The 288358-nt window shown below is 44.5% G+C and overlaps 1 protein-coding gene across 1 annotated transcript; it reads right to left on the bottom strand.

Moving 5' to 3' along the window:
* Nucleotides 1–59643: 59643 nt before the first annotated feature.
* Nucleotides 59644–195920, bottom strand: PRKAR2A (protein kinase cAMP-dependent type II regulatory subunit alpha). Its single transcript, XM_082265192.1, has 11 exons — nucleotides 195432–195920; nucleotides 141216–141251; nucleotides 115218–115270; nucleotides 109716–109799; nucleotides 96280–96386; nucleotides 89076–89229; nucleotides 72453–72554; nucleotides 71211–71285; nucleotides 71055–71120; nucleotides 67160–67298; nucleotides 59644–60019 (listed from the first exon to the last, which is right to left on the bottom strand). The coding sequence occupies exons 1-11, from the start codon at nucleotides 195685–195687 to the stop codon at nucleotides 59886–59888; spliced, it is 1206 nt and encodes a 401-aa protein (XP_082121318.1). The 5' UTR covers nucleotides 195688–195920; the 3' UTR covers nucleotides 59644–59885.
* Between the last annotated feature and the right edge of the window lie 92438 nt (nucleotides 195921–288358).

Here is a 288358-nt window from a genome sequence, read left to right as displayed (position 1 = left end):
CCTGGGGAGGCCAGATCTAGTGACTCCAGGCTCCTGGGGAGACCAGATATAGTGAATGCAGGGTTTAGTAAAAAATGTGACATATCTCAGGATTCAGGAAGTGGGATGTCTGTGTTTGACCACCAGCTGCGATCATTTATAATGGGTCTTGCGTTCCCTGTTAATGACATGCCGCCTGGAATGTACTGCGGGTAATTCACGGCCGGGACCTGCTGATCGGCTGTGTCCAATCACAGCCCAGAGCTCCTGTGTTGGTAAACAACACAGAGCTCTGTACAGAGGGAGCGATCTGTAAGTTTCTTATCCCTGCAAAGTAAGGATGAGAAACTGAGAGATGTTTAATAAAAAGCAGTACATTTTACACATATTACACATAGTTAGGCACACGGTGCTGTATGACCGCGCAATTACCAGTTAAAATAGCACTGTGCGGTATAGCAAAAAATGGCTTGTTCATGAAGGGGATAAAATCTTCCGGAGCTGAAGTGCATAATAGATACCTGAAGGAAAAATCATTTTTTCAGATTTTAGATAAGATTGGAGATGGGCTAGATCCTAGAACTAAATGATCACCGTAAGTGAAAGAAAATCCCTATTTTTGAATGGTCACTAAAGCGAAATAGAGGAGAAATCTTAAAATCTAGTGACTACCAGAGGTTTCCTTTTACTTCCTGTTGTGGCAGTGGGACAGGAAGTGAAGAGAATCCCCCCCCAGGGGGACGCAGAAAGCAAAAAAGAAGCTGACAGGGGATATAACCCTCTCTAAAGCCCCGTACACACGTACCGATGGTCGGCTTACAAATGTTCCTCTTTTCTCCCCGGGATGTCGGTGTCTGCTGAAAAGTGCAAAGACAGCACAAGGACAGCACAAGAATTTTGTCCGCCGACTGCAGAAGTGATGTCATGTAATGGTTAACTTTCCCTGTGTTTTCTATTTTCTGAGCATGCCCAGTCTTGCAAATCTGCGGTCTGTCGGCCGAATTGTGTACTGACAGGCGAACAATCGTCCGTTCTGGTGTCGGCATACAAATATTTTCATGTTTGCACGAAAGACTTTTGTCCGCGGATTGTGCGCAGACATCTGTCGGAGGCACCATACTAACACGCGTACAATCGGCAGATCCTTCGTCCACCGACGTTTGTATGCCGACGATCGGTACGTGTGTACGGGCCTTTACTGTATCCAGCATGAAAAAATATATATATATATGTTTTTGCCTTTTGGTTCTATATTTAGTTTTTCATTTTTTTTTATAATGTTAGAGACAATGTAAACCCAAAAACTGATTTTTATTTTTTTTTTTCATTCCCTCTTTCATAGTAATTATCGCACTATTATGAAACTGCTAATTAAATGCCCTTTATCCATACGTGATAATGAGGAATGTCTCTGTGAGAACACAGCACATGCTTCAGACTTTATTAAAGTCACATTTATTATGGAGAATGGGTTTGTTACATTGTGTTCTTCTGGTGTTTGGAAATAAAGAGTTAGACCCCATTCACACTAGCGCGACTTGTCAGGCGACTTGGTCGCCTGACAAGTCGCGGTGGGCCGCTCGCCATTGAAAAGTACAGGACCCGTTCTAATAGGAGCGACACAAGTCGCTCCGACTTAGAAAAAGGGTCCTGTACTACTTTGGGGCGACCTGGAGGCGACTTGCATTGACTTCAATTATATGAAGTCTGTGCAAGTCGCGCGGAGGTCGCGGTGCACGCTGTCTGAACGGGGTCTAACACATGTGTTTTATACAAGAGCAAAGGATTCTGTTCAGCCCTGTTCGAGTGGTGAAGAGTCAATGAAGAGTATATTTGTATTATAAGAATATCAGCACATAATAGAGAGAACTAAACTGTTTCATACCAGTTTTTTTTTGTTGTTGTAATAAATTGTAGTTTACCAGTCTTCAGATTTCTTTTTTCAGGCTAAGAAGATTTTCAGCAATACAGAACATACATGTTGATCCTGCCAGAAATGTTGCGTCCTTGTCACTTCCTGTGAATTGAAATTGCAACAATATTGTTTCATGGTTGGCAGGGGCTGACTGGCAACTTTCGGCCCAGGGGGCAAGTACAAACCAGAGTCCCATGGTGCAGTGACTCGGCCCCCCTCCCACTGTCCTCCTGACCCTCATTCCAGGCTGAAGCTCCACTCCAAGTACTCTCTACTCACCGGCTCAATCTGTCTTCCTGACCTGGCCAGCAGGGGGCTGTTGGGGGGAGCTGGGATAGCTTGGTTTGGGCTGGAGGGGAGTCTCCAGTGGGGCATGGAACCGGCCCCCCTCCCACTCTCCCTCTTCCCGTCCTCCTCCTGACCCCCATTCCAGGTTGAAGCTCTGTCCCAGGTACTCTCTACTTACCAGCCGAATCCGGGTTCCCGATCTGGCCAGCAGGGGGCAGTTGGGGAGAGCTGGGACAGCTCTGTTGGGGCTGCCTGGGTGGGATTCTCCAGTGGGGCATGGAACCGGCCTCTGCTCAGACACAGCTTACACCATCCATGCTGGGGAGGTGGGTGAGGCCTGAATTCTGTCCTTGTCTTCATCCCGCACTCAGTAGGTCAGCGGTGGGGACTTTTTACTTCTCTTCTCTTCACCAGGAATCCTTTAGGCATGTCTGTGGCAGAAGCAGTGCAGCCTTTTAATTTTAATGGGGAATCAAAGTGGCCTGGGGGGGGGGGGGGGGCAACTGCCCCCCTGCCCCCTGGCCCAGTCCTCCCCTGATGGTTGGTAAGGTTGAATAAAGACGCTAGTCCATCCAGTTCAACCTGTCTTGGCGTACGTGTATCAAGGTCAATAATCATTTCCCATATCCCTGTATATTGTGTTCACTAAGATGCACAAGTCTTTTAGGCTGGGTTCACACTAGTGCGAATTGGATGTGGGTATTCCTGCATCCAATTCACATGACAGGAGAGTGTGCCCGGCTCTCAATGGAGCCGGTTCACACATCCCTGGAGCGGTTACGGAGTGAATTGTACAGAGGTCCTGTACGTCTTTGGCTCTGTTTTAGGTCCGAATCCAGCCAAATATTTGGGCTTGATTCGTCCCTGAAACATAGAACAGGGATGCACCGGACCCCTGCTGTCAGCCGCATCCGTCCGCAGTGTCAGCCCAGCCTTAAAACGATCAATACTCTCTGCTGATCACCAATTGTGGAAGAGAGCTCCACATCCTTATCCCTATCCTGACCGTGAAAAAACTCCCTACACAGTTTAAGGTTAAACTGCTTTTCCTCCATGTGTATTGTGTGGCCCAGTGTCCTCCTACACTCCGAGATCGAATCGTTTTCTTCCTACGCTGGGATCACCATTGAGGTATTTGTATATCGCTATCATAGCCCCTCTTAAGAGTTACTTTTCCAGAGAGAAAAAGTTTAGTGCTTGTAGTTGTCAATGGCCTGGAGGATTGTCTCCCCTCCAGGCCATCTTCTATAAAATGCTAATTCCTCCACTGCCCAATGTAGCAGAGATGGAGAGGAAGACATGTTTGTAGTCCAAAACAGGAGAAGTGACAAACATGACTCCCTCCATAGATACAGTGCAGTGAGTGAGCGTTGTCACCCTAAGACAGGAAGTGTTACTGGTAGGACCACCAGGTAAAAATAAAAGGAAAATAAAAAAGCCTGAAAAAATAATGCAGCCATCATATCTAAGGCCTGGTGAGCTGCACTATATTACATGTTTGGTTTTGGTTTTAGATCCGCTTTAAAACTACCTCAAGAGTAGTAGGAAATCCTAAAATTTCAACAGTATTAGTATTCACAGGGACTGTTTTTCGAAGTTACTTCCTTCTAGGGACTTCAGTATTTTTTTGTGTAGAGCAAAAAGGAAAATATTCATTCAGTGACCACTCTTGTGCTGGTTAGGTGAACCAGGCTATCAACCGATGGCTACCCGGAAACTCATTCAAAACCTAAATCAACTCTGGGTTTCTGGACCCGGGTCTACTCTATGATTAGATACATTTTACAATTTTGCTGAGTGCGCGACACCCCTGTGAAGCTCAGCTCCATAAACCAATCCCGTCTCTGACTAAAACCCAAAGGAAGCTGGTGGGGTTAGTGTTTCTGGTGGTCCGGCAAACTCTCGCAAAGGCTTGGCGCCAACTGTTCCTTAACTTTGCTAAGGCAACGGCTTATGGGTACCATGACGCACGAAAAACTTGCTTCTATACTGACTGACTTCCACGTTAAATTGTTGAAAATTTGGGGCCCATGGATGTTTTACAATGACCATCTTAACCTGGACCACTCCTTATTCTCTATTTGATGGATTGGACGGTCTACTTCTTTGCTGTGCCATGGTCTGAACCGCACGGAACCCCCCAAACCCACCCTTTTTGCCCCCCCCCCCTTCCTTCTCTCGCAAACCCTTTATCCAACCCCCCTCCCCTTTTTTTTAATTTTATTTTACTACTCTCTGAGACCTTCAAGTGGAGGCTTCCTATTCTTTCTCTTCTCTTTTCTCACTCTGAGTTCTCTCTTGACTTCAACCGGTATCTCTCTTTTCCCTTAGCCAAGGTCATTCTCTATTTCCTGTTGTCCATGTTGTGCTCTCATGTATATGACAATCAATACATTACTGTTACACAATTCGAAAATCAATACAAATCTTTGTGAAGATAAACATAAAGCAAGAGAAGAAGCACCAGACCACAATGGTAGAGGAGTCAATAAAGGGGGGGTCACGGGGGGCAACTCCCCCCCTTCATTGGGGCATAAGATCTAACCATGGACTTTACTTACTCAAGAAGAAGCTTTGCTGTATTAATCTGTATGGGTTGAATCTCCACCAGTTATGTTGGCATTACTAGCAGCGGTAGCTGGGACCATTGGTATTGGCAGGGACAACACTGCTGGTTATCACTTCCAATAACACTGGCATAAATGGTCAATGTCGTCATTGTTAATAATGTCGGCATTGCTAGCAGAGATTTACCTCATACAGATTAATAAAGTAGAGTCTCTAGAGTAAAGCCCCGTACACACGCACAGATTGTTGGCCGTAAATTGTTGGCCAACGTCCGATTTGCCGATTGTAGGCTTGTTAGTATGATGCTTCCGACAACCAACTGCAAATTTTTGGCCAAAAAAAATCTGGTGTGCAGGCTATAAAATTTTTGTTGGCCAACAAAGAACGGCCGATTGTTCCTCAGTCAGTACAGATTTCGGCAGACAAAAGTCAGATGAGCAAGACTGGGCATGCTCAGAGAAGAAAAAACACAGGGAAAGTAAACCAGCACATGACATCACTTCTGAAGTTGGTTTTTGTTGGCCAACAAAAGTCCAGTGCAAGTCTAGAGCACATTTCAACCAGCAAACAACACTGGACAAAAGTTGGCCGATCAGTTGGCCAACAATCTGTGCGTGTGTACGGGGCTTGAGTCAAAATAATAAACCCTGATAAAGGGGGGGGGGGGGGTCTTTGCGCCTGAAATGCGTTGAATGTTTTGTGAACTATTAAAGCAGTTTGAACACCTTTACCATTTGGTTTTATGCTTCTCTTGCTGGTTTATACCTCCCTATTACAGGAAGTGCCTGAACAAAGGCCTCCATGGTAGGATCATCAAGTTTTTATTTTAAAGCCGCAGATTTTAAAATATTGCAAATACCTTTTGAAACAAACTTGTTAAAGCTTGTATGAATTTTAGTGATTGGGTTTAATTTTAGTTGATGTGTTGATTGGTCAGCTCTTACTGTGACAAATTATTCCCTAACAGAGCACGGGGAACATGTCAAGACACCCTCTGCTGAGAGTTTTACCTCCTTGGAGAGATAAGTGTGGGAAATAAACTCCATCAGCTGGTTTCCCGCATCGAATGGAAAAAACAGAGATGCTTGCTCTGTAAACTGTCCAATTATGTCAGCCATGAGACAAATACAGGAATGGGGTGGAGGGCTGAAAATGCTAATTGCCTGGAAGTTCTGCTGACCTTGGCTTCAATATTTCTGGGTCACTGACTTTAACAACTAGTCATATCGGAAGAGTCAGAAGCCCTTATCTAAATACTTGTTCTGGGTTTTTGATTCAAACTATTGATGCCGGTGGATCAGCATGATAGGGAACAACCGGCATCAATAGTTTGAATAAAAAAAAACTCCATTGTTCTCTCTAGAAAGGTTTCCTAAAGCAAACCTGTGCTTTGGCCATGCAACAGGTTCATGGTGGTCCCACCAGTAGCACAAGCTCACCTTCCCTTCACTCCTACATCAATCAGTTGATATGCAGACAATGAAGAGAATAGCCAGATACTTCCAGGTATGGGGGGGGGGGGGAGGGCATGAGCCACCCCCCTCCTATCTATTTATCATTTTTTTTCAACCCCCCCCCCCCTATTTTTTCTTCTCCCACTCATTCTTCCTATCTTCTCTGTCAGTTTTTCTCTACCCCTTTTTTCCTTCTATATCTCTTTTCTTTCTCTGTCTCTCTATCAACCCACCTCTCTCTTTTCTCTGCCCTCCCACTTTTACTATCTTTTTTCTATCTATCTATCTATCTATCTATCTATCTATCTATCTATCTATCTATCTATCTATCTATCTATCTATCTATCTATCTATCTATCTATCTATCTATCTATCTATCTCCACCCCCCCCTTTTTTCTCATTCTATCCATCTACCTATCTGTCTCTCCTCATAATTTTCCTCTTCTCTTTACTATCCCTTTCCCTTTCTTCCACCGATTTTTCCTTCCCTCTCCTATTCTGCCCTTTTCTCTTTTTCATCTCCCCCCCCCCTTCTCCTTTCTATCTATCTATCTTTCTTGCTTTCTCTAATTCTCCCCCCCCTTTTTTTCTTTCTTTCCTTCTCTGTCTCTTTTCTCCCCCCCCCCCTTTTTTCTTTCTTTCCTTCTCTGTCTCTTTTCTCACCCCCCCCTTTTTTCTTTCTTTCCTTCTCTGTCTCTTTTCTCACACCCCCCCCCCCCCCTTTTTTCCCTTCTATCCCTCTCCTTCCTTCTATTTCCCCTACTCTATCAATCTTTGTTATTCTCTCTAATTCTCTCCCCCTTTTTTCTTTCTGTCCCTCACTATCTCTTTTCACCACCCCCCCCCCCCCTCCTTTATTCCTTCTTTCTCTATCGTTCCTTCTATTTCCCTTATTCTATCTATCAATATTCCCCCCCTTTTTTATCTATCTAACTCTATCCCTCCCTCCCCCCTCCTTTTTTTCCTTCTATCCATCTACCTGTCTTTCTCTCCTCATATTTTTCCTCCTCTCTTTTCTCTTTCTTTCATTTTTTTCTCTACCCCTCTCCCCTTCTCCATGCCTCATTTTATCTATCTGTCCTCTCTCTGTCTCTCAATCTCTCTTTTCTCTCCCCATATTTTTTTCTTATTCTGTCTTTTTTCTTTCTTTTACCCCCCCCCCCCCCCCCCCCCACAAAAAAAATGTTCCTTCTCATTTTATTTATCTATCAATCTACATGAAATAATTTGTGGATTTTGCTCAGCCTTCTCTAGAAGTAGACCAAGTGCTTGTTTTTGCTTTGAAAGGATTTTTGTTTTTAGTTAAATCAGACTCTTGTGTGTTCCAGTCAGTGAAATAATTAGCTGGAGTAATTTCTTCCAGATTACACTCTCATTCCTCAGCAATGTCACAGATTAGTGGAGGGTTTAAATGTAAGGCGTCCTCAGCTGTGCTACTGGGAGGCTGATCAGAAGATGTCAGAGTGCGCCACCTAGTGGTCAGAGCAGCAACAATAATATTAGTCACATGCAAGGGTCATAGTTACAATTTGTAGCAAGTTTTTATATCCATTTGTGTCCATGTTTGGGAGATTTTATCAAATTTCCTGTCTCTGTGACCATTTTGGAAATAAGGGGTGCGGTTGTCACCTGGACAGGACTATATGTACAACAATAACAACATGGAAGTCCTAACACTTCCGTACTCTAATAAAACATGTTTTTCTTTATGTCTGTGTCCACGTTGGAAATTTCCTGACAGGCCGTGAGGGAACCCTAAGAGCAATAACAACATGGCAGAAGCTCAAACCCTTCCCTGCTCCATCCAAAATAATAAAATCTTATGTCTGGAGTTGGACTTTATGTATTTTTGCTGTGTTGTAAGTTTTTGAATTTTGTACTATTTTTTTTATATTTCCCTGGTCTGCTGGCATACACTATATTGCCAAAAGTATTGGGACGCCTGCCTGTACACGAACATGAACTTTAATGGCATCCCAGTCTTAGTCCGTAGGGTTCAATATTGAGTTGGCCCACCCATTGCAGCTATAACAGCTTCAACTCTTCTGGGAAGGCTGTCCACAAGGTTTAGGAGTGTCTATGGGAATGTTTGACCATTCTTCCAGAAGCGCATTTGTGAGGTCAGGCACTGATGTTGGAGAGAAGGCCCGGCTCGCAGTCTCCACTGTAATTCATCCCAAAGGTGTTCTATCAGGTTGAGGTCAGGCAAGTCAAGTTCCTCTACCCCAAAGTCGCTCATCCTTGTCTTTATGGACCTTGCATTGTGCACTGGTGCGCAGTCATGTTGGAACAGGAAGAGGCCATCCCCAAACTGTTCCCACAAAGTTGGGAGCATGAAAGTGTCCAAAATGTCTTGGTATGCTGACGCCTTAAGAGTTCCCTTCACTGGAACTAAGGGGCCAAGCCCAACCCCTGAAGAACAACCCCTCACCATAATCCCCCCTCCACCAAATGATTTGGATCACTAAACAAATCAAGGTCCATAAAGACATGGATGAGCGAGTTTGGGGTGGATGAACTTGACTGGCCTGCACACTGACCTCAACTAGATAGAACACCTTTGGGATTAATTACAGCGGAGACTGCGAGCTAGGCCTTCTGGTCCATGCGCTTCTGGAAGAATGGTCAAACATTCCCATAGACACACTCCTAAACCTTGTGGACAGCCTTCCCAGAAGAGTTGAAGCTGTTATAGCTGCAAAGGGTGGGCCAACTCAATATTGAACCCTACGGACTAAGACTGGGATGCCATTAATATTCATGTGTGTAAAGACAGGCGTCCCAAAACTTTTGGCAATGTAGTGTATTTTAATTATTATATATTTCATATAGAGAGCAGGAGCTCCCTCTAGTGACTGTCTCTATAGGAAACAGGGAAATTGAATACTTGTTGACCAAATGCCATATGAGAAATCAAGAAGACATCAGCCAGTTTGTTTTGGACGGAGTGAGGGAAAGGTCTTAACCTTTGCCCAGTGTTTAATGATTACACTGTGTCTCCCTTAATAGATTACCCCTCACTTCCTGTGTGGTCTCTAAGACAGGAAGTGATGGGCAATCTCCCCCAACAGGGACATACAGCAATACATCCCTGACTATACATCACTCAGCCAGGCCATTGTGTGATATTTACTATTTTGTGTATCAACATGGCGTGGCTCTACGCAAGTATGTAATGAACAGATATGTTTTACGTACCTGCAAGAACTGGTATCATACAGACAATGGCAACCCAAGCTGGGAATTATACTGGTTTTGGACAGTTATAGGGAGAAGCGTGTTTTCTGTGACACCTCTGTCAGCGTTTCAACATGTTTTTGGGGCCAGAGGCTCATTATAATCTGATCGTACCATTTAAGATTTGCCAATAACTGTTTAGAACGAAGGGCTTCCTGACAGAGTATAAAATTAGGTCCATATATATTTGGGCACAGACACAATTTTCATACTTTTTGGCTCTGTATCCCACCAGAATAAAATTAAAATGAAACAATCCAAATTATTTTGAAGTGGAGACTTTCAGCTTTAATTCATGGTGTTGAACATGAATATCAAGTACAAATTGTAGGAACTGCAACCATTTTTATTCACAGTCCCCCCATTTTCAGGGGCTCAAATGTAATTAGACAAATGAATATAATCATAAATAAAACATTCATTTTTAATATTTTGTTGAGAATCCTTTACTGACAATGACTGCCTGAAGTCTGGAACCCATGGACATTACCAAAGACTGGGATTTCTCCTTTCTGATCCTTTGCCAGGCTCTAACTGCAGCTGTCTTCAGTTGTTCTTTGTTTGTGGGTCTTTCTTCCTTTAGTTTTGCCTTCAGCAAATAAATAGCATGTTCAATTGGGTTGAGTTTAGGTGATTGATTCGGCCATTGTAGAAAATTCCACTTCTTTTTCTTCAACCTCTTTACAACCGCCCGCCGCAGATGTACTGAGGCAGTCAGCCGCTCCTGCGCAAACCGCCGTAACTGTAAGTCGGTCGGGAGCAGGAGGCTAGGGGCTATCCCGCACCCGCTCGCCAGCGGGGAAGCCGATGCAGCAGGCAGGCGGCTTCAATTGCCGCCTGACACCCGCAAAAAATAGAAATGGACAGTCTAGTGTTCTCTGAATGGCTTTATTAATTAAATAAATATATAGCATAAACTCACATTAAATAGCACTTAACTAACTAACTATTTACTGCGGCAATGTGGCTCTCCTGCGCAAACCGACGTAGGAGGTAACTATACCTATTGTGGTACAGAGCCACCTAGTGGCAAATAAGCTAACTGCACCTGCCCACACACCAACTGGGGAAGGCCACAGTAAAGTCTCCTGGAAAGTGTGACATGACCTAAAGAGGCTGCTGGTGGGGAGTGGGGCATGCTGAGTCCTTCCTATGTCAACCTAGGTAAGGAGTGAGGTAGTGGGAGCAGGTACCTGCTTAAAAAAAGTACTTGATACCCTAATCATTTTTTTCTAAATATGTAAAAGTGAGGGGGAACGGTTAGGATTAAGTAATGTCCGAAATGTTAGTGGAGGTCAACTATAAAGGCAGAAGCTCAGCAAGAAAAAACCCAGTTAGCTAGTAATTTCAGTAAGGTTGTCAATACTATTCTGTTCTCTTGGTTCAGGATTCAATGGCATTCAGAGATGTATAGTAACTAAGTAGAACTACTTCACTACTGTACTTAAGTACCGAAAGACGGTATCTGTACTTTCCTAGAGTAGAATTTTTTTCTCCTACTTCCACTTTTACTTCACTACATTTTTTCAATGATTTCAATACTTCTACTCCAATATTTTTTTTTTGTGCTTCATAGTTACTCGTTACAATTATAAAAATTACCACTGCCAGAACAGTAGATGGCAGGTTTCATGAAGCTCAAAACATGTGTATTATCAGCACATACGAAAATAAATGCTACTGTATGTATAAATAAAAGCTGCATTTGAAATAATAAAAAACAATATGATGTTCAAACTTTTGACTTCTTTCTTTAATAACTATATAACACAGTACTTGTACTTTTACTTTCAGTACTTGAGTAGCAACATTTTTAAAAAAAAACTACTTGCAATACTTAAGTACAAAAAATTTTGAATACTTTAGTACTTCTACTCAAGTCACTTTTTGATCGAGCACGTGTACTTTTACTCAAGTATGGGTTTCGAGTACTTTATACAACTCTGATGGCATTGTATACAAGGCATTCTGTGATTGCCCATGGTAGAGAGGAGGGGCGGTAAGGTTACAATCTCTTTGTCTAATTCAGGGATCCTCCAACTATGGCCCTCTAGCTGTTGCAGAACTACACATCCCATGATGCATGTAAAACTCTGACATTCACAGACATGACTAGGCATGATGGGAATTGTAGTTCCTGAACAACTGGAGGGCCATAGTTTGAAGACCCCTGGTCTAATTCATTGAAGAAAACAAAAAATACAAGGCACTTTATGAGTGGGCGGCAGTGCCACGTAAGCTACCCTATAGTCAGTGTGCAGACCAGGAAGCTTGTGGCCATCACTGTAGTAGCGCCAAGCTAGTAGTTATTTCCAGCTTCCCCAGAAGTAATGTCAGCATGGGATACAAATAATTCCTGGAGTTCAGCTTCAACAGACAGTAAAGCGAAAACCTGCCCTGACAACACAGTTGACAAGCCACGTGGAATAGAGATCCCCCCTGAGGCTACCAAACCTGTATACTTTCTCAGAAACCGTCTGAGCTCAAGCTGGTCACGAGTTCAATGGGTTCTCTCCAGCCTGCAGGCCAAGACTCGAAAAAAACACCCTTTCCTTATCTTCTGCTTATCACTCCAAGACAAATGGGCTCCCAGGTTCAAGATACAGGTGTTTGCCAGCAGAGTTTCTGCTGATTGTACCAGTTAGGAGAAATTTTCTTAGAAAAGCAATGTTTGTGCGTCCACCTGACGCATCGTATTTGTGTATTGGCATGGAGCGATGTGTGTATTATGAGTGAGCTGTGTGTGTGTATTATGAGTGAGCTGTGTGTATTAAGGGCTACCACGGTACAGATAAGCGCTGGTCAGTTTGAGGAGCTGCAGCACCACCTTGTAGAAAGTTTTCTTTTAGGAGTTTCTGTCCTCATTGGGAGGCAACTGCATGAATCACAGAATGATAACCTAATCGGAGATAGAATTGAATAATTTCCAGGTGGGAGACAGAAAAACATTTTAGCTTGTCATATTAAAGTGGTCCTAAAAGGCATGGGGTCTCCAATTTTTCCTAACAAAGGGCCGGTTTACTGTCCCTCAGGTTTTGGGTGGGCCTGGACTGTGGTCATTGTAAGCAAGCAATGCCCCATTATCGGTTTTAATGGGAGGAGTAGTGCCCCTTTTTGGCATCAGTGGGAGGAATAGTGCCCCATTGGTGCTATCAGTGAGAGGAATGGTGTCCCATCATTTGTGTTAGTTGGTCCCAAGGGCCAGATAAAGGCAAGCAAAGTGTCACACTTTGGAGCCCACTGCCCTAATGCATTCCCTGCATTAAAATGATTCTAAAAAGGTACAAAGTATTTTTTAACTTAATGCATTCTATACAATAGGGTTAAAAACCTTCTGCAAGCAGCTCCCCCAGCCCCCCTTATGCTTTCCTGAGTCCGATCTTGATCCAGTGAGGCTCTCCTTGGTGGACCTAGAGGCAGCAGCGGGAGCCATTGGCTCCTGCTACTGTCAATCATAGCCAAAGAGGAGGGAGCGGGGGCAGGATTAAGCCGCACTGTGTGCGTCAATGGAGGCGCTCAGCAGAGGGGAGAAGCCAGGATTGCTGGAGGGGGACCAGAGAAGAGGAGGATTGGGGAAGCTCTGTGCTAAACCATTGCCCAGAACAGGTAAGTATACCATGTTTGTCTTTTTTTTTACCTTAAAGCCCCGTACACACGTACCGATTGTCGGCCGTAAATATTCGGCCGACGACTGATCGGCCGATTGTAGGCTTGTTAGTATGATGCTTCCGACAGCCGACAGCGCATTTTCGGCCGAACAGAATCTGTTGTGCAAGCATTAAAATTTTTGTTGGCCAACACCAGAACGGCCGATTGTTCGTCAGTCAGTACAGATTTCGGCAGACATTCAGCAGATTTGCAAGACTGGGCATGCTCAGAGAAGAAAAAACACACACCGAAAGTTAACCATCACATGACATCACTTCTGCAGTCGGCTGTTGTTGGCCGACAAAATTCGTGTGCAGTCTTTTGCACTTTTCAGCAGACAGGACATTCCTGGACAAAAGACGGCCGATCGGTCGGCCGACTATCGGTACGTGTGTACGAGGCATTAGAATCACCTTAACCGCTTCCGGACCGCAACAGCAGTTTTACTGCAGCAGGCTGCCCCTCCTGAGCGAACCGATGTAGGTATATGTCAGTCGCACAGGTGCAGCTAGGGGGCGCACTCCCGCCCCCACTCGTCAGCGGGGATTCAGATGCAAGGGGCAGGTGGCCCAATTGCCACCTGACACCTGCGATCGCTCCCCGCTGAGAGAGAATAGTCAACTGTTGTAAACACAGCTGACCGTTCTTCTCTCTGGAATAATCAGAGTGCCTGTGATCCTTCTATATAGGATCACAGGTCTCTATGATCATTTCAAAAGCCCCTCCCACTCACAGTTAGAATCACTCCCCTAGGCTCACATTTAATCCCTTGATCACCCAGTGTTAACCCCTTCCCTGCCAGTGTCATTATTACAATAACAGTGCATATTTTTAGCACTGATTACTGTAGTAATGTCACTGGTCCCCTCAAAAGTGTCAAAAATGTCAGTTAGGGGTCCGATCTGTCGAAGTCCCGCTAAAAATCACAGATCGCTGCCATTACTAGTAAAAAAAAAAAAAAAAACAATAAAAATGACAAATCTTGCCCGTAGTTAGTAAACGCGATAACTTTTGCGCAAACCAATCAAAATTCGCTTACTGCAATTTTTTTAACAAAAATATGTAGCAGAAAACAAATTGCACTAAAATGTTAAAAAAAATTAGATTTTTACTTTTTCTTTGCAAATGTTACATAGCAGAAAGTGAAAACTATTGTTTTTTTTTTTTCAGAATTGTCCCTTTTTTTGTTTATAGCGCGAAAACTAAAAATCGCACAGGTGATCAAATACCACCAAAAGAAAGCTCTATTTGTGGGGAAAAAAGGACATCAATTTTATTTGGGTACAGTGTCACACGACCGCGCAATTGTCCGTTAGCCGCTTCCCGCCCACCCTATAGGGAATTGACAGCGGGAAAGTGGTTGTATTATCCTGACAGGCCGTCATATGATGGCGGCAGGATAATGCGCTCTGCGCGCCTCCAGTGATGCGGCGTGTCACTCTGATGTAGGCTTATTACCATGTGACCAGCTGTGTCCAATCACAGCTGGTCACATAGTAAATAGGAAGTGACATTGATCGGCTCTCCTGACAGGGGGGGGGGGGGGTCTGCACTGGTAATCAGAGCATTGATTACCAGTGTAGACCCTTGGGGGGGTGCCACTAGAACCACCAGGGATGCCCACCCATGACCCCAGGGATGTCCACCATGGCCACCAGGGATGGCAATCAGGGCTCAGGGAGCCCGCCAGTGCCCTCCCTATCAGTGCTGCCCGCCAGTGCCCTCCCCATCAGTGCTGCCCACCAGTGCCCATCATTTCCATCTATCAGCGCCACCCACCCGTGCCCATTATTGCCCACCAGTGGCACCTATCAGTGCCGCCCATCAGTGCCACCTATCAGTGCCGCCTCTCAGTGCCACATATCAGTGCCGCATATCAGTGCCACCCCATCAGTGCCTGTCAGTGCGGCCTCATCAGTTCTCATCATTGCAGGAAAAAAATGATCTATTTACAAAATGTTATACCATAAACAAAAAAACTTTTTTTTTTTTCAAACTTTTCGGTCTTTTTTTATTTGTTTAGCAAAAAAGAAAAAACCTTGCGGTGATCAAATACCACCAAAAGAAAGCTCTATTTGTTTGAAAAAGAGGACATCAATTTTATTTGGGTACAGCGACGCACAACCGCACAATTGTCAGTTAAACTAACGCAGTGCCAAATCGCAAAAAATGGCCTGGTCATTAAGGGGGAAAACCTTCCGGTCCAGAAGAGGTTACGAAATTATATAATCACTTAGGGATTGAAATTATAGTGAGGATAAGGAAAGAAAAGTATTCATTGTAAAATAAATAAATAAATAAATTTAAAAAATAAGACTGGGAAACAATTAGGATGTTACTGGAGGACAGAAAAACGAAAAAAGGGGGGTAAAGGATGAATTTGGGGGGTCTAAAAAAAAAAACTCTGTCCTCTCTCTATGTCCAGTACCTGTCCCATAACATTATGACCGCCCACCTAATATTGAGTAGTTCCCCCTTTTGCCATCAAAGACAGCCCCGACCCATCAAGGCATAGACTCCTCTAGAAAAAGCCCCTCAAATCCTTCACAGGGTTATCTTCTTGCCATACTGCCTCCTGGTGTAATCCCATCCTCAGGTAGGTGACACATGTGTCTCCGGCCATCCACATGATGTAAAAGAAAATGTGTTTCATGGGACCAGGTCACTTTCTTCCATTGCTCCGTAGTCCAGTTCTGATGCTCCCATTACCATTGTAGGTGCTTTTGGCTGTGGACACGGGTCAGCATGGACACCCTGACTGGAACACCTTTCTATCAGAACCAGCATTCACTTTTTCAGCAATTTGAGCTCCATTAGCTCTTCCATTGGATCAGACTACACTGGCCAGCCATCAACAAGCCTTGGCCACCCATGACCCTGTCACTGGTTCACTGGTTTTCCTTCCTTGAACCACTCTTGGTAGGTCTTGACCCCTGCAGACCGGGAACATCCCACAAGAGCTGCAATTTTGAAGTTGCTCTGATCCAGTCATCTAGACATTACAATTTGGCCCTTGTCAAAATCGATGGCTCATATCCTTGGATGATTCTGGCAAACCATTGTGTTATAGTGGGAGGTGAGTTTTGTTTTCACATCAATGGAATGCAGACTCCGGCAGCATTAAGGTGCTTAAACAGTGAGTTTTTGTAGTTCTTAATTGAAGCTGGGTGTCACTTAGTAAATAAGTCACAGGATTCCTATTAAGAGGCAAACATGTGATGGTCTTTATCGTATTTTTCTACAGACTCCCAAAATTCCCGTAGCTTGGAGCACTCCCAGAAAATACGTAGGAGGGATCCTTTGGAATCCAAACAGCTCCAAGAGCAGCTGAAAACCTGAGGGAACATACAATGAAGGATTTATAGAGTCCTATACCATCTGGTTAAACGTTTTGTCCATTTTCCTGACATTTACAGGCAATAGAGTCGTTGTGTGCAAAAACAACCGTTCTGTCTTTATGGGTTTCAGAGAATCTGATCCCCAGGTCATTCTCCCAATGTTTTAAAATTGGAAGCTCATGGCAGTTTTTCGGTGTCAATCAAGGAGTAGAAAAGTGACAAAATGTCTTACGGGAGAGTCTTGTCAAGGCAAAGTTGGTCAGGTCTGCCCCACTTTTAAGTGACAGTGCACAGCAGTGGGCAGATTCAAAAACAGCTATTGGACATAATCGGGGATCCACCCACAGCCATGAATTGGGCACAAACACCGACACTTTCTGTGCTGCACACTGACTGAGTTTACAACATCCTTTATTAACCCTTCCTACAGGCTGCCTCCTGGCTAGCTAAGCGTTTTATATGCCTGGGAAGCATTCGGGTCATGTGACCACGGTGATTGGCTGTTACAGCGATCACATGATCGGAAAGCTCCCGATCACTATTATGCATCGGGAGCTTTCCAGTAACCGCTGTCTACCGTGGTAGGAGCGCGCACTGGTTTACACAGGGCTGCATATATGCAGCCGTTTGGCATGAAGGTCCACGCGCCGAGAGGCCGCATATGTGCGTTCGACCGGCGTGAAGAGGTTAATTTCCCTGTGTGGGTTTTACAGGCATAAGACAACGTTGTCGTTATGAATTACAAAAAAACTTCACAAAAGTATTAGGACCCCTCTGACACCAGGGCATGCCACTGGGCACGCCCATGCACGGCAAGAGACTTCCACCACCATGCACAGCGTGGGCATTTGGCACCTATTGTATTTGTATGTTGGGTTGTCATTCTAAATGTGCACTATGCATTTTGGCCTTGAATTTTGGATGGGGGGAGGGGTAAAACTGTAATGAAAGCTGTTAATATTTTGCCTTCGCCATTTCCTCCCTTCTGTCTTTATCAACATGCTAATGACATTTTCCTCAAAACCTTTCGGCTTTCATTACATACCCAGTGATATCATCAACCCAATAGAACATCTTTGGGATGAATTACAGCGGAGACTGTGAGCCAGGCCTTCTCTCTAACATCAGTGCCTGACCTCACAAATGTACTTCTGGAAGAATGGTCAAACATTCCCATAGACACACTCCTAAACCTTGTGGACAGCCTTCCCAGAAGAGTTGAAGCTGTTATAGCTGCAAAGGGTAGGGCAATTCAGTATTGAACCCTACAGACTAAGACTGGGATGCCATTAAGGTTCTAGTGTGTGTAAAGGCAGGCGTCCCAATACTTTTGACAATACAGTGCATTTTTCATGTGTGTATTAAGCTGTTTGCCCAGAGTTCAGCTCCCTGTACCATAGACAGCCTACATAACAACCGCCAGAGACATTCTAAAAGTCTGGATTCTGTTGGTGGCTGTGGATAAAACAGTTCTTCTGTAGTACATGCTGACAAATGAGTCCATACATTACTAGGTCATAGTGTAACCCCCCCCCCCCCATAAGTGGAAGCGGACTCAGATAAGGCACCGCTGTCGGCATGGGTTAAAAATCAGAGGTTCAAAGAGGATGGTATAATTAGGGTAGGCCCACTAATCCGCCTAAGGCTCAAAGTAGAAATATCCTTTCTAAAAACGCACAAGAAGAATATTGTTTGGGGGGGATTACAGAGCCTTACTAGCGATTCATGAACTAATCCCAGTTATATCACTGATCCCACGAACCGTTCACAGAATAAATGACACAGCAGTGGGGCGCTCGTACCAGGACAGCGAGTGCTACAATGTTTAACATTTGATGGTTAAAAGAATTAAAAACTGCCGCAGCATAAGGAACACTTTTGTTTGGAGGCACGTGCTCCGGAGCAACCTGGCTCGCTTGTTTCCTGTAGGAAGTCTCTAATCTTAGTAATGGAACATAGCGTAAATTACAGGAATATCAACAGTAGGTCTAGCTATATATATATATATATATATATATATATATATATATATATATAAAAGACATTTCATGTCCTGGGGTGACCTGTCCCTGGGAGTATGCTTGCAGTGTAAAACTAATGTAGATGGTTTATTTCTTTATCATGGTCCAGCCCGGACATTCCTCTCCTATATGTAAAAACAAAATCTGATTTTTTTTTGGCTAGAAAACTATTTAGAATCCCCAAACATGACATATATATATATATATTTTTATATATTTTTTTTTTTAGGCAGAGGCCTTAGAGAATAAAATGGTGGGTGCTGCATATTTTTTGTAACGCACTATTTCCAACACACACGTTCCTGTAAAAATGGTACAGTGTATAATATATGGTACAAACAAAAATAAAATTCCCAGTTCAATTTGCTAACCAGTTTGTTTACCAACCAAATTAACCTGTCTAACAGTTTGCGTCAAAACAGGGGTTTAGTTAGCACACATTTGCAAATGCATGTGTAAGCTGCAGGGCCACTCCACGGCACCCCATATTACCTGCAGTCCTAACTCTAATGAATTTATGAGAGTCTTCACAGTGGAAGCACATGCAAGCTAATGGATAGATAGGGGGCAGGTGAGCCTGGAGGTGGCCCATCCCTCCTGAAAGGTACTTGGGGGCATAATGGAAGCCCGGCCAATGGTATAACAGCAAAGGCATCCAGTATGTCCACTCACCAGTATACATTAACAACAAAGAAAATGGCCTCTGCCCCCCACCTATAACTGGCCTTCATAGCAAAGAACACATGGAAGGGCAACGCACATGAGACAAACAAAAATAAAATTCCTAGTTTAATTTGCTAACCAGTTTGCTTACCAACCAAATTAATCTGTCTAACACCTTTCCTTTACATAAAACATTTTTAGTACCCACTTATATTATGTACACCCAGGAAAGAATCCAGGCCTTTTTTAAAGCTATCTAGTGAGCTGGCCAGAACCACCTCTGGAGGGAGTCTATTCCATATTTTCACAGCTTTTATGGTGAAGAAACCTTTCCGTATTTGGAGACAAAATCTGTTTGCCTCTAGTCGTAAAGAATGACCCCTTGTCCTCTGTGTTGACCTTAACGTGGACAACTCAACACCAAGTTCACTATATGGACCCCTTATGTATTTATACATGTTGATTATATCCCCCCCTTAATCTCCTTTTCTTAAGAGAGAATAAATTCAGTTCCTCTAATCTTTCCTCATAGCTGAGCTCCTCCATGCCTCTTATCAGTTTGGTTGCCCTTCTCTGCACTTTCTCCAGTTCCCCCGATATCCTTTTTAAGAACTGGTGCCCAACACTGAACTGCATATTCCAGATGAGGTCTTACTAATGATTTGTACAGGGGGAAATTATATTTCTCTCTCTGGAATCCATGCCTCTCTTAATACAAGAAAGGACTTTGCTTGCTTTGGAAACAGCAGCTTGGCATTGCATGCTATTATTAAGCTTAGGATCTACCAGAACACCCAGATCCTTCTCTGCTATGGACTCCCCCAGTTGTACTCCACCTAGTTAGTGTGTATGATGCATGCATATAATTAGCCCCAAAGTGCATAACTTATTTTTATATCTCTTTCTACACAATTGCCTAATGCGAACTGTGCTCAGTTACTGAAAAATATTAGAATAATTTACAGAAACCGAAATGTGATGAACCAAACACTGAAGTCAAGGTAGAAGCCGTTCTTGGCTTGCTCTATAAATGACCCTGGGATGGCTGGGTGGCGAGCGCTGATAAGAACCGGCCTCTGCTGTTTACTGTGTACAATACAATTAGTCGTCCCTCACTGAAGGGTGATCCACTGAAGGGTGACCTCAGGACACGGGCGTCTGTCTTCATCTCTCTGCCTGCTACAAACAACCAAGTGCTTGCGTGTTAACCACTTACGAACCAAGCCTATTTCTGACACTTGTTGTTTACAAGTTTTTTTTTTGTTTAGGTTATAAAATTTTGGAAACAAATACGTTTTTTCCTGCACTGACGAGCACTGATGAGGCTGCACTGGCAGGCACTGATGGAGTGGCACTGATGATGAGACACTAATATGCGGCACTGATAGATGGCAATGATGGGCACTGGTGGGTGGCACTGATAGATGGCAATGATAGGCACTGGTGGGTGGCACTGATAGATGGCAATGATGGGTAGCTCTGATGAGGAGGGCGCTAACAGGCTCCCTGAGCACTTATTGGCATCCCTGGGGGCATGGGTGGGCAATCCCTTGTGGGTCAAGTGGCATTCCCCAAGGGTCTGCACTGGTAATCAATGCTCTGATTACCAGCACAGACCCCCCTCCCCCATCAGGAGAGCTGCCGATCGGCTCTCCTCTACTCGCGCTTGTCAGGCGCGAACTGAGGAAAGCCGATCAACTGCACTTTCTATTTACTATGTAACCAGCTGTGATTGGACACAGCTAATCACATAGTAATGAATAAATGAATATATCAACACAGTGATAAATAACAATCTTAAATATGGTGATATTCCAAGTGAGTAAATAAAATAAATCAAATGTACAAAAGAAATCGAAAGTGACAAGTGATGAAACGTTGTGATCCTTGACTTATTAAATACAAAAACTCATATGGTGATGTGAATTCAAAAGTCCACAAAAACTCTTCACCAAAATGTTGAAAAGGTAAAGTAAGTTGCCAGTGCTCTGTGATTGAAGATCCCGCCACCACCACACTATCCTTCTTACCAGATGAATGAATTAGGAAGGCAGAGAAAACTCTGATGATAGTGTTGGGGAGAAGAAAATAATCAATTAATCCACCCTGTGATATGGTGCAGGATTAGCCTCTTACCAAATGGCAGATGGAATCAGCACAGAGAATATGGAGCAGACAATGCCTCTTCACTGTATCTGTAACTGGCAGCTGTGTTTCACTTTCACTAAGAATCCGTCCTCTTATTAGCTCTCCAAGATGAGCATTATGGTGATAGAAAATAAACGGACCATAGTGTAATATCCCCGAGGTAAATTTATTCAAAATAAAGTGTTGCACTTACATTAGGGATGGAAACATTTGCGGCAGTACAGAAACGATACACCTGACTCGGCTGCAGACCGAGCGGTGTTGGACGTTCGTGGCGGCGCGACACGCCTCCTCTCTTAAACCCTTAAACACCCAAACTAATTTGACGTCCTTTTTTTCCCACAAACAGAGCTTTTATTTTGGTGGTATTTGATCACCTGTGCAATTTTTTGATCATGCGCTATAAACAAAAAAAAGCGACAACTTTGCAAAAATAACAATATTTTTCACATTTTTTTATATGAAATTCCCCCAAAAAAATGTAAAAATCAAAATTTTTTAACATTTTCAGCCAATTTGTTTTATGCTACATATGTTTGGTAAAAAAAAAAAAAATCGCAAAAAGCGTATTTTGATTGGTTTGCGCAAAAGTTATCGCATTTACTAACAAAGGGAAAGATTTTTGTTGTTTTTGTACATAGTAGAACCGTATGATCACCATTCTTACACAGGGGAGAAAGACAGATGGCTTGTTTACATTAGCCACCTGCCATTCTCCCTCTCCACCGACGATCGTGAGTGACCGGCGGACGATCGGGTCCGCCGGTCACACGTGCGGGGGGGTCCGTGACCACTCAGGGGCGCACGCTTGCTCCCTAGACCCTCACAGGCTAGCGACGTAGTACTACGTCGCTCTGCCTGTGAGGCGCTGACCGCTGCAGTAAATAGTCGTGCGGCGGTCGGCAAGTGGTTAAAAGCAAACGACATTTTTCAATAGACATTTGTCCATTCATTAAATGATCAACGAATGTTCGTACGAACATTCTCATCCAAAAGTGTAGGTGTATGGCCAGCATAAGAGTTCAGGTCGGCATTCTGACCAACTGAATTATTTACCGTTTTTTTTTTTCATGTGCCTCCAACAGGATTTAGGTGCTGGTGTGACTTCCTTATTGCTGCGCATGCACAAGATGCAGCAACTAGGGGAGACTGCCCTGAAGCCTCCTGGGGTGTGTGACGTGATGCCAGGAAGCTGTGGGCAAGGGAAGGTTGGCAGACCATATATATATACACACACACACACACATATATATATATATATACACACACATGTACACACGTGATCCTGCGCACAGTTGCCACCCTGTAGCAGTGAAACTGCTATAGGGCAATCAGCAAGTGGATAAATAAGAAAAAAGCTGATCATTGTAAACGACTTAGTGGCCAGATCATTAGGTAAAAATAAGAGGAAAGAAATTAAAGCATCATATCAAAGAATTGATAAGCCACAATATAATAAATGCATGTTTTGGGTTTAATTCCACTTTACCTTTAGTTTGTTTGGGCCAATGACAAAGAATGACAATCACTTATGATGCACAGTGCTTTAGCAACTAAATGCCAATTAGCTCATTTATATCTACCCTAATAGCTGTTACTTAAAGCGGAGTTCCACCCAAAAGTGGAACTTCCGCTTTAGGGAGTCCTGACCCCCCGACATGCCACATTTGGCATGTCATTTTTTTGGGGGGGGAGCGGGTACCTAGTTTTGACAGGTACCCGCTCCCACTTCCGCTCGGAGCGCCGCGGCGCCCTGAGCGGAAGTTCTCCTCTCCCCCTCCCTCCCTGCAATCTTCTGGGACACGTCAGAGGTCCCAGAAGATTGCCGGCCAATCACGGCGCGCAGCGCGACTCGCGCATGCGCAGTGGGTACCCGGCTGTGAAGCCGCAAACTGTAACAGCCGGGTGCCCACAGCAGTGATGCCGGCGCCGAGGGAGAGGATCGAGGCTTCCGGCGGCCACATCGCTGGACCGTTGGACAGGTGAGTAAATGGCTGGAACTCCGCTTTAAGCAATGAGATAATTTTGCAGGAACTTGAAGCACATATTATAAATGTGTTTGCACCACATTTTCACTCCATAAACATGACATCCGAGCAGTGCCGGAGAACAGCTGCAGACCCCTCTGGCTATCTTGCGGTAAATCATGGGGTGATGTTAATGGGAAAACAGACTTGGATGAACAGCTATACGGAGAGAGGCAGCTTTCATTACAAAATCTATAGGCCATGGGAAAATAAACAACAGATGGGGGGTGCGGGGAATGGCATTGGATAAAAGGAAAAATTTCTTGGCAAAAGTAATAATAAAAGGTGCAACATCAACGCCCACTATCCCCCTTTTTAATCACTTCACCCCCAGAAGATTTACCTCCCTTCATGACCAGGCGATACGGCACTGCATTATTTTCCAACAAGCCGACAATCGGCTGATCGGACGTTGGCTGAACATTTACGGCCGACAATCGGTGCATGTGTACGGGGGTTTACTTTTACTCAAGACTGCAGTCTTCTGTTATGCAATGCTGTCAACAGCAGGGTCCGCCCTACACGTTTCGTCACACCTGGCGTCTTCCAGGGCATTTTATTGCAGAAGATAGAGTGGCCTATCTCTTCTGCAATAAAAGCCCGCCTGCTCGCTGTTTCTTATAGCAAAACTTCAGTTCTGCTGTAAACCCCAAAACAGATATTTATTATATTGCAGCTTATCAATCGTGGTGCTGTATTTGTTTTCTTTTTTTGCTTTTTTCCCTTCATTTTCATCTGATGATCCTTACACTAAAGCTGGCCATAGACTTTTTTTTTTTTTCTTCAACACCGGACACTTTCACCCCCTTCCTGCCCAGGTTAAATTTTCAGCTTTTAGCGATGTCGGAGCTCGAATGACAATTACGCGGTCATGCAGCACTGTACCCTGTACCCATATGATATTTGTATAATTTTTTTTCACACAGTTTTGGTGGCATTTAACCATCGCTGTTTTTTTTTTTTTTTTGCTAAATGAACAAAAATTTGGGGGGAAAAATGCATTTTTCTCTGATGCCGTTAGAAAAATTTAAAAATAATAGTTTTTCATAAAGTTAGGTCAAAATGAATACTGCTACATTTCTTTGGTGAAAAAAAAACCAAATAAGTGTATATTGTCTGTAGGAATGTTAAAGAGTCAGCAAAATATGGTGTATATATATATATATATATATATATATATATATATATATTTTTTTTTTTTTTTGCGGTAAATCATGGGGTGATGTTAATGGGAAAACAGACTTGGATGAACAGCTATACGGAGAGAGACAGCTTGAGTTGGTTCAGTCTGGGCTGCGAACATTCGTCACAAAATCTATAAACCATGGGAAAGAATAAACACAAGGAGAGGGTTATGGGAAATGACATTGGATGAAAGGAAAAAGTTGTTGCTGTCAAAAATAATAGGCAAAAGCAAATATTAAAAGGTGAAACATCAACGCCCACCACCCCCCTATTTATATAAGGCTCCCCTCAGATGTTTAAAGGGTAACATTGCTTCTGATAAGGAAAAAACGTTCCTTTTCAGGCAATTTATGTGGATTCCAGGAATTTTGTCAAAATGTAATTGTAGTTTTTATTTTATTTTATTTTAAACCTGCTTCTGCAGATAGAGCAGAACACTTTTAGTGTCTTTTCACATTGGATGTGGGTGTGTGTGTATATATATATATATATATATTTTTTTTACAATGATAAATAACTTATTGGAACATGACACAGATATTAGAATTGTAGCTCTATAGAAAAGAATTAGAATTGAGTTTTTTATTTTTTTTTCCCTTTTTTTTTTCTTTCCTTCCTATTGGCCCCTCCTAAGGTAACTGGGAATAAATCAATAATTAATTGTGTCTGCGAGGGGTGGAGAAGAGAGCAAATGTGCTGGTAGAGGGAGGAGAGCGATATAGAAAATATACTTAATCGCTCCTAGCTCTGAAAGTATTTTGATTTCTCTACCTTTGTTTTTATGACTTGTTTATTTGTTTGCTCTTTTTGCTTTTGTATTTTTTTTTTTATTAAGTAAGACCCCGTTCACACTGGGGCGACCTCACAAGTCGCGACGCGCAGCTCGCACCACGACCTCGGAGCGGCCGGCACGGACTTCATAACATTGAAGTCAATGCAGGTCGCTCTAGGTCGCCCCAAAGAAGCTCCGGACCTTTTTTCTAAGTCGGAGCGACTTGTGTCGCTCCTATTAGAACGGGTCCACAGCTTTTCTATGTCAGGTGACCGGTCAGGCGACCAGGTCGCCTGACAGGTCGCCACAGTTTGACCGGGGTCTAATGGGTCTGCAATATTGTAGAGGCTGCATCACAACATATTGCCATCCTGCTAGTAGTAGGGAAAGGATGGCAATGCCCCATTGTAATTTGAGTAAATGGAATGGCTGTAAGGCTGAAGTATGGGTATGGATGGAAAAGATATATAGTGAAGGAGAAAGTTAAGATGGTTTTAGGACATTATGACTTGTGTTGGAAGATGTATATACTGTAAGTAGATGGAAATAAATTTTCAAATATATAGATTTGTAATGGGTGTTAAGAAATGGTGAATACTGATGAGAAATGTACCTGTCATGGAATGTAAGGGGAATGGGGACGAGGCTAAAGAGAGTCCAAGAATATTCAACCATTCGTAAGGTGCAGGCAAAAATAATATGTCTACAGGAAACACATATGACTAAAGAACGAATGAGTGACCTTAAAAAAACATGGATACAGTTGTCTAGCCACTCCTATCACACATCATATTCAAGGGTAGTATGGCTGATGGTGCACCAGTCAGTAGCATGGGAGAGTATTCAGGTTAAATGTGACTCAGAAGGTCAAAATGCATTTATGTTTGTGTAGCACCCTCCTAGGTAGGTGCCAGGCAAAGCATAATTTGGCCCTGTTCTGCTTATCAGAAGGGCCTGATCTGTTAGTTAGCCTATCACATGCTTCCAGGTGTGACCTATTGAGTCTGGGGAGTCTCCTCACTGTATCCAGAGAGGGACCTTGTTGGACAGTGGAGTAAACCTAGCCACTAGCACACCAGGGTTTATGACTGTCCCAGTGGGAGGGCATTGCTGCAATGCATCCTGGGATTGGGAATAAATCCTGAGGGAGCATGTGACAGGGTGTCTTTGGTGGGAGCAGAGTCCCCGGAGGAGGGGACGGCTGTCTCTCCTACTGAAGTGAGGAAGGTGGTCCAGGCAGTCGGCCTAGGGACAAGGGGTTGAGCTGTGCTGCAGAGGATCCAGTGTGTGCTGACCGAGTGGAGCTGCTGGGCAGAGTTCTTCTGAAAAAACAGAGTCGTGAGTACTCAAGATCTGCCAAGGGTTTAGCCTAAGAGAGGGGGGACCAATCCAGAGAGGTCAAGGGGATCAGGGAGACAGCTAGCCCAGAGTGTAGCAGTAAAGGGGGTGCCAAGTTGTGAAGCCCTGGCGATTAGGGAGTAAAGGGGACCCAGGAAGGGCCCTGAAGTGTCTCAGCAGTACAGTATGCACTACAAGTCAGCTGCCTCAGAAAGGAGTACCTTAGGGAGCTTAACCACTTAAGCCCCGGAAGATTTCACCCCCTTCCTGACCAGGGGGATTTTTGCGATTTTTTACTGCGTGACTTTAACGGACAATTGCGCGGTCGTGCGACGCTGTACCTAAACGAATTTCACGTCCTTTTTTTCCCACAAACAGAGCTTTCTTTTGGTGGTATTTGATCACTTGTACGAGTTTTTGATCATGCGCTATAAAAAAAAAAAGAGCGTCATTTTTGCAAAAATAACAATATTTTTCACTTTTTTTATATGAAACCCCCCCCCCCCAAAAAAAAAATGTAAAAAATCAAAATTTTTTTACATTTTCGGCCAAATTGTTTTATGCTACATATGTTTGGTAAAAAAAAATCGCAAAAAGCGTATTTTGATTGGTTTGTTTTTATCGCGTTTACTAACAAAGGGAAAGATTTTTGTCATTTTTGGTGTTTTTATTTTAACGAGTAATGGCGGCGATCTGCAATTTTTTTGCGGTACTGCGACATTGCGGCGGACAGATCGGACCCTTGACTGACATTTTTGACACTTTTGGGGGGTACCAGTGACATTACTGCAGTAATCAGTGCTATATATATGCACTGTTACTGCAAAAATGTCACTGGCAGGGAAGGGGTTAACTGTATTGGACAGGGAGGGGTTAAGTGTGTCCTAGGGGCGGGATTCTAACTGTAGTGGGACAATGCTATTGGTGTAAAAACAAAGATCAACGATTCTACATAGTAGAACCATCTGATCTTCATTTTTACACAGGGGAGAATGACAGGCGGCTTGTTTACATAAGCCGCTCTGCCTTTCTCCCGCTGTACCGACGATCGGCGAGTGACCCGATGTCCGCCGGTCACACGCCCGCACTCCTCCCTGAACGAGCCGAGGCGGGCGCGCGCCCGCTATTGGCTCTAATAGCAGTGACAGGCGAGTGACGTAGATCTACGTCACTCTGCCTGGCCGGGGCTGACTGCCGCAGTAAATATACTGTGTGCAGTCGGCAACCGGTTAAAGGACATTTTTTACAGTCAAAGGTGAAGCTAAAATAAGCGTCCTAGCCGTGACCAGCATCAGTCAGCAGTTCTATATAGTCCCTGCCTATTTTGTGCATAGTTCAGTTGTTGGGAGTATCCCACTCATCCCTTCTCCAAGTTCCCAATAAACCCTAAAAACCAAAGAAACTGGACTGGTTCTTGTCTGAGGTAACCACACTTGGAAACATGCTTAAATGTCCTTCTGATGCTAATGGTAACCCAGGAGAACCCACACTCAGCAGCTCCCATGGGAGTAGCGCTACATTTGCTAAACTGTACTCAATACCTTTTGTGATAATGGGTATCTATAATCCTCCACTGACCACCTTGCAAGTGGTAAAAGACGCAGTAATGTTTAGGAAACAATTTCCAGATGCTTACGCCATAGGTATGGGAGATTTTAATGTGTGTTTAGACCCGGTAAAAGATAAACACGGAATAACTCAACAGAAGGAAAAGATAGGAGTAAGTACATTTGGGAAGTTAGTAGAGGAGGTGGGGTGGGTAGATATATGGCGTGCTGGAAACCCAGATAATAGAGTATACTCGTATGCGCCTATAGGGAAAGGGTTACTTTCCCAAATAGATCTGGCACTGGGTAATAAGACAGTACCATTGGTGCAGTCAATTAGATACCTTACCAGGGAAGTGTCAGATCATTCCCCACTGCTGTAAGGCTTAGGGGGGAAGACAACCAGGATGGAAGATACACCCTTTTTGGTTATCACAAATAGGGATTAACAACCGAATACCGGACTAGCTGAGAATGGTCCTGGAAACCCATGGAGATTTACCAATGGATGGTAATTGTTGGGATGCAATCAAGGCATACCTCTAAGGGGAGCTTTGAGATCTACAATAGCATTTATTAAGAAAACCAATAGGCAAGAAGAGGAAGGACTAGCTGATAAATGTGTGCAAGCGGAGACAGAATATATAGGCAGAGATGTGTAGTAACTAAGTAGAACTACTTCACTACTGTACTTAAGTACCGAAAGGCGGTATCTGAATTTTATTCTCCTACTTCCACTTTTACTTCACTACATTTTTTCGATGATTTCAATACTTCTACTCCGATATTTTTTTTTGTGCTGCATAGTTACTCGTTACAATTATAAAAATTACCACTGCCAGAACATTAGATGGCAGGTTTCATGAAGTTCAAAAAAATGTGTATAATGTCATACGAAAATAAATGCTACTGTATGTATAAATAAGATGGTCTACATATCTGCTGTTAAGGGGAAAGAGAACCTCCCCCAACCAAGGAGAGTCACAAGCGTACATAGACCTTTTTTCTGGTAAGAGGCTGATTTTGCTTTTTTCACTGGAAGTTGAGAGCACAGGTTTTGCAGTTTTGTTTCATTGGAAGAGTCTATTTGGATATTATTTTGCACTTCCCTTCATCCGCTGGGTAAGGGGGAAATCCACAAGGTGGTGGGAGGAGTCTGCACCTATTATTTGGAATAGCACCTGTTTGATTCCTACACCTTTGAAAATATATTCATCTTGTTTTGTCACATATATATGGTATTATGGCATTATTTATATATATATATATATATATATATATATATATATAAATATATATATATATATGGACTTTTTATTGACTTTGATTTCATACACTCTTCCTTTATTTCATTATTGGAATATATGGTTGTATATCACATTGGTTTATATAAGATTTTGTGCACCAATAAGCTGTGGAGAAAAAAAAAAATGCAGGGAAGAGGGATGCCACCCCAAACACTGTGCGATGTTGCCGCGATTTCCACCTGCCGAATCGCGGTAACATCGCGCAAAAAAAAATCCCGGGACGCATTACGCCCAAAAAAATACAAGAGCTTCTTTGGAGCGTAATGCGTCCCGCGATTTTTTTTGCACGACGTTACCGCGATTCGGCAGGCGGAAATCGCGGCAACATCGCACAGCATTTGGGATGCTATTGCAAATCATGGGCAACGCACAGACGTCCTGCGATTTGCAATGATTTCCGGATCGCGGGCGGAATCGCGGCGATTCTGCCCGCGATCAATACGCTGACATGTGAATGCAGCCTTAAGGAAAAGTAATAGGAAATAGGAAGGAGGTTATTGATCTCTATGCGGATGATATAATACTGTATATGGGAGACACACAAAACTCCTTAACACAAGAAATGAAACTAATAAATACGCTTGGGAAGTATTCAGGATTAAAACTCAATTGGCAGAAATCTATTTTAATGCCATTTAGACACGATATACAGAGGAACGAGGAACAATTTCCCTTGTTGAAGATAGTGAGTGCATTCAAATACTTGGGAATTCAAAGTACGTTGGATCCAGAGAACGCATTGGCAATGAATCTAAATCCCTTATTGGAACAATTTAAATGCAATTTGAGAATATGGTTACCACTTTCGGTGGCAGGGAGAATCAATTTAATCAAGACAGTGGTGTTACCCAAATGTTTATATATATTCTCACATTCTTGAGTGGTTATACCAAAATCTATATTTAAAAAGTTAAACTCGAAATTTATACAATTTGGACTAATGGCCGATCCAAACTTAAGATAACAATGTTACAAGGATCGAAAACTGAAGCAGGGATGGCACTTCCAGATATATATTTATATTACCTGGCAGGGCAGTTAAAACAGCTACAGACATGGACAAGACAGGAAAGAGTAGTAGAAGTGGAAAAATACCTATTGGAAATACTCCATGTAGAGGACTTAAGCTGGATACACACTATACAATTTTCTTTAGATTATTTTCCTTTAGATTTATTAAAATCATATAATAGGAGGTCAAACCTAAAGACTTAATTTGTATGCAATCCGGCAGGCCCTTATACTACATAGTTGAAGGTAAATCTAAAGGTCAGTCAGCGAAGTTACCTAAAATTAAGATTCCCATGTTTACAATGGCAGGAGTGGTATGGAAAGAGAATAGTAGGGTTTAGAGCAGGGGTCTTCAAACTATGGCCCTTCAGTCGTTCAGGAACTACAGTTCCCATCATGCCTAGTCATGTCTGTGAATGTCAGAGTTTTACAATGCCTCATGGGATGTGTAGTTAAGCAACAGCTGGGGGGCCGTAGTTTGAGGCTCCCTGGTTTAGAGATATCCCCCAGGAAGGTCCCATCTGGAATAACCCAGCATTTGAACAGCTGGGAGAAGTCCAGATGGAAACATCTGGAAACAGAAAGGTGTGATTGACCTAGAGCAGGTATATAAACATGGAACTATGCGAACATGTGAATAGCTGAATAAACAACATGACAACACCTTTTTAAATATTTAAAATTAAGACACGCCTTGCAAGCGCAATTTGGCAAGCAGAATCTTAAAATATCAAAATACCCCCTTATAGGAATTCTGAAGTCACAGGGGCCGAAGGGACTGATATCAATGTTGTACTCTTTCCTATTACAAGCTAAAACAGGCAGAGAACCATTGAAAGTAAGAGAATGGCAGGTTTTTTTCCAGAAATTAGAAATGGAAGGAGATATGTTCCTCGCATTTGGTTGTGTCGCCAATAGATAATAATAAGATGATACAATTGTATATAATGTACCAGATAGATCTTAGCCCTATTAGACTATATAAAATGGGTAGGCCAACATCAGAATGTTTGCGATGTCATCAAGATGAAGCAGATTTCTGCCACTTGATTTGGTCATGTAGAGAGGTAATGGGATATTGGAGTCAGGTAATAAAAAAAAAATAAAAACTATCTGAAATTATTAAAAGACCGGTGTATTGTACCCCTGAAGTATGTTTGCTGGGGATATTTAATGATGAAGAATGGCCAGGATATGTAAAAATATTTTTGCAAAAAATTGGCTTTATGTAAGAACTTACTGTAAAATCCTTTTCTCTGAGTCCTTTGACAGACGCAGCTCTCAATGCTTCTTCACTAATAGGTTATGTGCCATCTATTGGAGTAGACTAGGCAGTGAAAAGTTTTCACTCAACACGCCTATAGGGGCTGCTCCTTCACACATAGCCCCAGACACACTGTGCTCTAAAATCAGTTTCGTAGCAAGCAGTGAAAGAAGACACAACCAACCCCAAAAATAGAGGGGCAGGAGCTGCATCTGTCAGAGGACTCAGAAAAGTATTTTACGGTAAGTTCTTACAAAAATCCAATTTTCTCTTACGTCCTATGACAGACGCAGCTCTCAATGCTTCTTCACTAATGGGACGTCCCAAAGCAGTGTAGGCATGAGGGTTGGGAAGAACGCAACCAAAAACTGTTACGCATTACCAAGGCTAAAAACGTAGCCAACAGGGCAACAAAAAAGTTTAAAAGAAAATAAAAACTGAGACCGAAGTCCCAGCAGGGAACCTAGGTCCTACTCCTAAACTAGGCAGCAAGAAACTGATTTTAGAGCACAGTGTGTCTGGGGTTGTGTGTGAAGGACAGCCCCTATAGGTGTGTCGAGTGAAAACATTTCACTGCCTAGTCTACTCCTGCAGATGGCGCATAACCCATTAGTGAAGAAGCATTGAGAGCTGCGTCTGTCAGAGGATGTTAGAGAAAACACTTTCAGGCTCGAAAGTAAATTGCTAAGAGATGGATGCAAGTTGTAACTCCTATCAGAGACTGGATGAATGCAGTTAATCATATTCTAGCATATGTATGAAAGTAGGGGAAACTTACAGAAATATCAGAAAATTTGGAGTAAGACTAGTGAGAGATAGAGTAGATGAATGGAATTATCTACTTAGAAAACTGTAAATGTAATTTGTATAATTTATGTTTTTGATATGCAATAAAGAGTATGAAAAAAAAAAAAAAAAACAAATCCAATAAATTTCAAACTGGAAGGTCTATCAATTTAATAGGAATAAAAGATAAAAGCAGAATAAGTTTAATTTACAATACTGAAGATATTGCATTTAATAACACGATGTTTGGTCCATCTACTAAAGGAAAGCCTGCTCACTGTGGCCAGCAGTGGGGCTTTGTGGTTGGATCTAGAATCTCAAGGCCCAATAGAGGCTCAAGCACTGGGCTTGTTAGCATCCCATCTATGGATTTCCTTGATGGAAGATTACTGAATATAATTTTCTAATGACCAACTGTCACCTAATAAGTGTAAACTGAGTTTGGTAAGTTCTTTATATCACCAAATCCAATAAACTTCAAAACTGGAAGGTATGCTAAGGAAATCTTACACACAGGCAGTGCCATCTGGTGGCTGATCTAGGTGTATGCACAATATTTATATTCAGATTGATGGATCATACAGTATTACCAAGGGTACCCTCAATGAAAACTTTATTTTTTTTATTTTTTTACAATGCATCAGGCCAGCTGCTCAGCACAAAATCTGGAAGCAGGAAAAGATCACTGGAAAAGCAATGCCTACTTTAGTGTTTTCCAGCTTCCAGGGGCATTGGCCAGGTATGGTATATACTGTAGTTACATCGGTGCAAGCTGGACTGATGTAACTATGTAAAAAATATACCATGCCTGAATTCATCATTATGATAAACAATCCCCTACTTTTTTGTCACTAGGGAATCAAATCTGCCATATATCATTAAGAACACAAAGGGGGTTATTTACTAAACTTTACAAGAGCGTGCAAAATCTGGTCCAGCTCTGCATACAAACCAATCGGCTTCCAATTTTATTTTTTTTCTTGTCAAAGCTTAACTGAACAAGCTGAAGCTAGAAGCTGATTGGCTACCATGCACAGCTGCGCTAGATTTTGCACTCTCTGGTTTTAGTAAATCTCCTCATATAGTTATATGAAGTCTAGGAATTATGAACCACAATACAATTCATGGTTAGAGATAACGGAAGAGATTTATCAAGCAAATTAGCAACAAAATTAAAAAGGCAAATAAGGCTGCCCTTCCGAGTTCGCAGAGTTTAGACAGCAGTTCTTTTTTGCATATTTGTGACCCAATGCGCCCGTAATCCTAGGCAGTCAGCTGAGACAGATTTGCAACAGTCAGCAACAGAATGCTGGAGATGACAGAATTTCACAAACATACACAATTCAGAAGTGGTCAGGGTCAGATTTTATTGTAGGTTCACACTTGTGCGTCTGCATTTTTTGATGCGTTTTTCACTCCTATTAAAGTTTATGGGGCAAAGAACATGAATTGTCGCACCAAAAAAGCAGTTTTATTTTTTTCCCCCAAGGTGCACAAGAAACATGCAGGTGTGAATGGGCCCCACAGAAAATAATAGTAATTCTCTTGCTGTGCATTGGGCAAGGCACGTAAAATTGCACATCTGAAACAGGGACTCATTCTGTCCCAGTGCTACATTCGAGCAGCTGAGGGAGGAATTTATAGATCAAGCTGCAATCTTATGATGAATCTGCCTCTCTTTGCTACTGTTTAAGCACTTGACCTCCGGAAGATGGCCCCTGTTCATGACTAGGCAATTTTTTTGCAATACGCACTATGTTACATTATTTGACAATTGTGCGGTCATACGACGTTGTACCCAAATAAAATTTATGTCTCTCCCTTCCTTTCGTTCATTGACTGACACACCTCCATATCTTCTTGACCCCTGGGACGTCCCAAAGCAGTGTCAACATGATTGGTGGGAAGAACACCGCAAGAAAAACACTTCCCAAAGGCTAAACAGCCAACCAGGTAAAACAGGAGCTCAACCAGGAACAACTGGGGCTCACCTGACAAGGAAACAAATACACCCTCAAAAGAAGACTAATCCTCTCCAACAGCGGCCTGCAAAACCTTGCAGCCAAAAGAAGCATCCGCACATGCCAACATATCAACCTTATAAAATTTTGTGAAAGTGTGCGCTGACAACCAGGTGGCAGCATCTGCAAACCTGCACTACCGACGCCTGATGACGAAAGGCCCAAGAGGCACTTAGCGCCTTAACAGGGAAAGGAGGATCCTGACCTTTAATGGTATAATGGCCTGCACCACAGTCTGCCTGATCCATCTGGAAATAGTTGCAGCAGACACAGCCATCCCCTTACGGGGTCCATCCGTAAGGACAAACATGGAATCCGATTCTCTTTCATTCATTGATGAACACAGCATCATATCTTTGACAGATGGGTTATGCTGCTCTTCCTAGGAGTAGGACACTAGGCTGAAAAGGGCTAAAAAGCTTAACTATGCCAATGGTGCAGTCCCAGGTGGTATACTCCAACTTCCTGCACTAGGATCTCAGTTTTTTTTCTGCCTAGTCAGGAGCAAGGACCTAGCTCCTTGCTGGGATCTCTGGTCCTGGCATTCTTTTCCATTTTTTAAACAAAAAACTTTTTTCCTTTTTTTTTTTCCTCTTCTACAATCAAGTCTGGTCCCATGAGAACTACAATCAACTGCCAGCGAGTGCGTACAGACCTCAGCACCGCCCTAGGTCAGCCATAACTTAGCCCTACTGGAGGGGCTGGCTTACGAGTGGGACACCTCGCAAGGACGCACACGACCTGGTCGCAGCGTTCCTCTGGCCCGCAGCACCCCCCGTTCCAAGATGGGGAGGTGACCTGCCTGGAGTGACCCCTGCCCGGTTCCAAAGGTATGGTGGGTAGTGCCCCCCTCTCTCTCGGAAATTTGGGTTGGACACGGGGCCCTTCCAGGGTCGGTAGGCCTCCCATGTGCCCTGCCCACCCATGTTTTTTTTTACCCCCCCCCCTCACTAGCGGGGCTCTCCCTGCATGAGCTCCCCCCTCCCCTACTTCTGTGGGATGCCTGAGGTGTACTTTGGGATTTTAAATCTCCTTCATGGTAAAGCTGTCACCTCAGTGAGGTGAGCTGTGACTGAAAGGGGGGTGGGAACGCTGAGCGGCTGTCTGCTTGTAGTGTTGAGTCCCGAGGGGGGTCCCTACAGGGGCCCCCTGCCCATGTACATACCTCATAGGGTCCCAGAATTCTCACACCCGCCGTGCAGCGCCGCCATTTTCTTGTAGCTGCATGTGCTGCAGCTCGAGGGTCATTTTTCCAAAGATCGGTGGCCAGGTTTTCTTGGCTCCTATAGGTAAATGCGGTGGGCATTTTCTTGCAGTCGCATGGAGATGTGCTCGGCGGACAGCCTCTAGTGACAGCACGGCTGGTTCCTCTTCCTCTCGGATCGGCTTGATGCAGGCTGTTGGCGCTCTTTCCCCTCTCGCCCTGCACCTGGCTGAGACAGTATCTCCCTGCCTGTTCTTCTATTGCAGTATTGCTGGAACCTGTGGTATCAGCGGGGGGGGGTATTTTAACGGCCAATTGAAAAATGTACACTGGTTTTTTCTTACTGCTGCCCCAGGATGCCATGGAGCCTATAAAACATGTCTCACCGCCTGACCTTCTCTCGGGTGGGGGTGCTTGGGGGTAGGGGGCCTTTCCTCTGGGCAGCCATGGCAGCGGTCCTGCAGTCTCTGGTATCTAAAGTGTACATGGTCCTACAAAAAAGACCTGGAAAAAAAACTGCCCTCCACCTTCGCCCGTTTCCTCTGCCTCCTCAGATCTGAGGCCGATTTGGCTGTCGCGGACGTGAGTCACCCCACGGGGTCTGCATCCATGCACTTAAGAGTGCTCTGATAGTGAGGACGATTCCTCTTCAACCACCTCTGCGCAAGAAAAAGCAATTGTAAAGGCACTGATTGTATCAGTGCGGGAAACTTTAAAAATAGATGACGCAGCGGATGCAATTTGGCACCCGCAGGCTATCCATAGTGACTAAGGTTCCCCTTTCCTGCCTATTTTGATCACTGGCTAGTGGGGGTCCTCGAAACACATGGCTGGGATACCCAAGCGTTTCGCTAGGAGGTAGCCTTTTGAGGAGTCCCCCTCCTAAAGAAACTGACAGTGCCACCGGTGGTGGACTGAAGTTTCTAGACAAAATAAAGTCAAATTACCAGTGGAGGACTCTGTCCTTTAAGGACCTTGCAGATAGGAAGGCTGAAACCGTTGGTCCGCCATATTTTTACCATGGCAGGTTCAATCCGGAGGCCGGTGTTTCCCATAACCTTGGTCAGCACCCTCATGAAATGGTGGAGCTGGCGGACCAGGGGTTACAGTATATTTGTGATGCCTCCCTGGATTTAGCCTGCGGGGCGTCTGACAGCAATTACCTTGTGTCACATGATCTGGTTGAAATGCTGGTCTGCGGACCAGGCCTCCAAAAAGGTGGTAATGGATCGCCCCTTTGTGGGGGACTGCTTGTTCGGAGCTTCCATTGAAGAGATCATAAAGAGTCTCATGGGAGGCGAGAGCACCCTGCTCCCGCAGGTTACTAAAAACAGAGCCTTGCCGCAAACGTAGCTATCTTTTCGGCTCAAACAGCTTTTTCGTCCCGCAGGGTTGCAGGACAAGGGTTCCAAATCCTCCCGCCCCTTCTCAGGGGGTTCCAAGAGACCCTGGGGTGGCAAGTCCAAGACAGGCTCCTCTGGTCTCACGGATAAGCCCTCCTACGACTGAAGGGACACCCTCATCCATACTAGGGGGAGGAGGGGGGGGGTGTCTTCATTTCTTTCCGGACCCATGGACCTTGTTCATCCAAGACAAATAGGTACTCAAGTTGATTCAGTCCGGTTACAAGATCAGAAAGGTTCTTCCCTTCCAATCTGCGTCTGTCCTCGGATCGGCTTCAAGGCCTTCTGGGAGTGGTGCAGAATTTGTTGTCACAAGGTGTCATAGTACCAATTCCAGAGTCTGAACGTATTCACGGTCCCCAGGAAAGAGGGGAAGGTTCGGCCAATCCTGGATCTCAAGGCCCTGAACCACTTTCTGCGGGTTCAGAAATTCAGAATGGAGTCCATTTGCACAGTTGTGGCTTCCTTTCATCAAGGGGATTTTCCGGTCTCTATCGATATCAAGGAGGCTTACCTTCATATTCCAGTCTACAATCGGGCATCAGCCTTTTTTTATTTGTTTTGCCATAGGCAAGGAGCATTATCAATTTGTGGCGTTACGCTTTGGTCTCGCCTCCTCAGAGTGTTGGCCCAGTGTTGGCCTTACTCAGGCAGCGGGGATTTCGGTACTGGGGTACCTGGATGATGATCTTCTGAGGGCGGACTCATCGTCCGTCCTGAAGGAGTATCTGGACATCACGGTGCAATCTCTGCAGGAGTTTGGCTGGACTCTGAATTTTCAAAAGTCAACCTTGACCCCGTCCACAAGTTGGACTTCCTGGGGCTGACTCTGGATTCAGCCTCAGACCGGGTGTTTCTCCAAAAAACGAAACTCTTGAAATTGCAGCATGCGATTCGACTCCTGCTGTCCAATTGCCAGTTGTCTCTCAGAACTTGCATGAAGGTGCTGGGCCTGATGGTTTCCACCTTCAAGGCTGTTCCATTCACTCAGTTCCATACAAGACTTCTGTAAAAGGAGATTATATCCAAATGAGACAAGGATCCGCAGTCCCTGTAAAATTTGATCCTGTTGAGTCGGGGTGCGAAAGGAACTCTGCTTTGGTGGCTCCACTCTCTGGCACTTAGACAAGGAAAGTATTTTCTCCCCCTGTTCTGGACAGTGGTTACCACGGACGCCAGCCTGTACGGATGGGCACGGAATCAGCCCAAGGGTTCTGGTCTCGGGAGGAATCCAGTCTGCCTATGAACATCCTGGAAATTCGAGCGATCGGGCTTTGCCTGTCCCAGTGGACGGATCGTCTGCAGGGGCATACAGTAAGGATCCAATAGGATCCAAAAAGAGAGAAGAGAAAACCAAGTGCCGATCTAAGTGTAGCAATGCAAGTGTTTTAATATCATTTAGAAGAGTATGACTCACAAAGGTGCGTTAAAAGCAGGCATCTGAAAGCAGTAAAGGGTCTGGGTAGTAGCATCCAGGGTGTCCCGATTCAGCTGCAGAGCTGGTGCTGTAGGGGACGAGCGGCGATCTCCTGTTGGTTATTCCATCTAATTCTTTTCTCTGATGTTCATTGACGGACACAGCACCCAACCCGCTGTGGAGTTAGGTTATGTAATCTTCTGACACTGCTTGTTACAAAACTGAGATCCTAAAGCAGGAAGTGGGAGTATACCACCTGGGACTGCCCTATAGGCATAGTTCTGCTTTGTTAACCCTTTTCCGCCAAGTGTCCTACTCCTAGGAAGAGCAGCATAACCCATCTGTCAAAGAAGATATGAAGCTGTGTCAGTCAATGAACATCAGAGAAAGGAATTTTACGGTAAGACAAAAATCCAGTTGCCCCCCCAGATACACCCTGATTGCCCGAACCACATCTAAAGAAGGTAGGGCAATCGCTTTAGGATGCTTAGGCTTAGGACAGAAGGAAGGCAACACGTCTTCATTTAAATGGAAACCAGAGACGACCTTAGGAAGGAATGGCTGGCAGGGATGAAGCACTACTGTCTCTGAACCACCAGATAGGGTGAACGACAAGACAACGCAGCCAACTCAGACACCCTGTGTGCTGACATAGTAGCCACCAAGAAGGCTACCTTCTGTGAATGTTTTCAAAAGGCGGTTTCTGAAGAACAGCACCAAATTGAGGTCCCAAGGAGGTAATGGAGACGTCACAGGGGGAGGCAGTGACGGACCCCCTGAACAATGGAATTAGCGGGCAACGGGAGCTGAAAGAAAATAGCCAGGGCCAAAATCAGGCCTTTGATGGTACCCAAGGCCAAAGACTGATCTACACCTCTTTGGAGAAACTCCAAGACACGAGACACCAAAAAGGAACGAGGAGAACCCTCCCCCCCCCCCCCCCCCCCGAGACTCACACCAAGCAATGTACGCTTTCCAGACTCTATGATAAATCTTCTTAGAATAAGATTTTCCAGCTTTTAACAGTGTAGGAATCACAGATTCAGGCACCCCTCTATTCTTCAGCACCTGGCTTTCAATAGCCAAGCCGTTAAAGCCAGCGACTGTAAAGCCGGATGGAAGATTAGCCCTTGAGCTAACACATCTTCCCTTAGAGCAGGGGTGTCAAACTTAATTTCATTGTGGGCCGCATCAACATTATGGTTTCCCTCAAAGGGCCAATTATATCTGTAGGATTAGATATCCAGGGCACCCCCCCCCCCTTACACGAGATGTCAAGAGCCCCCCCCCCACCATCAGAAGTCACGAGTCCCCCACCCTTCCTTACATCACAATGCACCCCCTTACCTTGTGCTACTGCCAGGAAGAAGATGCAGATGGAGGACCAGAGGAGGGCTGGAGTCAGCTTACAGAGTCTGCTGAATGCCGAGACCAGGTGGTGTTGTGACTGCAAAGAGGTGCAGGATCTGTAGGAGGAGTTCTGCCCTCCCTGCTGCCGACTACTGAGACAAGGTGGGGGCAGAGACAAGGGGGGTGCCGCAGCTGCAGGAGAGGTGTGAGGGCCACATGAAATGACCTGGGGGGCCGCATTCGGCCCGCGGGCCTTGTGTTTGACACCTGTGCCTTAGAGGGAGATTCCAAGGGACATCGGCGACCAGGCGTACTAGGTCTGCGTACCAGGACCTGCGAGGCCAGTCTGGAGCCACTAGGATGACCAGAATCCCTTCTTCGCAGGAGCCTTGGCAGAAGAGCTATTGGTAGAAATGCATACAGCAGATAATCCTGACCCCAGGGAGCCACCAGAGCGTCTGTGGCGTCGGCCAGTGGATCCCAAGACCTAGCTATGAATCTCTGCACCTTCCTTTTGAGACAGGAGGCCAACAGGTCCACATTGGGAGTCCCCCACCAGAGACACAGGTGATGAAACACCTCCTGGTGGAGAGACCATTCTCCCTGATCCAACGTTTGATGACTGAGGTAGTTCGCCTGACAATTTACCACTCCTGGAATATGCACAGCAGAGATGGCTGGAACAAACCGTTCTGCCTACCTTAGAATGCCGGCAACTTCCCGGGCCGCTAGAACACTTTTGGTGCCCCCTTGATGATTAACCTTACCAGCCCCCCTGCAGACGATCCGTCCATTGAGTCAGGCAAAGCCTGATCGCCCGAATTTCCAGGATATTGATCGGCAAGCTGGACTCCTTCAGAGTCCAAATCCCCTGAGAACAATTCATGACCAAAACACCTCCCCACCCGGACAAGCTGGTATCCGTGGTGACCACTGTCCAGTACAGGGGGAAGAAAAGATTTTCCCTGTCAAAGTCCCGCTGAGTGGAGCCACCAGACCAGGGATCCCCTCGTTCCCAGAATCAACAATATCAGATTGTCTAGAGACTGTGGGTTCTTGTTCCAATTGGCAAGAATCTCCTTTTTCAGAGATCTGGTATGGAACTGAGCAAACTGAACCGCCTCGAAGATGGAGACCATCAGACCCAGCACTTGCATGCAAGTCCTGAGAGATGACTGCCGACTGGACAACAGAAGCCGTATCGCATCCTGCAACTTCTGGAGTTTCACCTCTAGAAGAAACACCCAGGCTGAGACCGTGTCCAGGGTCAGACCCAGATTGTCCCGTCCACCAAGCTGGACTAAGACAGACTTTTGGAAATTCAGTTTCCATCCGAACTCTGGACATTTCGGTGCACACTTTACAAGAGTGTCTTTTAGGGCATTCGGGGACTCTGCTCGCAGAAGGTCACCCAAGTACCCCAGTACTGCAATCCCCTTCTGCCTTAGCAATGCTAACACCAGGGCCAAATCTTTTGTAAACACCCAAGGAGAGACTAAAAGGTAACGCCACAAATCGATAGTGCTCTTCGCCCATAGCAAAGCAAAGGAAACGCTGATGCCTGACATATTGGAATATGAAGGCAAGTGTCCTTGATATCAATAGAGGCCAGGAAATGCCCTTTATGAAGTGATGCCACTACCGTGCGAATGGACTCCATTCTATATTTCTAAACCCGCACAAAGCAGTTCAAGGCCTTAAGGTCCAGGATTGGATGGATCTTGCCTTCCGTCCTAGGAACAGTAAATAGGTGCACCGCTCCAGGCAGACCACCGAACCATCTTGGAATGGGGGTGCTGGGGCTATGTCGCGGCCAACCCATCGTGGAGCCGAGGTCGGGTTGCGCTCGCTGGCCAGACTGGGAAGACTGTAAAGATCTAGGATATCCAGTGCGTCGCCCAGAGATCCTATAGCAGGAAGTGGGAGTATACTCCCTGGGACTGCCCTATAGGTGTAGTCAAAAATATTTCCGCCTACGGTCCTACTCCTGTAGGGGGGAGCATAAACCCAAGGGTCAAGAAGATATGGAGCTGTATCAATGAACGAAAGAGAAAATATTTGTTTACTTTGCTATAAAACATATCCAATAAAAAAAAAAAAAAAAAAAAATCGAATTTCTTCATAAATTTAGGCCAAAAATGTATTCTGCTGCGTATTTTTGGTAAAAAAAAAAAATCCCAATAAGCGTATATTGATTGGTTTGCGCAAAAGCTATAGCGTCTACAAACTATGGAATATTTTTATTTTATTTGTTTTTTTCACTAGTAATGGCAGCGATCAGCGACTTGTAGCCAGACTGCGATATTGCGGTGGACATATGGAAACTGACACTTGACTTTGAGAACCAGTGACCCTAATACACAGTGATCATTGCTTTAAATATGCACTATCACTGTACTGACACTGGCTGGGAAGGGGGTAAACATCTAGGGCAAAGGGTTAAAATGTGTGCCTAGCCAGGGTTTGTGTGTGCTTTGTGCGGTGCTTTCACTAGAGGAAGTAACAGATTGTATTTCCTGTTTTGGGAGGAAAGTAAACCTTTACTTCCCCACTGACGGGACAGGGCTCTGCCTTGTTTACATAGCCAGAGCCCTGTCCTGTGGAGATGGAGGACGATAGCCAGGTGCCGGCGGTAATCCACTGGCCTGCACCCAGTGATAGACATCTGCTGTGTTTAATCACAGCACGGCCGGGTTGCCAGCAGCGCCTGTGCCTCTTACCTGTCACATCACATACTAGGTACGTGATCTGGTGCAGCCGAGCCACTGTATATCTAGGTTATACTGTTGGCAAGCAGTTAAAAGTATAAGCTCACTTTTCAACATGCTCCAGACCTGCCCCCCTGAAACCCCCCCCCCTTCCCCTGCGACAGTGGGCTGGGAATCTGATCCCTGCACCAGCTGTCACATCTCTGCCCAACACAGCTGTGTCATTCATGCACAGCAATCTGTGAATGAGAGAACTACAAGTACAGTCAGCCATTGGGACTGGAGGTTTGTAGTTCTCAATTGACTGCGAGGATGCTGATGATTGTTCTGCTTATTTACAAGCCCAGCAGCTTGTAAACAGTCAGCCCATATCAGAGGTACAGGCTGAAACACTGATCACGGATGCAATGCTTTGCAGGCTCCTGAGTGTAAAATACCAAATGCACATTTTTTTCCCTAAAAGGTGAATTTTTAACATTGGCTTGCTGTGTGAAAACTGATAAATTGATACCTGTCCAAGCATTTGCATGCAACAGGGTCATTGGCCATAGGGTACGTGATGTATATTACACATAAAAGATGAACATTTTCAAATCAGGAGCCTAAAACAACAAAAAACTCAAATTGTTGACCTGTTTTATTTCAATTAAACAATGCATACCCAAAACGTGTTCCAGAAAGTGGCTAACAGCTATACACTGAACCAAAGCAATCCCACCCTTATTTGATAAAAAAAAAAAAAACGTGAAAAATTGCAGGGTGTTCTCAACACAGCTGTGAATAGAAAAAGTTATTTTGGAACAAAATAAGACTATGTACAAAACGTCTAGATAAGAATCTCAGTATTTATTATTAAAACAAGCTTCAGTGGCAGAAATACCATAGGAAGGAGTCTATTGGGCAATGTTGCAGGGAGCCCAATACTGCCGTCCCTGTTATTACTTCTCCCTTCTGATAAATACTGTCAGAGTGTGAAAAAGAACCATGGGGATCCCAATGAACAGACAGAACCAAGAGTTTTTTTTTACTTTTTTTTTTTTTTTTTTAAATGAACATGTTCCTGACACAGTGTGGCAGCTGCCATCTGCAAAGATAACACATTGTGGGGAGACTAAAGCCCCGTACACACGCACAGATTGTTGGCTGACCGATCGACCGTCTTTTGTCCAGTGTTTGTTGGTTGAAATGTGCTCTAGACTTGCACTGGACTTTTGTTGGCCAACAAAAACCAACTTCAGAAGTGATGTCATGTGATGGTTGACTTTCCCTGTGTTTTTTCTTCTCTGAGCATGCCCAGTCTTGCTCATCTGATTTTTGTCTGCCGAAATCTGTACTGACTGAGGAACAGTTGGCCGTTCTGTTGTTGGCCAACAAAAATTTTATAGCCTGCACACCAGATTTTTTTCGGCCGAAAAGTCGCAGTTGGTTGTCGGAAGCATCATACTAACAAGCCTACAATCGGCCGATCGGACGTTGGCCGACAATTTACGGCCAACAATCTGTGCGTGTGTACAGGGCTTAAGCAGCATTTTCAATAAGATCACACATGCAAGATTAAAAGGAAGGAGTCCTGTTATGTCCAGTAATTTACAGCAACCAGATTTGAGTTTTGTGAGCACAGATTTGCTATAAGTCTCTGCACTTGTCCCTGGTCTCATTACCAGCCCACAAGAGAATGGTCAACCCTGGTGAATAACAGAGTTTGCTTTACATATATTAATAAATGGGCAAAGATTTTCTGACACTGAGTCAATTTACTATGAACATAAGCAGTTAATCTGCAGGCTGTGCGCTCAAGCTCACTATAGGTCTAGCCACAGCGAAATGTAACAAGTGCACTTTAAAAGTAAAGCCCCGTACACACGTACCGATTGTCGGCCGTAAATATTCGGCCGACGACCGTTTGGCCGATTTTAGGCTTGTTAGTATGATGCTTCCGACAGTGCATTTTCGGCCGAACAGAATCGGGTGTGCAGGCATTAAAATTTTTGTTGACCGTCACCAGAACGGCCGATTGTTCGCCAGTCAGTACAGATTTCGGCTGACAGACAGCAGATTAGCAAGACTGGGCATGCTCAGAAAAGAAAAAAGACAAGGAAAGTTAACCATCACATGACATCACTTCTGCAGTTGGCTGTTGTTGGCCGACAAAATTCGTGTGCAGTCTTTTGCAGTTTTCAGCAGACACGACAGCCCTGGACAAAAGACGGCCGATCGTTCGGCCGATGATCAGTACGTGTGTATGGGGCTTAACTTTGTGAATTGTATTACCCATCTTGCATTAGTAATTATGCACACTGTCCTCACAGCAAAGCTATGACCATAGACTGCCCTAAGCAAGGACACAGCTATGTCTGCAGAATGCATTCAGCACAGAGACACAGCTATGTCTGCAGAATGCATTCAGCACAGACAGAGCTAGGTCTGCAGAACATCCTCAACACAGACAGAGCTAGGTCTGCAGAACGTCCTCAGCACAGAAACAGAGCTGTCTGCAGAATGCATTCAGCACAGGGACATACAGCTAAAGCTGACAATAGATGGATCAAAATTTGGTCAGTTCAACAGGGACCTGCAATATTTCGATCCATCTATGGCTGTTCTTGATCGACTTCTGCCAAACAGGAATGTTGGAAAGTTTTAATTCGATCAGCAGCTGCAGCCAAATCGGTTTTAGTACTGATCAGTGTATTTTGACAGAGGAGTCCCTGCTTTCAGAATACAATAGCACATCACTAAATCCACCTCGCCTGTGTGAATAGGGGCATACGTTAATTTTTTTTGCCAATCAGCATGTTGGTGGTCTCACCATCAGAACACAATAGCTCAGCAGGGAGATCACTGTACTAACATCGGATAGTTAGAACAGCGAGCGCCTGTTTTTTTTTTTTCGTTCATCCCACTTGGTTGAATGCAAAAAACGAATAGTGTGTACCTAGCCTAAAACGTAAATCCACTTTTGTTGAGAAAAAAAAAAAATTCCCCTCTGGGTGATCTCTGTACATTACAAGGAGTTTAACACAATTTGTTGCAGATTCCTACCTTTTGTTATTCTGAAGAAATCCCTGTTTGTTCCTCTGTGCTAAGTGGGTCTAATGGGAGTGGTTTCATAATTGTCAGCTGTGGCAGCTGCAGGGCTCTAAAGAGGAAAGCTGCTGGGCCTGCATCCCTTTAGACGTGTTCCTATTGGGAGTATCTCACCAAAAATTACATTTTTGTTGCAGGAGATGCCAGAAATCTGACTTGTATCTTAGTGCAGACTTGGAAAATTGGTGAGCCAATCACATAAGCAGAAAATTATGTTTCTGGGGTGTGGTCAGTATATATTCTGTGTACAGAACAGCTCCAGGCGGCCATATTGCATTGCCTTTTCAGAAAATTACAACTGCAGATTGAAAAGTAAAAAGGTAATTCTTATTACCATTCAATTACAATATGATTTGTGCCGCAATTGTATACACTGTTTTTTCTTTAGTTGCAATTTTTTTTCCGTAAATGTGGAGTTACCCTTTGCATGATGCACTGAGCAGAGACACAGCTAGGTCTGGAAAATGAACAGCATAGGGACAGAGCTATGTCTTCAGAATGTACTGAAGATAGAGACACAATGAAATGTGCAAAATGCGTTTAGTGGAATATTCATCAGCACACAAAAAATAAATTATATTCTAAAGTATTCACAGCACTTCACTTTCTCCACATTGTTATGTTACAGCCTTATTCCAAAAATGGATTAAATTTAATATTTTCCTCAAAATTTTACAAAACAATAACCCAAAAAACAAAATGAGGTTGAAGGATTGTAAGAGGTGCATGAAAGTCAGCCAGCCCCCAGTCTGATGTACTCCAACCAGGGATGGAGACGCCTTGCTTACAGCTTGGTGCCTCATTTAAGGTCCCACCGTGCGATTTTCGTGCGTTTTTGGTGGATGCAGTTTTGATTTGACCTTAGTGTTTTCCGTATACAGGGATGGAGACCAATAGCATGACCTGCTTGTCTCACATAAAGTCCCAAAGAGGAAATTAGGGATTTCAAAGGCAGTGTGCTTTACAGGCCATGCCCCATACATAAAATCCCTTCCTATCTATATACTGCATCCACCAAGGGGATGGAGGTGTAATGCTTCTCAGCTGGTCTTTTCCAGTTTGCACCATGGTTATAACCTAATTATTTGAGTCTTTGAGACAACAGCCAGTCGTGGATGGGTTGGGGGACGTTGGGCTGTCTCCCTCTCACCTGTTCCCCCATCCACCCATTAGCGGCCATGTGCCTCCAGTGTGAGGACACTAAATTAAGAGTGTAGGACTGCAGATTTAACAGGGTGCCGTGAAGTGGCTCTGCAGCTTTCACATGCGTTTGCAAATGTGTGTCAACTAAAGCCCTATTCTTTGTACCAAGAGACAGGTTTTATTTGGTTTGTGACAGACTGGAGGGTGAGTACATCAGACTGGGGGCTGGCTGACTTTCATGCACCTCTTACAATCCTTCAACCTCATTTTGTTTTTTGTTATAGGGATGGAGACGCCGGGCAACACCAGCTTGGGTCTCATTCAAAGTCCCACCTAGTCCAATATGTCTAAACAAAACAATAACCCATAATGACACCATGAAAGAAGTTGCAGTTTCTCCCACTCTTCTTTGCAGGACCTCCCAAGCTCCATCAGATTGGATGGGGAGCGTCGGTGCACAGCGATTTTCAGATCTCTCCAGAGATATTCAATCAGTTTCAAGTCTGGGCTCTGGCTGGGACACTCAAGGACATTCACAGAGTTGTCCTGTAGCCGCCACTTTGTTATCTTGGCTGTGTGCTTAGGGTCGTTGTCCTATTAGAATGTGAACCTTCGCCTCAGTCTGAGGTCCAGAGGGCTCTGGAGCAGGTTTTCATCAATTCTGTCTGTATATTGCTGCATTCATCTTTCCCTCAATCCTGACTAGTCTCCCAGTTCTTGCTGCTGAAAAATATCCCCACAGCATGATGCTGCCACCACCATGCCTCACTGTTGGGATGGTATTGGCCAAGTGATGAGCAGTGCCTGGTTTCCTCCAAACAGGACACTTGCCATTCAGGCCAAAAAACTCAATCTTTGTTTCATCAGAGCAGAGAATATTGTTTCTCATGGTCTAAGAGTTCTTCAGGTGCCTTTTGGCAAACTCCAGGCGGGCTGTCATGTGCCTTTTACTGAGGAGCGGCTTCCGTCTGGCCACTCTACCATACTTTGACGTAGTGGTGGGCTTGAGCATGATATGGCCATATGGTGGGACCAAATCCCCATTTTTATTTATGGATTGTCTCCATATTTGATAGCCTTTTCTTTTGTATGTGTGCGCTATTCTTTTTTAATTTACTCTACCATACAGGCCTGATTGGTGGAGTTCTGCAGAGATGGTTGTTCTTCAGGAAGGTTCTCCTCTCTCCATAGAGAAACGCTGGAGCTCTGTCACAGAGTGACCATCAGGTTCTTGGCCATCTCCCTGACTAAGGCCTTTCTACCCCAAACATTTAGTTTGGCAGGGCAGCCCACTCTACCAAGAGTCCTGGTGGTTCTAAACTTCCCATTTACAGGTGATGGAGGCCCCTGTGCTCATTGGGACCTTCAATGCTGCAGAAGTTTTTCTGTACCCTTCCCCAGATCTGTACCTCCATACAATCCGGTCTCAGAGGTCTACAGACAATTCCTTGGACTTCATGGCTTGGTTTTAGCTCTCAGAAGCCCTGTTAACTGTAAGACCTTATATAGACAAGTGTGTGCCTTTCCAAATCATGTCTAATCAACTGAGATTACCACAGGGGGACTCCACAATCAACTTATAGAAACATCTCAAAGATGATCAGTGGAAACAGGATGCACCTGAGCTCAATTTTGAGTGTCATGGCAAACACTGAATACTTATGTACATGGGATTTTTTTGTATGAAATCTTTGAAAATGTATTAAAAACAAACTTCTTTCACATTGTCATTATGGGGTATTGTTTGTAGAGAAAAATATGAATGTAATCAGTTTTGGGATAAGGCTGGAACATAACAAAATGTGGAAAAATTGAAGTGCTGTGAATACTTTCCGGATTTTTCTTATATATATATATATATATATTTGCTTTCAGTGCAAAAAAACTTACGCATACACAATTGTGTGCATACACATTTTTTTTTTTTTGTAAGTTTTGCGGGCAAATGGATTTTGGGTTTATATACAATTAAAAGACATGCCATCCGCACAGACAAAGCAAGGTATGCACTTTGCATACAAAGCTTCATTTACACATTTTCAGCATACCTACAAAATGATCTCAGCAATGAGCAAAAATTTGAATTTGCTCCAGAACCAGAGTATATGACAGATTGGAGAGTGGCTTCTTTCATGGGATCCTTTTGATACATATATTGGTATAGGTGCTCTAAAGTCCACTCAGGAGGAAACCAGCCTGATCATTGGCTTCAGAAATTTCCATCTAGAGATGTGGGCAGCAATTATCCAACCTCTCTGAAGCAGCTCTTGTTCAACAAGAGACATGCATGTCCCTTGTTGAAGCTTACCAGTCCTTCGATGTGGTGGCTGCTGCATTGCTTTTTCTTTTTCAGGCTACTTTTCAGCTAGGAGAGAAAATACCTGTTGATCCTTCCAGAAATGCAGTGCCCTTGTCACTACATGCACAGTAAAGAAAACAAACATCTTTCTACTGCATAATCTAATAATCTACTAATCCCATCAATCCACAATGTAATGAAAATGAACAGAAGTAGACATGTTTGTTCAGCCTGACACCATTGCTCCCTCCATAGATAGTGAATCAATGAGACCATACACAAGACACAAAAGTGTGTCATTGGAAGGATTATCAGGTCAAAATAATAGGAAAGCAGCCTGGAAAAAATAAAATGAATTTAGTCACCTCATCCAAGGACCAGTATGCTGCAATATACTAAGTTTTTGGGTTTACATTTTAAAGCTGAACTCAGGGCAAAAATGCATTAACGTCTATTCCTCAAAAGTCACAAAGGATATAAATCCACATTGTGTACATCAAATGCCTTTGAAAACCCGGATAATAACTTAAAAGAAGCAGGGATATCATCACTGATATACATAGCCTGAGGAGAGCGGTGGGAGGGATTCATCAGGCTCCACCCACTAGTCTCTGTAGAAACCACAAGTGGGGGGAGACAAGACCAGTCAAGCTGCACAAGAAGAGGTAGCAGCAGTGAGCAGTCTTTATTACAGAAGTCTCACACTGGATTACTGCACAGATCTGGAAGAAATACACAAAGCACACTAATGGGACATACACACTATAAGATTTTCTGAAGACTTTTTCCTTTAGACTTACCAAAACCATATAATATGAGGTCAAACCTAAACGCTTTAAATTTGTATGCAATCTGGCCGGCCCTTGCACTGCATAGAAAAGGTAAATCTGAAGGAAATCTAACCATAAAAGTTGGATAGTGTGTGTCCAGCCTTAGAGTCAAGAATTAGCCTCGTGTTAAGACAATATTTTTTTTTATCCCAGCAATCAGCTTTAAAGGCCAAGTTCACCTTTTGGAGCAGATTACACCTGTATTTAGGGTGTAACATGCTCCAGCACCTCCCAATTCGCCTGATAAGCGCCCTTGTAGTTCACCGACACTTCCTCCAGCTTTCCAACAGAAATCCTGTACATGGGTACGGGCAAGAAAACAGGGGGAAATGATTGCAGGAGCCCGACATTGCACCAGAGATCCATGGGGGCAATGCTTTGCAGGCTCCTTGGGGGAAAAAAATGCACATTTGATTTCCTACACACAAGATCCACTGATCAAGGGTGCAATGCTTTGCATCCTCTTTGAGGGGAAAAAATAAATGCAAAATGTTTTCTGCAATATGTGTGTTTATAATCCCCCCAAAGGTGAACTTATCCTTTAAAGCAGTGTTTCTCAACCTTTTTTCAGTCAAGGCACCCTTTTAAATTATCCACAGTCTCGAGGCACCCCATTTTAAAATGTAAAAACCTATTCAAATAGTTTTACATAATGCAGCAACATCCAAACACATAGGATCCCGACATTAGAAGTGATTTATTCTTCCAAAGCAAATATACTGACTAGTATTCTTCTCTCTCAGTTTCTCTTTCTCACTCAGTTATGTGTGACCCCAGTGCTTATGGAGAGGGGCAGGGCAGGGACAAAAAAAGGATGTTGTGCAGGGGTCTGACAGCCTCCTTGTCAACCGACATCATTGGTTGTTAGGACGCAGGCAGCTGGAAGGTTGTAATAGTGCACAATGAAAACCTTTGGCTTTGTGTAACTAAAACCCTCTGGCTTGTATACAATTTTTTTGGGCAATTTTTAGGCATTTTGCCAAGGTACCCCTGAAGAGACCTGAAGGCACCCTGGTTGAAAAAGGCTGCTTTAAAGCATGGGTGCTCAACCTGTGGCCCTCCAGCTGTTGCACAACTACAAGACCTATGAGGCACTGAAATCTTGAGAGGTACAAGTCCCATGAGGCATTGCAGGGCTAAGAGGTACAGTTACGGAAAATCTGGAGGGCCATAGGTTGAGCACCCATGCTTTAAAGCAGGGATCCTCAAACTACAGCCCTCCACCTGTTGCGGAACTACACATTTCACGAGGCATTGCAAAACTGACATTCACAGACATGACTAGGCATGATGGGAATTGTAGTTCCTGAACAACTGGAAGGCTGTAGTTTGAGTGCCGGTTCACATATGTGCGGCTGCGGCGATCGCATGTAATGTCGGAGCGCACTGCTCCTCCATTACATGCGATCGGCTGTGCGGTGCGAGTTTAGCCATACACTTTGTATGACTAAATTCGCAAAGCACCCGCAGCAAAGAAGCACAGGACCCTTTTTTTCAGCCACATCAGGATCAGATCGTACAGTGGTTCCTACTTGTGCGATATGATCCTGTGCGAACTGTAATGATCGCACTGCGATATGCGATCAAACTGGGGGTGTCGTTAACATTTCATTGACACCCCCAGCATATCGCATTTGGCAGTGTGAACTGCCAGGGGTGCGTTTGCGATGCGGGAACAGGCTGCGAATTCGCAGCCTTCCCGCATCGCATAAGTGTGAACCGGCACTAAAGACCCCTGCTTTAAAGTGTCAGAGATACACATTGATCTGAAACTAGCTCTGCAGAGATGTCCCAACTGAGGCAAGCAAGAACCCATCAGGATCCTTATTTGCAGGATGTCACTGCCACCCCTGTGTAGGAGACAAGTACATTTTAAAGCAATCACAGTAAAAAGTTATAAAAAAAAAAAAAAAACACATTAAACACGAAGCATTTTCATCACAAGTGAAAGAACTGTGGCAATCTGCAAAGCACTTAACACCCTGAGGTAGCTTCTTTCAGGCAGAAATACATTTTTGTGTTGGTATAAGCAAAAAAAAAAAAAAAAAGTCATAAAAATACAATAGTGCAGTTTCAACGAACACGCATTTTATCTCTTTTTTTTCTTTTTTTTTTTAGTGTTTAGCGGGATTGCGAGAGATCGAGGGGACATCTCAGGCGTTCCGGAATATAGCCCTGTAGCGTAAAATAATCCTTAATAACCAAAAGGAAGGCCTCAAGGAATAAAAAGGATGACTGATGAGACTACGCCAGCACCACAGGAAAAACCTTGCAGCATAAAAACAGCACAGCACTGCGAGGATCTCTGAAGTGAAAACTGGAACTAGATGACATTGTAGAATGGAAATAAAAATCAGTTAAAAAAAAATTATATTTTGGCAAAACTGGTTTACATACAAGGCTAACAAAAAAAAAAAATCACAAATTCTATTGGAAGAAGGGAAAAGAATGTAAGGTGACATTCAAAATATTTTTTTTTACTTTAACTGTGCAGAAATTGTGTATTTTAACAAGATCGACTATATATATATATATATATATATATATATATATATATATATATATATATATATATATATATATATATATATAGACTTTAAAATGTGAAAACTGTGCTGTGACATTAAAAAATGAAAAGGACAGAAGTAGGCAGGGATACTGGTGACCTAAACGATTAAAAACGCCTCTCTCAAAAACAAAAACAAGTTTAGAAGATATCAATTCCCTGAAGTCTGATGGGCTTTGTGCGATCACTTTGCTGCTGAGATTACTAATTAGACTTTGCGGAGTGCTTTAAAGGGTATGTCAGGGCAAAATAAAAGGAAGCATTCAGTACATCTCTACAATACATGCACGTGTTCCTGTTTTTTTTTTTTTTTAATATTCCCTTAAAAATGCTAAAAATACAGAAAAATACTAGTTGATCTGCTAGAAATCCAGTGTGCACCTAACTTCCTGTTTGGACAGACAGCACACTGCCTCAGCTGCACTGAAATCCCAGGCAGTGTTGTCAGCCCTGCCCTGTGTTTATCCCTGCCCCTCTTACACCCATACAATCATTCGTTGGTGTATGGAAAGATTTAGGGAGATGTAGTTCTGGGAGAAATGTGCCTACATCAACAGGTTTGGAGCTTCACATTCATACCATTTGTTTCCCAGCAAAATAGTGCTGATGCTTCGACTCCCAAGAGCCCACCCACGCATTGGGGTTGATCTACTAATGGGCCATACACACTATAAGATTTTCTGAAGACTTTTTCCTTTAGACTTACCAAAACCATATAATATGAGGTCAAACCTAAACACTTTCAATTTGTATGCAATCTGGTAGGCCCTTGCACTACATAGAAAAGGTAAATCTGAAGGAAATCTAACCACAAAAGTTGGATAGTGTGTATCCAGCTTAAAACTGGAGTGTGCAAAATCTGGTGCAGCTCTGCAGGGAAACCAATCAGCTTCCAGGTTTCATTGTCAAAGCTTAATTGAACAAGCTAGAATCTGATTGGCTACAATGCACAGCTACACCAATTTGAGCACTCCAGTTTTAGTAAAACTGCCCCATCAGGTATGGATATTTTATAGTTACATTGGTCCTGGAAATCACTGAAGTAGGCACCACCACTCCAGGGATCTCAACTTGTTTTCGGGTCCCAGGCTGCCCTCCTACATTGTGAGCACAGGTAGGTTGTCAGCTGCTTGACATGGTCGCCAGTCATAAAATGCTTTGAATTAAAAAAAAAAAAAAAATGCAAAGCACTCTAATTGGATGGAGGTGGAGAGCGTGACATCATTGCCCCGCCTCCCCAGTTCATTCAACCAGAGAGGGCTTTGCATTCATTCTCTAATGGCACTCCTGTTAAGCAGTCAACCTCCTGTGTTCAGCACGGCAAGAAACCTGGAAATAAGTGCAGATCACTCGAGTAGCGGTTTCTTTTTCAGTGATTTCAAGCTTCCAAGGGTATTGGGCAGGTATGGGATATACATAGTTACATTGGTCAAAGCTGGCTTATTAGACCAGGTAAAAAGTCAGTTTAGGGTCGTTTTGTGTTTTACCATTTCTTCGTAGATCAATGTGACTGCATGGGAAACGCACCTCATGCACCCTTGTACTCTAGCCATGAGGCCCAATAGTTTTTGCACAAGGGCCCTCTTTGTAGTGTTCCATTTAACAGTAGTCCTGCAAATTAATATCAGGTCCATTTAAAGCTTCACTTCAGGCATATTTTTATTTATATATATATATATATATATATATATATATGTATATGTATATATATAAATAAATAAAAAGACAAAATCAGCTTTGTATTCACTGTGTCCGAAAATTTACTTTTTTTTTTTTAAAGCAAGCAAACCACACTTTCAAGGTTTATTAAAACAAAAATGCCACTACACTTGAACCTGTACTTTGTAATACAAGGCCCTGCCATTGCAGACTTCCTAAGAATACTAGTAGTCAGGCTGTTCATTTGCTTGTTCCAGGTTAGTGACCTGAGGCTGTGAAGCTACAGAATAGAGTCAGAATTCCTGAACTGCATACTTGTTTCGGGTCCATGCCTGAAAGTACTAAGGCCACCTGTTCACAGCCAGGGAAATACCTTTTTAGAACATCCTAACCATGTTCTCTAAGTACAAGTTTACTTTAAAGTATAAAAGCAAAACTTTTTTTTCTTTAGTTTTGGATAGAATGGAGAGGTATTAGAACACTTGTTTTACTTTTTATTGTGGTCCATGTCCCTGGTAAGCAGATTCACCCTATTTGTCCTGTTAATCATTGAAAGCAAAAGAAAAATTACAACTTGTGGGTTGTCCCCAGAAAAGTAATAGAAGAGAAATCCTCCAATGGGGAAACTTTGTTCTGGTGACCCAACTCTCCAAAATGAATAGAAAAAAAAAAAAAGTTTTGCGTATAGTTTTACTGTAAGCAAAAGAACAGTAAACATCACCTCTAAAACAAATATGCAAATGCCCATAAATCCACAAAATATGGATATCCGTAATACTATTGAGACTAATGTTCTGGATCATTAGTCGTTTAGATAGAATTTTAGCAGATTATAGTATCTTCTAATGGGGTCACTGGACAAAGTCAGTGTGCAAAATGCAATAACTTCGAGAAAGCAGTCAAATTTTAGACTATTGCAGCTAAATCAGTGATTGGTTAGCTTTATGTATATAAAAATCTAACCAATTAGGTTCTCTCTCTATGAACAAGCTCCAGTGGGAGGTGCATTGTGTCAGAGGTGAGGGATTTCGTTGAGTGTCTCTGCATCAAATCTGGCTGGATAGAGCGTCTCTGCCACTTTCTGCATCAAATCTGGCTGGATAGAGCGCCTCTGCCTCTCGCTGCATCAAATCTGGCTGGATAGAGCGTCTCTGCCTCTCGCTGCATCAAATCTGGCTGGATAGAGCGTCTCTGCCACTTGCTGCAACAAAGCTGGCTTGGTGTGTCTCTGCCACTTGCTGCAACAAAGCTGGCTTGGTGTGTCTCTGCCACTTGCTGCAACAAAGCTGGCTTGGTGTGTCTCTGCCACTTGCTGCAACAAAGCTGGCTTGGTGTGTCTCTGCCACTTGCTGCAACAAAGCTGGCTTGGTGTGTCTCTGCCACTTGCTGCAACAAAGCTGGCTTGGTGTGTCTCTGCCACTTGCTGCAACAAAGCAGGCTTGAAATGTCTCTGCCGCTTGCAGCAAAAAAAACTGACTAGATAAGAGTGTCTCTGCCTCTTGCTGCAACAAAGCTGGCTTGATGGAGTGTCTCTGCCACCTGCTGCAACAAAGCTGGCTGGATAAGTATGTCTCTGCCACTTGCTGCAACAAAGCTGGCTTGAAAGCGTGTTTGGAAGCTATGTGCAACCTCGCATTATCAGATGATTTTGTGCAGTAGAGCCTCATGATGCCACACACTAAACTTAGAATAAAACATATCTGCAGCCCCCAGGCAGCATGTCACAACATTCAAATGGAGAGGAAACGAAAAAAACTTTTCTGACCCTTATTTACCAGGTAGTAGCAAGAAAAAAAAAAAAAAAAAAAAAAAAAACCACCATGCTGGGATTCCATTATGTGAAAATCAATTTATTATAACTGTGACAAAAAAAAGGAATGCTTCTAACAGTGAATCCTAACCTTGCCAAGCAATTCCTGCAGGATAAAACAGGTACCGTTGAAGAATTATGCCCAAAAAAAAAAGGGGGGGGGGGGAGGGGGGGGCATTAACAGGTTGTATAAATAGGTGTAAGTTAAAAAAGGTTCTTAAATCGGTATCCCAAGTTCCGAAGCATTGTGGGTGACACTCTATACTGAACAGATGTCCAAGTAGGAAAATGTGCAAGCAGTGCAGGTGCCAATTTGCAACTGGAGTGAATATCTGACCTATCAAATCCCTGAAAAATGACTTCTATTCTCTAGTATTTGCTAGTGAATGTGGCATTCGCTCACAAAATGGCTGCTTTTATAAATTTTAGGAGATGGGTAATTATAAAAAGGAGCCTTATGTCCTTTAGTACCAAGGAAGCTGCCATAGTCTAACCCCATGCCACAGTCCCAGGGCAGGCAGGCAGGTCACCGTGGCATGTGAAGCTGCACACTGCAGCCAGAGGGTCAGACAAAGGTCCTTTCAACCGGAATTTATTAGCCTACGTTCAGTCAGGTAGAAAATGGATCAAGAGTTATTTTAGTGTCTGCTGCTGTATCGCAGAGCAAAACAAAAAAAGTGAAAACCAAACATTTCTCTCATTGATGAAGGCCATACACTGGTGATAAAGGAAAAGGATGGCAAGCGTACCAAAAACTCCTCTTGACAATGCTTATAAACACACTTTTGACTCGCACGCTGATGCAGGTTTGAATATTCACAAGGGATGATTTACTAAAACCAAAGAAAGCAAATCTGGTGCAGCTCTGCACAGAAACAAATCAACTTCCAGTTTTTTTTTTTTTCTTTTTGTCAAAGCAAAACAGACTGAAGTTAGAAGTTGATTGTTAAATCTGGCGCATGGTAGCCACTCTCTAGTTTTAGTAAATCATCCCCAGAGATCCCTAAAACAACATTCCAGGACAGTTGTAAGAACAAAAAAACTTAACAGTGGTTTAAAAAAAAAAAATTGCTGGGTAAAGTTACACGGTGGAGAGGATTAGCTCATCAAATTCACAAATTAAAACCTCAGTAGAGGACTAATCTTTCAAACACTTTCTGGACAAAACACGTTTGTCCTTTTAAGTCATTGCACATTCTTGTTGTCAAAAGATAATCTATAGCACAAAAATTCTATGAAAGCAAAAAAAAACCGAAACACAAAAGTGGCTAATTGGTGACATTTAGAGGAAACATGAGGATAAGTTATGAAACTTTGTTTTTCTTTTAAAAATAGGATTTTTTTGTACTTCCTTCTCTTGGAGTCCATTGAGGGGACATAGTCACCTACAGGATGGTTGGAGTACAGAAAATAAATTGCAGGCCAGCCCAGGATAATCATCCCTCATACTACCAGCAAGCCTCAATTTTGTAGAAAGCAGTACCAATGGCAAGACCAGAGATAGGTGGGACCTCAATGGTGTCTAGATTTTTTTTTCTAACAGTGGGTACATTTTCTTCCCCTTTCTTTAAAGGACATACAACGTCTTTCAACTTGGGGAAATCCAAAAGCATTCAAACTGAGGGATGGACAATACAGCACATAGTAGTTACCAGACCCAACGTGAACAGAAAAAAAAAATGGGGAATGCCTGCAGCTGAAGTGCTGCTTGAATGACCTTACACCTAAAGATGGCATCAGGGAGGCCTGAACATACACCCGGCAGATAAAAACCTGAGAACAGGAAGACCAGGTGGTAGCCTTGCACTGAAAATCCAATACCTGATGCCAGAAAAGTCAAGAACTTTCACAACCAGTGAAGTATGTTTTGACAAGGAAAGGAGAAGCCAATCTTTAAAGTGGAAATCAAGGCAAAACCTAAATTCTAAACTTACTCTCAGACACATTCTAAAGGGCCATACACACTAAGATTTTCTGAAGACTTTTTCCTTTAGACTTACCAAAACCATATAATATGAGGTCAAACCTAAACACTTTCAATTTGTATGCAATCAGGCAGGCCCTTGCACTACATAGAAAAGGTAAATCTGAAGGAAATCCAACCACAAAAGTTGGATAGTGTGTATCCAGCTTAAAGCGGTTGTAAACCCTAAAAAAAAAAAAAAAACCTGCAAGACAAAGGCATAATGAGCTAGTATGCATCGCATACTAGCCCATTATGTGTAACTTACCTTAGAACGAAGCCCCGACACGGACCCCCGGACATCGCTGCGGGCGCTGCCATGATCCCTCGCCGTCTCTTCCGGGTTCGGCGGCTCCGGCGCGGTGATTGGCCGGAAGAGACGGCTCCGGCGTGATGATTGGCCGGAGCCACGATTTTCCGGCAAGCTCCCGGCAAACATAATTGAAGGTCCCCCCGGACCTTCAGAGCGCTCGCGGCTGCATGCACTGCAAATATCTCCTAAACCGTGCCGGTTTAGGAGATATTATTTGTACCTACAGGTAAGCCTCATAGGCGTACCTGTAGGTAAAAGTGTCAAAAAGCGGGATACTACCGCTTTAAGCCTAAACTATCTAGCCCTGTAAAGAAAAATAAATCTCTACACTAAAGGGCCATACACACCATAAGATTATCTGAAGAATTTTTCCTTCAAACTTACCAAAACCATATAATATGAGGTCAAACCTAAACACTTTCAATTTGTATGCAATCCGGCAGGCCCTTGCACTACATAGAAAAGGTAAATCTGAAGGAAAAAGTCTTCAAATAATCTGATAGTGTGTATGGCCCTTTACCTGTTATGCAGCCATTCCGGTCTGGTACCACACTGAGCTGTCAGCAGCAGCTTCACTGTGTAAGAGAGGGTCAGCCGACGGAAGCCCTATAGTTAACTCTTTGGGTGACGTCACTTACCAGGCATTTCCCAGCCGTGGTTAGTGTTTCCCTGCACACCGCATAAACTGCTGGAGACCAGAGTGACTGCAGAACAGGTAGGTTTAGCGATCTTTTTCTTTACAGGGCTAGATAAGATTAGAATGTGGATGAGAGTAGATTTAGGGTTAGTTTGGTCTTAAAGTGGAAGTAAAGGCAAAATGAACTCCGAAGCTGGTTTACCCAGAAGATTAACAAAAGTCTGAATTACCCTTTAGGGTCCATCCAAGATGACCAATAAAAATGTCAGTTGCTAAGAGTTAGAGACTCTCAAGCACAAGAAAGAAAATCTCTCAGAGAGCTGGAGCCAGACAGAAGATGATGTCCTTAGTGAAGATGCTCCAAAACTGCCCAAGGAAAAAATAAAAGATGCAAGAAATAAGTGTCTTAACAGTAGAGCTGAAAAAAGTCCATCCTTCCGGCACACTAGCAAAAAATGAAACCCGCTGGTAGTAGGAGGGGTTACCCTGGACTAGCCCACAATTTGTACAGACAAGTCCCATTATGCACCTTTTATTGACACTTTTTGAAGATACTTCCAGTCCCTCGGTAGCTGGCTGTACTCAAGCGGTTCATACCTAACAGATGTCAATCCTATCAATACATTGTCTTTAGTTTTCTTTAACACACTGCCAAGCAGAAATTGATATCTTATATGATATTCTTAACAGAAAAATTCAGTGGGAGGAAACTAAAAGGCACATTTTTTTTTTTTTCTTAGGTCTAATAAATGGATCTCAGCAGCAAAATAATGGCACAAACTAGACTTCTACCCTTGCCCCTAGTGCTGAATTCTGTTTCCTAAAAAAAAAAAAAAAAAAAATTAAAAGAAAAAATGCCCAAGACAGCAGCAGTAACTGTTCCACGGTGCTCTGTCCCTTGTGTGTGGTGATTTGACAGGAGGCTTGTGTCTGTGTCTTGAACAAACAAAAAAAAAAGGCACTAAGGTAACACGGTGCCTATTTTCCTGGGTCTCGAAGGTCCATGCTGGAACCAAACAATGCCACCAATTGCTCCTCATAATGTGTGATGTTCCTCTTCATAATGTCCATGCAGGGGCCCAGCAATCGCTCAAAAGCTTGCACATCCATAACTGAAGAGAGAGAAAAAAAAAAAAAGAAAACCAAATGGCTTTTCAAACAAAGCTGAACATTTTGGAGAACTCTAGCAAACACATACAGGCAATGTTCCCATCATATTCTTAACACAGCTGCAAAATATACTTTTATGTGAAGACACCTCTAAAATATTAGGTTCAGTGGTTTAAAGGGTCATAATATATATACAGTGGGTACGGAAAGTATTCAGACCCCCTTAAATTTTTCACTCTTTGTTATGTTGCAGCCATTTGCTAAAATCATTTAAGTTCATTCTTCTTCCTCATGAATGTACACATAGCACCCCATACTGACAGAAAAACACAGAATTGTTGACATTGTTGCAGATTTATTAAAAAAGAAAAACTGAAATATCACATGGTCCTAAGTATTCAGACCCTTTGCTCAGTATTTAGTAGAAGCCCCCTTTTGATCTAATACAGCCAGGAGTCTTTTTGGGAAAGATGCAACAAGTCTTTCACACCTGGATTTGGGGATCCTCTGCCATTCCTCCTTGCAGATCCTCTCCAGTTCTGTCAGGTTGGATGGTAAACGTTGGTGGACAGCCATTTTTAGGTCTCTCCAGAGATGCTCAATTGGGTTTAAGTCAGGGCTCTGGCTGGGCCATTCAAGAACAGTCACGGAGTTGTTGTGAAGCCACTCCTTCGTTATTTTAGCTGTGTGCTTAGGGTCATTGTCTTGTTGGAAGGTAAACTTTCGGCCCAGTCTGAGGTCCAGAGCACTCTGGAGAAGGTTTTTGTCCAGGATATCCCTGTACTTGGCCGCATTCATCTTTCCCTCGATTGCAACCAGTCGTCCTGTCCCTGCAGCTGAAAAACACCCCCACAGCATGATGCTGCCGCAACCATGCTTCACTGTTGGGACTGTATTGGACAGGTGATGAGCAGTGCCTGGTTTTCTCCACACATACCGCTTAGAATTAAGGCCAAAAAGTTCTATTTTGGTCTCATCAGACCAGAGAATCTTATTTCTCACCATCTTGGAGTCCTTCAGGTGTTTTTTAGCAAACTCCATGGGGGCTTTCATGTGTCTTACACTGAGGAGAGGCTTCCGTCGGGCCACTCTGCCATAAAGCCCCGACTGGTGGAGGGCTGCAGTGATGGTTGACTTTCTACAACTTTCTCCCATCTACTGACTGCATCTCTGGAGCTCAGCCACAGTGATCTTTGGGTTCTTCTTAATCTCTCTCACCAAGGCTCTTCTCCCCCGATAGCTCAGTTTGGCCGGACGGCCAGCTCTAGGAAGGGTTCTGGTCGTCCCAAACGTCTTCCATTTGATTATGGAGGCCACTGTGCTCTTAGGAACCTTAAGTGCAGCAGAAATCTTTTTGTAACCTTAGCCAGATCTGTGCCTTGACACAATTCTGTCTCTGAGCTCTTCAGACAGTTCCTTTGACCTCATGATTCTCATTTGCTCTGACATGCATTGTGATCTGGAAGGTCTTATATAGACAGGTGTGTGGCTTTCCTAATCAAGTCCAATCAGTATAATCAAACACAGCTGGACTCAAATGAAGGTGTAGAACCATCTCAAGGATGATCAGAAGAAATGGAAAGCACCTGAGTTAAATATAGGAGTGTCACAGCAAAGGGTCTGAATACTTAGGACCATGTGATATTTCAGTTTTTCTTTTTTAATAAATCTGCAACAATGTCAACAATTCTGTGTTTTTCTGTCAGTATGGGGTGCTATGTGTACATTCATGAGGAAGAAGAATGAACTTAAATGATTTTAGCAAATGGCTGCAATATAACAAAGTGAAAAATTTAAGGGGGTCTGAAAACTTTCCCGTACCCACTGTATATATCAATAAAATAGAATTTTTGTAAGAACTTACCGTAAAATTATTTTCTCTGAGTCCTGTGTGCGCCCTCTTCAGGAGTAGCTAGGTGTGTCTGGGGTCATGTGGGTAGGACGGCCCCTAAAGGCGTGTCTAGTGAAAGCATTCATTGCCTAGCTACTCCTGAAGAGGGCGCACATAACCCATTAGTGAAGAAACCTTCCAGAGCTGCGTCTGTCAGAGGATATAAGAGAAATATATATATATATATATATATATATATATATATATATATATATATATATATATATACACACATACACACACACACATCTCATAATTACCTGCTCTGTGTAATAGTTTTGCACAGAGCAGCCACAAACCTTCTCAGGTCCCCCATCAGGGCTACTTATCAGCCAGTGCCCCCAATAGCAAGCCGCTTGCCGCTGTATGCATCCACAGCTCAGCCCCTGCTCTCTCCTCATTGGCTGTGACTGATAGTAGCAGGAGCCAATGGTTCCTGCTGCGGTCTCAGCCATTGAGGAATAAGAGACCAGGGAGAAGCTTAGCGTATATTAAATTGGTTTGTGCAAAAGTTATAGCGTTTACAAAACCATGAAATAGATTTATGGACCTTCTCTTTTATTAATAGCGGCGATCAGCTATTTTTAGCAGAACTGCGACATTGCAGTGGACAAATCTGACAGTGACACTTTTTGGGGACCAGTGACACCAATAGTGTGATCAGTGCTAAATCATTCACTGTTACTGTATGACACTGATAGGGATGGAGTTAACTAGGGAATGCTTTCTAACTGTGTGGGGGACTGGACTGACTGCAGGAAGAGCGTGATCTGTGTTCCTGCTTAGTAGGAACACACAATCTCTCCCTTCCTGTCTGCCTATGTAAACAAGACAGATGGCTGTTCTGTCATTCTGCGCCACAATCGCAGGGGGCTGGCAGCCGCGCGGACTGGCTCCCGCTGTGCGCGGCTCTGGCAGCACAAACACCCCCCCAGAGCCCTAAAACAAAATCACCTAAATGTACGCAATTTTGCGCTTAAGGGCCATCCTACCACAGTATATGTACGTGGGGTGGTCCTTAAGTGTTTAAGTTACAGGCATGCATTTGTGAGCTCATGTAATATTGGATGAGAAGACCTGACTCACAATCAATGCCGGTCACCCACAACACTATTATACACTATATAGCAAAGTCTGTGGACACCTGACCATCAAATCTACAGGAGTTTGTTGGGACATTCCAATACCATGGGCATCAAACATGGATACTGCAGCCTCCACAAGTCTGAAATGTGTCTGTGGGCATTCTATCAAGAGAAAATTTGTGAGGACAGGTACTGATGTTGGATCAGAAGACCTGGCTAAGAAGTTTTTACAGCTGCTCCTAGGGGCGTCAGGAGTTTTTTTTTTTTAAAGCTCAACAATGCCTCTCCATGTTATTCTGTGTGTCCTTGCACACTTAGCTTTTAGGAGCAGTAAGTGGCACAGACCTTTTCAAGCTGCAAAAAAAACCCAGGGCCAGGGAGATCTGGAGCAGCAGCGTTACAGCTGTAAAAAAGCTAAACGCGTGTTAATGCTGTATAATGTGTTAAGCCACGTCAAGCATTTTTAAGCTGTAGTAATTGGATTTGGAAAATAGAAGAGGGCTGCTAAACACTAGGGATGATCGAACGGTTCGGGTCGACCATCGGTTCGACCTGAACATTGACTGTTCGAAATTCAGCCGAATTACGAACTTTTTGCGGAAAAAGTTCGGAATTCGGCATCCAGAACCGACCAAAATGCAATGGGACAGGAACTGGGCTTTAAAAGCCCGTGATTGGACCAGAAACATCAGTAAAAGCCAATTGAGGGGGCAGGAGGATGCTAGGAATGCGATTGGAGTGACTAGGGGGTCCAGAGGCCAATCAGTAGTGAATACGCCCCCCAGTATATAACATAGCCCCGCCAAATCTCTAGCACTGTAATACAGGGACTGTGGAAGAGTGGAAGCATTTCTGTTACTCCTGCTGCAAAAGTGTCATTTAGCAACTATTAGTGTGAGGAAAGGGATATCTAGTGTAGTTAGGGGACTATATACCACTATAGTTAGATTCAATAATCTAGTTTCTGTAGGGAAAAAGTGTTAAGTGTCAGGGTGACCGTAGTGTAGTGTAGGGTGAACTGACTGACTGCTATGCCAGGGTGACCGAATTCATCCATGTCAGGGTGACCGCCATAAGAAAAAGATCGTTTGTCTTAGAATTGCAGTAGAGCAGGATGTGGCTCCGCTCCTGTCACACCTGGGAGTTCTTGTTTCAGGCGTTTATTGGGCTTTTTTGTGGACGTCTTTGGAGGCAGGCACGACATCTGAACTTCTGTGTAGGGGTATATATACACACACATATATATGTATATATACACATACACACAGGTGTGAAAGTAGCGGAACCCCATCCATGCGCTAATGAAATTATTTGCAGGGATGTGGCTCCGCGCTCCTATCACGCCTATATGTGTGTATGTGTATATATACATATATGTGTGTGTCTGTGTGTATATATACCCCTATACAGAAGTTCAGATGTTATGCATGCCTCCAAAGACGCCCAAAAAATGCCCAATAAACACCTGCAACAACACACCTGGGCGTTTTTGTTGCAGACGTTTATTGGGCATTTTTTGAGCGTCGTTTATTGGGCATTTTTTGAGCGTCTTTGGAGGCAGGCATGACATCTGAACTTCTGTATAGGGGTATATACACACACACATATGTATATATACACATACACACGTATAGGTGTAATAGGAGCGGAGCCACATCCCTGCAAATAATTTCATTAGCGCATGGATGGGGTTCCGCTACTTTCACACCTATATGTGTGTATGTGTATATATACATATATATGTGTGTGTGTGTGTATATATACCCCTATACAGAAGTTCAGATGTTATGCCTGCCTCCAAAGACGCCCAATAAACGCCTGCAACAAAAACGCCCAGGTGTGTTGTTGCAGGCGTTTATTGGGCGTCTTTGGAGGCAGGCATAACATCTGAACTTCTGTATAGGGGTATATACACACACACACACACACACACATTATATATATATATATATATATATATATATATATATATATATATATATATATATATGTATATATATACACACACACATATAGGTGTGATAGGAGCGGAGCCACATCCCTGTGCTAATAAGAATTCTAAGAAAAATTATCTTTTTTTTCTGGTTCTGGACATGCTACAGAGCTGAAACTTCGCATGTACACTTTTTAGACCCCCCAGACACTAAATTCAAAGAAATCTCATTTTATTTTTTTCAATAATTTTTTCAATAATTGTCTCTCTATCAAAAACGATAATTTTTGAGAACTTTTTTTGTGTGATTAATAGTACCTGGGGCATGACCCAGAACCCTAGGCACTTTTTAGGGGCATTTATTGGGTTTACGGCTTCAAAATTGTGTTTTTTGATTAAGTTTGGGTCCCATTGATTTCAATGGGGTTCTGGAATCCGGACCCAAACTTTCGGGAAGTTCGGGTGTTCTGGTTGAACCGAACTTTTCAAAAGTTTGATCATCCCTACTAAACACTTAGGTGGCAAACGTGCATTAAACGCCAATGCATAACGCTGCTAAAAGTGCATTTTTACAGCTGCTTTTTCCTGCCATCTGGTCCTGGCTTTGCATCTTGTTTTTTTAAATGCCCAGTGTGCATGATGTGTAAAGGTTCTCAGCGGTGCTGAGGTTAGAGCTCTTTGCAGGCCACTGTAGTTTCTCCACACCAAACTCAAACCATGTCGTTATGGAGCTGTCTTTGTGTACACAGGCACAATCATGCTGGAACAAAAAAGGGACTTCCCCGAACTGTTACCACAAGGCTGGAAGTGTACATCCGTCTTAAATTTCTTTGTACGCTGTAGTATTAACAGTGCCCAGCACTGGAAACACCTGGACTAAGTATAGAAGGGTGTTCGCATTTTTATATATAGTGCACGTATGGGATGCAACTTTTGGCCATATAGTGCACATATGGGATGCAACAAGGAGCTTAGTAAGAGCCAGGAACTTTGTAGAAAGATCCCACAAAGATGACCAGCTAAGCAGCCGATCCAAAGTGTTATTGGTTGCTTGACCCTTCACCAGACCTCTTACTGTGAGAAATTTAAACTACAGCTACCTAGGGGAAAAAAAAAAACAGGGAAACTGTCAGTGTTCGGAGCAGATTTATAAAAAAAAAAAAAAAAAAAAAAAAAAAAAAAAAGTTAATTGAAGTGAAGTTCAATTGCAGCTCTTTAGTAATTGTTTTCATCTTTCCATCTATTAAATCCTCTGCTCTTTTTATTTTAACTTTGGATAGTGATGGTGAGAACAAAAAATTCTGCCAGTAAATATCTTACACAGCCCACTTCCTCTTTGTCTGGTAATTTGCCTAGGCTAATGACATGCTAATGACATGCACAGCTCTCCCTCTCTTTCACTCTCGTAAGTTTGTCAGCAAAGGAGGGAGGGATTAGTCATAGGAAAGCAAAGGGGAGCTGGAGGGGGCTGGATGAGGGCAGAGATAACAGGAAATAGCAGGGATCCATGTGTATTCATCGAGAGAGGAGAAACGTACAGGGAAGCAGGGGTGTGCGTTCCTGTATACATGTGTATGTGTGCGCGCACATGAAAATTCAGGAAGTGGTCAGCAGCTTTGGCTGCCCACAGTTAAAATGACTGCAGCCAGACTTAGAGGAGGGAGATTTCTGCAGCATATATGGCAAGTACAGAATCACAGTATGTATAAAATATGCAGTGGCTGGAGGGAAGATTCAGAGTGGCAGAGATGTTTTTATTACAAATTATGTAAGCAGACAGCAGTTCCTCGTTAAATACTGTGTTACCTCAACATTTAAAATTCTTGATATAAGCCTGTTGTACTATATACTTGTGTTAAAAAGTGTCCGGTTCTCTTGTATTTCTTCCTTTATGTGAAATTCCTGGTCTTCCTGCCAGTCCCTCTGCTTTCCTATTTCAAACCAACCACACTAGACATAGAAGCACATCCGTCCCAGCGTGGTCAGTTTTCTAGCTGTGCTGGGAGTACAGACCTTTGTCCCACAGTGAGAAGCTGGTGAGAGGACCTACAGTACAGGTCACGGCACAAGAGAAGGAATTCTACATTTCTAAACTATCAAAGGTCTGAAAATTGTTCTGTTTAATGCAGCAGCAGCCAGCAAGAGAAGATTCCAAGTTCCTCAACACCAGGGCTGCTTTATATTACAGCAATACCAGGTTACTCTAAGCATGCAGAAGAGCTGTTGAGATTACCTAAACACTTGACATCGCCCACCGAATACGCAGAAGCTGCTCTGGGCTTGTTGGTAACAAGAGCGAGTTCACCAAAGTAATGACCTCTTTTACACCGTGTTAGCTCCACTTCCTGGTTACTTTCTTGAGCCGTTTTTGTCTGCATAAAAAGAGAGAAAAGATTTCAAGCTAAACGCTAAAAGTCATACAGTTTTACAGGCCGGACTGAAATTGCTTACTCTCACACTGGGCTTCTCGTAATATGCATTAGAAGTTGCAGCAAGTCTGAGTCCATCTCATTTACTGACTTAAAGACATCCAACATCTAGCTCTTTCATGCCCTTGGCTGACTGCCCCTGGCCCACAAGCTTCATTCATTGTATTTGTTCTTTCAATCAGAGGCTCATAATTTAATTTGTGCACAAAAAAAATACACCACTCCGGGTCTGCCAGTCATCCAGCCCCAAATCCATACAAAAGGTGCTGGTCTGCCTCACGATCGAATAAACATCAAATGAAAGTAGATGACTGCACACTTGAGTATGGAAAATCCAGAAGTTTTATTGAAATAATCCAAAACTACCCTGTGCATACTATAATGCAGGGATTCCCAAACTACGGCCCTCCAGTTGTTTAGGAACTACAATTCCCATCATGTCTAGTGATGTATGTGAATGTCAGAGTTTTACAATGCCTCAAGGTATGTGTAGTTCTACAACAGCTGCAGGGCCGCAGTTTGGGAATCCCTGCTAGAATGTTTTGACCATTGGATTATTTCAATAGAGCATCTGGATATTCCATACACGAGTATGCGGTCAACCACTTTCACTTAAATCTCATTTGTGCCGTCTGTATGCAAATCTCGTGTGTCCACAGATGTGTCGATAAGGTTCTGCCAGGACCCGAAGGCCATGCAGAGTCCCACAGCACATCTGCGCATGCACAGAAATGGCAGAGCAAGCACAGAGAACTGAAGTGAAAAAGAAAATCATTAAATGACAACATTCATGCCTGGCACTATACGGTGGCAGCAAGATGGGAGGGGATGTGCACATAAAACATTTTTATAAATACTGTCCCTCACAAAAGTGAGTACACCCCTCACATTTTTGTAAATATTTTATTATCTCTTTTCATGTCACAACACTGAAGAAATGACACTTTGCTACAATGTAAAGTAGTGAGAGTACAGCTTGTATAAGTGTGTAAATGTGCTGTCCCCTATTAAAAAAAAAAATCTCTCTACACACACACACACACACAAAATCTAAAAGGAGTGGAAGCTGCATTTATTTTCCGACATACTCCCTGGCTACAGTTGTCTCAGCATTTAATGCCTGGAAAGCTTTGGCACAGAAAGATTTGTCAGTACGCCTGAACCATCCTAGGCCAGCCTGCTTCACTTCATCAGCAGTGCTGAAATGCTGACCTGAGGAACTCTTGTAGGGGCCCAAACAGGTGGAAATCACTCGGAACGCGGTCAGGGCTGTAAGAGGGGTGTGGCAATACCTGCCAGCCAAGTTGCTGTAAAGTGCATGTGATGCGGTGCCCAGGTTTCGCCACATGTATTGAGGTGAACCAGAAAATCCTGGCCTTCCCAGTCAAAAGTGTCCTTCAACGGAGTGCAGACTTCAACTCTTCTGAGCCGGTCAAAAGTGGTAAGCTGTCTTGATACCCAGTGTGCGCTAACTTTTAAAAAATGCAAATGTTCTTGAATTATTGTGATCACCGTTCCCACAGAAAGATTGGTCTCTTGCAATTTCATGACAGGTAATGCGTCAATTATCCAGGATCAGGGGTTCCACCCGCTAAATGTTCACAGGAATGACTGCTGAGAGCTGGAAACCACCAGGGCCTGGATCATGACTGACGGACATACAGCCATCTTTGAAAAACATTTGCACTATTCAAATGTCTTACGGCGGCTGAGCATCTCATCACTGTACTGTGATTGAAGTCTTCTGTAGATATCAATAGGTTTTCTGCATTCGTTCATAAGAAACTTCATCACCACAGGCTATTCCATGCACGCACTAACACTGTTGACTGCCATCTTTATTAACAGTCTCTGGACTGGCCCGCGACATGTGCGTCGCCTATCAGGAATAGGACACACTACTGCCACACAAGCATCCCTTTATATAACTGCAAAATAAAAGCCTCAGTTTAACGTGAACTCCCCCCGTGTGTGTGTATACAGTCTATATTAATTTACACTGCTCAAAAAAAATTAAAGGAACACTTTGAAAAACACATCACATCAATTATCACCCTACAGAGGAGAGGGCTGAACTCAGACACCCCAAAAATAAAAGTGAAAAAATTATGCAGCAGGCTAGTACATTTTGCTGAAATGTCACTGCAGCAACTCAAAATGGTACTCAGTTTGTATGGCCTCCACATGCTTGTATGCATGCCTGACGATATCGGGGTATGCTCCTTATAAGATGACGGCTAGTGTCCTGGGGTATTTCTTCCCAGATCTGGACCAGGGAATCACTGAGCTCCTGAACAGACTGCAACCTGCAGTCGTCGGGTGGACCGAAACAATGTCCCAGATGTGTTTTATTGGATTTAGGTCAGGCATGCGTGGGGGCCATTCAGTGGTATCAATTCCTTCATCCTATAGGAACTGGCTGCATATACCTTTGCCACATGAGGCCGGGCATTTGTTGTGCACCAGGAGGAACCCAGGCCCCACTGCACCAGTGTAGGGTCTCACAATGGGTCCCAAAATTTCATCCCGATACCTAATGGCAGTCAGATTGCCATTGTCTAGCCTGTAGAGGTCTGTGCGTCCCTCTATGGATATACCACCTCCCCAGACCATCACTGACCCACCACCAAAGCGGTCATGCTGAACGTTGTTACAGGCAGAATAACGTTCTCCGCGGCTTCTCCATACCCTTTCATGTCTGTCACATGTGCTCAGGGTGAACCTGCTCTTATTTGTGAAAAGCACAGGGCACCAGTGGTGGATCTGGCAATTCTGGTGTTCAATGGCAAACGCCAATCGAGCTCCACGGTGCTGGGCAGTGAGCACAGGGTCCACTAGAGGATGTTGGGCCCTCAGGCCACCCTCAAGAAGTCTGTTTCTGATTGTTTGGTCAGAGACATTCACACCAGTGGCCTGCTGGAGGTCATTTTGTAGGGTTCTGGCAGTGCTCATCCTGTTCCTCCTTGCACAAAGGAGCAGATACCGGTCCTGCTGATGGGATAAGGACCTTCTACGGCCCTGTCCAGCTCTCCTAGAGTAACTGCCTGTCTCCTGGAATCTCCTCCATGCTCCCAAGACTGTGCTGGGAGACACAGCAAACCTTCTGGCAATGGAGAGGTTGGACTGCCTGTGCAACCTCTATACGGTCTAGGTATCGCCTCGTGCTACCAGTAGTGACACTGACACTAGCAAAAAGTAAAACTAGTGGTCAGAAGAGATGAGTAGGAAAAAAAAAATTCAGTGACCTCCACCTGTAAAACCATTCCTGTTTTGGAGGTCATCTCATTGTTGCCCATCCAGTGCCCCTGTTAATTTCATTAACACCAAAGCAGCTGAAACTGAACAACCCCCTCTGCTACTTAACTGACCAGATAAATATCCCAGGAGTTCAATTGGCTTGATGTTCTACTCTGATTAAAAAGTGTTCCTTTAATTTTTTTGAGATATATATATATATATATATATATATATATATTACACACATACATACACACACACACACCATTTTATCCTTTGCAAGTATTGGTATTATGCACTTAAAAGGTGCTCAGTAGGGATGGCATGCAGCATAGTGAAGGGGGGACCATAATGTAAAAAACCTGAGAAAGAAAAACCTAGAAAATATCCCAAAGAAAAATAAAAAGTGAAGCTGGGCTTTTCAAAGCAAACTTGAGGTATCCAAATCTGGAAATCACTTACCTTACTTTTCATCATAATTTTCACCTCTCCCGATTCCACAATGTAAAAACAGTCTGCCTTATCGCCCTAGGGAGGAAACAGAAATACAGGCCTAATAAAACACTGGTCAACCCTTGTGACCATAGAGCCGTGAAAACTAAATGAAACCCGTCTTACCTGTCCAATGATGCGATCTCCATCCTTATAAATTTTTTCACCTATTACATCAACTATTTTCATACGTTCAGAAAGCTGTGATTAATTAAAAAAATAAAAAAAAGTTTACAGTCCAGTCAGCATTCATGGTACAATCACAATAAATCTATGACTTGATAAGCGGATAGTTCCACCAAAAAAAAAGATCTGAACTGCTGACTATCTCTCAAGACTTTAGCTGAGGATTTACCAACAGCAGATCATACCTTGGATGCCTCCCCACAGTGCCAATCCACAAAAGAATGCAAGCTTTTCTGATTGCAGAGCTGTAGGTCTCACTCAGCTTGGTGTATGTTGGACTGCTGCAGAGACACCACTGCTTCCTCAAAAAGCATCAAGATGGCGGGGGGGGTGCCTAGGCATTTCTGATATGGTTGATTTAGAGATGAACTCTGGCTACCTACCATTTTTAGGCACACAATCATTTTACCCAATTTAAATGAAAGGTTCAACTTGGCGTTACAGAAGAACTAGACCACCATAAGTACTCACCTTCACCTTCCAGTAATCTAGCAGTTACATTCCTCACCGGCAACTACCCATATGCAAAGAACTTGGAGCCAAGCACTACAAAGCCTCCCCAGCAGTCCAAAGCACATAATAGTGCTGGTGTTCAAACAAGCTATTCAGGCTGGCAGAAGCAAATCAGAAGACAGACTGTGGAAATGTCGCATGCCGAAGCCCAGCCTCTTTGATGATGAAAGATACGGCTTCAGCCTAAGCTTCTCCTGACTACACTCCTCTGACATGTTTTGTCCAATCCATGGGGCTTAATCATTGAGTCTCAGCTCTTTGATTAAGCCCCATGGGTGGGGCAAAACATGTCAGGAGTGTAATCAGGAGGAGCTTTGGCTGAAGCCATATCTTCATCCTTCTGTATAGTGGCTGGGCTCCGATGTCTTCTGACTTGCCTCACCGGCTGCTGTCATCTTCTCTCAAGCTTCTGTCAGGTGCTGGGTTTTCAGCCTCTTCATTGGCTGGAGGTGGCATGATGTCATCCCGCACATGTGAACTGGAGTGAGTCATTCCAGCACAACCGGAGTGTGACTGGGCAATAGGTTGCTGCAGCTCATTGTGCATGCAATAGAAAACTACGAGCAGGCAGCCAAGTGTGTTCTTGCAGAAGAGACACTGCATTTTTATTAGTCAACTTTAGTTCCAGTACAAGTATATCTTGCAAGTGTAAGCAACTAAAAGTCTTACCTCTAATGACTTCAGAATAGGAACAGATTCTACAAAGGCTTCAAACATCTTTCTTTTTTTGTAATTGTTTTTTAGAATTATTCTTCTGAAGGTAACCCGATCCTGAAAACATGCAAGACAATCATTCATTAGGAAGAGCATATTAAAGTAAAATGTAAAGTCTTTTTTTGTTTTTTTTAATAAATAGGTTATACTTACCTCCTCGGTGCAGTTGGTTTTGCACAGAGCAGCCGGGATCCTCCTCTTCTGCTCTTCTGGCATCTCCCTCCTGTTCAGTTCCCCCACAGCAAGCAGCTTGCTGTGGGGGCACCCGAGCCGTGTCACAGCTCCTTGTGTCCATTCAGACACAGAGCTGCGACCCGGCCCCGCCCACTTGCCTGAATTAACTGAATGATTTTGATTGTCAGCAGCGGTAGCCAATCGCACCTCTGATGTATTTTTGGCTCTGAATTCCAATGCATATGTTGTCATGAGTCCAAAAACACAGACCTCTCCTCAACCCTTCCTCGTACAGACAGGGAAGTACAGGAAGTTATCAGCTCACAAGATTTCTGGAAAAATCAGCGCCTATTGCTTTGCACTTAACGCAAAAACAGTTTTACTGGTATATTTAGCAGACCAAAATGGCGCAAAAGTGTGCACTGTGGTAAGGCTTACATTAGAGATCGGCAGGTATCATTTTTTCAGGGCCGATGCCGATTTTCCGGCCACCCTTCAGGCCAATAGCCGATATTTTGTACATTTAATTTTTACACTGTACTAAAAAGACCCCCAAACCCCTCTTCTGCGCTTAAAAGCATTTAAAACGCCAAGTTTGGCCGTTTTGAATGCAGTCATTTTAAAAAAATAAATAAATCTGGCGCCTTTAAGGCTCCAGTACCCGGAAGTGAGATCATGACATCACTTCTAGGTTTTTACATCGGAGACCCAATCAGAGCTGAATTCGGGTTTGTTCAGATCTTCGACCTGCAGGTGGACGTGCTGGCTGGTCGCTCGGATCTCCCGGTGGGACAGGAGACCCAGACGAGAAAGGCGGCGGGGACGTCCCCTCCAGCTCCTTGCAATGATAATCGAGCAGCTGCTCAGTCGCATTAGTTGTCAATTACAAAAAAGCCGACCGTCTGCTCTAAACAATGGTACCGGGGTGATGCCTCTAGCTGAGGCATCACAGCTAGAGGCATCACCCTGATACAACCACTTGAAGCAATATCGACAAGTTTGTGGCCGATACGGATACTTAAAGAGAAAAAAAAAAGTGAATATCGGCCTCGGATAACAAGCCCCACTGATAATCGGTCGATCCCTAGCTTACATGCACGTCAAATTAACAGAACTGTACTGTTGGCAGTTCACACTTCTGGCAGTAGATGGCACAAGTACACCATGTGTAATGTCAGAAAAAAAATGTCAAACAAGGAAGGATCTTTGTTTTACACTATACATGTACACGGGAAGTGACAGCTATACTAGTAATATCAAAATATTGCTAGACTTATACAGGGTTGCTGTAGGCGCTGCGCCATAGATGGCCCTAAATTACAAATAAAAAGTCCTGCAGTCCAGCAGCAACAGTCAAACTAAATGCAACAATGTAACTGGCCAAGATGGAGACTTTTGGATGTATTTATAAAGCAGTAAATGTGATTTATCCCTGAACGTTAATTAGTGATGGAAAAAAACAAAACAAAAAACACACACAACAGTCATTTAGGCCTCTTGCACACTGCCGCCTAAAAGCAGTTTTTAGGCATACAGCATTTATTTTTATTTTTATTTTTTTACTGATGTAAATGCAGACTATTGTTTTCAACATGCCTGTACACATAGGTACATGAACATGTGCTGCGTATAGATCAGTAAAACAAATTACAGAAATATGTGTTGCCGGGCAGAATTTAAAAGTGCCTTCACCACACTCCCCCGATTAGAAGAGGGGGGCTTGCACACAGTACTAATGTATGAACATCAGAGATTCTTGGCATCAGATATTTTAAGGGAAAGAGGCAGGCTGATGTCACAACTTCCACTTTAGCCAATAAGGGAAAGCCTTGTATTCGTTCTTAAAAATACAATTCACTTCCTGTGAATGGCTGAGCTCATCCAGATTAAATTTTGTTCTGGGAACAGGTCAGGAGATCCATCGAACCGCAGCCAGATCAAGGCACTGTGTGTAGCTGATGCTGCATAAAGTTAATACAGCACTTAAAAGAACCATTTAAAATCCTAGTATTTCTGGAGTTAGGTCTCTTTCACACGGATGGTTCCGTATGTCCGTATATCACACCATCCGTTTGCAGGTGATATACGGACATAATGCACGTCAATGGGATTGCTGATGTCAGCGGATCACCATCCACTGACATCCGATTTTCTTCCTTTCAGTTCTGTTCCGTTTTATAGAACGGAACAGAAACCTATTTTTTCTTCCGTTTAAAAAAAGGAAAGGACGCAAAATCGGACGTCAGCGGTGTCATCCGCAATCCCATAGACATACATTATGTCCGTATATCATCCGCAAACGGATGGGATGATATGCGGACATACGGAGCGGATGACACAAGTGTAATCTGTGTCCGTAAAAAAAAAAAAAAAAAGTGACTGAACGGACGACAAAAACGGAGCGCCTGTGTGAAAGAAGCCTTAGGCTTTAATGGAAGGAATTTATTAGGGCTGATTAGGGTAAACTACCTGTTTAATAATAGGGTTAAAGATGAACAATTTTAATTGTTTTACTTGTCAGGTTGCTTTATGCAGAAGGAAGCTCATCCCTTTGATCTGCATATGAAACAATGCTACTAAACTCTAGATTGAACAGTGTTTACAAACACTGGCAGTCGTTGGACATCAGTAGCTCCTACGACCCCGTTCACACTGGGGCGACCTGTCAGGCGACCTGGTCGCCTGACAGGTCGCCTGCCATAGAGAAGCTGTGGACCCGTTCTAATAGGAGCGACACAAGTCGCTCCGACTTAGAAAAAGGGTCCGGAGCTTCTTTGGGGCGACCTGCATTGACTTCAATGTTATGAAGTCCGTCCTGGCCGCTCCGAGGTCGCGGTGCGAGCCGCGACCTGTGAGGTCGCCCCGGTAAGAACGGATCGCCCCAGTGTGAACGGGATCTACATCTGCTGTATTGACGCAGCAACTCGATAAGTGTGAGAAGGGGAGCAGCAGAGCAGAACGACAGACTACTATACACATTCTGTGTACGTCTATTACTGCTCATTTAACCAATTGTGGGCATAGTGCATGCTATATACACCCAAAGACACGTAAAGATTGAGGCTGACTTCATATCTGTGCAATGCTGCGTGTTACTGTGCAATGCAATAGAGCAGTTGATTCACACCGCCTGCATCCTAACTGTATCAAAGAAGTGCATGGCTCTTTTATTTTTAAAATAAAAAACTAAAAACAAGCACAATTTCGCTTGCATTCCTGCATCACACAAATGTGAACAGTCTTACATTAATAAGCACATAACCCAAATTCCAGGATAACTAGGTGGCGCTGTTATACCAGAAATTTTCAATTACTTCCTCTTAAACCTTTTCCCTGCCAGATCCGTTTTTGCGTTTTTTTTTTTTGCACGTTAAAAAAAAAAAAAAAAAAATCATAATTTTAGCCCTAAAGAGGATGTACCCCCAAACATTTTATATTTTCTAAAAGCAGACACCCTAGAGAATAGTGGTAGTTCCAATTTTTTTTTTTTTATGTCTCACGATATTACCGCAAAGGTCTAGGAAACTCAACATTTCAGTATGAAACACACGTAAGTGAATTTTAGGGCAAAAACACAAAAAATTACTCAGATTTGTGGTAAAATATAAAAGACAAGGTTGCATCAAGTAAATAGATACTCAGCATGCCAAGACTTAAAATTTGTGTGTGCCTGTGAAATGGCAAACAACTGCACCCTATATTTTCTATAGGCAATGTTTCAAAAGCCCCCTAGAGGTATTGGTTTAATGTTACTGAGGAGGTTTTGTTCTACAATTTTATTGCTCCCACTCGTGCGAGTGCGGGGATATACAACGTGTATCGCAATCCACATTTTCACGTACAGGCACCCCTGACGCATGCGTTTACGTCCGTACATGCGTATATGTGGAGCTGATGGGGCCCACTCAACTCTTATTGAGGGGGGGGGGGGGTTATGTTCTTGGGGTGGGGGGGTTATGTTCTTGGGAGTAACCTAAGTTTTTATTTTTTTTTTTACTTTCATCGCATGGGGTACAAAAAGTCCCCTATGTAATGATTTTTAGGTGACAGGTTCTCTTTAATGAGATATGCAGGGTCTAAAAGACCTCCAATGTCTCCTTTGGACTCTATTGAATGTTGTGCTATGCAGATCGCATTGCAAAAGATTCCTTTCTGGCTAAGCTAGCAGGGGACACCTAGATGGTGACCTGGAAGTCACTTTCCGGATCACAGCAAGAAGGGGAGGAGAGCGGACGCCTTCCCGCGCAGCATCCAGGACACGCCATATTGGTCCCAGGCACGCAGATGGGCAAGCAGAGCCTGGTAAGCATGAGGGAGGGGAAGATGGGGCAACACAATCAATCCCGGTGGTTGCGCGGGGGGGGGGGGGGGGGGCGTTCAGACCTGGGCCTGGCAGCAAAAGGATTAAAACTAGAACTAGGAGCATAACAACATTTTTTCATTTTGGATAGAGTAATGCCTCGTAAACATGCAACGATTATCGGCCGACCGATCGTCCGACTTTTGTCCAGAGTGGTGTTGTGTTGGTTGGAATGTGCCTAGACTGCACACGAATTTTCTCGGCCAACAAAAATCTACTTCAGAAGTGATGTCATGTGCTGGTTTACTTTTCGTGTGTTTTTTCTTCTCTGAGCATGCCCAGTCTTGCTCATCAAGATTTTTGTCTGCCGAAATCTGTACTGACTGACGGAAAATCGGCCGTTCTTTTGACGGCCAACAAAAATTTTATAGCCTGCACACCAGATTTTTTTCGGCCGAAAAGTCTGAGTCGGTTGTCGGAAGCATCATACTAACAAGCCGAAAATCGTCCGATCGGACGTTGGCCGAAAATTCCCAACCAATAATCGATGCGTGTGTATGAGGCTTAAGTGAGGGTTACAACCCGTCAGTTTTTTGTTTTTTTGGCTCATCTGTGTCCCATTGGAGAGATTTTGGTTCCCTTTCTGACCCATAGCAAAAGTTTGCCTTTTGTACTTTAACCACTTGCCCTCCAGAAGATTTACCCCTCTTCATGACCAGACCATTTTTTGTGACACGGCACTACGTTAATTTAACTGACAATTCCGCAGTCGTGCGACATTGTGCCCAAACAAAAATGTCTTTTTTTTTCATATAAATCGCTTTATCTTGGTGGTATTTAATCACCTCTGCAGTTTTTTTTGCGCTATAAACAAAAAAAAAAAAAAAAGGCCAAAATTTTGAAATTTTTACTTTCTACTATAAAACCTATTCAAAAAAAAAAGTAAGAAAAATCGATTTCTTTCATCAATTTAGACCAATGTGTATTCTGCTACATATTTTTGGTTAAAATCCCAATAAGCGTAGATTGGTTTGCACAAACGTTACAGGGTCTACAAACTATGGGATATTTTTATTGTTTTATTAGTAATGGCTGCGATCAGCGACTTATAGTGGGACTGCGATAGTGTGGAGGACAGTCAGGACACTGACGCCAACACAGTGATCAGTTCTAAAAATATACACTGTCACTGTACTAATAACATTGGCTGGGAAGGGGTTAAACATCAGGTGCTATCAAAGGGTATGCCTAGCCAGTGTTTTCTGTGTGGGAGGTGTTTTTACTAGAGGAAGGCATTGATCTGCTTTTCCTGCTTTGCAGGAACATGGGATCAATGCCTTCCCTACTAACAAAAGGGCGATCTGGCTTGTTTACACAGTTTAGACTTCACTTTTGTTGCCAGCAGTTTAGACATTAATGGCTGTGTGTTGAGTTATTTTGAGGGGACAGCAAATTTACACTGTTATACAAGCTGTACACTCACTACTTTACATTGTAGCAAAGTGTCATTTCTTCAGTGCTGTTACATGAGAAGATATAATAAAATATTTACAAAATGTTTTGTGAGATACTGTATTAAAAATGAATATGCTGGAGTTACATAGGAAGCCACCAAAGGGAGGCTTTTAGATGAGGATATGGGACAACTAGAAATGAAATGTAAACAGCGAACTGGTTCTAATCCGCACTGCAATATAAGGAAACACATCAGGAAGTGAACTATTGTTTATTTGCTAATCCCTTACATTCATCTTCTGTCCAGGACAGACCCAATAATTAAACAGGAAGTTAAACCATCGCCATCGCCATGATGAAAGCAGCTCTGTATATAAAAGCATCACACACCACTCTCACTGGACATAACTTCACTTAACCCATTTACTGCTGGAACAAGCACTGAGCAGAAAACCAACTTTTACAAAATCTGTGGTTCTTCATCCATCTGGAAGTCTGACATTCCAGGGCCTTGAATCCTTCACACAGAGCCATTGTCCTGCCTTTTGTTTACTCGCAGGCAATAACCGTACTCGGTTATACACAAACAAATCTTCCGTTCGCCTAAGTAACTCTTCCCCATCAGTTTACAGAGCCCTTTTCCATTTTGCAATCCTTACTTCAATTTTGAGCTTGGCTTGTGGCAGCTTGGTATAAAGATATTTCAGGCAATTCTATCACCTCCCTCCCGCCCAGCCCCGGTCTGTACTCCCATGGCGTGAAAAGGATAAGTGACCATGTAACCAATTTGGTTGGTCTCGGTGGTCACATGATAGGAAGCTGTTCACATCAGCTACCAATCATTACTGGGGAATGAGAACTGACAGCTCGGTCTCTGTACTAGGAGTCCACTATAAACATGGATCACAGGATTTCAGTTTGTTCTGCACTCCTGTGACCCATTTTCAGCAGACAGCAGGCTGCAGCCCACTGTCTGCTGACATCGCAGACCCGGTCCAGGCTCAGGAAAGATCACGACCATAAGATGGGGATCCGCCCACATGGCTGGCCTGGCACCTGGCTCAGACTCAGCCAATTGCCGAGAGCCTGAGCTGCCCGCTTCCGTCCCCTCCACAGCCCAGCGCTCCAGTGAGCGAGGGGGGGAGTTAGGGTTTAGAGCAGACAACGGTGACTGACAGTTACCAGCCCTCTGCTTGGGCAGCCATCAGAACTGAGCGATTGGCAGTGTTTAATCGCTCGATTCTCAGGGGGCCAACAGGGGACCGATGCAGCATCCACCTAGATAAGTATGATTCTGCAAAGGAAAAAAACTCACACTTCTCTTTTAAAGCAGTGGTCTCCAAACTGTGGCCCTTTGGGCACTACTCCTCCCACTAATACAAGACCCTAATCCACCAGCAATGGGGCACAATTGCTCCCACTGACACCAATAATGGGGCACTACTTCCCCCTTTGATACCAACGATGGACCACTATGTCTAACCCCCCACCCCTAATACCAAATGTGGTAATGCATACTTCCACTAAAGCCAGGAAAATTTCCACTCCTGCTGGCCATTGTCCAGCCCTCCTAAAGACTTGAGGACAATAAACTGGCCCTTTGTTTAAAACGTTAGAGGAGACCCCAGGGTTTAAAGAAACCCAGTCAATGGTCTAAAACACCAAATGAAGGCACCCCCTGAAATAGATCAGAATACTTTAATCCCAAAAGGAGAAATGATTGAAGATGAGGTAGTATACTCCTGTTACAGGGAACTGCTGGACTTTTCAACATGCAAAACTACTGGAAGCATCGGATGCCTGTGTCCCCCACTGTGTGCTGGGGTTCCATCCAAACTAGAGAACAGGATACCGTTCAGGTGTGGTATGTAAAGGATTGCTCACAGGTGCCGACCCTGGCTCGCTACCGCAGTGACATGCAAATGAGAAGAAAACTAGTCACACACCGCAATTGTAATCCAATAAAACGTCCTTTATTCTTCACGCATGGGACAATAGCGCAGGATCGGTTACAGTTGACATGTTTCACACGTAGGAGTGCTTAGTCATAACTAGGGTTCTATGACAGAGGCTACATCACTAGAATGTGTAAAAGGTAGGAGTCCTGGGTACCTAGGAGAAGCAATACTTCCTCTATTGCAGGGAACCTCTATTTCAATGGTGACCGACAGGGTCCCTTCAAGTGAAAATGGCAAGGCTTTTGAAGGAAAAAATAAAACTTAAAGACATAGTTCACTCTTAACGGAAAAAAAAGAGGCAATGTGGGTAAGGGGTGCTTGTAAATAAAATCATACCCTTGCTACGGTTGTAGGCTATTGTCTCTCGCAAAGCCTGACTGAAAAACTCCAAGAGATGTTATCTACCTGTCGTATTCCGGGGACAATGCTAAGACTTTCAGCGGGTATTGTCCACCTCCACTATCACAGAAGCGAGCAATTTCTCCAATTCAAACCCCCACATAAGCGCTCTCTCCCGATGCAGTCGGGAGACGTCTGAGGGGGGACATGATAGCAATTTATAAATATCTTAACGGGGATCTCAGCTTCGAAAAAAAACTGTTCATTCGAAGGAATTGCATGAGGACTCGAGGGCATACAATGCGATTAGAGGAGAAGCGTTTTAACCTCAGGCAACGAGGAGGGTTCTTTACTGTTAGGGCTACTAGATTGTGGAATTCTCTACCACAAGAGGTGGTTTCTGCGGGTAGTATGGTGGCTTTCAAAAGACTTAGACTTGCATCTCAATGATCAGGACATTAAGGGCTATGTGAGATGATTACAGCCACACACACCTACACAGGTTGAACTGGATGGACTATTGTCTTTATTCAACCTCACCTACTATGTAACTATGTAACTATATATCCACATATAAATATAATAAACCAATATAACTGATAATCGTGTTGCGCTATAAAAATAAAGTGCATGTGCGCATCACATTATGATCCAATCAAGTGATAAAAACTAATTAAAAACAAATACATCAAGGGTCAATATGTGCAAATGTATAAATATATAAAAAGTCAGAAGAAAATCCATCGAAGAAAAAGTGATCTGTGCAAAAAGTTCATGAGTATATATACTATATTACCAAAAGTATTGGGACGCCTGCCTTTACACACACATGAACTTTAATGGCATCCCAGTCTTAGTCCGTAGGGTTCAATAAGTTGGCCCACCCTTTGCAGCTATAACAGCTTCAGCTCTTCTGGGAAGGCTGTCCACAAGGTTTAGGAGTGTGTCTATGGGAATGTTTGACTATTCTTCCAGAAGCGCATTTGTGAGGTCAGGCACTGATGTTGGATGAGAAGGCCTGGCTTGCAGTCTCTGCTCTAATTCCCCCCAAACTTGCTCATCCATGTATTTATGGACCTTGCTTTGTGCACTGGTCCAAATCATTTGGTGGAGGGGGGATTTTGGTGTGGGGTAGTTTTTCAGGGGTTGGGCTTGGCCCCAAATGGCACTTTTCCACTGCAAGTACCGGCTCGGCTCTACTCGGCCCTGCTTGGCCCAGTTTGCTTTTCCATTGCTGGTACCGCATGGTACGGTGTTGGAACGGTTCGGTACGGTAAGGTATGGTTTGCTTTTCCACTAAAGTAGTATTAAAGTTAAGTGGGTGGGATTCTCTGACCAATCAGTGGCTAGTAGTGACTGCATGCAAAAGATTGTGGGGTATGGTACTTCTTGGAACCACAATCGAGGTGGTACTGTTTTTGAGAGCCGTACCGTTCGGTTCCATGCAGTGGAAAAGCGCCGCCGTACCGAACCGTTCCTACACCATACCATGCGGTACCAGCAGTGGAAAAGCACAAAAGCAAACCGAACCGTTCGGCTCCATGCAGTGGAAAAGCGCCATTAGTTCCAGTGAAGGAAAGTCTAAAGCTGTCAGCATACCAAGACATTTTGGACAATTTCATGCTCCCAACTTTGTGGGAACAGTTTGGGGATGTCCCCTTCCTGTTCCAACATGACTGCACACCAGTGTACAAAGCGAGGTCCATAAAGACATGGATGAGCAAGTTTGGGGTGGAGGACCTTGACTGCACAGAGCCCTGACCTCAAACGATAGAACACCTTTGGGATGAATTAGAGCCGCGACTGAAAATCCGGCCTTCTCTCCAACATCAGTGCCTGACCTCACAAATGGGCTTCTGGAAGAATGCTCAAACATTCCCATAAACACACTCAACCTTTTGGACAGCTTTCCCAGAAAAGTTGAAGCTGTTATAGCTGCAAAGGGTGGGCCAACTAAATAATAGGATTTTTGACTTACCGTAAAATCCATTTCTTTGATGTTTGACGGACACAACTCCTGATTCTTCTTAACCATCGGGTTATGCTGCCCCCTACAGGAGTAGGACACTTGTCAGAAAACAAACTTTACTACACCTACGGGGCAGTCCCAGGTGGTAAACGCTCACTTCCTGCTATAGGTACTCAGTTTTGTTACAAGCAGTGTCAGAAGAAAAAAAAACCAAACTCCATAGAGGGGCGGGTGCTGTGTCTGTCAATCAGAGAAATGAATTTTTGGAGCTCATCTGAAAAAAAAAAAAAAATACACCCTCAAGGAGGATCAGGTCCTCTAAACAGCAGCCAGCAAAAACCTTGCGGCCAAAAGAAGCATCCGCAAATGCCAACACAACCACTTTGCAAAAGTGTGCACCGACGACCAGGTGGCCGCCTTGCAAACCTGCGTCACTGATGCTTGATGATGGAAAGCCCCGGAGACACTAAGCACCCTAGTAGGAGTGCTCCTAAACAGGGAAAGGATGAACCTGACCCCTGATGCAATAGGCCTGAACTACCATCTGATCCAACTGAAAATGGTCACAGAAGAAGCAGAAAAAGCCTTTGTGAGGTGCGCGTCCGTGAGCACAAATAGAGTGACTTCCTAAAAGACTCAATAGCTGCCAGGTACACCCTAATTGCCCGGACCACATCCAAGGCATGCAAGGCAATTTCTCTCAGATGTCAGAGACCCCTTAAGAAGTAATGACGGACAGAGGCAACTTACCACCTTATCCTAGTGAATCACCATAGGGTGAACGAGAGGATAATGCCATTAGATCCGATACCCTGCATGCATAGGTGATATCCACCAAGGTGGTCACCTTCTGGGGCAGCGTAAGCAGGGAAACCTCACGAATATTTTCAAAGAGAAGCTTCAGTAGAGCTGAAAGCAACACATTAAGAAGATTCCAGGGTGTCAACAGAGCCCGCACTGAAGGAACCAATGTCAGACACCCTGAAGAAGAGGTACGTACCAGGGAGTGTGTGGCCAAAGGTCATTGGAAAAAGATCGCCAAAACCCGATACATGGCCCTTGATGATACGCAAGGCCAAATTCTGTTCAACCCCCCCCCCCCCCCCCGTTGAAGGAAGTTTAAGATCCGATCCACCGAGAAGAAGTGAGGATGAACCCCAAGAGACTCATACCACGCAATGTACGTCTTCCACGTACGTTGGTAGATCTTCCTACAGGTAGATTTCCTAGCCTTTAACAGCGTAGGAATCATTGATTCAAACAAACCTCCATCCTTCAGCACCTGGCGTTCAGCCAATCCGTTCAAGCCAGCGACTGTAAAGCAGGATGGAAGATTGGCCCTTGGGACAGCAGATCCTCCCTGAGAGGAAGTCCCCAAAGAGCATCGACGACCAGCTGTACCAGATTGGCATACCAAGACTTGAAAGGCCAGTCTGGAGCCACTAGTATGACCAGAATCACTTCTGCATGAATCCTGCACAGGAGTCGTGGCAGAAGTTTGAGAGGGCTGGAACAAATCAGTCAGCCCACCTTAGAGTGCCCGCTACTTAACAAGCCGCTAGGACACTTCTTGTGCCCCCTTGGTGATTGACAGGCCACAGCCGTAGCATTGTCCGAATGAATTTGTACCAGACACCCCTGAAGACGTTTGTCCAATGAGGCAGTCTGATCGCTCGGAGTTCCAGTACACCAAATGGCAGTCTGGACTCTGCCAGAGTCCAGCCCCCCTGAGCACATCTGTGCTGAGGACGCCTCCCCACCCAGACAAGCCGGTTTCCGTGGACACAACCATCCAGTACAGGGGGAGAAGGATATTCCCTGTGGAAGAGTCAGAGAGCGAAGTCACCTCTAGAGACCGTGGATCCATTTCACCAGAAACTCTTTAGCAGAGATCTTGTGTGGAACTGTGCAAACAGACCACCTCGAGGGTGGACACTATAAGGCCCAGCACGCGCATGCAAGTCCGGAGGGATGACCGTCTGCTGAACAACAGAAGCTGAATTGCCTCCTGCAATGTCTGGAAGAAACACTATGGCTGAGGCAGAGTCCAGAGAGAGCCAGATAGGCCAGGCCAGTTTTTGTGGACAGAACCAAAGCAGACTCCTGAATGTTCAAGATCTAGCTGAACTTCCTCAGTTTGCATAGTAATCTCTGTATTCTATCAGAGCAGTCAGAGACTCTGCTCGCAGAAGATCATCCAGGTACCTCCGTACTGCGATCCCCCGCTGACTCAGACAATGTCAGCACTGGGGCCAACACTCCTGTGAAGACCCGAGGTGAGACCAAAGGTCAGCGCCTCAAACTGATAATGCTCCTCGTGCACAGCATAACGGAGGAAGCACTGGTGACCAGCACATATTAGAATGTGCAGGTAGGCGTCCTTGATGTCGATCGAAGCGAGAATATATCCTCCTGATGTGGGGACTTCACTACCATGTGAATGAACTCCATGCAAATCTTCTGTACTCGCACAAAGCAGTTTAGGGCATTGAGGACCAGAATTGGACATACCTTGCCTTCCTTCCTGGGGACTGTAAAGAGGTTTGAGTAAAAAAACCTTGAAAATGTTCCCGAAGTCAGAACAGCAACAATCAACCCTTAAACAAGTCTTGCACTGCCCCAAAGAGACCCCGTAAGCGATCTGGAGACAAGTGCAGGTTGGAAGGGAAAAAACGTTTCCGGAGGACAAGACCGAACTCCATCTCAAAGCCTGACGAATAACTTTGTAAACACACTTGTCCTGTATCAGGGAGGTCCATGGATCCGGAAACCAGCAAAGACATATGACAGATATGGGTGAGGGCGCCCCTTTATGCAGAGCCAGACTTGTCAGCAGGTCTGGAAGAGCCCGCTCGTGGCTTGGCTGCCCAGGTCCTCTTCGAACCTCCGGTGGAGGCCCTGACTATTGATCCCTTGTCTCGAGATCCTGAGAGACGAAGAGGCCGCATAGGAGCCAAGGAGAATGGCCCACGTCTACGATGGGGTTCCTTGCCCTTGGTAGCTTGAGGAAGAGGAGTACTCTCCCCCCCCCCCCCCCCCGTGAGACCCTTAACGATCTCATCCAAAGAAGCTCCAAACAGGCGATCCTCTACAAGAGGGAGATCTTAGAAGTCTAGTCTGCAGACCAGCATTTCAGCCAGACAATACAGCGAAGGACCATTGCCGATGCAGAGAGCCTAGAAATCAAAGGAGCTGCATCCAAAGAGGCCCCTCTTATTAGCTGGAACTGTAAAGGTCGGGGACTCCTGAATTTGGATGAAGGCAACTCAATTTGACCTAGAAACCGGCGAGTCCACTACAGGTGGGACCGTCCACCTTTTACGCAGTAAACCCTCATAAGGATATCACAAACAAAAAATGCCTAGCAACCACTGTGTTTTGGACAACCCCACTGTTTTGTGACAATGTTGTCAAGATAAGCGGAAAGAGGAACACCCTTTGCCGCTTTGGGGGGCCTGTGGGTGGCAAAAGGAAGCGGTGCCTCCAACGCGGTGTTAGCCACAACCTCCAGTTTTAAAGTTTCACACAATAACACAAACAGTGCATCCACCTGCGCCCTATTTAAGCGTGGCTATAGGAGCAGAGCAATCATCCGCACTGAGCACTCAGGGTGAGTGGACGCAGACCCAGTAGGGTCGCTATATACTGAGCTCACCCGAAAACAATCTGGGGAGCCCGCCAACTGCGATCCCGCAAAGGGGATGCCGGTCAAGGGTCCACAAATCGACCACCTTTTGGACCCTGCAAAAAACAAGGGGGGGGGGGGGGGGAGTCACCAACTGAGCCCTCCATAGAGGACATAACCCCCTTCAAAGGGGGCTGCCCACTGTGACGCGGAGGCAGGGTACCCTCGCTAAAACAAGACAGGTGCCCCACCCGATAATGGGGGCAAGACTCATTAAAAATGAAGCACTCCCACAACGCCACCCGGTCCAAGGGAGGTGCCAAGCTGACCATATGGCCCAGCAGGCCACAAGCCACGGCCTAAAAATGTTGTCAAGGCCAAGCCGCAATTGCACGGATCCTAAGAGTGGGGGCTTCAGCTACACGCACTAGGGCCGCCCGACTCGGCTGCATGACCTAGTAAGCCGCAGACTGGGGCCTAAATTTTTTTAGAGGGCCAGGACGCGAGCCCCAGGGGAGCCGACCACCCAGGAGCAGTTAGGGGAAGGACGATGCCCAAACGGAAAGCAGTGGCTTCAGCCATGCTCACTGGGGCCGCCTCACGCAATTTCCGAGTATTAGGCCGCAAAGCCGCGGCCTAAATTTTTGGCCAGATCTGGCCGCGTGAAGCCCGCGGCTGCTAAACTATCCGCTCCCCCAGCCCAACAACCGCTGCAGGGAGCCCAGAGGACATTCCCTGCCCTAGTCACCAACCCCCAGGATGGCAGGGAACCCTGCTCAACCCCCTGTGGCGCACCAGGGAAACCCAGTCAGCAGCAACTCCTACCATCCCTCCTAAGAGCATATGGCAACAGCCAGCTCATAACCTCACCCAGGGAGGAGGGGGGCAAAAGACCAAAATTTTAGGAGGGGCTTTAGGGAAGGGAGGGGAACCCGGGGGTCTGACTATGCCAGGGAGGGGCCCGCATCCACTCCGAAACCCTCCAGCAGTAGTGGGGGGGGGGGGGGGGGGACAGCTACTTACCACACCAGGAACAGGATCAGCACTGCTCCGGACAGGGCACCACTCCATCGTAATGTGGGTGCTGTTGGCCAGGAGGAACGCTGAGACTCAGGCCGAAGCCAGTTCGTAGGCATCCTCATGAGATGTTTAACTCGCAGGCCAGCCTCCGTCCAGTGGGGCTATGTGGTGGCCAACCTAGAGCAGAGCTGCGGTCTGAACTTAATTTTAGTGCTCACAGGAACAAAATAATGAAAAATTCCAATTAAAAAAATGCCAAGACCAGAGATCCCAGCAAGGAACTAGGTCCTTACTCCTGACTAGGCAGATAAAAACTGAGCACCAATAGCTGGAAGTGGGAGTATACCCCCTGGGACTGTCCCATAGGTTTAGTCAAGTTTTTTTTCCGGCCTAGTGTCCTACTCTTGTAGAAGGCAGCATAACCCATTGGTTAAGAAGAATCAGGAGCTGTGTCCGTCAATGAACGAAAGAGAAATTAAATTCTGCAGACTAAGACTGGGACGCAATTAAAGTTCATGTGCATGTAAAGGCAGGTGCCCCAATAATTTTGGTAATAGTGTGTTATCAAGATCCAGTAATCCAATGTGAGTGAACAACGCTTAACAACCAGGTGCACACCCCACTCACAAGCCCCTTGGCAGCTGGTAAGATCTGAGATGGTAATCTGGCTGCACTTTATGGAAGTATCCCACTAGGATGGATGGGTACTGTGATATGTGATTCAGGAGAGAGAGTTACCACATAACCAAGGCAGTCCACATCAAGCTCTGTATGGGATGATATAAGCAAAGGAGGAACTCCTAGTGAAGTAGTTTAGAAATGTCAGCATTTAATAAAAGGTAAAACTACTTACAATAAACAGGAGTAAAATTGCATTAAACAAGGTAAAACACGTTCTGCACCATGGCAGGTGTGTTGAGGTCATCGCTGTAGCTCCATCTGATGCGTCTAGTCCAACAGAATGTCATATGTAATGACAGTGACACATATCTACTCATGAACTTTTTGCCCTGAGCACTTTCTCTTCGATGGATTTTCTACTGACTTTTTTTTACATTCGCACATATTGTCCCTTGATTGGATCATATTTTGGAGGTGAAGAACAGCTAGGAGTCCCTATCGCAACATCCTAGCAAGAAGGCAGGAGAGGACATCTTCGGGAGGCATGTAAACGGCCAACACCAGTAGCAAGGGTATTATCCAACTTTGGTCAAAGCTGCACAGTTTGTGTTTATTCTACAGCCACCCTTTACCTGTATAGGCAGCTTTTTTGGTAAAAGGTGAACCATGCCTTTAAAGCTAAACGTCACTCTCTCCACCCGCTTTCTATCACTGCACTCCTACACTCCTTTTCCCACAATTGATTTAGCATCATTAGGAGGCCAACTGTCTTTTCTTGGTTCTTGCAGCTGGCCCTCTGATATGTCACGTGTATCATCAGGATGCCGGTAGCAGGAACCTATGAGACAGCAACTCCAGGATGATGTAGTAAAGAAGATGGCAGCAGGAGTCGGACAATGCTCAGTTAGCTGGATATGTATGCATTATGAGGATAACCCAGCAAACAAGGAAAAAGAAAAGAACATGTAGGGGGTGGGTGAAGTTCCCTCTTTAAACTAAAGAGCATTTTCTATTTCTGCGTAGAGTTTACTTCTAAGCTGGTGTAGATGGTTGCATTGAATAAAAACATCCTTCTGTGTTGTAATTGAACAATTGGTGACCATTATAATCTACTCACCAACCCCCAAAGTGCTCCTTCTGTTGTGGCTACGATGGTCGCAGCCCTTGGAGTGTTGTACATCAAGGCGAGCTCTCCAAAACTGCCGTGATTATCGTACGCGCCCACGCAGCGAGACTGTCCATCTTTAGCTACGAAAATGTCATACAACCCACTGAAAGAAAATTAAACAGGCGGGTGTTTACTAGCGACATTTTAAAATGTACGTGCACTTTAATGCCAACACACACACATAGCACAACACATTTTTTCATTATCAGCAGAGATCCAAGTAAGCAGTAAAAGATCAAATGACAATCAGGAGACTTTAAAAATGCACTACACCTTCTTAGGCCTCATGCACACTGGGCATTATAAAAACGTCAGCAGAGCTAGCTGTAGAAAGCTGTAGCATTCATTTTTCTGCATTTTTGTAGTAGCGTTTTTCAGCTGTATCGTTTTTTTCGCAAAACTTTACTCTAGGGCTGAACGATAGTCGATGTGATATCGACTATCGTTCTGCATGCATGGGCGATATTCATATCGCCGAAGACACGATATTCAGGCATTAGGCAGGGAGAAGTCGGGACTCGGGGGAGGAGGACGACTCACAGTGATTACATCCGTCCCACACTTCCCTCCCAGCTCTGCCTCTAGTATCCAGCCGACCATTACTCCGCCCTGCTCCGCCCATTGTCTCTCCTGGCTGCATCGGGGGCGGGATCAGGCTGTAATGTTTTGTAAAAAGATTCAATGGAGAGACAATGGGCGGAGCAGGGCAGAGTAATGGTCGGCTGTTGACTAAGAGGCAGAGCTGGGAGGGCTGGAGTACGGGGCGGATTGCATGGCAACAGAGAGGCTACAGTGCTTGCAGCAGGAGAGGAGGGAGAGACGTCCGGAGCATGGCGGAGGAGCACCGCGGGACAAAGGCTGCTACCGACACTTCACTCAGCCCGTTTACTCTACACTCCGGCTCTGACACAAGGCTCGGGCTGTCTGGGCGGGAGAAGTTCTATGAGTGTGGCAGATCCCCTGGCAGAAAGCTGAGCTCTGATAACTGATCCCTCCTCCGGAGACTGTCTGGGAGAAATATCGCGATATATATAGTTAAAAACGAAATATCGCAATATACTTTTTTCCCCAATATCGTGCAGCCCTACTTTACTCCCACAAAAGCTTATGGCTCAAAAACGCTGATAAAAGCCAAATAACAGCATTTTTCTGTGTTTTTAAGCTTTTTACATAGTAGTTGAGGTTGAATAAAGACAATAGTCCATCCAGTTCAACCTGTGTAGGTGTGTTTAGTATTAGAGTTAAAGCGTTTTTACAGCTGAAAAACTCGCCAGTTCTGGGGGGGGGTTTTTCCAGCCAGAAAACGCCCCTGCCAAAAACCGCTGATAACAGCCTGTGTGTGCATGGACCCATTGAATAACATACTGGGGAGTTTATTGGCTGCAGAAAAAAAAAGTGTCTGGAGCCAATAACAGCAGCTGTAAAAACGTGAAGTGTGCATGAGGCCTAAACCTCATCACATAAGTAGAGACCACCACAATAAAGACTTGTTCACACGGAAAATTAGATCTTGCTTTAGCTTGGCTATTCAAGAGAGTTAAGGATGCATAGTGAGCACCCACCTTTTAACAAATCTCAACCACTTAATCCTTAGAGAACATCAATGCAAACAGTGCTAAAATGTTTAAATACATAAATGCTTATTGAAGCGTTTGCATTGTTGCAAGCTCAGAGGAATCAGTAGAGCAAAGGGTGTAAAAGTTCAACTAGAGCCAAAATATGTTATTTTGAATTTGATTGGGTTAGAGCACATATGTCAAACACAAGGCCAGCGGGCTGAATCCGGTCCACCAGGCCTTGTCATGTGGCCTTCGCACCCAGTTTTGCAGTCGGAAACGTGGTGGAATTCCATGCCTCCACCTCTCATCCTCCGGCTCCTGCTCCCCGCTGTCACTTGTAAACACAGAAGCCTTCTGTGTTTAGAAAGCACAGCTTTGCTTTCAGCATCTCCCCGATGTATGAGATCCCTGCATGCACCCGCGCCGGGGACTGCATGAAAGAGAGAGAATGATCTCCCTAGAGAGCTGCCTACACAGGGAGGTACTAGAGCCAGTTAAGACAGGAGAAGAAGGTAGAGATGAGAGGAAACTTGGGGGGGGGGTTTATTGTGGTCACACCCAGTGCACCCCAAAACCCCCACACTTTGCATGCAGCGTGCCCCTAAACCCACAAACTCTGTACGTAACGCACTCCTGAACTCTGCACATTGTACCTAGCGCACCCCAGATACAACCGACCCTTTGAGGGCAACCGTACTGCTGATGCGACCCACAATGAAGTCAAGTTTAACACCCCTGGGTTAGAGCCTCAGTTTCAGATTGGGAGCACCTGCAAAATTGAGCAATTTTATTTTATTCTTTTTTTTGCACAAAAAAACTGCCTTCTGCAGACACACACTGGTGCAATTAGAACTCAATGGCAACCTTAAACATCTAGTATTCATGGCCGCTAAAAACATATGGTTTTGGTGCATCGCAACGTTAAAAATCATGTCGACACCTATTTTGCATTTTTTCACATAGGACAGTCCCTTGGAAATAATGGGCTGCCCTAAAACAGGACACACAGGACTGTGCAAAAAAGCACGCATGCTCAGCAGCACCTTCTGCTGTGAACGAGCTCTAAAGGTTTCTATTACAGTCTGTGTTCCTATTGGGATTCCCAGTTTGGAAGAGAGTGATGGGAAAACTCTGCAAGGGAGAGAGACTAAAATGTTTTTAGTGGAATGGGGGGAAGGGTCAGAACTTAATCATTTTATTTACTGCTGTCTGACTTCCTGATTCATTCGAGACCACTCTCCTCATATCCTGTCTTGTCACAGATGGCTGGAGTTAGGCATAGTACACATTGAGTTTTTTTTTTTCTTTTCTTTTTTTCATTTAACCCAGCGGGTTGTGGTGTTAGAAATCTTTGCTTGCTGCATTTTTGGTCAGAAACTCGTTGAAATACACTGAAAACGCAACAAGAACGCATCAATAACGCACGTGTTCCGTTTTTGATGCAGTTTTTGAGTCGCATTACCTATGAAAAACAAACCATAAGCACAGTAAAATCGTGGCAAAAGATCACCACAAAATTTGCGTGCATTTTCGGCACCTTTTTTCTCTTTTTGGCAAAATCCAGATAACACCATTTTTGGCCAATTATGTTTTGGCCGCCGAAATTTCGGTGCATCTCTAGTGCGAGTGTTTTTTTAAAATGAAAAGGCTATATAACTTTTCTTACACACTGCAGCTGTGCAGTCACATAATCCCCCTTTCGAACTTCTTTCTCAATGCATAGCAGCTGGAGAGGCTGTGGTTCCCCCGGTGACGTCAGCCGGCCAGCAGATGAAAGTCACGTGACCGCACAGTTTTGGTGTGGGGAAAGGTATTTAACCTTTTCATTTTAAAAGAACACACACTATAGTTACCAACTGCATAATCTAGAGGGGATACAAGTATTTCTGCTGCATACTGTCGCTGAATAGCAGTGGGAGGGGCGGGAGGAGAGCCGCTCTGATGCTGACAGGCAGAGAGGGAGGGGGGAGAGATTCATAGTAGAGAGCAAGCCGATGGAGGCACGGAACCTGACCACGGTATCATGGCTCAGCAGCCATGATTGCCATGGTCAGTATAGACAGAGGGACACAGGAACAGGCAGGATTAATCAGGTATATTACAACATAGGAAGGGACAGATTACATGGCACAAGCGCTGTGCTATAGATCATGCCTTAACCACTTGCTGACCGCCGCAAGTACATATACTGCGCCGGTCAGCCCCGGCAAAGTGACGTACCAGTACGTCACTACCCTGTCACTCCCTTGTGAGCCAATAGCGGGCGAGCGCGCGCCCGGCTCGTTCCCTAACAAGTCAGTGCGTGTGACCGGCGGACCCGATGTCCGCTAGTCACTCGCGATCGTTCGCCGGGAAGGGAGAAAGGCAGGCGGCTAATGTAAACAAGCCGCCTGTCATTCTCCCCTGTGTAAAAATGGAGATCAGACGGTTATACTATGTAGGACCGTTGATCTCTGTTTTTACACTAGTAGCCATGTCCAATCACAGTTAGAAACACGCCCCTAGGGACACACTTAACCCCTCCCTCTCCAATACAGTTAACCCCTTCCCTGCCAGTGTCATTTTTACAGTAACAGTGCATATGTATAGCACTGATTACTGTAGTAATGTCACTGGTACCCTCAAAAGTGTCAAAAATGTCAGTCAAGGGTCCAATCTGTCCGCCGCAATGTCGCAGTCCCGCAAAAAAAAAAAAAAAAAAACAGATCGCCGCCATGACTTGTTAAAAAATAAAACACCAAAAATGACAAAAATCTTTCCCTTTGTTAGTAAACGCAATAACTTTTGCGCAAACCAATCAAAATACGCTTTTTGCGATTTTTTTTAATAAACATATGTAGCATAAAACAAATTGTCCGAAAATGTTAAAAAATTTAGATTTTTACATTTTTTTTTTGGGGGGGGGGGGGATTTCATATAAAAAAATGTGAAAAATATTGTTATTTTTGCAAAATTGTCGCTTTTTTTTTGTTTATAGCGCATGATCAAAAAAAAATAAAAAAATATCGCACAGGTGATCAAATACCACCAAAAGAAAGCTCTGTTTGTGGGAAAAAAAGGACGTCAAATTTGTTTAGGTACAGCGTCGCACGACTGCGCAATTGTCCGTTAAAGTCACGCAGTAAAAAAAAAAAAAAAAAATCGCAAAAAACCCCCTGGTCAGGAAGGGGGTAAAATCTTCCGGGGCTTAAGTGGTTAAAAGGAACAGGATTTTTTTTTTTCGTCTTTAGGGTACAACCACTAAGATCTATAAAATAAAAAAAAAGGTTGTGCGGATCGGACAGCATTTGTGTCCCTGTACATGAACTCTAACCAGGAAACAAAGAAAAAGATATGATATGGAGTATTTATATAGCAGCATGCATCATAGTAAGGAAGAAAAGAAAAGTGAACAAATTATTCCAAATATTTGCTCATTTTGCATACATCCGGACACATCTGCATTAATAGACACAGTACAAGAAACTGAAGAAATATCGAAGATTAAATAAAGGGGATGGCTGACAGCTTCCTGCACATCCCTGCAGTAAAGAGGTGGGTCTCCACAAAGCAGATGATCATTAATCTCCAGCTGCACAAAGCCTTAAATTACTAGTTTTCCTACAATACAATATAATCATTCACAATCTGCAAGAATGTTGCTGCGCTGAGTGAACTCCAACAAGCAGCTCAGTGCAACAAATGTCGATGCTACTTCCGCAGTGTGGAACTCTTTGGATGAAAACATGCAGATTTTTTATTTTTGCAGAGATTCAATCGATATATAAAAAGGAAGCTTTTTTGTTGGCCAAGCTTAGATAAGATCAAACCAGAAAACACACTCTTCAGAGGCCATACAAGTTACAGAATCCCCCAAAACAATGGACTGAAATAGGACATTCTCCAGATAGCCATCAACTTGACTATATATGGGGCCCAGCAGGAATCAGAACACATACGGTAATGTTACATAGACCAAGGGTGCCCTAGGTGAATACAGCGACTTGATACATGGTCCTCTAACACACCTGCTGTTCAAGTAGATGTGTACTTTATTTTTTTTAACTTACCGAGTTGCTTGAAAATGCAAGTCTAAAGGGATGCTAGATGTGTTCTTTCATAGAATGCTCAGGAACAAAATGACTGATAGAGAAAGCAAAATAGCTGCGAGAGGTGGGTCAATGACTGTATGGATCAGGAGGATAGGGGATTGATCATGAGGATTAAAGTACTGTATTTTCTGGCGTATAAGACTACTTTTGAACCTCAAAAAAATCCCCCAAAAATGGGGGGTCGTCTTATACGCCGAGTATAATATTTCCAAGGTAACCTAAGTATAAGTATTACCGGTAGATGAAAATTAGGGGGGTCGTCTAATACGCCCAGTCGTCTTATACGCCCGGAAAATACGGTAATTCAAAAGGGAAATAAAGGTGGGCTCAAGATGGCTACTACGGCTTCAAAGGGTTATATTGTGGACATGTAAGCTTGCAAGGAATTTAATTTAATCTATTTCAACAATGAATTTAATCTATTTCAACAATTTCACCCACTGTCACAATGTGGGATCGCGGGACTGCAGGGACTGGAGCACAGGTCAAGCACTGATGTTGGACGAGAAGGCCTGGCTCGCAGTCTTCACACTAATTCATCCCAAAGGTGTTCTATCGGATTGAGGTCAGGACTCTGTGCAAGCCAATCAAATTCCTCCACCCCAAACTCGCTCATCCTTTATGGACCTTGCTTTGATGCACTGCTGCGCAATCATGTTGGAACAGGAAGGGGCCGTCGCCAAACTGTTCCCACAAAGTTGGGAGCATGAAATTGTCTAAAAAGTCTTTGTATGTTGACGCCTTCAGAGTTCCCTTCACTGGAACTAAGGGGCCAGGCCCAACCCCTGAAAAACAACCCAACACCATAACGCCCCGCTCCACCAAACGATTTGGACCAGTGCACAAAACAAGGTAAAAATATAAGACATGGAGGAGCGAGTTTGGGGTGAAGGAACTTTAATGGCCTGCACAGAGTCCTGACCTCAATCCGATAGGACACTTTTGGGAAGAATTAGAGCAGAGGCTGCAAGCCAGGCCTTCTCATTCAACATCAGTGCCTGACCTCACAATTGCGCTTCTGGAAGAATAGTCAAACATTCCCATAGACACTCCTAAACCTTGTGGATAGCCTTCCCAGAAGAGTTAAAGCTGTTATAGCTGCAAAGGGTGGGCCAACTCAATATTGAACCCTAAGGACCAAGACTGGGATGCCATTAAAGTTCGTATGTGTGTAAAGCCAGGTGTCCCAATACTTTGACAATATAGTTTATAAGAACTGCTCAAAAGGTACTTCTGCTTTTTTGCAGGGCCACCTCTGACCAGAAGCAGGAAAATTTACATATCAAGCTAAGATCTAAGTAAATCAGCTTAAAAAAAAAAAAAAAAGTAACACTCCTCTTCTGCACTGCTTCTATTTTGCACCTTACCTGAAAATAATCTCACTCCCATCACATTAAAATTAACTGTTTACTGCTTTTTTTTTTTCGCTTATTAAAAATGATAGGTCGCACACGTTCTAAAGAAAAAGTCACACCAGCAAGAGTTATCACAAATTATATTTACCGTTCAACAACATAGAAGTTATCCCCATCATCTCCCTGGTCAATGACATGTTCCTGAGGTTGTACTCTCCGTTCAAACATTGCATCAAGAACCTGAGAGAGCTGTTCCTAAAGAAAACAAAAAAAACATTGTTTTATATTCTTTTTATTTCAATATGTGCATAAAAATTAACATTCCAAATGTCCTTTCAACAAAGGGACAAAACAATATAAAATAAAAAAATTATACAATATCCAAATAATTATCTGTTTACTTAGTATTCATAATCTCTTTATGCCAAGGTATATCCATTTAGCTTAATTGATCGCCGTTGTCCAGGTGTGCCCCAACCCCTTGCTCCATCGCAATCATAGATTTATTTCCTCATCATACTATGTGCATCCCTCTATATCCTCTTGGTTATCTCCTTATATTCAACCATTGGTTAATGTTGATTGACACCAATTATCCCAAATTTTATTATATTTTGTTGAGCATCCTCTATGCATATACAATACTTTTTCAAATGGTAAAATCTGATTTACCGCTCTTATCCAGTTCCTAACAGCAGGGGGCTTCACTTGAATCCACTTAACTGCGATTGTTTTCCTTGCCATAAACAACGTTTCTCTAAGCATTATCTTGTGATATCTAGACCATGTTATTTCATCTAATATACCCAGCAAACAGGTTTCTGGGGTCAAAGGTACAGGCATATTCAGGACAGAGGATAATATTTGAATTATTTCCTGCCAGAATCTTGATATCACTGGACAAAACCACATAATATGTATAAAGTCTGCCCGCCTAGCACTGCATCTCAAACATTTAGGAGATGCAATGCTTTGCATTGCATAAAGTCTACTTGGAGAGAGATATGATTGATGTAGCATATATAATTGTATTAACCTATTGTTTGCTGCTGGCGATACATATAAATGGGATGAACAGGCTTCTTTCCAATCTTCGTCAGTTAAATTGGGAATTATTTACAGAAACATTGTTATACTTCTACTGCCACATGTGTTTATACAAATCCTATCGCTTAGCCCAGGTTCACACTGCTCCAATATTAAAGTCGTGCGACTTCCGATCCTTCTTTGCCCTGTAACTTCAGACTGACGTTTTACACTCTGTGGCAGTGGTCTCCAAACTGCTGCCCTTTACTTGCCTTTATCTGGCCCTTGGGGCATTATTCCTCCTACTGATACCAGACATTCTGCCATCTGACACCATTTCCCTGATGGGGCACTATTCTTCCCTATGATGCCAACAATGGGGCACTATACTTCTCTAGGATACCAACAATGGGGCACTATTCTTCCCTAGGATACCAACAATTGGGCACCATTCTTTCCTAGGATACCAATGATGGGGCACTATTCTTTCCTATGATACCAATGATGGGGTACTATTCTTCCCTATGATACCAATAATAGGGCACGATTATTCCCTCTAACCCCAAATGTGGCAATGTTTACTCCCACTGATGTCAGGAAAAACTGGATTTTTGTACTTACCGTAAAATCCATTTCTCTGACTTAATCTATGGACACAGAGCTCCATAAATCATAAATACTGGGTTATTTTGCCTCCTCCGCTACAGCCATGGGCCGTCCTCCGCTTGGTATATAACCCCCCTTCTGCTCTAGGTAATCCGATTAGACGCAAGCAGTATTAGAACTCCATAGAGGGGTGGGTGCTGTGCCTGTCGAACTCTGGAAGATGGATTTTATGGTAAGTACAAAATTCCAATTTTCTTTCGTTCGACAGACACAGCGCTCCATAAATCATAACCACTGGGACGTCCAAAAGCAGTGCCAAAAAGAAAAAATGGGGAGGTGGGGAAAATAACCCAAGGCTAAACATAAGAGTCCTTAACCAGGACACAGGAGCCTTAACCGGGTCACAGAGGTCCAGCCTGAAAAATAAAAGCACCGACGACCATGTGGCTGCCTTGCAAACTTGCGATATTGATGCCTGATGACGGAATGCCCAAGAAGCACTGAGTGCCCGAGTAGAATGAGCGGTGACAGGGAAAGGTGGAACCTGACCTTTAATGGAATAGGTCTGAGTCACCATCTGTCTGATCCATCTGGAGATGGTAGCCGAAGAGGCCCTTTTCTTGGTCCACCCGTAACCACAAAGAGAGTCTGACCTCTGAAAGGACTCAGTAGCTGCCAGATACACCCAGAACCGCACAAACCACATCCAAGGTATGCCAAGCAAATGGAAGTCAGACAACTTTGGGCAGGAATGATGGACAGGGACGAAGAGCCACTTTATCCCTATGGACCACAAAATAGGGACTGCGACAGGATAATGCTGCCAATACCGATACCCTGCGGGCCAAGGAAATAGCCACCAAGAATGTAATCTTCTGGAACGTAGGCAAGGGAATCTCCCGAATATTCTAAAATGGAGGTTTCTGGAGAACTGAAAGTACTACATTTAAATCCCATGGCGGCAAGAGACCGTTCAGGTGGAGCCACATATCGAACCCCCTGAATTAATGTACAAACTAAAGAGTGTGTGGCTCGGGGTCTCTGAAAAAAGATTGTGAAGGCAGACACCTGGCCCTTGATGGTACTCAGGGCCAACTTCTAACCAACGCCCTGTTGAAGAAAGGTTAAGGTCCGAGCCACAGAAAAGAATTAAAGATGAGCGCCAATCGACAAACCAAGAAATGTACGCTTTCCTTGTTTAATGGTGAATCTTGCTGGAAGACAATTTCCTCGCCTTCACCACAGTAGGGATCACTGATCCAGACAGACCGCTATCCCTCAGTACCTGGCTTCCAATAGCTAAGCCACTAAAACCAGCGACTGTAAAGCAGGATGGTAGATCAGCCCTTGGGACAAGTGGTCTTATCTGAGAGGAAGCCCCCACAGGACGTTTATGGCCACCAGACTAATTGTAAGATCCTCGCCCTTGATTCCTCGCAGGAATTGCAGAAGGAGCCTGAGCCGAGGAAGATACTGGCCTAAACGTGGCCCTTGGACGCCTGCAGCGTCTGCCAGAGGAATCTGTGATCTCGCCACGAACCTCGGTATCCTCCTGTGGAGCTGAACTTGCTTTGCTGTAGGAGCTGCATTGTAGGACTGTGCAAACAGAACTGTCTTGAAGGTGGATACCACCAGACTCAGAACCTGTATGCAAAATGAAAGAGTGAAATATCGGTGTGACAGCAGCTGGTAAATCACAAACTGTGGTTCCTGAAGTTTGTGCAGAGGAAGGACGACCCTGGTCAAAATTAGAATCACACCTAGGTAAATCAATTACCTGGACAGGGATAAGGGGGACCTTAGGTAGTTCGGACATCACCTGAACTTTTGCAGGAATAACTCCGCACAAGGAGACTCCGGGCCTAAAAAAAAAAAAAATTAAAAAAGGACACGCTTTGCCCGTTTCTGGGTACCCCCAAAATAATAATTTTGTGGATCCCCTTGACGCTCATGAAGGAGGGCCACGAGGCTGGAAACCAGTGAAGATGTCCCCCAACCCCAATAATGGTTGAGGGCAGACCATCATGCTGAAGGGGTCTTGTCTGCAGGTACGGAGAAGCATAGGCTTACCAGACCAAGGATGCTTGGAACCTCACGAGGAATATTTGAAACCTTTTATTTCCCTTATTCTCCGTCACAAAAGAACAAGGCTCCTTCCCCTTCCTTGACTATGGCAGGAAGGTACTCTTCCCCCTTTGTGATACCCTTGATGTTATCCAGGGTAGCCCCAAACAGGTGATTGCCTTGAAAGGGCAGATCAATGAGAGCTTTCTTAGAGGCTTGGTCTGCGGACCAATTCTTAAGCCACAGCACACGCTTAATCACCACAGCTGAAAAAGTTTGGACAGCACAGGAGCTGTATCCAAAGCTGCATCACAAATAAACTGCAGCCCATGGACCAACTGGTCCGCTAAATCAACATAAGCAGCAGGGAACTACTTACCCCCAGGGGCCTGGATCAAAAACTTGGCCCATTCAGTTAAGGGTCTGAGACACCATGGCTGAGGCAAAGACCGGCCACAATGTCGAACCAGCCATAGTAAACATGCTGCGAACCACAGCCTCCGCTTTCCTGTCAGCCGGGTCCTTAAAGGACGGGGACTGCTCTACTGGGATTATGGTAGCTTTGTTCAACCTGAAAACTAGAAGGTCCACCACTGGTGGACTAGTACACTTTTTTTAAAAGTGACTCCTCAAAAGAGTAACGTACAGCAAAACGTTTGGGAACCACAAAGGTTTCAATTTTGGTTGTTCCCACTCCTTACAGGAAAACTTGTCAAAATAAAGCACATAAGGAAACACCTTTGGAGTGTAAAAGGACTACATCAGCCGAATCCTACATTTTTAAAGTCTCACGCACTGCAGTGATAAGTGCATCTATCAGCACTTTTTAATTCTCTGCTGCGACCATGGAGGAATCATCCTCACTATCGGATGGATCTGGGGGTGTGATATTAAACCCCCCTGGATGGGCCACGTCCTTGGCCCCATAATGCTCAGAATTAGATGAGGTCGACTGAGCAGGGAAAGGTGGGGGATGCTTCATCCTGGGCCTTTGCCCACACGGCACTTCCACCCGGGACACTAAGGACTGAAGGACTGTCAGTGCAACCATGGAAAGCAGGGTTCTGAGGGACCTGCCACCTCCATGAGGGGGTCAGTGGGGGAGATGTGACCCTGAGGCTTCATAAGGAAAGAAGACCTTGAGATACAAATACGATCTTTTGGCACCACTAAAGGATCCCCCCCCTAAGGCTCAGGGTACCTATCCACAGAGAGAGAGCGATAGATAACAGGGACACCCAAGGACTCACCCTACCGATCGGAGGAGCGCAAACAATTCGAACCCAGCATCACCATGGACGCCAACCCTGTTCATATGTCCCGGGCACAAGAAGAGGAAACTGAGAAAGAGGAAGGGGAAGAAGAGAAGTTTTGGCATCCCCACAAGGCTTCGGTCATCTCCAGCATCTCCCAGACTAAGGGAAAATGGCCCCCCATGACATCGGGCTACACAAACAAAGCCACCAACCGGAGACCAGCAAGACTAAGGGAAAATGGCCATCAGCTAAAGCATGCAGTCAGGAATTTCCCTGTGCCCTCTGCAAGGGGACGCCCTCCTGAAGGTAGGACACAGGTTAACGGAGACTCCACTGGTCTCTGCACTGGGACCCCCCCTGCACTATACCCACACTGCAAACAGTGGGAGCATGCACTTAGGGGTCTCCTATACTGGGACTCCTCCAGTCTACCAGGATAGGACATATCATCCCAGGGCCCTTAAAGAGTGGCAATAATGGGGGGAGACGCCAGGGTTCTACGCTGCATCCTCTGCCCTGGGACCCACACCAGACTCCAGATCCAGACAGAGGGGAAAGACAGTGGGTGAAGCCCAGCTCACTGAGGGATTTTTAGGGATGGGAGGAGGGAACCTGCAGGCAGGTCCGACCGTCCCTGGAGGTTACCTGCATCCACCCCAAAGAACCCACCAAAAGGGGAGAGGGGGGGCTGTACTTACCCTTCCATGGTGCGGGAAATGTTCCAGACAGAATCCTCGCCACCGAAGTAGGGGAGCTGATGGCCAAGGGACCGCTGCGAGACAGACTCAAACCCGGTCGTATGCGACCCTGCGAGACGTTTAACTCACGGGCCAGCCTCTGTCCATTAGGTTAGGTTGCGGCCGACCTAGCGCGTAGCTGCGGTCTGCACGCACCCGCTGCCTGGGCTGGGGGGGGGGGGGGACCACTGGATCTAGATTGCCCAGTCCGACAGTTTATTGTAAATTTCCAGAGAGAAAAGAAAAAAAAAAAGATGTAAGGAAGGAGAAAAAAATTGCAAGGACCAGAGATCCCAGCCAGGAGCCTAGGTCCTTACTCCTAACTAGACAGATTAAAAACTAATTACCTATCAGAAAAGGGGGCTATATACCAGCTGAGGATGACCCATGGGCGTAGCCAGGTGTTTTTTATTCTGCCTAGTCCTACTCCTGGTAGGAGGCAATATAACCCAGTGGTTATGATTTATGGAGCGCTGTTTCTGCCGATGTACAAGAAATTTCTACTCCCGCAGGTCACAGTCTGGCCCCCCTAAAGTCGGAAGGACAATAAACTGGCCCTTTTGTTTAAAAAGTTGGAGACCCCTGCTATATGGCATTGAGGTCATTTCAAAGTTGGACCAAAGTAGTGCAGGAACCTTTTCTAAAGTCGGAGAGACTTGTCAGATGAGTTAAGACGGCCCCCTCATAGGGAAACATTTAATAGGACGTCATGCGACTTGTGCTCACAAGTCGGATCCCACGTCACACCTGTGTGAACCAGGCTACATTCACAAAGATGTCTAAATTACATAGTTTAGCTGCATTTAGGAGACTTTACTAAAAGCAGATGGACTCAAACAATGCAAGGTAATCATTTTATTCATACATAACGATCATCAACAATTAGTAGCAGACATTTTGACTGCATTTGGCAAAAGGAAAGTGTGGCACCCTGTGTCGCCTCTCTGCAACTAAACACGCATTGGGTTTAGCTGGAAATAGCTGCAGTGTGTTTATTAGCAGAAAATTACACACTTCCCATTTACTTCCCGAAATGTTGGTTGTACTTCTCATACATCCTCATGTCGGTATTCATTCTTTACAGGTGCTCTTTTTTCATTCCAGAGAAAACAACAGTCTGCTGTGTTTACAACAGCAGACCGTCGTTCTTTCTCCATGGGGAGCAATCGCGGGTGCCTGGCGGCAATCAAGGCTGCCTGCCCCATGGAACGTCTTCCCGGCTGCCTAATGGGGTACCTATACGTTGGCTCACGCAGCCAAGCCAGCCTGCCGCAGTATATAATCATTTTTTCCCATGATCTTTTGCTATTTAAAAAGGTAAAAGTAAACATTTGGGATCTTTTTGACCCCAGATCTCTTCATAAAGAGGACCTGTCATCCTTATTTCAATCACAAGGGATGTTTACCTTCTTTGTAATAGGAATAAAAGTGATCCACAAAAAAATAAGAATTTAAAAACTAAAAGTGACAGTGTAAAAATAAAAAATTAAGCGCCACAATGAGAATTTTGCTCCTGAATCTGTCAGATAGGGCTGGTGATGCTTTGGAAAGAAACCCCTCTTCTCTGTATATTAGCATACCAGACAACCCATTTGACAGCTGGAAGTCATTTGATATTTGGGGGAAAGCAAAGGTTCCAAGTAAAAAGTCAATTGATCAGCCACACTGGAAAAAACAAAAAAAAAACAAAACAAAAAACACAAATTTAATTTCTACTTAAAACTGTATTAAAACAAAAAAAAAAAAAAGTAATATACTGCAGCTTACCAATCAATCATTCAATGTAATGGCTGCATTCATTTTCTTTAGGCTTTTCCCCGGTTTTCACCTGGTGATCTAGCAGTAACACACCACCTACATTAGAGCGCCCCCAAACTGGATGATGGAGCAACCAGTAACTACACTCAGGATTAAGAAGCAACAGAGACACCTTTAGACAGAATAATTTTCAGTTTGGGAGGTGAGGGGAGTGTTAGATGATATAGTAGCCCATTTAGACAAATTAACGATAAGCTCAAATTAATACTTTAGAAGCAGTTACAGTAAACAGTTTTTTTCCTTTTCCACAAAGGGAATATATGAAAAAAGCACCCATGTCAGTGTTAAATAGGTGGTCTCATCCATCTAACTGCTACATCTGCAGGACATCTTGTTCTTCTGATAACAGATTTAGTGACAGGATCACGAGGTGAAAACAGAAGAAAGCCTAAATAAAACAAATGCAGCCATCACACTTAGTCCCCGTTCACACTGGGGCGACCAGTGAGGCGACCTGGTCGCCTCACAGGTCGCCTTCCATAGGTAAGCTGCGGACCCGTTCTAATAGGAGCAACACAAGTCGCTCCGACTTAGAAAAGGGGTTCGGAGCTTCTTTGGGGCGACCCGGAGCGACCGTCATAGACTTCAATGTTATGAAGTCCGTGCCGGCAGCTCCGAGGTCGCGGCGCGCTGCTCGCACTGCGACCTCGGAGGTTGCCCCTGGAAGTCGGATCGCCCCAGTGTGAACGGGGCCTTATTAAAGACAAGCTTCAATATAATAAATATTTTCTTTTTGGTTTAATACCACTTTAAAGTGGTTGTAAAGGTTAAAAGGTTTTTTTTTTTTTTTACCTTGAAGCTCCCCCCCTTAGCCCCCCTAATACTAACCTGAGCCCGATCGCGATCCAGCGATGTGCACAAGACCCGAGATGCAGCAGGAGCCCCTGGCTTGCTATGGGGGCACTCGGCACTGGGGGACAGGGGCCCGAGTGCCAGCAAGGGACCCAACAAGAAGGATCAGGGCTGCTCTGTGCAAAACCACTGCACAAAACAGGTAAGTATGACATGTTTGTAAAGGAAAAAATGTTACAAATATTAAAAAAAAAAAAAAAAAAAAATCACTTTAAGCATAACTCAGCTTTTGTGCTAAATTATTCTTGCACCTGTTTCTTTCAACACCTTTAAGCTACATACTTTAGTGGCAATTTATGCCATATTGCTAAAACATCTTCGTAAATTAAAGAAAAAGATTTGACCAACAAGAAAGGCAATCAAGCAGGCTTTAATACCACAGCAATGTGGAAACAGCTGCAAGCCAAGACCACTAAATTCTAGCCATGGAAATCATACTGAATTCCAGTTAGCAGGAGTAAATGCATTTAAGGGCTCAAGTACACAGACATACACCAGGGCTTGACAAATTTGTTTGGAATCGGAGCCAGCTAAAAAAGTTAGGAGCCATTTTTTTTTTTTTAACAACAAAGCTTTATTTTCAATGACAAAAATAACCGATCTTAAATTTAAACAGTGCAGCAAGGTTGGGGCGATAGGAGATCCAGTGACCAAGAGTAACATATGCCACCTTAGGCCCCTTTCACACAGGCGCCTACGCTAAGCAGAATTTGCATGCTCAGTGGGGATCTCTCTGCTGATCCCCGCTGAGCAGGCGGATGACAGGTCCTGTCCGCTATGCTATGCAGACACAGCCCATTCTCCTCTATGGGGCAATAAGATGGAAACGGACCGTCTGTTTCCATCCGATGCCATCCAATCCGATTCACTGGATGGATGGTAAATAGAACCACCATCCGTCTTGTTTTTGGCGGACAGGATCAGATCGCGGCGGCTTGCCACTCCATAGACTGAAGGGTCCGATCAGGTCCGCCTGAAAAACTGACAGGCGGACCTGATCAGAAAGCCAGTGTGAAAGGGGCCATTGGCTGTGTGGCATGGCAGGGCAGGGAGATGATGAAAAATAATATATTTTTTTTTCCATAAGAGTCTTATTGTGAATAAGGGATAAGGCAAAACAAAAGATCAACACATTGCAAGGAGATTACAAAATGCAATTTTAAAGTAAGGCCCTTTTCACACAGTCCGCATTCCGTTGCGGACCGTGCTCTGCTCAGTGGGGATCGATCCGCCGATCCCCGCTGAGCCGGGGGATGACAGCTCCGTCTCCGCACTGTGTTTTATTAAGTAAAGGGCGCCAGATGAAGACTGCAAAAACTTCCGTCTCTCCACCTCTTGGCAAGGAGAAGGGCGGGCATTGAGAACAAGCAGTGGAAATTCCCTGCATTCCTAGTTACTGCTTGTTGTCATACTCCCGGCCACCACAAGAGGCCGCCAGTTCCCCATTGGCAGTATCTCAGTGAAGAAGGCCCAAAAGCCGGGGCCTCAATTTCCGGATGATGCGGTAGTTCGAGCGCTCGAGGGGGCGCAAAGCGACAGGACATCTCCTGCAGTGCACCCCAGGTCGCTAATTCTAGTCGCAAATGCGACCTGGTGTCCGGGGATTGTAGACCCCTTACATAAACTATATTGTCAAAAGTATTGGGACGCCTGCCTTTACACACATGAACTTTAATGGTATCCCAGTTTTGGTCCGTAGGGTTCAATATTGAGTTGGCCCACCCTTTGTTTCCCCATTCTTTCAGAAGCGCATTTGTGAGGTCAGGCACTGATGTTGGACAAGAAAGCCTGGCTCGCAGTCTCTGCTCTAATTCAACCCTATCAGGTTGAGGTCAGAACTCTGTGCAGAGCAGTCAAGTTCCTCCACCCCAAACTCACTCACCCATGTCTTTATGGACCTTGCTTTGTGTACTGCTTCAAAACATTTGGTGTGGGGTTGGGCTTGGCCCCTTAGTTCCAGTGAAGGGAACTCTTAAGGCGTCAGAATACCAAGACATTTTGGACAATTTCATGCTCCAAACTTTGTGGGAAAAGTTTGGGGACGGCCCCTTCCTGTTCCAACATGACTGCGCACCAGTGTCTAAAAGCAAGGTCCATAAAGACATGGATTAGTGAATTTGGGGTGGAAGAACTTGACTGGCCTGCACAGAGTTCTGACATCAACCCGATATAACACTTTTGGGATAAATTTGAGCGGAGACTGCGAGTCAGGCCTTCTCATCCAACCTCAGAGCCTGACCTCACAAATGCGCTTCTGGAAGAATGGTCAAACATTCCCATAGACACACTCCTAAACCTTGTGCACAGCCTTCCCAGAAGTGTTGAAGCTGTTATAGATGCAAAGGGTGGGCCAACTCAAACCCTACGGACAAAGATTTGGATGCCATTAAATTTTATGTGCAAGCAAAGGCAGGCGTCCCAATACTTTTAATATAGTGTACTGTTCAGATCTATATTTTATTCAGATCTGAAAAAAAAACAGTATTGTGTCTTAATTGATACCAATTTATAATAATCATTAAGGTATTCAGTTTCCGGTTCAAAGAACAAAGATAGAAGCTACAGTCTGCAGCCAGCACAGGCTGCTCCTTTTGTTCTAAGCAGGGATCCTCAAACTACGGCCCTCCAGCTGTTGCAGAACTACACATCCCATGAGGCATTGTAAAAACTGACGTTTACAGACATGACTAGGCATGATGGGAATTGTAGTTCCTGAACAGCTGGAGGGCCGTAGTTTGAAGACCCCTGTTCTAAGGTCTAAATGACAAATATGTATGTCTTAGTACCCCCATCCCTTCCCAAATCTGGATGTACACATTACTGCTGAGGCCTGGCAGCCAGAAAAAAAAAAAAAAAAAAATCAAAGTGATAGTCCATAAATGGACAACGTCATAACAAGTGCAACTGTTCCTCAAACTTTCCATTCATCTAAAAACCCTCCATCAACTGCAATTACAGCTTACAGACCTTTGGCATACTAGTTATCCAATTTTGAAGATACTCAGGGGAAATTTCAACCCACATCCTCCAACTATTCCCAGAAGGGAGAAACGGCTCACAGAGCATTTTTCACTGGCTTTACGGGAAGTAAGAAAGGGAGGAGACGATTAGGATTAATGCTCCAATCACACTTGTGCGACTCAAAAATCATGTGATTTCTATTGCGACTTTGGCTTTGACCAATGTGCTTGCTTTGTTTGTTCTCCACAAAGTCACTAGACATGTGCAGAATCAAACCATTTGTTTAGTTTGCTTTCTTTTTTTTCTAACGAATTCCAAATTTTCAGAACAATTTGAATTCTGTGCTGGTTGTTCAGGAGCAGGCCAGGAAGCCGCCCTCCACATCCTTAAAGCGGAGTTCCACCCTGGGACATTTTTTTATAATAAAAATACCCCCGGGACAGTCAGGGCTAGTGCATTCCACAATGGCTAGCCTCTGATCTGTCCCGGGTTGCACTTACCTGCAAGAAGAAATACTTACCTTGAAAATGTATTGTCCAGCGCTGCCATCTCAGGTGTGGGCAGCTTGAAGCCAGCGCGATCCTCTTTTGTGTCCTCTTCCGTCTTCTTCGGTCCCACGATGCACTGCACCGGCCCCGCCGTCACTTCCGGTGCCGCAGCGTCATCCCGGCACAGCTTCTGGGCATGCCCAGAAGCTGTTTAGCAAGGTATGACGGCGCCTGCACCGGAACTGACGTCGGGGCCGGTGCAGGCGCATTGATTCCTGGGAGCGATGACGTTCAGCTCCCAGGAATCATTGCAAAGCCAGGAAGTGACGAATTGCCGCGGCCGCCGAGGGGAGGAGGAGGAAGTAAGGTAAGTACATTTTCTTCTAAACAAGGTATGTAAAAATAAATAAATAAATAGCGATTATCCATTTGTTTTTCAGGTGACCCGGAGCGAGAAAATGGAGGTAAGTTTAATTTTAGGGTGGAACTCCGCTTTAACAACCAATGACTCATCAGCTGTCAGCGAGTTACCCCACTGACAGCCAAACCTAAAAAAAAAAAAAAAAAAAAAAAAAATGTGCCCCCTCCCCCAATTCATACCAGACCCTCCCCCGTGTCAATAAGTACACCAAAACAGGGTAAAAAAGAGTAAAGACAACACAGTTTGACAATTTCTTTATTAAATTTCAAAAAAATTTCCCTAGGTGTAAATCCATCGTCAATCATGCTGCCCCCTGACCCGAAAAAAGAAAAATAAAAAATACGTATAGCTCCTGCAGTCTGCCAGCAAAGCCCTCTGACATTTCTTAAATAACTAGCATTCTCTCGGACGGTGACATGGCAAGAGGGTGATGTCACCGATGGCCTTGTCCATGAGTTATTTAAGAGCTGTCACACGGTGGAGTGAGCAGACAACAGAAGCCTTCGTCGGAGCCATAGGGTTCCCTGGCGCCGCATGGCAGAGAGGGAGAAGAGCAAGGGAGAAGAGCAAGGGAGAAGAGCAAGGGAGAAGAGCAAGGGAGAAGAGCAAGGGAGAAGAGCAAGGGAGAAGAGCGAGGCTTCGGGCAGCCGCATCACTGGACCATTGGACAGGTGAGTGTGTAGGCTGGACCTCCGCTTTAAGCCCGAGAACCGGAAGTGACTTTGGAGGTTGTACCGGTCCTCCAAGGGCATTGAGCCGAGTAAGGGTCATCTTGTCCTCACTTGGCTTCCTGTCTAGTCATCGGCCACATCGGCTCGGTTACGGGCTTATAGATGGTTCAGGTAGGCTCAGAAACAACCGGGAAGCGGTGGGTGGAGGGCCGCCTTTAAAAGTGATCCTGTGGCAAATCCGCCTGCAGGATTACTTATCTGAAAGCCGGTCGCCTAAGGAAAAAAAAAAATAGCAGGGTTATGGCAGCTAGCTGCTGCCATAACCCTGGAATTTAACGTCAAAATCATGACGTACATTCCCACCATTAGAATCTTTAAGAAGCCAACTAAGGACCATCTGTGTTCTAAAATGCAGATTCAACAGACTGATGTGGTTTTCTAGATTGCTGCTTTTGGCCATTTTTACACATGAAGATTTTTGAATTGCCAGCACTTTGAACAGAACAGGTTTTAGCTGTGCATATAAAACTTCAGGTTATGCAACAAAAAAAATCCTCCTGAAAAAACAAATCTCCCATACAAGCACAATGAAGAAGATGCCACAGAAAAACCCCGTGCTGTACACACCACTCTACTGAACATCTTCCTCCTAAGAATTAAAAAAAAAAAAACAAAAACACTTACCTGGTCAAGATTTTTAAAAATTAGAATATCTTTGCAGGATTCCTGTAGCCTACATCTCTGCTCGTCTGTTTTCGGGTGAACTACCTAGAAGAGATTCATCATTAGCAGCTGTAAATTAATGACAAAAGTCAGGAATTTAAAAGACATTTCAGTTTCAAGGGTGTAAGACAAGGCCTACAGGCAGAAGTTTGTTTTTTTTGTATGATTTTGTGCAGCCTGACAAACCATATAAAATGATCATCTTCGCTGTGCCACTACATTGTGAATACAGTTATAGCATGTCTCCAGAGCGCTCATCCATTCCCACCCCATCTGGTCACCCACAATTCTCTAATACACACTATGGAGTCCGTTTATGAAACAGAGAAAAGCGGTGATCCTCAGGAACCCAGCTGTACTCTCGGACCAGTTTAAGTAAGGGATGAGGAGCAGAGAACATGTTCTCCGCACAGCACAATCATTCTGTCCCAAACGGCCAGTTTATGAAAAGGAGATCTGAAGATCTCACTGGCCATTACCCTGAAATATCTCCCTCCCTTCTCTAGCTCAGAGGTGGGGAATCTGGGCGAGAAGCTGGTAGGAACAGTGGAAGGCAGCTTCTTTCTTCCTATCAGCACCAGTGGATATACTAAAGCTGGAGACAACTGAAGCCTCGTGGGGATGCCAAAGCTTTTTATTTATTTCAGGTACTTATATAGCACTGTCAATTCAGGCAGTGCTTTACATACACATTGTACATTCACATCAGTCCCTGCCCTCAAGGAGCTTACAATCTAAGGTCCCCAACTCGCATACATACACAGTAGGGCCATTTTTTTTTTTTACAGGATCCAATTAACCTACCAGCATGTCTTTGGGGTGTGGGAGGAAACCGGAGTACCCGGAGGAAACCCACGCAGGCACAGGGAGAACATGCAAACTCCAGGCAGGTATTGTCATGGTTGGGATTCGAACCAGCGACCCTCTTGCTGCTAGGTGAAAGTGCTAACCACTACACCACTGTGCCGCCCCTTTTCTCTCTCAGTTTCATCCTCCTGTGCCTGGGACATACGAACAGGGATAGGGTCCATGATAATGCTGGGTTCGAATTCTAGGCGCAACTCCGGTCAGTAGGGCGAGTCTTTGGGGGTCCCTGTTATCTCTCGCTCTGCTGATAGGTACTGAGCCTTTGGTGGTGCCAAAAGATTTTATTTTTACTGCAAGGTCTCCCTTTCCTTATGGAGACCCAGGGTCACATCTACCCCACGAACCCCTCATGGACATGGCAGGTTCCTCAGAACTCCAGCTTCCCATGGTTGCACTGGTGACTGTCCTGCAGTCCTTAGTGTCCCGGGTGGAAGTGGCACGTGGGCAAAGGCCCAGGAGGAAGTGTCCCCTGCCTTACCATGCTCAGTCTGTCTCATCCGATTCTGAGCTGGATTCCACAGTGGACGCATCCCGTCCTGGGTGACTTATCACACCTCCTGATCCATCCAATAGGGAGGAGGATTTCTCCATGGTCGCAGCAGCGAATGGAAAGCCACTGGTAGATGTGATTATTTCAGTGCATGAGACTTTAAAGATAGAGGATGTGGCTGATGTAGCCACGGATGTGGCTAGGTCATTTGGTAGATAAGTCATATCGTACTCCAAAGGCGTTTCCTTATGTGCATTATTTTGACAGGTTTTCCTGTAAGGAATGGTAACCACCAAAATTACCCTCTGTGGTCCCCAAACAATTTGCTGTACGTTACCCGTTTGAGTAATCACTTTTAAAAAGTGGACTAGTCCACCAGTGGTGGACCCTCCTGTTACCAGGTTGAATAAAGCAGCCATGATCCCAGTAGAGGAATCCCCATCCTTTTAGGAACCGGCTGAATAGAAAGCGGAGGCGGTGGCACGCAGCATGTTTACTATGGCTGGTTCGTCATTGCAGCCAGTCTTTGCTTCAGCCCTGGTGTCTCAGACCCTAACTGTACGGGCCAAGCTTTTACAACAGGGCCTGGGGGTGAGAAGGTCCCCACTGTTTATGTTGATTTAGTGGACCAGTTGGTCCATGGGCTAGTTTATTTGTGTTGCAGATTTGGATACAGCTCCTGTGCTGCCCAAACTGTTTCAGCTGTGGTGATTAAGCGTGTGCTGGGGCTTAAGAATTGGTCCGCAGACCAAGCCTCTAAGAAAGCTCTCATTGATCTGTCCTTTCAAGGCGATCGCTTGTTTAGGGCTAAAATGGATGACATCATTAAGGGTATCACGGGTGAGTCTACGTTCCTGCCAAAGTCAAGGAAAGGGAAGGAGCTTCCCCACAGACGGGGGTCCTCCCCCCTCAACCCATAGAAAATTATTTTGTGCTTCTGCGACAGAGAATAGCTCTTTTAAATCTTCCCCAGGAGGGTCCAAGCAACCTTGGTCTGGCTAGCCTAGAGCTAGCTTTCCCGGACCAGCAGACAAGACTCCTTCAGAATGAAGGTCTGCCCTCACCCATTATTGGGGTTGGGGGGACATCTTCGCTGGTTTCCGGTCCTGTGGACTTCTTTGGTGAGCGTCAAGAAGATCCACAAAATATTTTGGGGGTACCCAAAAGCTTATCCTTTTCAGGTCCCGAGTCTCCTTGTGAGGATTTAATTTTTGCAAAGGTTCAGGTGATGTCTGAACTACATAAGGTCCCCCCTTATCCCTGTCCAGGGAATTGATTTACCTAGGTCTGATTCTTTTTCTGCCCAGGGTCATCCTTCCTCTGCACAAACTTAGGGACCACAGGCCGTGATTCACTGGCTGCTGTCGCACAGCTAGTTCGCTTTCCCATTTTGCATACAGGTTCTGGAGTCTGGTGGTATCCACCTTCAAGACAGTTGTTTGCACAGTCTTACATGTAGCTCCTTTAGTAGGTTTGGCTCCACAGGATGATCCTGAAGTTTGTGAGGAGGTCACAGGTTCCTCTGACAGATGCTGCAGGCGTCCAAGGGACATGGTAAGGCCAGTATCATCCTTGGCTAAGGCTTCTTCCGCAGTTCCTCCAAGAAATCAAGAGTGAGGATCTTTCAATCATCCTGGTGGCCATAAACATCCCTTTGGGGCTTCCTCTCAGAGAAGACCGGTTATATCCCAGGGGCTGATCTACTTTCTTGCTGGGATTCTTATTGGGATAAAGTGGTTCTTCGTCCCTGTCCAACATTCCTGCCCAAACTTGTGTCTGACTTCCATTTGAATGAGGACATTATGTTGCCTTCCTTGTTTCCCAAGCAGACTCATCCCAAGGAATTTGCTTTCCATACCTTGGATGCGGTTCGTCCGATTCTGGTGTATCTGGCAGCTACTGAGTCTTTTCGGAGGCCAGACTCCCTTTTTGTCGTTATGGACGGACCAAGAAAATGGCTGGCTGCTTTTCTTCTGCTACCATCTCCAGATGGATCAGACAGTTACTCAGACCTATTCCATTAAAGGTTAGGTTCTACCTCCTCCTTTCCCAGTCACGACGCATTCTACTTGGGCGCTGAGTGCTTCTTGGGACTTCGGTCATCAGGCTTCAATATCGCAAGTTTGCAAGGCGGCCACTTGGTCGTCCGTGCATACCTTTTGAACTCCTAAAGGTGCTCAACAGTTTTGAGATCAGGGGGTGTCTGTGCACGATGCTGGAGTTCCTTCACACCATACTGGGCAAACTATGGGGTTGATTTACTAAAAACTGGAGTGAAAAATCTGGTGCAGCTGTGCATAGAAACCAAACCGCTTCTAACTAAAAACCTGGAAGCAGATTGGTTTCTATGCACAGCTGCACCATATTTTGCGCACTTGTTTTAGTAAATCAACCCCATGGTCTTTATGGAACTGTGTTTGCACACAGTCACAGTGGAACACAGAAGGGAGTTTCCCCAAAATGTTGCTATACAGTTGGAAACACACACCTGTCTAAAATGTCTTTGTATTCTGTAGTATTAACAGTACTCTTCACTGGAAATACACGACCTCAATCTGTAGAGGTTTTCACATTATGTTGCCCACACAATATACCTGTATATTGCAGAATAGGCAAATGGCAGACATATCAAAGCTCACCCATATCTGACAAGACAGTCAAGCACCGTATGAAGTGGGACTATGAGCAGCCAGAAATGATTCTGGAATAATAGGGTGGGAGGGAGACAATCTCTGCAGAAGGATAACAGCTCTAGCAATGCAAAAGGCTACAGCTGTAATTTTAAAAAGGCGTAGAGGAGAGAACAGGGCTCAAAGCATATTTCATAAAAAGGCAGCAAATGTCCTCCTGAATACACAATTGCTTAGGTTAATAGAATCATTTCAAGATATACCTATCTAAACTCTGAAGATAAATGTCTCAGAGGTTCAAGGAATAGACTGGCCAACAGTGCATGAATCTGCCCTTACTACATGAATCATTTGCCCTTACTCAAGATGGCAGCTAGAAAATGCTAGGAGGATGTTTTTCAAAGTGATTTTTCAACAAAATAAAGCATGGAGACACAGGCGCATGGGCAAGTTTGCTTTGAATTATAAAAATTGAATTAAAAATAGTGTTTTCCATGCATGTTGCTCAAATGCAGTTAAATTCTGCTTTGAATTTTAAAACTAACAAATCAGATAAAAGGTTTTATGATCAATTTGGCATGAATTGAGAAATGGGGAGATTTAAAGGGACAACATTTCTAACCCTGGGACTCCATGAAAATTATACAGCTCAGTTAGACAATCAAATATGGTGTGTGCACACAAAGAGCAAGGTTCTTCTACAGTGGCCGGTGTTTAGACATAAATTAAAGGCTAAGTTTACCTAAAAAGTGTACATTTTTTGCAGGTAAAAAAAAAAAAGTTCATTTACAATTTCTTCTCTTAGGAGCATGGAAAGCATTGCACACACGATCAGAAGATTGCCAATGCAATGTCAGGCTTCTACAGACTGTCAGTGTAGCTGTCTGCCCGTACCTCCGATACTGGCAGACTGTTACTTCAGTCTAGGAAGAATCAAAACTACGAGAATGTTCACCAGCACCCTCATAGTTCATTAAGAACTACAAGCCATCAGCCGCAAAGGTTATCGGTGCTTGTAGTCTATTCATTCACAGAACTCTGAATAGACTAGAATCTTATCCTTTAGGCACATGGATATTGAAGTTTGGTCATATCTGGCATGGAGCAAAATGGCGATTTAATTTTACTGCCTGGGGTTTGCAGCATTTGATTTTAGAATTTTGTCTTTTCCTCGGACTTTGGGGCACACTAAAGTAATATTAGACAGCAATTATATCAATTCTATCTTTAGTAGTTATTTTAATTGTCACTAGCCACTTTAAGCCACCCCCATACTTTGGCCACACCAATTCTAAGGCTTTTTGGCACGCACTCATTTTTTGCTAGACTTATCAAGCTTTGTCCTGCTGTTCTAGGACAAGGAAAAAAAAATAAAAAATAGAAAGCAAACCTACATAAAACATTTCATTGTTCTTAGGTGTGAAAGTGTGATAAAGCCGTAGGCTTATGCTACATTATGAATAGATGTTCATTTACCCGAGGTTCTGTGTCGTCTTCATCCTCATCGGGATTAAAGGCTTCAGCACACACTAATAAAAAGAAAAAATATACAGCACCTTTAGTTTCCTTTAATATCCAGCATTACGTTAAAACACATGCACATACATCCTAAAGGCATTCAAAATATTTATCCACTACTACTGGTATATTACTCTTATTTAGGTTCAAAGCGTTTAAGCCCCCGTTCACACTGGGGCGACGCTACTTTGCACCGCGACCTCCAGCGCGCCGCGACCTCGGAGCGGCCGCCACGGACTTCATAACATTGAAGTCTATGGCGGTTGCCTCATGGTCGCCCCAAAGAAGCTCCGGACCCTTTTTCTGAGTCGGAGCGACTTGTGTCGCTCCTATCAGAACGGGTCCGCAGCTTCCCTATGGGAGGCGACCTGCGGCGACCTGTGAGGCGACCAGGTCGCCTCACAGGTCGCCCCAGTGTGAACGGGGGCTTACCGAAACTAGATAGGACACAAGCAGTATTTAATAATCCTTGCTCACAAAATCACCAAAACAAGGAGAAAAAAAAAAAACAAGAAGCATAGAAGGGAATCCAACATACTGTGTCCAGATTATGCCTAATGCATATGTAGACAATGAAGTAAAAATTTAAAATGATTAACTACCCTTTTGTTGAGAAAAGCCCTTTCCCTCTGGGTTATCCATGTACATTAGAGAAGTTTAACAAATTTTGTTGCAAATTCCAACCTTTTGTTATTCTGAAGAAATAACTGTTTCTCCATTCAGAGTGAACCTGTATGGGAGTGGTTTTAGAATTATTAATCGGCTGCTGCACTCGCAGGGTTCTAATGAAGAAAGTGGCGGGACCAGCATCCTCTAAGACGTGATTTCCCTTTAGGAGCATCTCACTAAAAACCACATTTATGCTGCACGGCATGCCCAAAATCTGACTTGTATCATTGTGCAGACTTTGGGAAAATCAGTGAGCCAATCCAGTGTTACTTTCGTCGACTAAAGCCGACTAAAACATTTTCGTTGACTAAATTAACACAATTTTAGTCGACTAAAATATGACTAAAACAATTCAGATGACTAAAATACGACTAAAACTAAAATGGCATTTTAGTCAATAGACTATAACTAAAACTAAATTGAAATTTGCTGCCAAAATTAACACTGGTGTAGTGCTGTGCTAGTGCATGCTCAAAGCTTAATACCATAAATAACATATTTGATTTTTCACTCCAGGACCAGCAGTAGTATATAATGAGTTTGGAAATCGTAGAGAAATGCTTAAATAATGCATTACAAATTACAATTGAACTACACCCATTCCATTATAGATGACTAAAATGAGTTATAGTCGACTAAAATGTAAGATGTTTTAGTAGACTAAAATGTACTGGAGTTTTAGTCGACTAAATACGACTAAAACTAAAACACTTGCAGAAGACTAAAATGGGACTAAAACTAAAATGCCATTTTAGTCCCAAGACTAAGACTAAAACTAAATTAAAATTTGCTGCCAAAATTAACACTGAGCCAATCACACAAGCAGGAAATTACATTTCTGGGGGGCATTCTGTACTCCATCTGTGTACAGAACGCCTCCAGGTAGCCATACTGCATTGCATTTTACAAAAAATTACAGCGCTGCAGATTGAAAAGAAAAGGTGATTTTAAACAATTACAGTAAGAATTTTGCCACTACTATATATGCAATATCCCCCCCAACAAAATTGGACCCTTTAATTTAATGCCATTTAAAGACCATCTCAGGCTGGGTGTGGGGAGCGTTTGGGCTCTTCTCCACTGTCCAATGCTCCAGAATGTGGTCTGTCAACCTGTACAATCCTAGGCCTGCACTGTATCACTACGTTAGACAGCTGTAACTTATCAAGAGTAAAGTGAAGAGACATCAGGGAACTGGTCAAACCAAAAGTGGGAAGCCTGCAGGTGTAAATAACAGGACAATTATCTGTTCTCATTCCTCCTGCCAAAACCCAACTGCATGGCTTTATTTTCTCATACATACTTACCTGCTCTGCGCAGTAGCTTTTACACAGGGCCGCCAGGATCCTACTCTTCCCTTCTCCTGGCCCCTCCCTCCTGTCTAGTGCCCCCACAGCAAGCAGCTTGCTTTGGGGGCACCCAAGCTGCCGCTCTATTTGTCCATTCAGACATGGAGCTGCGGTTTGGCACCACCCCCTCTTTCTCCCGATTGGCTGTCTGATTGACAGCAGCAGGAGCCAATGGCGCTGCTAATGTCTCAGACAATCAGGAGGGAGAGTCCCACATGCCTGAGGGACTTGTGGATATCACTGGGGCTCAGGTATTAGAGGGTGCTGGGGGGCTGCTACACAGAAGGCTTTTATCCTAATGTATAGAATGCATTCAGATAAACCTTCTGCCTTTACAACTTCTTTAATATTAGAATTCTGTGAGAAATAAAAAAAAAAAAAAAGGATGCAGCCCTTCGCTTGATTAAACAGAGCAGTTGCATTTCTGAGTCCCCAAAGTAATAGTATTATCAACTGAGCCTGCCTAATTGATGGTTTGAGGGTCACATCCTGTAAAAGGAACTAAGATTATATATATATAATATATATAAGGGCTCGACAAAACCCGGGTCTCTCTCTCTCTCTCTCTCTCTATATATATATATATTTTCTTCCTCATCGCCATGCCACAGCCGAAGGCCCCTTTCACACGGGCTGTCTGATCAGGTCCGCCTGTTAGTTTTTCAGGCAGACCTGATCAGACCCTTCATTCTCCTCTATGGAGCAGTAATCTGCCGCCATCTGATCCTGTCCGCCAAAAGCAGACGGATGGTGGTTCTATTTTCTATCCATCCTGTGGATCGGATCAGATGGCATCGGATGGAAAGAGACAGACAGTCTGTTTTCATCCAATTGCGCTAGAGGAGAGTGGGGTTCTAGTCGTGTTTATGTGTAAATTTAGTATCCGTTTTATTAAATAAAGCTTGGTTGTTAGTTTAAAAAAAAAAAAAACTGGCTCCTAACTTTTTTGGCTGGCTCCTAGATTTCAGGAAAATTTGTCAAGCCCTGTATATATAATATTACAGTGCAGTCATTCACATACAGAAATAGAACAGACAAGTGTGTGTTTAGTATCACTTTAATGCTAGATACAGAGTGCCCATTCTTGCAAATTAAAGGCCAAATTCACCTTTTGAAGCATGTTACACGTGTATTTAGTATATAACATGGTGCAAATATCACCCCGGCCAGTGACAGCATTGACATAACTTCCAGCTCTGCAACTGGAGCAACAGTAGAGAGCTGGAAGAAGTGTTTGCACCAGGAATCCACTTCTCAAGGGTGCATTGCTGGCTCCTTTATTAAAAAAAAAAAATGCACAACTTTGTTTTCTACAAAAGTGCATTTTTTTTTAAAGGTGAACATAACCTTTACTTTCTTTGCAGCATCACAAAGGCTGGGCATTGCTGTCAAGATAAAAGCAAACCACGTTCCCAATTTTAAGCCTTGCTTGTGATCCTCTAGGGGTGATAGCGAGCACCTCAAACTGTTAGAAATGTTCATCTCACTGCAAGATCTTCCAACTTACTGGAAAATATCCCTGTGAGTGTGTCTTTTGAAACTCTTTATAGAAAAGTCGAGGAAAGAATGGCAGAATGTCAGTCAGGTAAATAATCATTGCAAGTCCTTGCTCAGGCAGATTTCTGCCCATTTGTTTTCACAAAGATCTGCTTATTTATAATAGATAAAGAATTGCCAAATCTTATCTGTCAGTGGTATCCGTTCTAACCACTTCACATTTAAAGTAAAAAGATATTTTATTCTAGATGACACCGGGATAGCAGGGGATTCACCTCCTAGCTGTGATATGGACATTGCAGCTGCTATTAGGGTGATTTTCAGGCTATTTACTTTCAAGCAGCAAGACAGATTTGTAGACTGACAGCCCACCTGGGGCCAGAATTAGACTAAAGCCTCGTACACACGCGTTCGAAAATTAGCAGGGAATTTTCGTCCAACGACCGATCTGCCGATTTTCGGCTTGTTAGTATGATGCTTCCGACAACCGACTCCGACTTTTCGGCCAAAAAAAATCTGGTGTGCAGACTATAAAATTTTTGTCCGCCGTCAAAACACTGCCGATTTTCGTGCAGTCAGTACAGATTTCGACAGGGAAAAATCTGATGAGCAAGACTAGGCATGCCCAGATAAGAAAGAACACATAGAAAGCAAACCAACACATGACATCACTTCAGAAGCAGATTTTTGTTGGGCGAGAAAATTTGTGTGCAGTCTAGGCACATTCCAACCAACAAAACACAACTCTGGACAAAAGTCAGACGATCGGTCGGCCGATAATCGTTGCGTGTGTCCGCGGTTTAAAGCCTAGTACACACCAAGTTTTTTTTTTTTGTTCAACCCAGCAGGCTGATCAAAAAAAAAAAAAACTGAAGAGCTCGGGAGGAAATCCAGTACTAACAATCCGATGTTAGAACAAAATAGCGAGGAAGTTTGCTGCACTGACCAGGGGATGCCCCCTTTTTTGGTCATGCCCCTTTGACAGAAACCGAACCCGCTGTCCTATACATGGTATCACATCCTATAAGCACGGTGAACAGAATATAAAAAATCTGATAGAAGCGAGCTAGGTTTTTGCTTGCAAGGTTTAACATAATGCCTACATTTACTTCATAGGGTTTCAGTTCCTGGTCAACCCAGCTGTCAGAATGTCTAGATTTGGCCAGTTTGCCCACAAAATCCTCTGGCTGCTAAAGCCAGAAACCATTCAGTTGCAATATACATATTACCTACCACCACTAAATTACAGCTTCTGGACACCCACGCCTCCTTTCAAATCACAACCAAAATATTTGGTCAATGATAGCAGCCAGTATTTCTGGCCAGTTTATTGACATTCAGCAGCCGGGACTGTCATTTGCATCAGGATGGGATTGACGTAGCTCGGGTATCATGCTTGCCCTTTAAAAGTAGTAGCAAACTGCAGCATTTAAAAAAAAAAAAATACCCTGCAAGGCAATGGCATAATGTGCTTGCATGCATTGCGTACTAGCACATCATGAAATACTTACATTAGAACAAGCCCTCCATCAGTGCGCTGTCACCGCTGACAGGGCTACAATCTTCTCTGGTCTTCCTTGCAAGTTCACAGCCTCCAGCTGTATGAGTGGCTGGGGGTTAGATGACATCACTCCCGCACATGCACGCGGGAGGTTATGCTGGACCTTCAGAGCATGTGTGTCCTTAACGTCACCAGCTGCTTCCAGAATGAATATCTCCTAAACATCGCAAGTTTAAAAGATATTCACTGTACTGATAGGTAAGCCTTATTACAGGCCTACCTGTAGGTACAAAGTTCAAAAAATACCCTTCCTACCACTTAAAGCCCTAATAAAATACCTGCAACAGTGAAAAGTTTTTTGGTTTGCATTGGTACACATCCTCCTATTGCATTGCCCACCCACCAATGCCATTTTTTTTAAACAAAAGCTGGCAAACCAGCCCTTAAAGGGATTCTAAACACATGTTTTTTTTTTTTAGAGATGGTAATGGTTTTGTACAGAGCAGTCTTTATCCTCCTCGTTAGGTCCCCTGCTGCCACTATGGGCTCCTCCCCACTGTAGAGTGCCCCCATAGCAAGTTGCATGCTTTTTTACCTAACTGGATAGGATGCATTGAAAAAAAAAAAAAAACACACACACACCAACAGTCTTTAGAACCGCTAAAAAGGGCCAGGAAAAAACAATTAAGCGCCGATAGACTTCCATGGGGTGTAGGCGCTACGTTCAGGGTTTGTTGATCTCAAACTGAGTTCACGGATTCTCCCATCAACCCAACCCAGTTCCCTAATTAACATAATACTGGTTCTAAACTCCCACTGCTATCATTGCAAGGTAACTGCACATAAGTGCCGGTTCACACTAGTGCGGCTGCGGCGATCGCATGTAATGTCGGAGCGCACTGCTCCTTCATTACATGCGATCGGCTGTGCGGTGCGAGTTTAGCCATACACTTTGTATGGCTAAATTCGCACTGCACCCGCAGCAAACACGCACAGGACCCTTTTTTGCAGCTGCATCAGGATCGGATCGCACAGTGGTTCACACTTGTGCGATCCGATCCTGTGCGAACTGTAAGATCGCACTGCGATATGCGATCAAACTGGGAGTGTCGTTAAGATTACATTGACACCCCCAGCGTATAGCATATGGCAGTGTGAACTGCCAAGGGTGCGTTTGCGATGCGGGAACAGGCTGCGAATTCGCAGCCTTCCCGCATCGCATAAGTGTGAACCGGGGCTTAAAGCGGAGTTCCGGGCACAGATCTAATTTTTTGCTGAACATACCCCCGGGACAGTCAGGGCTAGCACATTCCACAATGGCTAGCCTCTGATCTGTCCCGGTTCGCACTTACCTGCAAGAAGAAATACTTACTTTGAAAATTTCTTCCACAGCGTTTCCATCTCTCTTGTGGGCAGCTGAAGCCGGCGCGGTCCTCTTCGGTGTCTTCTTCCGCATCTTCTTCTCCCAGAATGCGCCGCACCGGCCCCTCTCGTCACTTCCGGTGCGGCGCCGCATTCCTAAACAGCTTCTGGGCATGCCCAGAAGCTGTTTAGCAGGGGAATGCGGCGTCGCCCGGAAGTGACGTGCGGGGCCGGTGCCGTCGCATTGATTCCTGGGAGCGATGACGTTCAGCTCCCAGGAATCATCGCGAGGCAGGAAGTGACGGGGTGAGCCGCGGCGCTGGAGGAGGAAGTACCCTGAGGTGAGTATTTACGATCTTCGATTACAAGGTGAGTGTACAAAAAAAAAAAAAATAACTATCCAATTCCTTTTCAGGTTATGTGTAGCTAGCGGAGGGGCACAAAAAAAAAATACCGATTTTGTGCCCGGAACTCCGCTTTAAAGTGTGTTATCCCTGGGGTCTCAAAGCAAAGTTTGCGGCCAGTAAAATATTTCTATAGTTCAGAACACAGATGTAATGATATCACTTTGTACAGGAAAACTGCTATAGGGAGTTTCAAAACCAGAGGCCTTTTATCAAACCAGTGTGACAGGCCTTAAGAGTTTTTTTTCTCTACCTGCTGGGCCCATTCGAGTAAAGAAACCGGTTTATATTAAGGCCATCATCCACTGAAGTAAAAGTCAAATTTGGCAATTTAATTCCAGACTGTGCTACATAGTGTTTACACTGAAATCCCAAATTAAGAGATCTGAATTAGTAAATGTTCCTAGGGAAACCACAGATTGGGCCTCATGCACACTGCAGCTCAAAGAAGCTGCTCCTACAGCCATTTGAGCTTAAAAACTTTTCTCTGCCTGTAATCTCTCCTCCATGTTCGCTTATTCATCCGTGCACACTATAGGCATTTTTAGTTTAGTGGCAGGGGAATATCAAGACAAAAATAAGGAGAGAAAAAACAAAAACAAATCACAGGCGTTCAGGAGAGGAGCTTTTAAGTATAAAAACACTCAAAAGTGCAAAGACGAGCATTGGTGCGCATTACTGTGTTAGAGGTGCACTGAATGGAAATGCACTTGGCCAAAATTTACAGTTTAAAAAAAAAAAATAAAATTATATATATATTTAGTGTGTGTGTAAAATTGTATGATATTCAACTACATTAACCCCTTGGAGCCTAGGCCTTTTACTGACATATGTTGCTTAAATGTTAAAATCAGTATTTTTTGCTAGAAAATTACTAAGGACCCCCAAGCATTATATATATATATATTTAAGCAGAGCAGAGACCCTAGAGCAGTGGTCCTCAACCCTGGCCTACAGGGCCCACTAACAGGCCAGATTTGCAAGATAACTGAAATACATCCCAGGTGATATCATTTGCTGCTCAGTGATTGCAGTACTCTAGTCTGCATCTCCCCAAGGTAATACTTAAAATCTGGACTGTAGGCCAGGGTTGAGGACCACTGCCCTAGAGAATAAAATGACGGGTGTTGCAATATTTTGTCACACGGTATTTGTGTAGCAGTCTTTCAATTGCAATTTTTGGAAAGAAATATACTTTCATGAATAAAAAAAAGAAAAAAAAAAAAAGGTAGCCCAATTTTTTTTATATAGTAGCTAGAGTAAATAGATACAGAACATGTCACGCTTTAAAATTTTGCACACACGTGGAATGGGCACAAGCTTTGGTACTTAAAAACCTTCATAGGCGACGATTTAAAAATGTTAACTGTTACCTGTTTAGAGTTACAGAGGAGATCTTGTGCTAGAATTGTTGCTCTAACTCTAGCAATCGCGGCGATACCTCATGTGTGATTTAAACACAATTTTCATATGCGAAAGCTACTTACATATGCGTTCGCTTCTGCACGTGAACACGGAGGAACGGGGCGCTTTGCGTTTTTTTTTTTTTTTCCTTCTTAATTTTTTACATTATTCATTTAAAAAAAATGTTTTGATCACTTTTATTGCTGTCACAAGGACTGTAAACATCCCTTGTTACAGTAACAGGCAGTGACAGGTACTCTTTATGTAGGGATCTGGGGTCCAAAAGACCCCAAACCCCTCCACTGCACTTAATAGCATTCAAAATGCCAAGTTTGGCTGTTTTGAATGTTGTCTTTTTTTAAATCTAGCGCCTTTAAGGCTCTAGTAGACTTTATGCAATGCAAAGCATTGCATCTCCTAAATGTTTGAGATGCAGTGCCAAGCGGGCAGACTTTATACATATGTGGTTTTGTCCAGGGATATCAAGATTCTGGCAGGAAATAATTCAAATATTATCCTCTGTCCTGAATATGCCTGTACCTTTGACCCCAGAAACCTGTTTGCTGGGTATATTAGATGAAATAACATGGTCTAGATATCACAAGATAATGCTTAGAGAAACGCTGTTTATGGCAAGGAAAACAATCACAGTTAAGTGGATTCAAGTGAAGCCCCCTGTTAAGAACTGGATAAGAGCGGTAAATCAGATTTTAACCATTTGAAAAAGTATTGTATATGCATAGAGGATGCTCAACGAAATATAATAAAATTTGGGATAATTGGAGTCAATCAACATTAACCAATGGTTGAATATAAGGAGATAACTAAGAGGATATAGAGGGATGCACATAGTATGATGAGGAAATAAATCTTTAAATGGAATAGAGCAAGGGGTTGGGGCACACCGGGACAACGGCGATCATTTAAGCTAAATGGATATACCTTGGCATAAAGAGATTATGAATACTAAGTAAACAGATAATTATTTGGATATTGTATAATTTTTTTTATTTTATATTGTTTTGTCCCTTTGTTGAAAGGAATGTTCGTTTTTATGCACATATTGAAATAAAAAGAATTTAAAAAAAAAAAGGCTCTAGTACCCGGAAGCGATGTCATGAAATCGCTTTCGGGTTTTTTTACATCGGAGATCCGATCAGAGTCAAATTCAACCGCACAAGAAAGCCGGCCGTCGGCTCTAAACAACGATACCAAGGTGATGCCTCTAGCTGCATTCATCACCCTGGTACAGCCCCCTAAAGCCGAGGACGCATACAACTTCAGAAGTGATGTAATGTGTTGATTTTTGTCGGACGAATACTGTACCAATTATACAAAAATTGTACGGTGTCATGAGAAAAATGTTCACGTTTGTCCCTGTGCAATGCAATGAATGCAACCATCACATCTAAGGAGCTTGGTAAGCTGCAATAGAATAAATGTTTGCTTCTGGGTTGAATTGGGCTTTTAAACATTCAAACCAAAGTTTAGTATTGCTGCCAGGCACAAATAATTTATTAAAAGGAGGTCAGAAAATGCTATTTCTCATCAGGTTTCCTTTAAAATCTAGCGGTTGCCTTTGGCATTTCCTTTATGAACCAGAGCTCAATGTATAATTCTAAGGGTAGTGGTGCGCTTCAGGGATTGGCTCTAATGGATCTCTATTTGGGTTGGTGGCAGTGATGTGTACAATTCTTGCTTTCAAGGTGCTCCGCGTGATAAATATAATATTTTTAAATAATTAGGTGATAAAAGTGCAAATGTATTAATAAAATCAATGTCGAGAATATCTTAAAATAAATAAATATATGAGTACGGTGTGTATCAATGAATAAATAAATAAATAAAAATCAGAGTGCTACTTCTTTACCAGTGATATCAATAAATAAATTATAAATCCAGTGTTGGTCTTCAATCTGATTCATAAACAATAAAACACATATATATTGTGCTCAAAATAAAGTGCTCCATGCAATTTTCTATTAAAATGGTGCTAGAAAAAATATCTGTGAATAATTCAATTGTGATCCTTCAAATATAAATATTTAAATGAAATAGTCCAAAAGAAAAAGATTATATAGAGTAATCCAAAATGGCTTGTGTGAATACGTTCCTCGCTTATATCCGTGCTTCACTCATGCAATTAAGTGACTATGATCTCCTTCACCTTGTGTGTCACCTCTGAGTGCTCTAGCCTCTCACCTTATAGGCAAGATAAATTTGCCTTTGGTATCTATCCAAGCTCAACGAAAGACTCAATTTCTCTCAATCCCGGTCCTTTCTTACTTAGTGGAGCTGCTTTCTTGTCTTGATCGTTTTTTGTACTATCCTCTTTGTCCGATCTTTAGTGTGCCTCAGAGACAAAGACTATTCATGGTGCAGTATATCCAACTCATTTATTAAAATATAAGGATTTACACTTACAATTTAGGCATGATGCTTCAGCATGTAAATAAAAAACCAGCCGCCGCTGTGGAGATCGGGCTCCGTTGTAACGTCACTTCCGGCTCCTCCTACGCGTTACGTCACGAGGTCACGAGTCCCTGAGGAAGTCACGTGACCTCGTGACGTAACGCGTAGGAGGAGCCGGAAGTGACGTTACAACGGAGCCCGATCTCCACAGCGGCGGCTGGTTTTTTATTTACATGCTGAAGCATCATGCCTAAATTGTAAGTGTAAATCCTTATATTTTAATAAATGAGTTGGATATACTGCACCATGAATAGTCTTTGTCTCTGAGGCACACTAAAGATCGGACAAAGATGATAGTACAAAAAACGATCAAGACAAGAAAGCAGCTCCACTAAGTAAGAAAGGACCGGGATTGAGAGAAATTGAGTCTTTCGTTGAGCTTGGATAGATACCAAAGGCAAATTTATCTTGCCTATAAGGTGAGAGGCTAGAGCACTCAGAGGTGACACACAAGGTGAAGGAGATCATAGTCACTTAATTGCATGAGTGAAGCACGGATATAAGCGAGGAACGTATTCACACAAGCCATTTTGGATTACTCTATATAATCTTTTTCTTTTGGACTATTTCATTTAAATATTTATATTTGAAGGATCACAATTGAATTATTCACAGATATTTTTTCTAGCACCATTTTAATAGAAAATTGCATGGAGCACTTTATTTTGAGCACAATATATATGTGTTTTATTGTTTATGAATCAGATTGAAGACCAACACTGGATTTATAATTTATTTATTGATATCACTGGTAAAGAAGTAGCACTCTGATTTTTATTTATTTATTTATTCATTGATACACACCGTACTCATATATTTATTTATTTTAAGATATTCTCGACATTGATTGATTTTATTAATACATTTGCACTTTTATCACCTAATTATTTAAAAATATTATATTTATCACGCGGAGCACCTTGAAAGCAAGAATTGTACACATCACTGCCACCAACCCAAATAGAGATCCATTAGAGCCAATCCCTGAAGCGCACCACTACCCTTAGAATTATATTATTTACTGCTTTAGTATCAGTCCCAGTGGCGCTGCAGCAGGGAGTCTCTAGCCACCTCAGACAGCGCAGGGATCACACACACCCCCTGACAGAGCTCAATGTATGACCTGCCTGGTGGCATCAACAGCACAGAATGATAAAAAAACACATCACCTCGTTTCCCATCAACTGTTTAACTTAAGTATCGGCATTAACTTCAATTCCAAAAGAACCGGAGAGCCGATTACTGCCTATTTTTCCAAGAGTCCGCTTTAAAAAGTAAAACGACGTTCTCTCAAAGTACCGTGCGCTGCCGTTAATGAAAATTCTCTAGAACGTTTCTTCTGAGACCCCTTTAAGGAAGGTCACAGTAAAAATAGTTCTCCTTTCGTGAACTCTGAAAAAGTCTCCATTTTGGTAGCAGGCTTGTAATTTTCACAGATGCCTCCCTTTATCAGAGGCCTTGCTGGAATAGAAGGTCACACCGGCTGTTATCACAACCTCAGGATTCTACAGCTAAAGAATAAATTGATGTTTTTCTTTTGTATTAGCCTTGGGAATGAAGAAAAGATTTCTTGCAGCAAGGTCAAAATAGAAAAATTTGTAAATCTTCACTGGAAGAATATTTATTTTTTTTAAATACCAGGCTGGGCAAAAAGTGTTGTGTTGAAAGCAAATGCTTGAGGAGGCGGCCGGTGTTTCTGTGAATGCATTCAGAAAGAACCCAAGCTTTTTTGGTGAGGGCTCGTTCACACTTGGGTGTGGATTTGCCTTCTGTTCTGGAAAAAAAAAAAGCCAACCACCGATAGGGCACACAGAAAACGACAGTTTTCTACGCAACCTGTTCACATGTAAAAACACAGCATCTAAGTAAGCGGACGTATGGAAATCTGTATTTCTGTCAGAAAGTCTGCATTGACCCACCACGCACTTCAGCTCTGTCATTCTGTGTTTGTACACACCCGAGCTCTGCTGCAGTGCACAGAAATGAATGAAAATTCAATGTGAAATTTTAGTAAAGAAAATAAACACTTAAAGCGGTTGTAAACCATGTTTTTTTTTTTTTTTTTTTTTTTAACAAACCTGTTATACTTACCTGCACTGTGCAATAGTATTGTGCTACATGGCCCCAAACCTCCACTTCTTGGGTCCCCCCGCCGACACTCTGGGCTCCTCCCTTTCTTTGAAATTAGCCCCTCTATCAGGGGCTTCCTGATATGCTGAGGTCCACCCAAACAATCATGCTACATCAAGAAGCACTCGTAGATAAAAGTTATGGGAGATGGGGTGAGACTATGCTTCAATTAACATCCTGAATGGATGCAATATTAAACATGGTCTAAAACAGAGTTCCTCAACCAGACGCCTGAGTGTGACATCAGAGAGAGATAGGATGGTGGGAATCAGCACACAAAATATGGTCCAGCAGCTTCCCTGAGCTACGCTGCATGAAGAAAGCCCATACAGATCGCAGTATTGTGCCCACCAGTTCCCTCCTGGGCCCCCTGTACTGTTCTCGCTTGGCCCCAAACCCCTGTACTGTGATGTGCTCCCCCATCCTGTTCCCCCCCAGCCCCCCCCCCCCCCGCTTATATTGTGCTGTGCTCTCCTGACCCCCCCTGTACTGTGCTATACTCTCCTGACACCCTCTGGGTCCCCTTAATCTTACTGTACTCTCCTGTTACCTCCTGAAGACCACCCCCCCGTACAGTGTTGTACCTCTCTCCTTTTTCCTCTTGGCCCCACCCCCCCTCCCCCCCCTGTACTGTACTCTCCTGTTACCTTCTGACCACCCCCCCTGTACAGTGCTGTACCTCTTGCCTTTTTCCTCTTGGCGCCACCCCCCCTCCCCCCCTGTACTGTACTCTCCTTGCCCCCCTGTGCTCTGCCCTGCAGACTCCCTATGCACTGCTCATCTGAAATTTGACTCGGAGAGGAGAATCTGTGCAACAAAAGCAACCACAAGTTTCACATGGAGGTAAGTTTAAATAATTATTCTATGGTTCAATTCTATTTCTAAGAATAATTGTTATATTTACAGCTCACTGAATACATCAATGTTCTGTGAGCTGTAGATTTGAAAATTGTGAGGGGTTCCTCAAAAGGTAAAACGATTCAACACTAGTCTAAAACACAGAGAAAAGGAAAAAAAAAAAAAAAAGTAAAAACATGGCCAAAAAAATGGATTTTTGTAAGAACTTACAGTAAAATTCTTTTCGCTTCAGTCCATTGACAGACGTAGCTCTTATGCTTCTTATGCCATAGGGTTATGCTGCCCCCTACAGGAGTAGTACTAGGCAGGAGAAAAAAAAAATTCACTGACGCGCCTACAGGGGCTGTCCTTCACGGCACAACCCCACACACACTCTGCTACAACCCTGTTTCGTAGCAAGCAGCGGGTGCTACGTCTGTCAATGGACTTCAGAGAAAAGGATTTTATGGCAAGTTCTTACAAAAATCCAGTTCTCTATCGTCCATTGACAGACGCAGCTCTTATGCTTCTTATACCATAGGGATGTCCCAAAGCAGTGTAGGCATGAGGGGTGGGAAGAACGCAACCAAAAAACAGGTAACATTTTTCCAAAAGCTAAATGTAGCCAACTAGGTAGCGAAGCTCGACCAGGATCAACAGGAGCTTACCCATAGAAAGCAAATATAAATCCCTGAATGAGGAAAAACAAGTCTCTTTAAAACAGCAGCCTGCAAAACCTTGCGGCCAGGGGATGCATCTGAAGATGCCAACAAATCTACCTTGTAGAATTTTATAAAAGTATGCACGGACGACCAAGGTTTTTGCCTTACACACTTAAGTAACAGAGGCCCGATGATGAAAAAACCCAAGAGGCACTCAGCGCTCTGGTAGGGTGCGCTGTCACAGGGAAAGGAGGAACCTGACCCTTCAATGAATAAGCCTGTACAACCAGCTGCCTAATCCATCTGGATATAGTCCCCTATGAGATCCCTCAGTAAGGACAAAAAGACTCCGTGGCCAACCGGTAAACCGTGATCGCCCGAACCACATTCAGAGAGTACAAGTTAATTTCCTTGGGATGCTTAGGCTTAGGACAGAGTGAAGACAAAACAATGTCTTCAAAAAAATGGAAATTGGACACTGCTGTAGGAAGAAAAAAACGGATTAGGTCGGAGAACCACTTTATCTCTGTGGAGGACTAAATAAGGCGACCGACAGGAAAGCGCCACCAACTCAGATACTCTGCAAGCAGAAGTAATAGCCACCAAAAAAGGCAACCTTCTGAGATAAAGGCAGAGATATGTCCCTATATTCTCAAAAAGAGGCTTTTGAAGAATAGACAAAACCAAAGTACAATCCCACTCAAGCAAAAGGGAACTTCGAAGGAGCCATATGACACACTCCTTGAATAAAGGTGCGAATTAGGGAATTAGCAGCCAACGGACGTTGGAAACATCACCAAACCTGACACTTGGCCCTTGATCATGCCCATGGCCAACCATGGCTCAACTCCTTTCTGCAAGAAAGCCTGCAAGAAAGCCAAGACCCTAGCCACCGAAAAAATTCAAGGGAGCAATTTTTTCGGTTCACACCATGAAATATATATCTTCCATGTGCAATGGTAATTTTTTCTGGAAGTCGCTTTTCTAGCCCTCAGCAGGGTAGGAAGCACAAACTCAGAGAGGCCGCTATCTCTCACCACCTGGCCTTTAACAGCCATGCCTTTAACGCCAGCGACCCTAAAGCAGGATGGAAGGTCGGCCCCTGAGACAGCAGGTCCTCGCTCAAAGACAACCACCAGACAGGCACGACGACCGTCGTTACCAGGTCTAGCAAGACCGACGAGACCAGTCTGGAGCCACCAGAATCACAAAACATTCTCCACAGCCATCCTGCTGAGAAACCTCAAAGGCTGTATTGGAGAGAAGGCATAAAACAGCAGATACTGGCTCCAAGGAGCTACCAATGCGTCTGTGGCGTCGGCCAGAGGATCTCGAGCTCTGGCCACAAACCTTTGCACCTCTTTGTTTAGCCGAGACGCAAACAGGTCGACCTCCGGGGTCCCCCAATGGACACACATGAGACAAAATACCTCTGGATGACTCAGGTAATCAGCTTGCCAATTCTTCACTCCCGGAATGTGAACTACGGAGAGAGCCAGAACCTGTCCTTCCTCCCACGTCAGAATCTCAGCCATCTCCTGGGCTGCCCGGGCACTCTTTGTGCCCCTTTGATGATTGAAGTAGGCTACAGCCGTGGCATTGTCTGACTGGATCCGAACCAGGAGACTGAGCAGTCAATTTGTCCATAGATCAGACAAATCTTGATCGCTCCGAGTACCAGAACATCGACTGGTAAAGAAGACTCCTCTGTCGACCAGACTCCCTGGGCACAGGGGTCGTCCAGCACCCTGCCCCAGCCCAACAGTCTGGCATCCGTGGTGACCACTGTCCACAGCAGTGGTATAAAGGACTTGCCCTGACTCAGTGCAGGCGACTGAAGCCACCAACAGAGTGTTGACCTCGTGAGGCGGCTCAAACTGATCATTCTGCCTGTAAGGACTGTAGAGCCTTGTTCCACTTGACAAGTATCTCCTTTTGCAGAGGCCTGGAATGAAACAGTGAATGGGACTGCCTTAAAAGGTCGATACCATCTGACTCAGGGCTCTCATGCATGTCCGTAGAGGAGAGATAGCTTTCCAGCAGCAATCGATCTCTCCCTGCAACTTCTGAAGTTTGTCCCCGGGAAGAAAGATCCTCGCCACAAAGGATTTCAGAGTTGGTCCCAGGACAGACCGAACTCTTGAAGGGTCTGAACCATGATTGACCGATCGCCCAACAAGGATGGTGAGAGTTTGCTCTCAACAGGAGATCGTCCAGATATCCTAGGATCGCAATCCCTCTTTTGCGCAGCAACGCCAAAACCGGGGCCAAAACCTTGGTAAAGACTCTGGGAGCGAGACCATAGGGTACCGCGGCAAACTGAAAGTGCTCCTCCGCACCGCAAAAGGGAGATACCTCTGGTGTCCCCAGTATATATAGGGATGTGCAGCTACACATCTTTGATGTCAATGGAGGCTAAAAAATCCCCCTGCTCTAAAGACGCTACTACCGACAGAACGGATTCCCTCCAAAACTACTGCACCCGCACAAGCGGTTCAAAAACTTTAGGTCCAAAATAGGATGCACCTTGCCCTCTTTCCTGGGCACCGTGAACAGGTTTGAATAAAAACCTTGAAAATCGGTCCTGCGAGGGATCCAACACAATCACTTCTTGTGCAAGGAGGTCCTGCACTGCCTATCTGAGATCCTTCAAGCAATCTGGAGACAGACGAAGATGTGAGGGAAAGAATAGGTCTGCAGGGCCGAGACCGAAATTCAAACTTGTACCCAGAACGAATCGGTTCGTGAACCCATTTGTCCCGGATCAAGGACATCCAGGGTTCCAGAAAGAAATGCAGATGTACCCACACCACAGAAAACGGGTGAGGGCACCACTTCATGCAGAAGAGGATTTTGTCCCCCAAACCAGACTGACTGGTCTAAGGCTTACCCGAAAAAGCCTTTTTGCTCCCTCCAGAGGCCCTGAATGGTATCTTTCTCTAGTGTCCCTGAGAAACGAAAATGCCTTTGGAGAATTGGGGAAGAAGAGTACTCTTACCCCTTGTGAGGCCTTTTATCAACTCATCCAAGGAGTCTCCAAACAATCGCTCACCCAGAAAGGGGAGATCTGTTAAGGCCGTCTGGAAGCCCGGTCAGCCAACCAGCTCTTAAGTCACACCATGCATCAAACACTAAAGAATAGAAAATTGAACGACCGTTCTTAAAATGAACATCTTATTTTGAAGCAAGACATTGTTTCTGTATGGCCAGCATAAGTGATAGCAGGTAGCTTTTATCAAGCCACCTGCCTATGACAAGGGTATGCATCACACATAATATATTACACTTCTGTCTGAAAATCAGCAAAAAAAAAAAAAAAGTCTTCATTTTTTCTTTTCTTTAAATAAACAATTTGATCTCTGAGTCTCCTGATATTTACCTATCCTATTGATTATTCGAAACAATCGGCCAACTAATCGATTATGAAAATAATCGTTAGTTGCAGCCCTATTTCAATCCATCTATGACCGGCTTTAGCCTTTAACATCTCTTCCAGTTTGAGAAAGGTCTCCAGACAAGGCCAGATAAACACTGCAAATCCACCTCCAATCTAACAGCTTAGAAAGCAGACCCTCCCCCACTGCAATCCTGTCCACAAGCTTTCAGCTGGCAATTACCGGTAGTTCTTCAATCCAAACTGTATCCAATGGCAAAACGTTGTTAGAACGTTTGTCAGGTTTTATTGCTGTTCCCTCCTGTGACAAATTCCCCCAATGGCGGATATTTACTAAATCTTGTACATACAGAATCTGGTGCAGCTTTGCTTCAGCATATTCAGTTAAGCTTTGACCATAAAACCTGGAAGCTGGTTGGTTTCTATGTACAGCTGCACCAGTTTTAGTAAATCTTATGTGTCCTGGTGAATGTTATCACGAAGATAAAAAGTGATGGAAAAATGGGATTTTTGACTTACCGTAAAATGTTAATTGATGGACACAGCTCCTGATCTTCATGACCATTGGGTTATACTGCCCCCTACAGGAGTAGGACACTAAGCAGAAAAAGACTCTGGCTATGCCTATGGGGTATACTCCCTCTCTCTGCTATAGGTACTCCGTTTTGTTACAAGCAGTGTCAGAAAAATTGCAACTCCATAGAGGGGTGGGTGCTGTGTCCGTCAATGAACATCAGAGAAATGAATTTTACGGTAAGTCATAAATCCCATTTTCTTTCGTTCACTGATGTACATGACTCCTGATCTTCATAACTATTGGGACATCCTGAAGCAGTGTTAAACATGAGGGGTGGGAACCGGAAAAAATTCCCAAGGTTAAACAGTAGCAAACCAGGCAACAGGAGCTTAACCAAAACTGAAGCCCACCGGAAAAAAATACAACATTACACCCTCAAAGAGGATCAGGTCCTCTAAACAGTAGCCTGCAAAACCTTTGCTCCAAAAGAAGCATCCGCAGATGCAAACACATCCACTTCATAGAACTTTGTGAAAGTGTGCACCAAAGACCAGATTGCAAACCTGCAGCACTGACATCTGATGACGGAAGGCCCAGGAGGCACAGATTGTATGGCTGAATTTGCATCCGATTTGGACAGAACACGCACAGGACCCTTTTTTGGGTCCGCAGCAGAATCGGATCACATGGTGGTTTGCACCAATGTGATCCAATTAATGTCCGAACTGTCAGTTCGCACTGCGATATGTGAACTGATTTGTGGGTAACGTTACCTTTGCATTTACAGCACCCAGCAATTTGCATATGGCATAGTAAACTGCCTGCGATTTGAATGCAATGGGGGAACCCGCAGCGGATTCGCAGGGTACCCACATTGCATATATGTGAACCGAGCCTGAGGTATTAAAACACGTATGAGCCGAGGAGGGTCCACGTCTAGGACGAGGTTCCTTGCTATTAGTAGCTTGCTGAAGAAAAAGTACTCTTTCCCCCTGTGAGACCTTTAACTATGTCATCCAGGGTAACCCCAAACAGGCGATCCCCTTTGAAAGGGGGAATCAGTCAAGCCCTTATCCGCAGACCAGAATTTAAGCCAAAAGACACGCCGAAGGACCACTGCCAAAAAAAAGCTGAGCCACTAAGGGAGCCGCATCCAAAGAGGCATCACAGATAAACTGCAGCCCCTGGACCAGCTGGTCCGCTAGCTCAGCAAAGGCAGGGGGGAGCTGTTTTCCCTCCAAGTCATGGTGTAAAGCTTAGCCCACTTGGTCAGAGTTTGCGACACCAGGGCAATGGTAAATACCAGCCTCAGTGCTGAACCAGCCAGAGTGTACATATTGCGGTCCACAGCCTCCGCCTTCCTGTCAGCCAGATCTTTAAAGGCCGGGGATTCTTCAACCAGAATCTTGGTTGCCTTGTTCAATCTGGAAACCTGAGGGTCCACCCACCAGTGGAACTGTCCACTTCTTAATAAGGGACTCCTCATAGGGGTAACCCCTAGAAAATCGCTTATGGACCCCAAGAGGACGCTTTGGTAGTCCCCACTCTTTAGCGACAATTTTGTCAAAATAGGCAGGGAAAGGAAACCCCTTTGCCGCTTTGGAAGGTTTGCGAGTGGCAAAAGGGTGCATCCTCCATCTTCAAAGTCTCACGCTCAGATACAATCAATGCTTCCACCAGCACCTTTTCGTGTGCAGTTACAGATGTGTAGGAATCATCCTCTGTAGGAATCATCCTCACTATCTGAGGATTCCAGGTGCGTGGTCGCAGACCCACGTCCGCAGCGGCTGAATCAGACTCAGGACCAGATGAGGCAGAGGAAGGCGGGGTGGGGGCACTTTTTGCTAGCCCGTCGCCTGAAAACCACCTTTACTGGGGACACAAAGGACTCCAGGACCGCCGTCAGTGCATCGATGGATGGTTGGGACACGGAGGGCCCCGCAGCCTCAGAGAGGGGATCAGGTGGGGAGATGTGCTCCAAAGACTCCACGAGTCACCAGGGGGACCCAACAAAAAGTGTAACACACTGCAAAGGGACAATCCCCACCGCGCCAGCACAAGCACCTGGTCGCCAGGCACAAGAACTAAGCGATCCTCAGCAGAGAGAGAGAACCCCACCAGACTCACCACCCAGCAGACTCCGGGACCTGCAGTCACCAGGATAATCTGCACTCCATGTGCGGCAAGCAGGAAGTGAAAAGATCCAGGAAGTGTAAATTTGCCAGGAGCAGAGATCTCAGCAAGGAACTAGGTCCTTACTGCTGACTAGGCAGAAGAAAAAAAAAAAAAATGTGTACCTATAGCAGGGAGAGGGAGAATAACCCCTGGGACTGCGCATTGGTGTGGCCAGATTCTTCTTCTGCCTAGCGTCCTACTCCTGCAGGGGGCAGTATAACCCAATGGTTATGAAGATCAGGAGCTGTGTCCTTTAATTAACAAAAGAAATACAAAATTTTACCGATGGCACCAAAACAAGCAGTAAGCATAACAGCCCTTAGTACAACGGCTTACAGACCATCCTTCACCTGCAGCACTCAAATACATGAGATTCCATTATACCCCACAGCTCAAACACAACCACTAGCATGAAAATACAAAGACTTCAAAAGCATTAGGACACAATGTTACCTGCTATGGCCTCAACCACTAATTGTTGATCTAATAGAAATAATTGCTCTGACCTGTAAAAGATAATGCCCAATTATCAGATAACCTGCTAAAAGCCACTGATCATGTTACTATGTTCCTGTTGTAAGGTTATACAAGGCCATCAGCTCACTCCTTACAACCAAGTCCAGCTTAAAGCCTGGCACACACAGTTTCTGTGCAACCCAGCATGTTGCACAAAAAATAATAAAACTGACCGATCCGGTCAGAGCCGCTACACTAACCATCAACATTAGTACAGTGATATCCCCCACTGAGCTGTTGTGTTCTGACAGGGGGACAGCCTCTTCACCAGAACACTCCGATCAGCGCTCTCTGCCCTTGGCTGAGAGCGCTGATCAGGAGTCGGTCGGTTGCTGATTTTCCAGCATGCTCCTTTGGCTTCTGTCAGATCAACCGACATACACAGCCCAAATGTTGGCTTTTTTTTCTTTTTTTCTTTGAACCGGCAAATCTGTGACATTCGGCCCGTATGTACCCGGCTTTGTGAGGTGAAATGGTTCTTACCCAGATTGTAGCTTATATGTAAAAAACGTAAGCCTATTCACACTTTATCCATTTTACCCTTCACACTAGATGCAGTACAAATTCACAGCGAATTCCTCACCGCATCAAAATCGCAAACCCATTCATGCAAACAAATTGTAGTGTTTGTAAAATGCAGAATCAGATCACATCGGTGTGAACACCCATGCGATCCAATTCTGGTCTGGACAAAAAAAAAAAAAAGGGTGCCAATGCAGTACGATTTGAGTGCTACAAATACATGGCTCAAATCGCACATCACAGACACCATATGTAATTTTGCACAGAAATGTGCTGAAATTCCAGTGCAAATTACACGCGGTGTCCTGCACAACATCAGTATGAACCCGAGCTTGAAGAGGAACTTTAGTCAGAAAATGAAGTCCTGCTGGATCACTTCCGGCTGGCCCCTTATGCAGGTATATCTATGTAAAACATTAAAAATAAGTGTTTATATTGTTTAAAAACCAGTAATACACTGTCTCACCCTACTCTGCACATGCTCGGTTGCTCTCCATTTTTAGGCACTGTCAAGATTGTAGAGGCCGATCTGCTGACAGCCTTAAAGGCGGAATTAAGCCCTCCTATACTTTACAGCTAAGGAAGCGGCTACTGTTTGATCTTTAAAAGCAGAGTTTCACCCAAAAGTGTAACTTCCGCTCATTTGCTGTTTTTGACAGGTACCCTTCCCCACTTCTGGGAAACGGCGCCGCAGGGCCGTCCCACGGAAGTTTGGCCCCCTCTTCCTGCCGGCAATGGCGGCGGCAGCACCCAAAAATCGCTGGACTCCCGGACAGGTAAGTGTCCTAATATTAAAAATCAGCAGCTACAGAATGTGTATGTAGAGGGTAGGCATAAACCACTGTTTATAGGGATGCACCAGATAGAAGGTATCCAATGGCGACTTCAATGCGTGAGCTGAATGTTTCTCCACTCCACCATATCCAACTTGTGGCTGGCGATACTGTACTCTAATGTAGCTCCCCCATAACAAAAGATATAAAGTGCCAATAGTGCATTATCTTTTTAAAAAAAAAAACATTAAAAAAGAAACACACTTACATGGCAAATGGAAGGAACTGGGCATAAACAATGGTTCCAAGTGTATCGAATGTGACCGCCTGCAGTGCGGAACACGTGGTGTGGCGTGACGGCGAGGCTACTCCCCCCCCCCCCCCCAGCGCGTTTCTCCTTATCAGACTCCGGTCCCAAACGCCATGCAGTCACGCCACACCACGTGTTCCGCACTGCAGGCGGTCACAGAGGACATAATAGAACATTAGCCCCCCTTCAAAGGTGGGCCACATGCCGTGATGCAGAAGCGCAAGCAGTGTACCCTCACTAAAACAGGGCAGGTGTCCCACAAAATAATGGTGGCAAGGCTGTCAAAAAAATGAAGCGCCCCCACAGCACTACCCCTTCAAAGTGAGGTGTCAAGCTGACCACATGGTCTAGCAAGGTGCGGCCTAAATTTTTGTGGAGGCCGAGCTGCAATTGCACGGACCCTTAGCCCAGCAGGTGCCCAAAAGAAGAAAGTTGGCTTAAACTACACACACTAAGGCCGCCCACCAACGGCGGCGCCCGACTCGGCATAAATTTTTGAATGCGCCCAGCTGCCAGGACACGAAACCCACATTGACCGAAATTTTAGAGGGGGGGGCGTCCAGTGGGGTTATATCGTGGCTGACCTAGCGCGGAGTTGCATGCACTCGCTGGCCTAGGGGGGGGACCCTAAGGATCTATAGTATCCAGTTCATCACCCAGTCCAGCACTTGAACAAAACAAAAAGAGGAAAGATTTTCATATAAAAAGAAAAAATTGCCAGGACCAGAGATCCCAGCAAGGAACTAGGTCCTGACTAGGCAGAAAAAAAAAACTGAATACCTATAGCAGGAAGTGGGAGTATACTTCCCAGGGACGGCCCCATAGGCGTGTTCAAGCATTTTCTCTGCCTAGTGTCCTACTCCTGTAGGGGGCAAATGAAGAGCTGTGTCGTCAATGAACAAAAGAGAAACTAAAGTGAAGAGAGAAAAAAAAAATCTAAATTACGGAGAAAAAGTGTGTGTGGGGGGGGGGGTTTGAAAAAGTCTGCTTTAACATGCCCCAATGCACATTTTAAATCATATTGAATCAGAAAATAAAGGCAGTTACTACTTGTAAATCAATAGCATTCATAATGCTGAGGAGAAAAAAAAAAAAAAAAAAACACAAAAGGCCAACATTCAATTGGCAGCTAAAAAGAAACAGCTTTTGTTAGCTCCTGTTTTCATAAATCACACCCAGAGCCTCTCAGGAAAGCAACAGATATCCTAAGGCACTAAAAGCACAATCAGCTAAAGGCAACATATGCACAAGGCTAAACTTAACACTAATCCTGTCACAAGACAAGTGTCAGGGAGATACAGGATTATAAAATACAAGCAATGTACACATGCTAAGCATGCAGCAGAGGATTCCACCTTTGGTTATCAATACAGCTAAACTTCAGGATAGTAAAACAATCTATCCAAGAGTTCTGTTCACTTAAATAGGAAAAAAATAAAAAATTATAATTATATATACATACATATACACACACACTGACAGCTTGATGAAGAACGGGGATGCTTGAAACTGTACAGTCCCTGATACAATGTAGGTAACTTGAATAGAATTTTATTTGGAAGTAAGAAAAAATTGCATCTGGAAATTGTATCCTCTATTGATACTTAGTCACCGTGGATGTGCGAGAGCCCACCATTGACACGGTCTCCTGTTTCCATGGAAAGGGACTCACCCTACAAGTATATGCACACATACATGCACACAGTGCCTTGAAATGGTATTCACATCCCTTGAAATATTCCACATTTTGTCAAGTTACAGCCAAAAAACAAATGTATTTTATTGGGATTTTATATGGTAGACCAACAGAAAGTGGCAGAAAATTTATCGTTTTCAAATTTTGTTTTACAAATAAATATGTGAAAAGTGTGGCGTGCATTTGTATTCACCCCCGACTCAATACTTTGTAGAACCACTTTTCGCTGCAACTACAGCTGCAAGTCTATTTGGGGATGTCTCTACCAGCTTTGCACATCTAGAGGGGGACATTTTTGCCCATTCTTTGCAAAAAAGCTCAAGCTCTGTCAAGATAGAATTGAGAACGTCTGAACAGCAATTTTCAAATCGTGCCACAGATTCTCATTTGGATTTAGGTCTGGACTTTGACTGGCCATTCTAAACACATGAATATGCTTTGAATGAAACCATTCCATTGCATCTATGGCTGTATGTTTAGCGTAGTTGTCCTGCTGGAAGGTGAACCTCTGCCTCAGTTTTAAGTCTTTTGCAAATTAACAGGTTTTCTTCTAAGATTGCCCTGTATTTTGCCATTATTCATCACCTCAACTCTGACCAGCTTCCCTGTCCCAGCTAAAGAAAAGCATCCCCACAACATGATGCTGCCACCACCATGTTTCACGGTGGGGATGGTGTGTTCAGGGTGATGTGCAGTGTTAGTTTTCCACCACACATAGCGTTTTGCTTTTAGGCCAAAAAGTTACATTTTGGTCTCATCTGACCAAAGCACCTTCTTCCACATGCTTGCTGTGTCCCCTACATGGCTTCTTGAAAACTGCAACCAGGACTTCTTATGGCTTTCTTTCACCAATGTCTTTCGTCTTGCCACTCTTCCATAAAGACCAGATCTTGTGGACAGATTCTCCCACCTGAGCTGTGGATCTCTGCAGCTTCTCCAGAGTTCCCATGGACCTCTTGGCTGCTTCTCTGATGAATGCTCTCCTTGACCGGCCTGTCAGTTTAGGTGAACGGCCATGTCTTGGTAGGTTAGCAGTTGTGCCACACCGTTTCCATTTTCGGATGATGGATTGAACAGTGCCATGTGAGATGCTTAAAGCTTGGGATTTTTTTTTTTTTTTTTAAATAACCAAACCCTGCTTTAAACTTCTCCACAACTTTATCCCTGACCTGTCTGGTGTATTCCTTGGCCTTTATTTTGTTTGTTCACCAAGGTTCTCTAACAAACCTCTGAGGACTTCACAGAACAGCTGTATTTATACTGAGATTAAATTACACACCAGTGGACTCTATTTACTAAGTGACTGAAGGCAATTGGTTCCACTAGATTTTATTTAGGGATATCAGAGTAAAGGGGGCTGAATACAAATGCCACACTTCGCAGATATTTGGGAAAAAAAAAAAAAAAAATTAAAAATTGAACCATTTATCAATTTCCTTCCCCTTCACAATTCACATTGTAAAGTGCTGTGCAAACTGTTGGCGCTATATAAATCCTGTATGATAATAACAATAATAATAATAAGCGTGTTGGTCTATCACATAAAATCCCAATAAAATATATTTACGTTTTTGGTTGTAACATGACAAAATGTGGAAAATGTCAAGGTGTATGAATAGTTTTTCAAGGCACTGTAGGTTTTCAATTTTTCCATTTGGTTATTCTAGTCACTCTTTACATCCAGTGTAAATGTTTTGCATAGAGACAGAATGTGTGTGACAATGACATCAAGCCACATTACATCACATGACATAGTAAAAACTTACCCGATACCCTTCTGCTATATCTGTTTATGACAGGAGCTGTAAGGGGGAAAAAAATAAATAGGTAAGTCACAGAAGTCATGGTGAGAACTAAAGTCAACATATATTTCAGCCCACGATTTTTTTTTTTTTTTTTTTAAATTGTGACCTTTTAATGCGAGAAGTCTTATGAAATAGAACTGCATCCAAAACAAGGGACAGTTGCAAAGTTCAATGCTTTGTAATGTTAACGATAAAAATATATTTGTACATGTACAATATGCAGCCTTTTGTCAAAATACAGACCATTACATACACTATCTACATACGTATATATCCAGCTATAATTATTTCTACTCATTAAACATTTAAGGACCAGGCCTATTTCAGACACTTCTTGTTTAGAAGTTAAAGTCAGCCGATAAACATTAGTACTTAATCTCATAGGCAACGCTTTTAAAATTTCTACAGGTTATCAGTTTATCGTTAAAGAGGAGGTCTAGGGCTCAAATTATTGCTCTCACTCCAACGTTTGTGGCGATATCTCACATGTGTGGTTTGAACACAGTTTACATATGTGGGCGTGACTTGCATATGCATTGGCTTCTGCGTGCGAGTTCGGAGGGACGGGGCGCTTACATTTTTTATTTTTAAATTTATTTAATCTTTTATTTTTACACTGTCCCTTAAAAAAAAAAAAAATTATATATTATATATACAGTAAAACCTTGGATTGCGAGCATAATTCGTTCCAGAAGCATGCTTGTAATCCAAAGCACTCTTATATCAAAGCAAATTTCCCCATAAGAAAAAAAAATGATTCGTTCCACAACCATTTATTCATAAGTCCTTCAATTTATAGTCCATATAAAAAGATTATAGCATTGCGATAGGTTGTGTTACCATAAAATGTCCATCCACAAATAGCCGCTTCCACAAGGGGATTGGAAGCAAAATCCAACAGGAGCTACAGGGTATCAAAAAAAAGAGAGGCGCCTCTAAGTGTAGCAATATGGTTCCATATAATGAAGGTACAACATTTAGCAACTCACATGGTTGATGAATAAAGAGGCACATCTAAGTATGCAGGCATCCGGGGTAAAGCTGTCCACATAGACCATCTTCTGCACCACCGGCTGCCAGTCTGTAATCCTGACCAGGAAGACCACCCTGCAGTAAAGCGATCTGAAAGCGAGGGGCAGCATGGAAGGGATGACGTAGATGACAGTGCGGAGGATGGTCCTATCTGGACAGCTTTACCCCTGATGCCTGCATCCTTAGATGTGCCTGTTCCAATCATCAACCATGTGAGTTGCTAAATGTTGTACCTTCATTAAATGTAACCATATTGCTACACTTAGAGGCGCCTCTCTTCTCTTTTATACTCAGCTGTGACTTGAGGCTACATGTATATCAAGACATCGCTTGTAAACCAAGTCAAAATTTATTTGAAAATTTTGCTTGTCTTGCAAAGCGCTCTTATACCGAGTTACTCTCAAACCAAGGTTTTACTGTATATATATATATATATATATATATATATATATATATATATATATATATATATATATATATATATATATATATATATATATATATATATATATATATATACACACACACACTATATAATATATATATATATATATATATATATATATATGCATACATACATACATTTATATATATTTTCCCCGCTACTGACAGCTCCGGTAAGCAGGAAAACGACCGGGAAGTGGCGGGAGGGGGAGCACCTGTCCTGCCCCAATAAAAGTGATCCCACGGTCAAGCCATCGCTGGGATCACTTTTATGTGAAAGAGGACCGCCGACCCTGTAAGAAAACACCGGGGCCATGGCACCGATCTGCTGCAATAATACCGGTATTTAACATCAAAATACCAACGTAAAACTGCGGCGGGCAGTCCGGAAGTGGTTTAACAGGAAATCCACTTTAAAGTAGTGTTAAAGTGGTTGTAGAGGCCCTAGGTTTTTTACCTTCATGCATCCTATGCATGAAGGTAAAAAAAAACTATGTGCAGCCCCCCCACCACAACTTACCCGAGTCCAATCTAGATCCAGTGATGTGCACGAGAGCCCTCAGGGAATTTTTCGTCTTCAGCAAGCTCCTGACCGAGCCGCAGCTCTGCGTGTGAATGTAAACGAGTCTGCTTGGGTGCCCACTATTGCAATCTGTCTGATCTGAAGGCACTCAGCAGGGAGGGAGAAGCCAAGAGCGCCGGCGAGAGACCCTAGAAAAGGAGGATATGGGCTGCTCTGTGCAAAAACCACTACACAGCAGGTGAGTATAGCAGTTTTTTTTTTTTAAACAAAAAAACAAAAACAAACAATGATGCCATTGAAACTGTATACTAAGAGCCGGTTCACACTGGGGCGACTTGTCAGACGACCTGGTCGCCTGACAAGTCGCCTGCCATAGATTACCACAGGACCCGTTATAATGTGTCGCTCCGACTTAGAAAAAGGGTCCTGTACTACTTTGGGGCGACCTGCATTGACTTCAATGATATGAAGTCTGTGCATGCCGCTCCGAGGTCGCGGTGCGCGCTGTGCACCGCGACTTCACAGGTCGCCCCGGCAAGTCGGGTCTCTCCTATGTGAACCGGCTCTAAAAAATGAAAGTCCTTCAGGCCTTTGCAAAGACATCGCCTTAAGCCAGTTACAGGTCCCTGACAAAAATATTTGTCTAATCAGACACCTAAAATCTATAAAGCTGGCCTTACATGACTAAAATTTTGTCCCAAATTCTGCTGATTCGACTAAAATTTGAGTAGTTTTCGGTCCTGCAAGAAACACCTGGCTCAAAAAAAGATGAATAAAATAAAAAATTTACTGAGCCAGGTGTAAATTCATCTAAAAAATGCTGACGGCATCCTGTCAGATTTGGTTTGGGTATTGAGTGATGAACAAGAGAAATCCATTCATGTCTATGGCTAGCCCACGGTTTTGATAAGGATGCCAAAGCCAATTACGCTGGAAAGGCAAAGCAGAATTTAGCACTCTGGCCCTTTCAGAGCCACATTCTGGAACACTGAAAACAGCTGACTTGCGCAACCCTTCTGTCAATGCTCAGCAAGTGGTGGCGTTTTCCATTTCAAAGTCAAAGGAGGGAAGCCCCTTTAATGTGAGAACTGGTAAGCATTCACAAAGGAATGTTGTACAAGTGGAATTTATTGCATAGTATTTCTTTCAGACCCAGTTCCTATAACGTCTTCTTGCAAACTCTGGTTTGAGCAATAACAGTGTACAGTGACCCCCCAAAGAACTTTAAGTACTAGGCACTTTTACCCCCTTTCTGCCCTGACCAATTTTCAGCTTTCAGCGCTGTGGCGATTTGAATGACTATTGCGCGGTTATGCAACACTGTACTTAAACAACATTTTTATCATTTTTTCTGAGACAGATTTTCTTTTTGTGATGTTTAATTACCACTGGGATTTTTAGGCTTTGCAAAAAAAAAAAAAAAAAAAAAAATTTGGGAAGAGGAAAAAAAAAAAAAAAAAGTTTAGTTTCAGTTTTAAAATTTTTTGGTAAATGAGATTTTGACATAGCGTAAAATCAATTTCTCTGATGTTCATTGATGGGCACAGCTTATTCTTCCTAACCATTGGATTTGACTGCCCCCTACAGGAGTAGGACACTAGGTAAGAAAAAGCTTGACTACGCCTTTGGGCAGTCCCAGGTGGTATACACCCACTCTCAGCTATAGGCACTAAAGTTTTGATACAAGCGGTGTCAGAAGAACTACAACTTCAGAGAGGGGTGGGTGCTGTACCGTCAATGATCAGAGAAATGGATTTTACGGTAAGTCAAAAATCCCATTTTCTCTTTTGTTCTTTGACAGACAGCTCCGGATTCTTAACCACTTAAGCCCCGGAAGATTTTACCCCCTTCCTGACCAGGGGTTTTTTTGCGTTTACTGCGTGACTTTAACGGACAATTGCGCGGTCGTGCGACGCTGTACCTAAACAAATTTCACGTCCTTTTTTTCCCCACAAACAGAGCTTTCTTTTGGTATTTGATCACCTGTGCGATTTTTTGATCATGCGTTATAAACAAAAAAAGAGCGTAAATTTTGCAAAAATAACAATATTTTTCACATTTTTTTATATAAAATTCCCCCCCAAAAAATGTAAAAATCAAAATTTTTTAACATTTTCGGCCAATTTGTTTTATGCTACCCAAAAAAAAAAAAAAAAAAACAAAAAAAACTCAAAAACTGTATTTTGATTGGTTTGTGCAAAAGTTATCGCGTTTACTAACAAAGGGAAAGATTTTTGTCATTTTTGGTGTTTTTTTTTTTTTTTAACGAGTAATGGCAGCGATCTGCGATTTTTTTTGCGGTACTGCGGCATTGCAGCAGACAGATCGGACCCTTGACGGACATTTTTGACACTTTTTGGGGTACCAGTGAGATTACTGCAGTAATCAGTGCTATACATATGCACTGTTACTGTAAAAATGACACTGGCAGGGAAGGGGTTAACTTTATTGGACAGGGAGGGGTTAAGTGTGTCCTAGGGGAGTGTTTCTAATTGTAGTGGGACATGGCTACTAGTGTAAAGACAGACATCAACGGTTCTACATAGTAGAACCGTCTGATCTCCATTTTTACAGGGGAGAATGACAGGCGGCTTGTTTACATAAGCCGCCCGCCTTTCTCCCGCTCTACCGACGATCGTAGTGTGACCGGCGGACATCGGGTCCGCCGGTCACACCCCCGCACTCCTCCATGAACGAGCCTCAGCGGGCGCGCGCTCGCCCGCTATTGGCTCAAAACCCGGTGACAGGCGAGCGACGTAGACCTACGTCACTCTGCCTGGCCGGGGCTGACTGCCGCAGTAAATATACTGTGCGCAGTCGGCAACTGGTTAACCAGTGAGACGTCCCAAAGCATGTTAAACATAAGGGGTGGAAAAACATCAGAAATAAATTCCCAAGGCTAACCATAGCCAACCAGGTAACAGAGCTCAACCATAAACTGGAGCTCACCTGAAAAAAATACACCCCCAAAGAGGACCAGGTCCTCTAAACAGCAGCCAGCAAAACCTTGCGGCCAAAAGAACCATCCGCAGATGCCAAGACAACCACTTTACGAAATCTTTGTAAAAGTGTGAACCGACGACCAGGTGGCCGCCTTGCAAACCTGTGTCATTGATGCTTGAAGATGGAAAGCCCAGGAGACACTAAGCGCCCTAGTAGAGTGCACCTAAACAGGGAAAGGAGGAACCTGACACCTAATGCAATAGGCCTGAACCACCGTCCGATCCATCTGGAAATGGTCACAGAAGCAGCTGACAACCCTTTGTGAGGTCCGTCCGTGAGCTGAAAAGAAAGTCTGACTTCTTAAAAAGACTGTCGCTGTCAGGTATACCCTAATTGCCCGGACCACATCCAAGACATGCAACGCAATTTCCTTCAGGGGTTTAGGCTGGGACACAGAGAAGGCAACACAATGTCTTCATTCAAATGACAGTCAGACCACCTTAGGAAGGAATGACGGACAGAGGCACCTTATCCTTGTGAAGTTGTAAAGCACCATAGGGTGGACAGGATAACGCCGTCAGTTTCTGACACCCTGCATGCATGGGTGATAGCCACCAAAGGCCACCTTCTGGGGCAGCATAAGCAAGGAAGCCTCCTGAATATATTTTCAAAGAGAAGCTTCAATAGAGCTGAAAGCACCACATTAAGATTCCAGGGTGGCAACGAAGCTCGCATTGAAGGAACCAGGAAGTGTGTGGCCAAAGGTCGTTGGAAAAAGACCACCAAAACCCGATACCTGGCCCTTGATGGTACTCAAGGCCAATTTTTGTTCAACCCCTTGTTGAAGGAAGGTCAAGATCCGCTTCACCAAGAAGGAGCGAGAATAAACCCCAAGAGACTCACCCCACACAATGTACGTCTTCCACGTACAATGGTAGATGTTCCTAGAGGCAGATGTCCTAGCTTTTAACAGTGTAGCACTCACCGATTCAAACAAACCTCCACCCTTCAGCACCTGGCATTTAACAGCCAAGCCATTAAAGCCAGCGACTGTAAAGCAGGATGGAAGATTGGTCCTTGGGACAACAGATCCTCCCTGAGAGGGAGTCCCCAAGGAGCATCGGCGACCAGCCATAACCAGATTGGCAAACCAAGACCGGCGAGGCCAGTCGAGCCACTAGAATGACCGGAATCCCTTCTGCCTGAATTCTGCAAAGGAGTCGTGGCAGAAGTTTGAGAGGGCTGGAACGAATCACTCAGTCCACCTTAGAATGCCTGCTACTTACCAAGCCACCAGGACACTTCTTGTGCCCCCTTGGTGATTGACAGACCACAGCCATGGCATTGTCCGAATGAATTCGTACCAGACACCCCTGAAGACGTTTGTCCAATGAGCCAGACAGTCTGATCACTCGGAGTTCCAGTACACCAATGTTCAGTCTGGACCCCCTGAGCACGTCTGTGCTGAGGACGCCTCCCCACCCTGAACAGGCTGTCATCCCTGGAGACAACTGTCCAATACAGGAGAAGGATTTTCCCTGTCAAAGTGCCAGAGAGCGAAGCCACCTCTAGAGACCGTGACCCATTTCACCAGATTGCACCACTGTCTGCCTTATCCATCTGGAAATGGTCGCAGTAAATGCAACCTGCTCCTTACAAGAAAAAGGAAAAAAAAAAAAAAAAAAGAGAAAAAGAATCCGATTTACAAATCTACTTAGTCGCCGCCAAGTAAACCCCGATTGCCTGAACCACATCCAAGGAAGGTAAGGTAATCTCTTTTAGATGCTTAGGCTAAGGACACAGGGAAGGCAACACAAGGTCTTCATTTAAGTGGAAACCTGAGACGATCTTAGGAAGGAACGACTGGCAGAGACACAGCACCACTTTGTCTCGGTGAACCTCCAGGTAAGATGACTGATAGGACAACGCAGCCAACTTCGACACCCTGCGTGCAGAAGTAATAGCCACCAAGAAGGCCATCTTCTGTGACAAAGTGAGTTCATGAATATTTTCAAAAGGCGGTTTTTAAAGAACCAACAGTACCAGATTGAGGTCTCGCTGGAGGCACTGAAGACCTTACAGGAGGAGCCAGGTGGCGTACCCCCTAAACGAAAGTGTGAACCAAGCAATTGGTGGCCAACAAGCATTAGAAGAAGATTGTCAAAGCAGAATTGGCCCTTGATGGTGCCCAGGGACAAACGCTGATCGACACCTCTTTGCAGAAACTCCAGCAGATGGGACACCGAAAAGGAACGGGGGGTGGGGGGGGGAACACCCGAGACAAGTAATGTACAACCTCCAATCTCAATAAATCCTCCAAACTCAATAAATGTTCCTAGAAGTAGATTTTCTAGCTTTTAACAGTATAGGAATTACCGAATCCGACAACCCTCTGTCCCACTGTACCTGGCTTTTATAAGCCAGGCCGGTAAAGCCAGCGACCATAACACAGAATTGAAGAAGATCTGTCCCGGATACAAAAGATCTTCCCTGCGAGGAAGTCTCCAAGGGGCATCAGCTACCAGCCTTACTAGGCCCGTGTACCAAGACCGGCTAGGCTAGTCTGGGGCCACAAGAATGGCTGGAATCCCTTCTACCTCGATTCTGCTTAGAAGTCTCGGCAGAAGTTGTAGTGGCGGAAAGGTATACATTAGCTGATACTGACCCCAAGGGGCCACCAGATTGTCCAAGGTGTCGGCCAGAAGATCCCGAGACCTTGCAGCAAACCTCTGAACCTTCCAGTTGGAATGAGAAGCCAACAGGTCCACATCCGGAGTCCTCCACCGGAGACACAGTTGTTGAAACACCTCCGGGCAAAGAGACCATTCGCCCGGATCAAGCGCCTGCCGACTGAAGTAGTCCTGCCAATTTTCCGCCCCTGGAATGAGCACAGCAGAGGGGGCTGGAACAAAGCATTCTGCCCACCTTAGAATGCCGGCCACTTCTCTGGCTGCTAGGGCATTTTTGATGCCCCCTTGGTGATTGACATGCCACAGCCGTGGTGTTGTCCGATTGAATCCTTACCGGACGCCCCCACAGATGATCCATCCACAGTGACAGGAAGCCTGATCGCCCGAATCTCTGGGACATGGATTGGCAGCCTGAACTCCTTCCGAGTTCAAGCCCCCCTGAGCCAGGTCTGTGCTTAAGACACCTCCCCTCCAGGAAAGGCTGGCATCAGTGGTAACCACTGTCCAGTACAAGAGGAGAAAGGATTTTACCTGTTGAAGCGCCGGGGAGCGGATGTCGATAGAGGCCAGAAAATCCCCTTGATGAAGGGATGCCATTTCCATGCCAATGGACTCTTGTTTGTTCTGAACCCGCACAAAGCGGTTCAGGGATTTGAGATCCAAGATTGGACGGACCTTGCCTTCCTTCCTGGGAACAGTAAATAGGTTTTAATAAAACCCCTGAAAACGTTCCGACTCTGCAACTAGCACAGTGACTCCCTGCGAGAGCACATCCTGTACTGCCCCGAAAAGGCCTTGTAGATGATCCGGGGACAGACGCATGCTGGAAGGGAAGAACCTTGCTGGAGGCAAGGACCGAGACGCAATCTTGTAACCAGACCAAAATAACTAGTGGACCCATTTGTCTTAAAAGAAAGAGGTCCACGGGTCTGTAAAGAAGCAAAGACGTCCCCCCCCCATCCTAGGTACGGGTGAGGGCGCCCCTTCATGGAGAGGTAGACTTGTCAGCGGGAACAGAAGAACCCGCTTTTTACCTGCCAGACCAGGGTCTCTTGAAAAGATACGGGCGGATTTTTATCCCTTGTCCTGCGATCATGCAGGATGAAAAGGCCTTTTGTGAGTCGAGAAGAAAGGACCACGCTTGCGAATAGGCTCTTAGCCCTTGGTGACCTGTGGAAGAACAGGACTCTTACCTCCCCCATAAGACCTTTAATGATCTCTTCCATAGAAGCTCCGAACAGGCAGTCTCCTACAAAGGTCATCACCCTTTTGGAAGCCTTGTCCGCAGACCAGCATTTCAGCCAAATCATGCGGCGAAGAGTCACAGCTGTCACAGACACTCTGCATGCCAAAAGGCGCCGCATCCAGAGAGGAATCACAGATATAATGTAACCCCTGTACCAACTGATCCGCCAGCTAGGGAGGATGCTGATCCCCCTCCAAATCCTGGCGCAGAAGAAGCGTAGCCCCTTCCGTTAAGGTCTGGGAGACCAAGGTTATGGCAAACATTGGCCTCAAAATGTAACCGGCCACAGTAAAAAAAAAAAAAAGGTATCAGACCAGAGACTCCGCTCTCTTGTCAACAGGGTCCATAAAGGATGGAGAGTGATCCACCGGTAGCAGGGTGGCTTAACCTGGAAAACTGAGAATCCACCACTGGCGGAACTGTAAGTTTCTTTAAAAAGGGACTCTTCAAAAAGGATACCTCCTAGCGAAACACTTTGGTATCCCAACTATGTGTTCTGGGGAACCCCACTGACTTGCGACAATATCCCCCTGTGTATTTCACAGATGAGAGCAGGTTCACCCTGAGCACATGTGACAGACGTAAAAGGGTCTGGAGAAGCCGTAGAGAATGTTATGCTGCCTGCAACATTGTTCAGCATGACCAGTTTGGTTGTGAATCAGTGATGGTCTGGGGAGGCATATCCATGGAGGGACGCACTGACCTCTACAGGCTGGACAATGGTACCCTGACTGCCATTAGGTATCGGGATGAAATCCTTGGACCCATTGTCAGACCCTACGCTGGTGCTCACTGATGCCTTGGTCCAAAATCTGTGAGGAAATACCCCAGGACACCATTCCTTGTGTCATTAGGCGCATGCCCAAATGTTGTCAGGCCTACATACAAGCACGTGGGGGCCATTCAACCTACTGAGCACCATTTTGAGTTGCTGCAATGAAATTTTAGCAAAATGGACTAGCCTGCTGCATGATTTTATCACTTTATTTTCAGTGTTTCTTGAGTTCAGCCCTCTGTAGGTTGAGAAATGTAAATTTCCATCAAACGATGTGGCATCGTTTCGTTCCTAATACATTTCCCAGTCCATATCAGTTACAGATATCCAGCATGATATTTTCCCCTTTGAGATCTGATGTGTTTTTAAAGTGTTCCTTTAATTTTTTTTTGAGCAGTGTATTTACAGCTAATGAGTCATTAGAACCGAGGGAAGACAGCAACCTGACTGATTCAGATTTTTTCTTATATTAAATAATGCATGCCAAGAAATAACCCCCTACACGTAAAGGGTCATCTTCGAACAGCAGCATGCAGCCTCTGGGAAGGAAAAATGCATTTCACCAAAAGCATAAAATCTGACAATGACAATAACGCAACATACTGCATGTTATAGCACACATTTCACTGAGCTATGTCAGACAATAAAATGCAGAAGGGGCTCTGCAAATGCAGTATATGCATTTTGTAATGGAACATTAGAGTGAAATTAAAGGTTTGTAATATACAAAATCTATATTATTCGTTCCTTATTTTACAAGTATTATTGGGGTAACTGCACACTTTAATCCTAAAATCATGCCCTGCTGCTAAATGCACAGTTCAAAGATGAATATATTAAAAAACAGTCAGATCTGTTTTGTTTATTAAAACAGTTTCAAAAATCGGTCAGATCTGTTTTGTTTAACCCGTCTTCTGATCAAAGCACTCCTGCCAGACAACAAAGCAAGGCCCCAGACCACACTTTTTTGCATTAGTAGTACCAAAAAGTACTGCTTGTTTTAGGGCCCCTTCCCCCAGCATACCAACTAGAAAGAGGGAGCGAAGTGAGAATGTCATCAACGTTATTCTGCTTCTTCAGTCAGCAACCTCCCTGTGTTAGACTGACACACTGCAAGAATTAAGTGTGGTTCTAAAGGTTGGATTTTTTTATTTTTTATCAAACATGTTATACTTACCTGCTCTGTGCAATAGTTTTGCACAAAGCAGCCCTGATTCTCTTTTTTTGGGTCCCCCCTGGTTGTCCTGGCCCCTCCCCTCTGCTGAGTGATCCCAATAGAAAGCCGCCTACTATGGGGGCACTTGAGTAAGCTAGCTTCTGAGAATGGACACTGTCCATTTACACACGGAGCATGATGGGCCCCGCCCCCTGCTCCCTCATTGGTTCACTGGCTGCGATTGACAGCAGCAGGAGCCAATGGCTCCCACTGCTGTGTGAGCCAGTGAGTAGAGAGAGACCCTGCTTCTCTCATGCAAATCGCTGGATTGAGATGGGCTCAAGTAAGTTTAGGGTGGAGCTGCACTTGGGAGGTTTTTCTTACTACAATGCATAGAATGCACCAAGGTAAAAAACCTTTTGCCTTAAGAACCACTTTAAGTCTGTTTGGCTACGTTTCTGGCCTTGCTTTCCCCTAGTCAGCTGTGCAGATTACAGGATCCTAATACAAGGGTACACTTGAGATTCAGTCACTAGCTATTTTAAAACACGTGATAATTAAAGAACTCCAGCCAAAATATACATTAATAACTCAAGAACATGACCATTTTTTGCTGAAAGATTACCCTTCGATGCAATGCAGATTATGTTCAGGTACTTTACACGGCCTGCACTTAAAACTAAATTATGCATTAATGATTACAGGGCTGCAATAATTTATGCCTTTTACATCTGCCTGAAGTTCAGCTTTAAAGAAGAAGTATGGGCAAGGCTCCTTTGGCCAGACTTCTCATGTAGGTCACAGAAGTGCACTTTGTTCTAAGGCCTCATGCACACAGAGCGTTTTTTACAGCTGCTTTTAGGAGCGTCAGATGGTTTTCTTTGCAGCTTAAAAACGTCCCCCCCATGTTATTATATGGCCTCATGCACACATAGCTTTTAGGAGCTGTAAGTGCCATAGGTGTTTTCAAGCTGTAAAAAAAAAAAAAAACCCGGGGCCAGTGAATTCTGGAGTAGCAGCGTCAGGCTGTAAAAACACCTGGCGCCACTAAAGGCTGCAAACCCCGTTAGGCCACATCACACGATTTTAAGTTGTTATATTTGGATTTGAGGTTAGAAAATAGACGAGGGCAGAGAAAGGGCTGCCAAACGCTAACGCTGCTAAATGTGGCTAAAACGTGCATTAACGCCAATACAAAACGCTTCTAAAAGCACGTTTTTTGCAGCTGCTTTTTCCTGGTGTCAGAACTGGCTTTGCAGCTCATTTTTTCAAATGCCCCGTGTGCATGAGGCCTAACACTCATATTCTTTGTGTCCCTCTACCTCCTCATGATGTAATATAACTAATTTATTGGAATGCAAAAAATGTTGATGTATTTTCATATATTTTCTATTTTATTATAAAAAAAATAAGCGCTTGTGATAGAGATAAAGAGATATATATATATATATATATATATATATCCCCATCAAATTTCAATCAAAACAAGGCTGCAACATTGTGAGACATTTTACACGGAAACAAAATTGTAAATTATGTCACGTTGCACCAAAAAATACTAGCCAAGTGAATCCTGTGTAGTTCAAATGGGAAACAAACCATAGTCCAAAATGGTGTAACAAAAAAAAAAAAAAAAAAAACTGTTCTGAAATCAAAACAGAAGAAATCCCTTCACCACATGGGGGGGTCACCAACATCCAAGGTCAATATGTACTCTTACCACAGAGTATGGACCCTCTATTACAGAAGGTCGCATAAGCTTAAAATATAGCCACCACTTGTGGTCCGCCATGGGAGACATAAATCAACAGAACCCAGCAGGTTAATGGGCAACTCTTTAAAAATCAGATCCTCCACCGTAGTAGCAATGCATTCATTGGATTTAAGGACAGGTTTAGCTGTGTAACCAGTTTGCATCAAGCCTTTCTGTGAACAAGTTGTGGTTTGTTAAACATTATCCTGCTAGGTGTCCTGTGTCCAATGGGCCTGGATGACCAATAATCACAGAAAGCACAAGGCGATCAGCTAATTCTCCTCTACTTCTAGGCACTTTTTTGCCTTCTCGTGCTCAGATCCACAGTCATACAAAAGATCCATTTAGACCAGAAATCCTTTAGGCTCCATTCACATCTAGGCGTTTTGGGGCGTTTTTCTGGGAGTTTTTCTGCTCTAGGATCAGCTCTAAAAAAGCCCAACAAGACAAATCCTATTCATTTCAATGGCCCCTGTTCACATCTGAGCGTTTTGACGCTGTGAGCAAAACGCCCAACGCTAAAAAAAGTACATGAGCTTCTTTTTGGGCAGATTACAGGCGTTTTCCATTGGTCTCTATTCAATCTAAAAAAGCCTGCACAAAAAATGCCTGTAAAAACGCCTGTAAATCGCGGTAAAAAATGCGCGAAGACGCTACGCTCAGGTGTGAATGTAGCCTAAAAAGGAGGCTGTAGAGAAAGCCTGGCAGTAAAGGGATGGGGAGGAGAGGCGGGTTTGTATCCTGTGCACTCATCGGTTCCTTCCATGGATTCCTAAGGCTCTGCTGCAGCAGGATCCTCTCTCCTTGTGCACTGCTAAGACTCCGCTGACTCCTGTGCTCAGAATGCAATGCTGTTGCCCCAAGAGTCAGCGGAGTCTAGCAGTGTACAAGAAGAAGAGAGGATCCTGCTGCTGTCCCAGAGCAGCAGGATCCTCTCTCCTTGTGCACTGCTAGACTCCACTGACTCCTGTGCGGAAAATGCAATGCTGCCGCCCCAAGAGTCAGCGGATTCTAGCAGTGTACAAGAAGATGAGGGGATCCTGCTGGATCCCTGAGCCGGGCCAGGCTCTGCAGGGATCCATAAAATGTCAGGATCTGAACCAGAAGCGGACTTGGGAGCTCAGCGCACATCTGGGAGGCTGATCCAGCTGCTCCCACCCCCCTCCACTGTGCGGCTTCTTGTGCACTGCTAGTCACCACTCTGTGCTCAGAGCAGATCCCAGAAATGAGAAATTAATGGTCTTTGATTGCTCAGTTCTCAATGTACAGCCAGCAAGGGACACAAGCTAGTATTTGTACTTCCTTTACATGACCAAAGACTTGTCTCGGGCTCCCACGTGTTAACACTTACTGTTGCTTCACATTATATGCAGGTGCGGTCCTGCATGTAATCGCACGCTTTCCCACACCCACATCACAAATAATCAGCCATTAGAATTCTTTATGGCACCCCCCACACAATGGAAAGCGCAGTGTGTTTTACTGAGTTGGGGACTGCATAGCACTAGCACCGCATTTCCGTAGGCACAGTAACCCATGCTGCACGGTTGCAGGGCACTGACATAAGTGTGAATCCAGTCTTTGACCTGGTGATTGGCACTCGAGCACCATGCATCAGTGTATTGCGGGAGGCAGTGGAGCAAATCGCATGCTTCCCAAAATCAGAAGTAGCAGTAGACGTTTGCCCGTCTGCTTAAAACCCCACTCTTCTAGCAAATACTGAACATCTCAGATAAGAGGACCTTGATATTACATTCAAGGATCAGTCAGAAGCCAATTTACAACCATTCCTACACGACTCAGCACTATGCCAGGCAATAAAGTGACATACTGGACCAAAATTACACTAAATAAGATCATTTACTCCTTCCCAAAATGTGCAAAATGCTGGAAATCTGAAATTGTAAGCAGTCTGGACTGGCACTAAAATAAACAAAATCTTGCACAGCCTGTACACTCGGAAAAGCTAACTGGATTGCCAGGGTTCGTAACATGGAGAAAAAGCTTTAACAAACCATTAAGTTATATTCATACAGCTGCACAGGGGGTGGCCGCCATCGCGAATCAGTAGATTGTAGCTGGCAGTTCTAAAAGCTGCCTAAACACAGTGTGTGATCAGCAGCGGCTGTCACGTACAAATCAGTGGCTGTCGCTGCTGTTCCTAGATAACCGCTCATTTGAGCAGTTACAAGCGAATAGAGAATGCGACCGACCCTGGAAGCAGCCAGTATGTGTTCAGGGTTGGCGACTCTGCATAGTTAGGGTGGTAGCTAATCAGCCAGTTCTTATGAGACCATAACAGAGTGCTGCTGCGTCCAGGGGGCTTTTAGCGCCAGTTAAAAGGTTAAAGTGGTTGTAAAAAAGACAGATTTTGTTTTTTATCCTAATGCATTCTATGATTCAAAAAAAAAAAAAAAAAAAAAACCACGTGTGTAGCAGCCCCCTCCACCCTTCCAATACTTGAGCTCCATCTAGATCCAGCGATGTTACAGCAGTGTCTTGGCTGCCCAGGACCCCCCCCTTATTGGCGGAGACAGCAGCACGACACCATTGGCTCCCACTGCTGTCAAAGTCAGTCAGCCAATGAGAAGAGAAAGTCTGTGTCTGAATGACTCGGCTCAGGTGACCCCTATAGCAAGCCGCTTTCTGTGGGAGCACTCAACAGGAGGGAGGGGCCAGGAGCACCAACAAAGGAGCAGAGAAGAGGAGGATCTGGGCTGCTCTGTGCAAAACCATTCCACAGAGCAGGTTTAAAAAAAAAAAAAAATGAGACTTTACAATTACTTTGAGTAGACGTGCAGCTGAGGGAAGGTAAAAATGTTATCACATCGCCACTCACCACCTATCAAGCGCCTCTGAAAATCAAAGTCAATCGCTCTTTAAAACAGCGTGGATTAAAATGCATGTCTAAATCAAGCCTTCTCCTGTCCCCTCCCTTCTGCCGAGTCCCCCCAGAGCAAGCAACTTGCTATCGGGGGCAACCAAACAGGCTCGCTCCTGAGCTATCCATTCACACAGAACTGTGGCTCAGACCCGCCCCCTCTCTCATTGGCTCACTGGCTGTGATCGACAGCAGGGAGAGCCAATGGCTTCCGCTGCTGTCTCATTCAATGGGGGGGGGGGGGGGGGGGGGGGGAGTCTCTGGAGAGCCAATGCTCTCATGCACTTCGCTGGATCGGGCTCAGGTACGTATAAGTGGGGCTGCTGCAAAGAGAAGGTTTTAATTCATGCAAAAAAAGCTTGAAAAGTAAAAAACCTTGAGCCTTAAAGCGGTAGTATACTCAATGTTTTTAATTTTACCTACAGGTAAGCCTATAATAAGGCTTACCTGTAGGTATAATTAATATCTCCTAAACATGACACTAGTGGCGCGTGCGCTCTGAAGGTCCAGCGGACCTTCAGAGTTCCTTGACGGCTATATGCCGGAAAGCGACTCCCGCGCGCATGCGCGGGAGGGACGTCATCGCGCCTCCGGCCACTCACAGTGTCTGAGACGCAGAGGGAGCATGACAGCTCCCACAGCGGTGTCCGGGCTTCCGTGTTGGGGCTTCGTTTTTAGGTATTTCATAATGAGCTAGTATGCGATGCAAACTAGCACATTTATATCTTGTCTTGCCGGATTTTTTTTTTTTTTTTTTGGCAGTATACAACCGCTTTAAGAACCACTCTAATCACACAAACTAATAAACTGTCAGCTCAAGCCATGCTATGATAAGGTAAAATGCAAAGAACTGCAACACCAAAACAATGTATTTCATATAAGGATAAAAAAATAAAAAAAAACACAATAACTTTTAGGAATAAAATATCCAAATTTTTAAACTGCACGTATTAAAACAGAAATCACACAATCTGGTAACGTACGAGAAATTTTCAGGCTTGTCCCATCAGATAATTTTGCATGAATTGTCGTAATTGGCTCTCTAAAGCTCTGTACAAACGATCAGATTATTGTACAAATCGCTTAAAAAGCGGTATTTTTCATACCAATTTCTGATTGTGTGCACGGTGCCATTTGACCACTCTTTCATTACAGTTCAACAGAGAGAAGACCCTCCTGTCATCATTACTGTCAACACATTTAATCTTGTGACAAAAAAATAAATAAATCATTTACTATTAAACTTGTGTGTGTGTGTGTGTGTGTGTGTGTGTATATATATATATATATATATATATATATATATATATATATATACACACACATATATACATACACACATATAATATATATATACACACACACATATATACATACACACACACATATATATATATATATATATATACACACACACACACACACACACACACACACACACACACACACACACAGTAAAACCTTGGATTGCGAGCATAATTTGTTCTGGAAACATGCTTCCCCATAAGAAATAATGGAAACTCAGATGATTCGTTCCACAAGTCCTTCGGTTTATAGTCTATATACAAAGATTATAGCAATGCGATAGGCTGTGTAACCATAAAATGTCCATCCACAATATGCAGCCTTCCCAAGGGGATTAGAAGCTAAATCTAGCAGAGCTACAGAAATATAAGAGAGATGAGAGGAGCCTCTAAGTGTAGCAATATGCTTACATTTAATGAAGGTTCAACATTTAGCAACTCACATGGTTGATTATTAAAATAGGCACATCTAAGTATGCAGGCATCTGGGGTAAAGCTGTCCACATAGACCGTCTTCTGAACCACCGGCTCTCACCACTGTCAAGTCTGTTATCGTGACCGGGAAGAATAGCCTGCAGTAGAGAGATCTGAAAGTGAGGCTTTGAATCACTCGTGGAGTGCAGCGGGAAAGGGGTGATAAAGGTGGCTGTGCAGAGGATGGTCTATGTGGACAGCTTTACCCTAGATGCCTGCATACTTAGATGTGCCTGTTTTAATCATTGAATCTTCATTAAATGTAACCATATTGCTACACTTTAGAGGCTCCTTTCTTTTTTATACATGACACTACTTGTATATCAAGACATCGCTTGTATATCAAGTCAAAATGTATTTAAAAAATGTGCTCATCTTGCAAAGCGCTCTCAAACCAAGGTTTATATATATATATATATATATATATATATATATATATATATATATATATATACACACACACACACACACACACACACACACACACACATACATATATATATATACACACACACACACACACACATACATACATATACACATACATACATATATACACACACATATACATACACACACTCGAATTAAAGTTACGTTTTTCCTTTCTAAGCTAAGCTTTAAACGCACAGACTAAATGTATTTTCTATGCATCATTTAACAGAAAATAAGATACACATTGTCAACCAAGTGTGAACTCTGCAAACAATCATGCCCAGTCAAACAGTTCACATTAGAACTCTCAATCCAGGCTAGGTATGTACACAGTAGGTAATAGTGATTCAATGAACCTTAAATGATTATAAAAAGTTTAATAAATGTTTTACCCTAAACGTGGCTGTAAACCTCAGACATGAAATATGAACAAAGCATATCCCTCTATAGTGTGTACTTGTCCCTAGTCCAGAGCACTAATTCCTCGTTTCCACTGAGTGGTTCGGTTCGGAACAGTACACCTTGCGTTTCCACTGCCAATAGTACCCTTTCATGATAGGCGTTGTGTAGCAGGAAAGCTGTGATAGACGATTCTCTGTCAACCAATCAAAGTTCTGCGAGTATAGCTCCACTCTGTTGGTATGGTACTAATGTGCTTGGTACCCCAACGAAAGGGTCCCAAAAAAGTGGTACGGTACGGAATTAGGGTACCATTCACAATGGAAACGTCAAAAATAGGGTACCGTACCGCTCAGTGGAAACGAGCCATAAGTGTAGTTTTGGTCTGTTTTGTTCCTCTGCTATCAGCATTAATCACCTCTGACACGTTTTCCTGACACCAAGAGAAAAATGGTGACAGGGGAGGGAGCCCCAGCTGAATAACAGCCTCAGTTTAGTTCCTGCGAGCGGTGTGAGGGAGATGGGGGGGGGGGGGGGTGTCCTTTTCTGTCCAATCGGCTGTAAGTGCTATCCTCACTAAACACTGCAGAGTGTAACTTCAGCTCCCCGCCCCTTTTTGGACCTATCAAACTTTAAAATTCTGCACTTTGAACGAACGACTGTAGAGAAGACTGCAAATAAACAGGTACAACTTTTGTAAGGTAATTGGTTTCATCTCTGTATCTGAAGCCAGTCACTTCACTGGGTGTATGTAAGGGTTTACAACCACTTTGATGCATTCTCCACATTAAAGTGGTTGTAAACCCACTTTGATGACTTTTACCTATAGGTAAGCCCCTATAAAGGCTTACCTATAGGTGCTGTAAATATCTCCTAAACTTGCACTGTTTAGGAGAGGTTTACATTGCATGCAGCAGACGGCGTCATCGGGGCATGCGCTCTGAAGAAACGGCCACCCGCGCCGTTTCTTCAGAGCCCTGTGCCGTGACCCGCTGCTCCCACGCGCATGCGCGGGAGTGACATCACGCGGCTCCAGCCACTAATACAGCCATAGTCCGCAGACCCGAAAGGCAGACGGGCGAAGATTGATGCGGCCGGCAGTGGGGACAACGCGGGCTTCGTTGCAGGTAAGTGTTACACAATGTGCTAGCATACTACCACATTATACACTTACTTTGCAGGGAAAAAGAAAATGAAGAAGTTTACTTCCTCTTTAAGGTATAAAATGCCACACTGCCTGTTTCTTATCGATCTTCCCAAGTACCTACCTGAACCCTCTCTTAATTCAGCACTGTGCTTGCCTGCAGCAGCACGGCTATTTTTCTCAAAGAACAGATTGAGAGCAGCGGGAGACATTGGCTCCTGCTGGTGTCAATCAAATCATGTGAGAAGGGCTTGGGGGAGGGCGGGGCTAAGGCAAATTGTGTGTTTATGGACACACACAGCCTGGCTAAGCAGCATTTCACGTGCCCATATAGTGACCGGCTTGATGGGTAGCACTCGCAGAAGAAGGAGTGGAGAGCACCAGCGGGGGACCCACTCAGACAAGTATAAACTTTATTTTAGGGGGGGGGGAATTAGGCCTCTACAATCGCTTTAAAGCCAGACTTCAGCATAAAAAAGGAATAAACTCCCACCCTTCTCTAACCCATCCTGGAAGGCTTTTTGTTTTGCTTACCTGGTGGAGCAAGATGTATTCACCTAAATCGACCTTCCAGGTCAGTAACCACAAACATCTCCAGTTGCAGGGGGACAGCTAATCCAGTGCTGTAAATGCCCCGGCTCTATACAATAGCCTCCACTAACGCCACTCCTCTATAGAAGAAGCTGCATCTCCTACCCTATGGCTCGGTCCACCAGGCTCCAGTACTGTTGCCTTCTGCCTAAAGCTCTGGCTTGTGGGTTGTCTCTTCACTTCAAATGAAGTGCAGGTGTATTAACCCTGCATTGTACACAGAGGAGGCGGACATGTGACCGCTGCAGGGAACACCTAAGAGAAGTGGCAGAACTGCACCTGTCGCATGAATGGAGGAAGCCTGCCAGAGCCAGAAATGAGAAGATTAGACCTTATCTATGCACCCCTAGACTAAACTAGCATTTAACCCTTCCAGTGTGGGGGCCCAATGCAAGGGAATATTTTTTATAATTCTTGGAGTTTCAATTTAAAGAGCACTGAAAACAAAAATGACAAAACTAGACATTCACTTGGCTCTCTTTCCACAGCCATTTGCCATGAGGGAAAAACAAAAACAAAAACCACCTGCTATCTATAATACTGATTTCCAAAAACGGTCTGTTTCTAAAATCTAGATCACAGTACTTCAGAAGCAATATAACTAAGACATTAGAAAGGAAAGCAGTGAAGAAGTGTCTCTACGCCATCAATCAGCTCCAAAACTACAATGTTGCCAAGGTAATCAGCATTTTGAAAGCCCTGAATGCACTGAGGTCAGCAAAGGCAAGATGGGGGAAAAAAATTCAATAAATAAGCACAGACAATGCTGGAGCTTTTCTAAAAACAAAGATTTGCAATCGGATGAAAGCTATAACCAGATATTTATTTGTAATAATAAAATTGCATTTATTTTTCAGGCTACGTTCACATATGGGCGTAGCGGATCACGGGCAGAATCACCGCAATTCTGCCCGCGATCCAGAATCATTGCAAATCGCGGGACGCCTGTGCGATGCCCGTGATTTGCAATGGCACCCCAAACGCTGTGCGATGTTGCCGCGATTTCAGTCTGCCAAATCGCGGTAACATTGCGGAAACAGAATCACGGGACGCCTGTCGCCCAAAAAGGTACAAGAGCTTCTTTTGGGCGTCGGGCAATTCTGTTTGCGCGATGTTACCGCGTTTTAGCAGACTGAAATCGCGGCAATGTCGCACAGCGTTTGGTGTGCCATTTCAAATCACGGGCATCGCACAGGCATCCTGCGATTTGCAGGGATTCCGGATCGCGGGCAGAATCGCGGCGATTCTGCTCGTGATCCGCTACGCCTACATGTGAACGTAGCCTAAAAAATAAATGCAATTTTATTGCTACAAATGTCTGGTTATAGCTTTCATCCAATTGCAGTGTGTGCTTATTTATTGAATTCCCCCCCCCCCCCCCCCCGTCTTGTGAACATAGCCAAAAAGACAAACCAACTGCATATTAAAGCGGTAGTATACTCCGCTTTTTAACTTTTACCTACAGGTAAGCCTATAATAAGGCCTATAATAAGGCTTACCTGTAGGTAAAATTATCTCCTAAACCTGCACGGTTTAGGAGATATTCACCCTGCATGCAGCCTCTGACACCAGCGGCGCATGCTATCTGAAGGTCCGGCGGACTTTCAGAGCTCCTTGCCGGATCCTTTTTCGGAAAGTGAACTCCCGCGTCATCGCGGCCGAAGCCGCCGAACCCAGAAGACGCCGAGGGAACATGACAGCTCCCTCAAAAAGGTGTCCGGGCGACCGTTTGGGGGCTGCGTTCGAAGGTATTTCATAATGTGCTAGTATGTGATGCATACCAGCACATGCCATTGTCTTGCAGGTGTTTTTTTTTTTTTCTGTACGGGTGAAAAAAAAAAAAAAAGGTTACTTGCTTATTTGTATGCACAAAACATGCAAAAGCATGTCACTACTGTGTGGAGAAATGTATGTTCATTAAAATATTTGTAAAACCGAAATGAAAACACTAAAGCTAAATTATAATTAGGCACTGGGCTAGTTAAAGAAAAAGTTCTCCTTTGGGAACGATTTTAGGGTGGAACATGCAACATGTTCCCAGTGCTGCAGTCACCGCCCGCTGTTCCCTGTACTAGTTACCACTGTTTAAAATCAGAGCGGCTCCGCCCACACAGCTGCGTCACTCAGGCACACAGCTCTGTGTGTCTGAATAAACTACAAGCCCCGGCATCCTTTGCGGCTGTCGGCTTGCAGTTCTCAATATGCTACCACAGTGCTGTGGAGTGCTATAGTGGTTTATTAAGTCTTCCTGTAAGCAAGTAACGGCTTACCCGTACAGGAAAGCCAACACAGCTGACATGCTGGCAGGAGACCTGCCTGGCATCAGCGATCTCGGGTGCAATGCTTTCCAGGCTCCTGCAACAAAAAAATAAATAAAATGCACATTTTTTTTACCTGCAAAATAAACAAAAAAAAAAAAAAAAAAAATGTGCATTTTGTTTTTCAAAAGTGAACTTCTTTAAAAGTGGTTCTAAAATCAAAATGCTTTAACCTCTCCTGGCGGTCTGATCAGGTCAGAATTTCTGTGCTAAAAGCGGTACATTGTTTTGCATGGAAATATGTTTTATATTTTAGGCCTGTAAGTCCCCGTTCACACTAGGGCGACCTGTGAGGCGACCTGGTCGCCTCACAGGTCGCCTCCCATAGGGAAGCTGCGGACCCGTTCTAATAGGAGCGACACAAGTCGCTCCGACTTAGAAAAAGGGTCCGGAGCTTCTTTGGGGGCGACCACCAGGAGGCGACCGCCATAGACTTCAATGTTATGAAGTCCGTGGCGGCCGCTCCGAGGTCGCGGCGCGCTGCTCGCACCCTATGTGAACGGGGCCTTATTCTTAGGAATAACTCACTTTAATAGGACCAAAACAAGAGTCTAGTAGACATCTCGGGTATGATAAAGTTTGAAACACGAAATCAAATTATAATATAATACATTTTATTCAATAATATAATCAAACCAAAAACACTGAATATGTGCAAACAAGGGGTGCGATATTACTAGTCACTGTAATGAAGGTTCAGTAAACATCTTGGGTAGGAAATATTTTGAAACATGGGACTGCACAAAGTCCGACGTCACAATCGGGACAATAGAATCTGGTTTCTTTTCCGATTATCCTTCCACCGTCATCTCTTTTCCAGAAACAAACCACGCACATCCTTGTAGGTGCCGACTTTCTCGGTTGGTGGGATGTAATCCATGAAGTGAGGACCAATCAGGCGTTCCGGGTTGACAGCGCCAGCAGCACGACGTCCAGATCGGTTCAAAGCCATTGATGGTGTTTGGTGACTCAAAAAGATTTGTTCGGCAACTTTCCAAATAAAGTCCGCATGAATCAAAGGCTTGTCACTCTTTTTGAGCAGAAAGTATGCATTCCACAAGCATTGCTCAAGAAGATGTCTGAAGATCTTTTTATAGTATTTTTTTTTGCTCCACAAAGGTGAAATGGAGAATCTAAAACTGTATAGACCGGTCCACAACACTAGCAGCACTAATGAGCATAGTCTGCTGATAACAATACTAAGGTCACTTCTTCATGGGAAAAATGATGGCAGTCTGAAGTTTTAATCCCAAACAATTCCAGTGAGTAACAGTCCAACACGCAGGGAAAAGGGTGTGAAGGATCTCTTAATCATTCACCAAAACTTCAACCAATCACTGGTGCTCCCCCCTCTCTCTGGAAACTCACCAGATGTTCGATCAAAAAACTCTCCCTCAAAGGATGCACCGATCCATAAATATGTGATTCCAAACTCATAGGATCGAGATTCCGTGTGACACTTAATAGCCTTCATAGAAAACTCCATTCATGGTATCATGTAAATAAATCGAGTGGGGCACATAGTGTAATTCCGCAACTTTTAATGAAACAAATTATACCACAAAAGACCCTCTCCCCTCAAAGTTTCTACTTACAGAAATGAATTGGAATGAAGGCATTCAATAAAAGCATGCACGCTCTGTGACCCCCGCTGTATCGGTCCCCTATCCTTCAGGTACCTGTAGCGTGGCCAAGCATGGCATCAGTATTTAGGTGACCACGCACACATGCTCTGACGCGTTTCGTCATAAGGACTTCCACTGAGAGCGTGTGTGCACGGCGCGGTTGGCCGATATTTGTATAACCCACGGCGCAGGCTCACTGAGCCCACTCGCCGTTAACCCGTAAGCGAATATGACTCGCTGACTTCCGTTCTCATGACGTCAGCGCCTGTGACAGAACTTCCGCCCGGATGCTAAATCCGCACATACCGCATATAGTCAACTTCCAGCCCTTCCTCCGGGTAAAACCCATTGGAAAATGCTCGGACAGCAAAACGGGTTGCGGATATATGGCCCATATTTACTTATGACACTTATGTACGGCATCCATACATTTATCCAAACATATATAAAAGTTATATTAAACTTGGTCATAAAAAACATTGAATCAAAAACATGTTATTGTGAACATAAAACCACATCAATTGGCTAATCACAAGGAATGTTTTTTATGACCAAGTTTAGTATAACTTAAATTCTATTCTATACTATTCTGCTTTCCATTTCTGCTGCCCCCACAGGAGACAGTGGGGGCAGCAGAAATCATAGGCCTCACCGCACTGGGCTTTTATACGTGGGGCCAAATAAATGCGTTTCTCCCTTTATGCTGGGAGTGCGCCGCACAGAGCCCAGTCCTAACGATCCGGACCAGAGTTACCTGATCACTGTGGTAGCCTCCGATTGGCTACCAAAGTGATCAGTCACTGTGAAGCCCACCCCTCTGTTTATATTTTCCTTTCTGTGAATAGAGGTTACAATGTATCTTTTTTTTTCTAAGCGCCGGTTCACATTGCAGCGACGCTACTTCCAGGGGCGACCTCCGAGGTCGCGGTGCGAGCAGCGCGCCGCGACCTCCACGGACTTCATAACATTGAAGTCTATGGCGGTCGCCTCCGGGTCGCCCCAAAGAAGCTCCGGACCCTTTTTCTAGGTCGGAGCGACTTGTGTCGCTCCTATTAGAACGGGTCCGCAGCTTCCCTATAGGAGGCGACCTGCGGCGACCTGTGAGGCGACCAGGTCGCCTCACAGGTCGCCCTAGTGTGAACCGGCACTAAAAGAAAAGGGTTTGTAATTGTTTTTTTAACCACTTCAGGACCAAGCCTATTTCGGACACTTGTTGTTTACAAGTTAATATCAGTATTTTTTAGCTAGAAAATTACTTAGAACCCCCAAATGTTATATATTTTATTAGCAGAGACCCTAGAGAATAAAATGGAGATCGTTGCAATACTTTATGACACACCGTTTTTGCACAGCGGTCTTACAAACGCAATGTTTTGTTGAAAAAACACACTTTTTAAATTAAAAAAAAAAAAAAAAAAAACAGTAAAGTTAGCCCAATTTTTTTCTATAATGTGAAAGATAATGTTATGCAGAGTAAATTGATACCACACATGTTATGCTTCAAAATTACGCACGCTCATGGAAAAGCAACAAACATTGATATCTAATCTCCATAGGGGACGCTTTAAAAAAATTCTACAGGTTACCAGTTTATAGTTACTGTATAGAGAAAGTCAAGTGCTAGAATTAATGTCTCTCGCTCTAACAATTGTGGCAATAACTTGCATGTGTGGTTTGAACAGTTTACATATGTGGGTGCGACCTGCGTATGCGTTCGCTTCTGCACGCGAGTTTAGAGAAACAAGAGTGCTTTAAATTTTTTTTCTTATTTTTTACACTGTCCCTTTAAAAAAAATAATTTTTTTTATGATCACTTTCATTCCTAATACAAGGAATGTAAACATCCCTTGTTACAGAAATAACCAGGACAAGTCTTCTTTAATGTGAGATCTGAGGTCTCACATCTACACTAAAAAGCAATATATAAAAAAAAAAAAAAAAAAGGCCCTTAAGGCCGTTGGGAGGAAGCAACGTCTGATGTCGCTCCGGTCCAAGGCCATAGAGTTGCGTGGGGGCCATCTTGCCCTCACTCAACTTCCTGCTCAGCACATCAGAGGACCGGATCGTTTTCCCCGCTACCAACGGCTCTAGTAAGCGGGGAAAACAACTGGGAAGCAGCGGGAGGGGGGTGGGCACCTCTCCCGCCGCCCAAAAAGTGATGTCGCAGTGAATCCGAAAACTTTTATTTTTAAAGCAGACCGCTGGCCTGTGTAGGAAAAATACTGGGGTCAAAAGTACCTGTTCAAGAAACGCTGCACCACTAAATTCAGGACATGTGCCATGCATTGAACATGTGTTAAGTGTCCATGTCAGGGGGCGGAGAGAAGGTAGGTGCCATTTTCGCATACAACCATTCCTGGCTCAAGCTGCCGTGGTGTCAACCACCTGAGCCTGCAATGTAAATACACGGTGGGAGTGGTCCGCAAGTGGTTAAATAAATACAAAAATAAGGATTTTGATCTAGGTCAGTGCTACGGTCAAGTAAGGGTCATGTAAGGGTCAAAAGCTCAGAATATTTTGGACAGGATTTATTTTTTTAATTAGCACCAGGTCTGTCGGTGTGTTTAAGGGCTCTTTCACACGGGCGGTCCGATCAGATCCGCCTGTCAGTTTTTTAAGCGGATCTGATCGGATCCTCCATGCAGCTCTATGGGGCAGCGGGTGTCAGCGGGTGTCACCTCTGCTGACACCCGCTGCCATCCGCATCCGATCCTGTGCTGAAATCTGGACGGATGGAAACCCTATTTTTCCATCCGTTCAGTAATCGGAGCGGATCTGAGGAGAGCGGACAAGCGGTCCGCTCTCCTCCAAACCCCCATAGAGGGCAGCGGGTGCTGAGACACCTCCCTCTCCGCTCTGCAAGCAGAGACGGAGCTGTCATCCGCCCGGCTCAGCAGGGATCGCGGATCGATCCCCGCTGAGCAACACGGATCCGCCTGCAGAGGCGGACCGTGTGAAAGAAGCCTTAGGTAGGACAAAAAAAAAAAAACGCATGCATTTTCATGAAAGCATATCTAAGATTCAAGTAGACGTCCACGATCTAACAGCTGTTGTTGGCCGTGTCCTCTGCAGAGCTTCCGCCAGTGAAGTTTGGGTCAGATCAGCTTAATTAAAAAAAAAAAAATGTATACTAATTTCTTCTTTACAGGACTAGATAGGTTAGTGTTCGATCGATCGCTATGATCTATAGATGCAGGGATTTTAGTTTTAGAGTGGACAAACACTTTCAGCAATGCAGGATTATTGTAATGCATGGCCTAAAAATGCACATAAAATGTAAACAGGCCTAAGTACTAACTCCATGAACTGCGAGTTGGTTATCAGATTAGACTACATTTTTCCAACAATAAAAGGTTTAATACTCAACAACTGTTTTGTGTACAGGAGGAGTTCTGCCACACAGGTATTTCAATAAATCCATCATCCTGACAAGGGCCATTCCCAGCCCTAATGCAATAATAGACTCATGACGTTCTCTGTGACACAGTAATCACTGGCTGCCATTCTGTAAACATTATGATATACACACGACAGGCCCCAACATTTATAGGTGCACACCGTTCTTTCATCTACCAGCACTCAATGTACTCAGAGGACTGACCTCGGGAACAGCTTAGATCCTATCAGACAATAGAGTAAAGAAAGGCTCTGCATTGATTGGTTGAAAACTGCATTAAACCAAAAACGTCATATTGCAGCTTACCAATCATTAAATGTGGGGGCTGCATTTGTTTCTTTTAGTGTGCCCCCCCCCCCCTCCATTTTCACCTGATGATCTGCCTGTAAAACACCTCCTATATTAGAGTGCCCCCACACTGGATGAAGGAGCACAGGTGACACCTTTGAACAGCAACACTGTCAGTCTGGGGGGGGGGGGGGGGGGTGGTAAGTGTTAGATGGACTAACAGATTTAGATACACTAACAAAATGAAGCCAAACTCTAGATCACACTGCAGTTACACAAGAAGTTATAGCAACTTTCTTTTCCTTTTGGGATAAATAAAAGCTGATCATTGCAAGCACCTCTGTCAGTGATGAATTGTTTCTCAACACTCAAAACTGCTACATTTTTAGGAGAGCGTGTTCTGTAAAAAAAAAAAAAAAAAAAAAAACAGACTTACTGACTGGATCACCAGATAAAAAATGAAAGAAAGCCTTTAAAAAGAAAAACGAATGCAGCCATCACATCCAAGATTTGGTAAGCTGCAATATAAGGTTTGCTTTTGGGTTTAATACCACTTTAACTACTTCACTACTGATACAGGTTGTTAACCGGTAGAGTGGTAGACATGTATTTCTAGAGAATGCCCTTTATAAACATCACTTCAAAAGCATGGACAGCCAGCACACTTGTGATTGGCTGACATTGTAAAGCTCAGATTACAGGTACAATTGAACAGAGTGGGGACGCTCTGTACCTTGTAATCAATGTGATGACCAGTCACAGAGATAAAACACTAGTAAACACTAGAGTGCCCTCTCCTTCCTGCCACAATAGGCCAAGGGAAGGAGGCAGCATTTTAACAATGAAGATTTGCAAATGAAGGGATCACAAGCAGCAGCAGTTTCACAGTGGAGGGATTTAACCAATTGGGCGTTTTTTTTTACCTTTTCACCCCCCCCCCCCTTCCTCTCATCATCATCATCCTGTCTCTATGTGACCTGTAAATTAACCTAATTACCTCCATCCTACCTCTGTATGTGATCTGTGTGTTAAAGCGGAGCTCCATCCAAAAGTGGAACTTCCACTATAAGTACCCCTGACCCCCTGACTTTTTTTGGGGGGGGGGGTAACTAGTTTTGACAGATACCCGCTACCACTTCCGCGCGGAGAGCTCCAAGTGAAAGTTCTTCCCCCCCCCCCCCCTCCCTACAGTCTTCTGGGACACATCAGAGGGCCCAGAAGATTGCCCGGCCATTCAGGAGGCGCACTCGCAAGCGGTCACAGCCGGGTGCCCACATTAGTGATGCCGGTGCTGCTGAGGGGATCGAGGCTTCAGGTGGCCGCATCGCTAGACCGTGGGACAGGTGAGTGCGTGTTTATTAAAGGTCAACAGCTACACTTTTTGTAGATGCTGACTTTTAATAAAAAACACAGAAAAGGCTGGAACTCAGGTTTAAAATCAAATTTATTATTTTTTTAATTTATAATCCATCAGTGGGTGGGGTGTTCGCTTTCCAAAAAGGGATAATTTTTGGGGTGTTCATACTGTCTTACTCATTTCAATATAAGGGAAACTTTTTCAATATCGAGGCCTTTTTTCCGTTCAATAGTAAAAAATAAAACCCAACAGTTATTGAATAGCAAAGGAAAGCTCTATTGGTCTCAAAATCATAACAACAACTTGTGTACAGCGTAGCATGATCGAGTAACTGTCAAACCATCACAGCACTGAAAACTGATAAACATCAGCCTGGTAATGAAGGGGTATATACAGGGGAAGTACTGAAGTGGTTAAGAACGCCAACATGTTTTGCCAATCTAACCTGCTTACCATATGCCAACTGCCCCTGCCTTTATCCCGAAAATGTCAAATAGCCTTTAAGATGAACTCACTAGCACCTCATGCTGATGCAGATCAGTTTGATGGTGTGCAGGACACATCAGGGTGCCGGTCTCGCTACTTTCCTCTCAAGTGCTGGAAATACCACCAATACATCAAGCAGGGAAAGTCAGAGCAATTTATCAGCAAGAGTAGGAGTGCAATAAATCCCTGAAGTGATACATACTGCTGGTCATTTCACCAAGCGGGGAATCTTAAGCGTGATAAAGATATGCATACTACAAATGAAGAATAAATGCAGATTACCATAAGATACATCACCAATCATATAAATTACAAACTGCTATTTCTATACAATTACACCACATTTCCCTATAATGCAATTTCCAGCAAGATCTTGTGATCTTCAAAACATGATCTAGAGCAGGCATGTCCAACCTGCGGCCCGGGGGCCGCATGTGGCCCAGAGCCCCAGGCAATGCGGCCCACTGCCCCCTGACAATTTTTTTTTTTTTTGATGGGGAAGAAGGAGTTCAGGTTGGGTCATGGCCACAGTGGCTTCCAACTAACTGTAGGCAGAGGCTGCCTCGGAAAGGATCATCCTCTAGTTGTGATAAATTAGTGCTGGGGGGGGGGGGGGGGTGGCGGCAGAACGGGAAGGGCGCGGCAGTGTTTTATTACTTATATACCTTAACTATAGTATACATTTTATATGCGGCCCGAGAAAATTTCTCTACACTCAATGTGGCCCAGAGAAGCCAAAAGGTTGGACACCCATGATCTAGAGGCTGAATTTGGGGGGAGCTCGTTCAACACCAGCCTACACTATAAAATCAGTGCAGGCTGATGCCTTGTGTCGTTACAATGCAGGCCATTTTTTTCTTTAAAAAATGGGTATGGTTTCATTTTTTAGCTTCTATTCCCTGTGAGCTGCCAATAAAAATATTTCCAGCCCACTGGAGAAGTGCACAATTTCTGTTAAAATCAAGGTAAAAGTGGGAGGGGTTACAGTTTTCTCTGGATTCTTATGCCGACAATGTTGTCAGGATTTACTCCCCTTTCCTTCTCCCGTTTGACTGATGTCAGCTCTGGGCTGTCTGCTCTCCCCCTCCCTCCCATCAGCCTCTATCTAACTCAGGGGTCTTCAAACTATGGCCCTACAGTTGTTCAGGAACTAAAATTCCCAGCATTCCTGGTCATGTCTGTGAATGTCAGAGTTTTACAATGCCTCATGGGATGTGTAGTTCCGCAACAGCTGGAGGGCCGTAGTTTGAAGATCCCTGATCTAACTGATGTCAGCTCTGGGCTGTCTGCTCTCCCCCTCCCTCCTATCACACAGCCTCTATCTGCACAGTATGTAGCTGCCTGCTATGCTGCAGTTCTGACTTGTGAAGTTCCCAGATAAAAAAACATCTTTGCAGTACAGCAAGCATCACAGTTTGAGGCGGTCTGTAAGGGCCCCATGTACACAGGGCGGTTGAAAACCTTTTCTGAAAGCTGGAAACCAACAGTGAAAGACATCCGTTATACAGCTTTTACACACCACGTTTATGCAAGTTTAGCAGCAGTTGAGCGTTTGAGGTTAGAAGAGTTTTTTTTTTTAAAGAAACCTCAGGAGACCCTCCCAAATACTCACAATGCATGAAAAACAAGAAAATTAATAATTATTTCAGCCATTCTGAAAGAGAAGAGTGAGCAGCAGCAGAGAAAGAAGGGTGCTTGTAAACAGCGGCCTTATTTTTTTGTGTTTTTCATCATGAGCATGTGTGAGGAAAAGCTCCTGATGTTGCCGAGGCTTCGAAGACGGAGAGAATTGCGTGAGAGGACCAGGGTTTAAAGAGGTTGTAAACCCAAATTTTTATATATTTTTTTTCAACCTGAAAGAGAAACCCATAATGAGCTAGTATGCATCGCATACTAGCTCATTATGAAATACTTACCTTAGAACGAGCCCCCCGTCGTGCCGCCCGCTTACCTCTATGACGGGCAACATGTTCAGTTCCGGGATCGCGGCATCCGGCCATCTGATTGGCCAAAGCCGCGGTGACGTCACTCCCGCGCGGGAGCCGAAGGTCACGGCACGGGGCTCTGAAGGAACGGCACCAGCGGCCGTTCATTCAGAGCGCATGCGCCAATGATGTCACTGGCTGCATGTAAGGTAAATCTCTCCTAAACGGTACATGTTTAGGAGATATTTACAGTACCTATAGGTGAGACTTATCATAGACTTACCTATAGGTACAAGTGTCAGAGGAGGGTTTACTTCCTCTTTAATCGCTACTGGACTCATCCATTGATGCAGGCAACAGCAAGTGGTGAAAGTTAGATTTTTCTCAACATTTGTTAAAAAATTATGAGAAATGTTTTTCCCCCTCTAAAAACACTTAAACACAAACATGCATAAACGCTGTTTACCGCCGTTAAACGCAGTTGCAAGCATTTGGCGTTTGAAATGCAAGTAAACTAAAGTCCCGAACGCGACTCTGCTTTAAAATGCCTGTCAGCTCAACTGCCTCTAAATTAAGCCCCGTACACACGTACCTATTGTCGGCCGTAAATATTCGGCCGACGACCGATCGGCCGATTGTAGGCTTGTTATTATGATGCTTCCGACAGCCGACAGCGCATTTTCGGCCGAACAGAATCTGTCGTGCAGACTTTAAAATTTTTGTTGTCCGTCACCAGAACGGCCGATTGTTCGCCAGTCAATACAGATTTCAGCCGACAGACAGCAGATTAGCAAGACTGGGCATGCTCAGAAAAGAAAAAAAAGACAAGGAAAGTTAACCATCACATGACATCACTTCTGCAGTCTGCTGTTGGCCGACAAAATTTGTGTGCAGTCTTTTGCAGTTTTCAACAGACATGACAGCACCGGACAAAAGACGACCGATCGTTCGGCCGACGATCAGTACGTGTGTACGGGGCTTTACTATAAATGACTGTGCGCACATGTACACAAGATAACAGAGGAGAGTTTAGGAGCTGCTGAAAGAAAAGCACCTAACTTCAGTTTAGCAGCTGCAGTGTACATGGATTGGAGCTGCGTGCCATAAGAGGGGGGGGGAGAGGAGCTGTGCTGCCTGTGCCGTATGGGGATGTGAGGAGCCCAATGAGCACAGCTTCCATGGAGGATGGAGGGCACCACTGAAATCTGAGGGGGGCGCATAGTCCTCCCCAACACCTGCCTCTAGATCCAGCCATATCTTTACCATTTAGGTATTTTCCACTATGCACAAGAATAGTACAGTGCCTGAACTGGTTTACAGTTCAGGTGTGTACCTGTTAGTAGGTGCAGCCACATCTGAGAGAGGAGGGACAGAAAGAAGGGGGGGGGGGTCGATTGCTGAAGCTATAACTGTCCCCTCTAAACTTTCAAACAGACCAATACAGGGACCTACATGATAGATAAAGTGCACCTGCTGGAGAAACAAAAAGGGAGGAAAGAAAACAGCCAATTCATGATTATGATAAATATTTAGCCTTTTCCATACTTCTCCTTTAACCGCTTGCTTACTGCCCTATAGAACTTTTACTGCTACAGGACAGCAGCTGTGCACAGAATCACACACACACATAGATATATATATATCTATATATCTCCATCTATCTCTCACATACATATTATATATATATATATATACACACACATACATATACTATATACACACACACACACACACACGTGATATACATACATACGTGATCCTGCACTTCCGCCTGCAGGGAGCGCGTGTGCAACCAGCGGGCCTCTTCCGCGGTGATAATTCACAGCAGAAGCCTGTGGGTGTCGGACACTCAATGTCCTCCAGCACCCGCCGATCATAAGAAATACACAGAGGATTGAGGCATGCCTATGTAAACAAAGCATATCTCAGTTCTAAAGGGGGGGTTGGGAAATCGATACCATGTTCTTGTAAAGCAGGGACTAGAATTGATCTCTTACCCTAGTGAAAGGTACACAAACACTGGTTGGGCACACAGTTAACCCTTTGATCGCCCTAGAGGTTTCCAGTGTCATCAGTAAAGTGGCAGTGCATATTTTTAGAACTGATCACTGTATTAGTGTCACTGGTTTCCGCAAAGCGCCAGATTGTTTGCCGCAATATAACAGTCTTGACATAAGTCCCTGATTGCCGCCATTACTAGTAAAAAAAAAAAATTTTCATAAATTTATCCCATAATTTTGGTCTGTCAAGGGACTGAGCCAAAGTTGATTTGCACAGCTCAATTGAAATAGTGCAAACAAGCCCTAAAGCTTGTTTCACACTCCTGAGACCCCAAAATCGTGCAATTTCCTTGCAACTTTTGTGATTTAACAATGGAGTGACACTAAAGTTGCAAAAGAGTCGTAGAAAAATCATGCAGGATCTCGGGGTCCCCTGCAAAGGCTATGTTAACTTCTTGCTTTGCCTAGTGTTTAAAGAATACAGTTCTATACTTACTGTATTCCTCATCCTCACAGCAGCCTGTGTTCTCCTCCGCTGTCCAACACTCTGAAATGTGGAGGGGCTCTCAGACTCCTCCCATACAATGCTTGTCCTGACTCCTATGGGATGAGGTCGGAACTACGATTGGAGAACTGGTCTCACAAATTTGTATTTCCCAAAAAATACCTTGCTATAGGGGCAATCTAAAGGCAGGAGGAGCCAGTAGAGGAGAATCAGGGCTGCTCTGTGCAAAGCCATTACAGTCGTTTCACACTATTCCGACTCCAAGTCGCCCCGACTTCACATAATGGAAGTCAATGCAAGTTGCTCCGACTTTGCAAAGAAAAAAAAAAAAAAAAAAAAAAAGGTGCAGGAACCTTTTTCTAAGTCGGAGCGACTTGAGTCGTTCTGATTAGAACGGTTCCATTGCACAGCATGGACCGCTACTTGTCAGGCGTTGGTCGCCTGACAAGTCGGATCAGTGTGAACCAGCACTCACAGAGTATAGGTATAAGTGCCGGTTCACACTGAAGCGGCACGACTTCAGGGGCGACCTGTGAAGTCCAATGCACCGCGACTTTGGCGTGACTTGCACGGACTCCACAGAATGAATGTCTATGCAAGTCGCTGAAGGTCGCCCGGAAGTAGTACAGGAACCTTTTTTTTACAGTCGCCTGACAAGTCGTATTAGTGTGAATGGACTCTAACATGTTTGTTTTAAAAAAAAAAAAAAAAACAGCACTTTTACCCCCTTCCTGACCAGGCCATTTTTTGCAATATGGCACTGTGCTGCTTTAACGGACAATTGCAGTGTTGTGCAACGCTGTACTTAAAAAAAAAAAAAAAAAAATTGGTTTTTGTATTTTGTTCCCCCACAAATAAAACTTTTTGGTGGTATTTGATCACCTCTGCGGTTTTTATGTTTTTGCACTATAAACAAAAAAGTACCAAAATAAATATAATATATATATATATATATATATATATATATATATATATATATATATATATATATATATATACACACATATACATACACACACATACATACACACACACATATATACATATATATATATATATTTCACAGTATAAATTAACCCCTTACAGTAGGGAGTATCTGCTCTTTTCATACTATATAGGACTCATTTTTGATTAACCCCATTATTCCAGGCGATTAAAAAAAAAAAATGCTGCCGCTACTAAACGTCTTAGGCTTGGTACACATCTATGTGTTTTTTGGTGCTTTTGCAGAAACGCACTACAGTTCATTTAACATTATTTCCTATGGGACACGTTCCAATCTATGTTTTTTCCAGTCGCTGCGTATTTGGAAAGGGTCAATTACTTTTTTTCAGTGCAAAACAGTGCTTTATTTGGTTCAACAGACTTAGGCTCGGTTCACAGTTGTGCAATGCGGGAAGGCTGCGAATATGCAGCCTGTTCCCGCATCACATCCGCACATCTGGCAGTTCACACTGCCATATGCGATACGCAGGGGGTGTCAAATGTTAACGACACCCTCAGCTTGATTGCATGTCGCAGTGCGATCTGACAGTTCGCACAGGATCGGATCGCACAAGTGTGAACCACTGTGCGATCCGATTCTGAGGCGGCTCAAAAAAAATGCCTCATGTGCGTGTTTGCTGCGGATGCGCTGCGAATTCAGCCATACAAATTGTATGGCTGAATTCGCATCTGCACAGGAGATCGCATGCAATGAAGTGCTCGAGCAGTACGCTCCGAATTACATGCGATCAGCACATCCGCAGAAGTGTGAACCGGTACTTAATGGAGTAGCTGCAGAAAAGCATGTAGTGTGTTTTTTAATCTGGCCAACAATAAATTAACAGAAAAAAATAAATAAATAAATCACAGCAAAATCGTGCGTACAAAAATGCAAAGCACTGCAGAAACAGATCTAAAGCAAACTGCACGGGTGTGAACTGAGCCTATGCTGGCCATACACTTATCGATATTTGGACAAGAGTATTTGAACGAAAAAGCTTTGTTCAAAAATTCACTTGCTTTCAACATTCAGTTATAAAATTAGACCCCGTTCAGACAGGGGCGACACGACTTGATGGGGCGACCTGTGAAGTCGCGGTGCACAGCGTGCACCGCGACCTCAGCGCGACTTGCACGGAGTTCATATCATTGAAGTCAATGCAGGTCGCCTCCAGGTCGCCCCAAAGTAGTACAGGACCCTTTTTCTAAGTCGGAGCGACTTGTGCCGCTCCTATTAGAACGGGTCCTGTGCTAATCAATGGCGAACGACCCACCGCGACTTGTCAGGCGACCAAGTCGCCTGACAAGTCGCGCTAGTGTGAATGGGGACTTAATGTAATTTCTGAACGAAAACCACAAACACTGTCTGAAAATTCCTTTGACCAAAAATGTTTCTATTCTGCTCCTTCGAATTTTCCTGTCACTGTGGCTGAAAACGAACATTGATTTAACTCCACTAACGATTAGAAAATCGAAACAAACATTCTTAGAATTACACTTTTTTGAAGGAAGTTTTTGTATGGCCAGCAAAAGTGACAGCCGGCACAGGGAGCTTTCATCAATCCACCTGCCTATGACAACGGTCTACAAATTGGCTAAACAGGCTTTAGGCCCTGTTCACACCTGAACATTTTTCAGCTCATAAAACGCTCATCTCTGAAGTCTATAAACGCCCAACAAGCAAAATCCAATTAATTTCAATGGCCCCTGTTCACATCTGAGCATTTTGTCACCTGAAGCAAAAAACGCCTGAAGCTCAAAAAATTACATGAGCTTTTTTGGCAGATTACAGGCATTTTTGTTAGATCTCAACGCACGCTTAAAAAAAAAAATGTCTGAAAACAATACGCTCAGGTGTGAATGGACCCTTCATTTTTTTTTCTTCTTTAAATAAAAAATGTAGTCTGTGTCTGATATTTACCAGATTCAACCTCTAATATCTCTTCTGTCTGGTATTCTCAGAGTGGATTACAGATTTTGCTCCCTAACCATATAGTTGGTTATTTATATTTAACACTGCATATAGATATTTAAAGCGGAGTTCCGGGCAGAGAATCGTTTTTTTTTTTAACATACCCCCGGGACAGTCAGGGCTAGCACATTCCACAATGGCTAGCCTCTGATCTGTCCCGGTTCGCACTTACCTTTTAGAAGAAATACTTACTTAGAAGTTTTCTTCCACAGCGTTTCCATCTCGGTTGTGGGCAGCTGAAGCCGGCGCGGTCCTCTTCTCCGTCTTCTTCCGCGTCTTCGTGTCCCAGAATGCGCTGCACCGGCCCCTCTCGTCACTTCCGGTGCGGCGCCGCATTCCTAAACAGCTTCTGGGCATGCCCAGAAGCTGTTTAGCAGGGGAATGCGGCGTCGCCCGGAAATGACGAGCGGGGCCGGTGCGGCGCATTGATTCCTGGGAGCTATGACGTTTAGCTCCCAGGAATCATCGCGAGGCAGGAAGTGACGGGGTGAGCCGCGGCGCTGGAGGAGGAAGCTGTCATAGGTGAGTATTTACGATCGTCAATAAAAAGGTGAGTAAACAAAAAAAAAAAAAAATAACTATCCAATTCCTTTTCAGGTGCGGCATACCTAGCGGAGGGGCACAAAAAAAAAAAATCTTTTTTGTGCCCGGAACTCCGCTTTAAGAATAAATTATTTTTTTTTTTTAAACTTTACATATTAACTAAATTATACAGCACACTTTTTTTTTTTTAAGGTTATTATCCGACCGAAACAATAATCGGCAAACTAATCAATTATGAAAAATAATCACTAGTTGCAGCCTTAATCAGGCCAGAGGGCGGGATTCAGTAATCACCTGCTTGTTATGTAATAAGTTTGGCAGCCCTCTGTCCCAAGATGCAGCACCTCCCACCCCACCCAAGGGGCGGAGACCAGAGACAGAACTCCCAGCTGCTGTCCACTTACCCTGGTAGGACTATACAGGGAAAGCTGAATGATGAACAGGGATGTAAAGGAGAGGGGGGTTATGACTGCAAAGGGGCACTGACGTGCAGTGTGGAACTGAGGACATTTCTGGACTGCTTTAAGGGGGGACTGAGGTGTGATGGTGGTCTGTAATGTAAAGGGGGGGGGACTGAGATGTGATGGTGGTCTGTAATGTAAAGGGGGGACTGAGATGTGATGGTGGTCTGTAATGTAAAGGGGGGGGGGACTGAGGTGTGACGGTGGTCTGTAATGTAAAGGGGGGGGACTGAGATGTGATGGTGGTCTGTAATGTAAAGGGGGGGACTGAGATGTGACGGTGGTCTGTAATGTAAAGGGGGGGGGACTGAGGTGTGACGGTGGTCTGTAATGTAAAGGTGGGACTGAGATGTGATGGTGGTCTGTAATGTAAAGGGGGGGACTGAGATGTGATGGTGGTCTGTAATGTAAAGGGGGGACTGAGATGTGATGGTGGTCTGTAATGTAAGGGGGGGGGGGAACAGAGGTGTGATGGTGGTCTGTAATGTAAGGGGGGGGGAACAGAGGTGTGATGGTGGTCTGTAATGTAAAGGGGGGGGACTGCGGTGTGACGGTGGTCTGTAATGTAAAGGGGGGGACTGAGGTGTGATGGTGGTCTGTAATGTAAGGGGGGGGGGAACAGAGGTGTGATGGTGGTCTGTAATGTAAGGGGGGGGGGGGAACAGAGGTGTGATGGTGGTCTGTAATATGTAAAGGGGGGGGGGGGACTGAGGTGTGACGGTGGTCTGTAATGTAAAGGGGGGACTGAGGTGTGATGGTGGTCTGTAATGTAAAGGGGGGACTGAGATGTGATGGTGGCGTGTAATGTAAAGGTGGGACTGTGGACACTGATGTAAAGGGGGAGCCGTGATGTGAAGAGGGAGGTTTTGATGTGAAGAGGGGAGGGCTGAGGACAGTGATGTACAGGGGGGGGGGGGGGGGACTGATGTAAAAGGGGGCTGCGACTTGTTATAGCGCAAACATGAGATTCAGACCTCTGCCAGAATGCGATTTTTAATTCAAGACCCCCAGCAAAAATAAAATATCTTTATTAAAAACAAATAAACAGAACAACAAATCGCCATGTGAAAGGCGTCCAGTGGTATCACAGTTCCACCTTTTAAATACACAATCAAACAGCGTGCAAACCAAAATGTCCACATATACAATATATTCTGCTACAGCCAGAAAATCATTCTTCAATACGACAGAATATAATCAATATTTTAGTGTACTTCTAAACAGGAACCACTTCAGCATTATATACACAAGCTGTTCACTAAGCAGATCCTACCAGACTGCCCTCAACAAATGCACGCGTTTCATAAAATGCAGCCGGCATGAAGCTGCACCCATTAAAGTAATGAAAGAGCAACTCTACTAATTAAAAAAATACTCCCAATGAGAACAGACAATTACAAAGGACCCAAGAAGTAACCCGACTACTTTTCCCAACAGCTGTAAAGAGGGAGCTGTTCTGCAGTTTCTAACAATATTGCCAACACATGAATTGCAGGTGAATGTTTTCACTGTTAGTTCGACAAGCCAGGTATGAAGCAAAACGAAGGCCGGACATAGATGGCTTAAATCTTGGCTGGTTCAGCAAGAATTGTACGAGATTGGAACCGTGTGTGGGCAGGCTGAATTTACCAAGTTGATTGATCAACTTGGGCACAACCAGCCTATCGGATTCACTTGCAGTTAAACCTGCTAGCAATAATCCTGGTCCCCCCACCAACCCCCACGCCCCCCAAAGGCCAGACAATTGCTTGGCCGGAGGGATTCCTCTATCAGTGCTGTCTGTTTTAATAGGGGAATTGTGCACATATTGTTCCCGCAACCTATGGTTCCTGCGTGCAATTTTTTTTCAGCAATTTGCACATGATTTTGCATGTCGCATACAGCCAACCGTTCACTTGAATGGGATGCCGCAAGCGCGTTGGTCGCCTGAAAAGAAGCTCCTGCTCCTTTTTGAGCAGCTTTACACGGTTTTGAGGCCCCGTTCACATCTGGCATTTTCAGATCTTGGGAAGAACCACACCGATCCCAAAATCGCATCAAGCATGTTCGGGTGCCATTCATTTTTAATGGTACCTAAACATGGTGTGGATTTGCTACGGTTGCCGCTCGAGAAATTGCGTAGCAAACCGCATCGTGGGAGGCTCGTCAGGCAAAAAAAATTCCTGGTCATTTTTGGGCGACTAGCTTTGCATGATACAATTTCTCATACGACAATTGCAGCAAAACCACACCAAGTTCAGGTGCCATTAACTGCTTGCCAACCCGCCACAGTACATTTACTACAGCAAGTTGGCTCATACAGAAACAATCATACCTGTACATCGCTGCTTTCTTCCAGGTCCGCTCGCACCTGGAAGACACTGCTGTCATTCGCTGCAGCACAAGCTGATTAACAGATCCCAGCCAATGATTTATGGCCAGCAACCGCTGATAGGCTCAGCAAATGACAGAAGAGACCGCTGTGTTGGTAAACAATACATGGCTCTCTTTATACAGCAGCAATGTGCCTGAAAACCCGGCACACTGCTTAGTAAAACACCACACTGTAAACACACTAAACACTGTTAGGCACACATTTAACTCCTTGATCGCCCTAGATCAGGGGTATGCAAACTGTGGCCCTCCAGCTGTTGCAAAACTACAAGTCCCATCATGCCTCTGCCTCGGGGTGTCATGCTTGTGGCTGTCAGAGTCTTGCTGTGCCTCATGGGATTTGTAGTTCTGCAACATCTGGAGGGCCACAGTTTGCTATCCCTGCCCTTGATGTTAACCCCTTCACAGCCGGTATCCTGCGTACAGTGACAGTGTATATTATTAGTACTGATCACTGTATTAGTGCCACTGGTGATGTCAGTGGCAGTCAGTTCCCCCACAGCGTCTGTTAGTGTCAGATTGCCCGCTGCACTATCACAGTCCCATTATAAGTAGCTGATTACCACCATTAGTATAAAAAAAAAAAAAAAAAAAAAAAAAACAAAACACTATCCACTATACTATATAGAAGACGATGTAACTTTCACACAAACCAATATACACTTTTGGGATTCTCCCCCCCCCCCCCCCCCCCCCCAAAGACATGTAGCAGAATACACTATGGCCAAAGTGTTAAAGAAAATTAGTTTTTCTTTTTTTTTTTTATTGGATATGTTTTATAGCAGAATGTAGAACATTTGTGTTTTTTTTGGTTATATAGCAAAAAAAAAAAAAAAAAAAAAAAAACCTTCAGTGCTTATCAAATACCACCAAAAGAAAATTATTAAAAAAAAAAAAATTAAATAAAATGGTATCACATTTTGTTTGCGTACAGTGTTGCATGACTGCACAATCACCAGTTAAAGTAGTGCAGTGCTGAACTGCAAACAAAATGGGCTGGTCATGAAGGGGGTAAAACCTTTACGGAGCTGAAGTGGTTATAGATAACGGCACACGCATATTGCGTTTTGCCACTGTTGCAGAGCGATTTGGGATTGTGAGCACAATCACAGCAATTCTGTCTAGAGATCCCAAATGCCAGATGTGAACGGGGCTTGAAAAGCAAGATTACTGAGCAATTCATTTGCACAAGAATTGCATTGTATTTGGGGTGCCATTAAGGGATAATGGCACACAGAGATTATCACAAGATTTGGGATCGTGAGCAGAATTGCAGTGATTCTGCCCAGGATCCCAATTCACACGATGTAAACGGGGCCTTGGAGTCCATCTAAGACACGAAGAGAAAAAGTTCTGTATTAGGCTGCTTTCACACCGCTCCCTTGCAAAAACACAGAATGCTAATTTATTTTACTCACATTCTTGGCTGCATTTCTGGTGCATTTTGCCCCTGTGGAACAATAAATTGTTATGGCTGTGAGATAACTATAAAGCACAATGTTTTACAATGTATCATTTTGTTCTTTTAGATCAAAGGAATTAACTTCAGTCTGTAGGTTAAGGGCAGTTTAACCTCTCAAAAGACTAAGGACTCTTTCACACGGAGCAGACCGCATTGCGATCCGCTTTCGGCACTTTTTTTTTTACACTTTTGTCATCCGCTCCGTATGTCCGCATATCATCCCATCCGTTTGCGGATGATATACGGACATAATGTATGTCTATGTGCATTGCGGATGACACCGCTGACATCCGATTTTGCATCCGTTCCGTTTTTTAAACGGAACAAAAATAGGGTTCTGTTCCGTTCCAAAAAACGGAACAGAACTCAAAGGAAGTAAATCGGATGTCAGCGGATGTTCATCCGCAATGCCATTGACTTACATTATGTCCGTATATCATCCGCCAAAAAATAGGATGATATACGGACATGCAGAACGCCCATGTGGAAGGGCCCTAAACCTTTTTCCGACACTTGTTGCTTACAAGTATTTTTTTTGTTAGAAAACTACTTACAACCCCCCAAACATTCTATACATACACTAATATATATTAGCAGAGAACCTAGAAAATAAAATGCAGATCGTTACAATATTTTATGTCACACGGTATTGCGCAGAAGTCTTTCAAACGCAGTTTTCGGAAAAAAATACACTTTAAAGAATTAAAAAAAAAATATATAAAAAACAGTAAAGTTAGCCTAATTTTTTTGTATAATGTAAAAGATGATGATGATAAAGGGGTTAATCCTATGCATTGTGTAAAAAGACTGTTTGATCCTGCCTTCTCTGATCCTCTTCTTCCACTTTTCCAATAATATCTCCTGATAAGACAGAATTGGGGGGGTGCACACCCAATTTATGTGTTTTGCTAGTTTTTTTTTTTCTTGCATGTGATCAGCCCAGGGCCAATCAACACTGTCCAGACAGAGGGTCAGGGGGTCCTGCATCCTGATAGGACAGCCAGAGCCGTATGAAAACTCCTCCTACAAGCTTTAGCCAGGCACTAATAGAAGTCACTGGACTGCTATATACTGCCGATGAGAAAAGGTATTTAGCAGTTTATATTTACTAAAATAATTGCATTTCTATGTGGTGTGTGCTGTGGGAGAGGAGATATAGTGAATGAAGACTCCTGGGTTTAGTAACATGTTAATGCTTTTGACAGAATAGATTATACTTGCAACTTTTGATATTGCTGCCTTCAGTTCCAGTTGAACTACAACATAACAGAATCAATATAATTCTGCCCACACCCATCCTCCACTATAGATCTATAGAAGCCTTAGCTAGTAACAGCTACAGCTGGTAAATATGTAAAAGCCTAGATAGGTGACAAATTGAGTTGCGCCCCCCCTCTTCGGAACAAGTCCCTCCCTCCCCATTCATAACTGGTGACAGCATGGTGATGACGCAGGGCGATGACTTGATATTTCTGGCACACATAGGCCAGTATGCACAACCACAGAACCCAAAACTGATGCAAACTTACTAATAAGGATAAACAATTGTGTGAGTACAACAGAGAACAGTTCGCCTGCAATGAAAATAAAAGCAGCAAGATGTGACAGGCTCCACTTCCCACAGAGTTTCACGTTTGTGTCATGAGTCTCACCACTGCTGTATAATTCAAACCAGCTTTTGCACCGAGCAGCAAGCCAGCAGCACGGCAACTTCAAGAATTAGCAAGCCTGCACGCCCAAAGAGAAAGAGATCCGATCATAGCAGATGGGCCGTGATTACATAAAATGTACATAGAAAATTTGGCCAGCCTTACCAAATATCAATGACCTCATTCTGTGTGAGCTGTCCGGTAACGAGGAAACGTTTGCTTTCACAGCCCATGTGCAAAACGGCAGCTACAAATGTCAAGAATGAAGGGCCCTCATTTTTGACAGCCCATGTGCACAACGGCAGCTACAAAAGTCACGAATGAAGGGTCCTCATTTTTGGCAACACAGTCATCTGTTCAGTTATGGACCACAAATCGCCTCACCCTCTCCTCATCCTAACATAAGGGAGATGTGTTTTGTAGTTCAGCAATAGAAGGCTGATATCCATGCTTGGCATTCCATGCAGCAATGGCAGAGTTGAAAGCTCAAACAGGAAGTGAGGAGCTTTCTGGATTTTAGGAAGGGCACATTCAGAATTTTTGTATCTATGCACACTAGGAGCCGAAAAAAATGTTAGAACCTCTTGGCAGAAACAAAGCAGCAAAATAAATGCTTATAGAGGCTCACATTTCACAACAGTTTAGGAGAGTTTATGGGCATTTGCTTTTACAACTTTTTTATCTCCCAAAACATTCCCCTCTGCTCATTTTTCAATGTACAATTGAAAACAGAAACGCTCCGAAATGCCGCGATTAGGAGTTGAAGTGGTTGTAAAGTCAGAAGGTTTTCTGTGTGTAGCAGCCCCCCCCCCTTCCAAGCCAGCCTCTTACCTGACCCCCTCTCTATCCAGCGATGTCCATGATTGCCTCAGCTGTCCGGGACACCCTCTGCTGATTGGCTGAGACAGTAGCAGTGCCATTGGCTCCCACGGCTGTCAAACTCAGTTAGCCAAATCAGATGAGAGAGGAGGTGGGAACGAACGGCAGCTCCGTGTCCAAATGGATACACAGAGCTGCAGCTTGGCTCGGGCGCCCCCAAAGGAAGTAGCTTGCAGTGGGGGCACTCGATAGGAAGGAGGGGCCAGGAGCTCCAGCCAGGGACCCAAGAAAAGGACGATCGGGGCTGCTCTGTGCAAAACCACAGAGAAGTATAACATGTTTGTTATTTCAATAGGAAAAAAAAAATAAAAAAAATTTGACTTTACAATCACTAAGCATTCTTTCTGCCTTAAAGTTCCTCTCAAACAGTGTTAATTTCGTTGACTAAAACCGACTAAAACGTTTTAGTCGACTAACACAATTCAGATGACTAAAATACGACTAAAACTAAAATGGCATTTTAGTCTTAAGACTAAAATACGACTAAAACTAAAATGGCATTTTAGTAAAAAGACTATAACTAAAACTAAATCGAAATTTGCTGCCAAAAATGAACACTGGTGCATGCTCAAAGCATAAATAATAACATATTAGATTTTTCACTCCAGGATCAGCAGTAGTATATAATGAGTTTGGAAATTGTAGAGAAATGCCTAAATAATGCATTACAAATTACAATTGAACTACACCCATTCGATTATAGATGACTAAAATGAGTTTTAGTCGACTAAAATGTAGGGCGTTTTAGTCGACTAAAATATTCTGGAGTTTTAGTCGACTAAATACGACTAAAACTAAAACACTTGCAGAAGACTAAAATAGGACTAAAACTAAAATGCCATTTTAGTCCTAAGACTAAGACTAAAACTAAATTGAAATTTGCTGCCAAAATTAACACTGGTCTCAAACAAACCAGAAGTGTTTTTTTCTTTGCCTCATACGTCCCTAAATGCCCCAACGTACATGACGCTCCATGGGCAATATTATGGGCAGCATCAGCCACATTGCACTCTTTGGAGCAGGGCTCACAGCAAAAACAGCACTGTACTGACCCTGGTGCACACTCCCTGAAGCCAATTTAAAAAATTCTTAAACAAAATATCCTAACCAAAATACTGACCCTGACCGTTGACCCTTACTTTGAACCAATCACTAACATTGGCAGTGACCTACATCAAACTTTGATCTAACTATTATGTTCTTTATTTTGTTAATTTTTTTTAAACACTTTTGTTTTACATCTTTCTCCCCTACAAGGAGAAGAAAGTACAATGTATCTTTCTCTCCATTCAAGAGAGTAGGTAAACAGAGGGGCAAGCTATACAGTAACTGAACACTCCCAACAGCCAACCAGAGGCTATCACAGTGATCAGGTGACTGGGAAATGGAGTCCCGATTGTCATTGTGAGAGCCCAGGGTCTGTGCAGCATAAAGAGGTACGCAAATATTCAGCCTCACAAAAACACCAACTTCCTGAGGCCGCACATAAATACTGTCAACAGGAAGGGGTTCCTTTTATTTATTTACATTTCTTTAGTTGCTTCCTGGTTTCTGGCCTAGGCTAAATGATGTCATACATCCCAGGAGTCTTCATTGGCATTTTTTCTTCTTTTAACTGGATGCGTGGAGCAGGGCCTCTCTCAGCTAACCCCACCCTCCTGCCTGCATGCCTGAGCTAAGGGCAGATGGATTCCATGCTACATGAATCATCTGCACATCATCAAGATGGTCGCTGCTAAAAATGCTAGAGAGGGAGGGGGGGGGGGGTTCAAGGTGATTTCTCAACAAAATAAAACATGGAGATCTGGATGAATGGGGGAGTTCCCTGAAATTTTTAATATTCCCTGAATATTCCTTCCCCCCCCCCCCCTGACTGTATAACATATCCCGGCATAACATGTTACATTAGGATTAGCAGGTCTACAGCAGATGGCAAGCAACAAGTTTATCAAGCAAGACCTGGACCTGTCAGACCACACCGGACTTCTAAGAGAAAAAAAAAAAAAAAAAAGGAAGGAGGAGATGCATTTATGCATTTAACTAAATCAGCAAGTACATGAAATGGTATGCTGGGACTTCCGAGCAGCAAAGCAAGGAAAACAGACTGCCTTCTACAGCTGCCTGGATTCAGCAGGGTGGGAACAATAAACATCTATGGGTTTTCCTACACACCAGCCTTCATATGAATTAGCAGCTCAAATGGCACTTGCAGTCAAGACATCAACCAGAAAACACCCAACCTGATCTTGTCATTACAAATGAAATATACAGAAGTAGCCAAAGAACTAGTCACCAATTCGATATCATGCATCTCCTCCAGCTTAAAGCTGAACACCGTTTCAACCAACAACCCCCCCCCCCCTCCTCCTCCTCTTGCCAAGGGTTATCTGTGGTTAGTCTGGAGACATCATGGGTCCCTTCTCTAGTCTAGTGGAGGGAAGTCCTGAGCCTTGCACTAGAAGTATGGGTCATCCCACAATAGTACTCTGCACCCAGATGCCATAATGATGCACCTCCAGGGGGGTGTGTCCATGAAAGCCTGGGCTTACAGGAAGTGGGTGTCATCAAACAAGGACTAGCAACAACTGATGGTGAAAAGGTCTATGACGGACACTTCTGGACCCAAAGTGGAAGGGGGAGGGGGGGGTAAAAGTGGAAGTTCTGCTTTACCTGCTCTTCCCATCTCCCGTATTTGACATGTCATTTTTTGTTTGGGGTGGGTACTCAGCTTTGACAGGTACACAGAGAACTGCGGAACCATTCACAAAGCTCAGCACGGCTCACGCATGCGCAGTGGGCAGCCAGCTGTAATGCTGAAAGCAGCATAGCCAACTGCCCAGTTTGGATGCCAGCACTGGAAATCCAAAGGCTAGTAAAGAAATAGCCCAAGTGAGGATGGCGCTGGATCCCTAGACGGGTAAATGTACCTTTTTTTTTTTTTAAAAAGTCAGCAGTTACAGGATTTGTATCCATAACCCCGAGTGATGATCCTCCCTCCCCTAAAAAAAAATAAAAAAAAAAAAAAAAAAAGATCTTTCAAATGTGAGGAAAACTGCCTCTTCGCTGTCACATGAACAAGCTGCCCCATTGGAAGATTTCCCTCTTCTTGATGGCAACTGAACAGGTTGTATTTCTCATCACTTTAATTTCCCAGTAACATTCTTCAAAAACTGATAAAAACCTGGCTGTGGTTCTAGCCCCTCAACACTGTAAGAGAGGGATAGGGCAACCTTCACACTTCAGCTAAAGTGAAACAAAAAAATCCCATAAGCCATTGCAGGACTGACAGCCACAGGCACCCAAAGGAATGATGGGATTGGAAGCTTCACCACAGCTACGGCCTCGTTCACACGAGTGTATGTAAAGCGGAACTTCAACCAAAAATGGAAGCTCCACTTTAAGGCTTTCTCCCTCACGTTCCGCTGACATTTCGCAATTTTTTCTGGAGGGGGAGGGAAGCAGGTACTGTACCTGGTTTTGACAGATTCCCACTTCTGCTCAAAAGGCCTAGGCAGTCCGAGCAGAAGTTCTCCAATCCCCCCACCCCCACAGCTCAAGTATGCGCAGTGGACAGCCGGTTGTGAACTCTGTCACAGCCAGGAGCCCACAGTTAGGGACCAACGACTGTCCGTGGGGGCCCCCTCAGGTGAGCCCAGTGCTGGGTCCCGAGACAGGGGAGTGTCTTTAAATTAAAAGTCAGCAGCCACAATTTTTGTTGCTGCTAACTTAATTTTTAGAAAAGCGACTGAAGCTCCTCTTTAAAGCGGAGTTCCACCAAAAAGTGGAACTTACGCTCTTTTGTTTCCTCCCCCCCCTCCGGTGCCACATTTGGCACCTTTCAGGGGGGAGGGAACAGGTACCTGTTTTTGACAGGTACCCTTTCCCACTTCCAGGATACGACACCGTCCCTTTGAAGTTTGACCCTCTCCTCTCTCCTCCACCACCGAGCCAATAGGAATGCGCAGCACACTTTGCACATGCGTAGTAGGGACCTGCCCGTGAAGCCGCAAGGCTTCACTACCAGGTTCCCTTATCTGCGATGTTGGCGGCAGCACTCGATAGCCGATGGAAACATCGGCTGCGGTGCCGACATTGCTGGACTCCAGGACAGGCAAGTGGCCTAATATTAAAAGTCAGCAGTTACAGTATGTGTACAGTATGTGTAGCTGCTCACTTAATTTTTGGAGGGGGTGGAGGGGGAGGCAGAACTCCGCTTTAAGCAAATGCCCATGTGAAGGCCGTGTTCTCCTGCATGGGAATGTACTGTGCAGGAATTCCATTCATGTCAATTGGAAAGCAGCAGCTGCATGAACACAGCTGCTGCTCCCAATTTTGAGGGCCTGTTAACCCCAACGGCTGCACTGCGATACAGCGGCTAGTGTACGATGCAGTGGGCCGAGACCAGTGCGGTGATGATGTGCTGAGCTCAGCACATTGCACAGTTTTTTTTTTTATTCAAACTTTATTGAAATGTCACACAGACATCTCAAATTTAAACTACCAACTGCGATGCAGTGGTGTGAACCGGGCACACCGAACACACAACATTTTATCTTCTGGGACAGCACTTCAATAGCCGTCCAATGCAGTGCCATCATATGTAGTGTGAACTTAAGCCCCATACACACGTACCGATTGTCGGCCGTAAATATTCGGCCGACGACCGATCGGCCGATTGTAGGCTTGTTAGTATGATGCTTCCGACAGCGCATTTTCGGCCGAACAGAATCGGGTGTGCAGGCATTAAAATTTTTGTTGGCCAACACCAGAACGGCCGATTGTTCGCCAGTCAGTACAGAATTCGGCCAACAAACAGCCGATTAGCAAGACTGGGCATGCTCAGAAAAGAAAAAACACACGGAAAGTTAACCATCACATGACATCACTTCTGCAGTCTGCTGTTGTTGGCCGACAAAATTCGTGTGTAGTCTTTTGCAGTTTTCAACAGACACGACAGCCCTGGACAAAAGACGGCCGATCATTCGGTCGACGATCAGTACGTGTGTACGGGGCTACAGTGACAGTTTCACATCATCTGTGTTTGGGGCCGTGCACCTACACAGATGTCGAATTGGGAACAGCAGCTCGGTTCGTGCAAGTGCTACGTCCCAACTGACATGAATGTGACTGCCTAAACACCTGTGCAACCCCCGTGCATGCAGGCAAGCACGCCCCTCACAGACATACGCTATGAACGAGACCTAGAGTGCTAAATCTGCAAAACTTCATTATCACGGAACTTTAACTTGCTGCATACCGGTTTCCAGGTCAGGGACCGTGTAAAGCAGGGCTGCACCTTGAGTTTTTTTTCATTCAACAGAACCCCCCCCCCCCCCCCTCCACCACAAGGTTATGCACGTTTTTCTAAACTGTATCTAACATCTTGGAGAATATTTTGTTATATTACGAGTTTGTTCAGTGCTATATATATATATATATATATATATATATATATATATATATATATATATATACACACACACACACACACACACACACACACACACACACACCTTATAGATGTGAGCACACTCCTTCAACTCCTAAATATACGTTTGAAACGCGCTGGGAATTTTTCAGAGATACAAATTGTACAAGACATGAAATAATGAAATATGAAGAATCTCTATCCAAGGGAAGGGGAGATTTGTGTTTTATCAGCTGGTGCCTTTATTTCTGCTTTTACCCTTTTATATTTATATATATTGTGGTTGCATGTGCCTAAAAAGTCCCATTTACCCAAATGAATACTTTTTTCTTAGACTATTTGGAGGGATGTCAGCACCAATTTACACTCCTCGGTCACACCTCATTATTTGGTTTGTAATAACAGCCATAACTTTCTTATGGCAGGGTATGCTGGGCATGTTGCAGCTCCAAATTGATTTTTATGCCCAGCCAAGGGTCGTCACCCTTCCATATGTCCCATAGTGGAACACATAGCCACCTCCCTCCCTGTTGCTCTTAGTAAGATTATCTATAGGGGACCACGCTTGAATGTGTGGTTGAATTTCCTCAACATGGCCTGAAGTAGTATGTTGGGAGTTATAGTTTCCTTTCCAGTCAGAGCATGCTGGGAAGTGTAGTCACCCTGCTACAGACAGGGCACGCTAGGAGTTGTAGTCATCCTATTATAAACAGAGCATGTTGGGGAGCTGTCACCCTTTCGTTACTAACCGGGCATGCTGGGATTTGTAGCTTCCCTTCCCATTACTAACAGGCCATGCTGAAAGTTGTAGTCACTCTTCCATTACTAACAAGGCATGCTGGGAGTTCTGGCTCTTTCCATTAGACAGAGCATTTCGGGAGTAGTAGTTACCTCCCTATTACAATCATGGCATGCTGGGAGTTGCAGTTCGGTCCCCATTCACAGGGCATGCTGGGAGTCGCAGTCACCTTATTACTGACATGTCATTCCGGGAGTCTGAGCTTCCTTCTGATTACACAGCATGATGGGAGCTGTAGTCACCTTATTACAGGCAAGGCCTTCTGGGAGTTGTAGTCACTTTATTAGAGGGGAGGCATGCCAGTAGTTGCCACCTCCCCATTATTAGCATACTAGGAATTGTAGTCACTTCCTGTTACAGCCTGAGGATGCTGGCAACTGTAGTCCCCTTTTTATTACTGGTAGGACATGCTGGGAGTGGTTGTTACATTATTACTGACATGTCATGTGGGGAGTTGTAGTTACCTCCCTAGTACTGAGAATGCCATGCTGGGATTTGTAGTCACATCCAATTACAGTCTGGGCATGCTAAGGGTTGTAGTTCCCTCCCCATTACACACAGGGTACACTGAGGGTTATAGTCACCTTCTCACTGAAATCTGACAGTTGTAGTCACTTTCTTACCGACATGTCACGCTGGGGGTTGTAGTCACTTTCTTACCGACATGTCACGCTGGGGGTTGTAGTCGCTTTTTTGTTACCGACATGTCATGCTGGGGGCTGTAGTCGCTTTTTTGTTACTGACATGTCACGCTGGGGGCTGTAGTCGCTTTCTTACTGACATGTCACGCTGGGGGCTGTAGTCGCTTTCTTACTGACATGTCACGCTGGGGGCTGTAGTCGCTTTCTTACTGACATGTCACGCTGGGGGCTGTAGTCGCTTTCTTACTGACATGTCACGCTGGGGGCTGTAGTCGCTTTCTTACTGACATGTCACGCTGGGGGCTGTAGTCGCTTTCTTACTGACATGTCACGCTGGGGGCTGTAGTCGCTTTCTTACTGACATGTCACGCTGGGGGCTGTAGTCGCTTTCTTACTGACATGCCACGCTGGGGGCTGTAGTCGCTTTCTTACTGACATGTCACGCTGGGGGCTGTAGTCGCTTTCTTACTGACATGTCACACTGGGGGCTGTAGTCGCTTTCTTACTGACATGTCACGCAGGGGGCTGTAGTCGCTTTCTTACTGACATGTCACGCAGGGGGCTGTAGTCGCTTTCTTACTGACATGTCATGCAGGGGGCTGTAGTCGCTTTCTTACTGACATGTCATGCTGGGGGCTGTAGTCGCTTTCTTACTGACCTGTCATGCTGGGGGCTGTAGTCGCTTTCTTACTGACATGTCATGCTGGGGGCTGTAGTCGCTTTCTTACTGACATGTCATGCTGGGGGCTGTAGTCGCTTTCTTACTGACATGTCATGCTGGGGGTTGTAGTCACTTACTGACATGTCATGCTGGGGGTTGTAGTCGCTTTCTTACTGACATGTCATGCTGGGGGCTGTAGTCACTTTCTTACTGACATGTCACGCTGGGGGTTGTAGTCACTTTCTTACTGACATGTCACGCTGGGGGTTGTAGTCGCTTACTGACATGTCATGCTGGGGGCTGTAGTTGCTTTCTTACTGACATGTCATGCTGGGGGCTGTAGTTGCTTTCTTACTGACATGTCATACTAGGGGTTGTAGTTGCTTTCTTACTGACATGTCATACCCTAGTACTTTCTTACTGACATGGCATGCTGGGGGTTGTAGTCGCTTTCTTACTGACATGTCACGCTGGGGGCTGTAGTCGCTTTCTTACTGACATGTCACGCTGGGGGCTGTAGTCGCTTTCTTACTGACATGTCACGCTGGGGGCTGTAGTCGCTTTCTTACTGACATGTCACGCTGGGGGCTGTAGTCGCTTTCTTACTGACATGTCACGCTGGGGGCTGTAGTCGCTTTCTTACTGACATGTCACGCTGGGGGCTGTAGTCGCTTTCTTACTGACATGTCATACCCTAGTACTTTCTTACTGACATGTCACGCTGGGGGTTGTAGTCACTTTCTTAATGACAGGTCACGATGGGGGTTGTAGTCACTTAATGACAGGTCACGCTGGGGGTTGTAGTCTCTTACTGACATGTCACGCTGGGGGTTGTAGTCTCTTACTGACAGGTCACGCTGGGGGTTGTAGTCTCTTACTGACAGGTCACGCTGGGGGTTGTAGTCTCTTACTGACAGGTCACGCTGGGGGTTGTAGTCTCTTACTGACAGGTCACGCTGGGGGTTGTAGTCTCTTACTGACAGGTCACGCTGGGGGTTGTAGTCTCTTACTGACAGGTCACGCTGGGGGTTGTAGTCTCTTACTGACAGGTCACGCTGGGGGTTGTAGTCTCTTACTGACAGGTCACGCTGGGGGTTGTAGTCTCTTACTGACAGGTCACGCTGGGGGTTGTAGTCTCTTACTGACAGGTCACGCTGGGGGTTGTAGTCTCTTACTGACAGGTCACGCTGGGAGTTGTAGTCTCTTACTGACAGGTCACGCTGGGAGTTGTAGTCTCTTACTGACAGGTCACGCTGGGAGTTGTAGTCTCTTACTGACAGGTCACGCTGGGAGTTGTAGTCTCTTACTGACAGGTCACGCTGGGAGTTGTAGTCTCTTACTGACAGGTCACGCTGGGAGTTGTAGTCTCTTACTGACAGGTCACGCTGGGAGTTGTAGTCTCTTACTGACAGGTCACGCTGGGAGTTGTAGTCTCTTACTGACAGGTCACGCTGGGAGTTGTAGTCTCTTACTGACAGGTCACGCTGGGAGTTGTAGTCTCTTACTGACAGGTCACGCTGGGAGTTGTAGTCTCTTACTGACAGGTCACGCTGGGAGTTGTAGTCTCTTACTGACAGGTCACGCTGGGAGTTGTAGTCTCTTACTGACAGGTCACGCTGGGAGTTGTAGTCTCTTACTGACAGGTCACGCTGGGGGTTGTAGTCTCTTACTGACAGGTCACGCTGGGAGTTGTAGTCTCTTACTGACATGTCACGCTGGGAGTTGTAGTCTCTTACTGACATGTCACGCTGGGAGTTGTAGTGTCATACTGACAGGTCACGCTGGGAGTTGTAGTCTCTTACTGACATGTCACGCTGGGAGTTGTAGTCTCTTACTGACATGTCACGCTGGGGGTTGTAGCCTCTTACTGACAGGTCACGCTGGGAGTTGTAGCCTCTTACTGACATGTCACGCTGGGAGTTGTAGTCTCTTACTGACATGTCACGCTGGGAGTTGTAGTCTCTTACTGACATGTCACGCTGGGGGTTGTAGTCTCTTACTGACATGTCACGCTGGGGGTTGTAGTCTCTTACTGACATGTCATGCTGGGAGTTGTAGTCTCTTACTGACATGTCATGCTGGGAGTTGTAGTCTCTTACTGACATGTCACGCTGGGGGTTGTAGCCTCTTACTGACATGTCATGCTGGGAGTTGTAGTCTCTTACTGACAGGTCATGCTAGGGGTTGTCTCTTACTGACATGTCATGCTGGGAGTTGTAGTCTCTTACTGACATGTCATGCTGGGAGTTGTAGTCTCTTACTGACATGTCACGCTGGGGGTTGTAGCCTCTTACTGACAGGTCACGCTGGGGGTTGTCTCTTACTGACATGTCATGCTAGGGGTTGTCTCTTACTGACATGTCATGCTGGGAGTTGTAGTCTCTTACTGACATGTCATGCTGGGGGTTGTAGTCTCTTACTGACATGTCACGCTGGGGGTTGTAGTCTCTTACTGACATGTCACGCTGGGGGTTGTCTCTTACTGACATGTCATGCTGGGAGTTGTAGTCTCTTACTGACATGTCATGCTGGGAGTTGTAGTCTCTTACTGACATGTCATGCAGTTTCCTCCACATTACACACAGTGCACGCTGGTAGTTGTAGTCCCCCTTCCCTCCCATCCCCCTCTCCTCTTACGTTCGAAGTCGGAGTCGTCGTCCTCCTCCTCGTCCTCTTGCTCTCCGTTGGACTCGGTCTGCATGGGCTGCGGCTCCCCGTCGAAGTTGACCGCCCGGGTGTGAGGCCGCCCGGCCGCATCCTGCAGCCTCTTCTCCCTCAGGCAGGTGAAGTATTGGACGGCGAACTCCAGCAGGTCGGGCGGCCTCTGGCGCAGAACCTCCACCGTGTAGCCCTGCAGCAGCTCGGTGAGGCCGGGCGGGATCTCGATGCTCATGGTCCCCCGGGGGGTCTCCGCTCTCCCCTCTGTGTGTATGTGGTGTGCGCTGACAAAGCGGTGTCTGTCCCCCTCCCTCCCCCCGGGAACACACAGCGGGGCCGCTGACAGGGAGGGCTGAGGCGGCTCCGGGCTTCACCTCACACACACTCTCCACACACAGCCACCGAGCCGGCACAGCGCGCACTGATCCCTCACAGAGCGGGGAGGTGGAGCGGCCGTGCGCGCGCACCCCAGCGGGAGGGCGGGAAGAAGTGGGCAGGCCCATTGGACCAAGAGGGAGGGAGGGACGCGTCACGAACTTCACGAGCCGCCTCCGCCGGGACTTCTTTTTTTTTTATTTTTTTTTAATACCAGGTCCTCCCACAAGCTCGAGGAGTGGGCGTGCAGTATGGGAAAGCGATTATTTATACAAAGTGGGTGTGGCGGAGGAGCGCTTTGCAGAAAGGACTGCCCCTTCGTGACGCTTTTTCTCCTCCGTGGGCGTGGCGTGGGCGTAATAGAGCCGCCCTGTGTGACCTTCACTACCACGCGTGGGCGTGGTGTAGGAGCTAAAGGTCCGCCCCTTCCAAGGGGAGGGGGTGCTGCCCTCTGATTCTAGCGAGTGGGCGTTTCAGTTTGATTGAAATCTCACCGCCCACTCAAGCTTGGTCGATAATAGGCAGACTTCAGACATTTAGACACGCCCTTCTTTGCGTCAGTACTAGATTTGGCTTTGAGAGGGTGGGCGTGGGGAAGCTGACGTAAAAACGTAGGAGCAGCGTGATCTTGGCTTTGTTGCCCATAGCAACCTATTAGAAATGTGCCTTTTTGCCCTGTCTTGAGTAGAGTGAATGACAGCTGGGATCTGATTGGTTGCTCTGGGAAAACTGGCTTTCATCTGCTGCCCCTGCAAGCATTCTCTATGGAGAGGAAGTGATCTGTAAAGAGAACCTGTCATTTTAACCACTTTACCACCGGAGGATTTTGCTGTCTTACGCCTGGGCTACTTTTTGCCATTCGGCACTGCGTGACTTTAACGGACAATTGCGCGGTCGTGCGACGCTGTACCCAAATAAAATTGACGTCCTTTTTTTCCCACAAACAGAGCTTTCTTTTGGTGGTATTTGATCACCTGTGCGATTTTTACTTTCTGCGCTATAAACAAAAAAAGAGCGTTTATTTTGAAAAAATAACAATATTTTTAACATTTTTTTATATGAAATTCCCCCCAAAAAAATGTAAAAATTTTTTTTACATTTTTGGCCAATTTGTTTTCTGCTACCTATGTTTGGTAAAAAAAATCACAATAAGCGTATTTTGATTGGTTTGCGCAAAAGTTATTGCGTTTACTAACTAAGGGAAAGATTTCTGTCATTTTTGGTGTTTTTTAACGAGTAATGGCGGCGATCTGCGATTTTTTTTTTACGGGACTGCGACATTGCGGCAGACAGATCGGACCCTTGACTGACATTTTTGACACTTTTGGGGGTACCAGTGACATTACTGCAGTAATCAGTGCTATATATATGCACTGTTACTGTAAAAATGACACTGGCAGGGAAGGGGTTAATTTATTGGAGAGGGAGGGGTTAACCACTTGCCGACCGCTCACATGGAGCGTACTGCGACAAAGTGGCACGATCCCGTCTAGCGACGTAGACCTACGTCGCTGGACTCCTCCCCCTGTAGGCGGCGCTCGCGCGCCGCCGGAGGCGCGCTCCCGCTGTTTTCATTCACAGCGGGAGTCGGGCCAGGGGAGGAGCAGCAGCGATCGCCGCTGCTCTGCCCCGATCGTCGGGGAATCGAGTGTGGAGATCCGCCCGCCTGTGTAAACAGAGCGGGCGGATCTCCTAAGTGACAGGGAGTGACAGATTGCAGGGTTCAGCATAGCTGAACATCCGATCTGTCCCTGACTCACTCAGTCACCTCCCCCCCCACACGTTAGTAAGCACCAGGCATACATTAACCCCTCCCTCTCCAATAAAATTAACCCCTTCACTGCCAGTGTCATTTTTACAGTAACAGTGCATATATATAGCACTGATTACTGTAGTAATGTCACTGGTACCCCCAAAAGTGTCAAAAATGTCAGTCAAGGGTCCGATCTGTCCGCCGCAATGTCGCAGTCCCGCAAAAAAAATCGCAGATCGCCGCCATTACGCGTTAAAAAAAAAACACCAAAAATGACAGAAATCTTTCCCTTAGTTAGTAAACGCAATAACTTTTGCGCAAACCAATCAAAATACGCTTATTGTGATTTTTTTTTTTACCAAACATAGGTAGCAGAAAACAAATTAGCCAAAAATTTTAAAAAAATTTGATTTTTACATTTTTTGGGGGGGAATTTCATATAAAAAAATGTTAAAAATATTGTTATTTTTTCAAAATAAACGCTCTTTTTTTGTTTATAGCGCAAAAAGTAAAAATCGCACAGGTGATCAAATACCACCAAAAGAAAGCTCTGTTTGTGGGAAAAAAAGGACGTAAATTTAGTTTGGGTACGGCGTCGCACAATTGCGCAATTGTCAGTTATAGTCGCACAGCGCCGAATCGCAAAAAGTGGCCTGGACGGAAGACAGCAAAATCCTCCGGTGGTAAAGTGGTTAATGTATGCCTGGTGCTTACTAACGTGTGTGGGGGGAGGGGACTGAGTGACACAGGGACAGATCGCAGGTTCAGCTATGCTGAACCCTGCAATCTGACCCTGCCTGTCACATAGGAGATCCGCCCGCTCTGTTTACACAAGCGGGCGGATCTCCAAACTAGATTCCCCGGCGATCGGGGAAGAGCGGCGGCGATCACCGCCACTCCTCCCCTGGCCCGACTCCCGATGTGACTGAAAACAGTGGGAGCGAGCCTCCGGCGGCGCGCGAGTGCCGCCTACAGGGGGAGGATTCTAGCGATGTAGTACTACGTCGCTAGACGATAACAAGCCACATTGCTGCAGTAGCAGCAACGTGAGCAGACGTTAAGTGGTTAATGACAATATTTATTATACTTTATCTGAAGAATCTGGCGTGCTCTGTCCATTTTAGTACATTCCATCTGACATGAAAACCTCCCTTCCCCATCCAAGCAAAGACACCTTCAATGCCAGGCACTGCATACATAGCTGCCAACAATTCCCAAACATTTTTAGGCCCCATGCACACAGGGCGTCAGAAAAAAACGAGCTGCAGAGCAACGTCTAACGCCAGGAAAAAGCAGCTGTAAAAACGTGCTTTCAGTAGCTTTTTCCATTGGCATTATTGCACGTTTGGCCACGATTGCTTTTAGCAGCGTTTTTTTCTGCCTCCATTCAAAATCAATGGTTGCCTATGGGAGCCTATTGATTTAACCGCTTGCCGACGGCCGCAAGTACATATACTGCGACGGTCAGCCCCGGCCAGGCAAAGTGACGTACCGGTACGTCACTAGCCTGGGAGCCAATAGCGGGCGAGCGCGCGCCGCCGGAGGCGCGCTCCCGGCTCGTTCCCTAACAAGTCCGCGCACGTGACCGGCGGACCCGATGTCCGCCGGTCACTCGCGATCATCCGCTGTGAAGGGAGAAAGGCAGGCGGCTAATGTAAACAAAGCCGCCTGTCATTCTCCCCTGTGTAACAGCAGAGATCTAACGGTTCTGCTATGTAGGACCGTAGATCTCTGCTGTTACATGTAAAGCCACGCCCCTTTACAGGTAGAAACACGCCCCCAGGGACACACTTAACCCCTCCTTCCCCAATAAAGTTAACCCCTTCCCTGCCAGTGTCATTTTTACAGTAACAGTGCATATGTATAGCACTGATTACTGTAGTAATGTTACTGGTAACCCCAAAAGTCTCAAAAATGTCAATCAAGGCTCCGATCTGTCCGCCGCAAAGTCGCAGTCCCGCAAAAAAAATCGCAGATCCCTGCCATTACTCGTTAAAAAAAAAAAACAACAAAAATGACAAAAATCTTTCCCTTAGTTAGTAAACGCGATAACTTTTGCGCAAACCAATCAAAATACGCTTATTGTGATTTTTTTTACCAAACATATGGAGCAGAAAACAAATTGGCCAAAAATGTTAAAAAATTCTAATTTTTACATTTTTTTGGGGGGGGGGGGATTTCATATAAAAAAAAATGTGAAAAATATTGTTATTTTTGCAAAATTGTCGCTCTTTTTTTGTTTATAGCGCATGATCAAAAAATCGCACAGGTGATCAAATATCACCAAAAGAAAGCTCTGTTTGTGGGAAATAAAGGACGTCAAATTAGTTTAGGTACAGCGTCGCACGATAGCGCGATTGTCCGTTAAATTCACGCAGTGCCAGATCGCAAAATAGGGCCTGGTCAGGAAGGGGGTAAAATCTTCCGGGGCTTAAGTGGTTAATTAAATGGAAGGCGCATCGCAAGTCGGATCAGGATGATCCGACTTGCGGTGCGACTTGCGCTCTGAGAATCTTGAGGGGGAACTCCACGCCAAAATGGGGGGAAAACGGCTTGGGGGTCCCCCCAGGTTCCAAACCAGGCTCGCTCATCCCCTCCCCTTTCCTGGCCTGCCAGGCTGCATGCTCGGAAAAGTGTCTGGTATGGATTTTGGGGGGGACCCCACGCTGTTTTTTTCGGCGTGGGGCTCACCTCAAAATCCATACCAGACCCTGGGGGGGGGACCCCCACGCCTTTTTCTTCCCATTTTGGTGTGGGGTTCCCCCTCAAGATTCCCAGAGAGCAAGTCGCACCCCAAGTCAAATCATCCTGATCCGACTTGTGATGCGCCTTCCATTCAAATCAATGGGCTCCCATAGGGAACCATTGATTTTCAAAAAAACGTATAACGTGGCTTAACGCTGTATAAGAAACGTTAAGCAACGTTATTCAGCCTTTAGCAGCGTCAGACGTTTTTACAGCTTGACGCTGCAGCTCCAGAACGCACTGGTCCTGGGTATGCCACTTGGAGCTCCTAAAAGCCCTGTGTGTGCATGAGGCCATAGAATAACATGGAGGGGCGTTTTTAAGCTGCAAAAAAAAAGAAAAACGTCGATCCTAACAGCAGCTGCAAAAACGCCCTGTGTGCATGGGGCCTTAGGGACACTTTCTTGGCAGAAAGGCAGTGTAGGTGGAGCAGTATGGTCATTAGGGGCGGGGCATCCATTTTTGTGGGTGTGTCCAGTGCTCTAAATAAATTAGGAAAAATGGGCGTGGTTTTAATTACACTAAATATTTGGCATGGCTTAACCCCCTCCCGCCCGCTTTATAAAGAAATGACGGCCGGCGGGATACTCTCTTGTTCATATGATGTCGCCCAGTTGTACTATGATCATGCGCCCTTTGAGGTGCGCGGGCAGTTTTACTTCTATCTAAAAATCTAAAATATAGTAGTAAAAAAGTGCTTTTAGCGGACACGTAGCACTCTCCTGATCGTGAGAAATTGGTCAGTGCAGTTTTAAACACAATTTCTCACAGTCCAGTGACTGCTGGATAAAAAAAACGTATACCTTCGTATAGTCGTATCAGTGCCCATCAGTGCAGTCTCATCAGTGCCCATCAGTGCAGTCTCATCAGTGCCCATCAGTGCAGCCTTATCAGTGTTAGTCAGAGCAGTCACATCAGAGTTGTGTCATCAGAGCAGTCTCAATAGTGCAGTCAGAAAGTCTCATCAGAGTAGTCAGGGAAGTCTCATCAGAGCAGTCTCAATAGTGCAGTCAGAGCAGTCTGATAAGAGCAGTCTCATCAGTGCTCTCAGAGCAGTCTCATCAGGGTAGTCTCATCAGAGCAGTCTCAATAGTGCAGTCAGAGCAGTCTCATCCATGTAGTCTCCTCAGAGCAGTCTCAATAGTGCAGTCAGAGCAGTCTCATCATTGCAGTCAGAGTAGTCTCATCAGAGTAGACTTATTACTGCAGTCTCATCAGGGTAGTCTCATCAGTGCAGTCAGAAAGTCTCATCAGAGTAGTCAGGGAAGTCTCATCAGGGCAGTCTCAATAGTGCAGTCAGAGCAGTCTGATAAGAGCAGTCTCATCAGTGCTCTCAGAGCAGTCTCATCAGAGTAGTCTTATCAGAGCAGTCTCATCAGGGTAGTCTCATCAGAGCAGTCTCAATAGTGCAGTCAGAGCAGTCTCATCCATGTAGTCTCCTCAGAGCAGTCTCAATAGTGCAGTCAGAGCAGTCTCATCATTGCAGTCAGAGTAGTCTCATCAGAGTAGACTTATTACTGCAGTCACCGTCCTGATGAGAAGGACCTACCTGGTCCTAGCCACGCCAGCCGAGCTCTGCTGACTATTTGTATCCGTGGGCTCAGCAGGCTGTCGGCTCCCACTCTATTGGCTGGGCTGCCTCTCCGCTTGCTCCTGCATCCGCCACGCCACGAATATCCCGGGCAAATCGGGACTGTTGGCAACTATGTAAATGCAGCTAAATAAACTTCAGGTGCCTCAAATCAGAAGGAGTGCAAAGTATTAAAGCTTGTTTTCTTTATATAGCAGCCACAACCTGAGCAGAAAAGCCTGTCCCCTGCCAGCATGCTGCAGAGAAGGATGCTTGCTTTCAGTGGGGAAGCAGGGGTCTCTCTGCAGAGGCCAGGCAGAGCAAAAGCTCTCCAATCAACAGGAAGCATGAGCTTTGATGGTTGTCTCTTTGCTCTGATCCAACCCAAGCCCTACTTCCCCTTAGCAGATGCATACTTTCCTTGATCCAGCAGTGGGGAGACTCCAGTACAATGCATGTACATGTGCATTGCTGAACAGCACACTGATTGAGGTGTAAACAAACCCTGAGTCTAGATTCACATATGTGCAGCTATGCCTACCTCCCAACTTTTGAACTTCAGAATAAGGGACATTCGAGGGAGGAAGTAAGCTGTGTAGCACACCACAGCAAAATGTGGGTGTGGCCAAAGTCTTACCGTTGGAGGGGTTTAAGGGGCATGGTTAAACAAAACCCAGCTTTCTCACAAATGCCCCCCTCAACTCTCTCACCAATGCCCTTATCAGCTCTCTGACCAATGCCCCCCTTAGCTCTCTCACCAATATCCCCCTCAGCTCTCTGACCAATGCCCCCCAGCTCTCTCACCATTGCTCCCCCAGCTCTCTCACCATTGCTCCCCCATCTCTCTCACCAATGCCCCCCCTCCCCCAGCTTTCTTACCAATGCCCCCCCAGCTCTCTAACCAGGGCCTCCCCAGCCCTCTCACCAATGCCCCCCACCCTCCCAGCTCTCTCACCATGTATTAATTACACAGGTTCTGTGGCTGATTAAGGTGATATCTAAGCTCACTTCAGAGCCTCATCAGAACCTGTGTAATTCATGAGTGTTTCGGGTTTAAAGTAATGAGGTGGCAACCTTACCAATGCCCCTCCCCAGCTCTCTCACCAATGCCCCCCAGCTCTAGTACCAAGGCCCCCCCCCCAGCTCTCTCACTAATGCCCCTCAGCTCTCACTAATGCCTCCCACAAGCTCTCTTACAAATGCCCCCTAGCTCTCTGTCCAATGCCACCCTTAGCTCTCTCACCAATAGCCCCCTCAGCTCTCTTATCAATGGCCCCCCACCCAGCTCTCTCACCATTGCTCCCCCAGCTTTCTCACCAATGCCCCCCCACTTTCTCCCCAATGGCCCCCCCAGCTCTCTCATCAAGCCCCCCCCCAGCTCACTCAGCAATGAACCCCCAGCTCTCTCACCAATCCCCCTAGTTCTCTTACCAATGCCTTACTCCTCTCTTACCAATGCCCCTTAGCTCTCTCACCATTGCCGCCAGCTCCCTCACCAATGCCCCCCAGCTCTCTTAACAATGCCCTACTCCTCTCTTACTAATGCCCCTCCAGCTCTCTCAACAATGGCCCCCTCCTTTCTTACTAATGCCCCCCAGCTCTCTCACCAATGTCCCCCCCCCCTCCTCTCTTACTAATGCCCCCCCAGCTCTCTCACAAATACAGAATGGTATGTATTCCTGTGATTTTTTTTATTTATTTTAGCACAGTGCCGCTGACTGCTCCAACTGCTCTATCAACCCCCCCCCCACTCCACCCCAGCTGTCTCACCAATGCATGCTCCCCACCCCACCAGCTCTCTCACCAATGCCCCCCTCTTTTCTTACTATTAGCCCTAGCCCCCAGCTCTCTCACCATTGCATGCACCCCACCCCTCCAGCTCTCTCACCAATGCCCCCCTTCCTTCTTACTAGTGCCCCCCAGCTCTCTTACAAATACAGAATGGTGTGTATTCCTGCACAGTGCCCCTGACTGCTCCGTCTATCAGAACTGTAGCATGGAGCCGAGGAGTTTTACACACTTCTCTCAGCTCCATGCTACACAGTTCTGACAGGCAGGGAAAGAAGCCACCTCCGGAATCCCCAATAAAAAAAAAAAACAATGTGGGTGCCGGAACCCTGGAACTCTTGTGATGGTGAATTTGAACAGTAACAGCTAGGTGTCTTTTGGCAACATCCTTAACAACATCCTAGGAGTTTTCCGGTCAGACTTCAGGAGATCCGTAAATGGCCTACACCTATAGCAAGGTCAGTATCCAACTTTGGTCAAAGTTTCAGAGCTTGTTCTTATCTACAGACGCCTCTTACGTGGATAGGCATTTTTTTTTATTAAAGGTGAACTAACCCCTTTTAACCACATCCTGCATAGTCAGGTTTTTAGTTCAAGACGGTCCTCCACCTATCTGCGTGTCACTCGGCAAGCCACCATTAGACATGGAATACAAGAGGCAGTGAACAGCTGGTTGCCATAAGCAGTTATCAGGTTGAGAGTGAAGGCGAGTGGCTGATTACACCAAGTGTTACCCGCGCTGGGACATCGTGCATAAAATATTCCGCTTTAGCCAATATCTGTCAGCAAGAACTAAGTGAAGCGCAAAGCTGCAGCCGCTACCCAGGAGCAGCTGCTAGTGTTAGGCACGCTGCATTTTTTAGTATGCATCTCCAAAGTCAGGCTCTCCCGGAGTAATTAGGAAGAGCGCCAAAACGATTCCCGATCGGCATATCGCAATAAATGGATGGAAAGTCATTAGAACCGGTCATTGGCTGGCACTCCGCCCTAAATGGTAACATGAGGCTTGTGCAAGACGGATATTTTTCATCCTCTCTTTCAAAACTGGAGCTTTCAGATTTTAGAAATGAATGTTTCCATGTAGCTTTAAGAGCCTTGTTATATTTGAGCTGCGCATTAAAGCGGTAGTATACCGCTTTTTTTCACTTTTACATACAGGTAAGCCTATAATAAGGCTTACCTGTAGGTACAATTAATATCTCCTAAACCGGCATGGTTTAGGAGATATTTGCAGTGCATGCAGCCGCTCACGCGAGCGGCGCATGCGCTCTGAAGGTCCGGCGGACCTTCAGCTTCCCTTGCCGGGAGCTTGCCGGAAAATGACTCCCGCGCGCATGCCGGAGCCACCGAACCCGGAAGAGATGCCGTGGGATCATGTCAGCGCCCGCTGCGGTGTCCGGGGGTCCGTGTCGGGGCATCGTTCTAAGGTAAGTAATTCATAATGAGCTAGTATGCGATGCATACTAGCTTATTATGCCTTTGTCTTGCAGGTTTTTTTTTTTGGGGGGGTTTACAACCCCTTTAAGGCACATGCATTAGTGTGTGTTATGTCGCTACTTAATTTGCGCTGCAATTGAAAATAACAGGCTTCCCATGCACCCAAATGTACCACATATAGGTATGCGCAGTCTATTACATTAGAGTGTGCACCCCAAAGCCCAAACACACACGCCTTTCTCAGTGGCCTCAGCTGCACTGGACAGTGAATGAATGGGAAGTGCTCTGTGCTGAGCGAATTTCCTGTTCATTCACAACCTAGTTTACTATGCTTCCTTTATGAATGAATACAGTGAGAGCGAGTGTGTTCACTGTATTCATTTAGAAAAGGAAGGGGCCGGTAAATGACATATTTACAACCCACTTCCCCGCTCTCCAAGCTGGGGGGAGAGGAAGGAAGCCAGCAGCACTGCGGGGCAGGGTCCAACACGGGGGGGGGGGGGGGGGGGAAGAACTAGCATAGCTCCCAACTGTCCCTGATTGTGAGGGACTGTCCCTGATTCTGAACAAAGTCCTGCTGTACCTCTTTCCTCCTCATTTGTCCCTCATTTTGATCTATATAGTTGTCAGTGGCGGCTGGTGCTCCATGGGCCAGGGGGGGCGGCAGATGGACCAGACCGCTCTATACCACCCCTCCCCTTCTGGTCTTCTGCATCTCCTCCTCCATGGCCAATGGCATGGCTTCTCCTTTCGACTAATCAGGAAATGGGTCTCAGGACCCGCTTCCTGATTGGCCAGGCGGAGGATCCGTGTGACAATAGCGAATATTCATTCGCTATTGTCACACAACTTGGTGGGCTCTGCGCCCCGAGCCCACCCTTTTTTTTAGCCTATTAGAGCCTCTCGCTCTAATCACATGCTAAAGGAAAAAAAAAAAAAAGCCCCATTGAACTTCATGTGTCCGGAGCCCTGCATGTAGATTAGGGGGCCGGACGCATGGATAGGGGGGCCACTGACAGTTGTATAAAAAATGCACTTTTTATCTTTCAAAAAGTGTTTCCCAGTGCTAAACCTTTCATTCAATTTCTAAATTGCTGCATTTGTAAATTTCAAAAGTCAGTATTAAGAAATAGTAGTGGTAAAAAAAGAAAAGCAGTTGTGGGTATAACCAATAATTTTTTAGTATAATTCATCATAAAGGGGGCGTGTCAGTGGGTGTGTCCTATGCCAACATACTTTTGTAATAGGTGCCCCTCATTCCCATCTCAAAAAGTTGGAAGGTATGCACCACACATAGTGATTAGGGTGCGCCCTGGCACACCCCTTGCGCATGCCTAAGGTTCCACAAATTGGACGTGCCGCTACATTTTTAACACACCACCCTATGGTGCATTACCCTGGCTTGGAGTGCTATTCAAAATGAGTGGCACTGCGACACACAGACGTAAATCAGGCCTTAGCCCAGTTGCACTCTGGTGAGCTTTATCCTGCATTTGTTTCATGTCAAACCCATATGTAGGCTTGACACCCAACCTGTGTGCAGGCTGCGCTTGTTATTGCCAAAGAAAATCAAAGAAAATTCCCAGCTCAATTTATCAACCATCCTGCATCCAACCAAATTATCCTCTCTAACAATTTGCTTTCAAAACAGGGGTTTAATTTGCACACATTTCCAAATACATGCGTAAGCTGCAGAGACTGTGACACCGCACCCCAGTATTACCTGCAGTCCTAACTCTATAAATTACTGAGAGCCTCCATAGTAGAAGCGTATGCATTATAATGGCTAGGAAGAGGGGAGATGAGCCTGTAGGGAGCCCGTCTCTATCTAACCACTTCAGCTCCGGAAGGTTTTATCCCCTTAATGACCAGGCCGATTTTTGCCATACAGCACTGCGTTGCTTTAACTGACAATTGCGCGGTCGTGTGATACTGTATGCTAATAAAATTGATGTCTTTTTCCCCCCACAAACAGAGCTTTATTTTGGTGGTATTTGATCACCTCTGCGGTTTTTATTTTTTGCGCTATAAACAAAAAAAGAACCACAATTAAAAAAAAAAAAATTGATACTTTCTGCTAGAAAACATTCCCCAAAAATCAAATGTTTTCATAAATTTAGGCTAATATGTATTCTGGGGGTTAAGTGTGCTCCTAGGGAATGCTTTCTTACTGTGGGGGGAATGGATGCACTAGAGGAAAAGAGATCTCTCTTTTACTCCCTTGTTTAAATAGGCAGACCACCGTTCTGTCACTCCTCCGAACGATTGGCGGGTCCTGGCGGCCATTGTGGCCCCCGAAAAACCCTACATGTACGTGATTTTGCGCAGCCGGGCCACCCTGCTGCACTATATTTACTGCGGGCGGTCCTGAAGTGGTTAAAGAAGTTGTAAAGTCAGAAGGTTTTCTATCTTAATGCATTCTATGCATTAAGATAAAAAGCCTTCTCTGTGTAGCAGCCGTCCCAGCAACCCCTAATACTTACCTGAGCCCCCCTCCCTATCCAGTGATGTCCACGACTCACTTGACCGTCCAGGACTCTCCTTCCTGATTGGCACAGCAGCGGCGCCATTTGCCATGTCAACATGTTAGGTATCTATTTACTCGTCGTAACATCATCTTTCACATTATACAAAAAATTGGGCTAACTTTACTGTTTTATTTATTCAATAAAGAGTATTTTTTCCCAAAAAATTCAGTTTAAGACCCCGTTCAGACTGCGGCGACACGACTTGGTGGGGTGACCTGTGATGTCTGTGCACCGCGACCTCGGCGCGACTTGCACGGACTTCATATCATTGAAGTCAATGCAAGTCGCCTCCAGGTCGCCCCAAAGTAGTACAGGACCCTTTTTCTAAGTCGGAGCGACTTGTGTCGCTCCTATTAGAACGGGTTCTGTACTATTCAATGGCAAGCGACCCACCCCGACTTGTCAGGCGACCAAGTCGCCTGACAAGTCACGTTAGTGTGAATGGACCTTTAAAGACCGCTGCACAAATACACTGTGACATAAAATATTGCAGCGACTGCCATTTTATTCTCTAGGGTCTCTGCTAAATAAAAAAAAATATATATATATATATATATGTGTGTGTAATGTTTGGGGGTTCTAAGTATTTTCTAGCAAAAAATACTGATTTTAACTTGTAAGCAACAAATGTCAGAAAAAGGCCAGGTCTTCAAGTGGTTAATGAAAGTTTTTTGTGCCTGGATTGCAGCATTAACATGTTAAACCGTATATGGGATTGGGTTTGGGTCTATTTTAATAATACATAGAGAAAACCTAAAGATTTTTTTTTTTTTTTTTAAGTGAGATGCTTTTTACGCTTCTCAAGACGTTACTAGATTTTTTTTTCCGCTCAAAAATAGCTTTAAAGAAAAAGATAACCCGTAGCTGTCCACAAAGGAAACGGACTGCACAATCTGCATGCCAGCTTAGTGTACTACTGGGAATAGAATGCGTCCTAAATTACATTTGCCGTGGCGCACAGGAAGCCAGGCTCTCTATCGGCCGGCTTTTCATGTTCCTTTTATTTATTTATTTCCGACATACAGAATCCATCTGTAAAAGCAGAGCGCACCCTCCCCTTTCATGCGCTGTTTATTTCATCATAAAATAATAATACTTTGCAGAGCCAAATTATAGTGTTAGCCCTGACCTGCCACTGAGTAATAATCATTTCTGCATGGAAATTTTTTCTTTTTTTTTTTGTAAGGCAGAAGAAAATGAGGAGTGTCTAGATTTAACTATATGTATATATACAGTATCTCACAAAAGTAAGTACACCCCTCACATTTTTGTAAATATTTTATTATATCTTTTCGTGTGACAACACTGAAGAAATTACACTTTGTTACAATGTAAAGTAGTGAGTGTACAGCTTGTATAACAGTGTAAATTTGCTGTCCCCTCAAAATAACTCAACACACAGCCATTAATGTCTAAACCGCTGACAACATAAATGAGTACACCCCTAAGTGAAAATGTCCAAATTGGGCCCAATTAGCCATTTTCCCTCCCCGGTGTCATGTGACTCGTTAGTTACAAGGTCTCAGGTGTGAATGGGGAGCAGGTGTGTTAAATTTGGTGTTATCGCTCTCACTCTCTCATACTGGTCACTGGAAGTTCAACATGGTGCCACATGGCAAAGAATTCTCTGAGGATCCGAAAAAAAGAATTGTTGCTCTACATAAAGATGGCCTAGGCTATAAAAAGATTGCCAAGACAATGAAACTGATCTGCAGTACTGTGGCCAAGACCATACAGCAGTTTACCAGGACAGGTTCCACTCAGAACAGGCCTCGCCATGGTTGACCAAAGAAGTTGAGTGCACGTGCTCAGCGTCATATCCAGAGGTTGTCTTTGTAAAATAGACGTATACGTGCTGTCAGCATTGCTGCAGAGGTTGAAGGGGGGGGGGTCAGCTTGTCAGTGCTCAGACCATACACCGCACACTGCATCAAATTGGTCTGCATGGCTGTCGTCCCAGAAGGAAGCCTCTTCTAAAGATGATGCACAAGAAAGCCCGCAAACAGTTTGCTGAAGACAAGCAGACTAAGGACATTCATTATTGGAACCATGTCCTGTGGTCTGATGAGACCAAGATAAACTTATTTGGTTCAGATGTGTAAAGCGTGTGTGGCGGCAACCAGGTGAGGAGTACAAAGACAAGTGTGTTTTGCCTATAGTCAAGCATGGTGGTGGGAGTGTCATGGTCTGGGGCTGCATGAGTGCTGCCGGCACTGGGGAGCTACAGTTCATTGAGGGAACGATGAATGCCAACATGTACTGTGACATACTGAAGCAGAGCATGATCCCCTCCCTTCGGAGACTGGGCCGCAGGGCAGTATTCCAACATGATAACGACCCAAAACACACCTCCAAGATGACCACTGCCTTGCTAAAGAACCTGAGGGTAAAGGTGATGGACTGGCTAAGCATATCTCCAGACCTAAACCCTATTGAGCATCTGTGGGGCATCCTCAAATAGAAGGTGGAGGAGCACAAGGTCTCTAACATCGACCAGCTCCATCATGTTGCCATGGAGGAGTGGAAGAGGACTCCCGTGGCAACCTCTGAAGCTCTGGTGAACTCCATGCCCAAGAGGGCTAAGGCAGTGCAGGAAAATAATGGTGGCTGCACTAAATATTGACACGTTGGGCCCAATTTGGACATTGTCACTTAGGGGTGTACTCACTTTTGTTGCCAGCGGTTTAGACATTAATGTCTGTGTGTTGAGTTATTTTGAGGGGACAGCAAATTTACACTGTTATACAAGCTGTGCACTCACTACTTTACATTGTAGCAAAGTGTAATTTCTTCATCTAAAATTTTATACATGCTGGCATAAAAGAGAAGTATGGGATTTGTTAAAATTTTAGAATCATACTTACCTAGGTGGATGCTGCTTCTGTACTCCGCTGGATCTAAAAATAAGAACCGAGCAATCAAACACCACCGATCGCTCAGTTCTCTGAGCTCCCTGAGCTGAGAGCTGGTTACTGTCAGTCACCGCTATCTGCTGTGCCCCTTCAGCGCTCACTGAAGCGCTAGGCTGTGGAGGGGCGGGAGCGAGCCACTGAGAGCCAGAGCTGGGTGCCGGTTCAGGCATGTGGGTGGATCCTAACCATATGGTCACAATCTTTCCCCAGCCAGGACTGGCTCTGTGGCGTCAGCCATCAGCCTGCTGTCTGCTACAAATGGCTCACAGGAGTGCAGAACGAACTGCTCTCCTGTGATCCACAAGAGAAGTACAACCAAACGAGCTTTGTCTGTACTTCTCCTCTAACAATTTTTAGATGTGGTGACTGCATTCATTTTCTTTATCCTTTATTTTCATCTGGTGATCCGGCCAGTAAGTCAGTTCCTTTTTTATATTTACTCACACTTCCCAATCCAGGGTCCCTTGGTTACATAAATCATGCTATTTATAGCACCCGTGCTTCCCAAAATGGCCACCAGAATTTTGTGGTAGCTTTGTAAAAATGGGACACAGGCTCCCCCAAGATGGCGCCTGGGCCCATAGCAGATGACACATTAATCCTGTGCTGGGTTCCCCCACTGCCAGTAGTAAGTAGCAGTCACATGACTGCTCTGTTTACTACTGAAAGAAAAGGGGGAAGTGATCTAATGATCATAGGATCTCTGCATCACTTGCCAGTAGGGGTGTTGCTCTGCCTCTCCTGGAGAAACACTGAGGTCTGGTGACTAAAGCCCCCTCCCCTTCCAGATGGACACTGGAGCAGTGTAACGCTCCTGCGTTTTACGTATGATGTGGATTTTCAGTTGCAGAAATATTCCACTTCAGTAGTCATGTAGAGAAACGCTGAGACACCAATCCCAACTCTCAATGACTCATCATGTGTGGATGATCTCAATTCAGCAAGTAAATACACACACTCAATAAGATGTTTCCTAGAGTGACTTATGTATATAGTAACACAGTGATGATAGGCTGAAGAGACAGGTTGGGTAGAGATGGTAGATGACAGACACTTGAAAGGAAATGTTCTTGAAAGTAAGATAGTAGCAGATGGGATGCAGATAGGTTTAGCAATCATGTATGGTAGTAGATGACAGAGTAGCAGGTGGACATACAAGAGAGATCAACCCAGTGCAAGAACAGGTGGTAGTAGGCTCAAGAGCTAGCAATCTTAGATAATGCAGATGTAGTAATAGTCCTTAGTATGCAGAGCTAGATAGTGTAAGCTTTAGTATAAAGGTTATAGAGGTTTCCCCTGTGGGGTACTTATCACTAATAGCAATGTAGCAGAGGAGAGGTTCGGCAAGAGCGGATGATCCGGTAGCGGGATACAGGAATCAGCGCAGCGTGGTTCCGACAGCGAGGTATGCTTGCAAGCATGAGAGCTTCAAGACAGGTTAGCATCAAGGCACAAAGCAGTTTGAACGAACACATGTGAGTGAGAGCCGGCGATCTAAATAGCCATCCAGTCCGGCGCTCAGTGATGACAGCATCAGTCTTAAAGGTGTATGCGCACCTTACCAAAAGAGAATGGTGGGGCGCATACACTTAGGAAAGAGTAATTAGGGTACCCAAAGGTACCAGAACATTACAGTACCCCCCCCTTAAGGCCGGCTCCTGAAGGCCTCTGGAGCTGGTTTGTCTGGGTACTTCGCATGAAAATTGCGAATTAATCTAGAGGCATGTATGTCAGAGGTGTTTAGCCAGGTGTCGTCTTGGGGCCCATAGTTTTTCCATCGAACCAAGTACTGAAGTCTTCCTCTGTGGATACGAGAATCCAGAATCTCTTTTATCTCATATTCTTCTCCACCTTCAACTTGTACAGGAGGAGGAGGTGGGATAGTAGGCCTTATTCCTTGGTCAGGAACATGGGGCTTCAGTAGTGACACATGGAAAATGGGATGTATTTTGAGGTCTATTGGCAATGTAAGCTGTACTGCAGCTTTTCCAATAAGTTTCTTGATTGGGAAAGGTCCCAAGAACAGAGGTCCAAGCTTTTTGCTAGGGATTTTCAGTCTTAAATTTTTTGTTGAGAGCCAAACGAGGTCCCCGATAGCGTACTGAGGAGAAGGTCTTCTGCGAAGATCATAGTACTTCTTTTGTTGACTATGAGCGTGTGCAATGGTAGTATTAAGCAAACCCAGAGAGTCCTTTATTTGGGTAAGATAGTCTGAAGCTACTGGGTTATTTGAAGGAAGGATGCGTGGTGGAAGAACAGAGGGATGAAACCCATAGTTCAAGTAGAACGGACTCTGCTTGGTCGTACTGTGGGTTGCGTTGTTGTAGGCAAATTCTGCCAGAGGGAGAAGATCCACCCAATCATCCTGTTGGTAAGAAGTGTAACAACGTAAATATTGCTCGATGCATTGGTTGACTCTTTCAGTCTGTCCGTTGGTCTGCGGATGGTAAGGAGAAGTGAGCTTCCGCTCGATCCGTAGTATGTGACATAGTTCTTGCCAGAACTTGGAAATAAATTGTGATCCACGGTCAGACAGAAGAGTTTTTGGGATACCATGTAACTTAAAGACATGTTTCATCAGGAGTTCTGCCGTTTGTTTAGACGAAGGTAGTCTGCGAATAGCAATGAAATGTGCCATTTTTGTCAGATGGTCCACTGACACTAAGATGGTATTAAATCCTTTGGAAGGAGGCAATTCCACTATAAAGTCCAAGGACACAACTTCCCATGGAGTTTGGGGTATTGGTAGACTGCATAGTAGACCGGATGGTCTCGTAGTGTCAATTTTGGACCTGGCACAGACATTGCATGAAGAGACGAATTTTTGTATAGATGTTTTCATTTCAGGCCACCAGAATTGCCTGGTAATCAGATTAAGAGTCCTTGTCATACCCATATGTCCTGCCATAGGCACATCATGCGATAATTCTAAGATCTTGGTGCGTATGGTAGGTGGTATGTAAAGTTTGTCGTTGTAGTAGAGGAAGCCTTCTGCATCAGTATTTAGTTGTGGTGGGGGTGAATCCAAACTTATACCATGCAAAACCTCTTCCTTCAAGGAACGGACAACTCCAATAATGCGTTTGTGAGGTATTATAGGAACGGAAGGGATTTTGAAGTAGTTTTCTTCAGTTAGTCGTGATAGTGCATCCGCCTTTTTGTTCTTATCTGCAGGTGTGTAGGTCACTAGGAAGTTAAACCTTAGAAAGAATAGTGACCATCGTACCTGTCGGTGTGAGAGAGTTTTGTTAGTCTGAAGATATTGGAGATTTTTATGGTCCGTGTATATAAGTATTGGTAATTGGGTGCCTTCGAGTAGATGTCGCCAATTCTCCAGAGCCAATTTTATAGCAAGCAGTTCCTTTTCACCCACGGGGTAATTTATCTCTGGACTGCTTAGGGATTTAGAAAAAAAGGCGACTGGATGAAGTGGTGAAGTGTGAGTTGGTCGTTGGGAGAGTATTGCTCCTACTGCCATGTTTGACGCATCTACCTCCAGAATGTATTGGAGGGATGGGTCTGGATGGCGTAGTATGGGAGCAGAAGTAACCCTTGTCTTTAACAGGTGAAAAGCTTTATTTGCTTCATCTGACCATTTGAATGTTTTTTTAATGCTATTGAGCTGTGTGAGGGGTCTCACAATGGCAGAGAAGTTTCTAATGAACTTCCTGTAGAAATTCGAAAATCCAAGGAATCGCTGTAGCGCCTTGCGTGTGGTTGGTGTAGGCCAATCCTGAATGCAGGATATCTTACTCATGTCCATCTCGATTCCTGTTTTGGATATGATGTAGCCTAGAAACAGTACCTCTTCTTTATGAAACAAGCATTTTTTCAGTTTCACATAAAGGTTGTGTGCAAGCAATCTCGATAATACTAGTCTTACATGTCTTATGTGTTCAGACAGGGATCGTGAATATATAAGTATATCGTCCAGATATACCACAACACAGACATCTAGTAAGTCTCTGAAAATATCGTTTATAAATCGTTGAAAAACTGCAGGGGCGTTGCATAGCCCGAATGGCATTACAAGATATTCGAACAATCCGTATCTGGTTCTGAATGCAGTCTTCCACTCGTGTCCATCACGGATTCAAATGAGATTGTATGCTCCTTTCAGGTCCAATTTTGAAAAATAGGTAGCTCCACGCACCTGCTCAATGAGCTCAGGGATAAGCGGTAGAGGATAGCGATCTTTTATTGTAATAGCATTCAATTGCCTATAGTCGATGATAGGCCTGAGACTTGAGTCCTTATTGCGGACAAAAAAGAGTCCTGCTGCTGTGGAAGAAGTGGAAGGTCTAATAAAACCTTTTTCCAAATTCTCATCCAAATAGTCTTTGAGATGGGAAAGTTCATCCTGTGAAAGAGGATAAACATGACCGAACGGCAATTTGCTATTTGGGAGTAGATCAATGCTACAATCATAGTCTCGATGGGGAGGTAGTGCTTGAGCATTTTTCTCAAGAAAAACCTCAGAGAGATCCTGATAACATAGTGGTGCAATCTCATCTGTCACCACAGACAGGATCTTCCCGAAAGACGGGAGGTTACACGTTCCCTCGCAATAGCAAGAGAGGAAGGTCAGGGTCCGTTCCTTCCAATCTATGGTTGGTTGATGTGTGTGCAACCAGGGAAGTCCCAAAACAATGGGAAAGTGGGGTGAAGGTATTAGATCGAAGGTAGTGGTCTCCATATGAGACCCGTTAGTAGTGACTAGGAGTGCCTGTGTCTGATCAGTGATCGGACGAGAGGATAAAGGAACACCGTTAATAAGACTTACTGAGACAGGTTTAAGTTTAGAAATAATAGGAACTTTATTTAAAGCAGCAAAACGTATGTCAATATAATTTCCACAAGATCCTGTGTCAATCATGGCCTTAGTAGTAATCCTGTTCTGGTCCCACTGTAATGTTAAGCAAACAGAAAGATAAGGGTTAGTGATTGAAGTTGTCAATCCCCCTAGGAGGACATGTGAACACTCACCCTTCTTTTTGTAGACTAGGGGACAGACGTTTATCTTGTGATCCGGGGATGCACAGTACAAGCAGAGATTACCAGATCGTCTTCTGGCTTTTTCCATAATTGATAGAGGTGGGCGTATGGTTCCTACCTCCATAGGAACGGGGTCAACGACCGAAATCCGAGAAGAACTGGATAATGGCATTCCCATTTTCTCAGCCTTTCTTTCTCGTAGTCTTCTATCAATGGTGATACTGAGTTGTATCAATGCATCCAGGGTTTTTGGCAGATCCGCTCGGGCGAGCTCGTCTTTAACGGCCTCTGATAGGCCAAGCCTAAATTGGGTTTTCAGAGATGCATCATTCCATTCTGAATCAAGGGTCCATCTCTTGAATTCTGCGACAAAGTCTTCTACAGGTCTCCCACCTTGTTTCAAGGATCTTAATTGAAGATCGGCAGTACTCTGCCTATTGGGATCATCATATAGGCTAGTGAGTTCTGCTAGGAACAAGGCATAGGAGGTGAGAAGCTGATCGCTTTTCTCAAAAAGAGAGTCTGCCCAGGCCCGAGGATCGCCTGTTAGGTAAGAAATAATAGTACAAACCTTAATGTGATCAGTAAGGTAGGTACGGGGTTTTAGTAAGAAAAGTAACTCACATGCGTTTTTAAATTCGCAAAATTTTTTGCGATCGCCTGTAAATACCAAAGGAGGATTTATTTTGGGTTCAGGGGACTGAGCAGTGGTAAGTTGTGTCAGTCTAATTACCTGCTGCGACAGAGCCTGATTGTCTTCTTTTAATTCAGCAAGTGCGTGTATTAACGCAGTTACTTGCTGTTTTAATTGTGTCATCTGAGTGGTTATTTCTGCTGAATCCATTTGTGGTTCGTTCAATCTGTAACGCTCCTGCGTTTTACGTATGATGTGGATTTTCAGCTGCAGAAATATTCCACTTCGGTAGTCATGTAGAGAAACGCTGAGACACCAATCCCAACTCTCAATGACTCATCGTGTGTGGATGATCCCAATTCAGCAAGTAAATACACACACTCAATAAGATGTTTCCTAGAGTGACTTATGTATATAGTAACACAGTGATGATAGGCTGAAGAGACAGGTTGGGTAGAGATGGTAGATGACAGACACTTGAAAGGAAATGTTCTTGAAAGTAAGATAGTAGCAATTGGGATGCAGATAGGTTTAGCAATCATGTATGGTAGTAGATGACAGAGTAGCAGGTGGACATACAAGAGAGATCAACCCAGTGCAAGAACAGGTGGTAGTAGGCTCAAGAGCTAGCAATCTTAGATAATGCAGATGTAGTAATAGTCCTTAGTATGCAGAGCTAGATAGTGTAAGCTTTAGTATAAAGGTTATAGAGGTTTCCCCTGTGGGGTACTTATCACTAATAGCAATGTAGCAGAGGAGAGGTTCGGCAAGAGCGGATGATCCGGTAGCGGGATACAGGGATCAGCGCAGCGTGGTTTCGACAGCGAGGTATGCTTGCAAGCATGAGAGCTTCAAGACAGGTTAGCATCAAGGCACAAAGCAGTTTGAACGAACACATGTGAGTGAGAGCCGGCGATCTAAATAGCCATCCAGTCCGGCGCTCAGTGATGACAGCATCAGTCTTAAAGGTGTATGCGCACCTTACCAAAAGAGAATGGTGGGGCGCATACACTTATGAAAGAGTAATTAGGGTACCCAAAGGTACCAGAACATTACAAGCAGAAAGTCAGCTGATGAGTCAGTAGAGTGGAGGGGGTGGAGCTCAAGGAGACCCCATGCAAGGAGAGACATCGCTGGAGGCCCCGGAAGGGGGAAGAGATCAAGAGAAGCAGGAACACACTAAGCATGGAGGAGGGGGGACTGACTGACACTCAAAGCAAGTGGGTGCCATTGTCACTGATTCCATTCTTCCACCACCATCCCTCGTCCTGATCTAATTTCTCCCACCACCATCCCTCTTGCCAGATCCCATCCCTTCCACCACCATCCCTCTGTCTGATCTCATCTCTCCCATCACCATCCCTCTGCCTGATCCCATCCCTTCCACCACCATCCCTTTGCCTGACCCCATCCCTTCTACCACCACCCCTCTGCCTGATCCCATCTCTTCCACCACCATCCCTCTGCCTGATCCCATCCCTGCCACCAACATCCCTCTGCCTGATCCCATCCCTTCCACCACCATCCCTCTGCCTGACTCCATCCCTTCCACCACCATCCCTCTGCCTTATACCATCCCTCCCACCACCATCCCTCTGCCTGATCTAATTTCTCCCACCACCATTCCTCTGCCTGATTCCATTCCTCCCACGACCATCCCTCTGCCTGATCTCATCTCTCCCACCACCATCCCTCTGCCTGATCCCATTCCTCCACTACCATCCCTCTGCCTGATCCCATTCCTCCACAACCATCTCACTCTCTGCCTGATCCAATTCCTCCCACCAACATCCCTCTGCCTGATCCAATTCCTCCCACAACCATCCCTCTACCTGATCCAATTCCTCCCACCACCATCCCTCTGCCTGATCTCATCTCTCCCACCACCATTCCTCTGCCTGATCCTATTCCTCCCATGACCATCCCTCAGCCTGATCTCATCTCTCCCACCACCATCCCTCTGCCTGATCCCATTCCTCCACCACCATCTCTCTGCCTGATCCAATTCCTCCCACCACCACTACTCTGCCTGATCCCATTCCTCCCACCACCATCCCTCTGCCTGATCCTATTCCTCAACCACAATCCCTCTGCCTGATCCCATTTCTCCATCACCATCCCTCTGCCTGATCCCATTCCTCCCACCACTTTACCTCTGCCTGATCCAGTTCCTCCCACCACCATCCCTCTGCCTGATCCTGTTCCTCCCACCACCACCCCTCTGCCTGATCTCATCCCATCCCCCACCACCCTTTTGCCTGATCCAATTCCTCCCACCACCATTCCTCTGCCTGATCCCATCTCTCCACCACCATCCCTCTCCCTGATCCCATTCCTTCCACCACCATCTCTTTGCCACTGATCTCATCCCAGCCCCTCACCATCCCTCTGCCTGATCACATCCGTTCCCCCACCATCCCTCTGCCTGATCTCATCCCTCAGCCTAAACTCATTCCTCCCACCACCATCCCTCTGCCTGATCCATTTCCTCCCACCAGCATCCCTCTGCCTGATCCCATTCCTCCACCCCCATCCCTCTGCCTGATCCCATTCCTCCACCCCCATCCCTCTGCCTGATCCCATTCCTCCACCACCATCCCTCTGCCTTATCCCATTCCTCCCACCACCATTCCTCTGCCTGATCCCATCTCATCCCATCCCACCCCCCAATATCCCTCTGCCTGATCCCATCCCTCTGTCACTGTCACTTATATTTTGTGCATTTAGGACAGGAACGCATTTCAGGTCTTTGTTAAAACAACACAAGCAGCAAAAATGAGATAGAAAGCGCTCCCCCAGACCAAGGACAAACCTTGCTTGAAGATTTGAGGTACAAAAGTCTCAGTCCAATGCAATTTGGGGTATAAATGTTGCCATGGCATGTCTACAGTCCTCTCTGTCAGCAATGGTAAGTTAAGGTGGGTGTTCAGGGGCTTGTTTACACTTCCACCAGGAGGGGGCAGTACAAATAGGTGGTTGAGCCGCCTGCGGTTTTAGCGCCCCCTGGAGCACAAATGTAAACAAAGCCTAAACAAAACACAGCCGGTGTATTCAGAAATACAGTTTTTATATGTCTTTATTTTATTCATTATTAGTACTTATTAGGGATTGACCGATTATCGGTGGGGCCAATTATCAGAGGCCGATATTCCCTTTTTTTTTGTATCAGCCACAAACTTGCCGATATGGCGGATATTTCTTCAAGTGGTTGTACCCGGGTGACATGTAGCTACAGACATCACCTCTGTACCATTTTTTTAGAGTGGACGGTTGGCTTTCTCTTAATAACAACTGATGCGGCTAAGCAGCCACTCGGCTGTTATTACAAGCAGCAGGAAGGGACGTCCCCCCTCTCCCGCCGCTCTGCTTGGGTCTCCTGTCCCACTGGAAGACCCAAGCGACCAGCTGGCATGTGCACAGGCTGGCTGAAGACCAAAACAAAGCCGGAATCGGCTTTGATTGGGTCTCTAAAGTAGTATCCCGGAAGCGATGTCATAACATCACTTTCGGTTACTGGAGCTTTAGTGGCCCGTACACATGATCTGAAAATCATACAACTTATCCTTATTTTTTCTTGGTTACTAGTACACTCTCAAATATATCACAAATGGGAGAGGTTACTATTACTAACAATACAAATTTTCTCATAGGATACTACAATAACTTCCTGTATGCGTAACCACATTGTAGCGTGAGGGGAAATGGTGTAATGTGCGTGTGACCCCACTAGCCACGCCTTGAGGGCCTTTATTCGGAGCTATTTGGAATTTTCGAGTCCGGTCACGTTTTGTCACTCGTTCTGCGTGGCTTTTCGGCATTTAACTGGAAATATGGAGGATTCCAGCCTTCCAGTAGTTATCCTTGGTGTTATGGCTATCCAGAATGTTCCTTAAAAAAATAAAAGAGAAGACGAGGAGCGTGGTGTAAAGAATGTCTCCTCAACCATGCAAAGTACTCCCACATGCAACTCATCCATGAAATTCAGGAAAACAATCCAGATGATTTCCGTAATTTGCGCATGGATGATGAGCGCTTTCAGCAACTCCTGTCAGCTGTCACTCCACAGATACAGAAACAGGACACAGCAATGCGTGAGGCCATTAATGCAATGCAAAGGCTGATAGCCACGCTGCGTTATGTGGCAACAGGGCAAAGCCTGCAGGATTTAAAATTTACCACAGGAATTTCCCCACAGGCCCTTGGCATGATCATCCCTGAGACATGCAAGGCGCTGATCACTGCTCTACAGAGTGAATACATAAAGGTAATTTTCATATTTTTAAATACAAACCATTAAATAATGCTTTCATTTTGGTTGCAATCAATGTATGATTGCTATCAGCTATTACCATTACCAAATTCCAACATCTAAAATACTTAACTAGGTGTAAAGTGTTGTCTGTATCACACAGATTGACTTGTGACTTTTTTGTTTCCAGTTTCCCAAAAACCCAGAGGAAAGGTTGGAGGTGGACAAAAATTTTCAGGAGATGTGGAATTTTCCAAACTATGAAGGGGGAATAGATGGGAAGCACGTTAGGATTACCCCACCTGCCAACTCTGGCACATTTTATTATAACTATAAGGGATTCTTGAGCATTGTCATGATGGCAGTTGGTAATGCAAAATATGAATTCCTATATTTGGACATCAGTAAAAAAAAATGGACAGCACTCAGATGGCAATGTTATCGAACAGACAGAATTCTATAGGCACCTCCAGAATTAGACCTCTGTTTCCTCCCACACTCCAAAGACGTGCTGGTAGGTTAAATGGATCCTGTATAAAAAAATTGGCCCTACTGTGCATGTATGTGAGTTAGGGACCTTAGATTGTAAGCTCCTTGAGGGCAGTGACTGATGTGAATGTATATGTAAAGCGCTGCGTAAATTGACAGCACTATATAAGTACCTGAAATAATAATAATAGTAATCATTTCTCAAACACTTTTATTTTAAACATTTTCAGGAAGAAATAAAACAGGATACATAAATTGTTTTGATGCTTTAATTTTTTATTCTCCAAGAGTTGACATTTTAATCACACCAATTAACATTGTACTCATCATTTTTAGACATTTATTTTTTTTCAAAAGCTCCACTCTATCTTTTGACATTATGTACCTAGTTTGTTTGAGACAGTTTGGATCATCCCTCGCCATCATGTAAGGACGCTGGATGTGCTTTTGAACATCTAGTTAGGTGTGGCTGCATATAGCCTACTGCACTGTTCTGAGAGGTGGATGATGATGATGTCATATGCTTTGACTCATCCACTTATGTTATAGTTCTCTAGTTTAGTTTGGTCAAACCTTGGAAGAGGTAAAGTTGGAAAAAAAAGGAGAGGAAAAAAAGGAGGAGCCTGGAAGATGCCACATCATTCTTATCAAAGGCAACTTCAGCTCTCGAACGAAAATCTGATGATTATGATGGGTTTGGAATTGTCACAGCCAACAAATTAAGAAAAATATCTGATGAGCAACACCATTTGGCTGAAAATTTACTCCTAGAAGTCCTGCATAAGGCGGTTAATGGGCAATTGTCAACATACACACATTTGTCTGACAATCAAGTGTCAACACCACCACCAATACTACCACCACCACAGCCATCGCACCAGCATTCTCATCCCATGCCATGCCATCAGCAGACAACGTGTTGGCACTACCTTCAAATGGAAAGGCACCATTCCACCTGATCGCAGGAGTTCGATTATGCTCAACTGTAGAGATTTTGCTAAACATGTTGCATTTTCCAGTAAATTTGTTAAATGTTAAGCTATTATAATGCACTTTAGTATTTTACTGCTCATTTTTGGAAATTTTTCTTCAGTGAAATATTTTTGGTGAGACCTTTCTTTGGAAATTGAATGTTGGTTTGGAATATTTCATTCCCTAATAAAATTTTTTTTGGGTTATTACAGTTGTCTGCTTCTTCACTAAACCACTTTTCAGTTTTCAGTACTGTCGCACTATGAATGACTATTACGTGGTCATGCTGCACTGTACCCCAACAAAATTGTTATCCTTTTTGTCACATAAATAGAGCTTTTCATTGGTGGTATTAAATCACCAATGTGTTTTTTATTTTTTATAACATAAATTAATAAAAACTGAATTAAAAAAAAATAAGAAAAATATCATAGTTTGATATGAAATGTTTGAAACAGATATTTTTTTTTTGATGAATGGCACTTTAACCACTTGCCAACTGCCTTACGCCGATTTACGTTGGCAGTCAGCCCCTCACAGGCAAAGCGACGTAGGTCTACGTCGGTAGCTTTGAGGCTCTAGGGAGCGAGCGCGCGCTCACGGACCCCCCCGCGCGTGTGCCCGGCGGACCAGATGTCCGCAAGGCACTCGCGATTGTCCGTTACAGCGGGAGAAAGGCAGGCGGCTAATGTAAACACAGCCGCCTGTCATTCTCCTCTGTGTAAGAATGGAGATCATACGGTTCTGCTATGTAGGACCGTTGATCTCTGTTCTTACACCAGTAGCCACATCCAATCACAGTTAGAAGCACGCCCCTAGGGACACACTTAACCCCTCCTTCTCAAATAAAGTTAACTCCTTTCCTGCCAGTGTCATTTTTACAGTAACAGTGCATATGTATAGCACTGATTACTGCAGTAATGTCACTGGTAACCCCAAAAGTGTCAGAAATGTCAGTCAAGGGTCTGATCTGTCTGCCGCAATGTTGCAGTCCCGCAAAAAAAAATCGCAGATCGCCGCCATTACTCGTTAAAAAAAAAAAATTACAAAAATCTTTCTCTTAGTTAGTAAACGCAATAACTTTTGCACAAACTAATCAAAATACGCTTTTTGTGATTTTTTTTTACCAAACATAGGTAGCAGAAAACAAATTGGCCTTAATTGTTAAAAAATTTTGATTTTTACATTTTATTTTTTTGGGAATTTCATATAAAAAAATTTGAAAAATATTGTTATTTTTGCAAAATTGACGCTCTTTCTTTGTTTATAGCGCGCGATCAAAAAATCGCAAAGGTGATCAAATACCACCAAAATAAAGCTCTGTTTGTGGGAAAAAAAGGACGTCAAATTCGTTTAGGTACAGCGTCGCACCACCGCGCAATTGTCCGTTAAATAAAGCAGTGCCGAATCGCAAAATAGGCCCTGGTCAGGAAAGGGGTAAAATCTTCCGGGGCTTAAGTGGTTAAGGGCACTGATTGGCAGCACTGGTGGGACTGCACTCATAATTAGGACACTGATAAACAGGTGCCATTTTTATCAGTCTACATGTTAATTTGTGGCCTTCATCATGAGGAAAAGTGTTACCTATTTTGAGTACCCAAATACAAAGGTGGTGCAAAGAAATAATGGCAAAGACATTGGGTTACAAAATCCCTCTGTCAGCGTTGCTGTTTAGATGTGAGAGTGGGGAAGTACAATTATGATACATATCATTTTTACACATTATTTAATTTATATATATTTTTTTTTTATTTCTTGCAAAAATTTCCATCTATAAACTTTTTATTGTGCAACAATTGTATTGGTTTTCAAAGAACACCAAACATAATAGCTTTCCTCCTATGAAATGACATTTTGTGATTTAAACCCATGTTTTTTATTTTTCTATCCCTGGGTTTTCTTCCGGGTTGTTCTTTTGTTTCCGCTCATACGCTGTCTACTGCCCTCAATTTTTTTGGTATGAACAACATACTAATCATGCGATTATGTGTTATCATACGATCAAAATTTCCGTGCTTGTCCGATCGGATGATATTGGTTGAACTGTCGTGATCGGCTCTCGAAAGCTGTGTACTAACAATCCAATTATCGTACGATTGCTTCCAAAGCGGGATTTTTCATCCGATTTTCAGATTGTGTGTACGGGACAATAAAGGCATCAGATTTAAAAAAAAATTACAGTATTCAAAACAGCCAAATTTGGCGTTTTTGAATGCTTTGGAGGGGTTTAGGATCTTATAGACCACCGATCCCTCCATAAAGAGTACCTGTCACTGCCTGTTGCTGTCACAAGGGATGTTTACATTCCTTGTGACAGCAATAAAAGTGATAAAAAAAAAAATAAAAAATTAAAAGGGCAGTGTAAAAATAAAAACTTTAAATGTGCAGATTATCGGCACCTAATATCAGCTATCGGCCTGAAGGGTGGCTGGAAAATCGGTATCGGTATCGGCCCTAAAAAATCTATATCGATCGATCCCTAGTACTTATATAGTGCTGTCAATTTACACAGCGCTTTACATATACTATATTGTCAAAAGGGGACGCCTTCTTTTACACACACATGAACTTTAATGGCATCCCAGTCTTAGTCCGTAGGGTTCAATATTGAGTTGGCCCACCCTTTGCAGCTATAACAGCTTCAACTCTTCTGGGAAGGCTGTCGACAAGGTTTAGGAGTGTGTCTATGGGAATGTTTGACCATTCTTCCAGAAGCGCATTTGTGAGATCAGGATCTGATGTTGGACGAGAAGGCCTGGCTCGCAGTATCCACTCTAATTTACCCCAAAGGTTTTTTATCGGGTTGAGGTCAGGACTCTGTGCAGGCCAGTCAAGTTCCTCCACCCCAAACTCGCTCATTCATGTCTTTATGGACGTTGATTTGTGCACTGGTCCAAATAATTTGGTGGAGGGGGATTATGGTGTGGGGTTGTTTTTCAGGGGTTGGGCTTGGCCCCTTAGTTCCAGTGAAGGGAACTCTTAAGGCGTCAGCATACCAAGACATTTTGGGCGATTTCATGCTCCCAGCTTTGTGGGAACAGTTTGGGGACGGCTCCTTCCTGTTCCAACATGACTGCGCACCAGTGCACAAAGCAATGACAATATAGTGTATATATTGTGCAATCACATCAGTCCCTGCCCATAAAGGATATGTCAACAATTAAATTGTGTTGCCTTTTCCAACCTGATTCCCGTTTCCATTTTTCATGTGTGGGGTGGAAAGTCGAAGCCTTCGCCCCGTTCTGCTCTCTCTGTGTTTTCTCGTCACCCCTGCGTCCTTTCTTTTTTAACATCTTGCCAAATTGTTCAGATTTCCAGTAAGTATCACCTTTTTTGGACGGAGTCCTGGAGTATTTTTAGAGCCTCGCCGCTTGCAGTATTGAATTAAGATTACGCTGTTTGTTTGAAACAAATTGTAAATTGTCCGGCCTGGTGCCGACTCACGGAACAATTTGGCATTAAACATTTATGTGTTTGTGAATGAAATTGACGGTTTGATTTGAAACAATGGCATTCAAGGGCATTGAAAGGCCAGGCCCGCAGGTTTTTTTATACAGTGGCCAATTATCACTGGCAAAGAAAGTGATGGGAAAGTCAAATTTCACAGTTGTCACCAGAACAGGAGACGAGAGGAAATCTTACATTGGGGACACCTGTGCAACAGGTAATTTACTCTCACTTCCTGGTATGTCTCTGATTACAGTTTTTTACTTTTTATGTGTGAATGCCTTCCATCGTGACCATCTGGGTAGGTACAGAAAAGGTAGGATGTCCATGACATGTTTAACTCCGTCTACCAAGGTCCATTTATAAATGACCTGGCATTTATGGGGTTAAAGATCACTATTGAATTTTTAGAGCCAGTGAAGGGCTTTCAGGTAAAAGCTATCCGGGTAGTTCTAGACCACTTTTACAAGGCTCTGACATTGTGGGTAACGCCCAATGGTGGTTCTCAGCCTCTCCCGTTCCTTCAGGGAGTTGGGACCACAGTAAACAGCTGTGCCATTGAGAGCAGTAGGTGATCCTGGAACATATGTTTCCCCAACCCCACTACAACTATTGAATATATGTGACATGTATTACACCACTTCCAGTTTCACAGCTAATCAAGCACACAGACAATCACAGTTCACAGCTAATCAAGCACACAGATAATCACAGTTCACAGTTAATCAAGAATGCAGCGAATCAAGCATGCTATGTGCTTGATTAGCTGCAGTGGAGGGCAGGCCTCTGGTGTCTTCTTTAAGTGGAGCTTCACCCCAAAGGGGAAGCTTTACTTATTTGCCTCCTCCCCCACATTTGGCGCCTTTCGGGGGGTACCTGCTTCCATTTCCGGCTGAGCTCACCGTGGAGAACTCAGGTGGAGGTTCAGACCCTCTCCTCCTTCCCCAGCCACTGGGCCATTCACAAAGTGTGCTTGATTAGCTGCAGTGGAGGGCAGGGAGAAATTGGGGGTTTAATAGGCCACTGGTGTCTTCTTTAAGAGGAGCCCCACCCAAAAGGGGAAGCTTTACTTGTTTGCCTCCTCCCCCACATTTGGCACCTTTCATGGGGAGGGGTAACTGCTCCCACTTCTGGCTGAGCTCGCCGCGGAGAACTCAGCTGGAGGTTCAGACCCTCTACTCCTTCCCCAGCCACTGGGTCATTCACAAAGTGAAGCGCGCTTTGGCATGCGCAGTAGGGAACTGGCTGTGAAGCTGCAATGCTTCACTACCATTTTCCCCTAACTGGGTGGTGGGGGAAGCACTCTACAGCCGAATAAAATATCGGCCTGGGTAATGACACTGCTGGATTCGTGGACAGATAAGTATCCTATATTAAAAGTCAGCAGCTACAGTATTTGTAGCTGCTGACATTTAATTGTTTCTGAAGGAGCCTGGAGCTAACACATAGGGGGTTGTTAGGCCTCTGGTGATAGCAATCTAGTCAAATAAAGTTAAAAAAATAAAATAATTATAAAATAAATTGAATACATTTGCCAGTACAGCGTAGGACGTGTATGTAAACATCAATTGTGCTACACATATGAGGTACCTCCATGATGATTAGAGTGAGAGCAATAACTCTAGGGTCATAATTCAAGGTTAAAGTGGAGTTCCAGTGGTTTCACAAAAAGTGTAGCTGCTGACATTTAATAAACACACACTCACCTGTCCCACGGTCCAGCGTTGCACCCGCCGGAGCCTCGGTTCTCTCCCTCTCCTCTCCTCTCCCCCCGGCACCGGCATCACTAGAGTGAACGAGTCGCGCTGCGCGTCGTGAATGGTCGGGCAATCTTCTGGGACCTGTGACGTGTCCCAGAAGATTGCTGGGAGGGAGGGGGAGAGAAGAACTTCCACTCGAGATGCCTAAGAAGCGAAAGTGGGACCTGGGTATCTATCAAAACTAGGTACCCACTCCCCCCCCCCCTAAAAAATATAACATGCCAAACGTGGCATGTCAGGGGGTCAGGAGTCCTTAACCACCTGCCATCCGCGCTACAGCCTATATACGGCTGCAGCGCGGACTTGAATTTTCGGGAGGCCGTCTTTATACGGCCTCCCAGAAGCAGGCTCCCCGTGCGCTCCCGCGAGCGCGCATCGGGGAAAATCTGTGTCGGCCGTGTCCCTTGGACACAGCCGATCACAGATCGTGGTGAATGGCCAATCACAGCGGCCATTCACCACGTGATCGCACCGTCCAATGAGAGATGATCTCATATGTAAACATATGAGATCATCTCTCATCGCCGGCGCGCCTTCCTCACACGGAGCCTGCAGTGTGAGGAAGGAGGGGGAGCCTCACAGCACCAGGGACACACAGGAATGTAATCAGGGCACCGATCACCAGTGCCCTGATTACTAAAGGTAAATAAAACATACACACACTGCCCACAGTGCCCGCCATCAGTGCCCCCCATCAATGCCCACAATCAGTGCCCATAGTGCTGTCAGTCAGTGCCCATCAGTGCCTGCTCATCTAGGCACTGATGAGCACTGACTGGCAGCACTATGGGCACTGAGTGTGGGCACTGATGGTGCTGCCCATCAGTGCTCATCAGTGCCGCCCATCAGTGTCCATCAGTGCCACCCGTCAGTGTCCATCAGTGCCATCCGCCAGTGCCCATCAGTGCCGCCTATCAGTGCCCATCAGTGCCGCCCGTCAGTGCCGCCTCTCAGTGCCCAGCAGTGCCACCTCTCAGTGCCACCTCTCAGTGCCACCTCTCAGTGCCCAGCAGTGCCGCCTATCAGTGCTCATCAGTGCCGCCTATCAGTGCCCATCAGGGCCGCCTCATCAGTGCACATCAGTGTGGCATATTAGTACCTCCTCATCAGTGCCCATAAGTGCCACCTCATCAGTGCCCATAAGTGCCACCTCATCAGTGCCCATCAGTGCAGCCTATCAGTGCCCATCAGGGCCGCCTCATCAGTGCACATCAGTGAAGGAGAAAAATTTATTTTCAAAATTTACTCGCAGAAAATAAGAAAAACTTTTTTTTTTTTCAAAATTTTCTGTCTTTTTTCTTTTTTTTTGTAAAAAATAAAAAACCCAGAGGTGATTACATACCACCAAAAGAAAGCTCTATTTGTGTGAAAAAAATGATAAAAATTTCATATGGGTACAGTGTAGCATGACCGCGCAATTGTCAGTCAAAGTGTGAGAGTGCTGAAAGCTGAAAATTGGTCTGGATGGGAAGGGTGTTTAAGTGCACAAAAGGCAAGTGGTTAAAGCGGAACTTCCACTTTTTGGTACAACTCCGCTTTAACTCTAAACTGATAACCTGTAAAGGCTATTGAAGCATTGCCTAGGGAGAGTTTTGGGTATCATGTTTTTTCAGCTTTATGGGTGCAATTTTAAGGCTTAGCATATTTAGTAATGATTTACCAAAACATTTAGTATAATATTGTATTTGCACTGACATGAAGTGTATTTTTCCCAGAAAGTATGCACAAGTATTGTGCAATATAAAAAAATGCAAATGCCACAATTTTATTCTTTAGGGTATCTGCTTTTAGAAATTATATAATTGTTGGAGGTTTAAAGTAATTTCTAGCAAAAAGTGCAGATTTTTTTTATTTTATTTAAAAATTAGACTAGTAGCCAAATGTTTTAGGAGAGTTCATCTGGCATTTCAAGCCATTATAGGTTGAACTCATCACTGGTGTTAGACAAAGATAAAGCTTGTAGAAAGACCTGGGTTAGGCCTGAGAGTTCTTGGGGAGTATCCATTGGAAGTCACAAGTTCACACTCTATAGCCTTTCTCAACTTTTTTAACACAGAGGAACCCTGAAATAACTTTCTAGTCTCAGGGAACCCCCTGCTAAAAATGACTATATCTACATCTCATGATACCTTAGTGCAGGCGTGTCCAAACTATGGCCCTCAAGCTATTCAGGAACTGCAATTCCCATCATGCTTAGTTCTTTCTGTGAATGTCAGAGTTTTACAATGCCTTATGAGACGTGTAGTTCCGCAACAGCTGGGGGGCCGTAGTTTGGACACCTCTGCATTAGTGTGATGGTCAGTGGGAAGAATGCTCCTTACACTTGTAGGCATTGGGAAGAATTATCCCCTTAGAGCCCATTCAGACTAGCGCGACTTGTCAGGCGACTTGTCAGCATGACAAGTCGCGGTCAGTCGCGGCCCATTGAGTAGTACAGGACCCGTTCTAATAGGAGCGGACAAAAGTCGCTCCGACTTAGAAAAAGGGTCCTGTACTACTTTGGGGCGACCTGGGAGCGACTTGCATAGACTTCCATTATGTGAAGTCCCTGCAAGTCGCGCCGAAGTCGCGGTGCACAGCGGTGCACGCGACTTCACAGGTCGCCCCCCGAAGTCGGATCGCCTCAGTGTGAACCAGCTCTAGCAGAGAGCTAAAAAGATCAATGGTGTCAGTGGGAACTTATCTAAGAGGCAGAAATTGCTCATTGCTCAAGGAACCCTTAACAACCTCTGGAGGATCCCTGGTTGAGAAATCCTGGTCCATACCATTTATGACAGGTAGAGCTTCTGGGCAAAATGTAGTTGCCAAAGTGCCAGGGCAATAATTTGAGCTAAGTTTGGTAGCATTAATTCATACCTATAAGTCACAGTACGTTCCTTGCTTGGTGCCTCATATAAAGTCCCACCGTGTGATTTTCGTGCGTTTTTGGTGGATGCAGTTTTGATTTGACCTTAGTGTTTTCCGTATACAGTGATGGAGACCAATAGCATGACCTGCTTGTCTCACATAAAGTCCCAAAAGGAAATTAGGGATTTCAAAGGCAGTGTGCTTTACAGGCCATGCCCCATACATAAAATCCCTTCCTATCTATATACTGCATCCACTAAGGGGATGGAGGTGTAATGCTTCTCAGCTGGTCTTTTCCAGTTTGCACCATGGTTATAAACCTAATTATTTGAGTCTTTGAGACAACAGCCAGTCGTGGATGGGGATGGGTTGGGGGAGGTTGGGCTGTCTCCCTCTCACCTGTTCCCCCATCCACCCATTAGCAGCCATGTGCCTCCAGTGTGATGACACTAAATTAAGAGTGTAGGACTGCAGATATAACAGGGTGCTGTGAAGTGGCTCTGCAGCTTTCACATGCGTTTGCAAATGTGTGTCAACTAAACCCCTGTTCTTTGTACCAAGAGACAGGTTTTATTTGGTTGGTGACAGACTGGAGGGTGAGTACATCAGACTGGGGGCTGGCTGACTTTCATGCACCTCTTACAATCCTTCAACCTCATTTTGTGTTTTGTTATAGGGATGGAGACGCCGGGCAACACCAGCTTGGGTCTCATATAAAGTCCCACCTAGTCCAATATGTTTATGTTACAGTACGTTCCTTGTTGGCAGTGGGCTGGCTGTCAATAATTTTGTTTTTGGGGGAAAAAGTGGAGGATTGAGCATGTATTTCCTATGTGCAGCTAGCTGGGGAGCTCCCAGAGAAAACATGGCACCCTCAGTTGGTGAGACCACTGCAGGATATGCTGTTAACCATTGTGCAGTTACCTGATGTAGGCACCGCTTGGAGGTTGCTTTGAGATTTCAGACTTTTCTGCTTGGTGTGATTTATAGACGTTTGACCATGAATATCTGTCAGGGCCTCTGGCTCAGCAGCTTGATCAGGAACACCTGGGATACTGGGCTTACACTCATTTCTGTAAGTCTTGTTGAGAAGAAAGGCTCACCAAGCCGCATGGTCATCTCCATATTTGATACGCATTTTAATTGGCTTTACCCAGGATATGTTGTCAGCTGAGATTAGAGCACTTCAGATGATGTATCTCTGAGACAGGAAGTCTTCATAATGCAGTGCATTGCAGTGACAGTTATTGTGAATGACATTCTACACTGTAGGCTACACCAACCAACATGTCCATTCTGGTGTGCGGCCAGCTTGCTTAAAGTGAATGACAACACATAGTTTGAAATGGACCCTTATTGGTAAATACTAGAGGAGATCCACCCTCCCAAGCTTCAACCATTTTTGCTATTTAGCAAAGGTCCCTTTGACAAGAAATTTTGTAGATGAATACCAAGCCTTGCAAAAAGGCCACATACACAATGAAGGCCTAAGGACAGACTTCAGCTTTTCCTTCAGTCTTGCACAGTTGTACAGGCTCCTGGCTCCTGTCCCTTCACTATGCAGTTCACAACTGCAGTAAGGCACTGCTATTTATTAACATTGCCCTCACTAAAGATGGCCACTGGAGTCAAACAATTGGATCACTAATCTCACGGTGACACGTTCAGGCTGCAGAGGAACAATGTTCCTCTCATCCTCCATTCCCTCAGTATAGCAGTCAGCAACACAGCGCCACCTACAGAGGGGAGGGCAAACTGCCCCTGCCTACAGGCTTCCCTAGTGGCCACTCAGGTGTGGGATATATATATACAGTAAAACCTTGGTTTGAGAGTAACTTGGTTTGAGAGCGTTTTGCAAGACAAGCACATTTTTTAAATACATTTTTGACTTGATATACAAGCGATGTCTTGATATACAAGTAGCGTCATGTATAAAAAAGAGAGGAGCCTCTAAGTGTAGCAATATGGTTACATTTAATGAAGGTTCAATATTTAGCAACTCACATGGTTGATGATTAAAACAGGCACATCTAAGTATGCAGACATCCGGGGTAAAGCTGTCCACATAGACCATCCTCCGTACAGCCATCTTCATCACACCCTTCCCCGCTGCACTCCACGAGTGATTCAAAGCCTCACTTTCAGATCTCTCTACTGCAGGCTATTCTTCCCGGTCAGGATTGCAGACTGACAGTGGTGAGAGCCGGTGGTTCAGAAGATGATCTATGTGGACAGCTTTACCCCGGATGTCTGCATACTTAGGTGTGCCTATTTTAATCATCAACCATGCGAGTTGCTAAATGTTGAACCTTCATTAAACATAACCATATTGCTACACTTAGAGGCTCCTCTCATCTCTCATATTCTGTAGCTCTACTAGATTTTGCTTCTTATCCCCTTGGGAGGGCTGCATATTGTGGATGGACATTTTATGGTTACACAACCTATCACATTGCTATAATCTTTGTATATAGACTATAAACTGAAGGACTTGTGGAACGAATCATCTGAGTTTCCATTATTTCTTATGGGGAAATTCGCTTTGATATAAGAGTGCTTTGGATTACAAGCATGTTTCCAGAACCAATTATGCTCGCAATCCAAGGTTTTACTGTACTATAAATGCCAAGCTGGACCAATGGAATGGCGCTTTTCCACTGCATGGAACCGAATGTTTCGGCTCACTTTTGTGCTTTTCCACTGCTGGTACAGCATGGTACAGTGTAGGAACGGTTCGGTACGGTACGGCGGCGCTTTTCCACTGCATGGAACCCAACGGTACGGCTCTCAAAAACAGTACCACCTCGATTGTGGTTCCAAGAGGTACCATACCCGGTACCATATCTCACAATCCTTTGCATGCAGTTACTACTAGCCACTGATTGGTCAGAGAATCGTTATCCCACCCACTTAACTTTAGTACTAATTTAGTGGAAAAGCAAACCATACCGCACCGTACCGAACCGTTCCAACACCGTACCATGCGGTACCAGCAGTGGAAAAGCAAACCGGGCCAAGCAGGGCCGAGTAGAGCCGAGCCGGTACTTGCAGTGGAAAAGTGCCATAAATATGCAATACAGATCATTCTTGGAGTTCAGCTTTAAGACTAGGTTCTTGCATAAGTCTAATCATGACTGGTGCTCTTTATTGTGAGATGGGTTTCAGTAAAACAATACAGAGAAAAGGCTGTCCTATGCCAATGTGTGAACAGACAAATCCACAGCCTGTTTCCTTAACTTTGGTGACATCAGCATCCCATTTCCTTCTGTCCCACTTCCTTCAGCACTCATCAGTTCTTTTCAAATGTTTCATAACTACAATTTACAGAGTCCAAGCCCATCCCCAAACTGTTCTTTTGTTTTCAATGCAACCAAAATTATTATTCTCAAACTGGTCATTGTTTTCAAAGTAACTCGAATTATTATTCTCAAACTGTTCATTGTTTTCAATGTAACAAGAAGTATTATTCCCAAACTGTTCATTATTTTCAATGTAGCCAAAATGATTATCTCTATGTAACGTTTACTGGTGGTGCTGGCTGGCCACAAACCACAGAGGACTCATTCTGCAACATAGAGATAAGTATCTTTTTTTTTCTTTTCTTTACCAGAAAACAAATATAAGAGAACCCATTAGAGACGGAATAGGGCTCACTTATAAGAATATGAATAATTTAAATTTTTAAAGGTTTTGAAGTGGAGCTTTTTTGTTTTTTTCCTGGTTTAGATCTGTTTTGTCCACAGAATGCTGAGGAGGAGGTGTCACCAAACATTGTTCCAGATTTCTTACCTCTTTTCTAGGTTTCTGACATAAAAGGTAGAGAAACCCTGATTAAGGTGTTTTTGTTTTGTTTTTAGTTGTTGATGTTAAAGTGGAGTTCCACCCTATTTTTATACTTACCTCCATCTTCTCGCTCCGGGTCACCTGAAAAAGAAATGGATAATCGCATATTTTTTTTTTTTTTTACTTACCTCGTAGCGAAGAAAAAATACTTACCTTACTTCCTTCTTCCTCCTTCCTCGGCCGCGGCCCGTCGTCACTTCCTGGCTCTGCAATGATTCCTGGGAGCTGAACGTCATCGCTCCCAGGAATCATTGCGCCTGCACCGGCCCCGACGTCAGTTCTGGGTCGCGCGCGTCATCCCCTTCTAAACAGCTTCTGGGCATGCCCAGAAGCTGTAGAGGGATGACGCGCGCGACCCGGAAGTGACGTCGGGGCCGGCGCAGAGCATCGTGGGACCAAAGAAGGCGGAAGAAGACGCCGAAGGGGATCTCGCTGGCTTCAAGCTGCCCACATCTGAGATGGCAGCGCTGGACAAGACGTTTGCAAGGTAAGTATTTGTCCTAACAGGTAAGTGCAACCCGGGACAGATCAGAGGCTAGCCATTGTGGAATGCACTAGCCCTGACTGTCCCGGGGGTATTAAAAAAAAATAAAAAATCCAGGGTGGAACTCCGCTTTAACAGCTGGTGGTGCTTTTGCATCTTTTTCATGTTTCCAATTTATTTTCTTACTTTCTTCTTGTTGAGAATCACTTATTTACAGAGCTTAATACCTCAAGCTAAAGTTTTAGGTATGTGAATCAGAGCAAAGTCTTTATATTTATTAGACGGCTTCATCAGTTGTTGCAGATGCACTATATATATATATATATATATATATATATATATATATATATATATATATATATATATACACACACACACACACACACATTCCACATTTAGCTATGTTACAGCCTTATTCCAAAATGGATTAAATTCATTATTTTCCTCCAATTTCTACAAACAACACCCCATAATGTCAAGGTGAAAGAAGTTTGTTTGAAATCTTTGCAAATGTATTAAAAATAAAAATCGTAAAAAATCTCATGTACATAAATATTCACAGCATTTGCTCAATACTTTGTTGAAGCACCCTTGGCACCAATTACAGCCTCAAGTCTTTTTGAGTATGAGGTTTCAAGCTTGGCACACCTATTTTTGGGCAGTTTCTCCCATTCTTCTTTGCAGGACTTCTCAAGCTCCATTAGGTTGGATGGGGAGTGCTGGTGCACAGCAATTTTCAGATCTCTTCAGAGATGTTCAATGGGGTTCAAGTTTGAGCTCTGGCTGGGCCACTCAAGGACATTCACAGAGTTGTCCCGTAGCCACTCCTTTGTTATCTTGGCTGTGTGCTTAGGATTGCTGTCCTGTTGGAAGATGAAACACTGCCCCAGTCTGAGGTCTAGAGCGCTCTGGAGCAGATTTTTATCAAGGATGTCTCTGTACATAGCTGCATTCATTTTTTCTTTGATCGTGACTAGTCTTGTAGCTCCTGCAGCTAAAAAACATCCTCACAGCGTGATGCTGCCGCCACCATGCTTCACTGTAGGGATGGTATTGGCCAGGTGATGAGCAGTGCCTGGTTTCCTCCAGACATGACACTTGCCATTCAGGGCAAGGAGTTCAATCTTTGTTTCATCAGAGCAGAGAATTTTGTTTCTCATGGTCTGAGAGTTCTTCAGGTGCCTTTTGGCAAACTCCGGGTGGGCTGTCATGTGCCTTTTACTGAGGAGCGGCTTCCGCCTAGCCACACTACCATACAGGTCTGATTGGTGGAGTAACAAAAGGAATGGTAGCAAGAAAGCTAGAAAAAGATTGGGAAGGAAACCCAAGCGGTATAGGCTAAAAAATGAATATCTTTATTGAAAAAATATAAACAAAATGTAACACATCTATCGGCAATAAGTCACAACAAGGACATACATACATTTATTAAAATAAATAAATAATGTTTTGACTTATTGCCGATAGATGTGTTACATTTTGTATATATTTTTTCAATAAAAATATTCATTTTTTTGCCTATACCCCTTGGCTTTCCTTCCCAATTTTTTTCTAGCTTTCTTGCTACCATTCCTTTTGTTACAGGTAACTATTTATTGGGAACCCCACACCCCCTCCCTTTTTTTGAAGGGGTGAGACGGTGAGGCCATTATCTCCCTGTGGCACCCCAGCTCAGTCTGGTTTTTGCTGTTATCTGATTGGTAGAGTGCTGGAGAGATGGTTGTTCTTCTGGAAGGTTCTCCTCTCTACACAGAGAAATGCTGGAGCTCTGTCAGAGTGACCATCGTGTTCTTGGTCACCTCCCTAACTAAGGCTCTTCTCCCCTGATCACTCAGTTTGGCCAGGCGGCCAGTTCTAGGAAGAGTCCTGGTGGTTCCAAACTTCTTCCATTTACAAGTGATGGAGACCACGGTGCTCATTGGGACCTTCAATCCTGCAAAAAAAATTCCGTATCCTTACCCAGATCTGTGTCTTAATACAATCCTGTCTGGGAAGTCTACAGACAATTTCTTGGACTTCATGGCTTGATTTGTGCTTTGACATGTACTGTTAACTGTGGGACCTTTATATAGACAGGTGTGTGCCTTTCCAAATCATGTCCAATCAACTAAATTTACCACAGGTGGACTCCAATCAAGTTGAAGAAACATCTCAAGTATAATCAATGGAAACAGGATGTACCTGAGCTCAATTTTGAGTGTCCTGGCAAAGGTTGGGAATACTTATGTACATGGGATTTTTTCGTGTTTTATTTTTAATAAATTTGCAAAGATTTCAAACAAACTTCTTTCACATTGTCATTATGGGGTATTGTTTGCAGAATCTTGAGGGAAAAAATGAATTTAATCCATTTTCGAATAAGGCTGTGAATATTTTTCGGATGCACTGTATATACAGTATCTCACAAAAGTGAGTACACCCCTCACATTTTTGTAAATATGTTATTATACCTTTTCATTCGACAACACTGAAGAAATGACACTTTGCTACAATGTAAAGTAGTGCGTGTACAGCTTGTATAATAGTGTAAATTTGCTGTCCCCTCAAAATAACTCAACACACAGCCATTAATGTCTAAACCGCTGGCAACAAAAGTGAGTACACCCCTAAGTTAAAATGTCCAAATTGGGCCCAAAGTGTCAATATTTTGTGTGGCTACCATTATTTTCCAGCAATGCCTTAACCCTCTTGAGCATGGAGTTCACCAGAGCTTCACAGGTTGCCACTGGAGTCCTCTTCCACTCCTCCATGACGACACCACGGAGCTGGTGGATGTTAGAGACCTTGCACTCCTCCACCTTCCATTTGAGGATGCCCCACAGTTTATAAAAATGTGAGGGGTGTACCAAATCATTTGGTGGAGGGGGGATTATGGTGTGGGGTTGTTTTTCAGGGGTTGGGCTTGGATACTTAGTTTCGGTGAAGGGAACTCTTAAGGCATCAGCATACCGGAAGGGGCCACCCCCAATCTGTTCTCACAAAGTTGGGAGCATGAAATTGTCCAAAATGTCTTGGTATGCTGACACCTTAAGAATTCCCTTCACTTGAACCAAGGGGCCAAGCCCAACTCCTGAAAAACCACCCCACACCATAATCCATAATCCTCCATTAAATGATTTGGACCAGTGCACAAAGCAAGGTCCATAAAGACATAAAGGTGAGGTGAGCGCATTGGCGTGCTTCTTGGTGAAGGGATTCACTGATTGGATTCTGTGTGATTTAACTCTTCCAGCACCTTAAGCGGATTTATAAGCCTCTGATGATTCTTTGGGACTCTTTTAATTAATATTTTATGGACAGTTCTCTTTTTTCTGTTATAATATTGTTACAATTATTTCTTACATATTTCTATTGATTTGCGCTGCACCATTTTTGTAATACATAAAGACATAAAGACCTCAACCCAATAGAACACATTTGGGATGAATTAGAGTGGAGACTGCGAGCCAGGCCTTTTCTCCAACATCGGTGCCTGACCTCATAAATACGCTTCTGAAAGAATGCAAATATTCCCATAGACACACTCCTAAACCTTGTGGAGAGCCTTCCCAGAAGAGTTGAAGCTGTTATAGATGCAAATGGTGGGCCAACTCAATATTTACCCCTACGGACTAAAGCCTCATACACACGCAACGATTGTTGGCCGTGAATTTTCGGCCAACGTCCGATCGGCCAATTGTCGGCTTGTTAGTATGATGCTTCCGACAACCGACTGCGACTTTTCGGCCGAAAAAAATCTGGTGTGCATGCTATAAAATTTTTGTTGGCCGTCAACAGAACGGCCCATTGTTCGTCAACCAGTACAGATTTCGGCAGACAAAAATCAGATGAGCAAGACTGGGCATGCTCAAAGAAGAAAAAACACACGGAAAGTAAACCAGCACATGACATCACTTCTGAAGTTGGTTGTTGTTGGCCGAAAAAATTAGTGTGCAGTCTAGAGCACATTTCAACCAACACAACTACACTGGACAAAAGACGGCTGATCGGTCGGCCAACTATCGTTGCGTATGTACGAGGCTTAAGACTGATGTCACCCCAGCTGTGGCTGCTGCTCACAGCAGGGGGTCCGGTGCATCTCAGTTCACCGTTTCAGGTGCTATCTAGGGCCGAATCTTTGCCGGAATTAGGACCTGAAATGGAACCAAAGACCTACAGGACCCTTTTCTAGTGCGGACCACAGTCACTCTGGAGGTTGGTGAACCGGCTCCATTGAGAGCCGGTGACAGTCTCCTGTCATGCGAATTGGATGCGGCGAAATCGGCATCCAACTCGCATAAGTGTGAACTCAGCCCAAGACTGGGATACCATTAAAGTTCATGTGCGTGTAAAGGCAAGCGTCCAAATACTTCTGACAACATAGTGTATGTTGCTGGCAGGATCACCATGTGAAAATAAAGGGAAAAAACAAAGACATAACACTAATTCGGCCAACACATCTAAGGGCTGGTAAACCGCAGTATATTGCATTCTTGTTCTTGGGTTTAGATACACTTTAAATCTAAATAGTTTTTCATAATTACATTTTTACAATGCAATAAATTGCTATGGGCTTCTGCACTGTGCACGTTATCTCTGCTCTTGTACTACTAGACAAAGCCGTGGAAACTATGAGTCACATTCCCAGTTCAGGAACATAGACATATTTTTTTTTTTTGCTTTGCAAACTCCTTGGAAATTCTACAGCCCAGAAATACCACAAAGGACAGTTGCACCAGATTATTTTATTAATGTCATCTACATAATTACTTTTTAATTACGAGTTGGAACCATAGAAGAGGAACTCCAAGCAGTAATTAATGCAGTGGCCACTCCCTGAAACTTTCCTGACTGTTTTGGAAACATTTCTAATCCTGATCAAATTTTCCACTAAATCCATTTAGTATCCGGTTTTCTTGTTACTACATTATTGCAAAAAAGAAACTTTATGGTGAGGACATATTAAGATTGAAACCCTGCCAAAGCTTTTTGTTTAGCAAAATTTCAGTATAATAAAACTGCTTCGTTATCTAGCTTGACCAACTTTATCATTAATTGCTTGGTGCAAAACGTGTCAAGGTTCTTTCTTTGATGTCTGTTCACCTGTGCATGTCTTTTCTACAACAAATTTACAAACAAGACAATGAAGCTAATGCCCCGTACACACGTGCAGATTATCTGAAGACTTTTGTCTGCAGACTTACCTTTTCTATGTAGTGCAAGGGCCTGCCTGATTCCATACAATTTGAAAGTGTTTAGGTTTGACCTCATATTATATGGTTTTGGTAAGTCTGCAGACAAAAGTCTTCAGATAATCTGCACGTGTGTACGGGGCATAAGACCCCGTTCACACTGGGGCGACGCTACTTCCCGGGGCGACCTGTGAAGTCGCGGTGCGCTGCTCGCACCGCGACCTCGGAGCGGCCGGCATGGACTTCATATCATTGAAGTCTATGCAGGTCGCTCCGGGTCGCCCCAAAGAAGCTCCGGACCCTTTTTCTAAGTCGGAGCGACTTGTCCACAGCTTCTCTATGGAAGGCGACCTGTCAGGCGACCGGGTCGCCTGACAGGTCGCCCCAGTGTGAACGGGCTCTTAAGGTTTCCTATTGTCATAAAAGGCAAAAGCAGGTTTAATATACCAAAATTTTACTGGACATACCGGGACCAAGCAAGGTCCATCAAGTGAGGGGTACGTAAAGCCAGCTCCTTCGTGGCAAGCAGAGTGAGAAGCATGTTCCGCAATCCTATGGTATATAAATGTGCTGGCCAGTAAGGCCATATCGCTTTGGGATCCAAACCATTGTGACTTTTTGGTCTATTGGTCTCTTGTACATAGAAACATCGAAGAGTAAAGCTGGATACACACTATACAACTTTTTTTGTTGGATTTCCTTTAGATTTACCTTCAACTATGTAGTGGAAGGGCCTGCCTGATTCCATACAAATTGAAAATGTTTAGATCTGACCACATATTGTATGGTTTTGGTAAATCTAAAGGAAAAAATCTAAAGACATTTGTATAGTGTGTATGGCCCATAACAGTAGAAAAAGACCAAGTGCCCCGATTTCTTTTTAATTTTAATTTTTTCGTCTGAGTATAGATCTATGTTATCCCAAGCATGTTCGAATCCACTTACCGTTGACTGACTCTCTACCTCTGCTGGAAGTCTATTCCAAGCTTCAACTACTCTTTTGGTAAAATAATACTTTCCTTTTTGAACTTTCCTCCTGCTTGCTTGAGGTCATGTCCCCATGTTCATGACCTTAGCTTTATATTTAAAATACTGCCCTCCTGGAACTTATTCACACCCTTGAGTATCTAAACCAGGGTTTCCCAACTAGGGTTCTGTGGAACCCTAGGGTTCCTCCTGAGGTTGCTAGGGGTTCGTTGAGCAATGGCCAATTTCTGCTTCTCAGATAAGTTTCCAATTACACCATTGTTTCTAACTATCTGTAAGGGGGTAATTCTTCCCAATGATGACAAGAGTAAGGAGCATTTGTCCCACTGACTGTCACACTAATGTATCATGAGTTGTAGATTTTTAATTTTTAGCAGGGGTTCCCCGAGACCAAAAATTTATTTCAAGGGTTCCTCTGCGATGAAAAGGTTGAGAAAGGCTGATCTAAATGTTTCAGTCATATCAACTTTTTCCCTTCTTTCCTTAAGACTGTACATATTCTGTTTCTGATGCTCTCTCTCGATACTTTTGATCCCTAAGACCTTTCACTATTTTTGTTTCCCATCTTTGGACTCATTCTACTTTATCAATATCTTTTTGTAAGTAAGGTCCCCAGAACTGGACACAGTATTCTAAATGGGGTCTAAGTAAAGATCAATATAGGGCAATCAGGACCTCCTTCTTCATGCTGGTGACCCCTATAATGATGCCTAAAGATCTATATAGAGGAATCAGGACCTTCTTCCTCCTGCTGGTCATCCCTCTAGTGATAACAAAAGGTCTATATAGGGGATTTAGGACATCCTTCCATCTGATGGTGATCCCTCTAGTGATATAAAGATCTATATAGAGGGATCAGGACCTCCTTCCTCCTGCTGATGATCCCTATAGTGATATAAAGATCTATATAGAGGAATCAGGACCTCCTTCCTGCTACTGGTGATCCCTCTAATGATATAAAGACTTATATAGAGGAATCAGGACCTCCTTCCTGCTACTGGTGATCCCTCTAATGATATAAAGACTTATATAGAGGAATCAAGACCTCCTTCCTGCTACTGGTGACCCCTCTAGTGATATAAAGATCTATATAGAGGGATCAGGACCTCCTTCCTCCTGCTGGTGATCCCTCTAGTGATATAAAGATCTATATAGAGGAATCGGGACCTCCTTCCTCCTGCTGGTGATCCCTCTAGTGATATAAAGATCTATATAGAGGAATCGGGACCTCCTTCCTCCTGCTGGTGATCCCTAGTGATAACTAAAGATCTTTATGGAGGAATCTGGACCTCCTCCCTCCTGCTGGTAATCCCTCTAGTGATAACTAAAGACATATCTCCCAACTTTTTGAGATGGGAATGAGGGACACCTATTAGCAAAAATATGTAAGCATAGGACCCCTACCACGCCACATTAAAGGAGAATTATACAAAAAAAAAAAATGATTAGTTAAACCCACAAGTGTTTTTTTTTTTTTGTTTTGTTTTTTTACCATTACTATGCTTTTATACCAGCTTTTAAAATGAACAAATGCAGCAATTTAGAAATTGGATTAAAGGTTTAGCATTGGAAACAATTTTTAAAATGCATTAAGATAAATAATGCATTTTATATACAACTGCATATATCAGACTAAAATGAGTGACAATTGAGGAGGAATGAGGGATAGAGGGATTTTGTTCCAAATCAGGAACCTGTCTCTCAAAATCAGGGACAATTGGGAGCTATGCTAAAGATCTACATAGAGGAATCAGGACCTCCTTCCTCCTGCTGGTGATCCCTCTAAAGATAGCTGAAGATCTATATAGGGGAATCAGGACTTCCTTCCTCCTGCTGGTGATCCCTCTAGTGATAGCTGAAGATCTATATAGGGGAATCAGGACCTCCTTCCTCCTGCTGGGGATCCCTATAGTGATAGCTGAAGATCTATATAGGGGAATCAGGACCTCCTTCCTCCTGCTGGTGATCCCTCTAGTGATAGCTGAAGATCTATATAGGGGAATCAGGACCTCCTTCCTCCTGCTGGGGATCCCTATAGTGATAGCTGAAGATCTATATAGGGGAATCAGGACCTCCTTCCTCCTACTGGTGATCCCTCTAGTGATAACTGAAGATCTATATAGGGGAATCAGGACCTCCTTCCTCCCGATGGGGATCCTTTTAGTGATAACTGAAGATCTATATAGGGGAATCAGGACCTCCTTCCTCCCCATGGGGATCCTTTTAGTGATACACCCCAGAATTCTATTCACTTTTCCTACTCCTTGGCCACACTGTTTATACAGGAAACAAGGAAATCTAGATGAGACTGAGAACAAAGATAGACCGAGGTAGTAGATATGATGGATCACAATGGGTTTCCTCCTGCAGGACAGTTATGACTTTTTTATGTGACATTTTTACAATTGTCCCGATTTCTAGACTCCCCAACTAATACACCACGATGAGGAAAAACAAACATTTCACAACTTCTGTGGACAAAATAAAATTTGACTTATCTCCGCAGGCAGAACACACACTGATATTTACTGCTAAACAGTAAGCACCTGCTGACCTGATCCATGTTTTCAGTTAAGCATTGTAGATAAGATTGCGACTGTTTTATTTGTCAGTCAGTATTTTTATTGAAGGAAAATTTTGAAAGTTACAGATATCAAAAAAAGGGAGTTACAATGCTTGATATCATGATTAGTGCAGCAATACATTACAGAAATATAAATATGGTATTACAATGCTTTTATGTATGTGTTGTGTTGCCTAGGTGGAAACAACAATTCTCAAGAAAAGAAAAAAGAGGGAAAAGGGAGTGCAAGGTCAAAGGAAAGGAAGGGTCTGGGTCAGGTGGCCGCCTTAGGATCGTGTTCAGACCCAATGCAAGATAGCCAGCAGCATCCTACTGTACAAGTCTGGAGATCTAGCAACAGTCAGTCAAAATTGCTTAGTAAGAACTTATTGATCCATGGTTTCCAAAATGTTTGAACCAAGCTACAGTATCTAGTAATTTAGCATATTATTATTTATTGGAGAATGATCAATGGACATTTTTCTAGAGCAGGGTTTTTCAACCAGAGTTCCTCCAGAGGTTGCTGGGGGTAACTTAAGCAGTGAGCAATTTCTGCCTCTTAGATGTGTAACAGCTGACACTATTAGCTATCTGCAAGGGGTAATCCTTCTAAATGACCAAAAGTATAAAGCCCCGTACACACAGCCAAATAACGGGCAACATCATGTGCATGGCAGCCGGTCCGACAGAAGTAGGCAATTTGGCCAGCTTCTGTCGGATGTGCATGCCGGAAAACCAGCATCCAACCAGCTCCTGATCAGCACTCTCAGTCAATTTCACCCCGGAGGCCGGAACTCCGCTTTAAAGCAGAACATCACCAAAAAATGGTTCTGATTTTCTTCCTCCTCCCCTTCCATATTTGGATTTCTTTTTTGGTGGCCTGGGCCCCCCCCCCCCAAAATCCATTCCAGACCCTTATCCGAGCATACAGCCTGGCAGGTCATGAAAGGGAGGGAATGACCGAGCACCCCACCTCCTGACCCATACCAGCCCACATGCCCCCCACCCCAAAGCAGTCTCCATGCTGATGGTGACAAGGGAATCTTCTTCACAACCCTGGTCGCTGGTCGTGGGGGTCTGTGGGCGGGGAGCTTATTGGGATCTGGAAGGGGGCCCCCAGATCTCTACTTCCCACTTTTTTGAATGCATATGGTCAGCGGGTGACCCTGACCCTTAGTTATTTAGGAACTGTCAGACAGCAGAGCTGGTAGACGATGGGAGCGGACCGTTTGTTTTAAACTTTTTTTGGGTTGACAGTGGCAGCGGCAGCATGATTGATGATGGATCTACATTGGGGGACATTGTTTTTTATTTTTGTTTCTTAAATAAAGGACTTGTAAAAAAAAAAAATTTTTGACACCACTTTTCTTTAGTTTAAGGGGGCTTCCAGATTATGGTAAGCCCCTAGCCTGTGCAGACCCGCACAACCACAAGCCAGGGTTATGGGGAAGAGGCCCTTATCTCCATCACCATTGGAACAAGGTGCTTTGGGGGGGGGGGGCAGAGCCCACCCTGTCCCATAGCATCCACCCCATGTTGAGGGCATGTGGCCTGGTATGGTACGGGGGGGGGCTCACTCATCCCCTCTCTTTCCTGGTCTACAGGCTGCATGCTCTGATGAAGGCCTGATATTGATTGGGGGGCACACACTGTTTATTTACAGATTTTTTTATTGCCCGCAATTCTGGTTTTTACACTTCGATGATGACTCATCGGTTGAAAAGGACGCAGTGGCCAGTGTCCCAGCCTGCTCCTTAACAACCAGCTATTTACAGTTTGTTAAAGAGAAAAAAACGAAAAACACATGAAAACTGCATGCAAAAAACACATCAAAATTGCGTGTTGTAAAATGCAAAGTGTGCCAGAAAACCGCATAAACCACAACTGCATAGATGTGAACATGGGGTTAGAGTAAATTGGACCGTTCTTTATAATAGTTTTTTGCCTTCCTGTGGATCAGCTGTGGGTATAGGGTTCAACACTATATATGCAGATTATTGATTTTTTTTATTTATTCATTTTTTGTACTGGTTGAATTGAATTGACTTGTCTTTTTTTCAACCTATTGAAGTGTACACATCAGATACCGTTTTAACAGTTAAACAATTCCCAGCTGTGCAATTTAAGAAAGGTTGTGGTTATACCTGTATTATAAGCCTGGGGGAACACAGCTTTGGCGGTTCATTGTTACCTTGAGCAAATCTTTCCTGTTGGATGACTTTCTACCAGCATAATCCTAAATCATATAGAAGTGTTTATGTTCCGCATCAAAATCACCGCGTTCCATATTGACACAAGAGAGGGAAGGTGGAGTACATAACCTTTCTTATTATGTGTCTCCTCAGAGTCTTAAAGAAACTCTCTACTTTGAATCCACCAGTGTCCGTGTATTTAATAATTTGAGGAAATGTTTTTTCTCTTCTATGGGCTATCCTTGGACTCAATTGCATTTAAGTATTAGAAAACTCTGAATTACCCAGCAGGAAGATTAGAATATTCCTACCTAACTATGGCACTATATGGGGGGCTTGTGTGGTCAGTTGACTTTGGTAGCAAAGCTATCAGTAAGGCTAGAAAGGGCCCAAGTCATGACCAGGACTTAAAGGGTCTGCCATGGTCCTCCAGGTTGGCATACCCAACAAGCAGGGCTGCTGTTAGAAATCGTGGTGCCCCGTACAGACTACCTGGCAGAGCCCCCCCAAGAAAATATTAAAGATATATTTAGCTAAAATTACAACAAAATCACTATTAGCAGACACAAATATAACATAACTCGCATAATTCCTGCTAAATCTAAAAAAAAAACTATGTTAAATAAAGAAGATGAGATGAGAAAAATATACAGGCTGGGCAAGTTTGGACTCAGTGATCAGAGAGACAGAGAGAGAGAGAAACAAAGTTACAAATAAACTCCTGAGTAGAGATAACATTAGAGCCAGTGCTGGGAGGGGGGGGGGCCACACAAGGGAGGGGGATTAGTGAGGGACCACTGTCTCTTTCTCAACAGATAAAAGCTGATAGCAGGGAGAGGGACGGATCAGATTCAGGTGCTGGAGGAAGATTTCTGTGGGTGGGCCACCCTGTGTGCTCGGGCCCCCTACAAGAGGGCTGGTGGTCCCCCCCTATCAGCGGCCCTGCCAACAACTGTCTCTCATTTGCAACCAATTTCTAGACCTGTATAACAAATGAATTATTTAAAGCTGAACTTTGGGAAAAAAACACATTTCAGTGAAAGAAGACATTTTTTTGAATGGACGAGGTTGAGAGCCTACCAATGTTGTGCTTTATCCCCTCAGAAATTTGGGAGAATATAGGTTGAAGGTTTGGTAAAGAGCTAACAACTCCAGTCTGTTAAAAAGAAAACCGTTGTTGTGATAGTCAAATGGGAGGCCTTTCATTTACTTTAGCATGTAGTATGTAAGCAAGTATAAAGTAAAAGTAGGGTTCCTACAAGTTTCACTAGGTCAGGGGCTTTGACCTCTTCCAAACATGACGCACTTGTAAGCATTCTTGCAGGTGCAGATTCCAATGCAGATACTTAGAGTTAATAAAAAATTGCCACAGGCAGGAGCAGGGGCGTAACTACAGGGGTTGCAGGGGTTGCAATCGCAACCGGGCCCCATGCTCCAGGGGGCCCATGCAGCCCCCCTGTACACCTGGATAGGAGGGGCGGCAGGGGCAGCATGTAGAGGAATCACTGTCCTCCTTTTTCCTCCTGTAGCTGCAGGAGGAAAATGGAGAAGATTGGTTACTCTGTATGCTGCCCCCACCACTCCTCCTATCCACTACACTTGTGTTCTGCTGTCTTTGGGCCCCTGTGTGCTTCCCTGGTCCCCCGCCCCTACTGTGCTCCCTCCCCTCTCCTGCTGGCTGCTGAAGGGGATGGTTCACAATAGATAACCAGGAAGGGGTCGGTAAATATGTCATCTACCAGCTCCTTCCTTTTCTGAATGGACAGAGTCATAGTCAGTGACATTGTAAAAAAATAAAAAAAAATGATAAAAAATAATACAATTAAAATACCAAAAAATAAAAACTACTGACACCAGTGGGTGAACTTCCAGGATTGCAAAGGTCAAATCTGCAACCGGGGCCCTGGCATTCCACCACCATTGGGAGGCCCCAAGATGGCAGGAAGGGGGCCCAGTGCAGAACTTGTGAAAGGGCCCCGAAATGAGAGTAAAGGGCCCCAGGATCAGTGGGAAGAGCCCCAGGCTTGAAGGGAAGGGCCCCGGCCAGGGGTCCGGGGGGGCCCTTCATGGTTTCTTGCACCAGGGCCCTGAAGGTTCTAGTTACGCCTCTGGGCAGGAGTACTGGAGAGGAGGAAATATGCATACACTTTGTCAGCCTGGTAAAATACGTAATTTCCACACTACAAAATGTTTCCATATTGTCTCGTCACCTCTCAGCATTCATAGATTAATCTGTTTTCTCATTACTAGTGTAGCGCTACCCCAGCAGGAGTGGCTGGTTGAATTGGGTCCTCTGTTCTTACCTTGACCTCTACAAAGACCTCTGTACCTCTGACACCTTGGGTATACCCGTCAACAGACACAAATTGACATGGTTTGGTAAATGCCTCAGGGTCACCCTGAAATGTAACTCGAGAGTATGATAACAAGTTATATTAGGAATATGAGTAGTCAAAAATAACAGGAAATCACAATGCAGTACACGTTTTAGCATATACAGTTTCAAATATCAATTAATGCAGTAGGAGTGCCCCCTTAGGTTTTGATAAAGCTCCATAGACTGTAGGTTTCCCCACTGGAAATTAACTACATAAGGCGAGGGTGAATTTGGTATCAATAGAACAATGACTAAGTCGCCTAGAGTCACTTATGGTGAGGAGGCCAGGGCCTAGGCTACAATGCAATGTTGAAAGAAAGGGGTGCGCTGATTGGGTGAAAGGCTGCAACCAGATAATGTGAAATGTGAATATTTAAAGTTGTTGGTGCGCTTTTCTGGATAGGTGAGAAATGATATATTGAACAATATAAAAAATCCAATATAAGGGTGTATCCCCAATTTGTACCTATGGTGGCCGTGTGTTCAGGATGTTCTCCATCCTGAACACACGGCCACCATAGGTACAGCATGGGATTTTCTCCTTTTTTAGACCACACAGGAACATCGTGGGGATTATACTGTTTAACCCTAAGAGAGTAGGAGACACACGTGGTTTGTACAGAGGGAAGAAAGTGGGAGCCATCCATCCATCTACAGTGTTAAGGAAGCAACCTCATGTCCACAGTATCATCTGATATTTTAGAGGCTTGATTGTCTCTTACATCTGGTAAGAGGCTTGTATTTACTCATCACCAGTGTGATCATGCACGTGTGGAGGTGGAATTAGGATATTGGCTTCATTTCTATAAGAATCATTATTTTCAGGCACTTACCTTCTTTCTGCCAGGTAAGGAGGCATTTCACCAGGTGGAGGGAACACCATAATCATCACAAGATTTATTATTTGGACTTTTTCACCATTTTCAAATTTTTTTGGATCACCTTAATTATTGGACTTTAGTTCATGTGTATTATTTGTTTATTGTCAACTGAGTGTTTTTTGAAGATTTTGTGTATTTAACACTACAATGCAATGACCAGGGCTTTTTTTCAGCAGGAACACGGTGGAACGCAGTTCTGGCACCTCCAGCACTGAATGTATGTAATAATAAGGGGTGTGGGGTGTGTTGGAGGGTCTCTTGATGCTGACTGCTTGGGGATCTATTGTCACTGGTAGGGATCTGGTATTGTGTGAGGGTCTTTTGTTGCTGCTGGGGTCTTATGTTGTTGGTAGGATCTCCTGTTGAGGTAGAGATCTATTGTTGGCTTATCTATTGATACTGGTTGGTGGGAGAGCCGTTTTTGCTACTGGAGGGGGGTCTAATGTTGCTGGGGTGGATCTTTTGTTGCTGGGTGAGGTATTTTGTTGTGCGTGGGAGGTGGGTAGAGGGTGGAACCAAGGGACAGTGCTCAGAGGTGGGTAGTGGGTGGAGACAAGGGGTGACTCAGAAGGGGGGGGGGGGTTCCTTCACCTATTCTCCGAGAAAAAAAAGCTCTGGCAATGACAGTAAAATAACTATAAACTCTTGACTATACAGGGTAACAATATGGAGGAAATGGCCGCACACCAACAGAAGACTTGATTGAAAACAGGATTTTTTATTCGTGCATATACAAGTACATGGTACAGCAGGATGGAAATAGTAGATGCGTTTCATATGAACTCAGCGTGCTTGTTCACTAGTCCTATCTCAGTCGATGTCCAATAGGAAGAAACGCGTCAGAAGGAGGCGTAACCGTCACGAACGTCACTCGCGGTCCGTGCTGCAGCCGGGCGCGAGTCTACTTAGAAATTCCCCGCATGAATTACATCCAAATGCTGGTTTACATCTCATCCCATGTAAGTGCAATACTGTCTGTCTTAATAAACTGTTTGGAAGGTATCACACTATCAGCTCCTTTATCTTTTATACCATATGTTTGGGGGATCATCGGTTCTTGTGGTCTGAGAGATACCCTGCTAAAGGTTGGATGCAGAGGAGGAGATAGTGTATGTTGCTGGAACTACAAGCACTTATTATCTGCAGTTCGGTAAGGGACCAATTTGGGTGATTTTCACTTGGAGATTGGAAGCACCCGGGATTGCTGTGTTTTCTGTTTATTTGTACTTGCTTGCACCTTATTTTCCGTCTGGTAAGGAGGAATTTCACCTGGTGGTGGGTTTTTTCACATTGAAGTTGAGAAGCACTGTGTTTCGTTGGATCATCAGTTTGAAATTATCACTTATGGACACTTATGATTCATTATTTATGGACTTTTGATTTATATATTTTTTGGATCCTTAATATATTTATTCACATTATTCATCATCCTACGTATATGTTTTTATTTCACATATCTTTTTTTTCAATTTTTGAGTTGTATAGGTTGGATTCACCACTTGTTTTAGCGCACCCTCACTATTTATAATCAATATTTGCTTACTGGGATTTTTTTTTGTACCAAAGATGTAGCAGAATACATTTTGGCCTATTATTGGATATGTGTTTTAACAGAAAGTAAAAACATTTTTTTTTTTTTTTTAACCGGTTGCCGACCGCCGCACGACTATATACTGCGGCGGTCAGCCCCGGCCAGGCAGAGTGACGTATCGGTACGTCACTCGCCTGTCACTGACTCGCGAGCCTATTGCGGGCGGGCGCGCGCCCGCCGAGGCGCGCGCCCGCCGCGGCTCGTTCACAGACAAGTCAGTGCGTGTGACCGGCGGACTCGATGTCCGCCAGTCACACTACGATCGCTCCTGTGAAGGGAGAAAGACAGAGCGGCTTGTGTAAACAAGCTGCCTGTCAGTTCTCCCTGTGTAAAAGTGAAGATCTGTCCGTTCTACTATGTAGAACTGTTGATCTTTGCTTTTACACCAATAGGAATGTCCCTGCACAGTTAGAATCACGCCCCTAGGACACACTTAACCCCTCCCTGTCCAATAAAGTTAACCCCTTCCCTGCCAGTGTAATTTTTACAGTAACAGTGCATATTTATAGCACCGATTACTGCAGTAATGTCACTGGTACCCCCAAAAGTGTCAAAAATGTCAGTCAAGGGTCCGATCTGTCCGCCGCAATGTCGCAGTACCGAAAAAAAATCGCAGATCGCCGCCATTACGCGTTAAAAAAAAAAACACCAAAAATGACAAAAATCTTTCCCTTTGTTAGTAAACGCGATAACTTTTGCGCAAACCAATCAAAATACGCTTTTTGCGATTTTTTTTACCAAACATAGGTAGCATAAAACAAATTGGCCGAAAAATGTTAAAAAATTTTGATTTTTACATTTTTTTTTTGGGGAATTTCATATAAAAAAATGTGAAAAATATTGTTATTTTTGCAAAATTTACGCTCTTTTTTTGTTTATAGCGTGTGATCAAAAAATCGCACAGGTGATCAAATACCACCAAAAGAAAGCTCTGTTTGTGGGAAAAAAAATTTGTTTAGGTACAGCGTCGCACGACCGCGCAATTGTCCGTTAAAGTCACGCAGTAAAAAATCGCAAAAAAAACCCTGGTCCTTTAGCAGCCAAATCCTCCGGGGCTTAAGTGGTTAATTATTTTTCTGTCTTTTTTTGTTTATATAAAGAACACAGTGGGGATCAAATACCACCAAAAGAAAGCTCTATTTGTGTGAAAAAAAAATTATATAAATTTCATTTGGGTACAGTGTTGCATGACCGAGCAATTGCTAGTTAAAATAGCGCAGCGCTACGAAGCAAAAAATGCCATGGTCATGAAGGGGCTAAAATCTTCCGCAGCTCAGCCATATATACAGTATAACAAACGGACCCATTGGGCTTACTCATTATTAGCTTGTTTTATGGGTCCCTAGCGCCAGGGGAGGACTGGGCCATGGGGCAGGGGGGCAATTGCCCCCTGGGCTGCTCTGATGCCCCTTAAAAAGGCTGCACTGCTTCTGCCACAGACTTGCTAAAGTATTCCTGGAGAAGAGAAGTAAAAAGTCGCTGCCGCTGACCTACTGAGTGCGGTTCGAAGACAAGGACAAAGAACAGACCTCGCCCCACCAGCATGGATGGTGTAAACTATTTCTGAGCAGAGGCCAATTCCATGCCCCACTGGAGACTCTTCTGCCCTTGCCAAAACCCCAACCGAGCGGTCCCAGCTCCCCACAACCGCCCCCTGCTGGCCAGGTTGGGAACCCAGATTCAGCCGGTAAGTAGAGAGTCTCTGGAGCAGGGCTTCAGCTTGGAATGGGGGTCAGGAGGAGGATTGGGAGAGTGGGAGGGGGGTGAGGGAAAGTAGGAGGGGGGCCGAGTCGCTGCACCATGGGCCTCTGGCTTGCACTTGCCACCTGGGCTGAAAGCTGCCAGTCTGCCCCTGCCTAGCGCTCCTGAACATCAGTAATAAATATCTCTCAAACAGCATGCAAGGCCCGTCTATTTACTAATGCTAATGCTAGCAACATAAGCTAAAAATATACACTTTATTACCAAAAGTATTGGTACGCCTGCTTTAACACACATCAATTTTATTGGCATCCCAGTCTTAGTCCCTAGGGTTCAATATTGAGTTGGCCCACCCTTTGCAGCTATAACAGCATCAACTCTTCTGGGAAGGCTGTCCACAAGGTTTAGGAGTGTGTCTATGGCAATGTTTGATCATTCTTCCAGAAGTGCATTTGTGAGGTCAGGCACTGATGTTGGACGAGAAGGCCTGGCTCGCAGTCTCTGCTCTAATTCATCCCAAAGGTGTTCTATCGGGTTGAGGTCAGGACTCTGTGCAGGCCAGTCAAGCTCCTCCACCCCAAACTCGTTCATCCATGTCTTTATGGACCTTGCTTTGTGCACTGGTGCGCAGTCATGTTGGAACAGGAAGGGGCCATCCCCAAACTGTTCCCAAAAAGTTGGGAGCATGAAATTGTCCAAAATGTCTTGGTATGCTGACGCCTTAATAGTTCCCTTCACTGGAACTAAGGGGCCAAGCCCAATCCCTGAAAAACAACCCCTCACCATAATCCCCCCTCCACCAAATGATTTGGACCAGTGCACACTCCTAAACCTTGTGGACAGCCTTCCCAGAAGAGTTGAAGCTATTCTAGCTGCAAAGGGTGGGCCAACTCAATATTGAACCCTACCGACTAAGACTGGGATGCCATTAAAGTTCATGTGTGTGTAAAGGCAGGCGTCCCAATACTTTTGGTAATATAGTGTAGTTAATGTTGAATGAGAAAGCTTAGCTCCACTTTACCAACCCTTAGTAAGGGAAGCGCTAACGTAACATAGAAAGTCAAACTTTATTACGTTGAATAAGTAACTGTTAATTTTTAGGTTTTTTTTGTTTAACTTTATTTGAAGCACACGGGGTGACAGTCCATTCCTGTCTTCACCCAGCAGTGCGGTGCCATCCAGCAAAATGCATTCCTTTTGTGGTGTGAATGGGGCACCTAGAAAGCTATTGTTTTCTAGGTGTCCTTGCAGCGACTGACATTTATCCTGTGCGGAAAAGCGCCAGTCACCGCACATAGTATGGACGAGCCCTTTATGGCCGCTGAAAATAGCACGGCTTTATTCTGCCATTCCTCTTCTGTGCAAGGCTTTGTTATTTATTTCCCCGAATCATCCGGCATAAAAGTTTTTAACAAGCCCCGAGAGGCATGAAACCCGGCCAGACAGACGGCAATGTACGGACAGCACAGACTCGCGGTGCCCCTCCCCCCCGCAGGGTTATGAGTATAAATATCAATTTGTGTTCGTAAAATAAAGAAGGAAACAGTTCTCTGCAGATTGTTTCCAGAGAACCCTTGGCAGCCGCAGAAAGAACAACACATGAAGAGCGATTTGGCTGGAGACAACACTCCGCTGACAACTTATTAACGGCTCAACGGCCCGCGAGCTTCCTCCTCACGTGTCAGGGTCTCCATATCCTGACAATTAAAGGGGTACACCGATCCAACATAACATTTTCCTACACTTTATAGAAAAAATGGTGTCGGTAAAAAAAAAAATGCACCACATCTCTTAACCACTTAAGCCCCGGAAGATTTTACCCCCTTCCTGACCAGGGGGTACTTTGCGATTCGGCACTGCGTGACTTTAACGGACAATTGCGCGGTCGTGCGACGCTGTACCTAAATTAATTTGACATCCTTTTTTTCCCACAAACAGAGCTTTCTTTTGGTGGTATTTGATCACCTGTGCAATTTTTTGATCATGCGCTATAAACAAAAAAAGAGCGTAAATTTTGCAAAAATAACAATATTTTTCACATTTTTTATATGAAATTCCCCAAAAAAAATGTAAAAATCAAAATTTTTTAACATTTTTGGCCAATTTGTTTTCTGCTACATATGTTTGGTAAAAAAAATCGCAAAAAGCGTATTTTGATTGGTTTGCGCAAAAGTTATCGCGTTTACTAACAAAGGGAAAGATTTTTGTCATTTTTGTTGTTTTTTTTTTTAACGCGTAATGGCGGCGATCTGCGATTTTTTTTGCGGTACTGCGACATTGGGGCGGACAGATCGGACCCTTGACTGACATTTTTGACACTTTTGGGGTTACCAGTGACATTACTGCAGTAATCAGTGCTATACATATGCACTGTTACTGTAAAATGACACTGGTAGTGAAGGGGTTAACTTTATTTGAGAGGGAGGGGCTGTGTGTGTCCCTAGGGGCGTGATTCTAACTGTGATTGGCTGTGGCTTGAGGTGTAGGAACAATGATCCACGGTCCTACATAGTAGAACTGTATGATCACTGTTCCTACACAGGGGAGAATGACAGGCGGCTTGTTTACACTAGCCGCCTGCCTTTCTCCCGCTGTCACGGACGATCGTGAGTGAGCGGCGGACATCGGGTGCGCCGCTGTCACGCGCGGGGGAGTCCGTGACCGCGCGGGAGCGTGCCTCCGGCAGCGCGCGCTCCCTCCCCAGAGCCTCACAGGCTAGTGACGTACCGGTATGTCACTTTGCCTGTGAGGGGCTGACCGCCGCAGTATATGTACTTGCGGCGGTCGGCAAGTGGTTAAGCTATATATGAAATGAAACTGTAGAATAAAATATGGGACTTTAAGCTGTATTCACACTTGAGCATTTTTTCGCACGTTTTTATGCGCGATTGTGGAGCATTTTTATGTTCAACTTGCGCGTTTTTATACAGCATTTTTGAGCTTCGGTGTTTTTTTATTAGACAATAGAGAAAACTGAAAAGAGCAGATAAAACCAGCGCAGGTGTTACACCGTGTTTTCTTGTGCATCCACCCGTGGCCCCCACTTGGAATTGCACTCACCAGAACGCCCCCCCCCCTTTCAACAGGGACAAATGCTTTGTTGGGGTACCATCCTGTCCGGATTAGGATGCCCCCCTCTCTGGTGTCCGCTTTCTAGTGGGTCTGGTAAGGCTCAGAAGAAGATGGAAGAATTCCCCATTGTGTAGTATTTAAAGAGTTTATTGAAGAAAAATGCAGTAAACTTACAGTTCAGTATTCACTTATCAGCGGGACCGCGTTTGCCGTATCGCTTCCCCGTTCCACGGCCGACATCCACTAAACCGGAAGTGACGTATGACGCTAATCTCCTCCCTACGCATTTCGTCACTACGACGTCATCTAGGCGGAATGACAAATGTATTTATTTATTGATTCATTATTATGAAAATATATTTATATGAATTTATATACTTCATGTTTAGTCCTTGATTTGTGTATGTCTATTTTTATATTATTGTACCCTTTATGAAATATTTAATAAATTATTTATTATTTCAATATTGCTTTTGATATTTACTAATGACTGACCTCACTCAAAGTCCCATAACCTTTGTTCCTCTCTTCACATGAATGAGACTTCTGTTTGATCGCAACTGTCACTTTGTTTGCACCATTTGCACATACTTGGTATTTTCTGGTACACCACCAGAAACAGTGTGGCAAGGGACCACAGGCATTTTTTGGAAATTATTTCTAGTTGTGCCACTAATTAATCAATTGTTTCTGGCACATTAAGCTTTCTAGCACTTCATCTAGTACGTTGCACAAAATACATATATGTGGTAACACTCACCCATATGCAGCGTAAATTTGTCACAAATAGCACTTTTATTTAATTTAGCACAAATAGCACTTTATATGGAAAACGCCACTAAATGGGCAACAATTGTATGATTTATATTACTGTATTTTATGCCACTAACTTTTGGCACATAAAGCGCTAGCACTTTTTTGAAGCATGGTGCACTTATCTGATTTATGAGTGGAAATTTATATGTGAGTATCAAAGTGGATATATCCATTTTATGCACAACAGCACTTTATACTATATTACTACACTTCATGGGCAACACCTGTATGACCTTTTAGTTATAGGTAGCACCATAAACCACAAATTTACATCCAACACTTTGAATAGAGAAAACTATCATCTGTTGCATCATTTGTTGCTAGGCATTTCAGCCTTTTTTTTCTTAGCTTTCCCATTAGCTTTTATTTCTTTTTTATTGTTATTATTCATTTATTATTATTTTTTTCGTTAGGGTAAGGCATTGGAGTTTAAGGAGTTGTAAAGGCAGGAAGGTTTTTTTTTTTTTTAATCTTAATGCATTCTATGCATTAAGATAAAAAGCCTTCTGTGTGCAGCAGCCTCCCCAGCACCCCTAATACTTACCTGAGCACCCTCTCTGTCCAGCGATGTCCACGAGTCCCTCAGCCATCCTGGGATTCTCCCTCCTGATTGCCTGAGATAAGAGGGAGGAGAGAAAGGGGGCAGGGCAAAACAGCAGCCCTGTGTGTGGAAAAAAAAAAAAACGAGACATTACAATCACTTTAAGGTTAGGTTAGGGTTAGGAGTTGGGGTTAGGGTTATATATTATTTATTATATATTATTTATTATTTATTTATTTTGTTAGGGTGTTAATAGTGCTACTACTACTGCTGCTGCTAATAATAATAATAATAATAATAATAATAAATAAATAAATAAATGTCAAATAAATACACAAATAAAAATAATCATAAATAATTATGACTTTGATTGACAGCTCCCACGGCTGTCAATCAAAGTCAGTGAGCCAATTAGGAGAGAGAGGGGGCGGGGCCAAACAGCAGCTCTATGTCTGGAAAAAAAAAAAACGAGACTTTACAATCACTTTAAGGTTAGGTTAGGATTAGGGGTTAGAGTTAGGGTCAGTGGCGGCTGGTGCTCAAAATTTTTGGGGGGCACAAACAGAAAAATGTAATAGGCATTGCTATGCGGCAAAAAACGCTGTAAAAAATTGTGTGACTTTGAGGTCGCAAAAGTGTGAAAGGGGCCTTCAGTAATTAAGGTATAGTGTGCCCCTTTTATTGCAGAGAGACCAGCGTGCCCCCTTTCAATGCAGAGTGACCAGCGTGCCCCCTTTCAATGCACAGTGACCAGCGTGCCCCCTTTCAATGCACAGTGACCAGCGTGCCCCCTTTATATGCATAGTGACCAGCATGCCCCCTTTCAATGCACAGTGACCAGCCTGCCCCCTTTCAATGCAGTGACCAGCATACATGCCCCCAATGCAGAGACCAGCATACATGCCCCCTTCAATGCAGTGACCAGCATACCATTCCTCCAATGCAGAGATCAGCGTACATGCCCCAATGCAGTGACCAGCATACATGCCCCCAATGCAGTGACCAGCATACATGCCCCCAATGCAGTGACCAGTGTACATGCCCCTAATGCAGTGACCAGCATACATGCCCCCAATGCAGAGATCAGCGTGCGTGCCCCCAATGTAGTGACCAGCATACATGCCCCCAATGTAGTGACCAGCATTCATGCCCCCAATGTAGTGACCAGCATTCATGCCCCCAATGCAGTGACCAGCATACATGCCCCCAATGCCTCCAATGCAGTCACTAGCATACATGCCCCCAATGCAGTGACCAGCATACATGCCCCCAATGCAGTGACCAGCATACATGCCCCCAATGCAGTGACCAGCATACATGCCCCCAATGCAGAGATCAGCGTGCGTGCCCCCAATGTAGTGACCCGCATACATGCCCTTAATGCAGAGATCAACGTGCGTGCCCCCTTACTTACCTGGAGCAGTAGAGGCGGCGGGCGGCTTCTCTTCAGTCCCGGTGACAGAAGGCACGTCTCCTCCAGTCCTTCCGCTCCGGCTTCCTTCTCGGCCAATGGCATGGAGTTTGCCTTGCGGCCAATCAGGAAGCGCGTATCAGACGCGCTTCCTGATTGGCCAGGAGGAGGATCGGTGTGACAATAGCGAATTTTCATTCACTATTGTCACACAATGGGTGGGCTCGGGACGCACTGCTCTGCGCCCCGGGTCCACCCTTTGCATCGCCCTATTAGAGCCTCTGGCTCTAATCAGGTGATGCCAAAAAAAAAAATCCCCATTGAACTCCATGCGTCCGGCGCCCCTGCATGCAGATTAGGGGGCCGGACGCATGGATGGGTGGCCGGCTGCCACTGGTTAGGGTTATATATTATTTATTATTTATTATTTATTTATTTTGTTAGGGTGTTAATACTACTACTACTGCTACTAATAATAAATAAATAAATAAATATAAAATAAAATAAATACACAATAAATAAAAAAAATCATAAATAATTAATAATAAATACATTCATTAAGTGAAATAAGTGAGTACTAAGTAATAAAAAAAAAATAATTAACCCCTAACTTAAAGTGGAGTTCCGGCCTCGGAAATTATTTTTTAATAAAAATACCCCCAGGACAGTTAGGGCTAGTACATTCCACAATGCATAGCCTCTGAACTGTTCCAGGTCGCACTTACCTTTTAGAAGAAATACTTACCTTGAAGATTTCTTCTCCAGCGCTGCCATCTCAGGTGTGGGCAGCTAAAGCCAGGGCATCCTCTTCTGCGTCCTCTTCCGCGTCCTCTTCGGTCCCACGATGCACTGCACCGGCCCCGCCGTCTCTTCCGGGGCAGGCGCGTCATCCCTGCACAGCTTCTGGTCATGCCCTGGAAGTGACGAGCGGGGCCGGTGCAGGTGCATTGACTCCTGGGAGCGATGACGTTCAGCTCCCAGGAATCAATGCAAGCAGGAAGTGACGGCGCGGGCCGCAGCCGCAGAGGTAGGAAGTGGAAGAAAGGGGATTATATTTTCTTCAATATCAAGATAAGTAAACAAAAAAAAAAATCGTGATTATCCATTTCTTTTACAGGTGACACTGAGCAAGCGGATGGCCCAAAGTCGATTTTGAGGCCGGAACTCCGCTTTAAAGGAGTTGTAAAGTCAGAGGGTTTTTTATCTTGATACATTCTATGCATTTAGATAAAAAGCTTTCTGTGTGCAGCAGCCTCCCCAGCACCCCCTAATACTTAACTGAGCCCCCTCTCTGTCCAGCGATGTCCACGAGTCCCTCGGTCGTCCGTGACTCTCCCTCCTAATTGAGATACAGCCTTGGAGCCATTGACTCCTACAGCTGTCAATCAATGTCAGTGAGCCAATCAGGAGAGAGAGGGGGCGGGCCGAACAGCAACTCCGTCCCTGAATGGACACACGGAGCTGCAACTCAGCTCGGGTGCCCCCATAGCAAGCTGCTTGCTGTGGGGGCACTCGATAGGAGGGAGGAGCCAGGAGCAGGAAGAGGGACCCGAGAAGAGGAGGATCCAGGCTACTTTGTGCAAAACCAACTTCACAGAGGAGGTAAGTATAATATGTTAGTTATTTAAAAAAAAAAAAAAAAAAAAAAAAAAACAACAACTAGACTTTACAATCACCTTTAGGGCTCTTTCACACGGGCGGTCCGATCAGATCCGCCTGTCAGTTTTTTAGGCGGATCTGATCGGATGCCCCATTCAGCCCTATGGAGCAGCGGATGTCAGCGGTGACATGTCCGCTGACACCCGCTGCCATCCGCATCCGATCCTGTCCGTGAAATCCAGACGGATGGAAACCCTATTTTCCATCCGTCCTGGGGATCGGATGGGATGGGATCGGATGAGAGCGGACAGGCGGTGTGCTCTCATCCGATTCCCCATAGAGAGCAGCGGGGGCTGTGACACCTCCCTCTCCGCACTGCAAGCGGAGACGGAGCTGTCATCCGCAGGTTCAGCGGGGATTGCAGATCGATCGGGAAGGTGTTAATGCTTGGGGTGATCAAAGGGGTTAATGTATGCCTATGTGCTTACTGACTGTGTGTGGGGGATGGGTTTTGTGACAGGCACAGACAGATCGGGGTGTCAGCTTAGCTGAAACTGCTGATCTTTCCCTGCCTGTCTGATAGAAGACCCGCCTGCTTTGTTTACATAAGCAGGAGGGTCTTCTCTTGGTTTTTCAGACGATCGTGGGAGGGCAGCGGGAGCGCGGCTCTGGTTAAGTGGGGCGTGGCAAGGGATGTGCCCTCTGCCTACATACTTTTGCTAATCGGTGTCCCTCGTTCCCATTGTAGAAAGTTGGGAGGTGTGTCTGTGCCCCAGTTAGGCACATCCTGTCTATTTGTCCTGTTTACCATTATCTTAGAAAGTGAAAGTGAAATAAAATCCCAAATTTGATGGTTTCCCAGAAAAGGAGTAGAGGGGAATTTTTGCAATAGAGACACTAGTTCAGGGATTCCCTTGCTTTGGAGAGATTTCCTCTCACTTCCTGTTTGGCTACGGGACAGGAAGTGAAGGCAAATCTCCCCAATGGGGACATAGATAACAAAAAAAAAATACCTGACAGGGGTTATAACCCTCCCTTACTTAACCACTTTACCGCCGGAGGATTTTGCTGTCTTGCGTCTGGGCCACTTTTTGCGATTTGGCACTGTGCGAATTTAACTGACAATTGCGCGGTCGTGCGACGCCGTACCCAAACGAAATTTACGTCCTTTTTTTCACACAAACAGAGATTTCTTTTGGTGGTATTTGATCACCTGTGCGATTTTTACTTTTTGCGCTATAAACAAAAAAAGAGCGTAAATTTTGAAAAAATAATATTTTTCAAATTTTTTATATGAAATTCCCCCAAAAAAATGTAAAAATCTAAATTTTTTTACATTTTTGGCCAATTTGTTTTCTGCTACCTATGTATGGTAAAAAAAATCGCAATAAGCGTATTTTGATTGGTTTGCGCAAAAGTTATTGCGTTTACTAACAAAGGGAAAGATTTCTGTCATTTTTGGTGTTTTTTTTTTTAACGCGTAATGGCGGCGATCTGCGATTTTTTTTGCAGGACTGCGACATTGCGGCGGACAGATCAGACCCTTGACTGACATTTTTGACACTTTTGGGGGTACCAGTGACATTACTACAGTAATCAAGTAATCAGTGCTATAAATATGCACTGTTACTGTAAAAATGGCACTGGCAGGGAAGGGGTTAATTTTTATTGGTGATCAAGGGGTTAATGTATGCCTGGCGCTTACTGACGTGTGTGGGGGGGAGGGGACCGTGTGACACAAGGACAGATCGCGGGTTCAGCTATGCTGAACCCTGCAATCTGACCCTGTCCGTCACTTAGGAGATCCGCCCGCTCTGTTTACACAAGCAGGCGGATCTCCACACTCGATTCCCCCGACGATCGGGGAAGAGCAGCGGCGATCGCCGACGCTCCTCCCCTGGCCCGACTCCCGCTGTGACTGAATACAGCGGGAGCGAGCCTCCGGCGGCGAGAGAGAGGGCAAAGTCTGGTGACGTAGTACTACTTCGCCAGACGTTATCGTGCCACTTTGCCGCAGTAGAGCTCTAGTGAGCAGTGCGGAAGTGGTTAAATGTTTTACCTATAGTTTTATATTAAGATTCTATAAACATTCATTATGGGTGGAGATATAGAGATGAGCGCTCAATCACCGACTCACCTTTGAGCTTTTTGTAGAACGTAAGGGACACAAGTGACTCGGGGACAGCAAACACTCAACAAATCCTTCAAAACATTTTGCTGGGCCATAAAATCAACGTCCCGCAGCTTATCAGGTAGGAAAGAAGAAGGACGAAGGCCACTTGTCACATGTGGTGTCCCCAGCACTGGGAAGTATGCAAAGCGCGTCATCGGTCCTTACACAGCGCCATACAAAAAGCCCTTTGTCTACCTCTGCTGTCCATGGAAAGACAAAGTGACTTGCTACATTTTACCTTTGTTGGAATACAAAGAGCTCTCTATAACAAGAAGACCATGGGGTCGGCGGGACACTCAGAGGGAGATTTACTAAAACTGGAGTGCACAGAATTTGGTGGAGTATTCATGGGAGCCAATCCGATTCTAACTTCAGCTTGTTCAATTAAGCTTTGACAATTAGTCCCGGTTCACACATGTGTAGCACCCTCCTAGGTAGGTGCTAGTGAGAGAGTATAGTTTTTGGATCTGTCTGCTTATCCGAGGAGCAAAAGGCAAATCTATATTGCTTTCTGCCTACCAGAGAGAAGGATCTGTTAGTGAGGTCTGCTCATTGTGCTCAGTATGCGATTCATTCAGTCTAGAGAGTGTTTCAAACTGGTCCAATAGGAAGCATGACCAATGGATGCATAGGCTTTGATACAGTCCTGGTGATTGGTAGAGACAGGCTGTCTCTGTGCATTCTGGGATACTGTATAAAAGCCAGGAGCACATGTGCACACCTGGCACACCCTGTGCTCACGCCCTCCCCCCAGCATGGATGGTGTAAGCTGTGTCTGAGCAGAGGCCGGTTCCATGTCCCACTGGAGACTTTCCTCCCCCGGCCAGCCCTCGACCGAGCTTTCCCAGCTTCCCCCAACCAGCCTCCGCTGGCCAAGTCAGGAACCCGGATTTGGCTGGTGAGTAGAGAGTACCTGGAGCGGAGCTTCAGCATGGAATGGGGGGAAGGAGGCCGGAAGAGGGAGAGTGGGAGCGGGGCCAAGTCCCTACACCATGGGCCTCTGGTTTGTGCTTGCCCCCTGGGCCGAAAGTTGCCAGGCAGCCCCTGGGTGGCGGTCTACTAATCTGGACTCCATTGCCTTGCAGTCTGCTCAATGGATTTGTGCTTCAATTATGGACTAATATATAAACAAAGGAATCATTGTCATTATATGGACCATTGATTTTTATCTATCAAGTGTTTTTATACCTTTGCTTTGCTTGATTTCATACACTGCGTGGCCAAAAAAAAAAGTCGCCACCTGGAATAAACTAAGCAACTAACTAAACTAAGCATGCAAGTAACTCTCCTATTGGATGATTACTGGATGTGCCCAAAGAATAAGGTCAGCTGACTACCTGAATATATGGAATGACCAGGTTATTCCGTCAATGGATTATTTCTTCCCTGATGGCACGGGCATATTCCCAGATGACAATTCCAGGATTCATTGGGCTCAAATTGTGAAATTGTGGTTCAGTAGCTCATCCCCACTAATTAGCCTAGAGCGGCTTCAACGTCACCCGACGTTGAAGCCGTGCCGACTTCATTAGGGCTTGCAAACCACTTCTTTAACAGAAGTCAATGCAAATCGCTCTGAAGTCGCCCCCCAAGTAGTGCAGAAACCTTTTTCTAAGTCAGAGAACCTTGAGTCGCTCCGATTAGAACAGTTGCATTGCACTGAATGGGTCGCCTGGCAGGTCGCCCCAGTGTGAACCGAGCTTTATGCTCTGAAGCCATATGGCACAAGGGGGGAGGGGAATCACAAAAGTATATGAATTGCTTTATGAATCTTTTCACAGCCGGTTGCTATATATGAGTCCCATCTGTGTGTTTGGTTGTTTGCCTGGAGACGACCTTTAGCACTTTAGCGTTTTACTGGTTCGCAGGCGTCCGGGATAAGCACATCGGTGTGTTCAGTGGAGGACAATGTCATTTGCATGCTAAGTGACCCCATATGACCCCACTCTGCCCATATCTGCCATTCTTAACAAACCTCACCTTGGATTACGAAGTATGTGAGCCTCTGAGCGGGTTCATGTTTAGAAGGCTATGGAGGTACCATTATCCTAAATTAAATATTAGTGAAAAGTAACCAGGGGTAACCCCTACAATACCCCAAGTAGCAAGAGTAATGGAACATATATATATATATATATATATATATATATATATATATTAATATTGTATATTAATATTATATATATATATAAATATATATATATTATTTTTTTTATTAACAGAAATCCTACAGAATAAATTGGCAGTCGTGGCAATATTTTATGTCACATTGTGACATAAACCGGCGGCGCACTCCCGCCCTGACTCATCAGCGGGGACTCTGATGCACGGGGCAGATCGTGCCCCGCTGGGAGAGGATAGTCGGCTGTTGTAAACACAACAGACCGTTCTTTTCTCTGGAATGATCACAGAGCGCCTGTGATCCTTCTATATAGGATCACAGGTCTCTGTGATCATTTCACAAGCTCCTCTCCCACACAGTTAGAATCACTCCCTTGGGCTCACGTTTAACCACTTTACGACTGCTCACAGTAATATTACTGCGGCAGAGTGGCTCGTTATCGTCTGACGACGTAGTACTACGTCGTCAGACACTCCCCCTTCTGGGCGGCGCTTGCGCGCCGCCGGAGGCTCGCTCCCGCTGTTTTCATTCACAGCGGGAGTCGGGCCAGGGGAGGAGCAGCGGCGATCGCCGCTGCTCTTACCCGATCGTCGGGGATCGAGTCTGGAGATCCGCCCGCTGTGTTTACTCCATAGTGACAGGGAGTGACAGATCGGACTGTTCAGCATAGCTGGACATCCGATCTGTCCATGACTCACTCAGTCACCTCCCCCCCTACACGTCAGTAAGCACCAGGCATACATTAACCCCTCCCTCTCCAATAAAATTAACCCCTTCCCTGCCAGTGTCATTTTTACAGTAACAGTGCATATATATAGCACTGATTACTGCAGTAATGTCACTGGTCCCCCCAAAAGTGTCAAAAATGTCAGTCAAGGGTCCGATCTGTCCGCCGCAATGTTGCAGTCCCGCAAAAAAAATCGCAGATCGCCGCCATTACGCGTTAAAAAAAAAAACACCAAAAATGACAGAAATCTTTCCCTTTGTTAGTAAACGCAATAACTTTTGCGCAAACCAATCAAAATACGCTTATTGCGATTTTTTTTACCAAACATATGTAGCAGAAAACAAATTGGCCAAAAATTTAAAAAAAAATTGGTTTTTACATCTTTTTTGGGGGGAATTTCATATAAAAAAATGTTAAAAATATTGTTATTTTTTCAAAATAAACGCTCTTTTTTTGTTTATAGCGCAAAAAGTAAAAATACCACCAAAAGAAAGCTCTGTTTGTGGGAAAAAAAGGACGTAAATTTCGTTTGGGTACGGCGTCGCACGACCGCGCAATTGTTAGTTGAAGTCGCACAGCGCCGAATCGCAAAAAGTGGCCTGGACGGAAGACAGCAAAATCCTCCGGTGGTAAAGTGGTTAAACCCTTGATCACCCACAGTGTTAACCCCTTCCCTGCCAGTGTCATTATTACAGTAACAGTGCATATTTTTAGCACTGATTACTGTAGTAGTGTCATTAGTCCCCCCAAAAGTGTCAAAAATGTCAGTTAGGTGTCCGATTTGTCCGCCCCATTCATTCCCAAAAGTGCAGCAGTGCTAAACTTAAGGTGCACTTTGCACCTTAACCACTTTAGCCCCAGCCCTATTTCGGACACTTTTTGTTCACAAGTTAAAACCAGTATTTTTTCCTAGAAAACTACTTAGAACCCCCAAACATTATATATATTTTTTTAGCAAAGACTCTGGAGAATAAAATGTCGGTCATTGCAAAATTTTTTGTCACGCGGTATTTGCGCAGCGGTCTTTAAAACGCCATTTTTTTGGAAAAAATTTGAAAAATCACATTTCACTGCATTTAAAAAATACTAAACAGTAAAGTTAGCCCATTTTTTTTGTATATTGTGAAAGATGATGTCACGCCGAGTAAATAGATACCAAACATGTTACAGTTTAAAATTGCGCCCCCCCGTGGGATGGCGACAAACTACGGTCAATAGAGATCTCAATCTGCGACGCTTTAAATTTATTTAACGGTTACCAGTTTAGAGTTAGAGTGTAGCTCTTTTTTTTTAATTATTGCCCACGCTCTGGCGATCGCGGCGATACCTCACATGTGTGGTTTGAACAGCGATTTCATTTGCGGCTCGACTTGCGTATACGTTTTTTTTTGTGCGCGAGCTAACGGTGACGGGGACGGCTAAATTTTTTTTTTTTTTTTTTTTCCTATTTATTTTTTCTTTTTTTTTAAACTTTATTACAGGTTTTTAAAAAAAAAAAAATCTGATCACTTTTATTGCTGTCACAAGCAATGTAAACATCCCTGGTGACAGCAATATGTCGTGACAGGTACACTTTATGGAGGGATCGAGGGTCTAAAAGACCCTAGACCCCTCCACTACACTTCCCTGTATGCAAAACGCCGAAAACGGCATTTTTGCATACAGCCGTTTTTCAAATCTGCCGCCTTTTGCAGCACAGTAACCCGGACGTGACGTCATGGACGCCGCCTCCGGGTTACGTCATCGGAGACCCGATCGATGCCGTTTCCGGCATTCATCGGGACTCCATCCAGCCGGCGGACGTGCCGGCTGGGTGCTCGGGGCTCCCGGTGGGACGGTAGCCCCGAGCAAAGCCGCGGAAGGCGGCGGGAGGGGGGGGACGTCCCCTCCCGCCCCCCCGGGTAACGATCGAGCGGCTCCCGAGCCGCATCGATCGTTACCGACGGAAAGCCGACCGTCGGCTTCAAACAACGGTACCGGGATGATGCCTCTAGCTAGAGGCATCATCCCGGTATAACCACTCAAAGTCTGATCACGTAGAGGTTACGTGACTGGTAGTAAAGTGGTTAATTACCTTATTGGACTTTTAAAGCCATTGTTTGGACATTTATGTACCTTAAGTTTAGCACTGCTGCACTTTTGATATTCAGTTGGTGACACCTATGTATGTTTGAATTGATATTATTACTGATTGCTGCTATTCGCACACCATTTTTTTCAAATTTTTTTTGCTGCCATCATATTGATTAGACACTATTCGCACATAATTTGTTCTTCACTGTCAGCCACTTTATTTATTTTTTAAGAAGCACAGAGGTCTGGATCAAGCAGACCATCCATTTTGGGATCATCACTTGAGAATATTTCTTTTATCGTTTTATTATCACCCATGCTTTTACTTTTCTGATTACTACATCTTATTTTAGAAGTTCACAAGCACATTTATAGATTTATTTATCATCGGATTCTTATGTAACCTACAGCTTTTAAGATCAATAGGTATTTACTGCTGAAGGCAGATAGAGTGGTCCACCTCATTTAGAGTTGAGCGCTGATTTTCTGCTTATACAAAAATGTTCTATATTGTCCAATATTCCACAATATGAATGTTGTGAAATCAGAGAAAAGTGTTGTCAGTCCAAATTCCCTCTAGGTAGTGCGCTTACCCGAACATGGAATATCAAAGGCCCAGAATTTAGACCGGCAAACTCTGTGACATGGTAGATATCCTTAGATAAACCTCCGGATTTTGGATATATGAAATCATAAATTTGGACTGACAACACTTTTCTCTCTTTTAATTATCACTAGCAGCTGCCATAGCTGCTAGCAATATTACCTGTCTTCCCCCGGCAGGAGGGATTCCTGCATCAACACTGCCTGTGTTGATGGGGGAATCGAGCACATTTTTTTCCTGCAACCTGTGTAAATTTGCTCCTTGTGTGGCCAGCCTTCTATTTGTTAGTGTATTTAAATCTGCTAGTACATCTAACACTCCCCCCCCCCCCAGACTAACAATGCTGCTGTCTGTTTTGTCTCCTGTGCTCCTTCATCCAGACTGGGGCACTCTAATACAGGAGGTGTGTTACTGGCCAGATCACCAGGTGAAAACTGAAGGAAAACTAATGCAGCAAACACATCCAATGATTGGTAAGCTGCAATAGATATTTTTTTTGTTTTGGGTTTAATACCACTTTATACAACAATCAAGCAACCTACCTACCGAAGAAGTCAGCGCTGATCGCGCCAATGTAACGCATATAGGGGGTGGAGCCTGTTTGTCGACCGTCACATCCTCTCCGGATCGTTTGCTAAACTGCGCCTTACATGCACTATTGAGTGCCGGCTTTGTAAGTGTATTTGTTTAACCACTTTACGACCAGCCACGAAAACCTACGTCGGCTGACTTTGCGTGGTCTAGCTAGAGGCATCATCCCGGTACCGTTTTTTAGAGCCGGCGGTCGGCTTTCCGGCGATAATGACCGATGCGGCTCAGGAGCCGCTCAATCGTTTCCCCGGCGAGCGGGAGGGGACGTCCCCCCCCTCCCACCGCCTTCAGCGGCTCTGCCCGGTTCTCCCGTCCCACCGGGAGACCCGAGCACCCAGCCGGCACTTCTGCCAGCTGCATGGAGTTCCAATCAAAGCCTTTGATCAGCTCTCCGATGACGTAACCCGGATGCGGCGTCCATGACGTCACATCCGGGTTACTCGGCTGCTAAAGGCGGCAGTTTTAAAAAGTGAATGTATTAAAAAATGCAGTTTTGGGCGTTTTGAATACATGGAAGTGTAGTGGAGGGGTCTAGCGTCTAGATGCTCGATCCCTTCATAAATAGTACCTGTCACTGCATATTGCTGTCACAAGGGATGTTTACATTGCTGTTGTGACAGCAATAAAAGTGATCAGATTTTTTACTTTTTTTTTTAAAAACCTTTAAAATTACAAAAAAAATTAAATAAATAGGAAAAAAAATACAATTTTAGCCACCTCCGTCGCCGTGAGCTTGCGCACAAAAGAAGAAGTATACTGAAGTCGCGCCCCAAATGAAATCGCTGTTCAAACCACACATGTGAGGTATCGCCGCGATCGCCAGAGCGTGAGCAATAGTTAAAAAAAAAGAGCTACACTCTAACTCTAAACTGGTAACCGTTAAAACATTTTAAAGCGTCGCCAATGGAGATTTTTATTGACCGTAGTTTGTCGCCATTCCGCAGGTGTGCGCAATTTTAAACTGTAACATGTTGGGTATCTATTTACTCGGCGTGACATAATCTTTCACAATATACAAAAAAAATGGGCTAACTTTACTGTTTAGTTTTTTTTAAATGCAGTGAAATGTGATTTTTCGTAATTATTCCAAAAAAATGGCGTTTGAAAGACCGCTGCGCAAATACCGCGAGACAAAAAATATTGCAATGACCGCCATTTTATTCTCCAGAGTCTTTGCTAAAAAAATATATATATATTTTTGTGGGTTTTAAGTAGTTAAGCAAAAAATACTGATTTTAACTTGTAAACAAAAAGTGTCAAAAATAGGCTCGGTCTTAAAGTGTTTAATAAAATCCATCAGAGAGCATTCAATTTCTTTTGCCTTTCTTTTCTATGCCTGGGATTTTTTCTTGTGAATGAGTGAAACCTGGTCCTGGATTATCTGCCCTTCTCCCATAGTGTGATCTCTCCAACCATCCATTAACCCCTGAGGGGTACAGCTGTTTCTGACCCTTGGTGATTCATGGGTCAGATAGTGAGGCGAGAGGCTATAATTTTCTGGTGGCGGCGCACTGAGGAGCACATTCACGGAGGTGCAGAACATTGGACACATTTTGTGATTATTGGGACTCTGATTATCACTACTCACATGGGTTTCATTTATATTATTTGATATTTATAGCACTTTTGGACATTTATTTCACATTAATATGTAGCACCCTCCTAGGTAGGTGCTAGGAAAAGAATATATGTGGCCCTGTCTGCAGGTGTGGTCTGTTGAGTCTGGGGAGTCCCCCCCCCCCACTGTGTCCAAAGAGGGCTCTTATTGGACAGTGGAGGAAACCCCTGGCCAATAGCGCAGCAGGGCTTATAGCTGTCTCAGAGATTACCGCAATGCACCCTAGGATCGGATATAAGCCTGAGGGGAGCATGTGACAGGGGGTCTTTGGCGGGAAGCAGAGCCCCAGGAGGAGGCTGACGGCTGTCTCTCCTCCTGTCAGAGCAAGTGAGGGTGTCCTGGGCAGTCAGCCTGAGGGACCGGAGGTTGAGCTGGGCTGCAGGAAGAGGATCCAGAGTGTTGCTGACCGAGTGGAGCTGCTGGGCAGAAGTTTCCAGGAAAAACAGTGTCGTGAGTACTCGAAATCTGCCCAGGGGTCTGCCTAGGAGGGGAGACCACTCCAGAAGGTCAGAGGGACCTGGGAGCCAGCTAATTAGTAGAGGAGGCTTAGAGAAAGGGGGTGCCTGTGTCTAAGCCCTGAAGATAATTGAGAGAAAGGGGGTGCCGGTGTCTAAGCCCTGAAGATAATTGAGAGAAAGGGGGTGCCAGTGTCTAAGCCCTAAAGATAATTGAGAGAAAGGGGGTGCCAGTGTCTAAGCCCTGAAGATAATTGAGAGAAAGGGGGTGCCGGTGTCGAAGCCCCGAAGATAATTGAGAGAAAGGGGGTTCCAGTGTCTAAGCCCTGAAGATAATTGAGAGAAAGGGGGTGCCAGTGTCGAAGCCCCGAAGATAATTGAGAGAAATGGGGTGCCAGTGTCTAAGCCCTGAAGATAATTGAGAGAAAGGGGGCGCCAGTGCGGGCCCTGAAGTGTTCAGCAGTGCAGCAGTTATACAAGTAGCTACCTCAGCAAGGAGCGCTTAAGGGAGCTAAAAGAGGACTTCTTTAGTCAGAAAGCAGCCACAAGTCAGTTCAGCGTTAACAGGCATCTGGCCAGCGTTAATCAGCGTCAAGCCAGCGTTGATAGGCATTCAGCCAGCGTCAAGTTAGCGCCAAATAGAGTTTTTCAAGTGTCCCCACCAAATTGTGCATAGTTCAGTTCAAGGAGTATCCCACTCATCCCTTCCCCTATCCAAGTTTACAAAAAAAATACAAAAACCCAAAGATACTGGACTGGTTGGTGGTTGTCTCAGTGCTCACACTTGGAGAAACGTGCTTAAATGTGCTATTGTTTCAGGCGGTAACCCAGGGGGACCCATATCCAGCAAAACGGCTGGGAATTGTGCTACAAATATATTTATGATCTGCCGCAGCACTTTTTGGTTTTTCATATTGTATTCTATTGTGAAGTGGGAACACAGTTGGTGTTAGCAGCTGGACACTGAAATTATTTGCTTAATATTATTTTTTATTGTATCACTGTATCTATATACCACTTTGTACTTGGTTGTACAGTTGGTGTACAGTTTATTATGCTGATAGTTTTCTACACTATTGTCAGTGGTAGAAGGACCATCTTTACATTGGAGGTCAGTAGGAGAAAGACCACCGTTAAATTGATGGCCAGAGGTAGAAGGATCATCTTTACATTGGAGGTCAGTAGGAGAAAGACCACCGTTAAATTGATGGCCAGAGGTAGAAGGATCATCTTTACATTGGAGGTCAGTAGGAGAAAGACCACCGTTAAATTGATGGCCAGAGGTAGAAGGATCATCTTTACATTGGAGGTCAGTAGTAGAAAGAATATCTTTTTATTGATGATCAGTGGTAGAAGAACCATCCTTACATTGGAGGTCAGTGGAAAAATTACCAATTATATTAGGTACCCTTGAGAAAGTCACATGTGTAGTGACGCAACGCATCGAGAGGAGCCAGGTGACGTCACTTCCGGTCTACGGCCGTTTGCTGTTGTTTACCTTACTGTGAGTTTTTATGATTATTTTATCCAATAAATGCCACATTTTACTACACTATGAGATCCCTCTAATTATTATCCCTGGATGAGCGAGTGTCGCAGGAGGAATACTCAATCCACCACCATCCCATAGAAGGCGACCCAGCACTATACCATTGATAGTACATTCTCAAGGAGTGAGGGACCCTCCACCGTTCCCATTTAAAGTGCCATACTGTGGAAGAAGACCTGATGCCCAATCTGGTGATTCATATCACCAAAACGCTCGTTTGAGTTTTAATGGAGGTGAGCGGCCATTGCACTTAGTTAAGGACTAGCTCACGTCAGCAACACATTGCCTTTACTAATTTTATGGGAGAATCACAAGAGTCACTGGATTACTGAGGAAGAATCACGAGAGTCACTTCTGTTCCCATTGAAGCACATTGCTTGTTACACATTGTGTTTTACACATGGACATTTATTTCAGTGCATTATTTAAGTTATTTTATCACACTTTTTAGCACCTTTATTGCATATGTTATTATGCTTGCATGAATTCAATTTATATATTTTTTTTATATAATTATATATCATAGAATCTACACCCTGGTGTTATTGGTACATCCACTTATTTTGTCCCTCATTTGTTGCCATTTTTTCATTTGCTAAGATCATCGTTTATTCATATGTCATTATTTCAATATTAATGTACATCAGCTGATCCTTTATTTTTCTTCATTTATTTTGGGATATTTTATACGGATTTATTTCATTACTCCTTTTCATCACATTTGAGATTCCACCTATTATTTCACACTTTGTATTGAGAGATCAGTATTATCACCATCCATCCTGGTCCACCTGTAGAGAAATCAAGCGACAATTTTCCCCTTTTCCATTACCCAGGGCTTTTTTTTTTCAGAAAACAGGTACAGGAACTCAACTACGAACCCCCAACCCCAAATTCAAATTTCACTAACAGTGGGAGGGTCTTAAAGGGGTATTGAATACAAGGAGTGCATTACGTACAGAGTGCAGGGTTTGGGGGTGGTTGCACACAGAGTGCAGAGTTCGGGAGTGTGCTACGTACATAGTGCAGGGTTCAGGGGTGCACTACACACACAATACAGAGTTCAGCTTTCTTCCACAACTGCTTACCTCTGCATTTCCATCCACATCTCATTTTCATCCCTCTTCAGCTCTGACCTCTGCATGCAACCCCCTCTCCACTGCCCCATCTTCTCCCCACCTCTTTAAAAGCTCCATTATCTTCCACATGTCTTACTTTTGTTGCTGTATTAGGCTGAACTACCAAGTTGGCTCTAATACCTCCCTGCACACTGTATTTGGTTCCACCTCTACCACACTCAGAGAGATCATCCAGTAGGGGTGTAGGCATCTACACTGCACCCTGGGTACCTGCATCTCCCCTGTCCCCATCCTGCAATCAGTGGGAGCCACTCAGAATATCAGATCTGGGGGAGCCATTGGGAGACAAGCTGTCACTTGTAAACACTAAAGCTGGACTTCTGTGTTTACAGATTATAGTGGTGAGTAGGGAGCAGATGGTCTGAACCAGAGGTGGTGGAACTGAGTTCCACCAAGTTCCAGCTGAAAAAAAGCCCTGCCATTACCTATTACATTGGTGATATTTGGAGAAGCCAGCCTCACATTAATGGTCAGAGGAAAATTGTGAGAGGAGAAAGCAGGGCCATCTTACCGAATGGGCACACTGGGCAGTTGCCCGGGGGTCCCATCTGTCCAGCGACCCAGCCAAGCATTAGTCCTGACTCCCATGTGCATCCTGCCGCCTAACTTAGCAGGTAGCAAGTGCCTGTCGCTCCTGCGCTGCGGTCAGGCCACTTGGGCCGTGGAAGGGAACCCACAACGCGAACAGGCACACACAGGGCAGTTGAGTCTGACTCCCATCCGTGTGTGTGTTCACCGGACCCAGTCGCCGAACTTTGAAGCTGTCATTAGAATGGCACTGCTGTACCAATAAATATCGCCTTATCGGTAATTTGCATTTTTATTCTCATGGGTGATTGTGTAGGTGGGGCCCCAGTGCACTGCATTGCCCGGGGGCCTATAATACTCTTAAGATGGCACTGGGAGAAAGGTCTATTACTGTACATTGGAGGTCAGTAGGAAAGTGGTCCCCTTACACTGGTTCTGGTGGAAAGAATGTTCTGTTACAATGGTAAAAATGTCCTTTATATTAAGGATCAGTAGGAAGAATGGACCTGACAAACAGCTAAACAAATTTCCTCTCTGCCATGTGACAATGGTGGCAGAATTATGCAGGGAGCGTCAAGCAAGAAATGGAACCACTAGCAATGTCTGGAGGAACACTGGTTGAGAAAGTCTCTACTAGGTTGTTCAAGAATGGTATGATGGCAAAAGAGATGCTAAGAGATCACTAACTCCATGGAAATTGACCAAACAAATTCCTATTCCCCAAAATCTATCTTTTAATTTTTTTTTCAATTTTTAGCCAGTATCGCTTTGATAAAGATCAACAAGTGTCCTTTAAGGTGAATAAATGATCGTCTCCAAACCATACAATTCATAAGACCACGTCCTCCATTTCCATGCCTATTGATACACTGAACGGTGGTTGTTCTATGAGCTTCTTGGAGAACGCAAATTATCTATTCACTGGGAACTCACAACATCCCCGAGGCTGATGGTACAGGTAGAGTACATTTCCTTGGCTCTCCTTGAAGGGTTAACAAATGAAATTCATGTTCCTTGGCCTCAGACGTAACCCTTTCTTGGGATTTGTAATAAATATAAAATCCCCATTTAATTATATAGACTACTTGAGGAATGCTATGTTACGGGGTTGCCACGGCAACCACATGTCATCATGCAAGTTCCTAATATACTCTAAGCTGAATTAGACCGGAGAACACGATATGGAAATTGAAGCATTTAACGCAGCTAGTGGATAATACATGTTTGCGTGCTTTCTGGTTTGGAGAGCCATTTATCTGAAGGAAGCAGAACACGCATTTTCCTTGGCAACCAGTCATTTTATTTTCTGATCTGCACTGGGAGAATCAAATTGGTTGCTATGGGTAACAGACACTTTTTTCCCCCCATATCAGAAGAGGCCCAGTGGTTGGTCAGAAATGAGAACTGCCTGTAATGGGTCAGAGTGACCAATCAAATTTAAAATAGAAGATCACAACAAGTTAAAAAAAAAAACACTCTCTAGGCACCCTCAATACAGTAAGCTGTACTACACACCCTGCAGGTCCTCTACCGCCTCTGATGGCTGCACTTTGCAGTGCACTTAAAAAAAAAGTGTCAGAGACCTCAGACATTAAAGCCGTCTAAACCCAATGTAATATGTTGCAGCCTACTGGTCTTAGATGCCGTGGGTGAATTACTTTTATTTATTTTTTTCCAGGCTTTTTTTTCCGTAATTTTAACCTGGCAATCCTGCCCATTGGTGTGCACAGCCTATTAGGGTGTGCACCTCAGAGCACAAACACACATGCGTGTATACACCTCATTACCAAAAGTATTGGGACGCCTGCCTTTACACGCACATGAACTTTAATGGAATCTCAGTGCTAGTCCGTAGGGTTCAATATTGAGTTGGTCCACCCTTTGCAGCTATAACAGGTTAACCACTTTACCACTGGAGGATTTTGCTGTCTTACGTCTGGGCCACTTTTTGCGATTCGGCACTGTGCGACTTTAACTGACAATTGCGCGGTCATGCAACGCCGTAACCAAACTAAATTTACGTCCTTTTTTTCCCACAAATAGAGCTTTCTTTTGGTGGTATTTGATCACCTGCACGATTTTTACTTTTTGCGCTATAAACAAAAAAATAGCGACAATTTTGAAAAAATAACAATATTTTTCACATTTTTTTATATGAAATTCCCCCCCAAAAAAATGTAAAAATCAAAATTTTTATCATTTTAGGCCAATTTGTTTTCTGCTACATATTTTTGGTAAAAAGAAAACGCAATAAGCGTATTTTGATTGGTTTGCGCAAAAGTTATTGCGTTTACTAACTAAGGGAAAGATTTCTGTCATTTTTGGTGTTTTTTTTTTTAACGAGTAATGGCGGCGATTTTTTTTGCGGGACAGCGACATTGCGGCGGACAGATCGGACCCTTGACTGACATTTTTGACACTTTTGGGGGTACCAGTGACATTACTACAGTAATCAGTGCTATAAATATGCACTGTTACTGTAAAAATTACACTGGCAGGGAAGGGGTTAATTTTATTGGAGAGGGAGGGGTTAATGTATGCCTGGCGCTTACTGACGTGTGTGGGGGGAGGTGACTGAGTGACACAGGGACAGATCGCAGGTTCAGCTATGCTGAACCCTGCAATCTGTCACTGTCTGTCACTTAGGAGATCCGCCCGCTTTGTTTACACAAACGGGCGAATCTCCAGACTCGATTCCTTGATGATCGGGGAAGAGCAGCGGCGATCGCCGCTGCTCCTCCCCTGGCCTGACTCCCGCTGTGACTGAATACAGTGGGAGCGAGCCTCCGGCGGAACGCGCGCGCCGCCGAGAGAGGTCTACGTCGCCAGACGTTATCGAGCCACTTTGCCGCAGTAGAGCTCTAGTGAGCAGTGCGGAAGTGGTTAAACTCTTTTGGGAAGGCTGTCCACAAGGTTTAGGAGTGTGTCTATGGGAATGTTTGACCATTCTTCCAGAAGCGCATTTGTGAGGTCAGGCACTGATGTTGGACGAGAAACCTGGCTCACAGTATCTGCTCTAATTCATCCCAAAGGTGTTCGATCAGGTTGAGGTCAGTCAAGTTCCTCGACCCCAAACTCGCTCATCCCAAGACTGGGCTACCATTAAAGTTCATATGCCTGTAAAAGCAGGCATCCCAATACAATTGGTAACATAGTGTATCAGTAGGGCAGTGGACGATGTCAGTAGAGCAAAGATTGGTGTCAGTAGGGCAGTGGGCAGTGTCAGTATTTTTTTATTTTTATTATTTAAAAAAGAAAAATGTATTATTATTTTTTACAATAATATTATTTTTACAATTTTTGTTATGTGGCTTTGGTGAAATATCAAGGGTCTTAACAGACCCCTGATGTCTCACTTTTGAGACAGAGAAAGAAACTGAGGACAGAGAGTCCCCAGTCCCTTTCTCTGCAGCCTGCAGTAAACATAGTTTTCTAGGCCTCAGTTAAGAATGAAGATAGAAGCGATCATTACAGATCACTCACTGTGTTCATTCAGAAAAGGAAGGGGTCAGTTAATAAATACCAGACCCTTCCCCAGTCCTAAGAGGAGAGAAGGGAAGCTAGCAGCAATAAGAACGTGCAAAAGAGCACAAAAAAGCTGAAATAAAAAAGCCCTGATAGGCTGCACTTATGGGTAATGATAGGCTGCATTGATGGGCGCTGATAAGGCTGCACTGATGGCCACTGGTATTGCTGCATTGATGGGCAATGATATGCTGCATTTATGGGCAATGATAGGCTGCATTAAAGGGGAATGATATGCTGCACTTATGGGCAATAATAGGCTACATTGATGGGCAATGATATGCTGTATTGATAGGCAATGATAGGCTGAATTGAAGGGCACTGATAGGCTGCATTGATGGGCACTGATATGCTGCACTTATGGGCACTGATAGGCTGCATTGATGGACACTGATAGGCTGCACTGATGTGCTGCACTGATGGGCAATGATATGCTGCACTGATGAGTAATGATAGGCGGCACTGATAGGCAATGGTAGGCTGCATTGATGGGCACTGATGAGGCTGCATTGATGGACACTGTTAGGCTGCACTGATGGCCACTGATAGGCTGCACTGATGGCCACTGATGAGGTGGCACTGATGGCCACTGATGAAGCAGAACGTATAAGCTGCACTGATGGGGCTGCACTGATAAGGCAGCACTGATGGGCACTTATATGCTGCACTGATGGCCACTGATGAGGCAACAGTGATAGCCACTGATAAGGCTGCACTGATGGCAACTGATGAGGCCATGTTTAGAGCGGACTTAGGGGCAGGGCAGGGTAGGAGTTGGGTGGGGCAACTGGTGGCAAGTAACTCTTAATGCCTGTCAAGTGGCTCAGGACTTGAAATGTTTAGCCCTGCAGTAGAAGATCCTAGGTACTTAATAGAAGACCTGAAGCACTCAGTGGAAGACCTGGGGAACTCAACAGAAGACCCCAGGTACTCAGTAGACTTGAGGCACCCAGCAGAAGACATATCTTGATTTCAGCAAGACATTTGATACAGTTCCACATAAGTATCTAATACAAAAGTTGTACAAGCTAGGACTCAACCCTTGGGTGGTTCATTGGATATGCAGTTGGCTAAAGGATAGATACTAGAGTGTGGCTGTAAATAGGGTTCACTCAGAACAGAGAGCAGTCACTTTGTTGTACCACAAGGCTCTGTACTAGGTCCTGTTCTATTTTTGTCTATATGTAAATGATATAATTAAGGCAGGTTGTTGCTGTATATCGACCACGGAGGGCTTAGGTAGCCCAGGACCGATCGTTCCTTATAATTGAATATATATATGCATATATGCCCCCCTTCCCTGCCTGAAGTACTTTACATACTAAGGAGAGGTTATTCCCTGCTACCAACCAGAGTACAGAGGTTGGAAATCCAATATTCCAAGGAACGCACAGGAAAGGCTGCTTCTCGTCCTACTCTAAGCCACTTTTATATAACATTAGATCCATCATAATTATGGTGTAATATATACACATATATATTTTGGAAAAGATACCTAAGAGTGGACCCCTACCTTTTCTGGCTGCGATTCCTATTGAGGAGGCTACATTAAGGGTAAACCCTGAAGCCTTCCTTCTGGGGACACATTGGGGACTTAAAGTATCGGATCCATTGCAATAAATTTGTTCATGACGTCTGTAAAGAATTTATATTTTCGGAAGAAACATCTTCCAAGCAGCATCTAGTATCGCTACAACCTTGTCGTCTAGCATGAGTCACTACCAAGAAGGAAATACCGGTCTGTTATGGTCTCTCAGGCCCTGAGGAAGCCTTGAGCGAAACGCGTCGGCTTGCTGGGGACCTACTCTGACCGAATCCAGCTTGAGACCCACTCTCCATCCTACACAGGCTTTTTTCTGGTCATATCCCCCTAAGGGATTGGTTTCTATATTGCTAGTGACTCTCTATGTTTGATTTTAGTATTGTATGTCAGTTTGTGGTTTTTTGAGTATACATGGTTGTCCATGTGTAGTTTTATCTTGTAATCATCAATAAAATGTATTTTGGTTTTATATAAATTGGTTTTTGGTCTGATCCTTCTACTCCCACTGGCCCGCAAAGCCCCATCTTTTTCTATCCTATTTTTTGTTGATATAATTAAAGGTTTGGTGGGTAAGGTATGTCATTTTGCTGATGACACAAAGGTGTGTAATAGGATTGATATCCTGGAAGGTGTCTGTAACATGGAACATAATTTGGCATTGCTGGAAAATTGGTCAAAGCAGTGGAGACTGCAGTTCAATGTTTCTAAATGTAAAATAATGCACCTGGGGAAAAAGAATCCCCTGAGAGAGTACAACATTTGGGGTACAGTGTTGGCCAGCACTACAGAAGAAAAAGTTTTGGGGGTACTTATTTTGGTAGGAAAAGCAAATAGAATTGTAGGATGCATCACTAGAGGGATCACCATCAGGAGTAAGGAGGTTCTGATTCCCATATATAGATCATTATATCATTAGAGGGATTCACCAGCAGGAGGGAGGAGGTTCTGATTCCCCTATATAGATCTTTATATCATTAGAGGGATTCACCAGCAGGAGGGAGGAGGTTCTGATTCCTCTATATAGATCTTTATATCACTAGAGGGATTCACCAGCAGGAGGGAGGAGGTTCTGATTTCTCTATATAGATCTTTATATCACTAGAGGGATTCACCAGCAGGAGGGAGGAGGTTCTGATTCCCCTATATAGATCTTTATATCACTAGAGGGATTCACCAGCAGGAGGGAGGAGGTTCTGATTCCCCTATATAGATCTTTATATCACTAGAGGGATTCACCAGCAGGAGGAATGAGGTTTGATTTCTCTATATAGATCTTTAGTGAGACCTCATTTAAAGCACTGTGTCCAGTTATGGAGACCTCACTGACAAAAAGATATTGATAAAGATAGAATGAGTCCAGATACAAAAATGGTGAAAGATTGGGGGATAACACATATCGAGAGCCACTTCAGGAACTTAATATGTACAGTCTGGAGGAAAGAAAGGAAAGAGGAGACATGATTGAAACCTTTAAATACACACAAGGGGGTGAATAAGGTCCAGGAAGGCAGTTTTTTCAAAAGAAAAACAAAATCAAGAACACGTGGACATGACCTCAAACTAATTGGAGGAAAGTTCAAAAGTAATCGTAGAAAGTATTATTTTACTGAAAGAGTAGTAAATGCTTGGAATAAACTTCCAGCTGAGGTAGTGAGACAGTCAACCGTAAATGGCTTCAAACATGCTTGGGACAAACAGATCTATACTCGGGCAATAAAGTTAACAAAAAACAAACAAAAACAAATATATGGGCAGCTTCGATGGACTATTCTGTCTTTTACTGCTGTCACTTTTATGTTTCTATGACCCAGAGAACTTGGTAGAAAACCTGGAGCATATGCATTGGGTTCCAGGGTCTAGCAACATCCCTGAAATATAGTAGAATGTAGTATTCTAGAATAATTATACTAGAATAATAGTCTAGAATAATATGCTAGAGCAGAGTATAATATAAAGTAGTTTAATACAGGAGAGTATAATACTATAGAGCACTATTTCTCAACGTGGAGAAACCCTTAAAATAACTTTCAGGTCTCAGGGAACCCCTGCCAATCATTACTATTTCTACAGGTAATGATCCATTAGTGTGGTGGCCAGTGGGAAGAATGTTCCTTACATTAGTGGTCAGTGGGAAGGAGGCTCCTTGCAGTGGTGGACAATAGAAAGATTGCTCCTTACGTTAGTAGTTAATGGGAAGGATGCTCCTTACTTTGGTGGTCAGTGGGAGAATGCTCCTTGCATTGGTCGTCAATGGTAAGAATGCTCCTTGCATTGGTCGTCAATGGGAAGAATGCTCCTTGCATTGGTCGTCAATGGTAAGAATGCTCCTTACATTGATGGTCAGTGGGAGGAATGCATCTTACATTGGTGTCTAGTGGAAGGAATATCCCTTACACTGCTAGTCAGTCGGAAGCATGCCCACTCACAGAATATACCAGAGCAGAGTATAATATAATTGAATACAGGAGAGTATAGTACTATAGAGCAGTCTTTCTCAAAATGGAGGAACTCCTAAAATAACTCAGGTCTCAGGGAACCCCTGCCATTAATTACTATAACTACAGGTATTGGTCCATTAGCATGGTGGTCAGTGGAAAAAATGCTTCCTAAGTTGGTGGTCAGTGAGAAATGCTCCTTACATTGGAGTTCAATAGAAAAGATGCTCCTTTCATTGGAAGTCAATGGGAAGAATACTCCTTACACTGGTGGATCAGTGGGAAGGATGCTCCTTACATTAGTGGTCAGTAGGAAGGATACTTCTTACATTGGTGGTCAGTGGAAGGAATGCATCTTACATTGGTGTCTAGTGGAAGGAATACCCCTTACACTGCTGGTCAATCGGAAGCATGCCCCACTCACAAATTATACTACAGCAGAGTATAATATAGATTAATCCAGGAGAGTGAAATGCTATAATATAACTTTCTGGTCTCTGGGAAGCTCTGCCAATAATTACTATATCTACAGGTAATGGTCCATTAGTGTGAAAGTCCATGGGAAATGCTTCTTAAATTAGTGGTTCGTAGGAAGAATGCTCCTTGCATTGGTGGTCAGTGGTAAGGATGCTCCTTCCATTGGTGGTCAGTGGGAAGAATGCTGCTTACATTAGTGGTCAGTGGGAAGAATGTTCCTTACATTGGTGGACAGTGGGAAGAATGCTGCTTACATTAGTGGTCAGTGGGAACGATGCTCCTTCCATTGGTATTCAATGGGAAGATTGCTCCCTACATTGGTGGCCAGTGGGAAGAATGCTCCTTGCATTGGTGGTCTGTGGGAAGAATGGTTTTTACATTGGTGGTCAGTGGGAAGAATGGTATTTACATTGGTGGTAAGTATGAAGGATGCTCCTTACATTGGTGGTCAGTGGAAAGAATGCTCCTTACATTGGTGGTCAGTAGAAAGAATGCTCCTTCCATTGGCGGTCAATAGGAAGAATGCTGCTTACATTGGTGTCTAATAGAAGGAATACCCCTTACACTGCTGGTCAATAGTAAGAACGCCCCCCTCACAGATAGCTAATTAGGTAATTGATGTCAGTGGTTACATATCTGAGAGGCAGAAATTGCTCATTGCTCAAGGAACTAACTTCTAGAGGAACCCTAGGGAACATGGAATCCTGATTGAGAAAGGCTGCTATAAAGTATAATACAATTCTGTAAAGTATATTATAGTATTTACAAAATGCAACGCTGTAATCTGTTTTCCAAACTGAAAGATTTGTTTGCATCATCCCTGACAATGGTCTTTTTAGTTGATTCAATATCCTTTCCCTGGTTTTGCAAAATTTTCTACTTGTTTTCTTTTCATAGAAACAAGGTTCCAGCGCAGCGCATTGGCTCTCTGGGCTCTGGCGGACGCGCAGTCTGGGTGTATATTTGTGTTCTGTCTCTCTTTGGCTGAATGAAGTGCATTTCATCCGCAGTATCAGGAAAGCACGCTATAAGGGTGAGGTTTCCATGGAGACCTCATAGATAACAGGGGCCCTCTGCTAAACTGAATGGAGAACAAAGGTGCGCAAGGCGAGATACGCACAATTGCGTTCACTTGACAATGCAAGCCACCCCTTATGATTCACAAAGCCGAATGAACCCGTGCCATTCACAAGCACAAAATAGTACTAAATTAAAGAAGAATTCCTCTCGAAGCAAAGCATGGGCTTCAAACACTGAACCATTGAAAATCAGTAAATGCAACTAATTAAAGAGCAACTGAAGGCAACAAGAGAAAGCAATCAGTGAACCGTTAACGATATCCAGCAAATGAGATAAAATCAGCAAGTCTAATTTGAATTCCTTGTAACCTGCCCTTTGTAAGCGATATTTGGTCATGTGCTCCCAAACACGTGATGTGCAACTGTGACCAAGAAGTTCCTAAAATTCTAAATGATAGATTTTTGAATGGACATTTAAAGGAAAGTTATAGTTGTATTTGAACATTTTAGTTGCTTTCAGATCCATATTTTACATATTTCAAAGAGGTGTAGAATTTCCTTCCCTGGCTACTTTGTATATCAGACATCGATTTCAGTATCCATGCAGAAATCCCAACCTCTATATGTAACTAATATGTATGGTTGTCCCATTTGTATACATGATGGATGAACCCAAATCCAGATATAGGCAGTAACATTAATAAATGACAGGGGGTATGGAGGAGAGTAAGAATATTTCGGAGTCTATGAAAAAAAGCACAGTAGGAGAAAGCAAAGGCAATTGGGAAATGCAGGGTAAGAGAAGAGGAAAGAAGAGGCTAACAAGGAGAGGGAGAGTAAGAGGACAGAAGAGGCTATGGAGGAGAGGAGAGTAAGAGGAAAGAGGAGGCTATGGAGGAGAGGAGAGTAAGAGGAAAGAAGAGGCTATGGAGGAGAGGGAGAGTAAGAGGAAAGAGGAGACTATGGAGGAGAGGAGAGTAAGAGGAAAGAGGAGACTATGGAGGAGAGGAGAGTAAGAGGAAAGAAGAGGCTATTGAGGAGTGGAGAGCAGAGATGTATAGTAACTAAATAGAACTACTTCACTACTGTACTTAAGTACCGAAAGGCAGTATCTGTACTTTCATAGAGTAGAATTTTTTTTCTCCTACTTCCACTTTTACTTCACTACATTTTTTCGATGATTTCAATACTTCTACTCCAATATTTTTTTTTGTGCTGCATAGTTACTCGTTACTATTATAAAAATTACCACTGCCAGAACAGTAGATGGCAGGTTTCACGAAGCTCAAAACATGTGTATTATCAGCGCATACGAACATAAATGCTACTGTATGTATAAATAAAAGCTGCATTTGAAATATTAAAAAACAATATGATGTTCAAACGTTTGACTTCTTTCTTTAATAATTACATAACACAGTACTTGTACTTTTACTTTCAGTACTTGAGTAGCAAAATTAAAAAAAAAACTACTTGCAATACTTAAGTACAAAAAATGTTGAATACTTTAGTACTTCTACTCAAGTCACTTTTTGATCGAGTACTTCCACTTCTACTCAGGTCACTTTTTGATCGAGCACTTGTACTTTTACTCAAGTATGGGTTTCGAGTACTTTATACAACTCTGGTGGCCTTCTGCGCCACAGGGGCTTATCCTTCTGCGTCAGCAGTGTGTTTTTTTTTCGTGGTACAGCAGCACTAATAATATTTAGAGCATAATTGCTGTCCCCCCTTCTGCTTCACAGGTGCTATTCCTTCTGCGTAAGCAGTGTTTTCTTCCCCATGGCACAGCATCACTAATCCCATTCATTGTTTTCATTGATATGTTTTTTTCTTTTCATTTTTCTTTTTTTTAGCTCCAGGTTCTGTTTCTGCAATATTAGTACTCCCCCTTTTTTGTCGCAGGTGCTATTCCTTCTGTGTCAGCAGTGATTTTTTTGTGGCACAGCAGCACTAATAATATTTAGGGCATAATTGCTGTCCCCCTTCTGCATTGCACGTGCTATTACATCCGTGTCAGCAGTGTTTTTTTCTTTTTTTCGCGGCACAACAGCACTAATAATATTTAGGGCATAATTGCTATCCCCCTCATGCATCGCAGGTGTTATACCTTCTGCATTAGCAGGGTTTTTTTTGTGGCACAGCAGCACTAATAATATTGATAGCATAATTGCTGTCCCCCCTTCTGCCTCGCAGGTGCTATTCCTCCTGCGTAAGCAGTGTTTTTTTTTTGTTTTTTTTCGTGGCACAGCAGCACTAATAGAATTTAGGGCATAATTGCTGCCCCCCCCCTTCTGTGTTGCAGGTGCTATTCCTTCTGGGTAGGCAGTGTTTTTTTTTGTGGTACAGCAGCACTAATAAAATTTAGGGCATAATTGCTGTCCCCCTGCTGCATTGCACGTGCTATTACTTCTGTGTCAGCAGTGTTTTTTCCTTTTTTTCGTGGCACAACAGCACTAATAATATTTAGGGCATAATTGCTACTCCCCTTATGCATTGCAGGTGTTATACCTTCTGCATTAGCAGGGTTTTTTTTGTGGCGCAGCAGCACTAATAATATTTAGAGCATATTTGCTGCCCCCCCCCCTTCTGCCACGCAGGTGCCATTCCTTCTGTGTAAGCAGTGTTTTTTTTTTTTTCATGGCACAGCAGCACTAATAGAATTTAGGGCATAATTGCTGTCCCCCCCCCCCCCCCCTTTCTGTGTTGCAGGTGCTATTCCTTCTGGGTAGGCAGTGTTTTTTTTTTCCTGGTACAGCAGCACTAATAAAATTTAGGGCATAATTGCTGCCCCCTTCTGCGTCACAGATGCTATTCCTTCTGCATCAGCAGGGGTTTTCTTTTTTTGTGGTGCAGCAGCACTAATATTATTTAGGGCAATATAATTGCTATCCCCCCTTCTGCGTTGCAGGTGCTATTCCTTCTGCATCAGCAGGGGGTTTCTTTTTTTTTTTTTTGGTGCAGCAGCACTAATACGTTTTAGGGCATAATTGCTGTTCCCCCTTCTGCATCGCAGGTGCTATTCCTTCTGCATCAGCAGGGGGTTTCTTTTTTTTTGGCTTTATTACATTTTTATTTATTAAAAAAAATATAACAAAACGGTTTATAGTGTACCAAGCACCATATTCCCTTCCCACACTCTATAATAAAAAGATATAAACCCCCCCAAAAAGAAAAAACAATAATTAAACGGTTTATAGTGCACCAAGCACAAAATGGTTGCACCCAAGCACAATATTTCCATCCCACATTCTATAATATGCGCCCCAAAAAATCCCCATCATGTCCGAAAGGCCAACATGGAGAAGCAGATGCTCCCAGGCCCCTAAAAGAGGGCAAGCAGCCTCTGTGTCCACAGTGAAAAGTGGTGGTCACGGACTTGATGCACGCTTGTCCTTTTTCTTCTGGTGCTGACCGTGTTTTTGAGCCACGCACACATGCAGAAGAGTTGGTGGAATGGATAACTAAGCTGTCCTCATCCTCCTCATCCGCTGTCGCCCACGCTCATACTAGTTTGCCTTCCACTGCAGCTGCGAAAGTGACCTATTCCACAGGCTCCTTGTCCACAGCTACTCCTTCCGTAGACTCACCATCATGCACAGAGGAGTCACCTGAATTATTCCATCATAGTGTCAGTTACATGATGCTGGAGGATGTGCAGCAATTTCAATGCTCCAATGTTGGTTCCCAGGTTGAGGAAGGGAATAACATGAGCAATGAGCATAGAGAGAGGGGGTGACAATGACGGACAAAAAACTAGCAGTCATGTTCCCCCAGCTGCAGCATACTGCCAAGTTTGCTGTAGTGACAAGGAGGGAGGGGATGATGAGGTCACTGACTGTACTTGGGTGCCTGAGAGAATAGAGGAGGAAAGTGAGTGGGAGGCACAACTCCAACGAGGCAGGGTGTCCTCCGGGGGCCGGCTTAAGGGCAGCCACCCTGTTGCATCACACCACAGAGCTCCAAAGATGCAGGGCGCTGCTAACTCCCCGCTGACTTCCAAAAGTTCATTGGTGTGGGCTTTTTTCAATACATGTGCAGCAGATCGTAGTGTTGCTGTTTGCAATTTCTGTCTGAAGGGGATCAAGCCTGGCTGGAACACCAGCCACTTGGGCACCACATGCTTGAGACATTTGATGACCTGTCATGCAGTCCATTGGCAACAGCACCTGAAAGACCCACATCATATTAAAATGCAAAGTTCTCCTAGCTCCTCATCTGGGATCTCTACCCTTACTATACCTCAAGTTTTCTCAAAAACCTGCACTGAGAGTGATGATGGTATAGCAATGGGTGCCACAGGTACTTGCACCCAATCTGCTAGCAGTACACCACCTGTTGATTTCATCACCAGGCTAACTTCGCTACCCCAGTTGCTGAACTGTAAAAAAAATACTGTCCCAGTCATCCACATGCTCAGGGTCTAAATGCTAGCTTGGCCAAATTGCTAACACTACAACTGCTGCCTTTTCATCTGGTAGACTCTGCACCCCTTCGTGAATTTGCGGAATGTGCTGTAACACAGTGGCAGGTTCCAAAAATAAATTTCCTTTCACGGAAGACCATTCCAGCTCTGTACCATCATGTGGAAGGCAATGTTTTGGCCTCATTGGACAGAGCGGTCAGCAGGAAGTTTCACATTACTGCAGACTCATGGTCCAGTAGGCATGGTCAGAGACGTTACATTTCCTTCACGGCGCACAGGGTAACTCTGCTGGCCGCGGGGAAGGATGCAGGACAGGGTTCAGTGTTGGAGCTTGTTCCGCCACCACGCCTCCAAAAAGGTGGTGTTGATTCTGCTACATCTGTCTGCTCCACCCCTTCCTCTTCTTCTTCCTCTATGGCCTCTTCTGCTGAATTGTCCTCTGAACCAGCAGTGCTCCCTAAGCGTTCAAGGGGCTATGCAAGCAGTCAGGCTAAAAGATGTCATGCAGTGCTTCAGTTGGTCTGTCTAAGGGACAGGAGCCACCCTGGGGCAGAGATTCTGTCAGCTCTGCAGGGGCAGGCTCAGAGGTGGTTGACACCACAGCAGCTTGAACCAGGAATGGTTGTATGCAAAAATGGCACCTACCTTCTCTCCACCCTCTGACAGGGACACTTAACACATGTTCATTGCTTGCACATTCCCTGAATTTGGTGGTGCAGCATTTCTAGAACAGGTACCTGGGCTTGCAAGATCTTTTGAGGCAGGCCAGAAAAGTCTGTGGCCATTTCCAGGGGTCATACAATGCCAGTGCTCTACTGGCTGACATTCAATGGGAATTCAACCTTCCCACCAACCGCCTCATTTGTGACATGCCCACCAGGTGGAACTCAACATTGGCAATGCTGCAGCGGCTGCACACGCAGCAGAGGGCCATTATGAGTATCTGTGTGAGTATGGCACAAGGACAGGCTCAGGGGAGCTTGGCTTCCTTTCGCCACACCAGTGGCTGCTGACAAAGGATTCATGCACTATCCTGTCACCATTTGAGGAGTCCACAAGGATGGTGAGCTGGGACGATGCATGCACCAGTGACACTATCCCTCTAGCCTTCCTGCTGGAGCACACACTTCGTGGAATCATGGACAGGGCACTTGAGGCAGAACAGCGGGAGGAAGAGGGTTCAAGGGATGGTTTTCATTCCCCAGAAACCCCAGGAGTAGTACGTGGCTGGGGAGAGGTTGCTCCTGACAATGTCATCCTTAGTGACCCAGAGGACTAAGAATCTCCCGTCTCCTCAAACTTATGCTGCATGTGGCTCTCTGATTCTGAAAAACCTGCAAAAGGACCTGAGGATTCTTGGTATCAAGGAGAGGGATCATTACTGGTTGGCAACCTTTCTTGATCCACATTACACATTACAAGAGTAAAGTTGCAGCGCTCATCCTGCCTTCCCAGAGGGAGCAGAGGATGAAAAATTTGCGTAACACCTTTCCAGACACTGGGAGGTTACCATTTCCTGGACAACGTGTTTCTGAGGCTTCGTTCGGTCAATGGAGGAGCAGTGGAGAAGGCGGCCGGCTGACCAATGCCTTTAAACAATTCTTTAGTCCTCAGCACCCAGGGCTGTTAGGTTTAAGCAACCATCAGCAGCGTCTGCATCATATTGTGCAAGATTATCTAGGGGCAAGAGTAGACTTGGAGACCCTTTCAACTGAGCATCCACTGGGTTACTGGGTTTTGAGGATGGACCGCTGGTCAATATGCAATTGAGCTACTGGCCTGTCCTGCTTCCAGCATGCTTTCCGAACGGACATTCAGTGCTGTTGCAGGCTTTGTGAGTACGTCTGTCCACAGACTCTGTTGACTGGCTGACATTTATCAAAATGAATCAGTCCTGGATCAACAGCAGCTATCAAGCCCCTGATGCTGATGTAACTGATTGAATTTGCTAGGGATCTGGGATCCCTTGAAGACTTCCTATGCTGCCTATCCTATTCCTGAATCTTTATTATGCTAGCTTCCAACAATGTTTTTGGTTTAGGGCACCACCAACACCCAAGGCCCAATTTTTCTGCACCTGTTTGACAGGTGCATGTAATTTCAATTTTTTTTTTCTAATTTTATACAGCAGGGCCCGTTCCTGCGCCCAGCAAGAGTAACTGTGAGGGGTTT

Source organism: Pelophylax lessonae (genome assembly GCF_965119305.1).
Source record: "Pelophylax lessonae genome assembly, chromosome: 8".
NCBI lineage: Eukaryota > Metazoa > Chordata > Amphibia > Anura > Ranidae > Pelophylax > Pelophylax lessonae.
Note: the sequence above shows the minus strand (reverse complement) of the source record. Positions and strands in the feature narration are given on the sequence as shown.

Coding starts and splice junctions, on each gene's coding strand:
- PRKAR2A (XM_082265192.1), bottom strand. CDS start 195,687: ATGAGCATCGAGATCCCGCCCGGCCTCACCGAGCTGCTGCAGGGCTAC. Junction 115,271..141,215: donor ATATAGCAGAAGGGTATCGG/GTAAGTTTTTAC, acceptor TCTTTTTATTAG/TGTGTGCTGAAGCCTTTAAT. Junction 72,555..89,075: donor AAGGAGCACTTTGGGGGTTG/GTGAGTAGATTA, acceptor GCATGTTTTCAG/GATCGGGTTACCTTCAGAAG.